Genomic DNA, 288,358 nt, shown 5'->3' with positions numbered 1-288,358 from the left:
TTCTTCTTTATCATTATCTCTTCTCCCAGTCATTCTCCTGTTTCTTTATCTCACCACTTTCTCCCCATCTTTTATCTTCTTCCCTTTCCTTTTTCCTTCTTCAATCCTTTAGAGCACAATATTTGTTTCTTCAAACCTCTGCATCAGTGCTCTCTTGTGGGCAGCGAGGCTTCAAGGCTGAGGGCCAGGATATGACACATCCTGGAGCTTGGCATCAAGTGCCAGCACACAGTGTTAGTGAGTGCTAAAGCAGAGGTCTGAAAGAATAGATCTTAGGGGGGGGATAAAGAGAAAGGGGGAGGTCGAAAGGGAAAAGGGAGATATAGGGAGAAAATGGAGAGATAAAGAAGAAAAGGTGATAAAATAAACAGAAAAAAAGAGATGAGAAAAAAATGAGAAAAATGTGAGAGATAATGAGAAAGGGGAGGACCAAAGAGAAGGGGGAAGACAAAGGGGAATGGGGGAGTTAAAGGGGTAATGAGAAAGGGGAGAGATGGGTATTAAGAAAGAGATCATGAGGAAAAATTCCACATTTGAAAACTTGAATGCATATGCTCCAGCTTTGGAGTTTGAGCTCCCCAAAACATGCCTGAACAATGCATGTGAAGCACCGCTGTACTTGGGGGATGTTAGTGACAACAATTCGGTGTCTTTTTGACAGTTGCACATATGCTGTGAAAGAAATTTAGAATTAAATACCTAGTTTGGACCCCATAGCTTCCCCAAAACATGCCCGAACTATGCATGTGAGTCATTGCTGTACTCAGGGGATGTTAGAACAGGATTTGGTGTTTTAAAAAATATAAAGTATAAAATACGATATGAAATTTAAAGCAATTTTGTAATATATGCAAAACAATAAAAAAAAATGAAAATACAACAAACGGCAGCAATTGGTGATGAAATGCCTGCCTAAAGAGTGTCTACTTGTGGGATGTCTACTTTTTAGCAACATATGGTTTATGTGCTGGTCTTGATATCTGTAACAACTATTGCAGTTATTGGCCACCATTCTAAATTTGAAAAAAATGTGATGTGCACCTTGCAATATTTTCCTTATAATAGCCAAAATAGATGAGAAATCTGGGCATACAGGGCAGTTTCCAAATCAGGACAAGTTAATGAATATACAGTATTTGGGTTATTTTTTTTCCGTGGGTTCTAGGTGTGTACAATTTCTAAACATACAAAAAGGTTAAAAAAAATAGTTTTTTACATTTCTTTCCAATTTTTTTAAATTATATATATATATATATATATATATTATAAACAACGTATTACACACCAAAATATAGTTTTAAATTAAAGTCCTACTTGTGCTGAAAAATATAAATGATTTATGTGTGTGCACTTTGGGAAAGAGAGAAATTCCGAACACGAAAACTGCTCTGGTCCTTTAGTGCAAAAATGGTAAAAAAAGGGGTTCTGACGGGATTAAGTACTCTCCCACATTACATATGTATTGTACATTGTCAACTCAACTGAGTTTATCTTGGATAATGTGTAGTTATGTTGGGGAGGGAAATGTTCAACTCTGTACTGTTGCTTGAAACCGATAATGCTAAACAAATGCCAGTCACACATTTCTAACCATTGTTATATTGTTTACAATTTGAATTGAAGCCATATGCTTTAACATGAAGTGGCACACCATAATGGCCTTAAATTGTTTGTGCCTGCTCTTGAGTCGGGAAAGAAAGCTTGAAGTTAGCTTCAAAGATATTTGGTTAGCACCATGATGTCCCACCAGCACATATACTGTATGTCTCATAATAAACAAGCAGTAGATTGCAGCTTTTGTGAGTCTTCAATCCTGTGCCAAAAGAGCATTATGGTGCCTTAGGACATCAAAAACAACAAATATGAAAGTCTGGAATGTTAAATATTACTAAAGTTACTTGTCTGATATCTTCCCTCCAGTCGGGGTATCATATATTATATAAATAATCGCGGTATATGATGCAACATCACTGGTAGCATTCATTGCTTGATTTTCTAGGGTTTTATTTGAATGTGTGTATTCACTAATCTGTTTGCTAGAGTTTGAACATTTCCAGTTGTGAAGTGCACTTAAATATAACCACAATAGCATGACTTAACCATTTTGAGCTACTATCTGAAGCCTTGCAGAGTATCTTCTAGCAGCTATACATATAGCCACCTAGATGTTTAGAGGAGGACATTTAATGGCATCTCCATGGCTTTTGGATTTGGGTTATCTATTTACATTTACATATGCATTTCTGTACATTCTCTTTCTGTAAATGTTTTTTAGACAGAACTGGATGGTGCACATGGAACATGTTATATTGTGCTCATTTAGTACAGGGCTGGATTGGACTTCTTTGGACTTGTCCCATGGGCTAAATGTTGCCATGTGTATGTATGTAAGTGTATGTACACTCCTAGGTGTCCAAGAGTGTCTTAATCCGGTAGTGGATATTATCATGAAAGTAATAACTATTTTTAATTTCTTACTCGCTTAATCTTGCTCTATTCTTCAGCCTAGATTTCTGATGACTTTACTGTGTTTTAGAATCATTTTCCATAAATGTCCCCCAACTTCACTTAAACCTTTCTGATTTCTCTATGCCAGATGTCTCATGGCAGCTTGTATTCTCAACAGAATAGACCTTTACTTTGCAACCAACATCATAATTGCCTGGCAACCATACCTGGGACATATCCCAGGATTGCAAGTAATGAAGAAAAAATAGGAAATAAGCTGTTCAAACAGAAAGGATGATTAAGGACAATAAAATTGTTTTTAAACAGTACAGTGTTATTAAGTTAATGATATTTAATAAAAACAACAATTGTGTTTTCAGATCATTTATCTTTCGCTCAAGAAGAGTTCTTTTTCTAAATCAGCCATTGCGATGAGAACTTTCATACACAGTGAGGATGAAAAAAACAACCAACCATTGTTATGTTATTACACAATATCCCTTCTTAATATTCTGGGATGTGTTGCCACATGAATTTAACATTGGCTGTTATTAGTGTTGCCACGGTAACTCTTATATCTGTTTGTTCATCTGTGTATTTATGTAATATATAAAGATCTCATAACTTTTACTATTGCCAACAAGCAAAACATTAACTTTTACCTGCAATTAGTTCATTTTGCCAAAATTTAAAATGGATTTTTTTTTATCTCGTCTTTTATTGGGTCCATTGTCATTCTTGTACTGAAAACTACATATTTGAATGTACTGAAAAGTACTCATTTGTATGTATACATACTGAATCAGTTACCAGTTTAAACAAATATCTATACCCAAAGTAAAATTAAATCACACACCTTCCCCAAATAACCCTAGGAGTATAATGTGGGCCCTGAGGGCTAAACGTTATTGTTCTCCTAATCAATGAAATCCATGAATGAGCAGGTATACAGATGGAGATTGTTCTTTTGTAACTGAGCAAAACACGCAAACCTCCCAACAAAGACAAGCGGCAGGCTATTAAGTGTGGTGTCAGATTTTATATATATATATATATATTAGACTTGGGCACCAGGGGGCTCTTCGTGTTCGTCTTCGTGCTCGTCTTCGGGGGGAAAAAATTCTTCGTATTCCGCGAATATTCGCCCGTTCTCGTCTTCTCTTCGGGCGAATATTCGTGGACATTCTTCGTGTTCGGTTTTTCTTCGTTTCCCCGGTTAAGGGGTTAATACAGTGTTAACGCAGCTCTGGCGCCAGGAGTTTAAATGTACGTATGAGCAACTCTATTGGTCGTCAGCAGGGGGCTCGTCTGCCATCAACCAATGGCAGATGAGCCCCCTGCTGGCGACCAACAGAGTCGCTCGTGCAGACTTTTAAAACCCCAATGCTGCAACTTACCCGGCATATCCCACTGGTCTTCCTCCCTGTTCAATTAGTTAAATGTCCGTACGAGCGACCAATAAAGTCGCTCGTACGGACATTTAACTAATTGAACAGAGAGGGAGACCAGTGGCATCTGCAGGGTAAATTGCAGCATTGAGGTTTTAAAACCCCAATGCTGCAACTTACCCGGCACATCCCACTGGTCTCCCTCCCTGTTCAACAATTAGTTAGATGTCTGTACGAGCGACTTTATTGGTCGCTCGTACGGACATTTAACCCGGCACAGACTAACTAATTGAACAGGGAGGGAGACCAGTGGGATGTGCCGGGTAAGTTGCAGCATTGAGGTTTTAAAACCCCAATGCTGCAACTTACCCTGCAGATGCCACTGGTCTCCCTCCCTGTTCAATTAGTTAAAGACCAGTGGCATCTGCAGGGTAAGTTGCAGCATTGGGGTTTTAAAACCCCAATGCTGCAACTTACCCGGCACATCCCACTGGTCTCCCTCCCTGTTCAATTAGTTAAATGTCCGTACGAGCGACCAATAAAGTCGCTCGTACGGACATTTAACTAATTGAACAGGGAGGGAGACCAGTGGGATGAGCCTATTGGTCACCTGCAGGGTCTTCCTCTGGCATCAACCAATTGGTTGATGCCAGAGGAGGTCCCTGTAGGCGACCAATAGGCTCATTCGCACTGCCCTATAACCCGTGACGGCGAACCTGCGGATTTCCACTTCCGGGAACTGCCGCGATGCCGCGAAGACAAGGTAAGTTAGAGGGGGGGGGAATGGTAGACGAAGACGATCACGAAGATCTTCGTTGTGTGTGTCTTCGTCTTCGCCTACGTTTTACCGCCGCTGTCTTCTCTTCGGCGTGTCTTCGGAACGAACACGAAAACTCACTCTTCGTGTTCGTTTTCATGTTCGCCCGAAGACGAATGCACAAGTCTAATATATATATATTTATACTTGTGTACAGGAAGTAAAATTGACTGGGATGAAATTTTCATTTTGTTTTTGCTCGCACTTGTTTTCGGGTAACACATTTTCAAAGGTCTTTTTTAAATGTTATGGAAATTAAGAAAAGATTCCCCCAGAATAATGATGGTGAAAGAGGTGCAGCAGCAGTAGTAGAGGGCAGACAATGGCAGATGTCTAGCTACACATTATAGTGTTAGATTACAGATAAGTATGAATCTGGCTTGTGATCTGTCAATAAAATGATGTGAATGTGTTTTATAATTTGATTATAAAACGCATATAACGGCAGACTATGTGAGAATTTGGTATTTTAGCTTGTTCTTTTTTATTGCTTACAATGTATCGGACCTTCTATTTACCTCCCACTCGTCATCTGCTGTCTGTTCTTCCCCCTCCTTTCTCACATTAGAATCTCTGTTCCCCTGGGCTTGTCGGTTCAGAATAAGCCACTGTATAAACTTCCAAGGTCATCCTAATTTGCTATGTGTGGCTGCATTTCTTTCCGTGTAGTTACACTTCTAAACACTTAAGAGAATAACTGCTTCATTGTATTGAAGTCTTAACCATTTGGGACAGGAAAATAGCAGAAACCATACTTAGCCACCCACATCAATAAAATAATATAAACCACGGTAGCAAAAGTCATGGATATGTGTTGCAAGAGTTGCAGCATTTGTTAGAAATCCAACTATTTTTTGTTAGCCTTCTCCATAGTCTTTCCATCCAAACTTCCAAACTTAGTATGAAGGAATGGGTAAACTTGTTTTCCAGATCCTGATAAAGGATTTACTATTGAGATTAATAATTCCATATATCTTATTAAGTCTATACCACTGATGCTAGGGGGGGCTACAAGCAAGTTTTCAGGCCATCAAAACTCATCTATCTGCTCCAATGATATAGACATAAGATGGGTTTCTAATACATATATGTTACTCAGACCTCATTCAATCGGTTAACCTAAGTAAGAAATTGTAACCTGTAAAATTTGCAAAAGGAACAGAATAATTTTCATCAAATAAAAAGAATGGCAGTAATAATCTTCTTGTATACCTAGGAACAATAAGAGTTTTGTGTTTAACCTTTACCAGGTGGACAATCTAATATTACCTTCCTTGTGCCCTTAAAGGGACACTCCATAATGACATTAAATTTACGTTGTGCCCCGTGGTGCCTTGCAAACACATGGGGGGGGGGGATTTTGCACCATTGTGCCTTTCCCCACACCTAGCTATTTCTCAGCTAAGCAGCTAAGCTTATCTCCCACCAAGTGTTATGCTAACTACCAGTCAGCTGCAGTACTGGCTCGGCAAATATTGCTTGTAAAATGATTATAATATCCATGATATATAAATATCAAGGTTTGGAGGACTGAGGAGTCAGTCAATAAAATGGAGTTGTACCTGCGTTGTTCTCTATATAATGTGTATGAATAGCAGCAATATAGATCATTACATGATGTCAGAAGCAGTGTTCCTTCTAAGCTGTGCGCTTGTGCGCGCACACATAACTTTTAGAAGGAGCGCACACGTCCCAAAATTGTGCGCACAGTACCTAACGGGGAGCTGGGGGGGGCGGGCAGTCCATCCAGGGTGCCGCTCATCAGGGGGGGTGCCACCACGCTGGCACTCCTCCAGAGACGGACAGTCAGGGCCGGCCCGACAATGGAGCCAAGTGGGGCAACCGCTCCAGGCAGCCCTTTTTTTTTTTACAAAGCGAAAGAGAGAAAGGGGCGCCGAGTGGTTTTCGCTTACCAAGCTGTCAGTACCCGCTCGGCGCCCCTCTCTCTCTCCTCTGCGGCGAGTCTCCCTGTTCGGTCTCGGTGCCGGCTTGTAATGCTGAGTGCCGGAAGATTTCCGGCGCTCAGCATTACAAGCCGGCACCGAGACCGAACAGGGAGACTCGCCGCAGGACTGCTGAAAGGTAAGTACGAGGGGGGGGGGAGAGGAAGGGTAGATAATGGGGGGGCGGCAGGGGGAAGGAAGGGTAGATAATGGGGGGGCGGCAGGGACGGAGGGAGAGGAAGGGTAGATAAGGGGGGGCGGCAGGGACGGAGGGAGAGGAAGGGTAGATAAGGGGGCGGGGGCGGCATTTTAAAATTCGCCCCAGGCGGCATTTTGCCTTGGGCCAGCCCTGCGGATGAGCAAGCTCGGTTGGGGAGATCAAGGATGTCATGATTAACTCATATAATGTAGTGGATGCATGGAAGGGTAACCCAGCAGAGGTGGTTAGTTTCTTTGTTTAAGCATTCAATGAGTTAATCTGAGGTTGATTTAATGTGTTTCTTTGTGCATGCCCTCTGTATCTGTTCTGGCTAGAGGTGTCATCTTCCCAAAGGACCCCTGTGGTGATTAATGGCCTAACAGATAAGGATCCTTAGTTATAGGAATTCCATTCCTATCTTAAGTGGAGGGGTTTCCATCACCTTTACCCCACCATAACTTATTGGCACATCAAAGATGGGAACCAATTCTTTGAAAAGGTGTCATATAATTGGACATGTGGTCAGAGGGGTGTTTTCTTGAAACAGAATCTGATTTAGGGGCAATGTAACGACCTCAAAGCAGAACTCCATGATATACTCTGATCGGAACAACATCATAAGAAACCATCTGGACTTAAGGAGTTCCCACAGGCCTACTTATTGGAGAAACTCGTGAGTGAGGGTCCTGTGTTTAAGTCCCATTGTTTTTAAGAACTGTTTGCAGTTTTACTTTTATTTTGTATGTCTTGTTTTTGTAATTCTGGCACTGTGTAATCTTTGTCTTTTTGTTATTAAAATATTCATAATCCAAGTCTGTTTTTGGGCTCTAGTATTGATATCCACAAACCCTAAGAGAGGATAACACGTTACCATATTGTTATTAAGTTCTACAGGATATATATACATATGTTGTTTGCCCAGGGTGGGTTGATATATATATATATATATATAGATAAATGTTCTAATTCGGATTTCTCACAAATCCGGTATCAAAATCGTGAGTGGTGGCAGACTACCTGGGGGGATACAGGCAGGATTTGGGGGTTAATTTGGTGTAACTTATGCCTTGTTAAGGGGTGAAGTTAGTAAATCCAGAGGCCTGGTGCTATTAACCCCTTCATGCCCACGCCCTCCACACAGTCACGGCTTGGCAAGTAGTCCTGACCGTGACAAAGGATTTCCCTCCAACCGGCTTAAAATCAATCAAGGGTGCGGGAGGTCTGTTAATGCAGACCTCCGATCCTTCTCCCTTGCAATGCGCGCGGCAGCTGATGCTGTGTGTCGGAATTTGATGTCAGATCCCGGCGCACAGCACTGAAGCCACGCCCACCGCCTTCACTGCCCCGGAAGGACAGGACACAGAAGGAGAAGAAGAGTCAAGAGGAAGAACGAAAAGGAGGAGGAAAAGCAACTAACAGAGGAAAGGTAGGAAAACATTAAGTGAGAGTGGATTAGTAAGTGTGTGAGAGTGAAGGGTGTTATGCTGTAGTTTATGCTAAATGTTTGTGAATGAGTGTGTGAGTGTGTGTGTGATAGCATGGATGTGTAAGTGGGGGGGGATTGCATGGCATAGGGAGGCTGTAATCACATTCATATGATGCCCAGGTTCCAGCATATACTGGCTGCCTTGACATGATAGGAGTGTGATTGCTGTTAGCAATCATATATATATATAAATATATATATAATATTGTTGTTGTTTTTTGTCCAATTTTTGTGTGTTATTTTTAATAAAGTGTTTTTTTAGTCATTTTCAGTTTCGGTCAAGTGAATGCTGAATTTTTGGTTTCGGATCAGAATTTTCATTTTGGCGCATCCTTATATACTAAGCCAGACACTGAAGCGGTAGGCCTACACCACATCAATGTTTGGGTTATGCTACATTCAGGGGCGTAACTAGACGCCTCAGGGCCCGGGTGCGAGAATCTGTTAAGGGCCCCCCCACCCCCTCACCCCCCCCAAAAAAACATGATTTTTACCCAACAATTTTTTTTCAACTAATTCAACAAATTCAATTTACATATTGAATCATAATCAAAGAAAAAGGGGCGCATGTACAAAGGGCATAATCCAGGGGTGTCCAAGTTTTTTCTGCAGTGGGCCACTTCATCAGAATTGTATACGTGCGCGGGCCGCACTCATTTTTCACTGTGACAAAAAATATGGCCTTTAATAAAATATGCAGATTAAAATAAAGTAAAATGACACAAAACCTTTACTTTTCCTCTCACTGATTTCTGGGCCTTGAAAGTTTTGCGACTACAAATTCAGGATTCCCTAGATTTATTCTAGGGATGAACTAAAATGAAAATTCTGGACCAAAACATTCAGGGTTCACTTAACCAAAACCGAAAATGACCCCCACCTTTAAAAATAATAATAAAAACTCACATGTTTAATAAAAGTAGGTAACACACAATTGGACAAAATTAGCAATATGACTTGGCATGATAGGAGTGTGATTGCTAACAGCAATCACACTCCTATCATACCCAGGCAACCAGTAAATGCTGGTACCTAGGCATGATGGGACTGTGCTCGCTGTGATTGCTGTTAGCAATCACACTCCTATCATGCCAAGTCAGCCAGTACATGCTGGTACAGGGTGGCTGTAAGTGATGTGCAGACCCCATACTGCTGGCAGCATCACTACACAAGGGGGGCAGCTAGCTAGGTTTCAGCATGTACTGGCTGACTTGGCATGATAGGAGTGTGATTGCTAACAGTAGTCACAGTCCCATCATGCCTAGGTTCCAGCACTTACACATCCATCCAGTAAATGCTGGAACCTAGACATTATGGGACTGTGATTGCTGTTAGCAATCACACTCCTATCATGCCAAGTCAGCCAGTACATGCTGGTACAGGGTGGCTGTAAGTGCAGACCCCATACTGCTGGCATTATCACTACACAAGGGGGGCAGCTGGCCAGGTTTCAGCATGTACTGGCTGACTTGGCATGATAGGAGTGTGATTGCTAACAGCAATCACAGTCCCATCATGCCTAGGTTCCAGCACTTACACATCCATGCTATCACACACACACACACACACACACACACATTTATTCATATAATCATTAATTCACAGATTCATTCCCTCAATCACACACACTCATTCAAACACCCTCCCCACCCCCTTACCTGTACTGCAGCTCCTCGATGCCGCTCACAGACTTCAGCAGGGGGCGCGGCCTCCCTCTGCCTTCTCTGCTAAAGCACAGAGGAAGTAGGAAGTCACGTGAACTCCGCTTCCTCTGTGCTGTCCAGAAGACCCTCCCACAAGTAAGTAGCAGGGCTTGAGGTGCGGCTCGTGTAAGATCGGTTGCCCTGGCTGCCGATCTTACGCGGGCCGCACCTCGAGGTCTCGCGTGCCGCATTTGGCCCGCGGGCCACATGTTGGACGCCCCTGCCTTATTTTAAAAAAAAAAAACGTAAAAAAGATTTCGGGCGGCCCCTTGGCTTGGGCCCCCCTGCCGCCGGGGCCCGGTCGCAGTCGCGACCCCTGCGACCCCGGTAGATCCGCCACTGGCTACATTATTGGCAATGTCTGGCTCAATGTATAGTGACAGGTGTTGTGCTGTGCCTCAGTATATAGTGATAGGTGTTATGCTGTACCCCTGTCAATGGTTGCCTAACGACAGAAGCCATGCAGTTTTTCCCAATAATAAAAAAAATAATTATATATATATATATATATATATATATATATATATATATATTGATCCTTTATGCAGCCCGGAGCCCCCCGCTCGTGATTCGCTCATAATTACTACTTTTGCAGTGAGAGCTATAGCGCCTCCTTAAGGCATGTACTTCTATTGTTTTAACCTTTTCAAAGAAACTGAATGAAAGTACTCATAAAGTACTTATAATATGTGTTCTTCTTTGGCAATCCTATATGGGCCATTAAACTGACCCATTAAAGCTGATTTGGTTTGTTTTATTGTGAGCTCAACGTTTTATCCTTGGCTTTACTACTGCTTTACATTGCTACTTGTTTGATACCTGTGCACTGGTGCTGGTCCTAATGTATGGTCTTGGCTCTCTGCTGCCCTTAGTGGTTGCGCCCTACTTTTCCTTATATTATCATACTGGGTTCCATCCTTTATAGATCTTGTCTATTATGTTTTAAGAATGATATGTATGCACAGAATGTCATTTTTGTACCCACATTATGAATTTCTTTTTATTTAAATCACAGATGCTACAATAGTTACTTTCCTCAACACAATTTAGCAATTAGGATTTCTGTCTGTATGTGATTCAGGAAATCATGGTTCTATTACCAATACAATTGCCATTAAATACTTAAAAAAAGGCTAAACACTAGTTAAACAGAAGGATTAATCATATAATTATACCATCTGCGTTTTATATTTGCTTCTAAATGCAAAAATGATTTACATTATTATTTCCCTCAGTGTCTAAGTTTCTCCTTAAGGGTGTATAATTATATACTGTATTTTAACTAGGTTTTCACACTGTCAGATTACCCATTCAATTTATTTGGTTGGGAACACAGTGTGACAATCATGAGAAGGATCTAATGTTGGTGGCTAAAAAAAACAGTACTTTAAGATGTATAGCTTGGTAGAGATTGTGAAAGGGTACTTTTGCTCCATAAAACATAGAAAGAGTAAAAGGAGAAGAATTTAAAACTAAACTCTGAGCAGAAAACACCCTATTTAGTATATCAGGTATTGGTAAATACAATTACAATTGTGTACAAATTACTCAGCAAATGGATGTTAATTTCATTGAAATATAAATCAAATAGATAATGGCATAAATATGTTAAACCTAGCAATATTGTCGAAGGTCAAAAATATATTTAGGGCAGTAAAAAAGCAACAAAACAGTCCTATCTTTAAGCCTACACTGTGTCCAAGACAAAATTTCAGGAAAGTCAGGGAGCTACAATAAGTACAATAACTCACGACCATCATAGTATTGCAAAATCCACGTACGTAAATTCACTATTCCACTTCTCAAAGCGGGATAGAAATATTGCAGGCGGGTCAAGTTCAAAGGTCAAGTAAAATTGTAGCATCAATTTTACAGATCCCTGAAATCGCTGCCAGATGGGCAACTGTATACTGCCTCCCCAAGCAGTGTCAGGACCATAATTGCTTGTACCACAGTGTCCACCATGGTTGCAGACATCCACTGTTTATATATAAAGGGTTATCCTGCAGTATGCTGCATATTCCAATTGATGCATCAGAGCGGAGGACTTCCCATGTTTGAAATGTAGTCGTTCAACAGGAACTTCAGAACCGCACACAGCAGTCCCCAATGAAGAGCAGTCACACATAACAAGCAAATGATGTTACTGAAACAAAGTATCCAAATCCTCAGACACTTGTTACGATGTGTCTCCAACTTCCAAGGCTACAAAGATTTGTATCAAGGGTAATTTCTCAATGTACCATAAATATAAGTCCTTTTAACAATAACAGAATGCAAAAAAAACAGAATGTTGCAGAATCTTGTAATACCTTTTTTATTGGACTAACAGTATTTAAAATAATAGACGAGCTTTCGGGAGTCCTCCCTTTATCAAGTCAAACTACAACAATAACAGAAGAATGCTCATGTTAAAATGATTGATGCTCGTTTTGCCCTTAGCAGGCCTCCAGAGAATTTCTTTATTTTATTTCATCAATCTCAAAGAACATCAGATATACTCAAGCACCCAGATGCCCTTCACTCTTTGTAGTCCTGGATCCATGCTGCCCAACATTACAGGAGTTCAAATGATGGACAACTTAATTTGAGGTGTGATTAGAGATGGGGTGGGGTTGAAGTCAGGGGTTGCCCTTTGGCCACCTAGCCACTCTTTTAATGTTCTGCAAGGCAGCCACGTGGGAGCTATGGTTAAGCTCTGTGCTGGAAAATCTACCCTAAAACAAAAGAAGTCATATGATATTTTTCTAAACCGTATCACAGATACTCTTTAAAGAATACCATCTACCAGTGAACTACACAATATCATAGCAGAGACCAAATGGACAATCATGCATTTGACCCTTGTTCAGCAAGCTTCCTCAAACACTGTGTCCCAGTAATCACTGCAGCGCTCCATAGTAAAAAGTTCCACACATAACTTTTGATTAAATTAGTTTTTGTATTTTTAAATGCAAACTGGGCAGTTAAGCATATGTGGCCTACAACTCTCATTTCCTCAGCCAGAATATTGAGGGTAATGTCACAATGATTTGTAAAGTCTAAAAAGTGGTCTTATCACCATAGCAATCAATAAAATGTTTTAGCATACTTACACTCTGCCACTCACACATACACAGATTTTTTAAAGTAAAGGATGTGCAAGAGTGGGTGTCATAAATTTTTTTTAAGGACATATAGGGCTTTCTTTTAAGACATTTTTTATACACGTAACCCTTTGATTACTGTTTAACATGCAACAAAGTGGAAACAATGGTTTTACTGCTTTTATTACTTTATTTTCCATTTTGCTATTTTTTCAGTATCTCTTTCTATTCTCATTCTGACACATGATCACAGAACACCAAATTGTCATTTATGATCACTAGACTTGTGCATTCAGATTCAAATTGGAGGAAATGGTGTGTGCAGAGTCTGCCTTTTTGTGGAAGTACGTGGATGATGGAGCTGATACTTGGGAGAAGTGGATGAAGAAGAACAAGAGTAGCTGTAGAAAAAGAGACAGGGACACAGAAGCGGTCAATGGGAAAGGTACAGAGACATTGAGAGAAAGAGAGTAAAGGAGAGTGTGAGAGAACATGAGAGAGTTACTATGTGAGAGGGTCATGACCATTTTTCTTTGTAATTTGTCAAGCGAGGGTGTTTTGGAAATATTTAGTTCATAAGATCAGTGGCAGTTTGTGGCAATGTCTGCAATTTTCTGTCCTGGCATTTTCTTCCTTCTCTACTCTAGCTTACAAGTAGGAGAGAGAGAGAACATGATGGGGAGAGAAAATTACTTTAAGATACCTTGGTAATATATTCATATAAGGTGGGGTTGTTATATGTTTATATTGCTCATTAATAAACACAATTAAATAGGTTTATTTTGTGTATTGAACTCTAACATGTAGAATTTGGGAAAAAAAGTGCACAATGCTAAAACATACAGATTTCATCATTGATTTCAGCATGTGTAAGACTCAACAGTAGACAATCAAACCACTCCAGAGGGAACATCTTCAGAACACTGTTGTTTTAATAGTACAAGGTCATCTTTAGTTTGTAATAACATTGACTGTAATTGCAGGGACCTTTAACATACATAAAAAAGCTTCTGAATTTAAGATATGCAAACACTTTAAAGTTCATATTAGACACATTTTGCATAAGAAAGTAATTCATAACTAAAATACAAATGAATGATAATACATGTTTTACATGATTTTGTTTGTAATAAACAAATATTCCAAGTTTCTTGATTCTCAGAAATGTAATTTAATCATTGTGCAAAATTGCAGCTTCTGTAATGGCAACAAACAGCTTAGCTGTCAATTAAGAAATAACAAATAATATATCTAATCAACAATACATTTTAAAACCCCAAGAATGGAATACAATATCTAGAAAAAACAAAAAATCTTGCAGCAGGAGTTAAGTGCAAAAGGAGATACCAACAGGGCATACAATGCAATTTATTACAATGCACAACTATACATCAATGCATAGAATTCTGGTGCTGAATATCACTACTAACAAAAAAAACTTTTAGAAACTCTAGCAAAACAACTGCATCAAAGGAAGCTGTTATAGGAAATGTCTACATTTTTAAGTTTATTTAAAATCTAATTTTTAATATCAAATACAATTCCAGTTTTCTTGTGTGCATTAGTCCCAAAACCTTAATTTAAAAAAAAATGTGCAGTGGCATTGTATAAATATAAAAACAAAATATATGTTATTGTTGAGAATTTGGATTAACCAAATCTGCACAGGTAAAGAGAATATTACACTTTTACGACAAACAACGTGGTTCACAGTAATTCACGTAGTACAGCATATACACAAATATTATAGGAGAGAGTGAAATGAAAGTCAAACATTTTGCTGTCATATGTAAGGACAACCCGGGTCTTGTGTGTTCTCTTGACATGTATTGGTTGAAAGCTTTCCAGTTTAAAGTCATTACAAAGTGACAAGACTGTCACCGGTATCAGCATCAGTCTTATGTTATCAGTATAATGGTTAAAACATGAAGAGGGGGTCCGCAGCTGTGTAATACAATATGACAGCATGTAAGAGTTGATAAAGCTGTTTTTATATAAAATCATTCAGGATAGCAGATGGTATTATTCTGCTCCATGACTTACCATGGTTTTCTTTTGGAGGTACAGGGAAAGGTAAAGGGCTTTAATGCAGCTACTTTCCCAGTGGTGACCTGGAGTCAAAGGTGGGCCAAAGACTCTATATGGCACACAGATTGGTGCTTTTAGATATACATGAAGAGGAAGAAGACAGTTTTTTTCTAAAATAATATAAAATTAAATGTTTTACTTAATTTAAACTATAAGAGTCCTGCTTGAATCTCTTTTAGAGTCCTACTACTATAATAATCCATGTAAAATTACTGTGTTCTGTACGCCACTAGAATTCCACATACATATCTGAAATTGACATTGTTTTATTATGCGGGACACACAGCAATCTGGATTAATAACACAGCATTCCACATGAGCTGGGTTGAAATGTAATTCCTACAGAGCTACTGTAAAACCAGATCAGAGCATAAGAACTGGAGATTATGAAAATAAAGAAAATTTGCAGACTTTTTAATCATATACACATTTCTAAAACAAGGACATATTAATGTTTGATTATTAATACATTTGATATATGGTTTATATGATTTCCTTTAATTGCATTATCGGAGCAAGGCTGGATATTCCAGCGCTTACTCTGGGTAAAATACTTTATATACTTCTTATATGTGTCAATATTAATTGAAGCCTCATTTTCTTGTCGAGAACCCAATGATTAAATTATGGCAGTGTCTTCATGGAAAAGTGCTATCCAAATACTCTGTAGTCCATAGCACACTGATTTAATTTATTCTGTACATTCGATCGCCCCGGCAATGGAAAAAAAAATAAAAAGAGTGTCTTTTTCATTCTGTGTGTGCAGCTCAATGCTGAGTATTATTATAAACTGGAATAAACTGGATACTATTCTGAATTAGTTACAGATGATTGTCAAACAAAATACTTTATGGCATTACTGCAGTCCATTGCAGTCAATACCTAAATCTGATGAGTTAACTGCTTAGATTTATTGATAATCTGTATCCTGTCTAAAAATACAGTCATCCAAAGCTTTACCCAACAAGACTAGAGTTTGTATTCTAGCATTAACGCTTTACCACTTTGACGCTAAGTTTTAACATTTAAAGAAAAATTTAACTTTTTTTTTTATTATTTTGGTAAAAAAGAAAATTCATTTTAATCTTTCCAGGGTCGGACTTGGAAAGAAAAGCAGCCCTGGCATTTTAAGACCAGAAGCTGCATGTGCACAGCAACATGCTAGGCTTTTATATTCTCACAGAATGTGGCTATGTGTGTCCAGCCAGGTTCTGTGCACCAAGGAACCGGATCTGATGATAAAGCAGCAATAAAGATAAACTGTTCCACTATACCTGCTACACTTTGCCTTTGGGAAGTTAGCAAGATGTGTAGTTTTTACTCTGTAACAGGGTACATGATAACCAGGCACCACCAGATGGCAGCAAGGCCAGTCTCACACTATATAGGTAGCCCAGGAAATCTACTAGGGCCAAGCTGCAATGGGGTCCAGCAGCTGGGTCACTGAAATCTAGGCACTCACCAATAGTAAACAGTATAGACGAGAGCTGCTATAGAGTTTTGAGTCGCTGGAGGCGCACACATTCTACCTTATACTTATCAATTATAAGCTGGTGAGAGGGATCTGACTTTATGAACTTATGTCTGTGTATGATTTCTACATTCTACTTGCTGGAACTTCTCAAAGACTGGCCTCCCGCATGCAGAATTCACAAGTGTCCATCTTTAAATGGCCAATCTGATACATCTAATGGAGCTAATTTACAAATCATTTGCTTTAGTGTGGCTAAAACCAAGGGAAGCCTGCAGGAACCCCAAATGGAGACTTGAGAGCTGGCCTGATACTACTGTAAAGAGCAGAAATGAGTGAGTAAACCAATTTTAAACTTGTCCATAAATGTGTCCAAACAAGGCTTTACACAAGTGGTCCACATGTATAGTCCAAGCTGTATTGGTGCAAAGTAATTGCATGTTTTGTCTGACCAGTGAACAAGTCTACATAGCTTTTATGTATTATATTGGAATATGGATTGAAAAAGTACCTGTACTTATTAAAAAATACCGCCTGGATCAACGGAAGTGCACCAGAAAACAGAAAAATGTGTGCTGAGATCATTATTAAAATATAAGCACAATAGATTTATGTCTTTCCCAAACAAATTCTTACACACAGAAAATGCAGAATTTCTTATATTAAACATGTGTACACTTAAGCAATACAGCTGAGATTGAACTCCATTGTTGTTCAACCATGCAAATGTGTGGTGACTATTAGATAGCAGCTAATCATGCTAATCTAATATTCCATCTGAACACACCTAGCAAAGCCTGACGGGATCAAACTGTACTTTACACTCTGATTGACTCTGATTACTTTTTAATAGTATCCCAGAAAACTGCGGTTCACATAGTAGTTGATTAACTTAAGCTTTACTTTTAAATATTTACAAACATTGTAAGCTGCAGGTGAACCACCTTAGTGTATTGAATAGCAACGGGTTATACTTAAAAATGACAATAGGTAAAGCATAATGTCATGCTGGTTTTGAATGTTCACATCCAATGATTAGCAGCATTTTCTCATCAATAAAAAGAGCATCATGGTACTAGTTTCCACTTGATACTAAAGAGTTTGACTCCAACAGTATGGATGCTTTTAAAACATGTAACATCATGCATGGATTGTAAAAAGCTTTATGTAAATACCAACACGGATCTGTGCGCTGGGATTTGTTGACAATAAAATCACCCTAAATTCCCCAGAATGTATGGGGACTAAGAAAGAAATACATATTCATGCTCAGCAAAGTGAGGGACATGCATGTATTAGATACTGTGTTTATTTGGAAGCTGAATGGAGCACCCAAAATATAACTAGGGATATTAAAATATCTCAATGCTGTATGCTTGGAAAGCATTGATGATACAGATGTGAACTTTTTTTAATGGACTTGTTTGCTTTCAGGCAAAGTGAGCATAAATGGCAAGAGGACTCCTTTACTTTCTTCTGGTGAAGGGAAGTGCTCAGGCTCACAGATTTCCATCTCCCCTCCAGTTCCCTCAGGGGGCAGTGGTATCCGTAATGTGCCAGCACGGTTTACACAGTAGATGTCGCTTCCCATCACAGCACAGCGGAAGGGTAGGCTTGGTGATGGTGATCCTGGTCCAGGGCGTAGCAGACTAATACCTTCACTCCAGTGTCTGGCCATGGAATTGTAGGTAAACACACTAAGCCCATGTTCTCGGCTAACATCGAACCGGTAGATGCAACTTCGGTGGGATACCATGCCAGCAGAGCGTCTGCGACTGTTATTGTAAGGACACTCCTGCCATTCATCTCTCTTTGGATCATATTTGAGTAGCCGATAGAAGAGTGTTCCCCCAGATACATAGATCTCTCCATTACAGGTGGTGGCTTCATGCGCTACTGCAAATGCACCCTTTGGTAATGGAGCCACTGGACTCCAGCGGTCCATACGGGGATCATACTTTTCCACTGTAAAAAGGCACTCTCCTCCAATAGCATACAAGTACCCATCAAGGGCCAAAAGCTTGAGTTGGGAACGAGGTTGTGACAAAGGTCGAACTTTGTCCCAAGAGTCAGTTAAAGGGTTGTAGCAGAAGACTTGGTCAGACAACTTGGCTTTATCACCGTGACCTTTAATACCACCAGCAATAAATAAGTAATTATAGAGCACACATGCCCCACACCCCTTAGTGTTCGCTTCCTCTGGCAGTCTGGTGAGGGATCTCCAACACTTGTTCGATTCACTGTAACAGTGTACCTGATAACTTGATCCATCCTCCTCCAAGGAAACCATTGAAGAAGGGCTCTGTGGTCTGCTACTTTCCCTGCTTTGGGGTCTACTACTACTGCTCAGGCGCTCAAAAGCATCATTTATTTCTGCCACCACCAAGTATTGTTTTCCTTCCATCCTCCTCTGCAAAATGAGATCCCTTTCTGCTCCTGTAAGCTTCCCATAGACTGCTGGGTCCTTCAGGACCAAGAGGAAGTGGTCACTCATAAACTTGTATGCTGCCTCCTTAAGCTCATTCAGCCTCTGTTTCTTAGCAATAGAAAGAACCTGATAGCAGTTTTTCTGTGATATCTGTGACCGCATGCTATCCATAGCACATTGCACAGCACAGGGTATTTGTAGGAACTTTGCACCACTAATTACTTCCACCACATTATCCAGCTTTACTACAAGCTGAGAACTATAAATGTAGTCGACCAACAGTCGCAGAGTCTGGTAGCTAACACCCTTTATTTTTAGGATGTCTCTGGATGATCGTGCCCTGAAGTAGTCACTTTTTTCAGCTAAAACTGCCTTATGAGCTTTAATCCTCTGTCCACCAGCCACTTCAATCACTAGGTCAGGTTCTGCCTGGGGTACAGGGGTGGCTAAATGGACATTCATGGCCTCTTGCTGAGCACTGCCATCTACTTCCCTTTTTCCATATAACAATCTCTCAGACTGCTGATTAAAAAACTTATGAGTCTCAGATATGCTACTTGCCTCCCCATCCTCTTCTGATTCAGAGGTAGCATTGCTCATGTCCCACCGATTCTGCACCATGCCACTCTCACTAAATGGTTCAGAGAAGGACCTGTCATCTACATCACTGATGAATCCCTTCGAAGAGGTCTTCTCATCTCCTGGGGATTGCAGAGGGTCACATTTGTCATCTTGTATACTGTAGCCTCCATTGGCCTCAGTGTGGCGTTTGATATCCATTGTGCTGGTCTGAACTGAATTAAAGCTGCCAATTCCCTCCACGCAATCTCCGGTGGGGTCCTCTATCTCACAAGTCTTTTGTGTAAAAGTTTCAGATCTGCCTTCATTTGTATGCAAACCACTTGAATAACATGCAAAGGACACTGAGTTTTCCATGTCAATGTTGCTTCTCCAGGCAAAAAATCACATAACTTTCTTATATTACTTTCTTTTCTTGCCTTACTCCAATTTCTTTGGCATTTCACCAATTAGGGTTTGTTTCAACACTGAGCCTTTTACCGACTGCTGATCTTCTGCTTCAGGGCTAAGGGGTGTGTCAGGTTTGCAGCAGTTACATATTAAGACTGAACTGTTGAACTTTGAAATATTTCCATCCCTTTAATATTTGCTTAGTAATGATTGTTTTATTATCAGTACCAAAGACGTACAATTGTCGATATTAAGTCACTTTGGCCTTAACATTTATATCAGTGTTATTTCAAAACACAAAATGTAAGGGAAGCTGTCCAGTTCACGTTAGAACATGTTCTGATTAATAACGGTAATGAGTCACTTTTGATCCACTTTTGTATCTGCACTTACATAAAAACATGCCTTTAGATTTTTTTTAGCAACTTTGTTCCTCTGTTCAGCGGCAGTGAAACTGAGTGGCACTCGATTATCTCAAAGGTGACACTATCTGGGCAGTTATAATTCTCTTCAGAAGTTAAGCAGCTTTTATTTATATAAATATGTGTTCTACTTCTGACTGCAAACTCTCAGCAGTGTAAAATTATGCCTCGTCTTTTTACATTTAGTTGAAAGGTTTTAGCAAATTTTTCTGGGCATTAATTCGTGTGTTGATTCTCTATTAGCCTGGAAATATTCACCAGATTCTGAAAAATAGAAAAAAAACAAGCTGAGTATTATTATCATGCATTTTTTCAAGACAACATTTTATACATTGACTTATGTATAAGTATAGGTGACAGAAGCAGTTAGAAAACAGCTGATTGATACATTAACTTTACTAATACACTTATTTAAGCATTATATTACTGGAAATTGATTTGGGAAGCAAAACTGCCAATTGCTCATTATCTTAAAGATTAGTCAGAAAAGCAAAGCAGTTCTGCATCAGGGGAAAAAACGTAAAGGTAATCTAACCTGCCCCACCTTAAAAGAAGAGAGATTTTCCAGTCACCCCTTTGCAGAAAGACTGGGGCTGTGAAGCAAAAATTATTTGTTATATTATTCCTGGAAGTGAAAGAAAAAATAATAATATAGCTTCATGGGCCCATTATTCTCTTATAATGGGGCTCAGCATTCACAGACAGCAATGGCCAAACCAGGGTTGACTGGGCAGCCCTTACACGTTAAGGTCGGTGACCACTGGTTAGCATACCTGGGAGCTCTCTGGGTTTGACTCAAATCCTCGGGGTCGCAGGAGCGGGGTCTTGACATGCCCCGCCCCCACCCATTTCCTCTTGAAATGGAGGTGTTTCCCACCGATGTCAGCGGGACCGCCCCCAACATCAGCAGGAACGTCCCACTGATGGCAGCGGGACCTCCCACCGACAGGGGGGGGCCGACAGGGGGGGGCCGCGTCCCGCAAGGGAAGGCTCCGGGTAACCGGAGCCCAGAAGCTCTCAGATATGCTGGTTAGATTCATGCAGTCTCACCTTACTCATACACCGTGCAGCTGTACAATGCAGTAGCCAATCTGCTGCTGGAGCGGCAGTGTCTTTAAATCTTTTGCCCATTTGCCTAGTGGCCAGACTGCAGACTGGGACTGCAGACAGCTCAAAGAAACACTGTGATAGAGGCCTCTACTCATACATAACCCTCAAAGAGGCCTTTGTCCACACAGACCTCAATACACGCTGAGTAGCAGGATATCATGGCATATGTCTGTGCTTAGCATGAGTAAGTAGTACAAGGAAGCAATGACATGGACATCTTATTATATGATATCTTCAATCGAAACAGATAAGGCGTGTCTGGTATAACACAGGGCAGAATAAAAACATTCTCCCTTGAGACACGTAGAGATCTAATTAATTAGAACAAAAGTAAACAGTGCCAATAGAAAATCCCTAAAGAACTCCTTCAGAATTAGAGTAATATTATGATCCTGGCAGTTTCACTGAATATTGCTAAACTGCCATTTTGAAATTAATTTTATTCAACCTCTTAGGTACACAAGCTGCAAAAACTTTGCCCCTCCTTATAATAATTTGAAAAAGTTGACTCTCAATGTGTCAAAGAATAGCTTTGTTGTATGACTCCTGCTTAAAAAAAAGCTTTGAACTGTATTTCATTAAACCAAACTGCCCCCCCCCTTCTTCAGCCATAGGATATTAGTCACTAGCGCAGCTAGCTCTATTACCCACTCTTTACTGCTACGTCCAATTTTATTAAACTGGGTGATTTTCCTCAATAGTTGTTTTACTTTTTTTTTTTAAACTGCATATTATACAAATTGCACCACAAAATTATTTGTCATGGCAACAGCTTCTAATGGTTACTTTCCTTTACTTTAGCTAATGTCACTATAGCATTCCTGGCACTAACTTCATCTATATACTGAGTGCTTCCAGCCTTCAAACACATCTATAAAGTTACTGGGCAGGATTCATTAAGTGCTATTTTAAGACAAAACCCCACACCGAATCGCTGTATATATTGATTTAAATCATTTTTATCTACCAGTAGGGTTTTCTGACTAAACATTAATCTTGGCAATTACACTTCACCCACTTACTCAAGGTCACCTGTAATGAATATTATTAAATATACTGCTCCTCATATAATGCCAGGAATATACAAATAACACAGAATAATCTCACTCTCCTTTTATTCAGATGAAAACGACATAACAAAAACTAGGTTTCAATTAGTTATTCAATATGCTATATGTCAGGCCCGGCCGGGAGCACCTACCTCGCTGCGGGGGCCGCCGCCTCGGAGCGCGATCCCCACCGGCAGTCCTCCTCGCGACGTGGCCACGCAGAGTATCGGGTCCGGCGTCGCGGGAGACGTCGGGCAGGAGGTCTAATCCTGCCCGCGGACCTCCCGATCACGGCGCGGCACGGCCTCGTGGCAGGCCGCGCTCCCGGACTCCCGGTCTGCGGGCACGAGGTGCCGAGCACGAGCCGCGCACCCGGAGAGGAGGGGGGCGGGGCTTAACCCCGTTTATGCAACCTCCCTCTCCCACAGCCACCAGAGGGAGGGGGAGGAGATAGACCCAGCTCTGTCTCCCTACACTCAGGTGTAGCAAGGGGGAGGGAGACAGGCACTTTGAGAGGTAGGAGTACAGGTGATAGGGGTGGGAGCCTAATTACCTGCCCCTATATAAACTCCCCAAACCTCTACACCAGTGCTTCTTTGTTAAGCTTCAAGTACTTGCTTATCCCAACCTCTAGTACTCGTGTCCTTGGTATCCCGACCTTTTTGGCTTTCGTCTTCCGTTTATGCTGTCTGCTGGCTGCCTTGACCCTTGGACCGTGACCTCGACTATTCTCCTGGATTTGCCCCTCTTTGTGCTACGCTCCTGGACTCTGTATAGTGGTGCCTGCGCCACGCTCCGCACCCCTCACCTGACAAAACAAAGAAGCCAATATGGAGCCTGCAGGCGCTGCTGATGCGCTCCACACCCTGACCCAGCAGATTGCGGCTATGGCCCAAAACATGATGGACCTACAGGAGAATCAACTCCTGCTCCGCCAACAGTTCCAAGTCGTCCAAGGGGCCATACCCCAACCACCTCCAGTAGGTGTTCTTCCCGTACCCATTGGGGAACCAGTGGCGGAAGGGGCTGGGGCCCACCCTGAACCCCCTGTTCGTTTGCCTCCTGTCTTTGACGGAGACCGCACCAAGTACCAGGCGTTCGTGACCTCGTGTGAACTGTTGTTTGCGTTAAAGCCCCGCACGTACGCTACGGACTTTGTCAAGGTGCGTTCGGCGATCTCCCTCCTGTCCAATGGACCCATGATCTGGGCCCATCACCTGTTGCTCACGCAACACCCAGCCTTAGAGACTTGGGGACTGTTCCGCCAGGCCATGGACGGCTTATATGCGGACCCCCACAGAAGGGGGACTGCTGAGAACCTCCTCCATAACCTCAGGCAAGGACGCAAGCCGGTGGAGGACTACATTTCCGAGTTCCGGAGTCTGGCCACAGAGACACAGTGGAATGAACCCGCACTGCTTCATCAGTTCCGGCTCGGGTTGGCGGAGTCCCTCAAGGACGAATTAGCCCGGGTAGACCCCCCGGCCACTCTGGAGGCCCTGATTCACGCAGTCACCCTATTGGACCGCCGTCTCCGGGAACGTCGCATAGAGCGGGGTCCTCCTCCTCTCTCTCGTCCAGGCTTCCCCAACCGTCCTCCAACTGCGACTCCGAGTCCTTCCTCCAATGATGCTGTGGAACCCATGCAAATCGGGGTGGCAAGAGGACCCCTGTCGACAGCCGAAAGAACCAAACGGAGGAACGAGAACCTCTGCATGTATTGCGGGAAGCCGGGGCACTTGGTTCGTGTATGCCCCCTAGCACTGCCTCGAGGTAAGGCCACGTCTTTACGTACCTCTTTATGTCTCAACGGGGCTGCCTCTCACCTCTCCGTTCCTGTGTTATTGCAGTGGGGCGATAAGTCCGTACCCCTACGCGCCATCCTGGATTCCGGGGCCAGCGAAAGCTTTCTGGACACTGACCTAGCCCATCGCCTTCACACCCCCACACGTCTCAGGGACCCACCTCTCGAAGTCCGGCTGGTGGACGGGAGACCGATATCATCAGGGCCGGTGACCTCCGAGACTATCCCTCTCCGCCTTACCGTCGGAACGTCACATCACGAGACGGTGGTCCTCAACCTTGTCCACACTCCCATGTACCCCCTCATCCTGGGTCTTCCCTGGCTCTGTAAACACAATCCAGCAATAAAGTGGTCGTCAGGAAAAGTCACGTTTTGTTCGACCTTTTGTGTGCACCATTGTATCGCGAGGGCTGCGCTCTCCCTTATCGAGCCTTCGTCGACTCCTTCAGCTGGGGCTTCTATGCTACCCGCCCCATACCGTGGTTTTGCCTCCGTTTTTGACCCTAAGGAAGCTGAACGTCTTCCTCCACACAGACCGTACGACTGTCCTATCGATCTCCTCCCGGGGGCTCCCATACCGTTCGGTCGTATCTTTCCCCTCTCGGAACCCGAACTCAAGATCCTCAAGGAGTACATCGAGGACAACCTGAGGAGAGGCTTCATCCGACCTTCCACTTCCCCGGCCGGTGCCGGGATCTTCTTCATAGGAAAAAAAGATGGAGGACTCCGACCTTGTGTCGATTACAGGGAATTGAACCACATCACCATCAAAAACAAGTATCCCCTGCCTCTGATTCCCGAGCTCATGGACCGCCTACGGGAGGCGCAAGTGTACTCCAAGCTTGATCTACTGGGCGCCTATAACCTGGTTCGCATCCGGAAGGGGGACGAATGGAAGACAGCTTTTAGTACCAGATACGGACATTACGAGTACCGGGTCATGCCGTTTGGTCTCTGTAATTCACCAGCCACCTTTCAGCGGTTCCTCAACGACTTGTTCAGGGACGTGCTGGACTCATGTGTTGTGGTCTATTTGGACGACATCCTCGTCTACTCATCCTCACTCGCAGAACACCGAAAGCACATGGCACTGGTGCTGACTCGGCTCCACCAGAACCACCTCTATGCCAAGCTCTCCAAGTGCACCTTCGAAACCACCAGGGTGGAGTTCCTGGGGTTCATAATCACCCCGGGGAAGATAGAGATGGACCCCAGAAAGGTGATGGCGAAAGATTCATCGGTTTCGCCAACTTCTACAGGCGGTTTATCAAGGGGTTCTCTCGCCTGGTCCTCCCCATCACCAGTCTCACCAAGAAACATACCAAGTTTCGGTGGACACTACCCGCGCAAAAGGCGTTTGACATGCTGAAACAGCAGTTCACCACAGCCCCCATCCTCGTGCTCCCAAATCCTCTGAAGGCCTACTGGTTGGAAGTGGATGCCTCGGAGTCCGCTGTGGGGGCCGTTCTCTCACAGCGCCACGGAGCCCAAGATCTTCTCCATCCGGTCTCATATTTCTCCAAACGACTCTCCCCGGCTGAGAGCAACTACAACGTGGGGGACCGGGAACTCCTCGCCATCAAGATGGCCTTGGAGGAGTGGCGGCACCTGTTGGAGGGAGCACAATACCCCATCACCGTGTTCACCGACCATCGCAACTTGGAATATCTTCGTACAGCCAAGAGACTCTGCCCTCGGCAAGCCCGATGGGCGCTGTTTTTCACTCGCTTTCAACTCCATATCACCTACAGACCCGGGACAAAGAACACCAAGGCCGACGCCCTATCCAGACTGTACGACCCGGTGGAGGAACCAGTCTCGTCACAAGACGGGATCCTACAGTCAGCCCACTTCTTGGGCATACAGACGTCCCTCATGGACGACCTCCGTCGACACAGCCGAACCCTCCACTCCGAACCAGAGACGGTGTCTTGCAAGGCCTCTCAGGGCCTGTTCCTGAAAGACGGGTTGGTGTATGTACCCCTCCTCGCCAGACACGCAGTTCTCCGCGCAGTCCATGACCTTCCCTCCTCCGGTCATGGAGGACACCGTCAGTCCCGAGACCTCGCCCGACGATACTTTTGGTGGCCGACTATGTCAAAAGACATCGAGCAGTACGTCCACTCATGTTCAGTGTGCGCCCGATCCAAGAAACCCACCACCAAAACAGCAGGCCTCCTGCAACCCCTCACCATCCCCGAGCGACCATGGACAGACATCACCGTGGATTTCATCGTGGACCTACCACCCTCACAAGGCCACAACACAGTCATGGTGGTGGTCGATCGTCTCACAAAGATGGCACATTTCGTCCCCACCACTGCATTACCCACGGCGGCCAAGACGGCCGACCTGTTTTTGCAGGCCATATACAGACTACATGGGACTCCCCACACAGTATTGTCAGACCGGGGGACCCAGTTCACGTCCCGATTCTGGAAAGCGTTCTGTAAGGGTTTGGGAGTCCATCGCTATTTGTCCTCCGCATATCACCCCCGTACCAATGGCCAAACGGAACGGGTGAACCAAATACTGGAACAATACTTGCGCTGCTACGTCTCGCACCTTCAAGACGATTGGCTCGCCTTGCTACCATTGGCGGAGTTCTCATACAACAACCACCTACAACGGTCTATAGGGATGTCTCCCTTTCAAGCGGTTTACGGGTACAACCCGTCCTTCCTCTTCGACCTTCCATCCACCGAGGGGGTCCCTCCGGCCCGGGACCGTATCCAGCTACTACAACAAACCGTCCCAGTCCTCAGAGCTGCACTGCAGAAAGCCCAAGAACACCACAAGAAACAATTCGACAAACACCATCGGCCGCATGCCCCTCTTCAAGTGGGCGACAAGGTGTGGCTCTCCTCCAAATACATACCCACTCGGACACCCTCCAAGAAGTTGGGTCCCACCTATCTAGGACCCTTTCTCATCACCGATTTGATCGGTCCGGCTGCCGTCAAGCTCAAGCTCCCTGACTCCTGGGGTATTCACCCAACGTTCCACGTCTCCTTGGTGAAGAGATGGGTCCCTCCTCTGGATGCTGGGGGAAGCAGCATTCCTCCTCCTCCGGTTCTGGTGGACGACGACCAAGAATACGAGGTGGAGAGCATCCTTGACTCCCGCATCCGCAGGGGTCGTTTTGAGTACCTGGTTCTGTGGAAGGGATACGGCCCGGAGGAACGGTCATGGGAACCCCTGGCCAACGTTCATGCCCCTGCTAAGATCCGATCCTTCCATCGCTCCCATCCTGGTCGTCCTGTTCCCTGTCGCGCCCGGGGGTCGCGTGTACGAGGGGGGGTATGTCAGGCCCGGCCAGGAGCACCTACCTCGCTGCGGGGGCCGCCGCCTCGGAGCGCGATCCCCACCGGCAGTCCTCCTCGCGACGTGGCCGCACGGTCCCCGGACCGTGCGCCACGCAGAGTATCGGGTCCGGCGTCGCGGGAGACGTCGGGCAGGAGGTCTAATCCTGCCCGCGGACCTCCCGATCACGGCGCGGCACGGCCTCGTGGCAGGCCGCGCTCCCGGACTCCCGGTCTGCGGGCACGAAGTGCCGAGCACGAGCCGCGCACCCGGAGAGGAGGGGGGCGGGGCTTAACCCCGTTTATGCAACCTCCCTCTCCCACAGCCACCAGAGGGAGGGGGAGGAGATAGACCCAGCTCTGTCTCCCTACACTCAGGTGTAGCAAGGGGGAGGGAGACAGGCACTTTGAGAGGTAGGAGTACAGGTGATAGGGGGTGGGAGCCTAATTACCTGCCCCTATATAAACTCCCCAAACCTCTACACCAGTGCTTCTTTGTTAAGCTTCAAGTACTTGCTTATCCCAACCTCTAGTACTCGTGTCCTTGGTATCCTGACCTTTTTGGCTTTCGTCTTCCGTTTATGCTGTCTGCTGGCTGCCTTGACCCTTGGACCGTGACCTCGACTATTCTCCTGGATTTGCCCCTCTTTGTGCTACGCTCCTGGACTCTGTATAGTGGTGCCTGCGCCACGCTCCGCACCCCTCACCTGACACTATATCCTGCCAAAACTCACAGTAATACCAGACCTGGCAATATTCAGCCAGGATAGCAAGTTATTCATCAATAATTTCAAATTGCATTCAAGCCCAGTACAAAAAAAAAATGGTTTTATGTGGAATTTTACAAAATTCATTCATGAAAAAAAGATTATGATAGTGGCCAAAAATCTTTTGACCAGAATAGCTCAGGGGATTTTCCCCAATGTCTTCTTGTCAGCCCTCCCCTGAGTAATACATTATATACCTCATGATACACTTTTTGTTCACTATGTCTAGTTTAAGTTGGTGCGCTTGCTTATCAGCTATGGTAACCATTGGAATGTCAGTAGAATGGAGTATTACATAGCAATCATTCAATGAATGCATTTTGCGCCTCTTGGTCAACTGTTTCTTGGGACTGGGGTTCTACAAATATCATATGACAATTGCTTTTTGGGGGGAACAAAAACCAACAGGACACTTAAAAAGTAAACCCAAATCAGCATTCCGCTTACCGACTTCATGGAAATATTTAAACCGTATCTGGTACAGTTGAAGGTGGAGGATCATGAATGATGGGACACCAATAAAACATACCTATATTTGTGATTAATGTTTAATGAATAAATCCATGCCCTTGTACCATACATTATATCAGAATCACCTTGACAATATTTTTACTAGTACAAAAAGGGAAGCACATTCTAAAAAGCATTTAACAATCAAATTTGGAGTCCTGCTAAAATGACCGACATGTACATACAACAAAACAAGGAATCGGTACTGAAAAACAAATTCTATTTTAGAGCCTGATTTTTAAGCACTTGTCTTTTTCAGGGCAGTTTGCCCTATTAGGTGATTATGTTTTCTCATGGGCTGCAACCCAATGATCTCCTTTGTAACTGACCCATTAACACATTGTAGGACTGTGATTCTCTGCCATTTGCTACAGAACCTTCTATGGTGCTTTGCAGAAAGAAGATGAGCAGTGAAAGCAAAAGATCCCCGAGGAGCCCTCCCCTCTACACCAAAGGTTCAGGAGGGGCTTGAGGAGTTGCACCCCTCATACATACATCACTAGAAAAATGAGCTATGAATGCCTGAAGAAGGATAAACCTATATGCACAACACACACTCATAATATTTAGCAGGCTGTTTGTGATCTATCACTCAGCATGCATACACAGCACGTAACCAGCCCTGTTTACTAAATCAGCAAATCCACCCATATGTGTTAATGTTCTCACCATGCCCTAGCAGATGAAAACCCACATTTTTGTCTTGCATAATCATTTTTCAATGACCTGAAGACATGATTGGTAGTGGAGATCCCAAGCCTCTGAATCTGTTCCAGGCTGTCTGCCTTGATGATGTAATCTATTACAGCTTCTTTCTTGTTATGAAGGGGCTACTTAATATTGTAAGTTTACCAAAGTAACTATTGAGAACCTAATGCCTTTTCTATGATTACTATAACTAAAGAAACCTCAATAACAATGTAAGCCATGGCTCAACTTACATCTCATGATGTAAGAGCATGTCTTATAATGTAAAACTAAAAACTAATTGGCAATAGAAATAGTTTTCCAAAGATAATAGTGCTTCCATATAGAGATAGCTACCAGAAATTTAAAAGGGAACCTCCCACCAAACTTTTTAGTAGTTTTAGATTTATAAATGTTGTACCTTTTTGTGTTGAAATGGTTCTAGATTTTAGTTAATTCATTTTTTTTGCAGGCAGCTATTTATTTGTCATGTGTATGTGTTCTAGCTATGTTATCATCCAGTCTACTAGGAAAACACCCAGACTCCTTATCACACTTAAGTGTTTCTAATGTGAAGTGGAAATGTCTACAAGCCATGTCCAAGTTGCAAGCCACAGAGCAGGAGCTGAAGCACCTAGAAAGTAATTCAGCTGCCTCTGGAATTAACTTCAACACAAGCACTATTCATTTGGTACTTTATGAAATAGGTTTGCTTGGTCATGGAAGCCAGCATAATACAAGGATCCAGTGGTGCAAAGCTTGCCACCAAAATACTTTGGAAAAGAAAAAATGTCGGTGCGCTAAGCTAGTCTCAGGCTCAAATAATACAAATGTATAATATAAGGCCTACCAAACAGTGTGAGCATGCTGCAAATACAGTGTGTTGGCTGTACAATGTATACAAAAAGTATTTTGTTTTTTGTATACACCAAAATACTTTGGAATGGTCATGGGCCACCCAACACACTTAATTGAGTTTAGTGGATGCCAGGAGAATACTACCCGCCTGAATGCATAGTGCCAATTGTGAATTATGGTGAAAGAGAAACAAATATCTGGAACTGTTTTTCATGGTTTGGGCTAGGCCACTTAGTTCTATTAATGGAAACTCTACAGCGCATAGTTACATCTAGACAACTTCGTACTTCCACCTTTGTGGTGACAGTTCAGAAGAGGTCCTTCCTGTTCATAAGGCCCCCATGCACAAATCAAGGTACATACAGAAATAATTTGTAGAGACTGTGAAAGAAAAAGTGTGAAAGAATTTGACAGCCTGAATAAAGCTCTGAGCTGAACTCCATGGAACACCTTTAGGATGAACTAGAACGTTGACTGCAAGCCCATCCAAACCAGGCATCACCAGTGCAAGTCCCCACTAAAACCTTTGAGTGCTAAACTGAACAAAATCATGAGGAAAATGTTGCACCATCTAGCGAAAAGCCTCTCTGGTTGAGTAAGGGTTGATAAGCGATGCAACAAAGTGTAAGGTGTGGTTCTTAATGGGATTTATTTAGAAACCAAGATGTTGTGGTTATAGCCTGCATAGCCAGAAAACACAGCCCCAGGGAGAGCTTGGTGCAGCTGTAAATTCAATAATTAAGTTGGGCCCATGGGGTGGACAGAGTAAGTGAAGAGCCTGGATTGCTTATTTTGTTTCTTTGTTGTTCCTGCTACTATAAGATTACAATAAACAGGCCCAAGCCTTTTAACTAAAGAATGTGGGTATTTCCCACATTCAGTAGAAGCAAGAAGGTTAGCAAGCAAGCAGTTAAAGCAAGAATGTAAGACATTTCTGTTTTAGAGGGTATGGTTCAATGTAGCATTCGGATTCATACACATTTGGATTTAAGTGAATTTTGTGTAATTTGCGTATTCTGATGAGTGTCTGAAATAGCTGAAGTATAGGGAAGGTCAGTGGTTTGTCCCATGTATGTTTGTGTGTTATTTATGTAGTGCATTTGTTATTCGGTAGTTGTGTGCCATTGGACCGATATGATTAGTTGGTGAGTTGATGTGGATGCTTCACCCTGTCCCAGGTGTTGTTGTGGTGGTATGGGAGCCGACATGTTTAGTAGTAGATGCGGGATGAAGAAGTTGCTGTATGAGTGTTTGAAAACGTGTGTCGGTGGAGAGTAGTTAGCAGAGATGGCAGTATGTGTTGGGGAATCCGGAGAGGATTGTGATGCAGTGGGAGTTGCATTGTGATTGTAGAAAGGGAAGAGAGTGTGAGAGAGATACTCTGCAATGGATTTCATTTTCTTATAAAAACATTCTGAATTCCATCTGAACTGAAAAAGGTCAGGAAACAAAATTAATTGTCCCAAAAACGAATGAACCATAAACAAAATGGAAAACTTGTCCGCATCATTTCGGATCTTCGTGCACGTGTCTAGTTAGATGCATGTATAAGGCAAGGCTGTAGCACCACTTTTTATGCGACTTCATGGCCCATTGATTTATTCATGTGAGACATTTTGAAGAATAATGCATTCAGTCTACAGAGTTCAATTTAAGTCTTGCTATTTGTATGCATTACAAAGACATAGAAGGATTTTTTTAAAAAATCTTTAAGTAACATTAGATACCAAACACTGTACCTTGCAAAATATTTCTCACCCTCTGGTCCTCGAAATGTAAAAGGTCATCTCGTGGTGCACAGATTTTTGTTGTTTAAGGTAAAAGGTTTACTTGGGTGCACATCTATTCTCATTATAGTTAAATTGTAACGATTTTATATGTGACTACAGTCAATGCCTATGCAGCTATAAAGATATGCTATTTCTAAGTAACAAATCTGCGTCACGCATTGCAACTGGAATGGATGGTAACACTGTATTTCCCAAGCCTAACAGCTAATGTTGGTTGCTATGGCAACTCAAATGAATCACTTTTGCCTTGTCATTCAAAACCAAAAGTGTAACATTCCCACCTTGGCAGGAAGAACTGCATAATCTGTTTAGAAATAGAAAACAACTTCCATATCTGCAACTTCCCTGGCAACAAAATATTTACTTTATTGGGCAAGAAGTTTTATGGATTCAGAACTAAAAGTTTCTGCCAACAAGAAGAAATGATCCCATGTCAATGTCTGTGCACCAAATTTGCAACACCTTTTATAACATAGTGTTATATTTTAATTATAAATCACTAGCATATATCACATCTCTGTTCCAAGAAGGGCAAACCACAACATTAACAACTGGTACAGAAACTGAATAGGAACAAAACTGTATTTTTTGTTATTTAGAACGAAGATACTATTACAAAAACTTGGCTATAAGCACAAACTAAAAGACAATCAATGCTTAATTATCAAAAGGAGCTGGTGCTATAAATACGAGTGAATAAATAAATAAATAATAAATAGGTTGATTTTAAAAACTTGGTTGTATATATGTATGTTAATGGAATAGTCTTTGTCAGTGTAATGACAATGTAACAATCTACAGTATTCTATGAATATAAAATGTATTAAACGTATAAAACAATTAAAATAATAAAGCTCTCCTTTGTGCTTTATATCTCAATTCAATTTTTGATGGGTAGATATTTAATATTTTAAAAAAGCCAATGGCTTCTGTAAATCTAATATTGCAGTCTTTCTTTATTTGCAACATACGTTTCATTTAAATTGCTACTGTATGCTGGCAAAATGCTTTTTTTTTTTTTAAGTCAGGGAAAGAAGTGCTAAGTATCCCCAAGCATTTCAGTGTTTGATGAGCCATTTGCTTTAAGGGTGCATGGTTGTAATATGGGCCTTTGCACCCCTTTTTGTTTGAGGGGGGCTCATGTTCTAGGGACCAATCAAAGGTTTTTGATGCACAAGCAGATGTTTTGGTTTCGACATCTGCTGCTAATAAACTTTGCAATTATTAATTACTAGACATGGCATGATGTCAGGCCCAGACTGGCCATCTAGCATCCAGGGCAAATGCCCTATGGACCAATAGCCGATAGAGCCAACTACTTTCCAATACTGCTCCTCTAGGAGAAGTTTGGTGGTTGGGGTGTGTTTAAAAGCATAACGTGCCGCCATGTGTATCCAGCTGGCAGCTACCCAGACATAATTTCTATAGGTTTCTATAATTACTGTTGTGACTTTTAGGACTATAGGACACTTTTATACGTTTATACCTACCAAAAACTGTGAGATTTTAAAAGGTGGGATGCTTGTGAAGTATAATTTTGAAACAGTTTTGGAACTATGCCCTTGAGATTCCCTAGCTCAAGCAATTTTGTTCTCCTGAACAACAGTTATAATTCAGAGAGCAAGTAGCTCCTGGCATGTTTAGTTTTATTTTACAAGCCAGATAGATGCGAGTAACTGTGCATACATTATTGTAAACCATGCTGCTAGTGCGCGCAAAATGTTATAATTTTGGAACTATGAACTCCAGGCTCAATACAATGCTTGCTTAATTTCTTCAATTGTGTGAATGTTTTCATGTGTAATAAGTGATCCAGTCTTTAGATGAAGTTCATGCATTTTATTGGGCCATCAGAAAGAAGAGGTCTCTTCTTAAAATGTGATACCCTCAGAGGTTCTGAAAGCTTGTGTAGCTTTACATCTTTTTCTATGTCAGCACTATTACAGGTATCAAGTTCATAATAATTCCTTGGAAAGTGGAATACAGACACAAATCATCTACCATTTGCTGGACAAGCCAGAGCCAAAGTCACAGGTACAATTGGGTGTTTAGGGATATTTGCTTAAACTTTGACCAAGAAGCAGTGGGATTAATGGAATGTCCAGTAAAATGCCCACATATCTACTCCTGTATCCTAAACGCTTATCCCTTTCTCATCAAATTCGCCAATACTGATCCCTTTAAAACTAAGGTGAGAACTTATAGGTTGTAGATTGTAAGTTTGTTTGAGCAGAGCCCTCCTCACGTGTTGTTTTTGTCAAATTAATGTTATGTTATATCTACTTATGTCCTGTTTACCCATTGTACAGGGCTGTGGAATATGATGGTTCTATATAAAGCAATAAATAATAACTACTGATTTTGATGCCAGGTAGTATTACCAGCCTGCCAATGTCTCATACCTATTACAAATTTTACTAGTTTGATTTTTAAGATGGTTTTACTTAAAACCAAAAGATTTCAGAATTCTTTTATTTTTTGGGGCTAAATGTAAACCACGGGAAGGTATCTATTATCCAATCTTTAAAGTAATGCTTTTTTATATTACCTATCAGTTTTTCACCCATCAACTTGAATTCATTTTCTTTTGTACTACAATGCCTATTTTATTAGGATGTTCACCCTCTTGAACTTTAATCCCTTAATATATTTAAAGGCGATTTTCCGTATGTGTCACCTTTCTCGTCCAGTAATACAAATCCCGTTATGAGTATTTAAGTTGACTGATCTGACTGACGTACAGATGAGATGGATATGAAACGTATAAATAATGTTTCTTTAATCTGTACTAAAATAAGTGTTGGGAGCTGTAAAGTGTGGTCTTTTGAAAAGGGTAAACTTCAAACAATACAATATGGTTTATCGTCAACCACATTTCTAATCAAAAGGAGAGAGTAGGTACAGATCCTAAAAACAAATGTCGCAAACCACAGGAATTTGTCGATGGTCTTGTTTATTCCACAGAACAAAAACCATTATTCTTTCATCCCAGCAGTAACCAAAATAACTGGCATACTTTTTCCCCTTATTTCCACAAGGCAGCGTGTCTAATACTTCAGTACATTTATATGAGAAGGTGTTCCTGCAGTTTTTGATCTGGGATTAAATATTAAAATTATGTAGTGTTTGTGTTTGCCATAAATCACCGTTTTTTTACATTGCAGGATCCCCATGAGGAGAGTGTACGGATCATATTACACATTTGTGAAGAATACATTATATGCGAGAGGTTTGCCATACTGTGCACCAGAAATTGTGGCTCAACTATGAAGTGCTCCAGCAGAGAAAACATAAGGGATACAGTTATCGTTATTAGTCATAAGCTGTCATTTCCAATATAAGCACTATGCTTACAGCATTTTCTCAGCTCTCTTGTTGCAGGAAATATCATAATGTCTGTCATTCAGAAAAGTAAAACACTTGCACACATTGTAATTAAGTTGCCTTTTTTTATTTTTACTGTTTTACTATGTAGAATGGGCTAACTGAAAATCCAAATCCAGGTCGTTTCTATTTTCACCCTCTCTGAGCCACAGGATAAAACTGTTAAAATTTGCACACCAAAAAAAATCCTTCCATCGAAATTACATTTTGATTTCATTTCTGCCAATTTTAAAGCTCCTGACCCGCTTGTTTTTTAGACTATGACATTTTCGTCTTCCTTTACAATATATTTCCCTCCTGTTCTATCTTTAATCCCTTCATGTTTCTAAATCAGGTGTTGGGTTAGGAACCTGGTCTTTTGAATAGCTTTGCTTGGAAAGAGATGCAACTAAATTAACCAATGTGGTTCAAACTGGTTTTGGTTTTAACACTCGTGCATATGCCTGCACAGAATCCACTAATCATTTGAGCAAACGTTAAGATATTTCAGGAAGTCTTTGTATTGGTAGTCCAATAGTCTACAACTCAGACCTGATTTAGTCATTAAAGCAAGAATTCAGTGCATGCCCAGTGAAAAACACCAATCTAAGGCATAAACATTGGGAATTCTATCACACTATATGGTCATATATTGCTTCGCCCGTCACTATGTCAAAGTAGCCCAAGTTTGGCGAGTCCTATCTAATTTTTCATGACTATATTGCTTACCAAGTAGCTGAATCAGTGGGACTGCACTGTATTTGATCCCAAATGAGACTCTCAAGCAATTTCAAGTCTTTTCTGGACACCGTTAATGAGGTGTCTGTGCAGCAGGGGGGCTGCTCAACCCTTGGTGGGCTAAGCAATATATGGCCATATAGTATGATGGAATCCACAATATGTATGCCTTATAGGCGTTTTTTGAATGGAATTCACTGGGTATACACTGAATTTTTGCTTTGTTTTATGTACTTATTGGTCATTATTATTCTAGCAGTAACCCAGCAATTGGAATTTGTAGGCCTTTTATACCTTTTAGGCTGATTTAGTCATTGTTTCAAACTATCCCTCCCCACGAATGAGTGACCCATGATGGAACATACTGTGTGCTTTGGTATGCAGTATTTTTTCTTGAAGCCACAAGTGACGAATGCAACACTAAGTATTTGGGGCATTACATTTTAATCAATTAATAAAAGTCCACGCCAAGACAGGAAACATTACTTCTTAAATACACAGAAGTAAGGTTTACCCTGTTTATGCACTGTATAAGCTCATAGATACATCGATCATGTGATGTTTGTCTTTATTTTTAGCCCAGGGCCCTGCTTCAAGAAAGAGGCAAGTATCAGTGATTTGGTGTGTAAATAAAAGAAAACTATACATTTTTCAATTTATATTTAGACTGTGTCTCATTTAAGCCTTCTGTTCATTCAGTAATATTTTAATATACTTCATAAGTAGAGACTTAAAATGCACTTTACTCCATATTAAGGGTATTCTCCTATTAAAAATAAATTAATAAATGCCATGCCTCTTATAAAATCAGATCTATACACAATGTACATCTGATATTGCCATCTATACTCTGCACAAAGATCTATAGCTTCCCCAATACATTTTGCTGTTCAAGAAAAAAATATGTCAAGATAGATAGAGATTAGGAGCAAGCTTTAAGAGAAGCTATCTTTATTTCCTGTTGATGGGATTAACTATAATTACTCCCCTGTCATTAAAGGGACACTCCTGTATCCAAGGTAGCCTCCTGAAAAAATAATAAATTATCCCACTAAAATCAATGGGAGTGTAAAGGTGGACATGTTAGACTCCCACCCCTGGAACACTCACCAAGCCAGAGTTGGAGCGGACTGATGGTAAGTATATCATGCCAGGAGATGTACTTGGCCAAACCAATCTCCAACAAGGGAGAAGACAGGGGTAAATCCATATGGGAGAGTCTTCAGAATCCCCTAGCATTTGCAAGGTGGGAGCACAAATAAATTGTGGAGAAGTCCTTGGGGAAGATACCCTAAGATATTAGAGAATAATCTTCTGATTAACTGTTCATTGACACTTTTTGTAAATTCCAGAAAGAAATAAAAAGCGTTCTGTAGGAAGATTGTTATAATGCTATTTCTAATGTTTATATAATAATGTAATGATATAACCATGAAGGTAATTGAATTTAAGTTGTCTAGGCTGGTGTGTAATTAGATTGACAGATGCATGATTTGGTGTATTAAATTATGAGTCATGAAAAATCATAGAGACCAAAATAAAAATAAAAATGTTTAGCATTTAAGAATAAGTTCTGTGAGTGTTTTCAGGTAAGATGACACTAAAAGGTTAATAGTGGCAAATGTCTTTAAAAAAAACTATTTTGAGCAAATGTATATTTAAAATAATAAAGCATTGTAGATTGGTGTGTTCTATATTTCCCTGCGCACTTGTAAAGATTCTTCAGCTTCAATTGATGACTTCAAGAATCTCTGGTTTCCATAGTAATCCACCCCCAGTTTAGTGGCATGACAGCTACTGGGACAAAAGCCTGTGTCACTTTTGTAAGGAAACATCACAATACTATGAAATTTATTACCTCTAGATAATAAGGAGCAGTCCCCTATTAACTGTTCAACTAAGCTGTAAAATTCCACCAACTATAAATTATGTGCAAGTTTGAATACCTACCTAACATGTCAAGAGTGGTGTGACAGAACTACAAAAGGACAATGATCAACAAAAGGTTATGTTCTGAAGCCAAATGTGTAAAAACATAGGGATCACTATAGTGGAAGAGATTTATGGAATAGCCTTCCAGCAGAGGTAATAGAGGTTAACCAAAAATTCATGGATGCCAAGTATCTAAAACTAATGAAACTGGGGGTTAGATCGTATCTTAAAAAGCAAATCGGTCTGAATTGTTTCTGCCATTAAGTCTATATTTCTATTAACACTGATGAGTTATGAACATCTCAAAGAATTATTAAGTCTAATTATTCACTTTAGACTGCCTTTCTAAATATAGACTTTTTTATTAATGTTCTGCATTGACATAAGAGATGTTAGAGCCCCAAAAAACAATTTAATCCATCTATTTTTCAGCTTTACAACGAAATAAGAAACAAATGTGTTTGTTTTAATCACAATCAATATCTATCTAGTTCTAACCTGAAATCACAATAACTCTTTTATAATGATTCTTCCACACAGTGGTGATCAAACAAGTGTCTCAGAGTCTGACAATGTTTCACAATGTATCAAAAAGTATACAAGTGCCATCTAATATCATTTATGGGATCTTTAAACTGCTACTTATTATAAAAATATATTTTATATACAGACATAAATTATTTACTATATGTCTATGCCGATACATTCAGCAGATGGGTAGGTGAGACAACACACTGCAACCTTTCTTCTGCATTGACAGGTAACCCCCAGGGACAGGGACAATGGACCTTCTCTGTAGCCCAGCCAGAGAGAACTGCCAGTGGTTGTCTATCCCTGTCCTGGGAGGTTCTGGATTGCATTACATTATGTGTACATGGCCTGTCAGGCATAGCATAAGCTTCTTTGTGTTGAACCAGCAGAATGAATACGTGTTATGTGTTAAAAAACACAACCTAGTCTGCATGGGGTTTATATACCAGGCTCTGGATGACTGCAACATGTATTAAAAATAACAGTGATGCAAGAAGACATAAAAGGGGAGGAATCATGCTGAAAGAAAGATTGATTGGTTCCTCATTAACCCTCTGAACGCCACAGACCTCCACCTGAATAATATGACAGTTTTGGATAGAGGAAAATAAGGAGCGAAGTTATGCAACACATAAAGTCATATAGATTCATTAAGGAAACAGTTCTGCTCAGGCATGATACATATCAAAAAGACATACTATTGCACGCATGATCGATGGTTCTAAAAACACACTGTCCATTACATGCAGAGGGTAATAATCTGATGGGTGCAGAACATCTGTGCTAATCATGTTCAGCTATAATAGCGTTTAATGTTATAAGTGACGCTGAGCGGAGAAGAGCCTTCTGAAAGGTCCATTACCTGTCATTGCTGGGGCTCAGTGATCAGCAGTGGTCATGGAGGGTGCAGGGCAGCAGATCCCAGTCCAGAACATCTTCCTTCTGGCTTTAGCTCACAGATAGATCTCCTCGGTTCTACAACAAGGGGCTCCCACTCCAGCAAACAAATGTGATGCGATGGCAGCAGTATGGAGAGGATCCACACCCCTCCGCTCTCCCTGGGCTTCTAGCAATTGCCAACGTGCTCCTAATGACAGCCCCGTGAAATTGCCACCTAGTCTTTGTCTTCTGGCTCCGAAGAACAATGCTGAGTGCATCGGTGCAGCAGATCCCAAACAAGAGGATTAGAGAGCAGCAGTTTGTGCGGTCAGGGAAGGATCATGGGGGCTGGATCATGCATGATGGCATGTGCATGCTCTGACCCCTACAGCTGCATCACCATACTGTATGCGATCCGAGTGGAAATCAGGATGTGTTGCTACAATGTGTGTAGTAAATGATTGGGCAGGTGGGGTAAGGGAGTGCTGGATGCGCATATGCAGGTGCCTGGGCCCCCCTTCTCAGCCCATACAGCTCTGCCAACTCTCCTTACCCCCTCCCCTTCCCCTTTTTTTTACCCCCTTCTCACAGGAGCTGCTGGGTGAGCTGATGAGGTCATAGAAGGAGGAGGAGATAAAAGAATGGCTTGCTTGTTTAAAAGCAGCCTGTTAGAGTACAGATAAAAATTATTCTCTAGGAGACTGGATGTATCTTTAGGTTGGCTGGGGCTTGTAGGAGTTGTGGCCCCCAAAAAGCTGAGTTGTATTTCTAGTGCTTGTCTGTCCCTGGGCATGAAGGCATATACACAATATACTGTATATGAGGAAATCAATGGTGTCAATTCATATTGGAGAATTGGAGTTTGTGACTATGGTTCTTTGCTATTGAGGGTCCAGGATAAAATCCCTCTAGATTGTAAACTTGTATGAGCAGGGCCCTCCTCACCTGTCAATTTGTTATGTTACATACCACTTGTTATGTCCTGTCTACCCATTGTACAGCGCTACGGAATTTGATGGCGCTATATAAAACAATAAAGAATAATAAATAATAATAATGGAGGATTGTAGGTTGACCACATCAGCCCTTTAGGTTTTGGCAAGACACATATAAAATTCCTATGTTTCTGATCAGCAAGTTGCTTCCCTGCAATATATGTAACTGATTAATAATGAAGGGTAACACTTTACATGTTCTGGTCAGCAACATATAAAAAGCTTATGCTTTAACTGGTGAATTTGGTTTTGTGGTCATCCTACTGGTGAGTGACCACAAAGCAGTCACATTTCCAGTAGAAAATGTCACTGACCCTTAGGCACAGGGCTAGTCTTACCATATGAGTACATTGGTGGGCCCATCACTATGTTCTCTGCTACCTGTTTTTCAGGAAAATACGTTTTTGGGAAAAGTGATGGCAGCTGTTGAGAGGTGGTTGAAAATTTAAAAAAAAAACAGATGGCCTGGTGGCAAACCTAGAAATCCAGGAAAAAAAGCAAACCAAAAACACAACTGACTCTAAATGAATCCAATTTAATGTAGCAAAATAAAAATATCCAGACTGAAGAACAGGATTTACAGTTACTCAATGTACTTGCTATACAAGCCTCCATGTCAGTTTGGATTATTTTAAAATGAAATGTTCATAAAAATCTAGGTTGCAGAAATAAGGTTGTTGTCTCCTGAAATTATTTCCCTTTTGCTAGATCTGATGAATGAGATTAAACAGGAATATGCACTTTTGAAGACAAGTTGATGCCTTCTAGGATGCTGTGGTTAGCTAAACTGTTATAGGTATAGTCATGAGCTTTAAAATATTATATTTTGTTTTTGTGACTTAAAAGTACTTTTCTTGGGTCCACAATCAATGCACGTCTGAAGCAATACTAAGGCTTAATGAGATAGATAGTAGGGAACAAGATAATAAAACATCTTAAAACCCCTTATCTTGCTTTTAAAGAGTTAAATGTAATGCATAAACCTCCTGCAGTAACTTAATCACAGGTTCTTATTTAAGTATCTTATTATTAATCCCTGCAGCAATTGGCAGAGCTAATTTATTCTTTATTTAGATTTAATATTGATTTTTCTAAGGACTTTCATCTTAAGGCATTTCAGCAAGAGGGCACATTTTAAAAGAGCATCTAAATTTGTACTGTACAAATAACACTTGATTTGATGTTTATTTTATGAATGTTTTAATCTATAGGTGTTCAGTGACCACACATTTCAGATTGTTTTGGGAATGATTTCAAATATTTGACAATCCCCCCCCCCCAGGATAAATATTTATTTACATGTGCACAGTTATAGAATCTATGGCGTTTATAATGAATCCCTTGCGCACTAAACCCTTGCACTCTGCCCTACCAACCCTATGATATTTAAAAGGTCATGGCGATAAATGGCAAGGAACGACACAAAGATTCACACTTAGTAAGCAAAGTTCAAGACCGACAAGGGCCATGGTGTATATATAGTGCATGGAGATAACATAGGTAGTATAATAAGAGAATAGTTAGGCTCATGACAGCTCAAAATATATGTCGCTAAACAGGTATAAATACGATATTCTATGATAACTATAGGAAGTTTATATTCTAGTACAAAATGATGTTCATCCATATGCTTACTTACTAAAGAAGCTATTATGTAACAATTCCTAAATTGAAGCAGGAGGTGTGCCATTCAGGGCTGGAAATACATCTCCATTACCCATGTGAACAACAAGTATAACCTCTAGTGCTCTCAATGATGGATACATACATATATACAGGGGCGTACCTAGAGTATTTGGCACCTGGGGCTGATACTGTATGTGGCACCCCCACACACACAGACACTTTAAAACTGCATAACTTCTACCGTTATATACCGACGCAGACACTGAAGGTGGTACAGCATAACACTTACTGTTATCATTATATACTGAGGCAGACATTGACGGTGGTACACCATAACACTTATCACTATATACTGAGGCAGAAATTGACGGTGGTACAGCATAACACCTATCACTATATACTGAGGCAGACATTGACGGTTGTACAGCATAACACCTATCACTATATACTGAGGCAGACAATGACGGTGGTACAACATAACACCTATTACTATATACTGAGGCACACATTGACGGTGGTACAGCGTAATCCCTATCACTATACATTGAGCCAGACATTGACAAGAGTGCAGCATAACTCCTATCACTATATACTAAGCCAAACATTGATGTGGTGTAGGCCTACCACTTCATTAGTAGTAGGGATGCACCGAAACGAATTCTGGACTGAAACCGAAAATGCAGCATTTACCTGGCCGAAACCGAATATGACCCCCCCACACCATAAAAAAAAATCTAACACTTTTATTTAAAGTAAGTAACCCACCAAAATAGGACAAAACAATTAAATAACAATATTAATATATATATATATATATATATATATATGATTGTTAACAGCAATCACATTTCTATCATGCCCAGGCATACCCAGATTCCAGGATGTACTCGCAGACTTGGCATGATAGGAGTATGATTGCCCTATCTACCCCTTCTCACTCCCTTTTGTCCTACCTACCCCTTCTCACTCCCTTCTCCCTATCTACCCCCTCCTAACTATCTACCCTCTCCCCCTTTGAAGTTCACTTACCTTTCAGGAGTCCTGCGGTGGGGGTGCAAGGCCTCTGTCTCCCAGCTCTGCCACTGTATGGAACAGTATAGAGTGATGGGAGTTATGATGTACTAGAGCATAATTATATAATGAAAAATACATTGGAAATGGTACAGCATAACACCCATTACTCTCATTTACCAATCCGCACATATACCAATCCACACACACACCAATCCACACACACACCAATCCAGACATACACCAATACACACATACCAATCCACACATATACCAATCCACACATATACCAATCCACACATATACCAATCCAAATATATACCAATCCACACATACTAATCCACACATACTAATCCACACATACTAATCCACACACATACCAATCCACACATATACAATCCACACACATACCAATCCACACACATACCAATCCACACACATACCAATCCACACACATACCAATCCACACATACACCAATCCAGACATACACCAATCCAGACATATACCAATCCAGACATATACCAATCCACACATACCAATCCACACATACCAATCCACACACATACCAATCCACACACATACCAATCCACACATACACCAATCCAGACATACACCAATCCAGACATATACCAATCCAGACATATACCAATCCAGACATACCAATCCACACATACCAATCCACACATACACCAATCCACACATATACCAATCCATACACATACCAATCCACACACATGCCAATCCACACACATACCAATCCACACATACACCAATCCAGACATACACCAATCCAGACATATACCAATCCAGACATATACCAATCCAGACATACCAATCCACACATACCAATCCACACATATACCAATCCACACATATACCAATCCACACATAAACCAATCCACATATATACCAATCCACACATACTAATCCACACATACTAATCCACACACATACCAATCCACACACATACCAATCCACACACACACCAATCCAGACATACACCAATCCAGACATATACCAATCCAGACCTATACCAATCCAGACATACCAATCCACACATACCAATCCACACATACCAATCCACACATATACTAATCCACACATACCAATCCACACATACCAATCCACACATACACCAATCCACACATACACCAATCCACACATATACCAATCCACACATACCAATCCACACATATACCAATCCACGCATACCAATCCACACATACCAATCCACACATATACTAATCCACACATACCAATCCACACATACTAATCCACACATACCAATCCACACATATTCCAATCCACTCTCACTCACTGAATGCTTTCCTACCTTTCCTCTTTTCTCCTTACAGATTCTTTTCCTCCTCTTCGCTCCTCTTCTTCAGTTCTTCTGTCTTCTTCCAGTTCTGTGGGCACGGCTTCAGTGTTGTGCGCCGGGATTTGTTGTCAGCAGCTGTTGCCACGCGTTAAAGACCTCCAATACCGCTCCCTTCCGAGCCTGCTCCTCCAGCGGCGGACATTACTCTCCGTCTCTGGAGGGGTGCCGGCAAGTTGGCACCCCCCTGATGAGCGGCACCCGGTGCGGACCGCCCCCCCCGCCCCCCGCTAGGTACGCTACTGCATATATATACATGCATACATACATACTTAACTAAATAAATGCTAAAGGCTATATAGGCATAGCATAAGCAGTAAAGGAGCACAGCATATAATAATGTTATATATACGTTAATATATACAATAATATTTAAAAATTAAATGTATATATATATATATATATGTATACTTTATATGTATATATGGAATCAGCCATGTTAAATTAATATTCTTAGAATTTATGTCCTTATTCTGAGTTGTTTTGTTTCTCTATCTTAGGTTACTGACTGATGCTTTTCATAGCATGCAATTTTTAGTTATTGGATTAGAAAATTAGACTTCTGTCTCAAAACGGACTCCATTTTGCATTTAACACGCAAATAGGGCTGGAATGTTCCTTTAACTGAAACATCTTGAAAACAATTATACTAAAAAAGTAACGTTATAACCTGTGCATGGTTTCTTTTACAACTGAAGTTAGGTGCTAAAACTTGTAAAAGCAACCTTGTATCAATAGGAAAACACTATAGGCAAATAAACTCGTTTAGTCTGCTTTTAGAGGAATGGAGTCTTTTAAGTCAAAGGCTTTAAATGGACCACTGGTTGACAGTGCCACTCACCTGATCTGTGGTTACAGCAGCAGATCAGGTGCTGCAGTGTGTGGCAACCAGCTGGATAAGGCCAACCACACGCTACCTGATCTTATCCAGCCGCCTGCCGTACTTACTTGGCCTTAAAGTGCCAGGGCTGCCTTGTAAGGCCAACAGACTATGACTCCAAGCTATGCCCTTAGGGGTATCATGCTGGCAATTTAAGCCAATTAAATAATAAAAAACAATGTCTAGAGGATGCCCCTTGAAGGTTAAATATGAAGAAGTCTGTTTTACAAAATCCAACAAGATATATTATTGTATTTACAACATAGAACATTTTAGAATGCTCTTAGTTCATAAGATAAGGATGATGATGATTTTATTGTTTTAACTATAATTTATACAGAGACAAAAAGAAAAGAATTTGGCTTAGGCCGTAGTGGACGTCCACAATTAAAATGATGAACAATTTGGACAAATTGAATGTCATTATAATGGTTTTACCCTTTGCCCATTTTCTCATTTCACTTGTCTTTGGATAGCAGCCTCATTGGTGCGGATAGGATTCATCCAGGCTTGAATGCTTATGTACTACACTGTTTACATTTCACTATTTTTAAGCATTTGGAATTTATTAAAGCAATGAAAACTGAGGAAAATGAATTACATTAGTACAATTCATTTATACAGCATATTGCCTTATTTAATAAATGCAATTACCAATAGGCAAAGGAAATGTCTTAGACAGTGATTTTCATAAACTTATTAAACACTCATTTTTCAATGGTTTTCTTTTTTATTTTAGTATGTTTTTAAGGTGGTAGAAAAAGAATTAAGTTCTTCAGCTCCAGTGGCAGATCCAGCACGGCTTAAAGAAACAGAGCTCCAACATATGTCTTTATATCCCAGCACGGCATATCTTAAACACTTGCAGTACCTTTAGCAAAGTACATGGAGGCTGTGCCGGGTCAGTGTAAACAGGTAGGTTGGGGAGATCAAAGATCTCCATTGTAATTGTCCCTTTGTTTTTTTCGGGTGCCTGGGCCTAGTCATCCTAGTCCAGGATACATCATTGCTGGGGATAAGATGGTGCAATATTAATCAATAATAATAATGTAGTATTTTCAAAGCTTGGCATCAATATAGAAGCGATCAGGCTTATAAGAGGGAAATTCTATGGGGACACCAGGGCCGGCCCAAGGCAAAATGCCGCCTGGGGTGAATTTTAAAATGCCGCCCCCCCCTTATCTACCCTTCCTCTCCCTCCGTCCCTGCCGCCCCCCCCCATTATCTACCCTTCTCCCCCCCCTTGTACTTACTTTTCAGCAGTCCTGCGGCGAGTCTCCCTGTTCGGTCTCGGTGCCGGCTTGTAATGCTGAGCGCCGGAAATCTTCTGGCACTCAGCATTACAAGCCGGCACCGAGACCGAACAGGGAGACTCGCCGCAGAGGAGAGAGAGAGAGGCGCCGAGCGGGTACTGACAGCTTGGTAAGCGAAAACCACTCGGCGCCCCTCTCTTTCGCTTTTTAAAAAAAAAAAAAAGGGCTTGGGGCGGCAAAGTGCCGCCCCTTCAAAAGTGCCGCCTGGAGCGGTTGCCCCACTCGGCTCCATTGTCGGGCCGGCCCTGGGGGACACACTCAGGCACATCTAGCTAACAAGCAAATAACCAGCTATAATATAAATAAAGTCTCTTTTAATAATATTCTACTACCATAAAACACTTAAATGCACCAGTAAAACATTTTTTTTTTCATGTCATTATTCCTTCATGTTAATAAAATAAAAATGGAAAGATGATGTAATTACGGACAGCACTCTAGCCGGTTTAAAATGTGGCTTATGTGTGTTAATGCTAAAGTCACCATACATGAAGGTAAAATGAGTGTTCTGTATTATAGCTAAGTAACAACAGATGTATATGCTATATTGCAACTGAAACTGAACTATGCAATATATATGGAAGGCTTAGCCTTTTCCAGGATGACCACTCATAATACAACATGAAGACAGTAATGTGACCTCATAATTCTCCTGCAGGTGGATTTATCTGGGTAATATGTAGTCTTCTACCAGTAGGCACTCAATTTATAATTCCAATAAGACATTGAATAAAGAAAGTCAAATGCACATCCATGCAGGTAGCTTTACTTGCATTAACGAGACAATTTTCATTTTGATAATTAATGCAAATCTGCTTACATCAACAGTGCCAAAGCAAGCTGAACGCTACTAAATGGGAAATTCTGCCAACTACACTACAGTTACATCCAAAAAAAAGTATTTGATTGACTTGCCAGCACCAATATACATGTGATTAAAAATTACACACTTTTATTTCATCTCAACATTTATTAATGTAAACCAATTTGTTTTACTTCATATTTTGTAGATTTTAAAAAAAACAACCACTGATTACTGATCATCAAAATTTTTATTGTCATGACGTGCAGCCTTAACATGTAATCAATCACATTGTAGTCTATACTTTACACATTATACTGCTTCTGCTTTATTTCTCTGTGTGTATATATATATATATATATATATATATATATATATATATATATATATATATATATATATATATATATGTAATTATTTAACAAAGTTGCTAGGTCAAAGGATTATGGAAAATACTGGTAATCACTATCTTTTGGAGTAAAATAATGGATGTTTCTGTAAACATGATTTAAAGCCACCAGATAAAAGAGTTCAAACTAATGTTTAATTTTGACCAGGTATTTAGTTTAGTACCATGTAATAGATCTAAAGGATGCCTTTGGCTATGGTGACGTGCTGTTAAAGCATATTATGGTTAGAACATCACTGGCCATTTATGTTTCTAACCTTTTGCTAGGAAGTTCAAGTCATATTATTGTTCTTCTGTGGAAAACATGTGATGTGTTAAGATAACATTGAGTAACGTGTGTACATACAAAGGTACATGGGAAGAGTGGATTAGTGTAGATATGCTTTGTATTTCATTTTTGTTTTCATGAATTACAAGATGTCATAAATCTGGAAAAAAATGATTCATCATATCCAAAACAGATATGGGAAAATATTTATACAAAATAAGTTTCTGGCATTTAATGCATCTGAAGCCCTGGAATCCCTACCAATCTGTATTACGGCTAAGCATTTTAATCAAACATTGGTTACCTTAATGTGTAGTTTTGGAGTCAGCCCAAACGTTTTTGGATTTTTAATTACATTTGACATGAGCTTGGTTTTGTTGTCATCTGCTTGGTGCTTTGGGCCTAAGGAAGTGTCCTCTAAAGATTTTATATTTTATAAATTATTTTGCTTCCTAGACATGGAGCACTCAATGTCGGGTACTTAACATAAAGTAACTAACTTGAAGCTCTCCGTAAGAATAGCAGATGATTGTATGACGTGCTTTCTGGTACCATCATTGGTTTTAGCATTATTTTATATCATTGACATTTTGTATGCTTGGAAAAGCAATGAATTGAATTAAATTAAACATGTGCTATTAACTTAAGTATCATTAATTATTTAGGCATGTGCCGAGCTGTCTTAAAAAAAACAGCGGGTGACGCAAATATGTAAATCAAAAATAGGACAATGACGTGTTGGGGAAGTGAATGAACTTGTAGTACATCAATCTTAATTTTGGCACAGGACATAAATATAGGATTAATTTTATTTCTTTGCATTACAGTTTGTAATTAAACTGTAATCGTTTGTCTGAGTGATCCTCAACGTCGAGCAGAAGTATGTGATTATCTGAGATGTTTCATACACAGAAAGTGTGCCTTTTTTAATATTAAGTCTTAGTTATGTAAAATGTATGTTTATTAATGTTATATTTTAAGGTAACCACAATTTAAAGAATGATTAATGATATACTTATATATATATTCAGGTTTAGTAGAAAGCTTTGTTGGGAATTAATCTTTATGATTAAAGTAAGTGTTTGATGGATCATCTTTTTGGTGATGATAGTATACCTGTATGATGCAGTAGATGACCTATAAAGATGCTGCTTCACCTACCCTGATAAATGGGAACTTTTTCAACAAAAATTCAGCATTGGGGGGGGGGAGTGCCACTGCTGAATGCCCAAACCCTTCTCATTATCATGTAACATGTTGTCTCATTCATAGCTTTTGTCATGGGAAACAGAAAAAGCCTCTTAAAGTTGAAAGAATAAAATGACAGATCTACTGGGGGTCATTTGCTTAATATAGTAGAGAGTCAAAATAATGTTTTGTCCAAGTGAAACAGCGCCTTCAAAAATGAATAGTTCCCCATTCCAGCAGTGCCTCCCCTTGCCAATGCTTTGTTTCAAATTGACTATTTCCTATTTTAGGAAAGCAGTACGACTTACAATTATGTTATGTAACAATTTGGTTTTAAACCTAATTTTGGCCAATTATTTTTGTCACACTGTTTTACCTTTAAACTAATTTAAAGATGTTGAACCTTCACTATCTTCACCACTGCGGTAATGTGCCTGTGCAAGGCCACAAAGGAACATTGGGTGCCCAGTCTTCTTCTTGGGCCACGCTCCCTTCCTTCCCTCCCTGGTAAAGCCAATGGAAAGCCAGATCCTTCTTGGTGCCTCTCCAAACCACTGATGTCTTCAATGGAATGTGGAAGCCAAATTTACCCGTCAACTAATATTTCGATATTTCTTATGGTTATACAATTTCCTTTAAAATGACTTTTTCGTGTCCTCTTTACTCCCATCATAGAAGAATGCATATCAAAGTACACTGTAGCAATTTAGCAAATGTTAAATATTTAAATTAGTGGCAAGCAAAGGCTTTTATGATAAAATAATCAAGAGCAGTGGACTATGCTGCGCTTTATATGGTACAGATGTCCTCAATCCTTATGTTGCATTTACTAAAGCAGTGGTTTACAAAATTGAAAGATAAAGTAAACTGGTCATAACTAATTCTGTTTACTTTACCCTCACATTTTTATATTATCATTATATACAAATGTCATGGAAGCAAAAGCATTCTTGAATGACGCTTCGAACGTGGCAGCATAACAACTCAAACCAACAGGTCTACGAACAGATTTTGAGATATGTGGACCTTGTCTTGAAATTTCAAACACAAAATCAAATTCACATGCCATTTTTATGTGGTCTGTGGATTGAAGTAAACAAATCTGATTGAGAAGTAGAGTTCTACACATTTAAGTGAAGCAGAGGTCTATGGAAATAAGCAATGCTGAGGATGTGGTCAGGGTTACATAAATATAGAAAAAAGCTCACTCATTCATTGTCAGTTTCATGCACTTCGAGAGCTAGTGGTTTGTGAGGTAAGAAGCTTTTCAAAGACTATAAATTAACATAAAAACAAACATTGACATTTTGGTGATAACATATTTTAGCTCAAGAGCAATAGTATAGGTCACAATAGCTCTGCCATGAACAAATTAAGCAAATTCATATAAAAATGTTAAGGTTATTGCTTAAAATGTGTAATGCATTTGAACACACAGCAATGTCTGAAATCTACATAAACCTTATGCCATAATCATTTTTAAAGTACCCATATTTGCATTCTGGATTTTCTTCTATAATGTTGAAGTGGAAAACAAGTTATTTTTAAGTTATACGCTTCTCTTGAATGTAAAAACCACTTTAAACAGACTAAACAAGAACTATCCATGCAAAATAGAGCTTCTGTTAAGTAGAGCAAGTTCAAGTTGGACATTGCAAGTCTCCCATTTAGTTAAACGGGGTGCTTGAGTTAACTTGTCAGTTATGAGCTTGAGTTTGACCAGTGACATATCCTGGTCCAAGCAATCAAAGCAAACACACTATAGCAGGGGTGTCCACATTTTTTTTGCAGTGGTCCACTACTTCAAAAATGTATGTGTACATGGGCCACACTCATTTTTCATTGAAAGAAAATATGGCCTTTTATCTGTGTACTGCATGCTAAAATAAGGCTCATTTGGCAAAAATGGAAAAGCAGTCCACAAACACACATGCACACAGACACTCAGCAATAACAGACACCTGGATACTCACACCAATTAGACACTCAAATTTACACACACACACACACACACACACACACACCCACATAAACATACCCAGATACTCCAACTAACACAACCAGGCACACACTAACCCAAAGATACATGTTTACACACTAGCATACCCAGACACACACGTACTAACATACCCAAATAAAACCGCTAACATGCAAAAAGACATGTTCATACATAAAAATACCCACACACACTTACAAACATACCCAGACACACACTTTCTCTAACATACCCAAACACTTGTACCAAGATACCCAGACACACAGTCTGTATGTTGGGACTTACCTCTTTATTCATACGCATTTAGTTTGGAGGGGGCAGCTCCACTTAGTACAGCATTGGTTGGAGGTGCAGTTACCGCTACAGATATAATGTGAGCCATACCTCAATGACCAGAGGGCCTCATTTGGCCCGCAGGCCACATGTTGGATGCCCCTGTGCTATAGGATGTGGTGGGGTCTAGTGCACATACAGCTCTGCCTTCCTGATCATTGTATGTAATGAGAGGCCAAGATACCAGCAAACACTTGTAGCAAGCACGGTTATATTAAAACATAGCTTTTCAATGCTGGCTCATGTTATCACAGGGGAGTTTACTACATTACACTACTCATGGATGCCAGCTGCAATTATTAACCCAGGACATGCCAGAAAGGTAATCTTTACTCAGGGATGGAAATCTTAAGTTTTTGCTTAAACATATCAGTCTTAAATGTAAATCAGACAATGGAAGATTAGCATTCTTTATTTGAGAAAAAGAAAAATCAAGTTAATGGCTTTTTAAAAAAGAAATGTACACTCTATAGCCATTTTCATTGCATATTACCACTAAGAGGCTACAAATTTAACCCCTTAAGGACCGGGCTAATTTTTCGTTTTGTACCCTGTGGGACCGAGGCTGTTTTGACACTTTTGTGGTGCTTGTGTTCAGCTGTAATTTTCTCCTCACCCATTTAGTGTACCCACATAAGTTATATATTGTTTTTTTCAGGACAAGATGGGCTTTCTTCAGATACCATTATTTTGATCGTATCATCTTATTTACTATAAAAAAAATTAAAAAAACATGGTGAAAAATTGAAAAAAAAAACACATTTTATGACTTTTATTTGAAAAATCTTTTACTCACCTAAAAAAGCAAGTAAAAAAACTAGCTAAATAGATTCTACTACTTGTCCTGAGTTTAGAAATACCCAATGTTTTTATGTTTTTTTGCTGTTTTTTGTAAGTTATAGGGCAATAAGTACAAGCAGCGTTTTATGATTTCCAAATCTTTTTTAACAAATCTGGTCAGTCTGCCTCCATCTCCTCTTTGGAACATCTTTGAAGCCGGTTAACTCAATTTAACCCATTCAAACCATATATTTTTGAAAACTAGACACCCCAGGGTATTCCAAATGCTGTTATTTTAACCCTTTCCATGCACCAATTATACAACTACACTTTGTCAAACTTTGTAATAGTAATTTTTTTTATTTTTTTTCCCACACAAATTGTACTTTGGTTATAGATATACAGGTGCTGGTATATGTCACTGTCAAACAACACCCCAATATGTGTTCAGCAACATCTCCTGAGTACAGCGATACCCCACATGCATGGGTTTGTCAGATTGTTTGGCTGGTAAAAGGCTACTTTTGGGGCATGCGTAATTCAGGTGGTCATTTGGTCATTGTGCCTCCCTCTCCTCTTTGGAATATCTTTGAAGCCGGTTAACTCAATTTAACCCATTCAAACCATATATTTTTGAAAACTAGACACCCCAGGGTATTCCAAATGCTGTTATTTTAACCCTTTCCATGCACCAATTATAGAACTACACTTTGTCAAACTTTGTAATAGTAATTTTTTTTATTTTTTTTTCACACAAATTGTACTTTAGTTATAGATATACAGGTTCTGGTATATGCCACTGTCAAACAACACGCCAATGTGTGTTCAGGAACATCTCCTGAGTGCAGTGATACCCAACATGCATGGGTTTGTCGGGTTGTTTCAGATTTAAAATGCCACATTTGGGAAGTGCGCTTTTTTTCTCCATTTTGGTCAGTCTGTACCTATGCCCTATCTTTGAGCTAGGCCACTCCAATTTATCCCATCAGCCATTTTTTTTATATATTAGACACCCCTTGGGTATTTGAAGTGCTTTTATTTTAACTCTTTGTTGAGATTTTTGAGAAATTTTAGCACTTGCTCAAAATAATAAACTTTATTTTTTAATTTTATTTTTTTAATACTTTTTTTATATTTTTTTTTTACACATTTTGCTGGTACTGGATGGTTCATCTAGTGACATCACTGCATAATTATTTTTAAATGTTAGCACATTTTTTTTTTAATTTTTTTTCCCATTTTTTATTTATTTTTATTTTTTTTGAATATTTTACTAATCACATAGTGATTAGAAAGCTGGGCTCCATTGACTTGCATGGTTGAATGCAGTACCTGTATTCAACCAGCAAGTGGAGCCAGTTCTCTAGAGGGTCTGGAGACCCTCTAGCGAACTTTTTCGTCTTTATTGTTTTATTTCCCGGGCCGCCGCCATCTTGCTTGATGGCGAAGATCACCGGCAGCAGCGGCTGTGACCGCTCTCCGGAGCGGTCACAGCCCACCCAGAGGTAAGTGTTTGGTGTCGCTGGATGCCTCCTGAGCGAGGCATTCCAGCGACACCATTTAAGTTTAGGAGGCGATCGTTGATCGCCTCCTAAACGCTTTTAAAACGGGCGTCCGCCGCCATACAATGTATGGCGGCTGTTGACGCCCCGGGGAGGGGCCAGACATGGCCCCCGATGCCGATCTCGGCCTTACTGAATGCCTCGACATCGAGGCATTGCAGCAAGGCCGTTTAAGCGAAGAAAGTGATCCTTGATCACTTTCTAAGCTTATTGAATTTTTTGACGGTTCAGGACAGTCAAAGGTCATTTAGTGACCTTCTTGTTATGACGGTCCTGAACCGGCAAAGGTCGCGAAGGGGTTAAGAAATTATGCAAATTATTGAATATTTTAAGTGCAAGGTGCTGCATTACAACAATTATGCAATCAATAAACAGCTCAGTTGTCAAAAAATGTAAAACAGCACACATCTCTTTTTTTTAATTATGCTTTTTTAATAGTGTCATATAACATTTTCTGATTTGGTGGTATTTATTTGGGACCATCAAACCACGCTTATTGTGTACATAAGACTCAACATCATGTTAAATTAATATATTATTACAAGCCTTAGTGTAAAGATAATAAATCAAAGAAAACAAGGGAATGGATATCGGTGGATGAAATTCAACGTCTTTGTGGTGATGGTAAATGTCTGGAATTAATAGTAATCTCTACACGTGAGTGAATCACTGAATCTTAACTTGAATCATGTCCTGTGGTTATATAGCATTATGATACACATGGCTTCTCATATTCCCAAAGGTTTCTCAAATTAGTTTACAGATAAATTCACACTGTCAGGTGCAAGCAGATCAGACAGTACAAGAGCATATTGCAGCATTCAGAGTAATAAAAACACCAAGTTAGTGTTAGATATTACATTGGCAGACCCTCTTGACAAGAAATATACTTGATGCCAACATTTCATTTAAAAAAAAACTGTGATTGGGGGACTTTACACATTTGCAATGGACAGATTAAAAAAATAAGTTTAAGATGTTCATATAAGGATCCATATATTTGCAGATTAGATTAGATTTATTATCTTGTATATTTACATGAAAAATGTTTTTTGGTGATATTGAAAAGCTTCAATAACCAACAATCTGAAATGATGCTTTATCCACTTTAAATGTGCAACAATGGTATCTGCCAAACCATAGCAGAAGAGACCAGCTCTTCCTGCCTCTGAGGCTTAAGCTTCTTGTTTATTCTCCTGTGGCCCTGTCCTCCTGATATCACCAAGACAGAGTCTGCTTTTATCTTCCTGCTTTTTTGTCTTGTATTGTTTTGAGCTGGAAGACTTGGGTCATCCAAAAGATCATACAAAGTGCAATCCTCTTTTCCAGTTTCGAATGAATTTGATCCATGGGATAAGGTTAGAGAACCAGAAGAAGAAGACAAGTCACTTTTTTGTGCAACTGACATCAAAGATCCTCCAAGCCAAACGGCACTGTCATGATTTCCTGTAGGAGATGTAGACCCTTCATCATTTTGCTGAACACAGGCGTTACGTAAACCTTCATTTTTGAGTTCCTGGTTTGAAATTTGACTACATCTGCTTGGCGTCCTCTTGTGCTTTTTGTGTACAGCAGTAGCCATGACAAGGAATTTGACAGCGCCATGGTGCGCGTGATATGATACCATTCCCCTTCCTGTAAACAGAAAAGAAGTAATACACTTGTTAATATTACCTTAGGCTGGTGCTAGTATCAAACTATCAAAACTAGTATATGCAGCAGATCATACTGAATTTCAGTATGTGTGAGGTGTGGATAAGCATAGATTCATAGAACTTCTCCAAATACTGTCATATGGGCAAAAAAAAGAATCCTACACTAGACAGTTTTTCTTTGTTCATGTTTTAACTGATTTTTCTGGGGGTGATCACATTATTCTATATTGCACTATTAAAACTATCATGGGGATAGAGCTCTAGCCTTTAGCTAAAAGATTATTTTGTCTTACAAGCTACCTTGTCACAGCTCATAAGTGTTGCCAGTCATACATGTTTTGCTTTGCCTTTCTGCCAAGTAAGCAACGTTTCCAGAGACCATAGAATCACTACAGTGTCCATGTCGACGGGGGGTTTTGTCGAAAGTTTTCCAGCACACCAGAGATTAGTATTGTTCACAGTGTTCCCTGATCTAAACTATGATGATAGATGGATCCTACGTAAGAATTTCCTTGCTAATCGGTCTACTTTTTTCTATCCAATGAAAACAAAGCTTCTTTGAGTTTCAATGTGCTTCCTATGAATGCTCCAATAACAAATTAACACAATGTTTGTTTTGCTAAATATTTTTTGTATACTTAAGGATATGAGTCATTGATTTAAACACGTCATGTTACTCCTGTATTGTCACTAAGGTTAACCATAAACCTGTTTTCAAATGTTATATAATTTGTTTTTAACAGAATTTTAAAAATGTTTTCTTTTCTGCTAATCTATTAGTATGGATAATAATGGAGAATCCTGGCCATTCACACACGTGTTATCTTATTACATACAATGAGTGAAGTATGTTAGGGAAATAGACGGTAGGCATGCCACTAGAACCTTATTAACGTCTTGCAGGCTGTTGATAGGCTAATTTAAATCTAAAGCCAAATTACATTTATATATACACTTGGACACATATCAATATAGAATCTGACAGTAGATGAGAAACATTTGGCCCATCTACTCTACAAATTGTTCCTGATGTAAAGTCTCAAACTCTAATCAGTCCCTGGTCTTGTCTTAGACTCAGAATTGCCATATGCCTGTATGGTCACTTTAAGCTTTTCTGTTGTCTATTTTGCAGAATCCTCCAAATTAGATTGACCCTCTCTTCATCCCCCAGCAAAATGTCATGCAAGAGATGTGTTTGGAGGAAAAATATATGACGTTTTACTAGTCTGCATCCATATACCAGTGCCATGAACCCTAAAATCATTACGTCTAATGCAAGAGATACAACATTTTACTAGACTGCATCCATATCCTAGTGCCATCTAGCCATATGTGGCCATATATCCACTAGGCTAGGTATAGCCAGGTGATGGCAATGGTTAGAACTAAATCTCCCATAATTCTCAGATATACTTTTTCCCAGGATGCTAGATGGTCATTTAGAACTCGACATACTACGCTAGTCAATTGCACAATAACCTTGCTTTCAGCTTAAGAATTTGACATCAATTTATGTTGGTGGATATAAAAACTTTATCTTGGCCTCTGAGAAAGTAAAATGATGCGATCACTTGCAGAGTTTCTTGAAAATTAAAGAGTGAATTTGTCAAGAAAATAAAAGCAGCTTGAAGGAGCAGAGAAAACATGGCAAAACAAAACAATGACATAACCATTAAACAAGCAAGATCACCGGGTGTTCTATGCTCTAAGTTACAAGACAAATAAAGATTAGACATTCCATTAGGCTAGCGACTTTGTAGTCTCATTTTCTAAAAAATAAACATGAAATCTCCACTTTGCTGGGTGAAGAACTGCCCATCATGCAGAGTAGCAGATTTGCAAAATAACCCATTTATACAAACAACACTGTCCAAGATCATAATAAATTTAAAAAAACTAATACATGTGTACAGTGTGTGAAATTGGACATTTGGAGGAGATGAGCCTCTAAGTCTAATGAATATTCATCCCATCGCAGTATGTCCCATTTAAAAGTAAACCCCAATGTCCACTCTTGATGTTTGAACAGACAGTGATTTCTACATATATTGACAGTTCCACCTATATTACATTTCATATAACAATTCAGCATTTCATCTCTTTAAGGTCAAATGTCAGATAATGTAAAATGTCCATTTGGATTGTTATTATCATGAGAATGTCTTCCCTATTTGAATTCTCAAGAAAAACAAACGCACATCCATAATTCAGTTTAAACACTCATTCCTGTGATATCCTTGATCCAGTTGAAAGAATTTAGTTTAATGTGTATTGGTTTACATTAAACTAGACAAATACATTGCAGATTAGAATGGTCACCTATCACAACATACAATTGTAGGGGAGTAATACTCCAAAAACTGTCTTTAGACACACTTTTAAGAGCACCTTTTTGAGATGATGTTTTTGCAACTTCTGTTGTGTAGACAAACTGTACCCAAATTAGATATGTCCACCTTTAACACAAACATGTATATGGCCATAATGGTCCCAATAACAATATTTTTAAAAAGCTTGTGATATTCTTAGTTTCTTGCTAATCACTACATTTATTTCCTCTGACACTTTAGCTGATCAATTTCCCCTGCCCCATTAGCCACAATGTATGTACTCGTCTATGTGAACTCCTCCCTGAGAGCCCCATCAATGCAATCTATAACATCACTGCCTTATGACAATAAAGTAATATTAGCGCTGTGTATATTTGTACACCACTTACCAGTTACTTTTGGAATCCCTTGTAGGCGAGGCACAGGAAAGGCTACAATAACACCAAGATTTGTGCCGACCATTAGTAAACCATGACAAACCAGCAAACTAGTCACTGATACACGCTGTTGCCCTTTATAAACAAAGAATAAAAGTTAAAGTTAATAAAACTAAGAATAAAATGTTATTAGTGTCCATACAGAGTCAGAACTATAGGCATACATTAAAAACGGAAAACAAACAGGACCAAAATGTTAATCCAGATTGCGAATTTACAAGTCACTGTCAATCCTGCTTCAAAATCACTCTGCTGTGTTATTTGATAACAAATATACATTCTGCCAGCCAAACACTAAGCAAATGCATACATTCATTTTTAATTTGCATATATTCAAATGTGTTGGACACATCTCTGAGACATGACATCATTATACAACCTTCAACCCATCTAGTCTGCCCATTTTTCCTTCTGTACCCTGAAATCTTATTTGATCCTCATTATTTTCTTTCTTTTTTTTTTTTTTATAACACCCTTACCCCTATCACATAAATTTGTTTAAAACCTCTCAATGTTTTAACCTTTACCGCTTTAGCTAAAAGGCTGTTCCACCTATCTAGCACCCTCAGTGATTAAGAAACATCCCTAACATTACATCTAGACCTCCGATCCTCTACTTTTAGACTATGACCTCTTCTCCTTTAAATTTTCATTTACGTATTTACCTCAGAAATGTCTAAAGTCAGCAGGACCAAGTTGTAGAAGTAAGTACTTTCTACATTCCTTACATTTAGCATTTGGTCAGAGAAAAGATTTCAAAACACTCGATTATTGCATAATTCAAGATGTGTTTTGGATCATTACATTATAAATATGAACCTGCATTTAGTCACAGTAGAGAGCGACTGCTACTATAACCCTTTAGTTGATTGTTCGTTGAATCAACGGAAAACCAGAAAGCAGCCTCGGGATTCAGAAGGCTAGCCTGACATACACTGGTGTTTTATAGCTCAGAGTGCAGTTAGCTTCACAATGCGCCATTGTCAGCAACAGAAAGGCTGAATGAGAGGATGTTAATGAGGCAACCGCCTACACGAACATTTTATTCAACTGCATCCATGGGATTTTGTTCATGATTAGATCATCCAGAATAAGTATTTTTACTATAAACATTTGGCAAACACGATTCTGTCAAGTGTGTTTCCACGTAAGTAAGTGCCATGTGCAATATGGGTTGCTTATTAGTACATGTAGGATTTACAGAGACATTCTTTAACCCCTTAATGACAAAGCCCATACATGTACGGGCTCAAAATGCATTGTTTTTCATGGGTTTAGGGGCCGTCCATTGTTCTTAAGGGGTTAAAGCTCATCTGTCACTACCATGGAAATACATGTTAACCCCTTAAGGACCAGGCTGTGTTTTACCTTTTGTACCATTGGGACCGAGGCTGTTTTAATACTTTTGCGGTGTTCGTGTTTAGATGTAATTTTCTCTTCATTTAGTGAACCCACACAAATTATATGTTGTTTTTTTCAGGACAAGAAGGGCTTTCTTCAGATACCATTGTTTTAATCATATTATCTAATTTCCCATAAAAAAAATAATAAAATATGATGAAAAATGTAAAAAAAAAACAAATTTTCTGACTTTTACCCCAAAAATCTTTTACTCATCCAAAAAAGCTAATGAAAAAACCTACTAAATATATTCTACTATTTGTCCTGAGTTTAGAAATACCCAATGTTTTTATGTTTTTTTGCTTTTTTCTGCACGTTATGGAGCATTAAGTACAGGTAGCGTTTTGCTATTTCAAAACCATTTTTTCCAAATCTGGTAATTCTTCCCCCCATGTGCCATTTCGGGTATCTTTGAAGCCGGCCAATGCAATTTACCCCATCAAATCATATATTTTTGAAAACTAGACACCCCAAGGTATTTCAAATGCTAGTATTTTAACCCTTTCTATGCATGAGATTCTACCACCAGCCTTTGCCACACTTTGTGTTAGTATTTTTTTGGTATTTTTTTTTACACAAATTGTACTTTGGGTATACATTTATAGCTCCAGGTATACGTCACTATCAAACAACACCCTAATATGTGTTCAACAACATCTCTCGAGTACAGTGATACCACCCATGCATGGGTTTGACTGCTGTTTGGGGTTAAAAGGCCACATTTGGGAAGTGCGCTTTTTTTCCCCTATTTTGGTCAGTCTGTGCCTATGCCCTATCTTTGAGCCTGGCCACTACAATTTACCTCATAAAACCATATATTTTTGAAAACTAGACACCCCAAGGTACTTAAAATGGTAGTATTTAACCCTTTCCATGCATCAGATTCTACCACCAGCCTTTGCCACACTTTGTGGTAGTATTTTTTATTTTATTTTTTTTCACACAAATTGTACTTTGGGTATAAATTTATAGCTCCAGGTATACGTCACTATCAAACAACACCCTAATATGTGTTCAGGAACATCTCCCGAGTTCAGTCATACCCCACATGTATGGGTTTGTCTGGTGTTTGAGGTTAAAATGCCACATTTTGGAAGTGCGCTTTTTTTTTCCCCATTTCGGTCAGTCTGTGCCTATGCCCTATCTTTGAGCCTGGCCACTCCAATTTACCCCATCAAACCATTCATTTTTTTAAATTAGACACCCCTTGGGTATTTGAAATGCTTTTATTTAAATTTTTCCACGTCAGGATTTTTGGGAAGATACAGCGCTAATTTTAGCATTTGCTCATAATAATAAACTTTATTTTTTTTATTTTATTTATTTTACTCTTTTTGGACTTTTTTTTTACATTTTGCTGGAACTGGATAGTTCCTCTAAAGCATAATAATTTTTAAATGTTACCATGTTTTTTTTAAGCTTTTTCTTTTTTAATTTTTTTTATTTTTTTTTTAAATATTTTACTAATCACATAGTGATTAGAAAGCTGGCCTCCATTGACTTGTATGGTTGAATGCAGTACCTGTATTCAACCAGCAAGTGGAGCCAGAGTTCTCTAGAAGGTCAGGAGACCGTCTAGCGAACTTTTTCAACTTTATTATTTTTTTTCCCGGGCCGCCGCCATCTTGCGGATGGTGAAGACTGCGTGCAGCTGCGGCTGTGACCGCTCTCCGGAGCGGTCACAGTCCATCAAGAGGTAAGTGTTTGGTGTCGCTGGATGCCTCCTGATCGAGGCATTCCAGCGACACCATTGAAGTTTAGGAGGTGATCGTTGATCGCCTCCTAAACGCTTTTAAAACGGGCGTCCGCCGCCATACAATGTATGGCGGCTGTTGACGCCCCGGGGAGGGGCCAGACATGGCCCATCATGCCGATCTCGGTGTTGCTGAATGCCTTCGACATCGAGGCATTACAGCAACACCGTTTAAGCTTAGAAAGTGATCATTGATCACTTTCTAAGCTTGTTTAAGTCTGATGACGTGTCAGGCACGTCATAGGTCGTTAAGTGACCGTTTTGCATGACGTGCCTGACCCGGCAATGGACGTTAAGGGGTTAAACAGATTATTTTGAGAAAGATAGGCCTTGGTTCCAATATACACACACACACAGGTATAATAAACACTACCGTTCAAAGGTGTGGGGTCTCTTAGATGTTTTCATGGCTAAACAAGGAAATTTATAGCTGTGCTAACATAGCGAAAGGGTTTTTAAACAATCAATTATCCTTTTAAACGTAAACTTGGATTAGTGAACACAATGTGCCATTGGAACACAGGAGCGATGGTTGCTGATAAAGGGCCTCTGTATGCTTATGAAATTGTTCCATTAAAAGTCAGCCGTTTCCAGCTACAATAGTCATTTACAACATTAATAACATATAGACTGTATTTCTGATGTTATCTTAATGGACAAAATTGGCTGTTCTTTCAAAAACAAGGAAACGTCTAAGTGACCCCAAACTTTTGTATATCTGTGTGTGTGTATATATATTGGAACCGAGGCCTATCTTTTTCAAAATAATCGGTTTAACATGTATTTCCAAAATCACTTGGTAAAGGTTCAAGCATTGTTCCAACACAAAACACACCTGTGAACAAAAATCAAAGATCTAACAATTAACCTTAGACCTTAGTTGTAATGGCACATATGGCACAAGGCGTTCCTTTGAAATTCTGACATAATACTCTCAACAGGAAGCATCTGTGTTAATACAACTGACAATTATAGCTATAAATAAGTCTGCTGTTGTAACAATAAGTGTTGCATACTTAGCTTAAAGAGATATATTATTAAAAAAATAAGCAGTGTAACTTTAAGAACAGTGTAAAATAGATTTTACATGTTATATGTGTTAAAAAAAAACAAACACCAAAAAACACTGATTCAGTGTTTTCTTCATAAATGTCGTCATTAATTTGTTTTGCCTAATATCTCATCTGACTACATTTCTGAAGAGGATATAACATTTGGGCCAAATCAGAAAGGCATCTGCAGGGCTACAAACATTTTGAAACCAGGACATCTTTGGTGGAGGTGGGTCTGGTATTACAAAGGATGCCACCCAAGAAGGAGCTATTTATGATGTGTCTTTTTATTAAATTAACCACTAGACTGAAAATACTTTAACAAAAGCAGGCAGAAGGGTTGCAGAGGGTTGTAAGATGATATAACTACCATCAGTCGTGAATTACTTATGGCAGTGGCAATATTTACTGTCCAGAGGCCAATGAATTAAGGTACTGAGTGAATATACCATCTTCTCATGCTCAGCCATTTGCGGTCATAAGACAAAACGTAGGCATAATGACAATAAAGCTCATAACTACAGCTGAGAACTGTTGCCCCCAATTCAGGACCACCATGAACATCCTTGGGGAAACATTGCTTTCCAATGTCTACTTCAGCAAGTATATATTTTACTGGTAGTTAGGTTATGACACATTAGTTTACAAACCTGGGTGGCTGTAGGTTTATCCATACAACCCCCAGAAAACAAAACGTGACTTAAAAACATCATCAGAAAATAGTGGGTTTTCTTACTGTATGCTTGTTTAACCATTTCACATCCATCACATATATGTTTGCACCCATCCCCACCCTGCAACTTAATATAGTATAAACAGATTATGCAGCTGCTTGGGGCCCCAATTGATCCGAGGAGCCCGTGTGGCAGTGATGTGGCACAGATTCCTCTTAAAATTATATCACTATAATACATTTTTGTTCATTAACACATTTGTGATCATAACTATTATATTCCCTTATTCATGTATAATTTTATCAATGTGAACTCCATACAAAATCTACAATCCTTTAAATGTTTCTGGAAAGTTATTCTGTAATAAGAAGTGAAGCGTGACCTCACAACTAATGGTATTCGGGTCAATGCAGGGCATTATCAGAAAATAATGATTGCAATTTGCTGTTTTCTGTCACCATTTTCAATGTACAAGTGGCATTACTATCTTTGTTTTGTTAGATGACAAAATGACAGAGCAGGGGCAATACATTATCTTTCTAAGCACCCTGAGATGTTTACATAGTAGTGGCACATCGTAGACCACCACTTAGCAGCTGAAGGCCAGGAAAATATAGCTAGAATGAACTCTGTTTATGCTGTCAGATGTGCCCGTTTCCATTGTGGAGAGAAAATGTTGTGTGTATGTATTTTGACAGTCCATCCACTACACGACTGCGGTGGGGCACATTCATTGGCATTTCATCACAGCGGGGCAGATAAGTGTAGGAAGTTACAGTAAAGCAGACATAGAGATAGCTTGCTTTATGCTTGGCCTTACAACAAAAAGCATTGCTCAACTAATAGTTTTTCAACATCTTAATTTTGGATGCATGTGAAATATTATCTCTATCAGATTATATCTCTTGTTTCCTTCTTCTGTTTTCCGACTCAGAACCACTTTACTATTATTTATTTCATTTTCTATTTTGTATACGGTATACCGGTTTTGTTTGAAGAAGAAAAGCATCCATTTTGAAAGATTCACAAGGTAATCTTTTGAAGAAACAACACAAATACACTATTAAGTATACATTAAATGTGTTCTCTGGATGTTGTTAAATTGGCGCTCCAAGTTTGGAGCAGCTGGGTTTTTTTGCACCTTTTTCTTGGTCTAAAATCATCTATTTCTGGTTTAGCAGTACACTAAATTACCTGGTAGCATGTTGTGTATTGGAGTTGCTATGTTAATATCTTGCAGGTGCTCAAATGTCTCTGTGTGAAACAACCTTAGTGTGGATCCCGTGGTGAAAGCAATCCAGATTCCAACTCCTGCCACAGCCATGTGAGAGACCACCATGCCTTCCTCCTGGTGAGCATCGAACTGGTGCTAGACAAGATAAGAATAAAAGTAATTATACAGTATATACATATACACACAAACACACACAGTATATAACTTCTAAAGATTTAACACGGTCTATAGGTAATAGAATTATTAGTACTTATGAGTTATAGTAACTAACTCAAACTGCACTATAATTTCATTGACAGACACCTTTATGATCATAATTTGCTTGTTTGTTTTATTCCTGCTCCTACGTGTATGTATAGATAATCATTGTGATTTCACTGGTCTTGTGTAATACATGTGCTGCATACCTTTAACTAAAACACTTAATATCACTGCAGGGTCTAATATTACATGTTGGAGGGTGTAGCTCAGCTGTGATTAATGATCAAAGATCTCACACATGCTCTTACTTGCAGATTAAAAGAATTTTATAGCAAATGAAAGACATTTCAGGATGGATTTCCCTGAAAACACCTACACATATTTGCAGTAATCGGATCCGAACATTTCACGTTCCAACCTATCTTTGTATGACACCTATACATACTAATCACAGCAATGTAAAGGGTAGGTACTAAGAAAACAGCGTTGGAGGCATGACTGTCCACATAGGCAGAGTCGAGTTGTAAGTAAGCCATTTATTTTCGGTTAGAACATGTTTATGGTTACTAATTGTAAAAAAATAACCCCACCAATATTTGAGCCTGTACAATCTTTATTTACTAATGTGATCAAAACTAATAACCTAGATCTGCTGGTTGTAATGTTCCTCTCAGATCTATCACTGGAACTCTCAAAATTGCAGATCGCTATAATGGACCTAATGACCTGTGCCAAATCTCTGAAAGCACGCACAACCTTCAAATGCTTCTCCCAATAATTAAACTTAATGAGTAGTGAAGTGGCAACCCCTCACCAGTAACATTAAAGTTAATTAATGATTACTAAGTACAATGCATAGGCACAGTCTGTAGCCCTGTACTTTTTTTTTAAAGTGGTCTTATCATGATGACAAACTAATGGAATATTGAGTAATGAGGAATTTTGTTGGTTGCTATGGAAAAATACAACTCTTTCCAACCTTCGCACCAGAAGGTCACAAAGCCACAGTAGGCCATTGTTAATGGAAAAGTGAAGCAGGTCAGGTTTTGTTTCACATTCATAAATGTACAGTTTCTACTGCAGTCTCCTGCACTGACACCCATCTATAGAGTGAATGGATAACCACAAGTCATTCAGGAAAGTGTTCTCATCGTTTTTTTTCTTAAAGGGATGGTTCAGTTGTCATTAAATATTATAATGGTGGAATTAGGGTGGCCCAAAACATTGTGCTGCCCGGGGTCCAAGGATGAAATTCTGCCTTCCCAAAAGCTCGTCCTCTAATGTAATTCAGTTAGATAATAAAGCTCACACTCTAATGTAATTCAGTTTACCAATAAAGTTCACACTCTAATGTAATTCAGTTTACCAATAAAGCTCACACTCTAATTTAATTCAGTTAGGTAATAAAGCTTGTATTCTAATGTAATTCTATATAATCTTTGATTCCTTATCACATGAGGTTAGTTAGAGACCACAGATAAATTATCATTACTGTTGTAGTCAAATATCTTCTGTTTGCAGGAGGTAGGGAAGGTTAAAATTCATTTTGTTATAAGAGTAAACTAATCTATTGGTTACAAATATGAAGACAGCCATAACAACATTATTAATCTATATTCTTTTATGGGATTAATTACCTCTACAGCCTGTGTTTCTGTATTGATAACAAATATTTGTCCACCAGAAGCAGCCCAAATCGTTCCTTCCATCACCAAGAGACTCCGGACTGGTAATACTCCTAATTTTATCAACTTTGGAGTGTCAACATTCCAGGATCCATCTAAAAAAAAAAAAAAAAAGGAAGTAGCATATCAAGAAACTCTTAATAAAGCCGTACACTTTAAATTACTGTCATCCACTAAAGTGTATGCTATTTCCTAGCAATCTGCTTTCCTTGCCTTGTAGAAAGAATATCTCATCACAGGAAAATAGGTCAATATTAACAGAGACACAAGAAAAAAAGAAACCCTCACATTAAGACTGACCATATACTTATGACATATACTGTATATACAAGTGCCTGAATTACAACTGTAGCAGAGGGCACATGCTAATAGTGTAAATCATTAAAGCATTAAAGAAGAGGATACTTTAAGGGGAAACAAGCTATCAGATGCACTTTAATGGCTATGATAGATATTTGGTCCCTTTTGTTCAGGATTACCATAAATAGGCTTCCACTAACTTGCTAATAATGCTTTCGCATGCTATCTGTGAAAGCTTTTTATCATAATAAACATCCTTTCTCCTGAACTCTCTACATGCATTTTTCCAGTGTTTTTTCCACTGATAAAATCCTACAGTGCAAAAAGGTCAATGACATTGCCTTGTGTCAATAATTTTACAATCTAATACAAATATCAAATGGAAATTAACTCACATGATTAAAGTAAGCACTTAAGAGCATTTGCAAGAAAATAATGTATACTCTTTAAAGCTGCTGCTTTAATAAAACAATGTAAAAAAATTCAAGTAAAATAAAAAAAATAAAAAACATATATATATATATATATATATGAACCGTGAACATAGAATGAAAAATTGTGCATTTTGTTTCTATTGTATTACAAAAGTTATTGAATCACTTTTTTACAGTTCCAATTAAACTCATATCAGAATTGCACATAAAGAACACAATATATAATTATAAAACTCCACCGTGGCCTGCTGTATGCCAGATTATAATCAAAATTGTTCCATCATTCCATTAACTGCAGTGTCCATTAACTGTTCTTTTATTTAAAATGTATTAAAAACTTAAAGAAATAGTATACCATGAGCTACATATGACAGCACCATGTAGGTCAAGGTATACTCTTTCTTTTGATCGCAATTTTTTTGAGAATCTTGTCTTTTTAATGGACATTTCACTTAGTGTTTCTTTTTTATGGTGAAGTCCAACATTTCTTCTCTCTCTCTCTGACCTGGCTGCCAGGAAGTGGTTAGTTTTACTATATTATTACACAAAAAAAGAAAGAAGGTGGTGCATGGTCTGTGTGTATAAGTAATACAGAATTTATGAAGCTATAGATTCAAGGTTGATGGTTCACTTTTTTTGCAAAACTAAATGAAGCCATGGGTCTATATGACATTCAATCAATCCTGCAACTTAACATTTAAACACTTCTTACAATATAAACTTATTTTAATTACCTTCTGCCTTTGAGTAGATTGCAAGATTTCCATTCACAAGGCCAGCATACAGACATCGGTAGGAACATGCAAGACTCATGATAGTTGATTTGTCAGGTGTGAAAAAGTGTTGCAGCCGAACCTTCTTAAAGCCTTGACTACTTTTATATACACATATGCTAAAGAAAGAGAAAAGAAAAAAAGGACATTTTAATTGACCGAGGTAGTATGTTTGTCAGCAGTCTGTTTCAATAAGTTTCTTTTGAGCTTTATGTCGCAATGCAGAACTAATGTAAGAGATTAAATCCCTAAAGAGTAACAAAATCCACGTCCATTTATTTGTTTGTATCTTCTCAAGCAAGTGCCCAGTTTAGCGTTTGGTCAGGGTAGGAACATAGTAAAGGACATTCCTTCACAAATTTTTACAGATGGAAACACAAGGTGGTTTTAGTAGTTCTATAAAGAAAGAGGTATCTGAGAATTGCTAGGTATGAGATTCAGAAGTTACATTTTTAGACCGTTTCGTGGTTTAGTGGGTGGCAGTAAAATTGGTTATGTTTACATTGTATTAGCACAGAGAAGATGATCTGATAAACAGTTATGTTTAACCCCTTCGTGACAAAGGCTGATTTTACTTTTTGTACCCTTCGTGACAATGGCTGTTTTATCGTTTCTGCGGTGTTTGTGTTTAGCTGTAATTTTCTCTTAACCCATTTACTAAACCCACACAAGTTATATATTGTTTTTTTCAGGACAAGAAGGGCTTTCTTCAGACACCAACCAAAAAACATTTTTTTCATATGATGTAATTTCCTATAATAAAAATAATAAAATATGACGAAAAATTGAAAAAAAAACACATTTTCTCACTTTTATTTGAAAAATCTTTTATTCATCATAAAAAACTACTGAAAAAACCTGCTAAATAGATTCTACTATTTGTCCCGAGTTTAGAAATACCCAATGTTTTTATGTTTTTTTGCTTTCTTCTACACGTTATGGGGCAATAAGTACAAGTAGCGTTTTGCTAATTCAAAACCATTTTTCTCTGAATCTGGTAATTCTGTCTCTATGTGGTATTTGGGGCATCTTTGAAGCCAGCAAATTAAATTTACCCCACCAAACCATATATTTTTGAAAACTAGACACCCCAGGGTATTTTAGATGCTGATAGTTTAACCCTTTCCATGCACTAATCCTACCACCAACCCTTGTCAAAGTTTGGGATAGTAATTGTTTTTGGTGTTTTTTTCACATACTTTGTACTTCAGGTGTGAAATTACAGCTCCTGGTATATGTTGCTGTCACACAACACCCAGATATGTGTCCAGCAACATCTCCTGAGTACATTGATACCCCACATGCATGGGTTTGTCAGATTGTTTGGGGGCAAAAGGGCCACATTTGGAACATGAGCAATTCAAATTCAGTAGGAATTTTACATCTGGGTAAAGAAAAATGCTTGTACCCAACTATCAGTAGGGACAGGTTACAAGAAAGCCTGGCCTATCTCCAAGAAGGGATTTGATCTAGCACCTTAAGTGGTCCCTCATGCCACGGAATGGACACAGGGTTCACTTGACAGTGCAAATAAAAACGCTTAAAAATGGTGGAGCAAATAAAAGCTAAAAAACAGTAAATGTAACAAAAAATTAAAAACAAATACAAAAATGGAGCAGGAACAAAAAAAAATAAAAAATGGGAAACTGTGTGATACTGCTTGAAGCAGTCACCGACACAGAGTGCAGGTTTTCCAGGGCAATCTGGACAGTAAAATGTGGTGTCCTTTCTTTGCCCCCTGCTGTAGCATACCCTGCATCTCTTTTGGGGATTCTGCTTCTTTGCTGTAGGGGGGATTTTAAAAATAAAATGGGTAGCCCCAATTCTGTTGGTTCCCATCACTACTTGGGGACCAGGTGCATCACGGTACAAGATACCTGAAATTACTTCGAGCTGAAACTGCAAAAAAGACAGCTTCAGCCCAGTGTCTGCTTTTTTGTGCAGCAAAAAAGCGTTATAGGTTGCAATTTGCATTAGATAAATTGCAACCTTCTTGTACCAGGCCTTTGTCTTCCTCATAATGAGGTAGGGCTGTAGGAGTTGATCTGACAGATCAACTCCACCCATGTGCTTGTTATAGGCCCTGATGCACACTGGCTTTGTAGTGACCCCAGCTCTGCCACGGACAGAAACCTCCACGGTTCTCTCATCGTGGATGGTGCTCAGCATGCACACCTCTTTTCTGTCCCTGAACTTCAATGCCAAAAGCTCCTCTTGGCGTAGAGCTGAGGTCTCCCCCTTTCCTAGCCGGGTTCGTACCAGGCGTTGTGGGAAACCCAAGCGGTTCTTTTTTATAGAACCGCAAGCTACCGTATCGAAACAATACAGCAGCTTGAACAAAGGGACGCTTGTATAGAAGTTATCTACATACAAGTGGTAGCCTTTGTTCATAAGGGGGAATATTAGGTCCCAAACAATCTTGGCACTGGTGCCCAGATGATCTGGGCAACCTGGAGGGTCAAGGTAGCTATCCTTACCCTCGTATACCCGGAAGGCATGAGTATATCCTGTCTCGCTCTCGCAGAGCTTATACACCTTCACTCCATACCTGGAGCGCTTGGAAGGAATATACTGCTTGAATCCCAACCTTCCTTTATATTTCATTAGGGATTCATCCACGCAGATATTCTTTCCAGGTGTATAAACCTCTGGAAACCTGGCAGCGAGATGGGTAATCAGGGGGCGGATTTTGTACAGCCTATCAAACTGGGGGTCCTCCTTAGGGGGGCACAGGCTGTTGTCGCTAAAATGCATGAAACGAAGAATCATTTCATACCTTTGCCTAGTTATAGTTTGGGCAAAAATGGGGGTACTAAAGATGGGGCTGGTGCTCCAGTAGGAGTGGATGGAGGGCTTTTTTATAATGCCCATTAACATTGTGAGTGCCCAGAATTTAAGAAATTCTGGCACGTCAATGGGAGTCCATGGCTGTTTTGCCCAAAAAGAATTAGGGCTAGCAGCACGGTGCTGCTGGGCATAAATGTTTGTTTGTGTGACAATGTCTCCCAAGACATCGTCTCCCAAAAAAACCTGCACAAATTGCAGTGGAGTGAATCCTGTAACATCAATATTGATGCCAGGAATTCCAGAAAAAGGAGGGATAGCTGGCTTGTACCTATTAGGCGCTACCCATGCCTCTGGTGCACTGCCACGACTACGTGTGGTAGGCGTCCTAACAGCCACAGATACATCACTAGATGTATCTGTGAACTGACCAACGTCAAAATCTGACGCTGTATCAGTGGCCTCAGAATCTGTGGCCAAAAAGGCATACGCCTCCTCAGCCGTATACCGCTGCATGGTAAGAATTGCAGCAAAAATAGTGGGAAAGGAAAGGGTTAATGGCTATAATAAAAAATAAAAATAAAAAAAAGTAAAAAAAAGTAAAAAAACATGTAAAAAAAAACAAACCCCAAAAACAATTGCCACTATGCAAGATCACTGTTTATGCAGTGATCAATGGCAATGAAGGGGTTAATATTATATGGGTGGCTCTTATAAGAGCCTTTGGATCAATATATATATATTTTTATTAGGGAATACCTGAAATACCAGAACACACCGATCTGTCTCTCTCCCTCACTAGAAGCAAGTGAAGGAGGGGGGCAGATCCAATACTGATCAAAGGCAATGTTTAGAAAACATTGCCTTTGATTTATCAAATCATGATCACTCTTATGAGTGATCTGACCACTAGGGGTGTTATTCACTGGATGTCCATGACATCCAGCAACACCTCCCCGATGATGTCAGCAGGCTCCGCCCCCCGGCTTGTTGGCGCCGCCATCTTGAAACACCGCGTGTGTTTCGAAGACTCCGGCACCGGGAAGGTAAGTTGAGCATTTAGGAAGCGATCGCGAGTCGCTTCCTTTGCTAAACAGGTGTTGCAAAGATGCCTCGATACTGAGGCATCTTAGCAACACCAGCTAAGCAAAGGAAGCGACTCGCGATCGCTTCCTAAACCCGTTTTTCGGCGGCGGGCGCCACCATGTTTGAAAGACGTGCAGTCTTTCAAACATGTTTTTTTTTTGCTCCTAGGAGCGATCGGGGGGGGGTGGGAATGTTTTTTTTTGGTGTTGCTCAATGCCTCGATGTCGAGGCATTAGAGCAACACCGTTTGAGTGAAAAAATCGATCACGGATCGATTTTTTCACCCGTTTAAAGACGTGCCGGTCCTGGCACGTCAATTGTCATAATCGTCACGATTTTCAGTGACGTGCCCGGACCGGCAATTGTCACGAAGGGGTTAAATAATTAGTTTGTCTGGATCAAAGCTGTGAGTTAAGAAGCAGTAATGTGATTTATGTCAAGAGATGTGTATGTGTAATTTATAATATATATATATATATATATATATATATATACATACATATATATATACATACATATATACATACACACACACACCGTATAGCACGCAGGTACGATTGCAGCCCCGAAGTTTTGGGAAATAAGTGCTTGTTATACGCCGATAAATACGGTATATATATATATATATATATATATATATATATATATATATATATATACACATACATAAAAATCCCTTCTTACCCCTATGGGTGGTATGTGTCTTCCTCAACCTTGGGTCCTCTACCAGAGGCCTGGGAGTTTGAGGGTTCTGCATAGTATCTTAGCTGTTCCTAGCACTGCACTCTTCTGGACAGAGTGTTCTGATAGCTTGTGGCTATGATGGTTCCTGTTCTTGCAAATTGCTGTGGTCTGCTCTCAGGTCCTGTAGCCGGTGTTATGTGTTTTTTCTTTCTCCCATATGTCTATCCAGTACCGTTCAGCTTCTGCTGCTGGTGGTTCTGGTGTTACTATGTTGTTGCCCTGAAATTGAAAGTACACCTTGGAAGGTTCTTAGAACAGAGCATTTATATTTCTTGGCAGGGAAAATATAATATTTCTTGCCCCCCAGGCCGCCCGAAATCTAATCTAAACGGCCGCTGGGTGCTGATGCCGCCGGCCGGCGCTACTTTAATACTTTTTTTTTAAAATTTAATATGGCAAGCCGGATCGGCTATTAAATGAAAAAAAAAAATAGTATTAAAGCAGCGCCGGCCGGCGGCATCAGCACCCAGCGGCCGTATGCGATGGCCGCCAAGTGATGGGAGCTGCGTGAGGGGTGAAAGCTCCACCCCCTCGCACTTACCTTTCACCCCTCACGCTGCTCCCATCACCATGCGGCCATCAGATTGTTGGAAATCGAATCTAAACGGCCGCTGGGTGCTGATGCTGCCGGCCGGAGCTACTTTAATACTTTATTTATTTTTAATATGGCAAGCCGATCCGGCATATTAAATACATTTTAAAAAAAAGGATTAAAGTAGCTCCGGCCGGTGGCATCAGCACCCAGCGGCCATTTAGATTCGATTTCCAGCAGTCTGATGGCCGCATGGTGATGGGAGCAGAGTGAGGGGTGAAAGGTGAGTGCTAGGGGGCGGAGCCACTTCACTTGACTTGCCCCCAGGCCTTAGGCTGCCAGCCCTCCCCTGTTTGTTGGCCTCTGCTTTTCTAGTGTATTTCCTTAGTCTAGTAGGCAGTTCTGTAAGCCTTTGTTTAGCAGTCTCTAAGGCTTCAGATGGCGTTAGGCCTTTGTATTTTTCCAGTAGGAGAGTATTGTTCTTAATCTTCACACCCTTCTGTAATTCTACAGCCTCCTTGATCATGGCTTCCAATCTCATCTTCCATGAAGGGTATGTTCTCTTGGGATTCCTGCGTGTGTAGCCAAGCCTTTCCAGGATTACAGCAGCTATAGCATATATCAGTTATGGTGGTAGTAGGGATGGTTGGGAGGTGTATATTAGGTGTAGCTAGTTTATCTATGATCTTATGTCTCACCTCAACTGCTGTGCTATGTAATGGCAGAGGTGGTAGTGAAGTTCTGGCTACACAGTGTGTTGTTCTTCTGGGTCTTACTGCATCTGTTTGGGTCTCCTCGCATCTGGGCTGTACTGTGCAGTTGGTTGATCTCAAGTTGTGAAATCCATGTTAAAACATTGTAACTAGCTGTTTCTCCCTTGGTGTGGATGTAGGTCTTCAATCCATTCACAGTTCTCTCATACACTTCATATATGCCCTCTAATTAGGTAGTAGCAATCTATCAGTTCCAGAATCTTGTCCATGCATGGTTTTGGCCAGTAGCCCACTTGTGGTTCCTCAACATGCGGATCTGGTTAATACTGGAGACACCCGAACTAGCATGACTCTTTAATTTCTTGCCCAAGGATCCCTATTAAGGTAAGGCAAGGCAGGCTCCAGCTGGGATTTGAACCCGTCTCCCACAATGCTCTATCCGTATATATAAATATGTATTCCATTCAACATTACCATATATTATGTAGCATTATATAACAATTTCTAAAGCTGACATACCCAATGCCAGCAATAAATGCATGAGTAACCAGGCAACTGAAAAGAGCCATCAGTATATTTATACCCTGCCTAATTTAGAAAAACATATGTATTGCTACAAAGGAGTTGTTAGAGTGTTTCTTAATCTTCATATGTGATATTGAAAGAAAGAAAATACCCTAGTAGAAAAAACAGTTTTAAGGAGAAATAGTGTTTAGGCTTATCAGTTGTCCACCATCCTTGAAGTGAATTCCAAATAGAGAGGATGCATCACAATTAATAATATTTACCTTCCCTCTTCCATCCCCAGGCAAATTGTAGGCACATCTGGTGCTCGCGAAGACCCATTTTCTGTATCTGGGACACCATTTAATTGTTTTTGTTTATCTTCCCCGGGGATATAGACCATGCAAAGTATGCGTGATTCAACATTGAAACATTCTAACACCTTTGGGCTACAGTTGTGAAGTGACACAACAGCGATCTGACCCATCTGATTAGTGCAGCTGCCAATCTAGGGTTAAGAGAAGACAAAGAAGACCAATAAATGTGTTGTTGGTTGTAGCTACTACCAAGGAGATTGCAAATACAAAATAATTACATTTTTCAGTTATATCACTGTAGTCAACACTCGCTGGAAGGAGGAGGAGAGGAACATTAAAGCTACTTATAGCACATACACAGCTTCTCTGGATGTTTAAGCTTTTAATAGGTATATTACCTAGCCCTGACTTTATTACATCAAAAGCATTTTATGTTAAATGTGCAGAGCAGAATGAATCTCTTTTAGGAACCAGACCTAAAGTTTGTGGAACCAACTTGAAGTTTTTAAAAGAGCCAAGAAGAAATGGAACACTAAGAAAACATTAAAAGATAAGATGACATTAGTAGAATTTTAGAAGCCATGGCTCCTGTGATATTGTACTGTTTAGATACTATGCCATTCGTTTTCCTTAGACATGACTTTTTAAAGCAATGACTACATGGCTGTATTATGCTATATCTTATGTAAATCAGAAAATTTACACGGTGTTCTAGGGAAACTAAATGATTAAAGTATTTAACTTACCCACAGAAAACCATGATGCATAGAAAGTGTATCTGGATCATTTTCACTGCAGAGGTAAGGTTCAGGATTATAGATGGCACATTCAATCTGAAAATAAATCAGAGAAATGCTAAGTGGGTCACACATTTATTCAGGGGCTATAAATACACATAACAATATCAGTATTATTAACCTGCAAAGCCACTGATGATTAGTAACACCGACTCCATTTCATATACCCCATAACAAGGAACAACATCCTGCACTACCTTAAGAGAAGTAGGGCTGAAACAACTAATCGATAAAATCGATAATAATCGATAATTAAAATCGTTGTCCATGATTTTCATTATCGATTAATCGAATCGATTTTTATCGATTATAAAAAGAGGTTTTTTTCAGAGCTCTGAAAAACTCCTCTCCTTATATAATCCGACCTCAAACAGAGATCGGATTATAACACTATAATTCAGATCCCCCGCAACGCTGCAGGGGACCTGGATTCCCCTCACTGTCTGCCGGTCTCTCACTTCCGTCTCTCTCCCCCCTCCCATACATCCCTCTGACTCCTCCCCCCTCCCATACATCACTCTGCCTCTCTCCCGACTCTGTTACTGACAGGCACTTTCACTGCAGCTCCATAGAAGCCCCAGCGTAAGTGAAGGGCAGTAACGGAGGCTGTCTGTGCGCATCGTGCAGACCCCCACCGGCTGACAGAGAATCATCCTCTCTGTCAGCCGGTGAGGGTCTGCATCGCACAGACAGCCTCCGTTACTGCCCTTCACTTACGCTGAGGCTTCTATGAAGCTGCAGTAAAAGTGCCTGTCAGTAACGGAGCCGGGTAGAGAGGCAGAGCGGTGTATGGGAGGGGGAGGAGTCAGAGGGGTGTATGGGAGCCACCCTCCCATACACCACTCTGGCTCCTCCCCCTCCCATACGCCACTCTGCCTCTCTACCCGGCTCCCTGGTGTCTTGTGAACCTCCGTTGCTGACAGGAAGCAGAGTGGAGTATGGGAGGGGGGAGGAGGCAGAGTGGAGTATGGGAGGGGGAGGAGGCAAAGTGATGTATGGGAGGGGGAGGAGCCAAAGTGGTGTATGGGAGGGGGGAGGAGGCGGCAGAGTGGAGTATGGGAGGGGGGGATGAGGCAGAGTGGAGTATGGGAGGGGGAGGAGGCAGAGTGGAGTATGGGAGGGGGAGGAGCCAAAGTGATGTATGGGAGGGGGAGGAGCCAAAGTGGTGTATGGGAGGGGAGGAGGCAGAGTGGTGTATGGGTGAGTTATAGTGGTGTATGGGGGGTATTATGAATTTCTGGGCATATAGGGGGTATAAGGCATATCGATATTAGGCATATCAGGGGGCATAAAACATATCTGGGGGTAAAAGGTATATCAGGGGGCTCAGTGGCAGATAGGGGGTATAAGGCATATCGATATTAGGCATATCAGGGGGGCATAAAACATATCGGGGGGGTAAAAGGTATATCAGGGGGCTCAGTTGCCTATCACTGGCATATAAGGAGTATAAGGCACATCAGGCTCACAGTGGCACAGTGGAATCTGGCATATAGGAGGTATAAGGCATATATGGGGGCAGAGTGGCAAGCTGGGGGTCAGATGTGCATAACCGGGGGCAGTTTGGTAAATAAAAAAAATTTAAACAAGGCTTTTTTCTCATAGTTTTTATTAAATATGAAAAATAGTTAACATATGCATTAATATTTACTAATAGCTTTGTATTAAAACCTAGTTTGAGAAAAACTGTGTTTGGGTTCTTGTAGCTTTTATTATTATGTCAGTAAAATAAGAAGGTGAATAGAGAGAGGCCATTGCAATAAAGAGATGAAAGTGTAAATTGTACGTTTTTTATTACATTATTTTAAATTGAAAAAAAATTGCATTTTTTTATCCGATTAATCGAAAAAATAATCGGCCAACTAATCGATTATTAAAATAATCGTTAGTTGCAGCCCTAAAGAGAAGTATTCTAGAGGGATAGGGATTTGTTATTAGCGATGTAGTCATATATGTGTGGAACTGAGCACCTTCATTGCCAAGACAGAACATGGGGCAAAGGGGGAAAATGAAGTCTTACTAATCCAATAAACCAAGAGTGTGAATAGTTGCTACATTTCAATGCATAGTTCAGGTGGTTAGTTGAAATGTTTCAATTCACTACAACCAATCTTTAAACTCATAGCATAGTGAATAAAACCCAATGTATTAGCAAATTGCCTATGATAAACACCAGTGTACATGATAACATTTATAGGATGCTTGTGTCCACCACAAAGCCTGCTCTTGGTTATTCCCATATGCAGTGATTGCGAGACAAATTATGGTGTTAAAAGGGTGAAAGGAGTGGCAGTAAATGACAAACTATACCTTAAACTCTTGTTGTTTTGACATTATCACTGGAAGATATTTAACAAGCAAGGGGTGCTTCTCTTTTTTGATATGGTTTCCCTCATCTTCTAGACAGAACCAACCCAGCTGGTTCTCTTCTCCTATGCGAGAAAAACAGTGGAGTGAAATAAACAAAATCAGAACTTACCTGGATTTCTTTATTTAAATTATTTTTTATTACAATGGGATATAGTTTCTAAATCATAAATTTGCAGTGATTTAATTTTAAAATGTAAAATAAAACAGAGCCAACCTAGCTCTTCTCACAACAAAGCTGGCCCTTAAATTTCAAATGGTGAGACAAATACTCTTCTGGCCTTCAGACGGTTAAGTAAAGTAACCTCAGGAGCTGAACACCAGCAGACCAGAGAAATAGTTATGCAAATAATCACGTCAACTGCATTAACAAAAAGCATGATTAACTTTATATACACATACATAGATAAATAACTACTATACTCATTGCATTTCACATTTATTGTAATGCAAACAGTGTATCACTGTAAATACAATATACACTGGGATCAATGGGTTAACAGAGATTGTTATAGCTAGAATCAGACTGCCACTACACATAGTTGCTTGCTGTCGCACAGAATAATTTTGCGACGTCACTAGAAGACTAGTGTTTCTGTAATGGGTTATCATGCCTTCTGATCCTGCGTATGGAGGCGACAGTGTTCATAATTTAAGCCATGTTTTAAGGGAATATCAATCTCTCCAAATAGCATGCAAAGTCTTTCAGATATCTCTCTCTGTGAGATTACTGGATATTTTAGAGACTCGCTTTTTAACTATAAATGTGATGAGCTAGGTAGAAACAGCATGTTGTGTGGCTCCATGCGTCAAGCTTGAGACAATAAACAGCTTAACTCTTTTAACAGCACAGAACATAGAAAATATACCTGGCATTAAGTGGTAAATATCCCTGATTAACCAGCAGCACACATCGGGGTGTTCTCAGACCCCACTCCCTATCTGTTATGAACTGCACATAAGTACAGAAGTATGAGGGTATCCATTAGAGCCAAGCAGAATCCTAAATATAATAAAGTAAGAGGCGTTTTGTGCTTCTCGTATGCAGCGCTATGATTCTTACCAAGGGCAAGCTTTGCCATCTGTAGGTTATTGATCCATGACTGCTTCGCAGCAGGAGTAAATGTATTAAAAACAGCAGTGAAGAAAGTGGGACGGCCTGTCCTGAAACATATTCAGAAGCAAAGATTTTTAAAAAATGAAACAAAAAGTTGAGTGATACCGATCATTGCTTTAAAATGTTGTGCTACAATTTAGGGAGTCTGAATGCAAGAAAAATGCCACTAACTTGTCCTGCTTGCCAGGCAGTTGGAGTTGGATTCTGCAGCGATCTGCAGCTCGGATTTCATTTTCTTTCTTCAAGATTAGCTTTTGTAAACCTGAAGACCAGTCCTGTGCAACTGCAAGGTTCAAATTCTACAGAAGAAACAAAGACAAACATTGCATTTTTCAAATAAAATCACTCGTTATTTTGTATTAAACATGATTTTGCCTTTACTTTGGCCGATCTCATGTAGATATTGAATTAAGGTATAGCTGCGTTAGCTTTATACTCTCTGATAAATAAAATACATACAAACACAAATCACGGACATAGAGATAGACACAAACTCACACTCCTCCCCCAGCTATTTTTGACTGTAAATTCCACAACACTCAGCCAGCATGTCCTAAGCAACGACAATGTAGACTGCTCAGGCTGTTACTCATAATGTAGGCTGTCTCTTTGTGCTGGAGACAAAGAGGGACTTTTATGGACTATATATTGAAGCAGTTCAAAAGCATTAGTATAGAGCTTTAAAAGCTTATGGTTAAAAGAAAGAAAACAAAAAACAAAGGCATTCTTAATTATGTATAAATAAAAAAAAAAAATGACAGAGCCATATTACACCAAGAGAAAGAACTTGATAAAGACCTGTTGAGTCGAAACATTAGGGATCTCTCTTACAGTCTCTGCTTTCCTATCACTTTCCTGTTTGCCTATATATCCATGTAGGTGCTTTATACGCTTTACTTACTTTTGGTAATAGAAATTAAGTTTTTTACTATTTAACGATTGTGTTATGCATTTTGTTTGAGTGCATCTCCCTTCCATTAGATTTTCATTAAATGATACAATGTCCATTTAATGAGGTAATGTAATTAATTTGTATGTATTATCTTTTGTACGTAATCAGGAATGTATAATTTTATAGGCGTGACAGCATTCGCACACAAATATACAAGCAATGACAATGCTTGCACAGAATGATTATTCTCCACATAATACATTTTTACCTTGCTGTTGATTATATAATGGGCAGAAGGCAATTCTTGTTTATTTCAACATTAAGTGTAGTATTATTATACCTTTCTTTCTAAAACCTTCATTTTCTCTACTTCACTATTTCTAACTATACATTCCATTATATTTTATGACATGAACCAAGGTGATTTCTTACTACCCCCATATTCAAAGGAGATAGGGACTCATTAAAGTAGTAATCTATTTTATTTTCCCTTCAGAATAGATTTTGCCATTCACTCTTTTGAAGGGCTGAGGCCCGAGCACTGGGTTGTCATGGCAACTGATGACTACCCAGTACTAAAGTTTCAGATGCGTAGGTCCCTTGACAGTATTTCTCTCTCTCTGTGTATCAGTAGGAATACATTAGTGTTCGGTAGACTTACATAATATTTAGCCTTAGTTCTGTAATCCAGCAAGAGGGCTAAACAAACAGGGCAGGACTGCACGACTCCAGTCCTAGAGGGCCAGAAGCAGGTTACAATTCTTGGACGACAGGCATCTAAACAAATACACCAAACTCTTTGTCTTTGGGTGGGATACAGGGATTTACTGGTTTGTTTTTGGCTCTCAAGGACTGGAGTCGTGAAGCCCCTTTTTAGGGATGAATATCTGAACATTAGATATGCTCAATAGTGCTCAATAGTATAGTAGGTTGAAAAAAAAGACTTCAGTCCATCAAGTTCAACCTGTCACACATACCTAGTTCCAAAGTTGATCCAAAAGAAGGCAAAAAAAACCCCTACTTGGGGCAATTACCAATTATGCCACAACAGGGGAAAAATTCCTTCTTGCTTCCATAGCGACAATCAGATTGCTCCCTGGATCAACTTTCTAGATGTGTGACTGCTTTTAATATGAATACCATTAGTAAAGTAGATTCATATTTCCTGTCATTGACTAACAATTTCTGGTATACCCCATCGGAGTCAGAAAGGGTTAAATGACTTAAGGGCATGTAAACCAAAAAGAAAAAGAAAAATGCTCAAAGTTGGTGTTGCTGGCAATAACAAACGGTACAAAACTGTTACCTGATAGTTTCCTTTCAGCTGCGAAACTAGTTGAGAAATTTGGCTAACCACATCCAAATCATGCAGCAGATTCTGTAAGTCCTGATACAACTGTCCAGGCCCCATATATAATTTATCTGAGGATATAACAAAAAATAATGTTCCGTTAATAAGATTAGAACCGTCTGCAGACACAGAAGAGTTCTTTTCATCACATCCAGTAAAGAAACACATCCCTCTAGATATTGAGATTCTTCGATGTAACTGGAAACAGTGGTAATCATCAATCTTAGGGGTTTATACAGTAAAATCATGAGAAAGGAGTTGATCTGACCCTGTATAATGCATGATTAATGTGAGGGGAGTCCAAACATCTCACTAATTTAACTATGCATTGTGTAGGGCCAGCTCACCTCTTCTTGCAGAAGCAGCTTTGCAGGAGCTGGCTGTCTCCACGAGACGCAACATTCAACTCTTCTGCAAACTCCTGGTGATCAAAACCAGCGATATTTTAAAGAAAACCAAAAAAATGAAAGTTAACCGCGAGTTTAAAGGTCTGAAGACGTAGGGCATAAACCTGATGAAGTGCACAAGTACAGGAAATAAAACTACAACAAGTAATGAGAGCAAATTCACATAAAGCACAATGGACCTAGACTTCCCACTGACTGCGTAGAATACATTATCACAGAGCTGGGGAAACGGCAGCTTCCAGTAATTGCTGGAATAAAACTCATTTTCCTCATTCGGTTACAGCTGGAGATTATGGTGTCACGTGTAAACTATAACATCTCTGACATGCGTTACGTCACATATAGACAAGTTGTAGACTTGCATCATCCGGCCGAAAATTTGCATGGATTAACTTCCAAGCAGAAGTGGTTAAAGGTTCATTTATTAAGAAGAACTGAAGAAATCCTATTGTTTTGAACGGGAATTGAAAATGAAGAATGAAATTTTGTGCTTTGTGGCAGTGTTAAATGGACCAGATCTGTAGATGTTAATAAAAGAGAGGACACAGATTATAAAGTGTATCAGTGTTCTCACAATTCACAGTGTTAAAATAATTTGATACCTTTTCTGCAAACAGAATGTATTTTGTGTCCTCTCTTATCTTCCTGAGCAAATACTCTAGGGACCAATTGCTACAATTCACACAGGGGCATGAAACGCAAACCTGCACACATTGTAACACCGTTGTTTCGCTCTAAACCATGTGAAATGCCCTCTTGGAACATAGCGTACTACTTTGTAAGCAAGGCCATTGCATCTGTGTCGGATGCTGCCAACATCTACATTAGCTGAAGAGGGCCGAAGACAATGGGGTTACTCTGAGCACTTTTCACATGAAGTCACCTACTTCTTAATTCTGTTTTTGGACAAGCATGTGCACAAACAAAACATGCCACAAAAAAGCGGAAATGCTGGCAAAATGCAAGGAATGGGAACAGCTAATTGGTATTCAAAGTCTCTGGCCCGTTACTACCAATTAGCAGAAATACTGTTATTGAAGGGGCAATGATTTATTCTAATATAAGAGGCGTCCAGGCGTGTTTTTTGCACAACATTTACATAATTATCGATCGTTCATTTTGTGCTAAATTGTCTCTATGACCAGGAATAAAATCTAGCATCTCTCCAAATATACACTCATAGAGGATCAATGGGTAAGTGAGTGCCAGATAAAAATAAACAAAAGAAAAGCATATAAGGATACAAAATTAAAATGTCAAGTTTTCCCATCGCTCTCCATCTGTGATTTGGGGATCTTATTGTGGGTCACAACGTTGGACTATTGGTTAAGCCTGGACGTTGATCCCACCAAGAATGCCTCTTAGTGGCAATGTTTTAGATGTTTTTTGTATGATGATGTTTGCGGACTATCATAATAGCGATTGTTACTCAAAAGAATACTGATGATGTCTGTATTGCACCTCAGGTAAAATAAAATAGAACCTATAAAAACTGAAATTATATTATAATAGCAGCAAAACATAAGCATAAAGAAAGCCAACTTTTCTCACGGTTGCGTACATCGTGCTTCTCAGATACAGGGCCGGCCCGACAATGGAGCCGAGTGGGGCAACCGCTCCAGGCGGCACTTTTGAAGGGGCGGCACTATGCCGCCCCAAGACCTTTTTTATTTTTTTTTATTTTTTTTTTAAGCCGAGAGGAGAGAGAGAGAGAGAGAGAGAGAGAGAGAGAGAGAGAGGGCGCCGAGTGGTTTTATCTTACCAAGTTGTCAGTACCCGCTCGGCGCTCCTCTCTCTCTCCTCTGCGAGCCCTCTAGCTTGATCTCGGTGCCGGCTTGTAATGTTGAGCGCCGGAAGATGACGTCATTTCCGGCGCTCAGCATTACAAGCCGGCACCGAGACCAAGCAGGGAGACTCACCGCAGGACTGCTGAAAGGTAAGTACGGGGGGGGGGGGGAGGGTAGATAATGGAGAGGGCGGCAGGGAGAGGAAGGGTAGATAATGGGGGGGGGCAGCATTTTAAACTTCGCCCCAGGCATTTTGTCTTGGGCCGGCCCTGCTCAGATATCACTATTTTAGTATAGGTTTTTACCCAGCAAACAAGTTGTTAATTAAAAACAGTGATTTACAAAAACATCCTAATGTTTAACACATGGGCTCCCACAGGTCGCAGATATTCTTCCTAGTAACGCCACTGTAGTTTATTATTTTAATTATGTGGATATAAAGGAGCTACGATGGAAACCTACGATTTTCCACTGCCCCTTTAGGGGTGTTATGTTCTTCTGAGAGGCCAACAGCACCAATTAGAAGAAGCAGAAAAACACAATTTTATCAACAGCATATGAAGGTGGTCGTACCAGACCTTTGTCTGCGTTTAAAAATAAAAATAAAACCGTGAATGTTTACAAGCACTTACTTGGTTTGGCACAAGCGACTTTCTCAGCAGAATGCAAAGACGTAAACCGTGATTGCCCCCCTTGGTCCTCACCATCGCCGTACTCAATGACTTGTACATGGCCCAAAGGCACACTCCATTTCAGAAGATATTTTTGGCCTGTAGTAAGCATACTGCTACCTTCGTTAGAAGACCTAAACAGATGAAAATGAACAAATCAATTACTGTACCAACAGCATGACACGTATAGGAAATCATTAAGCAGCTGATATGGCAATAACCAACAGGGATATGCGATCGTACATGGAAAGGCCTCCTGTGCTCCCGCTAGGTGCTTCCTCTCAGTAACCCCACACCAATACTGGTTCCTGAATTGCTATTATTCCTATTATATGGTGCCAGAATTTGTGGAGAGTCCTAGTCGTTAGGTCTTAGACCATTCTAAAGGAATTCCTACCACACACAAACACATGCCCTTTAAATTAAAAGTTATATTGTAATTCACTTTAACACACTTTATTCTATTTGAGACACTTGTATTTTCTCCTAAGGTTATAATGAACTGTAAGTATTTCCTTTACAGGAGGTCTTGTTTCAAGGCGAAGCAAATTATAGATATTATACATAGATTGGAAAAATCTTGTATTAAATCTCCTGCCACTAAACATGACCTTGTTGCCAGCTGCTACTGATTGCGTTCTATGTATAAGAGTTTAGTGTTTAAGGGAGCCGTGCTGGCAAGTAGGTATTTAAATCCAGGTGTGGGAGAGGAATACTGCATTACTTGTAATTTACACATGACAAGTACAATATAAAGCACAGTAACACTTCCAGATAATGATTAAGTAACTTATCATGAATAACATTTTTGTTATTACACTGCAAAAAAAAATCCTCAGGTCTGCCACCTGCTGGTTCCTTCCAGGAATAGCAGAAATGTATACTAAATGCCAAAAGATGTGATCAGAAATCAGAAAAAGAAAAAAGCACATATATACCTGGCATTTGCTGTGGCACACATCAGCACGTCATTCAACATAAAGAGACGTCGTTGCTTGGTTTTCACAATCTCTCCCTTCTCATTGTAAACCGTTTCTACCATGTCATCTGAGCGAATTAGGTATCTGCTTCCACTGCTGAGAAGCTACAAAATAAAAAATATGTATAATAGTTTTATTCTATATTCCTAAAGTTTAATTGTGTTTATTAAAACTATGACATGCTATTCAATACTTTTTAAAATTTATATAGAACAATTATTATTTATTGAACTATATAACCCCATAATATTCCAAAGCACTGCGGAATAGGTAAACAGGTCATGATGTATAACATAACAAAATTGACTTACAGGAACAAAAGGAAGGCCCTGAACAAATAAGCATAAAATCTTGCACCCTTAACAGTTTTAACAGCAGTCGTATCACCACAGCAACCAATGGAACATGCCAACTTAGACAAAACCATTGTTACGATGGTGATTAAAACATATTTAAACCTTTAAAATTTTTATATTATGATTTTAAATTAAATATTATCATTATTTTATTATTTAAAATTACTTTTTATAAATAACCTTCGATATGTATTATGCCACTGCCATCCCTCTATCCTATTTTTAAGTGTGATACTTGTCTCTTCTTATTACAAAGCTGTGTGTCACTAATATAATATATTTTAAACAGGGAGTAACGGCTGCTTTTTCTCCATTCATTTCTAAAGTGCCAGCAGAGTTCACTGAACTAGGGAAGAGTGAAAGTCAACATTAACATCAAAGATGAGAACACGCAATTTGGTAAGAACATTAACAAAGGCTATCCTGCGCTTGTGGGCTTACAATCTATTAGCAAATAATATTAAATAACAGTAGTGTGGATGAGGTAGCCCGAAGAAGAGGGAGTGGACGGCACAAAAGGTAGGGAAACATTTACAGAATTAGAGAGAGAGAGTAAATGAGTGAAAGCGTGAGTGAATGAGGGCACCAGGCAAAAAATGTAGTTCCCAAATTTAAAAAGCCCCAAATTTTCAGCCGAACCAAATTTGCAGGGAACTAAAAATTGGTCTGAATAATTTTTGGTTCATTTGCACGTCTAATAATATAGTGAGCGGTATGCTGCTCATGAAAGAGTGACTGCAATACATCTATATATGCTTATTCCTGATACAGACGATACTGCACTAACCACGTTAATCCATTTTCCCCTCCTTGTAAGGTTCTGATTCTTTATGAAGGAGAACTGATACTGCTACACACGCTGAAATAGGTTTGGGATGTCTACTTTATATCTTTGATAACTTTTTAGCTCACATCTTTACTATTTTTGCTATTTTGTATACTTTTCCTCTACTTGTGAGGCACTAGGGAAGTTTGTGCTTCTCATATACACAGGCGCAGTGTGTACACCTTTGTTTTACTGCATATTTACTAAGTGACTATTCCTGCATCTCAACAGAAGCAACCTCCCCATTTATTCAGTAAAATGAATACACTAACCTTATGCTTATATTTTAAATCACACAATCATATTGTGACAACAATAAAAAAAAAAAAGATTTGTTAAAAAAAGAAAATACATGTAAACAATAAAAAACATGCTAAACATTTGGAATTTCAGTGCCCATTAGGTGTTGGAATGTATTGTTATGGTCATCAAGACAATAATTCCTTAGACTGACCTTATTCAGATATCTTTCATTCATCGCCTTTGCTATTTGCTTAATTTCACAGCGTTGATCGGCATCACGTTTTCTCTCATTGAGTTTGTCTGCCAAGGTTTCCAGCTCAGTAAGGGCCATCTGAAGAGGAAGCCGGTCTGGGTGGCCTTTACAAGTATTTTTTAACATATCCTTCAAAGTAAAAGCAAAACCTCATGATGTGTGACCAAAGTCTTTTGTTAATACTAAAACAAAATAATACTGTTACTTTACTAGTAAAAATAAATTGCATCTTCTAGATGTCATTTTAGACCATGTTATAAAAAACAGGAGCTGTATTATGAGTTGGCTCAGTTAATCATGGAAATACTCCCAGTAACATCACATCAGCATTTTGAGAAAATAAAGGACACAGACCAAATAATCTTAATTAAAGTAACTAACCTGAAGCAGGAGAATAAACTGTGGAAAGCGTTGGATGGGCTTCATCATTAGACCATATAATGTAATTCGGTCTGGGCTGGATTCCTGACAATGCTGTATAGAAAAATTGGAATATAATCAACAAAAGAAAACTGGAATGTGTTTCTAAAAGATCAAGATACTGGGGTCCATTGGGCTACCAAATGAAGAAAAAAAAATAAAAAAAAATGTATAGCTTAAAACCAAAATATCTGGTGGGAATAAATAAGGGGGTCCTTGCTTCCCCCTGAACTGTAAATACATTTGTGATAGGTGCTTACTTAGATAACGTGTATTTGTGATACTACTCTGTATTTATAATCCTGAGACAGTCATTCACATTCCTTATCTCGGTGCTTAATACTTTTAAATTGATTGTTGACCTGTATTAGAAACCACATACATGCAAAAAACATACAAACAATTTCCTATATTTAGTAAATATAACCATGTACAACAAAATGCAATTAATCGTCCAATACAGTTACAAAAGATTATACCATTTAGCCAAAGTCAGCACAGCAGGATCTGAACGCAGTTTTTAGTCTGAATCAAAAATCACACACTTAAAACATGCAAAATACACACTGGGAATCACCACATGGCTCACCTATGGCAATTACACAGATTTGTTTTATGCTGTGCTCATCTCATGGTCTACTGTGCAAAGTTGAAATACAAAAAAAATATATTTTATATGCATAAATGGTAATTAACATTTATTATTATTATTAATATCTTTGCCGTGTTTGATGAACCAGCCCAAATTTGACATTGTGTTTTTGAGGGCATGTAGGGTACTCTTTTAAAACTTTAGAAGCACAAAATGTGTAAAAATTATTAGCGCTAGTATGTAAAAAACCTACACAAAAGCAAAGACCAACATATTTTTTTGCTGTTTTTTTTTATTGATTCTAGAAGGCCAAATCCATCCCTTGCATTGTATAGCCACATTTTAATTTTAGGGGCAAAGGATATTGCAGCATATTTTATGGGGTTTGTTGTTACATTTTTGAGAAGAGAAAGAAACCCCACACACACATACACGCTCCCAGTGAAATATGGATAGACATCACTCGTCTACTTATAACCTTTTTTCACATTTTTATTGCTTCCTTTTGTGTTCTATTTTTTTGGATGAGGGAGAAATGTTGAATCATGAGGGATGTTGGCAAGATATAGACAGAAGCTGTTGGGTCAGTCATTCTTCTGGTCAGTCAAAATCCACATATCCAATTGCATGATCATGCCTTCTAATAATAAGGGTATACCAGTGGTTGTGCCATTATACCTAATTTGTCAGAAGAAAGCATGATCTCCCTGCTGTTACAAAAAAGTTTGGACATATTGATACGTCCTAAGGGTCATCTATATCTTATTTTTGTGGACATATTAGTACATCCATAAGGGCGTTATGGGGTTATCCAAAGACAACCTATAACTGTAGCACCAGCAAATATAAGATATTTGTTATATAGGGGTGGCTTTGACATAAGGAAGATATAGAAGGTGGATAAACATTCAAGCTGTTGCTGCTTACTTACTTTTAAAAATTCCAGAAAAGCTGGTTTTGTGGCACATGTTTTCCGGAGAACACCAACTGCTGTGCTGAAATTGTTGACATATTCACTATATGCGTCGAGTACCATGGATTTTGAAAACTATATAAAAAGAAAAGAAATTAAGAATATAGTTTCCTACAATTGAATAAGATTGCTGGTTCAATGGCATACACATGGGGTTGGTTTTAAATAAATAAATAGCGTATTTGCTCGATTATAAGACGAGGTTTTTTTCAGAGCATTTGCTCGTCTTATAATCGGGGTCGTCTTATAATCAGACCTCAAATAGGTCCGACTATGAGACGACTAAGATCCAGATCCCCCGCAGCTGCAGGGGACCTGGATCCTCCTGCCCCCCTTTCCCCCCCCGCCGCCCCACTTACCGGTGCTTCTGAGTCCCCGGTGCGTAGCTGGGGCAGCGTGTAGATGTCTACGCGATTCGCGTAGACAACTTCCGCTGCAGCAGGAAGGAGGTGTGGCTAGCAGCGGGGGTTGTCTGCGTCCATCGCGCAGACCTTCCCCGGCTGTCAGAGATCGGAGTTCCCCGCATTCCGCTTATGAATTCTACCTCTATTTTATATTCCGTTGATACCCCTATTCCCTAACTTTCTGCACTAGTATTTGATGAGCAAACTCAAATTGACAATCTAGAACCCAACTCTGGTGCACTACTCCTTAATCACCTCAGAGCAATTATTTATTTCATTTACTCCAATCAATGACTCCTGTCTGAAATCTATTTGCAAAACCCCAACTTTCTCTGTTTTTGGTTTAGTCAGTTGTATCTTGGTCGCTTATTATTTTAAACTTCGTCCTTAATTTTATATCACCCATCATTGACTTTATCAAAAAAAAAGAGCTCACTGTGGTCATCATCCTTACAGTGATTGCTCTTTAGAGACAAAAAATATAAATCATTATATCCGAGCTGTGTCCAAATAGTATTGGAAAGCAGTCAAAGAAAAATAGTTGAGCACCGTATGAGCATGCATATGTAGGCGTTCAAATCATTTCAGAACTGGCAGCCATCTAAAGGTGACCTGTCAATGACAAAGGCTTCAATACTACAAGCATATAATAGAACATAAGAGATCACATTAAAAGCAGCCTTAAGTGGCTTAACTAGAGAATATTTTCCATAGCATAGTAATGTTATTAGATATAATTAGGATTTGAAGAAAACACACTATTTTTATCTTGAGGAAATCAGAGCAATGGATGTAAAAATATTCCAAAACCAAGACGACCATGTGTTTATGTGCTGCATTTTTGGACAGACTCTACTTTATACATATAACCTGGGGGAAAGCATATGGTGCGTTATGAAAGATGTTATACAAGAGTATCTAGACTGCATGGATTTTTAATATCTTTTTATCTCTATTTAAAATTTGAAAGTGGTGATTAATTTTGCTAACAGCACTTACAATTGTATTTAGCAAAATGATCTGTAAAATAAATAACATCCTGAAAACCACTACCTAATTAGGACATTTAAGGACCTACATTGCCAATTGTCTAAAAAAAGTGGCAGTTTTTTTCTCTTTTTCTTTTAGAATAACTAATTTCTGATTTATTATTTTTGGCCTAGGTACAATAATGTTTGTTTTAATCAGACATTTAAATCTATACAAAAAACATTTTTCTCTGCATTAAAATACAGAGAAAAGCATCTAAAACAAAAAATACCATCTATATTGTAATGAGGTTATATATGCAAAAATATGTATAAAATGTATGTACATGTATAATATTTAACAAGCCTTCTAAATTAACTAACGGCACAGCTAAGAAGATTTTGATCAATATGCAATGAACTATTTAATATTACATTTAAAAAAAAAAAACCACATAACTACTACTACTAAAATTATACACAGTAGTAGGAAGGCAACAGCCCCTTATTACATCTAAATAATACAGGGAAGTGTTCTTTCACTTACTGAGGCTACAAATACATCTCCAATCATTTCAACAGAGTCCCATTCTGACACACGGCTCGCTAGAGCTATCTGGAACAAGGAGTGACACTGGAGAATTTCTTTGATCCGATAAAAGACGACTTTTAGTTTCCTTTCACTCAGGAGCCTTGGTTCCATCTCACACAATGCTTTCTCATATTGCTGTGTGAACAGAAACAAGATAAAAACATACAAAATCACTTTACTTCCGAACTGCAACTATTTCCATCAAAGCACAATGCATTTTATTTCTGAAAAGATGATGCTGTTCCGTTAATCTTTACTGTGATAAAGAGTATGACACATTGCTAACAAGTGAATTAAATAAAAAAGGGACTGAAAACTAAAAAAAAAAAATAAAATATTACATTAGAGGAGAGTTTCACATATTATGTGATTACACATTATCACATTGTGGCATCACATATTGCGTATCAATTAAGGTATGTATTCTTAAAAAGCTTTTCATCAAATCACTACCTCAAGAATTCTTTTCAAGGACTCCACGTAATTCTTCTCACTGTCCACGACTGAGCCAAGGATATATCTTCTCACCACCTATCAAAATCATATTTCATTTTTTAAGATAATTGCTCTACAATTAACTCTATATTTAATCATGTGATCATGTATCATACACAACATTTGATTTAGTGTACAGAATAAAATTGGTCGAAAATCTATGATTCTTTAGCTCATGTGATTTAGTAATCAAGATGTAAACTATGTAGAATGATACACACTTTCAATAGCGACTTGCGTGCTGTATCATATATATTAGATCAAGGCTGGACAAAATGCGTTTATACGTTAGGAGTCAGCTTGATATATAGCCAGCTTGGATATTTGGAATCTAAGACCAGACCAGAAGTTGCCTGCCCCCTTTTTAATCTTATTTAGAATAAAAGTCTTACTTTAACTTTGTCCTCAAAACACAATATATGTATGTTAGATGGGATTCTTGGTGAACGGGTTTTCTTGTTCAATAGACATTTACTAGCTATGTTTAGCCTTTTTATTTTAACCTTGTATTGAAAAGTATCCATTTGAACAAACGTAATAGCAGTTCCAATGGTCAGACTTTGCACAGGCACAAGCAAATATGCCAAGTCACACCGAGCCGGATATATCATAAACCTGCAGTGTGATTGTGACGGATTATAATGAAAGAATGCTCTGTTTCATATACTTTACTGCACCAGAATGCCATAAACAACATTGTTGTATAAAGAAAGTGGCATTTTGAGTTTTGTGGGACCTTGGCGACAAATGGACCTATAGTGAACACTGTACGTTTAGTATTTATTTAAAAAAAAACAAAACAAAACAAACAAAACAAGTTATTCCCTCAAGATTGTAAGCTTGCGAGCAGGGCTCTCTCCAATTCTTGTCTTGTCATACCCCTTGAATATATGTGTTGTATTAAGCGCTACGTAAACTGTTGGCGCTATATAAATAAAAGATAATAAAGTTAGGGCAAGTGCTAAATGTTGAGCAATCACCAGGGAATTAATGGGATGCGCCAATGACTTTATATACCAGAATCATTCTTTATCAATACAGCTCAAAATCATCTGTTGACGTTTGAAACTGGTGCAAAACAATTGTAAGTTTAAGTGAGTAGTATTTGGTGACCTTAAGCTGACTGCTGGTGTCATGTCCCTTAACAATCAGTAAAAAAAAAACATGCAAACATGTACAGGGTGGATTGATAGCATCTCTATGTTAAGGGCAAGAGCAAATATGAGAGCAGAGAAATGTGTTCACTCTAAGGAACAAAACCACTGGACAAGATGGAGAAGTTGGTCTGCTTTCACAATCATATTGGTCTTGCTCAGTGGGGGAGAGGAAATAGGATGTTAAGAAGTGATGAAAGAAAACAGCCGGACATTTTTTCTTACTCTCTACAATTAAAACGTTTATCCCTTTCACATGCTTAAGAAACCTGTGTCCATGTATCACTTGTCAGTTTCTGCAGTTAAAGGGAATCGTTTTATCACTCAATAATTCTGTTCCATGCAGGCATAATACCCACAAATAGATAGATGCTTGGGGGTTTTATTATGGAAAAAGCAATAGCTTATACAGAAGCCTGGTATTTTTACATTTTGAATTTTCAGTCTCTTAGACATTTTACTAAATTCAGTGGTGATCTAACAGACCATGGTACAAAGATTAAAAATATATATAGAAAAAAATATATCAAATATATATCAAAATGCGGTTTGGATGTGAACCAGTTAAATGAACACATATATCCTTGCTACTAGATCTATTTCAGCAGCAGCAAGATAAAGGATAATATAACCCATACCCCTCCAGTTTAACACCATGTATTGCTTGGGTGATGTGTACATTAAATCATGCATGCATACATGCATGCATACATACATAAAGTCTGTGATATTACCTAGTCTTTCCATAGAAATGCTAATGGTTCTGAATTTAGGGCCATTAGTTTGACTGTCATTTAAATTATCATATAAAAAGCTGTAACATGCACGTGTATAAAAAAATATTATCTCGATAGCATATTCTACGTCTGCGGGTCAATAGAATGTACACAGCAACTACTGGGCAGTGAATGTAAGATATCGGATGAAGCTATTCTGAATTTAAGATACGTTCAAGCACCAAATAAGATATAAATGTATTCCCTGAGAAAGAATAAGTGGTTTAATAAACAGAGTTATACAGGGCCGACCCAAGGCAAAATGCTGCCTGGGGCGAATTTTAAAATGCCGCCCCCCCCCCCATTATCTACCCTTCCCCCCCCCCCTTGTACTTACCTTTCAGCAGTCCTGCGGCGAGTCTCCCTGTTCGGTCTCGGTGCCGGCTTGTAATGCTCAGCATTACAAGCCGGCACCGAGACCGAACAGGGACACTCGCCGCAGAGGAGAGAGAGAGGGGCGCCGAGCGGGTACTGACAGCTTGGTAACCGAAAACCACTTGGCGCCCCTTTCTCTCTCTTTCACTTAAAAAAAAAAAAAAAAAGGGGCTTGGGGCGGCGAAGTGCGGCCCCTTCAAAAGTGCCGCCTGGAGCAGTTGCCCCACTCGGCTCCATTGTCGGGCCGGCCCTGTAGTTATATATTTCAGAAGGCAGCCACGTGTATATGTCGCAAGTGTCCAGATTCCCTTGGACAGTCTTAATGTTGGTGATTTGACCCTCGAAGAAGTGATCCAATATCGTAAAGTGGAGATCGGGCCCGCAATGCATTGGGTGTTTCTTCACCACGTTCTTACTTTTTACATGTACTGTCACCAAAAATTGATGTCGCTACAGACACACAGTATAAAGAGAGACCTGGAGGGATCCACCAAACGTGCCTAGCACGTAGGGAATGACGAAGGGGTAGTGTTGCCCTCCTCACCTGTTGTTTCTGTAAGTCACATTGTTGTTATGTTACATACTACTTGTTATGTCCTGTCTACCCACTGTATAGTGCTACAGAATATGATGGCGCTATATAAAACAAAAATCAACAATAATAATAATCATAACGTAGTAGATTGAGGAGCTAGTGCAGAGCGAGTATGCCCGCAATTTGGAGGGGGTCCTAATTTTTCCAGAATGGAATGTAAAGAGGTGCAAAACATGGCCTTTTATAAGTTTATAACATAAAGTTCCAAACCCTAACAAAGGATTAGAAATATTTCCATCAAACAAAAAGGTCAGGAATTTTCTTTCATATCGCCTTCGCAAAGTGTAATAGGTGTAACTTTTTCAGGTTAGGTTCATGCATTGATAAAGCACATATTAACTATTTAAATCCTACTTTAGTTGTAACAAATACATCTTAAAAGGTGAAACAAAGACTGAAATATTTGAATTTTCAGCGATCATCTTCAAGGACAATTTAAAGAATGAGATGAGTCAAGCATGATATTGATAATGGTTTTCTAAATAACAGCCATAGAGGAGTTAGTCTGAATTGCAGATTTTTTTGCTAGAATGAAATGAACCATATCCTCGTCAATTCCCAACCAGCATTTTAATCAACGTAATCATAGTGAGTGCGGGACACGTTGACAAAATACTGCAAAGCTTTATGTTACAGACTCAGCAGAGCAGATCAGAGCAAGACAGAGTTTGGGAATTAGGGAGACAAAACAAAAAACTCTGACATTCAACACCATGGTCAGAGTATAATAATCAGACAAAGGCTTAGCAAGGTATGTAGTTAAAATGAAAGGCAAACCTATGTTAGATAATCATTAAGGTGAAAATTAGGGAGGCTAAATGATGACACAATTCATAACGTGATCAAAAAGCTGGGGGAAAATAATAACAACTGGCCAAGTCATTCACATAAAAGGGCTTTTATTAGAGCCCAGAGGGTATTTATTATTGGGTGAACTACCATTAAATAATAGGCTTCGAAAAAGTGATTTAAAAAGAGTAAAAAGTAAAGTTCCACTAGAGGGCATCATCATCATGGAAAATCTTTAAGGAGAATGCGAAAACTTTTGTTGCCAGTTTTCATAAGCTCACATCTGCTACAAGGGTGATAACAATAAAAAAGTTTGCACAAACATTGCAAGGGAAGCTGAAGACAGTTACTATAACCCGCTAACAAGAGTGCCCATGAAGCTATTTTTTTTACTTAATCAGCAGCTCTTGATAAATGATCCAAGTCATACTGTAATCACTATAAAATATTTGCTGAGAGGATGACGTGCTGGCATACGTGTGCCTTTCTTGGTTTTTTTTTTGGAGAATAACCTCTGCGATAAAAAATATACTAGCAATATGTCTGGAATACAAATTCCAATTAAAATAATTATATGTCAAGAAAGAAAAATAAGTTATCAATAAGTTAAAATGTGAAAATAAATACCTGCTGTTGTGTTAATCCTTCTGGCATTGGCGTCATAATCGCCTCTGTGTGCAAACAGTCTACATCGATAAATAAATTCAGTTCTTCATCCTCCAGACAAATTGACTTCCGATCTAAACAGGCAGTTAAAAGTGTTACATCATAAAAGACCACAAGTGTACCCATAAACTATTATGGAAACATAAGGATAATTTGTATAATCTAAACTACTTCATACTCCAAAAAGTAGCTTTCTTAATACCTCAACAACAGAAAAATATAATACATGACAAAATGATATCAACACACAAAGGGGCCATCCATCCCAAAACGATATTGCTGATGGCAATTACTAATCTTTCTCAGAATTAGAAATGTATTTTTTGCCTTAGAAAATCAAGTGTAAAATAATCACCACTATTTTTATTTTTAAATAATGAAATTGTAGAAATATCAAATCAAAATATTGAGAGTATTTGTTAATGTGCAGTCATTTAGTACCGAACAGATCCGACCAAACATAACCCTATGCAATATTCATCAACTATTTCATAAACTTTTCTGATTAATTTATATTATAACCAAAATAACTGAAAATCAAAATCAAACTGAAACAGCATAAATCTTTTCAGAAGAGCGTATTTAGTATAGAAAATCAAAGTAATTGTATAATGTAAGTGACAAAAATAACGCCAGGTAAAGCACGCTAGGGAAGCGTTTAAAAAAACATCCAAGATCATACTGCTCTACAATATGACATCTTGTTATGGTGGGGGAAGCCTTTATGTACTCAACATACAGAGGGATATTCACTTAACCCCTTCAATCCCAGGGGTTTTTGGTACCTCAAAGCCCAGAGCAATTTTGCAATTTTTGGGGTATGTCGGTTTAGTGATGATTCTCCTTTCCTGTGAATAGTGTACCCATATAAACTATATATTGTTTTTTCAAGGAGATAGAGCTTTCGTTTGATACCATAGTTGGATGATTAGATGAAAATTTAGAATGAGAAATTTAGTAAAAACTAGCGAAGATTAGAAAAATAAACTAATTTTTTTTTACATTTTCCCTCTGAATCCTCACAAAATTTGGTAAAGTGATGGAAAATCCCCTCCAAGTTTATCAATTCAGGTGTCCTGATTTCAGAAATACCTAATTTATATAGATTTTCCAGACTTTCCCAGCACCAGGGAGCATACTATAAGGTGTACAATTTTGTATAATTTTTATGCCTATGGCTTAACGGGTTTGGGGGTCGTGAACGGGGGCAGAAGGGTTATACTGGCTAGATGTTATGCTAGGGCAATGGGAAGTAAGGTTTTTTAATAATTTTTTTTATTATCTTTTTTTATATATATTTTTTTACATTTTTTTTTTCTTTTGTATATATTATTTTTACACAGAAATGGTTAGAGGTCCTCCTAGGGACCTCCTGAACATGCCAGTGATGTCACAATGACATCACAGCTCACATTATAAAAAAAAAATTGTATTATATATATTATTATTTTAATGATTTATTTAATATTATTTTTTAAATGAATTAACTTCATTAACTGAATTAACTGCATAGAGATCGCAGCGTCTCTGTGCCTCATCGGAGGGCAGGATATCCCCGCAGGGGATATCCTGTCCTCAGATCAGGGCCGGCCCAAGGCAAAATGCCGCCTGGGGCGAATTTTAAAATGCCGCCCCCCCCTTATCTACCCTTCCTCTCCCTCCGTCCCTGCCGCCCCCCCCTTGTACTTACCTTTCAGCAGTCCTGCGGCGAGTCTCCCTGTTCGGTCTCGGTGCCGGCTTGTAATGCTGAGTGCCGGAAATGAGGTAATCTTCCGGCACTCAGCATTACAAGCCGGCACCGAGACCGAACAGGGAGACTCGCCGCAGAGGAGAGAGAGAGGGGCGCCGAGCGGGTACTGACAGCTTGGTAAGCGAAAACCACTCGGCGCCCCTTTCTCTCTCTTTCGCCACTCGGCTCCATTGTCGGGCCGGCCCTGCCTCCGATGACCTTCCGGGTTACGTCACTGCTCGCGCGATCGGGCACTTTCAACTGTAACAGCTTACCGGCTTTCATGCCGGAAGCTGTTACGGGAGATCGGGCAGCAGAAAGCCGGCGATCCCAGGGGGGAGTCCAGGCTGTCAAACGACAGCCTGGTCTCCCGTTCAGCGGCAGGGATGTGTCCCTGACGCTGCACGAAGGGCTGGACGTACCGGGACGTCCATAGGGGTTTCTTTGTGGGCGTTTTTTGGACGTCCCGGTACGTCTATAGGGGAATGAAGGGGTTAAAGGAGAATTAACAAGAAGGTTAGCAGGAGAGTTTTGTTACAACTGTTTCGCTTCATTATACATTACAAAAGGTCCAACCCAAGCGAGCGTATACTTCAGGAAGATATAGAAAAGGAATAAATAGCAGAACAGCACTCCAATATTTCTGGTGCTTGAACTGGGCTCCGCCAGCACCCTAAAATATCCCAAATAAAGTTGCTCAGCACTCCAGTAGTTCAGTGAGGTATATTTAATTCAGCAACACGGCCAACGTTTCGACCTTACGGCCTGTATCGATAAAGACCGTAAGGTCGAAACGTTGCCTGTGTTGCTGAATAAAATATACCTCACTGAACTACTGGAATGCTGAGCGACTTTATTTGTTATACTTCGGGAAGAATTCGGCTGACTGCGTATAATGTATAGTCAACTGAATTATGCAGCGTAAGCTCTGTCCATTTGCAAGAGGAACCGGTCACGGCTGCCCTTCATAATGAATAGTGAAGTGACAGAGATTTAATCATAACTTTTCTGCAAACTCCTGATTAAATGAATAAACCCTAGATTATAATATACAAACATGTTGAATGTTTTTTCAAATGATTGTTTGCCCTCAGTAACGATACCTCACATCTTTACTGTAAAAGGCTGTAAACATGTTTTTCAGAGGCGTGGGTTAAGTGCGTTTAAGATTTTGTTTTAATGAGAATTTAGACCGAATACATCAGATAAACATACCTTGCAAAATAAAGGATTTGGTTCTTATGTAGGAGCGGCCTTTCCTCACAGCAGCTTTTGTTTTCTCCAGTCCATCTTTAGTTCCCTCTTTTGCAGCTTTCATAAGCCTTTGCATCTAAAAACAAGTCAACGTAAAACGTCATCTCATATACAAAGGTTAAAAAAAAAAAGGAAATTAATTTTCTGGGCCGTTGAACCATGCGCTTAAAAAGCCACCAAATGGAAGCTACATCACCTTGAGTTCATGTTTTTGTTTTAAATGTTGGATCTCTACTCCTCCCACTTTGTTTGTCACCAAATCTTTCATTTTTCTCTCGTAGTGTTGCTTTAAACGTGCTAGGTCCTGAGAAAGTTATATGAAAAAATATGGTACAGACTTCATAAGAAATATGCAACATTTAAAAAAACAAACAAAAAGAAACTTTGCTTTCAGGTGTTTGTGAGAAGAAACTTCCAGGGATTTTTTAGACGTAGTTCTAGTTAACACTGGAAAAGAGTAAAAAGAAGTGCATACGAAGAAGTAGAAAAAAAGATAGCTCTCAGGATGGCAAGTACGGTACTACAGAAAATGTAATACATAAAGCAACCACTAGAGGGCACAAAAAATCCTCACCGAGGCAAAATTGTAACTGATTGGTCTTCCAAAATAAACTGAAATTGCTTATGTTTTGTGATAAGAAAAGGAATAGCTGTAAGTTGATCATGGACGTTGACATCTTAATAAACCATTCACTAATGAAATAATAATTAAAAGAAACACTGATCGCATGTCCTTATTTTTGTTATTTTTTCTAGATCGTTTGTAAAACTACTAATGTTACTGAAAACTATATCAAATATAACATTTAACATTAAATCAACCTAAACATTGGTATATCAATGCAGCCTTAAATGACTCTAGCCATATCAAAGTCCAACCCTCAAACTGGGGCAAGGACAAAGGTTGTGGAGGAAAGCAAGCAAATTGCCCCCAGACACCACTCACATTGCAGCACATTTTAGTCCCTGGGGCTGCTACAGTGGAGGTTAAGACACAGGTTAAAAACACAGGCCTCGTCCCCACCTTTACACTAGTCAACATACTTTTAGTTTATGATCCAAAATAAATTATTTGAGATTACGCTAATGTAATCCTCCCTGGCTGAAAACGTTGATAAATAATGTCTCATAAATATTGTCAGAGGGACAGTTTAATGCTCCTGACTATAGAAGAATGCATACTAAACACGTACTTTAATATGCATTCTTCTACTCATCAGACACAGAAGCACTCCTCCATGGTTTGGCTATTCTTGCTGTTGACTGACTGCTTGAAAATTCTCCCATCTCTTCCGAAATGTAAAAAAATGCACATATAAATGACCAATGATAAAAATTCAGATAGAAGACAAGTCTCTCTGCTCTACAATAAGGCTCTTTATTTGAAACACTGCTCTATGTCTTGTACCAATACATTTGTTCTAGTATGACTGGTCAAATAAGAAAGCAATAGAATTATTTCAGAATGCATTGGCTTATGTGTCATTAACTGAGTTAGCCTCTCATCCTCATCATCAAAGAACGGAAAATAAGTCAGGGGTCACACTCTAACTATTTGGAAGCTCAAGTGTTTCTTTAGAAAAAATTACAGGAGTGTAAGGAGAATAACTATAGGTTTGTGTGTGTGTGTGTTAAAGAATGGGGAGGCATGTGCAATTTATTTTCTCTTGAGGGGTGTAGGGGTAAGTCATAGGCTTTCTCATAGGGGTTCTGCACACATATAATATATCTGATTATCACGCTGTGACCACGTGCATCATTCTCAGAGTTACATCCTGCAGTTCCAAAATCACTACACAGCAAACAGCAAAATATTCAAGTTTACTCTGTTACTTGAATGAGAGGGAGAGGACATTCCATATTTTGTAATGCCTCCAACAGCAAGGTGTATGTCCGACATTTGTCTGGGTTTTTTTTGCATATAGTGCCTACAGTGTGAATACAAACAGCTGAATACCCAATGATATCACACAGCCTCCTTAGATGGTGGAGCGCTATGTTACGTCAAACGCATTCTAGAATCCCAGTGTGGGACACAGAAAAGGTTGTAAATATATCTTGTTAAAAAAAAAATAATAATGATATTGGTCTGTTATCTTCAAAATCATGTATAAAAAGTGAATTTGTCAAAAGTGCTAAAAGTTAACAGTCGCAATGACTGGTGCACACAGAAAACATTTCATAATAAATAAATATGTTTAACAAACAAATGAGAGAAACTTTAGTAAGATGTTGTTATTCTAAAAGCAGGTATAGCGAAGAAAGCTCTCACACATTATTCCATTATCAAACACAAGCAACTAGCAGGAGGCATATAAATGAGCCATTACATTGATGAGTTAATTTACCTACCAATAATCTAAGGTCTGAAACTGAATAATGTCTGAGCATAACCTACATTCAGAAAGCGTGCAGTGGTATCATATGGGTGACAAGCTCAATTATTCCGACTCATTTCCCCAAAATACAGGGAATGATTTAACAACTGAAGTTAAAACAGCTTGGGCTTTGAATAAATTACACAGCTACGTTAAAGAGAAACAAATAGGGCATGTTTGACTTGCAGGGAGTGCAAATAAATAATTTCATATAATATGTGCTCAACGACACTACTTGTGAGCTGTGGTCACCGATAAACTTAAGCAAAACAACTAAAATAAAGTATAAGTTCTTTTTTGTTTTCTTAACCAAAATCATCTTCTTGAACTTTTATAACCTTAGGCCTTAATACTGCAGAGCATTCATCTCTATATGACTAGCAGAGGTAAGGTGGAAGCTGGTTTATAATTCAATATAAAGCTGATGTAGACTTCCCACTGACTAGTAATGACTAGGAATAATAGAAGCTGATAAATGCAGCCACTGAGTTGGCCTCTACATGTTTACATGTAAATTACTTAGCAATTCCAAAACCAACAAAACAACATTGAAGTTAGGGAAGGTTCTGTAGACACAGCAATTGGGTCTGGATTAGGAACATTTTGTCAAGCACACAGATAGCTGCAAGATGGAAGAAATAATGTGAAGAAAGGTGAAAAGAAAAACTAATTGACAGATGTATTCCGTATCTGCATTGAGGATGGTAAACAAAAGAAGAACACATTCCGGATCCAACTCTTAATATTACATTTAGATTGTTTCCTAATATCCTCTACTATTCTACATATTGGAGTATGCAGTGCTCTCCACTGTCAGATAGCTATCTCTTCTCACACTTCCTCTACCGATGATTGCATCTGTACTCTATACCACTGCTAAGGGCCCTTCTACCCCAATGTATTCAGATCAAAATTTAGATTACAGTTCTCACATGACTGTTCTTATTGTAACTCCCCTTTTAATTATACTGTAAATTATAAAGCACTAATAAGATCTGTTAGCACTAAATAAAAATGTATAAAAATATGAATATGATTGTGGTGATGGTATTGAACAAACCCAGGTCAGTTAAATAGAAGCCAATCTGTTCCCTCCAACTAAACCACCATGGATTTGCCATTTGTGGCACATGTAGAAAATAGAGGTAAATGAAAGAGTAGCAAAGAAGTAGCAGGGGCCCAGAAAATACTCATAAAGGTGGCCTCCCTGAGATGTATCAGCTGATTTTAGTGACATAGTTGAGATACTTACGTGTTTTGTATTCCCCCCTCGGAGGAAAGAGTTAGGGACTCCATGTTTCGTTTCAGGATCACTCTGTTCTTCATAGCTTTCAAACTCGCTAGAACTCCAACCATAATCCAAGGAACTGTTGCCACCATCTTCTCCATTTTCCACATCATCATATATCATCTCCTCTGGATCTTTGATGGGAAAAAGTGAAATAAGACAAAAAATGTGTTAAAAAACAAAAACTGTTCACTTAAGGATCCTGCTCTATCTGCAAAACCAGGGATTGCTAACTTTTTGTTCTTAAAGGCAAAAATTTTGCATCACTATGCCATTAGCAGGTAAAGATCATCAGTCATAAAATGGCACATATTGTTTCTAACTAGAATGAATGAAAGATAAATGTCACACTATTTTAATGTCGTTATGTATACTGTATATACTATGTATAGACAGTAAAAAAAAAAAAAAAAGAAATTTTACATGTTAGGTTAAAAAAAAATCTGATATAGCATTACTAGCCAATACCAAACAACAAAAGAACATTTCGGTTTGAAATGACTCTTAATGTTGTTTTAACATATACTTTAGCAATACAGTTGGCATATAAAGGGTTGCTGACAGAAGCTGTACACTAATCATTTTTTTAATCTAAACATCCAGTGCATACGTGCATGGTTTGTAGCAATGCATTTTACATATGCCAAGCTGCTGTATATCAAACCACATTATTCACTGCAACTGCGATGTAAAGGGAAAAAAAAAACACTAGTAAAATCCACACAAATTAATGTGTGGATTAACAAATGAACATCACACAATTACCGTTACAGGACAATACCTTACCTGTGGCAGAATCAGAATTTTCCCTTGGAACATCATCATAGATAACTTCATCAGGATCTGGAAGACAGACACCAGCTTAAAAAATGTATAATAATCTTTCCAACCACAATCAATATTTTCGAACAAAGCCAAAAAGCATTCATTCTTTGTTTAAAAAGGGCTTCAACACACAAGCTTCATTTACTTTTTTCCAATGGAAAAAGTTGGTGAGATGATCTATGCAAATAACAGAATAAAACAGTGATTGCTCCACACACAGAAGTTTTCCCTAGAATTATGTGTGTATATGCCTATATGTATGTACAGTCATGTGAAAAAGAAAGTACACCCTCTTGGAATTCTATGGTTTTACATATCAGGGCATAATAATAATCATCAACTGTTCCTAGTTCCTTACCTCAGATGAACAACAACATGTGACATATTACACAGTCTCATGGTTTATTCAACAAAAATAAAGCCAAAAGGGAGAAGCCATGTGTAAAAAAACTAATTACACCTTATGATTCAATAACTTGTAGAACCACATTTAGCAGCATTAACTTGAAGTTATAATTTTCTGTATGAATTTTATCAGAAAAAGCTTTCCTAGACTAGAACCAATATGAAAGCAAAGATTGTGTTTAAAACTACACATCACTCTGATAACAATAAGCATGTAAAGGGGCAGAATACCTACTTTCCATCCACTCTGTATTAGCAGGATCTGCAACCCACTTGGCCAACACATCATCTTCTTTGGATGAATGGAAATCTTCGCTTTAAAAAAATAAAAAATTTTAAGCCAGTCAGTCATGTGAAATTAACTGCATACTGCTTTTCAGAATGACGACTATAAAAGGTGGAGGTGAAAAGGTAATGGTGAGTATATTAGTTTCAGCCCAGTAGGGGAGTTCGCTAGGACTCAAATATTATATTATGGACCTTTAATAACCTAGTTCATAGCTAACTACCTAAAAACTGCAGCTATTTCCAGATAGCACTCAAATGCCCCTGCATGATCCCACTAAGAGCTTTCAGGTACTCAACCGGCTTGACCTGTCTGATATATATATATATATATATATATATATATATATATATATATATATATATATATACACACATATATATATATATGTGTGTGTATATTATCAATCAGGGTTCACTGCAAAATAATGTAGTGTATTAGCATTAAAAGTAACAATGACTCTACAGCAATTTACAGGCTACACTATTTATTTAAGAACAGACAATTGTCATATAAAAGCTAATACACAGCTAACTTTTCTATGTGAATGGAAAACAATGATTCAAATTATGGCATGACCTCTTAAGCACATTTTTTTTGTTTCTTATTGGAACAAAAGAAAAACAACATGAAAATATTAAATCAGGTTTCTTTACAGGATTAAATTGTTTGCGTGAAGGGGGGCATTGTAATAGTTCAATAGATGTGGCATTATTAGAAATTGTAAATCTAAAATAAGTTCACATATAATACAAGTATTTTCTCTAGGGTTCCTAGCTTTTATTAGTACCCTAGAAAAGCTATGATTCCATTGTCACCTTCTATACTTTATGTGAACTTGCTAGCACATGAATGACCCTAATTGTAGTTTACCTACCAGCTCACCACACTAGGTAGCCACCTGGTTTGTGTATATGGCAAGTCGAGCCCTGTAGCTCATTCTTCCTTGCAGCTGAAACTTAGGATTCTCATTGTATTTAACTACAGTATAAGTGTAATTATTCAACAAAAATAATCAGTTTGTATGATAAATTGGCAAGCCATCAATAACAATTTAAAGACCATTCTGATAATAGTGGAGCAAAAACCTGTAAATCATTATGCATACATGAGAATACCAAAAGGTAAAGTATAATCCTAATTAAAAGTACAGACCTAGAATGGGGATCATCCAAGTTGATTAGATGACACTGAGGATTTGCTACAACTCCTTGAACACCTGCGGAGGACAAAATAATCATTATTATTATATTATATATATATACAGGGCCGGCCCGACAATGGAGCCGAGTGGGGCAACCGCTCCAGGCGGCACTTTTGAAGGGGCGGCACTTTGCCGCCCCAAGCCCTTTTTTTTTTAAAGGCGAAAGAGAGAGAAAGGGGCGCCGAGTGGTTTTCGCTTACCAAGCTGTCAGTACCCGCTCGGCACCCCTCTCTCTCTCCTCTGCGGCGAGTCTCCCTGTTCGGTCTCGGTGCCGGCTTGTAATGCTGAGTGCCGGAAGATTACCTCATTTCCGGCACTCAGCATTACGAGTCGGCACCGAGACCGAACAGGGAGACTCGCCGCAGGACTGCTGAAAGGTAAGTACAAGGGGGGGGGGGGGCGGCAGGGACGGAGGGAGAGGAAGGGTAGATAAGAGGGGGGCGGCATTTTAAAATTCGTCCCTGGCGGCATTTTGCCTTGGGCCGGCCCTGTATATATATATATATATATATATATATATATATATATATATATATATATATATATATATATATATATATATATATATATATATATATATACACACACATACATACATACATACATACATACATAAACTCTCACTATTATTATTCACATTTTACATTAAGTGAACATATTTAAAACATACGCATACAGAAGAAGTGGCCCCTGCTCTTGCAAACTTACAGTCTATTACAGTGCAAAAGTAAAGGTATACAGAGTTCCTGGCCTGTCTGCGGCCCTCAAGGACCTGAGCTGTGCAGCCCTGGTCTACTAAGTTGAACAAAAGTACATCACATAACCGTATTTCACTTTGTTACACATCATTTTCGAATTTATTTAGGTCAGATCTCTCGCTGAGAAACCAAAAAAAATATACATATATATGCAACATCAAAATATGTTTTGGGCCAAATTATGGCCTAAAAGTGACAGAAATTTGATTTGGCTTAGTTAGGAAGTCTAAATAAGTGTCATAAAACGTCATTGTTTTTGATGCAAAAACAGAGCAGATGCCTGGCGGTTGCGTCGGTGAGCAGCATCATGGGTATTGTGACTTGCTCTTGTTTGACACATGCCCTACACTTAAGCCAGTTACCATGGTAAAAAATGCAATATGGCCTACTATAAACCCTTAATTGTACTAAAACCCCTAGTCTGTAATCCTCTATAGAAGAAGTCAGCAACCAATCTACATTAGAGACTGTTAGGGATATTAATGAGACAAAATAGGCAAAACCAATATTTTATCACATACGCAAAATAACGACGCTACCAAATATTGTAGTACCACATCCACAATATTAATTTAAGGAGATACCCTATATTTTATCTCCGATCCTAAATTCTTTCAGATCGCCGAAAATTATAATTCAAATTAGATAGATATCACGAAGATAATCAATCAAAAATATTATTTATTGTGAATACAATTTATCAAATCTATATATGGGTCACACAGTGCATGATATAAAACACAAAATTCTTAAAACATGTCAAAATGAATCAATTCAAATACAGTATATTATCGATAGTTATCAATATAAGTTACTACTTTATAAGTAACACACAATTAATTTCCATCCCACTCAGCAACCAAAAATTGATAATAATCAGGGCAGTAATAAAGATATCACTATCTCTCTAATATTAGTTCAACTAATATAACAAATTAAAAATAATATAATTTTGTCTAAGAGTATTAGTGAAGTTCCTAATAGATGCAAATAATGTCAAACTTCATCTATAGGTAAAAATACCTTTTCATTATTGTTATTATCACGGGTTATAAGCTGCAGTCTCACAAGCCGTCATATACAATAATGCAATATAGTACTTCCCAGAAACAGGGAATTCTATACGAAGAAGACAAAATTCATCTCTATTCAGAATAATAAAACAATTATAATTACCACCACTTGTTGCTGTTATCCCACCGGTCCTTGTAGAAATTAATCCAGGTTCAGTGGCAAGAAATTAAGTGGAAAAAATATAACTGTCTACCAGTTATATAGGTTATAACTCAAGATAACTCCAAGAGTGAAATATGGTGCCAGAATCTTAAGATTCCAATTCTCTGGGGTAAATTTGGTGAATAAGTCCGTCCGGGTCTGTCTGTTTCAGGGTGCCATCTTTTTAAGGTCCCCCCCTTTCTTTTAAAGACATAAGCTTTTAAAGACAGGGCTTATTATCATAGCCTCCACCTTTTGATTGGAATTCTCCAATCATAACGGTGGGTTTTACCCATTATAATTAGAATTTCTACTCATATTTACACCGTTGTAATTTCTTACTTTACCTGTGAGAGACGCTCTGGTCTAAGAATTAACTTAAAACCATTACATATATGTTTGGAATTTATCCTTGGTCACCCTTATCGCTAGGTGTTACCTCCTAGATAGTAACTCAGGACTTGGTAGACTTACCATGTATCCCCCATACGAATTTACGTTCCCAAGGATATGCAGCGTCTACTCCTTAACTTTCTCATGGAAGATAACATTAATTGTATCATACTTACTGAAACATCTATATACATGAATACTTCTTTGTTCTCAATTATAGAGAGAACAAGGACAAAAAGAAATAATCACTATATGATTAAGTAAAACAAAATGGCTCTGACTCCATTTTGTTTTCATGTAAAATACAGAATATGTGGAATACATGTTTTCTATCATAAAATATCTGACAAGACTATTAAGTCATTTACCGTACCTTGTTCATCAACAGATATATTCCGAATTATAACTGGAGTAGAGTACGCTGGCACTAACAATGGTAAGTTTGAGGGAACTGCATAGCCGCACGGGACAGGAACAGAGTAGCCACTGGGCACACGAGGGCTAGTGCTTTCTTCAGTGGAAGGAGGTTCTAGAGATATGGCTGAATCCCCTTCTTGGATAGGTGCTATGTCAATTACAGAATACGGGTTCACTTTCTTTGGTGTAGAGCCTGTGTCAGGCTCTGCTGGTAACTCCTTTTGAAATGAAGCTTCTTCATTGCCTTCAGTGGGATGGGCTAGTTCTTGGACCGCAAAAGAAAAATACATCATAAAGTGTACATTTAAAAATAATTATTTGAATGAATTAATGTTGTTTTATCATTTTTATTTCTAAAAGAAGAGAAATGTACATTAAGAACACACACACAAATACAAGCTGCACATTTTGCATGGATGATGTTATACGCAACACACTAACTAACTAATGTTCACCAAATGAATATGATAAACTTTAGTTATTATTGCCTTTTTCATTGTATCACTCTATCATAAAGATTTATAAATCAACAAAAAATACTTATAAAAACAAGCATTTTATTGAAAGCTATTAGGCACTCAAGTGCTAGCCTAGTTCAATTTACTAAAATTAAATAAAAAAAAAATAGAGCTTGAGGGTTCCCTCTATCTTCCCCAGCCACCAGCTGGTTTCCAGAGAAGCATCAGCATTTTTGTATTACAATTAGCGTTGACACTTTTGTATAATACTGTTTCACCACTCCATTGTAAAGATATTCTAAACAGCAAAGTAGCATTTTAGTAAAATTAACAAATCTGCTGCTTCTCTAATCTGAAATAGTAAGCCTATTATAGAGAAAAGGAATTATAGCATTAACAATGATCTGCAAATAATCTACAGGTCGGCTGTGAATTTCACAAACATTTATTTTTTTGGTCATTATATAATGAATTTTATTATAAGAATCACCTGCGGAGCATGGTGATTTTGATACTACGTCATTGAGCTCATTCCCACCCGTTGGCAGGAGTTGTCTGTCAGCTTCCGGGGCCTCGTCACCACTGTCAAAGTCGAATTTCTCCCCTTCTTCGTCTTCATCGTCGGCATCAGCACTGAACAGGAATTGATTCTCAAATACTAGTGATTTAAAAAGGTACAATCACATTGTAACACGTGAACTACATAGAATTCCATTGCAGAACAAGTGACAGTATAAGGTCTTACAGATCCATAGATGTGGTCTACAAGGAGTATTTTACTTTCTGACATCTACTACAATTATATCTTTTTGCAACCCTGATTATGTTTCCCTAATATACAATTATTTTACTAATAGTACAATCATGTTTTAAAATATGATGTAAACAATCAGTTATTGCTTACTTTTATCCTGCATTTACAATAACATGGATTTTTATTTTTTTTAATTGTAAGGCTAATTTAAAAAAGAATAGAGCATAGTTGACCTTTTTGCCATATAGGTAAGCAACAAACCCTACGCCTCTGCGACCCAAGGTTACACATCGTGTCTTGCACACAGATCGAGCACGAGGCCCTCAGGGGCCAGAGGACTGCCATGGCCAAGTGCACTGAAACCTCAGCAAGCATCCTTAATTGGCCCTGACAGATTCAATGTAAAAACTATAAATCAAATGTAAAATCATGGCAATGCTTTAGAGCCTTATTCGAAGTACATAGTATTAATGATTATAAAAAGGTTATAAAGAGGACAAAGTCAAAATATCATGCTTAAAGGACTCTGAAAAAAATCATGTCAGAATGTTTAATCTAAAGGCCATTGTAGGAAACAAACAACCTGTATTTGTCTATAATGAGTTCGGTTTGCTGCAATCTTAAATAGTCTTGTCTTTCCGTCAAGGCCCCAGAATGTGTCAAGCACGGCTGACAAGGGACCTTTGATAAAAACAATCCGTTTACTGTCCGCAGCCCTTTCCAGCTTGCAGCCCCCTCAGGTCACCCTGCCCCAGCTATTTCCTTTGTGTTACAGTAAAACACATCATTTCTAAACAACGCAGCTGTAGCTAAGGGTCCGTCTAACGCCCGTCATCATAAAGAGATCTCCATATGCGCTCCGAAAAGATTGTGTAGGTAGATGTATATAATCTTCTATGTCTTACATGCGGGCTTATAATGAATACAAATAATAATCAGCTCAAAAGAGACATTCATTCCTCTATAATATGTTTTTTTTTTCTCCAATATGTAGAACTTTAAAAAAAAAAAAAAAACATTTCGCAATATGTACAGTTACAATCAAAATGTATCAATCTTCAATCCAAATCAGGTTTATTCAACATTTACAGACGTTACGCTGTTTGCAATGAACAACTCAAACAAAAGACATTGAAATAGCTCAACACAACACATGCTTCAAGTGGTTTCCCCAAATTCAGCTGAAGAAGTCATTATAAGTTGCATTTTCAGTTGAATTTGGGGAAACCACTTGAAGCATTCATTGTGTTGAGCTTTTTCAATTGCTTTTCATTGATTTGTTCATTGAGTTGTCACATTTGACAATAAACCTGATTTGCAACAGGGATTGAATAATTTTGATTGCAGCTGTGTATTTTTATGCATTTACTGCTAACAAGTATGCTTTACAATTCATAGTATAATAATGGTGGAGTAGAATAAATACAGTTTTTTAATAAGTGCAGGAGTCATACACACTTTATGATTATGGATAAGATAAGATAAGAGGTCCTTGCCAAGAAGTGCCAACAGCCTGTTGTAGCAAGGAGAGAGGAGACATACAGGTAAAAGGGGGGAGAAGGGCAATTTATGAGAGATCTGATTGAGCATATTAAAGTAAGTACTCATTGTAGTGCTGCAGTAAAAATGTGTTCTTTAGTTTGCTTTTGAAGCTCTGGGGAGATGAAGCTTAGTGAATGTTTGGTGGTAGGGAGCTCCAGAGATATGGAATGAAAGGAGAAAAGGCTTTTGGCCAAAAGGGAGCATTAGCCGTTATAGGAGGAGACTCAGAGGGTGTGCTGGTATATCATAAGTGAGAAATAGGATCAGGATGATCCTTGGAGGCAAGGAGAATTTTTTTCTTCATATAAGGCCAGGGAATTGGATTTGGTGTAAAGTTAGGGTTACTAGAGGAAAGGGAGAGTCTTCAGGAGCTGAGAACTGATCATGCAGGGATAGGGAGAGATATGTAAAGTGTGAAGACAGCTATAAACAGTTATATTGATTAAAATATGCATCCAAAGTATCATGTAACTAATAATTCACCATGATTACCCTTTAGGATGTTATAGTCTTTCAAATCATTAATCTGAAGTTTGAAAAAAACTATTTATAGAAATTGGAAAAAAAAAAAAATAAATGAACCAAACGTAGAAAAAAATAGACCTGCATGTTAAGTAAAACCTATGTTCCAACTGCATTATTTTTACAGGTTTACATGTTTTTTTTCAACTCATCATCTATCTTACCGTCCCGGATTCACCAAAAACAGGGAAATGAAAAATACACGCATGGAATCAGATTTGTCAGATCTTTGTTTTACCTTCAGGAGGTGGAGGGGGAGGGAAATCATCTGTATCTAAATTCTCTGAATTCTCCATCCTTGTCTGTCTGTTATTCAAAACATATCAGTTCACAAATCCTAGGATGAAAAAAAAAAATTAGAGAACATCATTTTGTATTATTTTCCAGATGAGCCACAGAGGACTTGAAAAATGTTCTAGAGAGCTATCAACAAATGATCTTACCTCTACTCACAGGGCACACTTGTAAAAGAAGTTTGTCTGTCCGAGAAGGAAATATTAACACACTTTCCAGACTTTCTATAGATTTCTTACCATTGTGCTGTTTCTCTGTAAGGCCGAGGCAGCAATTTATAAAAAATGTGATGGGACAGCAAGATGGGAATCTCCCACACACATACACAGCGGAATAAAATGTTATTTTAATCCTTAAAAGAAAGTCCCAGGGGAAAAAAAAGTAGTAAAGTACTGAACAGAGTATTGTAGCATAGAGCTGAAGAAAAGGGGGTCCAATAAACCTCTTTACAAACAGATCAATAGAGAGCCATAGGATCATGTGATATTTTTCTGACATTCTCCACATTTTTCCAATTATTTTCCTCCTAGACTTGTGTTAGTTTAGAGACTCCCGCTATGTTATTAAGGCTCAGGCTTTAAAAAGTATACAAAAGGGACCTAGTATATTTGCATTTAAGACTGGGATATGACACAGAATAGGCTTTAAATTGCTTGAGAGTCCATTTCGGGTTTAAATGCAAAGCAGTCCCGCTAATCTGCTTGGTAACCAATACAGCCATCAAAAGGACTCGCCAAATGTGCGGCACTTTCACGTAGTGGGGGCTGAGCAATATATGGCCATATAGTGCGAAGGAATGCCCAATATTTATGCCTTAGTAAGGTGTTTGTTTTTTTTAAATAGTATTCACTGGGTATGCACTGAATTCTCCCTTTGTTTTGTGTACTTATCGGACATTATTATTATTCTAGCAACAACCTGCGAATCTGAATTTGTATGCTTTTTAGGTTGCGCGCCCCTCTATTTTTGTATATTTTTATTGTTAACAGAGACAAATCAGAAAAATATGCCAAATAGCTGCGGTCAAAAACATTGTTTCTATTTATAAGAACCATGATTGTTTTGAAACAGAACATAACACGCTTTAAAAGTAACAGCTAGAAAAACTAAAGTTGCCCTTTAAGAATCGCAAACAAAGAACTGGAAATAATGTGGATTCCCGTGGATCAAGGAATATGCCTAACTGTGGATAATCTGTGCCTGTAATTCACTGTGCTAAATCTGGAAAACTAAGATTGCAACATCACAACAGGGGGCAAGAAGTTGAACTTCTGAAGCTGGAATTGAGATCTGTACATACAGTTTCTTTTTCTAGGTTGTAAAAGCATGGATGCAGACACTGACTCTCTATCGGAGAAAAGTCACTTCTAAGGAATAGCCCAATTGTATTATTAGTTTATGAGGCCCCGAAAGATCACCATCTTCACTTGGACCAGGAATCCTTTATCTGTCTTCCTTGTTATTACAATGAAGCGTAATATGTCACCGGTAAAGCATCCTTTCAAGGCCAGAATGAAAGAATTGTATATGAATGAACAGCATTCATAAGTAGGTGCTTGTATTTGATACACACGTAAATACATACATTTCTGTACTTTGCACAAGTAAAAACATGTTGTCCGAACATTCGTTATTTTAAGACCACTGTCTGGTTTTGTGGTGCTTTTTTGCATCCAACAATTAACTAAGTCAGCAAAAAAGAACTGAGGAAACAGATGGCTAAAATTACACCTGGCAGAGGATGAATGTTGCAAACAGCTGGTGGAAGGACGCGAAAGTACACTGGATTTGACACATAGGACGTTACTGTAAAGTACTGTTGCCTTTACGTACTAAGAATACTGCGCTACAGCCACAGCCAGCTACATACTCACAATAATCATACCTTAAAAGGTGTTAATTCTCAAACACAGTTTGCTAAGAAAAAAAAAAGATATCCAATTACAATCATTCCCTGACACTATTACAAAAAGTTTAATTTTCCCCCTTAATGGAAAAGTTATGTAGTTTATTGTTACATAAAAGAGTGTTATGTGTTTCATTTGTATTCTGTTTATCTTTTGTACTAACCATGAGTCCTGTGTCTGCTTGTCCAGCTAAATCTCAATTTATGACTGTGACACTTCAGATGTTAATTACAATAAAAAATGGCTCACAAGAAAGTAAGTGTTCCTGGTGAGAATATGAATTACACAACTAAAGAATCTCTAGGAACAGTGCTATGGAGCTAATGCTGCATTTAGGGAAAGCATCGTAGATGAAACAGCATCTTTAATAGAATAACAGACATGACACACTAACGTACCACGTTGCTCATCGAATAATTTACCAAACTGGCAAAACTGCATTATTAGCCACTGTGATAGGACTGATAAAAGTATGAAAAGAAATCTATTGGTGAATAACTAAATAAACCATTGGCATGGATTGCTATGGAAAGGTTTATAGAGTGGTTACAGTTAGGCTATCACACTTAATTTTATTATACTAATGATCAATGTGTAGGTTGGAACGCAATTATTAACTGAAACAGAAACAGCTGCATAGGAGGAATAAAACTGGATGAGGAACAGCCACCAACTCATTAACAACGTGAGGTTGCTTTAAATAGTTTAATGTCAAAAATATACAAAGTCAAGACTGGACACAGCAACATGACAAAAGAAAGTTATAGTGTATCATCAAGGTCTCTCTCAGATGTAAATGTTAAGGCAGACAGATGTTTCCAGATGTTTTGTCCATGTTCTTTTGAAGAAGCACAAAGAAATGGCAATGTTCAGGTCAGGGGTCAGTCAAGGAAACAGATGAAAGACACAGTGCGATCAGCTCAGCATTGGCAGAAAAAAAGCGGGACCCTGGTGCACCCATCTACCTACCGGAGAAACTTAGTCAGAAGTGGTCTTCATGGAAGACTTGCAGCCAAAAAGCCATACCCCCGATGAGGAAACAAGGCCAAGCAACGTAACTATTGCCAAAAACCTGAGAAATACAGGCAGATATTTATCCATGGAAAAGAAAAATGACAGTGCGCTAAACTAGTCCCAGGTACAAATAATCCAAATGTGTAAAATGAGGCCTACCAAGCGGGTGTGAGCATGCTGCAAATATTTATCCATCATGCAATATCATCAAGGAGGAATCGGATTGTTCCCAAGTTTATTCTGCAGCATGACAAAAACTCAAAACATACAGCCAAAGTCATTAAGAACTATCTTCAGTGTAAAAAAGAACAAGGAGTCCTGGAAGTAATGATATGACTCCCACAAAGCCCTCATCTCAACAATACAGAGTCTGTCTGGGATTACATGAAGAGAGAGAGGCAACTAAGCCTGCTAGATCCACAGAAGAACTGAGGTTAGTTCTCCAAGTTCCTACTAAACTTCATACCAAACTACCTGCTAAGTTCCTTAAAAAAAAAAGTTTACCTAGAAGAATTGATGCGGTTTTAAAGGTGATCACACCAAATATTGATTTGATTTAGACTTTTCTTCTGTTCACTCATTTTGCATTTAGTAAAGCGAGGAAAACCTTACTTTACAGCGTTTTCACAACTGTATAAAGCTGGGACACTATAGAAATGATTTATGACTTTTAGTAATTTCCAGCAACTGAATGCTTTGCCTGATATTCCGCTACAAGGATATAGTATCCATAACACAAACATAAGTAATGTTTGCTCACCATAACCAACATTGTTTGCCTATTATCAATGTTTGGTGATCACAATCTTTGGGAGAAGGAATGTAAGTACCAAGATTAGACACAAAATTCATTTTAAAGTATAAATACAAAAATTGTGATCATGGCCAACCTCAGGACATCAGGTGTCCTGTGCAAAGCGGTATGCTTCGGATCATGAGCCATTCCAAGCTTCTCCATATTTATGTAATATATATCATTATGGTACAGATTGATTTTGGTTTCATCTATCCAAAGAATGCTGTTCCAGAACTGGGCTGACATTTTTAGATGTTTTTTTTGGCAAAATCCAATCTGGCCTTTCTATTCTTGAGGCTTATGAATGGTTTGAACTTTGTGGGAAACCCTCTGTATTACCACTTGTGAAGTCTCTTCTCTGTATGGTAAAAGGCATGCAGCGCGCACAAAGTGCAGACAGCTCTCCACAAGTTAAGAGGGAAAGGGTGAGGGTAGCAGTGTATGTGCGTATGCATAGTGTCTAAGTCACGGTGTGCATGTGTGTGTTTGAGTGTGTACTGTAGTGTTAGTCAGCGTGAGTATGTATAGTGTCAGAGCCACTGTGTGTGTGTATGTATAGTGTCAAAGTCAGTGTGTGCACTGTAGTGATGTTATCAATGTGTGTGTGTACAGTGCCAGAGTCAGTGTATGTTGTTGGATAGTCTGTGCATTTGTATAAGAGTGTGGTGTTAGCATGTGGTGTTTTTTGTGTGTTATTGTACGGCAGTGTTAGTGTAAGTCAGCATATAGTGCTTGTGTTTTAGTGTATGGTGTTAGCATGTGTGACTGAAGTGTGTGTGTGTTTGTGAGCATATGATTTTAGCATAGTCTGTAGTGGGTAAGTCTATGTTAGTTACAATTTATTTAGCAATTTCATTTTTATGAATTATTAATTTGATTTGCCAATATAATGTATTGTATGTTTTCACAAATGTATCAATTCTTTATTAAATTATTATTAGCATATATTTTCCAATTATTTTACGTTTTGATCAATACTTCTATTAGTTATTGCATACAGTATATTTTGTGTGATATCTTTATTGTCTTTAGAATGGGACATATTTCTAAACTAACATCCATATAATAGTTTAAATATTACGCGGACCTAAGATGGTGGAGAATCACCTTAGAAGGGAGGTATGAATAAATGTTAAATATACGAAAATAAACATGATTAGGAAAAAAAACAAAAAACTGTCTGTTACGTGTTTTTGGCTGGCTCTTAGATCCAGACCAAATTTGTCAACCCCTGAGTTATACAAAATCTTAAAGGGGTTAACTAAGCCCTGGGATGTATTTGTTAGTTTCTGTTTGATTAAGTTTATGTCACTTTATATAATTATTTTAAATCAATAGATATATTTGGTTCACATCATTTATTAGCAACATATTCCTGTATCTAGCATTTACGGTAATCCTCCATACACTTTTATTTCTGTTTTCGTTTTTGTGTGCTGTGCCTTTAAAGATCTTGGAGCTTAGCACCCCAGTCTGAACAAGCAAATCTGTAACAATGACTTTACCTACTTCAGGGCAGATGTTTCACACCCTTCTATAAAGGACTCCACCCTGACCGACAAATACAGAGTTGAAAAATCATGAATCATTTAAATTTTCACGTTCATATAAATCAACTGATCTTGCAAGATCAACTATATTTCATTAAATAAAGCAGACAATATAAAAATAATTTTTTTGAATACTGCATTTGTTGAAACAAATCATACAGCACACTATTAAGGACATACATTTTAAATGTATTAAAATGGATTATTTAGTCAAAGCCGATACATTTATTGGGTCAACATAGGAAAAGATATAAAGTAGAAGATCAAAGTTTTTTGGTTTTTTTTACAAAAAACGCACAACAGGTATCATATATTTTATTGCGGCAAACTAAGGTTTCCCCCCCCCCCCATTATGTTTCAGTTAGTTGGCCATATGATAAGAGGGCCCTTCCTGTAAAATTGCTCCAGGGCCCATGGCTCCTAAATCAGCCGTTGCCTTTAAGTTGTTTCAAATGAGTGAATATTAGTTCCTTGCTTTTTCACAGACCAGTCTATTTGAGATACATGATTATACTTTCCCCCCAGATAAAAAAAAAAAGGTGCCATGGATGCACATAGTGCTGTAGTGGTTTCTAGATAGAAGGGAGGAGAAGGCTAAGCATCTCCCTACACACAGACAATGCGATATAAATACCTCTGTGGATATAAATACCTCTGTGCTCCGTTCTCTTAGCAACAGGAAAAAGAACACTAAAGTCCTGACATCCCACACTTGCATCTCGACATTTGCAATAAGCAATTATATTTCTAATTTCATTGTGCAGCACTACAGACTATAATGGTGCTATATCTATCAATAAATACTAATAACCACGGCGAGAACAAGAAGTTGTAGCAACATCCCATCATGTATTTATCACATCATATTTTTAGTAATCTCATTATTTCCCCATATCTCACATTTTACAGTTCAGTCCATTGAACAAACCAACATGATGTTGTTTACCGATTAAAATAATGCATATTAAAAGCCGACCTAATGTTTACAACGGGAAAAAGATATCAACAGTGGAATATCTTGGTTTTATGCTGCCCTAAACCTGACTAAACTCATGTGCCCCCTAACCTTAATCTACCCCATCCTTTTCTGCCCAGGCCACACCTCTTCTGCTGTAAACTTCACCCCTTCCTCTTTTGATCTCAGCCCTCCTCCTTAGGCTCCATTTTTGCTTTTTCTCTTTGAGCTCTACCTCTTCCTCTTTGTATATTCAGCATGGTTACAGAGTACCTTCTTTGTTGTTTTGTGCACCATTTCAAATGTTTATTATTTTAAGAGATAATAACCTTTAATTTAAAAAATGACTAGTGTAAATTCAACCATTTTTACCAAGGTCAGTCATCCATACTATAAAGATCACAGATGCTCAGACTGGTTGAATTAGGATGTGGTCAGTCCATGATGTGAGCAGTAACACCACACCAAGGCTTCAACCGATGTTACTGTACATTCAGACACTGACGTGGACTGACCCTGAGACAACCTGCTCCTGTGTCCCATGTGGCACCTCCTGATGAGAGGCACTTAGGGAAGACCGCCCCCCCCCCTCAGGTACGTCAATGCTTCCAGTGTACTTCCCCATGGCTCCACCTTTTTCTGAAGTGCACCCAGTGGCCAGTAATACAGATCTGTGGAGAAAGAAAGGTTCTTCTTTTTTTCCATGAATCTATCCAGAAGGAACCCATGGGGCCGATGAGAAGACCAGTTCTGGGTAGAGGTGGCTTTTTATGCTGCCCACTGTGAAGTATCAACTGCCTTTTCTCAGGGTTTACCAAGAGGGTGGTAAATAAGTAAAAACGTCTTCCAGTCGAAATTGTAAAGGCTAATACAATGAGGAAATGTAAACATATGTGGGGTAGGCATAAAGCTTTTCTACATCAATGAAGAGAACAAGGGCTGAAGGATTGAGTCTCCACATCAGGAAAAATCATTAGACTAGATGGGCCAAATGGTCCGTATCTGCCATCAAATTCTATGTTTCTATGCATTATTTAAACGTCCCATTAAGTTCTCTCTCCCCTACTGTTATGTAACTGTAGACAAAACATAGATAGGGCAAAACAGAACTGTCGCCCTGGTCTCATGCTCTCACGTGTCCTGCATACATAAATGCCGTGTTGCTGTAAATTAGCTTAACTTGCAGTTACTATTAATGATTCTCTCGAAGTGGTTATGAGACATTGGCACCTTGCAAAAGTCAAGATGCCCTGGGCTCCTGGGTCCACCAGGGATGTAGAGTATTCCTCAGTATGAGAACAATGAGGAGTATAAAACTCAAAACTTCAGAGAAAAGAATAAGATGAAAGAATGTCAAATCTGCACAAATTATGTTTTGTTTAGTAGACTAACACCTTTAATTCTTATTCTTAAGGACTAAACAGCTATAAGGTCAATGTAGAACACAAAGAGAGAGAGAGAGGTAAAAGGAGGAGTAAGAATATTTCCTGAGGGCTGATTAAATATAAAATAACCATCGATGATGGATGAAGACAAATTATCAGCAATATACAAAATGTCATAATATCCTATAGGGTAGAATGTGACAAGTTTAAGAAGAAATAACTAAAATAACTACAGAAAGACAGATGTTTTTAAAGGTCCTTAGGTTTTTAGAGCAACGGAGCTCCATTTACATTTAGAAACAAGGTTTGACGGTTGATAAGAACAATTCAGTCCTTCTAGTTGATCCATTTTTAAAATACCATAAAAAGGATAATTAGCACAGCTTTCCACCTATGCCACACATATTTATATTCCCTCAGCATATTAGCATCTATCACTTTTGCTGGGAGGCTCCTTATTGATCTACTACCTTTTCAATAAAGAAAATCTTTCTTACATTATATCCAAACATCTGACCCTCAAGTCCTGTAGTATCATCATGATGTAACTGGTGCAGTGAGTAGATCCAGGCAAAGATAATGCACACCTTAATGGGTTTTCTTGTTTTCCTGACGAGTTCAGGAATTTTATTTGTAGGCTTTAGACATTGTTTTGGATCAAACCTGTAACAACATATATTTTTCCATATCCATGCCGTATCAGCTGCATTGCTTTAAAGAATATTACTAATGTTTAGCTGTATTCTAGAATATAAAACTGTTCTCCGTTCAAATAAATAAAACACTTTCATTATGTGTCTCACCCTCTTGAGATCAAGGACTTCATTCGTTATCATTACAACCTTGCAATAAATAATCATTGTTGGACCACAAGGAGGAGGGCAGCAGCTAAGTGGCAGCTTCTACCTCAGCTAAGGCCTTTTATATCATTTTTAAGAATGTGTATTCTCACAAAGTACTTTAGTATGTTTTCTTCTCTAGTAGAGCGTCAGTTACAGGAGAGTTAGGAAGTCTCCCCTGAACTTCTTAACAGAGGAAGACGTGGAGCCCTCCCGGGAGAGCCGTGCCACATACAACCGTAATGTTTGTACACCCATGATGGCGGCCTTTACAGTTCTTGCAAAATTACAGCTATTGGTCTGTGAGCTGTCTGTAGTGCATTGTTGGTCACACACAGGAACCCACTGAAAGCATCTCAGTTCTGGCTTGTACTTCTCCTCCAAGTTTTTTAAATCTTATTTGTTGTTATTAAGGAGCAGGGTTGGGTTGTTCATCCTAAATGGTTATGTATAATTGCAATTATTGTTTAGATCCTTGTTTAATTACAATTATATCACATCATTTGAACCAAGAGGTTTGTATAACAATTTATTCTTGTGCAAGGTTTGAAAAGTGGTCCTATGACCCTATTTGGTTGATGTAGCTGTAGGACCACTTTTCAAACTTTGTATCAAAATCTAATTTTATACAAAATACTCCATGGCTCCTAAAATGCTCAGCTAGCATCCTTCAAGAAAAATGCCACGTCTATTGATGGATAAGCACATTGGGAGTTGCAGTTTCATATCAGTGTATCATAACTACATTTACCAATTTACACTACCCATAGCTTGTAGGGTTTGCAGCAGTCAATATAATGGTTTGGGAGATATTTAAGTAATCTGTGCACTTTATGGAGTTTGAAATGTGTCTCACGGTGGTGGAATCAGTGGAATCTAATCCCTCCTTAGAACACCCTTACAAACGCTGCCTGAACCAATTGGCGATTTAACAATCAGGCAGATATCAGATAACAGATAATTGTGCAAAACTTGTGAAAAGGAAGCTACAATGTATTTTCTCATGGTTACACGTAAGGTAAGGTTTTGTTATGTAACTGAGATGTGGTAGATTAGTGGAACAGCCTCCTAGCAGAAGTGGTAGAGGCTGATTTGTTCTTATGTGCTGTCAAATTCTACTTTGCTTATTTAAATCTGTAAACATAGATAGTTAGTCCATAGAACTGTAAAAATCTAGGATTTGGGAAGAGATCTGCTTCAAGCATTTTCACAATAGGCACAAGATAGTTGATCTATGCACCGGGAGAAGTCCTCTATTATGCAAAGGGTTAATGTTAAGATGGCGAAAGATGCTCTGGTGCATTTTATGTATTCAAAGGCATCTTGGCTCAATATTTGAAGAAAGCGACAGATGCAGGAGTTTGTGGCAGGGTTCCTGCCGGGCTGCAGCAGGTGTCCAAACAAGAGGCTTGTGAGACATTTAGGATGCACATGTTTAGAACAACAATCCTCACGGCAAACAGAAAAGAAACTAAAAACATACGGCTTTAGGACAAAGATATAAACGATCATACAAAGTAACGTACCGATTACACTTCATACTTTCGACTCATGTTATGTTTTTTTAAAATGTATTCATTTGCAAGGCGATGAAAACAACAGTTTGGTAATGTACAGAATAAATATAAACAGACAGGTAAAGAAAAATAAAGATGTTGAATGGGTTAATAGAACAGGTATGCAATGTATGGCAGATAAAAGTATGCAGCTCATTCTGAAATGGGGTCAGAAAAGGGTCAAGTAGCAGATCCAAGAGTCTTGGCTAAAACTATTCTATTGTGTATTGTAAGGAATGAAATATGGACTACTCACTGCCACATCATACCATAAAAAAAGATACTGTTCCATAGAATCCAACATTTACTAGCAATTCAAAACACAGCCCAGCACTCTGCTTGATTCAAATATAACGAGCAGCCTGAAAGTGGGATGCGTGTAGATTTAACCCTTAAAAGCCAGAGAATCCTGACTCCAACCCCATAGAAGAACTGGTGGGAATGATTTATAAATGGTTAAATTAAAGAGCATTATGCACCAGAGATGAGTAAATTCAGCAATTGTTACAATGTGATTCCCTGTGATCTTCAGGCAAACACCTCACGTAACTCCTTTATTACAACCTAAAAAACTCCTTTCCCATTCACCCGGCTAATTGGAATGAGACACAAACACTCACCATATCCAGTAGAATGGCATGCAATAGTTTGCAGAGGTGGCCCCTGACTCCCTGTTAGTAGCCTATATAGTGCTTGTTCTGCAGCCTTGCCCGCTAGCAAAAATTGTGCAAGCCCTCTTTTACTTCATTTCTTCTCCAATCTTTTTTTTTTTTTTTCAAACTGAAGTGAACACGGGCTGCTGGAGCTGAGAGGAGTCGCTGATTGGTCGGTGGGCTGCAGGCTTCCTCCTCTATTGGTGGAGGCTGCTGTCAGTCAAAGATTGCTCCCAAACGTCAGTGGGATTTGCTGCAACAAAGCTGAAGGTTTGGAAACTGTGCCTCTCGCTGTCGCCCCCCCCTCTACATACTTGTAATGCTCATCGACTGCATTCCTCTGGGGTCACCTGACCAGCCCAATGGCTTACCCTCCAACAGCTGTGCAAGGAGGGAAAAAGACTGTCACTAGCGATGAATACTATTGGGATATATAAAATAATGGGATCATTTAATGTACTTCTTTTGGCCAAGTAGCTCCTTCTCTCCATTTGCTCCTGGACCATGTTTTCATAGACCCAGTGCAAGAAAATGACAAGATTGTTTCCTTAAAGGGACATTCCAGCCATCATATGTACCATAATTCATATTATAGCTTTATAGTCCCTATAAATTATTTTGGCCAGCCCTACCATTTATGTTTCATGGGTCATTCGTGTTTAGCTAAACACATTTCCCAGCAGGTGATATACTTGCCACCAGTCATCTCCAGCGCTGGCTAGGCAACCGATAAGGGTGGGGGTCTGTGCGCTATATATATATATATATATATATATATATATATATATATATATATATATAATGAAAACATATTAAAATACCCGCATTCTTCTTTGGTGTGATTGTCATTTTACAATTTTGATGTAATGTTGCATGTATTTAAAACATCTGCCCTGGGTTAAAACTAAGAGGTATAGTATAGGATGGAATTGCTGCTGGGAAAAGTTTAGATTGGAGGAGATGTTCAACTAGGAATAGAAGGAGAGATTTCAAACTTGGCTTGAAGTGGAAGTGGAACGGGGGCCGAATGAGATTTGGGGGATAAAATTAGCAGAGCAGCTTAAAAAAGGCCATCGGCGAACCGGGCCAATGAACAAGATGAATGGGAAAAAGTAAATGAAACTATATAATGTAATACTTCAGCGTTATATGTGTACACAACATTGTCTCTTGAATCAGATTTAGAAATCTAGCATCTGCTCCAGGCACTTCCAGATATGCTCTTGTGCGAACATGTTCTGTACAGTAAAAGAATGAAAAGATGAAAACCGCATAAGATATTTCAGCGTGTTCAATGTTGAAACTTCTTTCGCATTTTTTTACTACTCCGGATAAGTGTTTTTAAAATTATTTTTTTTACTTATACCAACCGATTAGAAAATAGAATACAAACAATTCTGTAGTACATCACAAACCATGTTACAAAGAGATGTCTAAAGCAAGCAATCTGATGCGACTTTTTATTACAGAACTCGTTTGCAGATGTATACTTTCCTTTTCCAAGGGGTTAAACCAGACAAGCCTTTAGGATCATATATGTGAGTAAGCAAGTATAATCCCCCCATAACTCCCAGACTTTGCGAGTTTATTCGCAAGGATTATATTAAGTTAATGGAAAATATATACTGTCTGTTTATGTTAGGAGCAGTGATATGCAACCTAAGCAATATATGGCCATATGGAATCTCCAATATTCATGCCTTAGGTGTGTTTGTAACTATTCACTGGGCACGAGTCAAATTTGTTTGTTTTATGGTACAAAAGGTGTCTAGGAATCAATGTGGAATGAAGAAATGTCACCTTTCTATGGGCAAAATATATCTTTAATCTATCCTTTCCTTGCCCCACTCTTCTTGGCAGAATTGTTTTAATTCAGCCACATTGGAGTTTTAGTAAGGTCTTGCCACAGCATCGTAATTGGATTCAAGACAGGACTTTGACTAGGTCACTCCAAAACCTTAATTTTGTTTCTTCTAATGGACTTGCTTGTATGCTTCAGGTCATTGTCCTGCTGCATAACCCAGCTGTGCTTGAGCTTTAGGTCACAAACTGATGGCTGGACATTCTTCTTCAGGATTTTCTGGGAGAGAGCAGAATTCATGGTTCCTTCAATTATGGCAACTAACCCAGGTCCTGAAACAGCAAAGTAGCCCCAGACCATCACACTGCAATGTTTGACTGTTAATATGATGTTCTTATTGTGGAATGCTATGTTAGCTTTACATAGCTGGGTGTGTTTAGTGAAATCGAACCTAATTATCCATTACATTTTGTTAATTGGTTGATTTAGTAATGAAGGGGCAATTACACCGGAAGGGTTGGGTGGCTATTTTCTTTCTATATATAAATATTTAAATGTTACAAATATGCAAAAAAAGAAGAAATGGAGGAGACAAATATTTAAGTATGTCATGTAGGTAGTTTTCTGGCTTATTGCATTTTTCCGAGACGGGGGACACACATTTCAAAAAAAGTTCCTAAATACAAAATAGGAATCTCAAAACTATACATAGATTCAACAGCTCTTTTTAAAATCTCCCTGCCCTTCCTTCCTCCCATATTTTTTGCAGTTCCGTCAAAAAGGAAAATATGTAGATTGTTGTGTAGGCAATGGTATGGAGTGAAAGGCCAGACTCTGCTGGAAAATTAGATCTCACAGCTAGAAAATATATTAAATAACGAAACTTTTCCATTTGGCATTCATAGTTTACAATGCTGCCATCTTGTGGCAAATACAGGATGCAAACCATAAGAATTGTACATGTTTTCACCTTTTATGGCCAAGTTTACAATTTTACTAACATGGAAATAATTGTCAGAATTATAACATTGTTTTGAAACATCTGATCCCTTTCATAACCACTGCGGTGTCTGATAAACTCTGCAGAGCCACTCGGCTACTCGGCATTCTGGCTGATGTCTTGTTTACCTGTCTGGCTAGCTTTGCTGTTAACCCCTTAAGGACAATGTACATGATTATTTGGGGTTAAATAATATAAATTGATATTGTTATTGTATTTTTTTCCAATTTTGGTGTGTTACTTTTAATAAAATTGGACAATGAAATATAATAACAATATTAATATACATATAATTGCTAACAGCAATCACACTCCTATCATGCCAAGGCAACCAGTAAATGCTGGAACCTGGGCACGATAGGAGTGTGATTGTTCCCCTTGCATCACCCTTGCTTCTGCCTTTGAAAGTGAACCTCCACCCTATTCTTCAAATCCTTAAAAATCTTTGTCTCTGTGACACCATTCCTTTTCGGTTGCACACTGTATTGTCTCCACTCTCTCCAGTAACTCCTGTTTCCTCTCTCAGTTGGTATATTTCAAGGCTCTGTTCTACAACCCTCATCTGTCATTACATTGTAATCATATTTTAACCATATGATTTAATTTCTGAACATCAGAGCGTTGTATAATTAATTTCACTATGTAAAGTGTAAAAAAAATGGTTATTTTGTGTCCATCTGATTGTAAGCAGATCAGTTCTGAAATATTTCCTTCAGTTTAGTCATGGCCATTTAAGTAGATTAAGAGAAGGCTGCAGCTGCAGTATCAGTTTGACCTTGCATGCTGTGAAACTTAGGAATCATAATGTCCTTCGGAATCAGGAATGATGCGCAGACAAAATTACTTACTTTTCCACATAAGAGAGTAGAGCTGCTCTGATATTAGTGAACCACAACTACCAGCTTCATTTCTGACAAGTGCCAATCTGTTACTAAGAAAATGCCCTGGTTGTCACAATCACTTCTTCACTGTTTAATTATCCACTAGCTTTCAGAGCACCCATTGAACATCTTTGGGATGAATTGAAACACTGATTATGAGCCACACTTTCTTATCCAACATCAGTGTCTGACGTCACAAATGCTCTTTTGGCTGAACAGGCACAAACTCCCACAGACACACTCCAAAATCTTGTGGAGAGCCTTCCTAGAAGAGTGGAGGCTGTTATAGCTGCAAAGGGGGGGGGACAACATCTCCAAACCACTGCCCATGGGATTGGAATGGGATGTCCAACAAGCTCAAAAAGAAAGTAATGGTAAAAAGGGTTCACATACATCAGTGTATGTACACACAAATAAAAAAATGCATTCCATTAGTTTTATATATGCTAAGGTATTGTACTGTGAAAAAGTATTTGCCCCCTGACATATCTGCTAGACTTAAATGTTTCAGATCAAACTAATTTCAACATTAGACAAAGGTAACGTGAGTAAACAGTACCCAACATAACAGTTGGGTTATGAAGCAGGAGAATGATCTGAAGCACAAATTAAGGGGAAATTAATCAATTTTGCCAAGACCTTCCTTGCAAAGTAAAAGACTCATTGCCCGTTATCGCAAATGTTTCATTGTGGTTGTTGCCGCAAAGGGTGGCACAGCAAGTTATTAGGTTTAGGGGTTTGTTTTTTTATATGGGTGATATACAAGGTTTCAATTTACTGTTTTTCTGCAATAAACAAAATGATAATCTAAATACTAAATATAAATGACATGGACTTTTGATTTAACAATCATATGGTCAAAATGTCAAAAAGGCTTGATTGATTGATACTTTGATTGTCTTTCTTCTTTACACAAATACAGCACTAACTACTGATTTTTGTGCTTAGTGAACCGTGATCATTTGTTTTTAGAACTGCCTTTGCAAATGTTATTCTGATTCTGTTAACCGGGGGCCATGTATGCCCCCGATTGCACTCAAGAGTCAAGAAATCTCATTGTATTAGATAGAACCAGTGTTGTGTATCTCTAATGAAGGTATATGTGAGAGTATGTATGGAAGTATGCATGTATTATGCATGCGGGTATGGGCAATTGTGATTTAACTCACTTGGGTATACCAACAATCTATCCATAGGCCGCTAAACACCAAGGAAAAGACCTCCTCATATAAACTGTGCAGCAGCTACAAAAGACACGAACAATAAAAGGTGTAGGAAAACAATATTTTAACATACAGTATGTAAACAAGAGGGTTTAACGAATCACTCAGAGGACAAAAACTAACTTTTTCTGAAAGCGAATGTTACAGATAACACTGTCACGCTACAGCTTGTAGCAATGGTTCAAGTTAAGTCACACTTAAAGATGCATTTTCTTAAAGTAGACATGACGTTAATGAGAGTGCTGCTTACAAAGACTGTAGGAGTAATTAACTTCAACATTTATGTTGGCCTTTTGCATTTTATTTTGTTGCATCAAAAAAATTGTATTGGGAGAAATCAGCTCCAATCAAAGGGGTGGTACAATCATCCAAGTCCCGAGGACAGGAGGTTAATATGAAGGTTTCCATTGTAGCCACATAAGGAGGCCTTCATCACTTTTGACTTATCAATTTCACAAATTATGCATACCAAACTCAAGGCATAAAGTACTTTGTTGTGAAATATAATTTTTAAATTATATACTGAAAAATGACATGGACTTTTGATTTTCCCACACATCCAATATCATAAGAGAACCGATACTTATCTAGAGATTATATCATAGTCCCATGACATACTGTTTATCAACCTAAATTTTTTGGTTCACTGTTCAACTTTCCAAGATTTGCAAGAGAACGGCTTGGCAATAAACCAGATAAATCTTTATAGAATAACTCCTGCATGTACTTCAATATGGATTTTCTAATATGAGCCTCAATCACCTCCAAACCAGCATTTTGAGCCAACCATTATCATTTATGATTGCGCAGTCTTTTTAAATGAACATTTTTTGTAATGCATGTCGAAGTCCATTTTGCATGGACTCCAATGGATTTTACCCCATGCGTTCTACTATCTTCCTCCCTTGCCTGCCTCAAATGTACATGTATGCAAACTTTCTGAACATACTCAATACTATTCCCACTGACATCACTAAAGCAGCAGCCAAGTGCACTTATCCTATTATAACATCAGTGCTCTCATAGCATAATTGCGGATGACTGCTGTTAGAAAGGGAGTTCTACCGAGCATGTGTAAGAAGTGTATTGTGGTACGCACCCTGCTTTCAGTTGTGGTAGCTAGGGAGGAGTTGAATGATTCAAACAAACTCTAATAACTAAAGAATGCCATGAAGAACTGACTCCAATAAGCATTTAATATGAAAAGAGGACTACATTACTCCTTTATCCCCTCAATGACAATTGCCGGTTCATGCACTAACACTAACTAGCGACAATTGACGCGCCAGGACCGTCATGGCTTAAAAACGGGTGCAGAAAGCGGGGTTGCTGTAATGCCTCAATGTCGGCACCAAGATCGGCATCAGGGGCCATGTCTGGCCCTTCCCCGGGGCATCAACACTGTCTCCAGACCCTCCTGAGGATCTGGCTCCACTTGCAGGTTGAATGCAGGTACTGCACTCAATCATGCAAGTCAATGGAGCCCAGCTTTCTAATCACTATGTGATTAGTAAAATAAATATAAATATATAAAAATGGTTACATGTAAAAATAATTTTCTACTTATGTCACCATCAGGGGAACCTTCCAGTCCAAAGAAGTATAAAAATATTTTTTCATATTTTTTTTTTTTTTTACAAGTCCTAAAATTAGCACTTTATCTTAAAACAATTCTCACATGTTAAATGCCCATGGGGTGTCTACTTAAAAAAAATAAATGATTTTATGGGGTAAATTGAATTGGCCAGGTTCAACAATGTCCCAATTAACACGGGGGGGGGGGGTGACCATATGTGTAATTTCCAAATTGAAAAATGCACACGTCCCCAAACAACCAGACAAACCAATGCAAGGGAGGTATCAATGTACTCAAGAGATGTTGCTGAACACATATTGGGGTGTTGTGCAACAGTGACGTATACCAAGAGCTGCAAATTCATACCTAAAGTACAATGTGTGTGGGAAAAATACACACAAAAAATACTGCTAACTTTAACAAAGGCTTGTGGTAGAATAAGTGCATGGAAAGAGCTAAAATATCAGCATTACCCTGGGGTCTCTTGTTTTCAAAAATATATGGTTTTATTGGGTACATTGAATTGGCCAGACTCAAAGATGTAGCAAATAGGGCATGGACACACCAAATAAAGTTCAACATTGAAAAATGTGCATGCCTCAAATGCGGCCCTTTTGCCCCAAAACAGCCAGGCAAACCCATTCATGGGTCTTCCAAAATATATGGTTTGATGGGGTATATTGTATTGGCCGGCTCCAAAGAAATAGCACCCGGGGGGAAGAATTACCAGATTTGGAAAAAATGGTTTTGAAATAGCAAAAAAAACAAAGCAAAAAAAACCCCCAAAAATACATTGGGTATTTCTAAACTCACAAATAGTAGAATCTATTTAGCAGGTTTTCTCATTAGCTTTTAAAGGTGAGCAAAATATTTTTCAAGTAAAAGTCAGAAAAGGTCATTTTTTCTCTACATTTTTCACCATATTTTATACATTTTTAATGGTAAATGATATGATACAATCAAAACAATGACATCTAAAGAAAAAACCCCAATATATAACTTGTGTGGGTTCAGTGAACAAGAAAGAAGAAAATTACAGCTAAACACGAGCACCGCAGAAATGTTAAAACAGCCTTTGTCACAAAGTGGTTAATATAGTTGGTAATACACCACTTATCTGAGATTGATAGTGATTAATACTGTAGGATATATACATAGAAGAGAGACTATGTGCATCTCTCTTCTGCCATCATTACCTCTTTCTTCTCCCACATTCAGGATTTCACCTGTGCTGTCTCTTCCTCGTTCTACCAGACTTTCTCTCTTGTACACCTCTTTCAAAAGCTCTCTTAAAAAAACAAACACTTTTTTTTATTTTATTTTTTTAGATCCATACAACCTTTCTTCTTACCATTCTCAGCCAACATCCTAATCAAGCCATCTGAACGACCAACAAGCTCTTCAGATCATCTGACTCGACCAACTCTTCACCATCCAAGCAGTCCTTTCCTACGGTTTCACCTCCACTCAACCACACACTAGATTGTAAGCTCACAAGAGCACAGCCCTCTTCCCCTTTTGTACCAGTTTGTTATTGTTTGTGATTTTAAAATATTTCACTTACTTTGTTGTAACAGCGCTATGGAAGCTGCTGGTGCTTTATAAATGAATGTAATGTAACATATGGAACACCGTTCCAGACAAAGTATCTAGAAAGAACAAAAGTGGTAAAAATCTAATAGATGTCCAGGAGTAAATTAAATTGCAGTAACGTGGTCTTGTGGTCAACATAACCTAAAAGAATTGCACAGTAAAACAGAGCTTTAAGAAAAGAGGGTTTTTTTTAAGAGGCGTTACTGAACTTTGATGAAAAAAGCTAAAAACTGGTTGGTAGATTTAAGAGTCATCTGGTTGCTATTGCACGTCGACACCGAACATAAAACCAAATGTCACACAATGAAATACTTATGAAATATCTCCAAGAAAAACATAACACTTATAAGTAGAAATGCACAGACAGATGAATCCATCTATGAACAGTACCTGTACATGTACACATATTCACCTTAACTCAATTATTCATTAATTGAGCACTCCAGGACTGATACTTAAACGGTTATTAAAATGCTACCCATAAATAAACCCTGTAGGAACAAGACGTGCTCATTATATTGACAAGGAGTCCACTATTAAGTGCTCCTATACATTACAGAGTACATCAGTTACACCTCTGTACTAAAATTAACAATTGCATGCGTACGTTAGCACATTTGCATTAATACAACTAACAGGAAGTATAAAGAATTATACAAAAAACGTTTGGGAATGGGAAAAGATACACAGACCACACAAATTTAAACACAGAGGTTTTCAAAGACAATACTTTACGTTTTAGTCTATAAGAGACAGAATTACTTGGTTCGTAGAACAATTCCTTGACAGTATAAATGACTTGACTTGCAGACCCGAAGATTATTTTGTTTTTTTACAGCCGCCATTTTTCTTGCATAATACAGAGGACTTTCTGGATGCTTCAAAATTCCAGTCAACAGGATTCAGAAGTTGATGCGTCTTCTTGTATGTCCAATATGGGTTCATTACAAACGTAACCAATGTCAGCCCAATCATAAAAAATGCCAAATATAATGAGGGCGTTATCCTTACTAAACGATCCCAATTACAAAAACATACCCACCATATGTGGTAGGTAAGGATGATACGACAATGAAACATGTGAATCATTAGCCACTGATTTGCCTTCCAAAATAAGGTATCTGACCAGCCAGCCTGAAAGAAAAAAAAATGATAGAGAGAATTGATTACATGGAAAGTGAATACTTAAACTAAAGCAAGGTCTCACGAATGGTCAAGTTCCCACACCCCAATGAGGAGATGGCCAGGTACATGGGCAGGATTGCTCTTAAAAGTTTAAATTGTGATCACAGGCATGATTCACCATCATAGTGTGGTTAAACCGAGTGCCAGAGGGCCTAGGTGCCAATGTCAGAAGGAAGCCTTCTATATCTGAGGAAAAAAAATGCCTGCTATTGTACGTTTAAAGGCTGGTTGCGCCTCCACTTTGTATGAATTTTGCAGCCTGATAAGCAAATTGTTTTTTTTTTCTTTTCTACAATGTGGTACTTGCGGCGCACAGAGGCTACTCTGTAGTAATTTAATTAAAATGTAATAGCACTCACTTAACGTTTTGTCTGTGTGGAACTGAAACTCTCCCTGCTCTGTGTGTAAACACTAAAAAACATCTCCTCTGCCGACAACGAAACCTTGGCCTATTTATGGTATCCATTAAATACATTATGCATGCAGCCAATAGGTGACTAGTCCTTAACACCTACTCAAAGCAGTCATATTTTCCTGGATCAGCCATTCATTGAGGATATTATGTCTAGGGCATCTAGCAGGATAATATTTTATATGATGCGTAGGAAATAATTAAGCAAAGCCCATAAAGATAACAAGCTAGAACTTAAGCTGCATTTGTGTTTTCAGATTTCCAGACAACGTTGCAACCTTGACTGACCCATCATAGGTAAAAGCACTCGTTAAATGGCTTATCATTGTAGAAAAAGTATGACTGCTGCGGCTGAAAAACAACTCCTGTGTCACAAATTGTCAAGGACAGTTTTCCGCAGTAGCCAAAGAACTAATAAAACAGCTAAAAATGCCGTTCTCAAGAGATACCATTGAACAAAAGTTACCTTTAGCAGCATCCAGGATATACAGGTAAAAGGTGTACTCATCTCAAGTAACAAAACGACCATGGCCAAATAGTGTCCTGCCGTGCTATATAATACGCATCCAAAATAACCCATAAAAGCAAAAAAATGGTGAACAGCAAGGAAAATGTCACATGTCCAAAACAGGATATTGAATGCGTGAAGGGCTAGGTTTTCAAACAGAAAAAAGCCTGTTGCGATGAGGATAATAAACCAAGACCAGTTCTGCTGCGCCCCAATCTTGTCACCACTAAGTACCGGATCTATCAGCAAGGCTGTCAACCCAGCAAACGTGCACTGAATTCCAAAAACTGCCCGCGTGGCTGCGAGATCCCAAAACACCTTCTCCTTGGCAGACAGGGAGCAGTAAGTATCACACAGGATAACGGACACGACATGGCATATTAAAAAGATTCCCAGGTAAACCAGGAAACCACACGTCATCACAAGCAAGCAGGAGTTCCATGTAGAATAATCCAAAGTGGCCAGTGCACCTGCAATGCTATTATACGATAACATTTTTTGGCAGCTGTGGCTGAAGATCTGCTGTATCTCCTGTTCAGGCTCATTAACAAGCTATGGGTCCTGTAATATGGAAACCATAACCGACATGTAATCTGAAATATACAAAAGAGGAAACGAGATGTTATTGAAAAGGATTTTTTTTATACATTCCAATCGTGCTACTTTAGCATCTAATCTGCGACACGACTGAATATTAAGGTAGTTCCTGATTGAGGCACATCTCTAAAGACAGAGATTTCTTTTTTTAGCGACTTCAGAATGCAGTTTGACACACCTAGTAGTAGGCACAACATCACAATATACAAACAAGGTGTTGGCCCTCATTTAACTTATGCAGATGACAGTGTCAGAACAATGATGTAAAGCAAAACTCATTTAGGACATTTTTAAAAATGAAAGAATCGGAGGATAGGGTCCATTTGCTATAAGAAGAAGATAACATTAATAGTCAACATGATGCAATTTTTGATCAGTTCTTTTGTTAGACTATATACATTACTTTGTATCACTTTATTTAGCCAAAGTTTTCTTGTTTGGAAAATGACCAGGCTTCCTTAAATTTAAAACTTATGTCACACAATATTACAACACTTAAGTGCAGTATTCATGTTTTGTTTATGACACCAAGCAGTAAGTATAGTAAAGCATCAAAAGTCACACTATGGGAAGTCAATACATCATAAAACATGGATTGAATTACCAGCCAGAAGCACTATACGCGATCCGGTTAAAACACTAAGGTTTTACGAGGGCAGTTAAAGTAAATGACTGTCCCTGTTCGAAAGAGTTAACATAGAAGTACTGTAGCCGGGCTTCTGTTTTGTAACACAATGGCTGAAAATACCATCATCAATGCAACGAAAGCAGCTCACTAGGCAACGTTAACTACACAATGAAATAAAAGCATGCAAATGAATCAACCAGCAACATTAGGTTTTTAAATACCGCATTAGAACGCTGGTGATAAGCACTTCATACAGAATCCCAGCATCACACAGCGATCATTGCATTCTGAAGCGCTCTACAGTAAACACGTGATCACCACACGCTCCTTCACACACTTCCTGCTTTCACGGAACGCTCCATTTGGTCGTCATGTAACAGGGGAGGGGGGTTAGGAGGATCGTACCATTCTGCAACCGTGGATGGAGTAAGAGTTTATCGATGCGCCTCAGGCATGCAGCCGTGGGATAGATGCACAGGGATTTGCAGTTCTCAGTGCATTTTTTTTAATCAAGTTTCTGGCCGGAATTTGGGGTAGTTTCCCACATAAGTGTTAGAGAAGGTTTTAGAGATTGCCTCAGGAGCAAGCAGGAAAATAGTTCCACAGACTAAAAAATGAAAGGCTCCCTCGATGTCTTCTGGCTTGCCTTATGCCTTTTCTATTACTGGTATTAAACAGCATTAAAATGGGATCTCCCAGCAGTAGGTCACATGGGGATTACATATAAAGGGCAATTTCAATGCAACACTTGAAAACAGCCATTATTAGCATGTTAGGATTAGGAATCAATTGAGCAGGAATATTGAGTTGGTTTCTATGGTTACAATATACCTCCCAACATTCCCTCTTCTGGCATCAAGTACCCCCAATCTATCTTTCCTCTCGCAACCTCCCTCTTTTCTATTATATCAGAATGTTTAGTGGGTATGATGAGTGTATCACAATGTTCTATGGCCCTAAAAGTTACAATAACACACAAACAACAGGGAGAACAGTTTCCCTTGGAGGATAATTCTTGCATGCTATACATACCCAAGGTCAGATTACAGTCCTCATGAGTCCAACTATTTTTCACACTTTGATGCATATGATAGCTAAATTGTCTCTTGACATTTTAATGGTGTCAAATGTATGGGGGGATTCAGGAGAACCCCCGCATATGCATTTGCCCCTTTGCAAACCCTGCTTTGCAGGAGAAGCTTTCCGCAGCTGCTGCACCTAAATGCTTTATTTTATTTTTATTTTGGAAGAGTGAAGCATAAAGTGAAGCACTCACATATTACCATACTTTAATATGCACTCTTCTATAGTGGGAGTGTCAGGGACACTTAACTGTTCCTTTAACCCCTTCAATCCCAGGGGTTTTTGGTACCTCAAAGCCCAGAGCAATTTTGCCATTTTTGGGGTATGTCGGTTTAGCGATGATTCTCTTTTCCTGTGAATAGTGTACCCATGTAAACTATATATTGTTTTTTCAAGGAGAGATAGAGCTTTCGTTTGATACCATAGTTGGATGATTAGCTGAAAATTTAGAATGAGAAATTTAGTAAAAACTAGCGAAGATTAGAAAAATAAACTAATTTTTTTTTACATTTTCCCTCTGAATCCTCACAAAATTAGGTAAAGTGATGGAAAATCCCCTCCAAGTTTATCAATTCTGGTGTCCTGATTTCAGAAATACCTAATTTATATAGATTTTCCAGACTTTCCCAGCACCAGGGAGCATACTATTAGGTGTACAATTTTGTATAATTTTTATGCCTATGGCTTAACGGGTTTGGGGGTTGTGAACGCGGGCAGGAGGGTTATACTGGCTAGATGTTATGCTAGGGCAATGGGAAGTAAGGTTTTTTTAAGAATTTTTTTTATTATCTTTTTTTATATATATTTTTTAAAAAAATTTTAATTTTAAATTTTTTTTATTTTTTATATTTATTTTTTTACACAGTAATGGTTAGAGGTCCTCCTAGGGACCTCCTGAACATGCCAGTGATGTCACAGTGACATCACAGCTCACATTATAATTTTTTTTAGTATTATTTATACTATTTTTTTAATGATTTATTTAATATTATTTTTAAATGCCTAACGGTTTTTTTTTTCAGCTTTTCTGTTACAGGACGGGAGGGGGAGTGAGAGAGATGGTTTCTCACTCCCCTCCCCGCGATCCCCTTGCACCGATCACACTGTGATCTCTATGCAGGTCCTCACAGACCTGCATAGAGATCGCAGCGTCTCTGTGCCTCATCGGAGACCCTCCGATGACCTTCCGGGTTACGTCAGCAGTGATGCAACCCGGAAGGGAATGCCCGATCGCGCGTTTGAAACTGCGCGATTGGGCAGTTTACCGGTAACAGCTTACCGGCTTTCATGCCGGAAGCTGTTACAGGCGATCGGACAGCAGAAAGCCGGCAAAGCCGGCTTCTGCTGTCAGTGGGGAGTCCAGGCTGTCAAACGACAGCCTGTTCTCCCGTGCAGCGGCAGGGATGTGTCCCTGACGCTGCACGAAGGGCTGGACGTACCGGGACGTCCATAGGGGTTTCTTTGTGGGCGTTTTTTGGACGTCCCGGTACGTCTATAGGGGATTGAAGGGGTTAAATGTGGCATCACATTATACCCCAGCTTATCTAAGGCCCGGCTACTGCACATGTGGAAACCATGGAAACAGACACTGTGCCAATGAAGTGCCAAGTTGTCGTGACATTGGACTGCTGGCAAGTGGCATGTAGTTCCTGTTCAAGACTCTGCCATTTATATGAGGGCAATTGGCAAAAATATAATGAGGGGCACAACACAATATTACCTAGGTACTTAATCCCCTCTAAGATGACCTAAATTGCTACTAGACATTGCACTTTAAGAAATTTTCTTGTTGTGTGGAGTTGCAGTCCTCTCACTAACTGGTACAAGCTGACTGACTGGCCACATAATACAGAAGGAAAAGAAAAGGAGGCCTGTGAACTAAGAGAAGAAAGCAACTGAACAGCCAATCAGAACGCATCCTACGCCTGTAAGCCCTCTCACTCTTCCTGCCTGGGTACAGATGGAGACTGGGAGAGAGGAGCCAGCACTGTATTACTGACATAATAACCATACCTGCTATAGAGCTGGATCCGCTCTGCTAGCCTCTGACAGTCCCCAACATTAATCCAGAACTCAAATGCAGCACAGCCTACTATAGGATAGAAAGCCCAGGGTATTAGGACAGATTGACATTATGAAATACAAAAACCGCATGTATTTGCCTGTAAATTTTTATACAAATACAAAGCGTTCTTGCAAACATTAGTGTATGTTGAAACCGCACCTTTTAATTATAAAAAAGCACCATAACCGGTTTCTTGTGACATTGTTAGCAACATTAAATTAATAGAGTTTCCGAAATTACATGGTGAAAAGTTTGACATAAGCGGATAATTAATTCTGGTTAGAGAGTGAATTAAAAGTAGGATATAGGGAAGAAGAAGTGGAAAGATTGGGATATGATTTGGAAGAATTCATAGGAACAACATTGTCCATCCTGACAGCCCCAATGAAAATATCTGGGAGGGTGTGGGAAGGGGCAAATGTATATTAGTGTCACGTTCTGCCCAGGCTGCGGAGCTACATATCTGTCTTGCTTTCAGTAGGGCTTAGCGTTAGGACCCACCGTCATTGGAGTACTTTGGCGTAGTGGTGGGCTAAGCATACTATGGCCATAAGATGTGACGGAATCTCCAGTTGTTATCATATAGTTCTAGGCTTGTTCCTGTATTCATGTTTGTTTGTCTCTTATGTACCTTTGCCCTTCTTCCTTGTATCATCTGAGGATTCTGGTTCCTCTCTCCTCTCCCTTTGTCCTAGTCAATATGGCCTATCCTTGCTTAAAGGAGAAGCGTCCGAGGATTCCGGCTCCTCACTCCTTCCCCTGTGTTCCTTGCCTTGTTCCCTGTCCTTTGTTGTGCCCTGCATCATGTATATCTTGTCTAGTAATGTTTATTCCTTGTCTGGTTCACTGTAGTGCCCTGTAACATGTATATCTTGGCTGGTTATGTTTTGTGCCTGGTCTCCCTGTCCCTTGCTTGTTATGTTTCTGCTCTATCCTTTGCTTAGCTTCCATACTCCCAGGCTGCAGCATCCGGCACGTGATTCCAGTGATATGTTTCATGCCTGCTCCAGGGTGCCTGCAGGATATCACTTTGTTTAATTCTGGACTTCATCCGCTGCTATATGGGCGCTGGTGTTTGGCTGCACAACCCTAGGTGCTCAACACCTGGGTGAGTATGGTCACCCTGCAACCAGGCCCTGTCTAACTCCACTACTGCACTGTGACTCCTGCACACAATCTTTGGGCGCGCTGGGTCCTTTCAGTCACCTGTTTGGACCCAGTCCGTAGACAATTAGGGGATTCTACTGAAAGGGAGACACTATGAAAATAAAAGTGCATATTTAAGCATTTTGATTATTTTAAGCCGTATGATATGAGTACCATTAAGACTACTGATTTGTATAATGTGGTATGGAACCCCTTACCACTTCACCCTTAGAACAATGCTGAGACCCAGATGGTATTATTTCATAGCGGTATTGAACAAAGACCTCTTTGGTGAAACACTGCAATCAAAAGGGCAATTCTGAAATTAGATGTGTACATCCCAGTAACATAGTAACATAGTTCATAAGGTTGAAAAAAGACCAAAGTCCATCAAGTTCAACCTATATACATATTGTGTCCCTACTGTGTTGATCCAGAGGAAGGCAAAAAAACCCTTATGAAGCAGATGCCAATTGCCCCATACCAGGGGAAAAATTCCTTCCCGACTCCAAATATGGCAATCAGAATAAATCCCTGGATCAACGTTCTGTCCCTATTAATCTAATATCCATAACTTGTAATATTATTGCTTTCAAGAAACACGTCCAGGCTCCTTTTGAACTCTTTTATTGAGTTTACCATTACCACTTCCTCTGGCAGAGAGTTCCATAATCTCACCGCTCTTACTGTAAAGAACCCCCGTCTGTGCTGGTGTAGAAACCTTCTTTCCTCCAACCGTAGAGGATGTCCCCTTGTTATAGATACAGTCCTGGGTATAAATAGGTCCTGGGAGTGATCTCTGTACTGTCCCCTTATATATTTATACATAGTTATTAAATCCCCCCTAAACCGTCTTTTTTCCAAACTAAATAACCCTAATTCTGATAATCTTTCTGGGTACTGTAGTCCTCCCATTCCCCTTATTACTCTGGTTGCCCGTCTTTGAACCCTCTCCAGCTCCACTATATCTTTCTTGTACACTGGTGCCCAGTACTGTACACAGTATTCCATGTGTGGTCTGACTAGTGACTTGTACAGTGGTAGAATTATTTCCTTGTCGTGGGCATCTATGCCCCTTTTGATGCACCCCATGATTTTATTTGCCTTAGCAGCAGCTGCCTGACACTGGTCGCTACAGGTAAATTTACTGTTAAGTAAAAACTCAAAAAATCAAACCCAATACAAAAAAGTTCAGAAAAGTCATTTCTACTGATAGGAAGGGTAGATACAGTAATATCCATGACAATCAAAGATATTTTCTTAGGAGATGTAAGTTAAACAAATGATGTGTATTTATATCACTTGCCGACTGCATTTATGTCTAGGGCCACCATCTATTCTATTGCGTGCAGGAACAACATAACCTGGAATGCCCTTTAGAAGAATGTCCAGCGGCCCCACAGTCCTACATAGTGTACATAGGCTAGCTGGAAAGATCAGATCTGCCCCCAGTTTTGTAGCAGAGAGGTTGCAGCCCAATACTTGGCCTAGGCCAGAATAGGATAATCCACTGGTAGCATATACACCATTGGCTGTGGGATCATCAGCTAGATCAGCGAGAATGGAGTTTCTACTATGAAGTGCAAGAAGCATATTGAGAAATGCTTTCTGGCTTCAGTTGCAGTATCTGGAGGTGAAGTTAAATAAGACTCTAACTCCAATAACTAAAGATTTGTAAGAAATTTTGACCCTCTTACAGGGTTATTCTTTTAGGGAATGTGTGACGAATAAAGCACAAATACAAGCGTATAGAAAAATGTATATTGATATTGAACTAGGCCACTGTTACAGGTTATAAAACATATAACATACAGAAAACATTTGATAATAATACAAAACAAAAGGGATACTTAAGCACATTCTTGGGAAACCTCTCTCAGCTCACAGGCTTCTCCCGAACGCCATCTTGCGCAGCTTCGTTCTGAGTCTCCTGATCCAGGACACTTCTGTTTGCTGCGCTCTCCTTTCTCAGACTCTCTTTTCTCCCTCTTCTTTCTCTCTTACTCTTCTTTCTCCGACTCTTCTTTCTCCGACTCTTCTTTCTCCGACTCTTCTTTCTCTCAGACTCTCCTTTTCTCAGACTGCTCTTTCTCCTGCAGCCCCTAACTAGTCATCCCAGAATTCCTTGTACCTCCCAGAAAGTGGTTCACCCAACCCCTCTTTTCAGACATTTCCTGTATGACCCAATTATGGAGGAGACAGGTAGTCTATGCAAACATGCACACAGTTATGTTAATATACATCGGCTTCAGTTGTCTGACCCCCTGTGGGGTATCCCACCTCTGTTGGAGCCTTTGTTCCAAACCCTTTGTAATGCATTACTATGCAAATTACCTTACATTGTAAAACCAGATATCTCACCTTATAGAAACCCAAATCGTCCCCAAAACATTATGCAATAAATGTAATGTCCCATTTTAAAGGCACCCTTAATTTCTTACAGATTGATATAAAATGCAAAATGAATGCCAATATGCACATAACACAAAGGCAGTACTAAAGTGCTTCTTTATAATCTCTATGCAGCTGAAAAATGTTACAATAACACTATTATTAAATCTAAATAGAAACACAGGGTTCCTATAGAAAATACAGGACAGGAAATGTGGGGAAAAATTATATAAAAGAATCACATATTTGTAGGCTGGATTTTGATTATAAATAATAATAAATATCATGTGGGACGAAGCCCTCTCATATGTAGTATATCACAGCAGTCTGACCACCAGCAACCAGACCTATCTGCCATTGCAGGTGAAACAGCAAAGCCTTAAAGATCTACATCTACATCTACACAGTAATGACCATACCATTAGTGATGTCCGTATCATGAACGAATCGTTCATTTGATCCGGTTCTTTTTAGTGATCCGGATGAATCGGTTCACTAGACTGAACGATTCATTTGTAGCGGTTCAGTCTGTGAATCATGCAGCTGTAACCTGATCCTAGAGCTGCGAGTCATCTGCAGAGCACTCAGACACAGACTCTGGGGTCAGGTTACAGCTCATTAATTCAGAGGAACGATGACTCAGAGAGTCGTCCGAAGAGTCGAATGATCCGAAGATTCAAATGATTCAAATGATTCGAATCTTACAGGGATCCGGATCTTACAAGGATCCGAATCTTACAGGGATCCGGATCTTACAAGGATCCGAATCTTACAGAGATTCGAATCATTCAGTGAATATTACTGATACCATACTTTTATAAATAAATACATTAATAATGTTCACACTGCCCCCAGGATTTAGATTCCCCTGAGTTTGCCCCCCTTTACCTATAACTGCACCTACAGTTAACTTTATTAAATTAATTAAATTAACCCTCAGTCATCAGCATAAAATTAACCCTTATACCCCATCAACCATAACTGCCCCTGAAATTAACCGTAAAGATCCCATTAACCATAACGGCCCCTGAAATTAACCCTAAAGACCCCATTAACCATAACGGTCCCTGAAATTAACCCTAAATACTCCATTAACCATAACTGCCCCTAAATTAATTGCATGTACTCCAGATAAATTACCTAATAAATTGGTATGGTTGATGGGGTCTTTAGTGTTAATTTAGGGGCAGTTATGCTTAATGGGGTGTTTAGGGATAATTTAGGGGCAGTTATGCTTAATGGGGTGTTTAGGGTTAATTTAGGGGCAGTTATGCTTAATGGGGTCTTTAGTGTTAATTTGGGGGCAGTTATGCTTAATGGGGTGTTAAGGGTTAATTTTAGGGGCAGTCATGGTTGATGGGGTGTTAAGGGTTAATTTTAGGGGCAGACACGGTTGATGGGGTGTTTAGGGTTAATTTAATGGTGAGGGTTAATTTAATTAATTTAATAAAGTTAGCTTAAGGTGCAGTTGCAGGTAAAGGGGAATGTAAATCCTGGGGGCAGTGATTATTAATGTATTATTTATAACAGTATGGTGATATTCTCTGAATGATTAGAATCCCAATGAAGGCAGAGAGTCTTCACTGGATCACTGTAAGATTCGGATCCCTGTAAGATCCGAATCTTTGAACGACTCTCTTCCTTCATTGACATCACTGGAGGCAGGGGGGAGGATTCATAATGAAAGGGGCGGGGCCAATCGTTAGTGTGCCTGCACGGAGTTACTGGAAAACAGTAACTCCTGTGAGTCACACTGAGTGATCCGAAGATTCGGATCATGAATCGGATTATTTCAGTGAACGAATCGAAATGATCCGATTCACTTTAATGATCCGAACTTCCCATCACTACATACCATACCACAGTTTCTTCGAGGCACTAGAGTAAACCACTCCTTGCTTGCTTCCCCTTCAACAAGTGCATGTCCTGCAATATCAGCAGGACTGCCCATTGACATCAGTGAGAGCACCTCACAGCTACACCCAGAGCTATATTTTTACTGACTTTTCTTGAAGTTGGGTTGACAAGACCAGTCTTTCACAATAACAGCTTGTTATATTTTGATTCAAGATTTATTCTTGTATGAAATTTAGTATAAAATCTAATTTTACTCATCAATGCTAATGTTTGGTGGCTTGTAGCATACACCTACAAGTAATCTGAGACCATTTTAATGTCTATGCTGGTCTCCATCCATAGTATCTCCACATTAGTACCAGTGTCATACACATCTTCTTTACTAGGCTTTGATTTAGGGTTCATGTATATACAAATCCCTCCCATTTTCTGTTTACTGTGTCCCTTCAAAAAAGTGAGAAACCTTGTAAGTTCATCAGTTTAACAAAGACTTCATGGCCCTGGTACAGTGGAAGCATCTAGGCGTCACAACAGGTCAGTCACAAAGTGGTAGACCGCACAACGCTCACACAGCAGGACTGCCAAGTGTGTTGGAAGCTTTGTGAAATGGGTTTTCAAGGCTGAGCAGCTGCACAGAAACCAAAAATAACTATGCACACAGCCAGGAGTGGGCTGGAGCAGTGGAAACATGTTCTCTGGAGTATCATGCTTAACTAGAATTCTGAAGGATGGATGTTGGTTTGGCAGAGAATGCCAAACCAATGCCTGAATGCTAAGTGCCAGTAAATGGTATCATTTTAACTATACTTTTCTCCTAGTGCCTATTGTAAAGATTGGTGGATGAGGGATAATGATCTTGGGCTGTATTTCAGTATTTGGGCTAGGCCCCCTTGTTCCAGTGGAGGGTAATGTTAATGCTTCCACGCATACAAATACATTTTAGACAATTGCATGCTTTTTAACTTGTGTCACCAGTTTAGGGAAGGCCCTTTTCTGTTCCAGCATGACTGTGCCCCTGTGCACAAAGACATGGTTTGACAAGTTGGCTGTGGAGGCACTTAGGCGGACTGCAAAGAGCCCTGACCATAACCCCATTGAACACCTTGGTCATATGGTGTATCTAATAAGCCTAAGTCAACCCCCCATACCTGCTTGCAAGGCAGAGGTTTGTACAGCTACCGGCACAGACCTCTTCACAATGCTTCCTTGCTTGTGGCCTGGGTGCCTCCTGCTGTTGGATTTTGGGATATATAGTCCTATCCCTGTGCCCCACACCAGCTACTGATGCAGCCACAAGGAAGGACTTTTTTGTGAGTTCTGCCAAACCTTCAGGTAATGGTTGCTCTTAAGGACTACAAGCAACAGCATGCAATCTTTTATCATCATACATTTAAAATACCACATCAAACATCAGGATAGAGTGTGTGCAAAGTGGAATATACTGTACTTAAATAACCTGGCTCAAGAATCCTTAATTATAACACCTGGGTGGTGTTTTTAAACACAGATTTACTATGGTCGTTAAGATATTGTTAAGAAATATTCTTGAGTGTTTGGCTAAGCTTTATATTAAAGTGATCAATAGCAAAATGGGGTGCACAAAAAATACAAGTCTTATAAACATAATTTTATTGTTTTTCGCTATTAATATATACAATACATTGATAAACATGGCTTTTTTTCTGCCTTTATTGATAGAATGTTACCGGTGTAAAAAGATGTATATATTGCACTTAAAAATGTATTCCTGTACCGAAAACATTTTACCACTGGCAGTAGACATCTGTATACATTATATATATATATATATATATATATATATATATATACATACTCTTCTATTGGATCAAAGGAGAAACAAACAGTGAATTATACATGTCATACTATAGTACATATTATATTGTGGATTCAATGTGTTTTTTGTTATAGGCCCTGTTTCAAATAGTAGCGGCTGGTTTATTCATAATACTGTAAAAACAGATAATACCAAAACTGTATTAACATGATGTCAAATTAACATCTGTAAGCTATAAACACTGTGGCGTTTCTCCTAAACCAGTTGAGAGAGGTGAGCAAAACATTACAAAATAATGACTGCTACACAACTCGTTTCAACATTAGTACGACAAGCTATATGTGTTTAACATACAGTTTAATGTATGTCTTTCATTTGCGGAAGTGAAAAGATTTTACTGTTCATCATAGAACCCTTGGTCTACTGTACATCCTGGCCATCTATGTGTTGTATTTCAAAATATGGGTTTATCCAACATCTTATCATTCATGCAGCCCACAATTTGGGCTTAAAATAAGCAGCAAGTGATAAATACAAATAATCCATTTCTAAACAAAAGCTATAAAAATGTGAATAGCGGGATTGAATAAACTGACATCTTCACCGCCATAGGAAAGTCTGTTAAAAGCATTCAATGGACAAATATACAAATCCTTTTGATAATATACACACATGTGCAAGTGATACAGGTTTTGGCACAATCTTATGGGTTTTATAATGAAAAGGATACTCAAAGAATCCCTTCCCCTTACTAATTTTGAGATGGACCTTGTCTGCAAAATAAGGCATACATCCCCTAATAAAAGTCAGTACCACAGCGGTGAAAATGACAATTGCATTATGGTTCATAAACATTTAATTAGAGCAACTTCTCTCTTTAAATGTGTATAATATAATATGGTTATACATATATATATGTGTGTGTGTATATATATATATATATATATATATATATGTATGTTTTATTTAATACCTATACATTCATTCTTTTACAATGTTTTGACTCTTATTATATTTTTAAGGCGGTTTGGTAATACATCCTTTCAGATATGAATCTCAATTTGTATTTTTAAATCTATACAGATAAAGTATTTATCTGATACCTACTCTGCTTCCAATAAATATTTTTTGAAGTTAAACATGCTTGTTATTGGTTACCCCATACAAAATCCATGCTTATTTGTACATCTGCTTTCCAGGAATTTATTAGAATTAAAACAAAAAAGAAAGTTAAGAAGGCTGATCTGTAGTAAACGATATGTGCGAACATATATGTTAAATGCTAGAAATATTTTCAAGTTGGTCACCAAAGATCTTTTTTAGTTTCTAAAAATGTGTAAGACAGAGTTTTAATCAGTGATAAATCTCTTTTCATGACAATTTATTGCAAAATGCTATGTTATCTTCAGACTAACATGTGCTCAAGGTATCTTAAACTGCATTGACATGAACTCCAAATGGAAAAAAGGAAATGGAGAACTTGGGGTGCATTATTTTTTAATACATATTTTGTGTCGTCGGAGTTGTTATTGAAAGTGTATTTTTTTTTACTTTAAAGGGAATTTTGCATTCTACAATTTCCGGAAAAAAACTTCTAACCAAACTATGATGCAACACTTTTGGCTGCTTGAAGCAGTATTTCCCTTGAAATGAATAGTGCATGTGTGCGGGGGGGTCCTCATTAGACCCTATCACACGCCAGCACTGTTGTGTGTGTACAGTGCCGAGAAATAAGATTCAAGACAAACACAGTTTCCACAGCGCATTGACTCACTTAATAGTTGTTTTCTATTGATTTGAATAAGAATTGAATCCCCACCATTAACACCAATTAAGGTTTAGATGGGTCAGATAAGACAGAGGATGTAACAAACTATGAAAAGGAGTAATAGAGGTTGTGAAATCTGATAGATAGTTTAGCAGCACCCTATACAATAATAATAAAAAAAGATTAATATAATTTGCATTCACTGACAGGGCTCCTAGAGAATAAATGACTGTCCAATTTTCATGTTAAATGCATCATGCGTCTAGTGCATTTGACTACATGCACATCGGTGCAGGCATTTATCAGAAAAATTTGATTTGTCTCATTTAACGCCCCCAAACTGCCTATATACTGAAAGCATGGGACAAGCCTCAATATGCAGTAGAACTCAAATTCCATCTGCCCACATAGTTTGCTGGAGCAGCGGCATGGAGGGTTTGTGGAGTCCTTGTGAAGGGACAAGTAGGGTCCCACTTTCCTTCATGCTCATGATCTCTGCATCACTGAGGGATGTGATGTCATATCATAGTCATACAGTATATTAGGGTCGCATTACACTCAGAGATGCCGAGACTGTGAGAGTGAAAGTAGTAGACATCAGCACTTTTGAGTTCCTTGTATGGTAGGCCTGCTTGCCAATGCTGTAAGGAGGAAGTACATTGTAGTCAATGGGAGCCAATTTTGTAACTCCAATAACTATACAATGCATGCAGGGCTGGTGCAAGGATTTTTGCCACCCCCACAAGCCCCTCCCCTTTTGCCACTTACTGAATGACAGCGGTCGGCGGCTTGCGGCTGCAGCCTGCACTGCCTGGGCGCCTACTTTGCCTATAGGTGGCGCCGGCCCTGAATGCATGCTACAGTTTGCAAACGCCATTAAAAATAGACCCGAACGTGCCTTAAAGGAACACTGCAGGCATCATATGTACTTTCGTGCATGTGATAGCTTAGTTGCCACTTTAAAATTCTGAGGTGTTCCCATTACAAACGCATAGGAAGATTCTGCAGAATCCCCCACCTCCCAGCTATTTGCATTGGAGATTTGTTCTGCCATTGCATGTGATCTAAGGAGAGATGGGTGGGATATGCTCCTATTGATTTCAATGAAAGCCCTTACCTGCTACTAACTGGCTGCTTCAAGTAGCTAATTATTGGTGGGAAACCTTATACCATGAAGGCAGCGGGGGGGGGGGGGCGCTACTACCTAAGATAAGTATTATTCTGCATCATTTTTAAATTGTGATATTATCTTGAACACATGTTGATTAGAATTGTCTGCTAATTGCAACTAGTTGTTCATGGCACTTTGCAATCACCATGCATGTTTCAAATGCAATATAATGGAAGTACTTGGTCATATAACAATATTTTCTTTAATTACATATATTTACAGAACTATAGGCGGAACAATAAACTTATAATAAAAGATTCCAATATGTTTTTCTAGAAATGTATATTTTAATTTACAAACCATTGAATTCCACCAGCCATGTTTCTTGTGCAATGAAGATAATAGTGGTTTGATGAATGTTCATCCTGGTGCTACTAACAGCATAGCTGAAAAAATCCCCTTTAGCAGCATTATGGTTATACAGTGACATTAAATATTTATATTTATATATATATATATATATATATATAATTGGTGTCATATCTATGTAATATTGAACAGTTATATGTATTTATGCCTCTTAAGTAAATCCTTATAGTTCGGCAAAACAAGCAGAGTAACTGCCCCAAGCTTACCATCCAGCTGAGATGTGATCACAACCAGAAAGCAGAACCAGGTAACTGTATGCATGAATATACATGCGTAGCCACTACCTTTTCATTTATCTTTGCATCTAGATTAAGATAGAACCAAATGATAGTGTGACCACCTTGGCCATATTTTCCAGTTTACACAGGTATATATATCATGTTGTTGATGAGCAGATGGAAAGTGCTGCCCTATAGTGTGTGAGATGTATAGTTGAATAACTAATTTCCCTCCATGAGTTTATCCCACACCGCACGGCAGTACTTTACCTTTTCTGGTCAGTAATATGTAAAAGAATAAGTGCCCTGGAAAAAATGGCAGATGCAGTCGCCCTTACCTAGTGTACCCAGTCAAGTGCCTTCACTGTACAGACCCACATGTCTACCAGCTTACTAATCAATGGGTTTTCCAACAAGATATTATCAGAATTTAAGAGGTCTGAGGTCCAAAAAAGGTAAGTGGATCAAAGCATTCAATTTCCCTGATGTTTAACCAGGGTATAATTTGATATTTGTCAGCCCTTTTCTATTAACTAGTTAAGCAAATGTAGTATGAAAATGAAAGAATGTAAAATGCAGATATTAACTCTGAGGTTACATGGTTCCTCTTCATCTTTTGCATACTAGTAGTTGGAGAGTTATTAATAATATACTATTTATACATTTAACTAGTGCATGTGTTGTCTTCAGCTTGCTTTCCTTTTTTGTAACAATAGTAAGTTCATACTATCTGAACCTTAACAAAAATACTGTTTTGTTGTTTTTTTTACAAAAAAATACAAAAATAAATACAGATGGAAACCACATTTCACCATTAATATACTTAAAAAAACATTAAAACTAAGATATATTTACCACTTATATTCATGATTTTTTTTTTAATGATTACCACATCACAACTGAAATTTAAAACAGCAAACATTCATTTTTTTCACTTTTGAAGGATGCCCTGTCAACATTATAGCTATCATTTTTGTATTTGTAAATAGCAAACATCAAAACTCAATCCATTTCTTATAAAATAAATAATGAGAAAAAAATGTAAACATAAATTAATGGTCCATGGAAGTATGATTAAATATTCAGTCCACATATCTGGAAACAAAAGGATTCCATTTTTAAGGCATTCATGTTGTCTTCACCAATCTCCTCTTCAAGTTGTCTCACACTGGAATCAAGCAGCTAGGGTCAAGACTTGGGGGGGGGGGGCAAGCAGGCTATTGTAGAAGACGCCACTGGCTGAACAATATGTCAGTTTCGTTTTGGAGAAACCGTATACTTTGGGCATTAATGATTGAAGAATTAGGTCCAGAGAGCTGAAGTTACCTACTACAAGCCAGCACTAAACTAAAGAACATGGAAGTCATGGAACAACACATCCTTCCATTCCTGTACTTTAAATTTGTAGCACCTTCTACTTGGAATATCTAATGCCTCTAATGAGCGATGAGATGTACCCAACATTTTTTATTTGATTCTTCATCCTAATTATCACATTATTTATAAAAATAGAAATAATCAAGAATTTATGTTGGGTTCATCTTGAGAGGTTTTTCATGTTGTCCTCTGAGAACATGTTGAAGAAGTCAGGTCTCAACAAGCCCTATGGATGTAACTTAAGTCAAATATGAATTACAAAATTATTATTTTTTGCAATGTGTTTAGCAAACTCTTGAGGAAATCAAAACGCATTCCATGGTGTTTATGGCACAAAGAGCACTATAATGAGGAAGGTCCAGTATAGAGGTTAAGATTAAAATGACCAGCTGTGCTACGAACTGTACAAGCATGTTGTGTATGCAGTACTCTGAATTCAGAGCCTGGTTTGGGCTTCAGGTATATAAATTTCAATGCTGTCTGCGCGCTCACTAGCTGAATTCTGCCGGAACGACGCTGCCCTCTTTGCAGCCATTAGTCTTCTCCTTGCTTCCTGTCTCTGTCGGTCAGGCAGGTCAAGCGATTTCTCTCGAGTGATAGGGAATTTTCCCCTAGTAAGTTTCTTTGGTATTGGGGGTGGGGGTTTCTTGTCATCCTGAAAGAATTAAATAAAATAATGAAGCATACATTCACTGAGTAACAAAATATATCTATCCTAATCAACATTGAATAGAAAACTAGCTGTATTTTTGTTATTGAACAAATCTCTGCGAACTCTAGATCCTGTAGGGCTTGAAAGTCCCAGGGAATCAAGTGTATCTGAGATGCCGGAACCACTACATTTGGTACCAACATAACGTCACTTAGATCACATTACATTGTAATGTTTGATCGAACAACAACAACTAAACTTTTTGCTATGTCAGCATACTTTATATATTGGGTTGCAGCCAGATAATTCACTGAATATTTGTGTTATTCAGTAATTGTACCTAATACATTGGCCACGAAGTACATATTACCAGTTATGAATAACGGTGTATACTGATATCACATTCATACACGCAGTATTCATACACATGGCAAGCAACATATAAGAAAAAAAAAAAAAAGCTTTTCATTAGAAGGCATGCAAAAATATTTTGGGCATGAGGCTACAGTTCCATTGTATAGAATGCATTCTTTTGTACATGGGTTGTAATAACTCATGGCTCTATGTGTCTTGAGAACAAACAATAACAGGTAAGTATGCCCCTTCCAAAAAAAATTATTTTACAATATAACATTTATCTTCGCGTCATTATTATTATCAAATTAAATATATTTGAGGCATTTAAAAATAAGTTTTAAAGTGAGATACTTATGATATCACATTGCACACAATATGCACATTATGTATTTCACATAATATGCAACATTACTTGATTACACACATCTATAAGCACTGCAAATGTATATTAATGTATAACTTAATTAAAAGTGAATGACTAGTTACCTCTGAGCAATATGCTGCATAATTAACACACTGCAAAATTACACATGTTGACAACATGTCTTTGTCAGAAAATAATACTCACTTTCTTTTCTGGTGAATCAATTGTTTTCCATTCATTCATTTTCAACTGCTGGAGCTTTTCAAACTTCATGCTGACATCTTCTATAGACAACTGCAAAAGGTCCCAAAATCCTGCCAGGTCTTGCGATGTTGGCCTGGGCATGGCACTCGGATCCTAATATATGGACAAAACAAATATATTTGTACATATTCCTAATACGTGCAATGTGTAGATTGCATATCTGATTTCTTAAGAATAATTTTATATTATAAAATTCACACAACGTTGATGTTGTCAATTATTGACCTATCCATCCCTTATATACAATCCAGATATGTTGATGGAGATTTTTCCTCTGTAATGGCTCAAGAAAGCCAAAACTTGAGATGCTCCCAAGCAGGGACCAGGGCGCCACCTATAGGCAAAGTAGTCGGGGGTGTCGGCAGCCGCACAGCCTGCAGCCAGGGCCGGATTGGCCCACCGGGATACCGAGATACCAGACCAACATTCAAAACAGCCGCTGAGCGGCTGTGAGCAGGATTGAAAGCGGCACTCGAAAGCGGCTCCTCCCGCAGCCGGCGCCTAACGAAGTTAAAGGGGCCGGCGTGCACACAACGCGCCACCCAATGGCCGTGCCTCAGCACTGCATCCCACGTCTTAAAAGGGGTGGGACGAAGAGCTGAGGCGCAGCCATTGTTTTGTTTGAACCTTTATTGAGATTGACTTGTTCCCAGATGCCTATGGATCCAAGTTCAATCACTTGTTTGTGTTGACTTACTTTAGTGAAGATGATGATTTTATTCCACATTTTTTCTGATTACACTGGCAGAGGCTTACAGGGATTTTCCGAAAAACTACAATGGATTAAGCATGGGGGCTAGACTTCACATAGCTATACATTAAAAGACTGATGTGAAGCCCATAATGGACCTGTTTCAATTTAGGCTGATTGACACATTGCATTGCTGATTTATGTGTCATCCTACCAGATTATAGGTTAATCATGCCTATCCCAGCATTCAGATCCTTTCATACTCTTGCTAAGTGATATTGTAGTCTTGCTCCTGGCTAACTCGTCTTTGAAGCAAAGCTTAGTTACTGTGGAACCAATCTGTACCAAAATATGCTATAGGTAACATTGTTTTAGCTTGCACATCTTATTTTTCAATGAAGCTACTGTAAAATGGCAATATAATCCACTAGATGGCAGTGTTTCCATATGCTGTCACACATACACCTATATCAGGGGTGTCCAAGTTTTTTCTGCAGTGGTCCACTTCATCAGAAATGTACGTGTGCGTGGGCCACACTCATTTTTCATTGAGAGAAAATATTGCATTTTAGCTTTATAATGCATATTAATACAAAAGCAGTGGACAGTTTTTGATCAACTTTTATATGTCATTCTATCAATACTAATTTACTTAAACAGTAAAACAAAGTCAGTCCACAAACCATTTAAAACAAGTTTAGCCAAATAAAACTGCACAAGGCACACTGTGGGTACAAGCTGGATTTAAGATGGCTGATGCACACTGAAGGCAGGGCAGGATTAAGAGCATCACAGACGTGGTTCTGTGGATTTTGGTGGCCAGGAAACAGATGACCAAATACACACCAGGACAGGCTCTGCCACACCAACACCCAAACACACACACCAGGACAGGCTCTGCCACACTGAAACCCAAAACACACACACCAGGACAGGCTCTGCCACACTGAAGCATACAAAATTTATTTTCTACACTGCTTTTGTCCCTTTTAACTGCCCCTTTTGTATTTTTGCCCCCTCGTGTACTGATGCCCCAGCCAGGACCCCTTTACTATTGATTAATATGCCCCCCCTTGTGCATTAATGCCCCCACACCTTATATATGGATGCCCCCACCCCTTTTGTATTGGTTAATGTGATGCCCAACCACCCTCTTGTCTATTGATGCCCCCACTACCATGTGTATTACCCCCCCCAGCCACACACACCCCTGTTCATATTTATTTTGTAATGCCATAATCCAGCCCCTCTTGAATACCTAACAATTTTTGGGTAGTACTTACATTTTAGTTTTTTTTTCTTGTTTCCTGCTCTCCTCCCATGTGATGACCCTCTCCTTGCCACAAGGAACACCTTCCGTGAGCCCGCCCCTCTAACTTCATGTGTTCAAAGCGGCCGCCCGGCCATGAAGTTCAAAGCAGCAGTAGTGCGGCTGTAAGACCGCCTCCGCCGGCTGCTTAATGAAGTTAAAGCGATCGGCGGAGACGGTCTTATAGCCGCACGCTGGCTGTAACGCGGCCGCTTTGAACGCACGCGGCCGCTTTGAATGTGGTCTGCCGGCCCACGGTCCAGCCGGCCCACCAGGAAATTTTCTGGCGGGCCAGTCCGGCCCTGCTCATGCACGTTGGACACTTGACATTTTCAAGATTACACAAAGAGCACAGTTTTTCCAATCTGCTCATGTCACATATAGTTGCTATAATGAATATTCTATGCACAGTAATTTCCATGACCACTATTTTTCCTCTACAATTTTCCTTTTAATGTAAAAAAATATTAATGCATTATCTTGGATACATTTTTCAAATTCTTGGAATCTGCAGAAAGCAATGCAGAGTGATCCAGACTAAATTATTAATCTGATTCTTTCTAGGCATGTCAAAGCAATTGTACGCATTGCACAACTCTTGGGCTCAAGTGCAGAACATGGGCCAGGAATTCTTTATATCCATGTTTTAAAACAAGTAGATTTAACTATAGATGCCTATGCTCAAGCTTGGATTTTCAAAACTGTGGATTTCTGAGGACATGCACCACTACATTAAAGTGTTTTGGAGCAGTATTCCCATTGGAGCAATGGAGATTTGTCCTTCATAAAAGAAGGAATATATCTATTCGTCCTTTATCCCGCCACTCTCTATTAACTACTACTGTTCATGACCATGCTCAGTGAAAAAGGATTCTTAATATTGTAAGCGGAACAAAATGCATATTAAATAAACCAACTCTGTCCCCTTGACCCCATCAAAGTCTCTATGTCAGTCCCTTGGTCCATCACTTACCCACCTATTTAATCTTTCTTTATCATCTGGACCTGTACCATCAGCCTTCAAGCAAGAGCTAATCACACCCATTCTAAAAATTCCTTGCTCAGATTCTATCTGTCTGACTAACTACCGCCATATCTCTTGCTTCCTTTTACCTCTAAGTTGCTTGAATGTATTGTGTACAATCGCCTTACTAACTTCCTCTCCTCTAATTCCCTCTTTGACCCTCTACAGTCTGGTTTCAAACTCCTTCACTCTACTGAAACAGCTCTAACAAATGTCTCCAGTCCTTGGCCCTCTACTGTTCTCTCTTTATACATCTCTTGGCAAACTAATCAACTAATTTGGCCTCCAGTATCATCTTTATGCAGATGATGCCCAAATCTACCTGTCTTCTGATCTCTCTCCATCTCTCATCTCTCTCGTATTACAAATTGCTTGTCTGCTATTTCTTCATGGATGTCTGAAAGCTACCTGAAACTTAATCTTTCTAAAAGTGAACTCATTATCTTCCCTCTTTCCATCTCCACTCCACTTCCTGAATTCTCTATCACATTAACAACATGACTATCTCTCCTACTAAACAGGCCTGATGACTTGGGGTCATCCTTGACTCTAGCCTCTCCTTCATTCCTCACATTCAGCCCTTTGCCAGATCCTGCCCCTTGCACCTAAAAAACATCTCTCGCATCCATCCATTCCTCATCCAAGAATCCACAAAAACTCTGGTTCATTCACTTATTTCCCATCTTGATTACACTCTTCTGGTTGGCATTCGACTCTCTCCTCTACAATCTGTCCTAAATGCTGCTGCTAGGCTTGCACGCTGCTCCTCTTCTGCTTCCCCACTCTGTGAAACCCTCTACTTGCTCCCTATTACCTTTAGAATTCAATTTAAAATCCTGGTACTAACATATAAGGCCCTCCATAACACTGCTCCCCCATAAATTTTTTGCCCTCATAAATAAATACTCTCCTGCTCGATCCTTACATTCTTCCCATGGGCTAAGGCTCTCCTAACTTATCACCTCTTCCCTTTCCCATCTACAAGATTTCACTTGGGCTTCCCCATATCTCTGGAATCTACTTCCACTGAACCTTCAGCATTCACCCTCCCTCCCAACATTCAAGAAACATCTCAAAACTCAGTTCTTCAGAGAAGCATACCATCTTAGCTGCTAGAACTTCCTTGTCATTGATACAACCACCACACTACCTCTCACCCTTTCTCTGTGCCTTATGTTTGTCACCCCATTCCCTCAAGATTGTAAGCTTGCAAGCAGGGCTCTCTCCACCTAATGTATCGGTTTGTCTTAGTCTGTCAATGATCGTCTTGTCATAGCCCTTGAATATATATATTGTATCAAGCACTGTGTAAATTGTTGGCGCTATCTAAATAAGAGCTAATGAATAAATAAATAACTCACTATGATTTATTATATTACGTAGCTATAGATATTCTAGTATGATAATACTCTGTGGCTCTACAGTCAATTTCTGAACATCCTCTCTTAATAGCTACTCAAAGGAAGGATTGAAATAGGGGGCTAAAACTCAATAATAAAATAATTAATTAAACAATTATGTCTCCACAGACTACCTGAACAGTAAACAAAGTAGGGCCAGTTAATGACAAGTAAAGTAATTAACTACAAGGTAATAAAATAACAATGTGTGGTTATCCTTCAGTGTAAAACTGTATTCTATCAACCTACAAGGTCTATGAAACATCTCCTGGGATTATAAAATAGTAAACTGTCACTCGTTGCCTTAAGAAACCCCATCTCTCAAGAGGTTATGATATAACAAGTGTAATGATAGGATGTTGACATGTTCACACTCACACCACGTGCCTTGTCGCATCTATAATCTATGTATAATGCATAGGTATCCATCTTGAAAAGGCTGATATGCCTGGTTAGTGGGAAGAAAGATCAGTGCCTCGTTGCTTAATACCACTTAGATCACCCTTGATGAAGTCCTCTGTGTAGAAAAGTTGGGCATCTTTTTTCCGCATTTTCCGCTCTTCTGCCATGTATGTATGGGTTGTTCTATAATACTACTACTAAAACTTTTCTTGATTATTTAATTTGAGTGCACCTCTATATTTATATATTTTATTGATCTATACCTGGTGGGCACAGGTTGGTGTGTCGCACCATATACCTATATATATTTACTTGTTTGGTTGTTTATTGCTAGTTGGTGTGCCTTTTTCTGTATATGTTTAAGAAAGATCAGAGCTCCTTTTCAGATACATTGTTATTTAGATATAAATAAGCAACAGGTAGGCATTAGTGTCAATCTTCAGTTTAAAAAAAATATCGACACAGATTGACACAATAACACGTTTTGCTAAATTTGTCCAAGCAACTCAATTTCCTGATTCCCATTCACGTTCAACTAAAATAGAGACTTCGGCATTGAAATAAACAGTAAAAGGAAGATACTATTTGTGTTACTCCCCTGCAGCTGCATGTACCCTCCTAGAAAGGGTGTTTTAGTTGCTAAGTAACAAGATGTACCTTTTATATCTCAATGTTAAGCAATGGGGGTGATGCAGAAAAATAATGTTCTGTATCTGAAGCGGTGTGGCTCATGGACATGTGCTATTATCTAGCGTAGTTGTTACCAGGAAACACTGAAATGTTAATTTAACTTTGAATTTATTTTAGTAACCTACATCAGCAGAGCAGCTCTTAAAGATTGCTTGCGTATCTGCTAGTAACAACATGTTTAGGGGCCCTTGAATGGTTTAAAATTATTATAACCACTTATAGATATCTTGGTTTAATTAGCATTACTTATTACTGTATTTAATATATCACCCCATCTTCGGTAAATTAATAAATATCAAGTGAATGACAAAGACAAGTGATGAGAAGTCAAAATCTTCAGTTTATGCATCCCAAAGGAACTGGTCAGACCATTAAATTCATCAATATGTGCAAACAGGGGAGATCTAGTTAAAACTGGCAAAAATGTAATTGACTAGGACATTTAAAACATACTAGTCCATGGATATATCCTGCTCATTGACTGTATAAAGGAAAAAATAGGTGCCATACATATCCAACACACAGTATATCAAGTTCATTCAGGGAGCTATTTAGTTTACATAGCGCCATCATATTCTGCAGCATTGTACAATGCCATCTGTACAGCTTGTTGATTTTGTTATCTTTTTTTTTTTTATGCACAACATAAATGTACATTTTAGATCATATATGCAATTGCCACCTGCAACCCCAATTGCTTTAAAAAAGAGAGCTAGAGAGCATTTGCAGGAAGTATACTTAAATATGCTTCTGTCTTTAAGTGCAGGCAAGAAGAGGAAGAAAATGGAATCCAATATTAATTAAATAACTTTTTAATAAAAGATAAATAGCAATAAACATCTTTTTATAATTGGCAACCCATTTTAAGCATTATTTGAATTGAATATGTTGCCTAGGTTATTGTGTGATAAGAGGTTAGAACAGTCCTTGAAGAGAGATTTAAATAGAACTGTTTTTGCTTCTTAACTGCCATGTTAGCAGGATCTGGGATTAGCAGAGGGAAGAAGTCAAATCTGCTTTTACTCATACAGAGAAAGGCACTTTATCTCCCTGTGGATTAAATTAACATCTGTCTGCTCTGATGTTTCCTGGAAGAGAGACATCTCATTCATTAATTTTCTTTCACTGACCAGATTTCAATAACACAAGCAATCTTTTTTTCTCCCCTGATCTTATATACATACATTTATACTTTATATTTAGTTACAATGCACCAGTGAATTCAATTTAAAGACATTGGTATTATCCATGATTATACAGCTAATAATAAATATGAATATACCCGTATTAATCCAAGAGAAGATGCAGTCATTAGTCAAAGTTATACTTTTTATTGGGTCAGTGTAGAAAACAATATTAGGTCATTTTTCAGTATCTCGGAGATTTCTTCCTTACATGAAAAAAGAGACCTCTGAAGTTCAAAAAGCTTGTTTGAAATTACATCTTTTTGTATGCTGTTAACAACTTTGACCAAAGACTCCATCTTCCTCTTGGGCTTTCAAGAGATAACAGGGCAAGTGTAATTTTGATGGTAACCTGATATCTAGATGCTCACATGCACCATGTATAAAGATGTACAATTTATTGGTATCCACTATGAAATGGCTGGATTGTGGAATTAAGGCAGAGCCACTTTATATTGTGGTATGGCTGGATTCCGGAATAAATGAACAGGGGCAAATCTGAGGCACAAAACAAAGAGAAAGAAGGGGAATTTTTATTTTAGATATTAGTGATATGCTCAGAAGAAACTCTCTCATTTAGAGTGTCAATCAGACAAACAGGATTCCAAAGTAGGGTGAGGGGATGTCTTATATTAGCCATGATATAGCGAAATGTGTTTGTCATACACTTGCAACCAAAGCAAAATACTTAGGTCTATATTCGTGAATACATGTGAATTTTCATTACAGTATTTACATTATTAAATCAGATATTTTTCTGTTAATAGCCCCTTAAATTAAGTTGGTTTTGATGTAAAGTGAAAATAGCAATGTAACAATACACAGGGACATTATAGAGGTCAATTATATGTAACGGATGAGTTTACTATCTTAAATTATAATGTTGGTGAGTCATTTCAGTGAACTGTGCATGAGATAAGTGGGACTGACTCACAACAGATTGCTGATTTAGAGGATAACTTTGAGCCTCTTCACAAGCAAGGGATGAGCCAGATGGTAGGCTCTAGCCAGGCTCCAGTGGTTCATCCAGACATAGCTTATGAACACACATATTCAGTGAGTCAAAAAACTTTGGATAATTTGCCCTGCAGCTCTGCATGCAATTTCTAGTTAGGAATATAAGGAATAAACCACCCACAGAAAATCAATACTGTAGGAATAAAGGACTTGAGCTTATTGCGTACTTTACAAAGCCAGTAGAGGGGTAGCAAAAAGTACAAAGTGTTTGTTTAAAGAGTAAAGGGGCCACTAGTAACTGTAAGTCAATAAAACATATATGATAATCTCACAATTTTATATAATTTATTACAGAAAATAAATTGATTGGATATTGTGCTGCAATGGCTCAGCCTGATTATTAATACCAAAACGTCTTCAACATAACATTTTTTATTTTATCGTACAAATGAGTAATAATAGAAACTTGGCATGAAGAACAGAGGTCCCAACAATGCAGTAAACGTAATAAAATAAGTCTTATACCAAGTTTAGGAAGTGATTGACATGCACAAGGTAATCTTTCAGATTCAGTTCTTATGATGTAACTTACCAGGTTCTGCTGACAGAGCCAGTAAAACTGCTGGAACTTCTGAGACATGAGAAGCTGAGCACTGCCGACAGCACTCCTGATCTTTCCTAGATCTGAACATAAGAATTGCACTTTAATAGAGAACACTGGAACAAGGCAACACCACCAGTAACAGGAACTCATGGCGCGTCACTGGACCAAGTGACATACTTGGATTGGCACAATGTACATTTGGATTTTCACAATGTTTTTTTACTCCTTAAGAGTCAAAATGAGCATTAGAAATATCATTGAACCAATTGTACATGGTGAGAGTTCCCCTTTAAACCAAAAATGTTGAAAGCGAAAAACAATTTGGGAAAATTGTGTGTGGTTTGTAGGAAATGTTGAAATTGAGTTTGAGTATTGTTCAAGGCAATGATTTCTGTCTGTACATTATCTTTTTTATCTCTGCAGTACAACGTGAGTATTGATTTGTCCTCTGGTTCTTGGTGTTCTTAACATCACATTAGAATGAAAACTATTTTGGACTAGATTGAAGGGTTTTTCAAAACAATGCTGAACTGGTTTAGGATCCTCATTATCATTGACCATAATCATCTGGCGCTGAAAAGGTTAATAATGTTTTCAGCAGTGGTTTATTTATGGGGCTCACTGCCCTAAGCCTAACAAAGCAGCTCCTACAGCCACACGTAGGATGTAGCATAAGGAAGCTCTCTTCCTAGCTCAAGGCATCTAGGGCCAATCGCTACCCTGACAGGAGCTTAGCGGGGTCACATACCCCAATGCTATGGTAGTCGAGGGGAAAACTCATGCTGTGTGTGAGCAACTCTGAAAAAACGGTAAATGTGTGTGTTAGAGTGTATATATTATAAAAAGGGAGGGTGCATGATGGCGCTTGGCTTTACTTGTCCCCAGTGCCAGAAGGATTTAGTCCTCTCCTGTGTGCATTCTCTGTGCTAAGCTCCATGACATGATGTCATAACCAAGTTCTCTGGCAGTGTACTGGAGATGAAATACTACAGAGGCTGTGCTGACTAGACACAGATCTCTGTAGTATAAATGGACCGGTTATAAAGCAGATCTCTAATTTTCTCCACTGGTGGCACACTGGAAAGCTCATAGCCCAGTTAATGCAGAACAATGGCTGTATAGTCGGTTAGCTTCTACCCTGGAGAATAAAAGCTAGAGAAACATGCAATATGTTGAGCTATTAATCAGGAGTATTTGACACATAGAGTAGTCTCAGAAACATGACCTACTATTACCTTTAGATACATAAAACTAGACCAAATTTAAACAATAGAAAAACTCTAACAGTAAGATAGCCATACTTACTTTCTTCTGAAAGGTCATTTTCCTCAGCTTCCCTTTCCATATCCTTGCACCATTCCTCTATTCTTTTAGTTTCTGCATGAAGCAACTTCATAAACCATGTGCCGTCTTGTCGACTGGGTGATATTCTACCAGAATCCACTGCTTCAAGGGCAGGTTCTAGCCAGGGATCCGGTGGTGGCAGATTTGATGTGTCAACTGGTGTCCGATAATCTTCTCTGTAACTAAACAAACCCTGAGTTCGTACTGTTCTTACTGCACCATACTGAGTTGGAGTGCTAGGCTCCGAATGTCTCTGAAAAGAGGATCCAAACTGTAGGCCTTTGTCCTCCATTGTGATGTGTCCTGGGAATCCCTCTAACTCAAGGTCAGCCTGTACAGCTGCAGTCACACTGTTTGAACGCTTGAAACGTCCTTGTCTAAGCATAACAAAGCAAAAACATGGAAAAAATACAGTTATTCATCTCTCAGGGGCAGATATAAGTAATGTTTAATGTTCATACAGTTTAAGATTAACCATTAATAACAATAACAACAAAAAAAAGTGTTTCATTCAATCGTTGTTACTAGTAAACATCATTTTGAGATGACATTGGTGCTGTGATCTACCATTTTGTAAGTGGTACTCTCTTGCTGGGAAACTTTTACTCATAACAGGTGTCCAAATAACACCATATGTGTATTTTTCTTAGCATTCGATAAAGCATAATGCATCTTTTAATTACAGTTAAACCTCTCATACATGGCAGTTATGTGGGAATTACTATTTATACTTTCTTTGGCAATGCTGCTAGTGGAAGCTACAATTCCCATCACACTTACTCTGTCCTTCTCTTATTTAGGAATATGCATAGGTCACAACAGTTTGAAAGCTAAGTGTCATGATTTGGGGTACATTTCCGAAATCTTGATAATTATTTTGAAATGATTTCAAGTATCTCAGATAATTATTAGCTTGTTTATTATGCATTGGAGTAACAAATTACCGTTTTTCATCTTCCACCTGAATACCCACAGAGTGGTATTCTCTAAGTCCTTTACTCTCAGAGTCTGAATCAGCTGCTTCTACCTAAAAAGGAGAAAACAAATGCATCACTAAATAACCAAGTAGTTTTTAGATTAAGAGTAAACCAATGCACAAGATCCTGGGAATCCCCACTGACTACAAATATATAAATAGTTACTTCTTAAAGTCACTAATACAGACCTCTCGACATCTGAAACAGCCAAAAAATCAGCCCAGCCTGAGCCACCTTTGTCCCCAAACAGTCCAAAATGAGCCATTCTTGTCCCCAAACAACCCACTGTGAGCCATTCTTGTCCCCAAACAGCCCAGTGTAAGACATATGCGTCCTCAAACAGCCCACCCTGTGCCATCTTTGTCCCATAAATTCCCTGCCTGTGCCATCTTTGCCTTTCCCCAAATCACTTATACATCTATGAAGGATATGGTTAGACAATGGTGTAACACATAATTCTGAGGACCCCTGCAAGCTATATTGGGGGGCCTTTCCACATGTATGTATCATGTTTTAGATCTTAATGAACGAATAGCATTTTTGCTCAAAATATAAGGCAGGGGCATGTTAATACATACCTTGAACTCATATTAAGTAGCTCTAAGACCTCCCACCCCATGTACCACAGGTGTTGTAGGGGTATGTGCTGCACCCATTGTTTATAAGCATAACTAGAGGCTTTGCCAAAATGTTTTTAAATAACTGTATCCTGATGATAGCTATTGATGTATTTTTGTATATTGAAACATTCAGAAGAAAAAAAATTGTATTCAATCTCTAAGAGATACAAGAAGAATAGAGCCTCCTAAATGGGGACTATCTGAAGGGCTAACCTGTTGGGAACATCGCCATCGATTGCCTTCTAATTCAATGTCTAAAAAAAAACCATTTTCAGTTGTTTCTACACATTTTATTTTGACTATGATGCCTGTACGACATTGTAACTAATGACATGACACACTATTAGTGCAACAAATTGAGTGCTATTAAATTAAATTAGATCAATACCATTAGACTGAGTAACCAATCCCAAGGATGCTACTTCTATCAGAATTTATGGTTGTCCCTGTGAAATCCATCTGCCCTGTTGTCTGTTTGGTTCTTCAGGATAACTGAAGATAGGAGGTCTTCTGTATGACCTGTTTTGTAAAGTTAGTGGTTGTCCATTTGGGCAAATTATAGGACCTGATTCTATTCATTCTAGTATTTTATGACAAAATTAATTCTACACTGGGTATAATTCCTTCCTTGAAATTAAAATAAATAGTTTTCCTTTTATAACATGCTCATACATAAACCTGTTTCAGGTGTAATCATTTTATTTTGTAGTTGGCACTTTGGTAATCTTATAGATGGTATTAAACAATACGCAACAATGCTATCATCACTATTCACCTCTGTGTACCCCAAGTAGTTAGTAAACGATTATGTGACCAAAGATGTTTCTGTTCGATTAAAAATGGAGGAATGACTATGAAGGAGAGCTATACTGACCAAAAAGATACCAATGGGCGTGGGACCACTATATGAATTCATATGACTATAAATTGGTGAGTAAGCACTTTTGCACTCACACTGTTGCCTTCATATATTTATCAACACTAAAGTATGCATGTTTGCTCATTTAATAGTATAACATTTCTTATTGTATAGAAATTGTAATATCATGGTACATGAAAGGGAGACACGCACTTCACATGGAAAAAAACCACAGTGGGAGCATGAGTTCCATTAACTTGAGGCACATGTTCAGAACAGAATGCTTCAATGAGAAAATTATTAGTGAATGGTTCACAGACCTGCAGTAATTCAGTGCAGTAAAATTTGTCTTATCTTTGTAAGAGATTGAAAGCATGCCAAACACAAGGCTATAAAACCAGTTAGATTTAGCCCGTCCATATATAAAAATGACATGTGCATAATAGTCAGGCTTGAAGGAATTTGTATGCCAAACACCATTTTTAGATATTAGAGTAATGCAATGCATATATTATAATATTTTACTACAATGTTGATCAGTCTTGCCACAAGAATACGCTGACTTCAGATGAGTGAATTAATATGAAAAAATAACTCTGATCTTGTTTCAGCATATGTCAAGCAAATGGTTATTAATGAAGTGTATAAATGATAAATTTGCTTTTTTAGAAGGCGCTTGACCCAGTGAAATCATTACGGATGTCGCACTGACTTAGCACACTTAACCTCAAGGAATTTAATTATTAAGATTAATTACATGTGGTTTAGCTTTTTAATAAAGCTACAAATTGCTATCTTCTTAAACAATGTTACATTTTAAATTGCAATCAGCTGAGTAATTGAAATGATTAAAACTACCGTGTTTAAATATTGGCAATTTTCATTAAATATTAATATAATAGTAATAGAATATATTCATTAAATATTTTGCAGCAATGTCAAATTCTTATAAGAAATACACACATATAAATTTGAATGCCCTTATTTGCATGATTCTAAAAATGCTTTGGAAAATGTTTGCACGCAATTTATTTTATGAAAACACATTATGCTTATATATTAAGCAATATACTTTTCTGGTGGTAGGATAGTGCGATACACAAATACAGAGCAATTATACAGTATTCATCTGCTGTGCTTACATCATCGCTGGACTATCTAATTGGAGGTATGCTAGTATGTACTACAAAAATATATTACTAAGCATCTATTACAACATAAGTACAATCACTGAATCATGTACTGTATATATGTTATCTATAGTCCATTGTGGAAAAAAACACCCATGTTCAAAATTCTATACAGTTATACAATTGTCCAGACTGTTACAGTGGTGGTTTAAGGTTATTTATAACTGTGTCATATAGATTAGCTTTTAGCACAAATACCACTATTTAACAAGGTCAACTGCAGATAAGACAGCTAAAGTTACAGACAGAAAAAAAAAATAGAAAAATATGACTAGGAATAAAAAAGCAAAATAAACACTGGGACATATAAGAGCAATACTATGAAAATAAATGTAGGGAACAGTCATCATTGAGACGGATCTATGGAATTTTCCTACTAATTATTCCATTTAGCACTTTGTCTAAAACTGCTCCTTATAAATAAGGTCATTTTATGGTTCCCTTTTTTATGAATGAGAAAAAAACAAGGGAATATAAATGAGAATGATTTCACCAAACCACATAATTACCTAATCTCCATAATAAATGCACACACTGTACACCACACAGTTTATCACAATTACATATTTTGAATGAGCAATTATATAACATATACATGCATTACATCATTAAATATGTCACATGTAGTCATTTCTCCATATATCAAAATAATATATCTAAATAATGTAGTATATTACAAGAACATATAGGAAGACACATGATTTTAGTCTCTGTGAATGACCCATTAAGTCATATGTACAGTAAATTATTCAGTACACATATACAGTAAAACATACATTCAAAAAAATCATAGTATATCACATGCACACCTAAGATAATGTTCAATATATCACATGCACATATAGTACATCAGTGTTGCTACATATACTATAAGTACAGCTATATCATATGTTATTCATAGGAGCAGTAAATCTGAAGATAGTAACATAACGTGCAAAACTAATGAATTAACATGCATATGTATTAGACTTGTACATTCGGATTCGTATGAATTTGGGAATTTAACCAAACGAGGCCAGACCCCCCAACGAAACAGACAAAAACAAAGTAAAAAGCTAATGAATTTTCATCCGAAGTCCCTGGGCTTTTTCACTCCCACCCTCATTCTCTGAATGTATCCCTACCTTCCCATCCGACCACTTTTGCTTCTGTGTCTCACAGCTCTGCTTACGTGTCTTGAAGTTCCGCTTCCATGTTTTGCACCTCCGATTCCGATCTTCTTATTCTTTATCTTCTTATAGTACTGTTTTCTTTATTCTCTCTCTTTTTTCTCAGTCCTCATCTCGAGGATGTCAACAGAACCTCCACCATTTTGCGCTACGATAAATGTGTGTGAACTTCCGCCAAAATGGCAGAGCTTTTGGTGACGTCCTCTCCCAGATGTGCCTGGCATGTCAATTGTTGTCAATGAGTTAAGTATGCAATTAACCCCTTCAGTCGTCTATGGACGTACCAGTACGTCAAACGTATCCCAAGAATCCCCCATGGACGTACCGGTATGTCCATGGGGAATTCTTGGGATGCATTTTTTGGACGTACTGGTACGTCCATAGACGACTGAAGGGGTTAATTGCAGCAGGGACACATCCCTGCTGCTGCATGGGAGATCAGGCTGTCGTTTGAAAGCCTGGACTCCCCCCTGATAGCAGAAGCCAGCATCACCGGCTTTCTGCTACCCGATCTGATGTAACAGCTTCCGGCACGAAAGCTGGAAAACTGTTATGTTTTTTATCACTAAAATTGCACTTCAGGTATGGATTTACAGCTCCTGGTATACGTCACTTTCAAACAAGACCCCAATATGTGTTTAACATCTCCCCAGTATAGTGATACCCCCCATGCATGGATTTGTCTGGTTGTTTGGGAGGTTAAACGCCACATTTAGGAAGTGCACATTTTTTTACACAAATTGCTCAGTAATGTGTAGCTTGTTTGCGTTTAACACTTTGCGCGCCATCATTCATCTGTTCCTGCAGCAAGTGTTACTCAATCTCCCGGCGTCTGCAGACTATTGTAACGTATGGCAGAAGTTTGTACGCCATATTGTTTCACTTTCTCTCTTTACGCAGATCCCATTTCTCGCGCATGAACATTAGCAAGTGTCCGTTTTCCTCACAGCAGCTGTTCTGTGACTATGAGCTTGGCTTTGACAGTCTGTCAGTGCGATTCTCGGTTCAGCAGCAGCTGTTTGTAAGCGTTCCTGACAGGAATGTTTGATCTTTTCCGTTTTATCCCCTGAGCTTCTTCAGTATTTAATAAATTACTAGTTTATTTAATCCACATAGTTTTTTTTCTCCTATATTAAAAATTTTTACAATCATTTTTTAAAACTTTATCGGATCAATTCAGATCTTTTTAGTAACTATTAAAGTTCGCTATCATTCCATTAATTAATATTTATTAATATTTACATGTATTAATATTTATTCATATTGGCTATAATCACCTCAGTAGATTATGGGGTCATCTCCCAGATCTACTTGATAGAAATTAGGATGCTTTTTGCCTTGATCCCCAGTTAAATATTTTATGGAGGACAAACACTGTATCAAAATCTTTACAGTGCCCATGGTTCCCTAGGCTTCGAACTGTGTGTGGCGTTTCCCGACACATACCTTTCTTCCCGGATATTCTAATGAACCCTTTGGGAGAAAAAATCTAATTCTGATAGATTTGTTAATCTGAGAGTTCCTTCTCTTACACTGAACTTTAATAAAATGTCCACAGCCGATTGTGAGACATCAAAGCACTGGGTACCAAGGCTTTTTACGGAACAGACTGGAGATTATGGACTGGTTGGTGCTTGGAACAGGATCTGGAAGTGGTGAATTTCCTAGCCTATATGCGGTAATTATAAATCTTTATCGTTCTGCTATATATGCAAATCATGTTTATGTAAGGTAGTTTCAATTGGTAAAAAGCCTTTATTGGGCAAGTTATGAAAGGAATAAGAAATCCTCCCAAATCGAGATATTTCTATACTTGGGATCTGACCAAATTCATCAATTTTCTTTCAGATTGGCCATGTGACGATTACTTGTCTCTTAAATAGTTGTCAGCAAAACTCAGTATGTTGTTGTGTCAAATCTCATATAAATGGATGTCAAATGTCAGAGCCATTGATTGTAATAATATATAATAAAGCTTAGAGTGGTATGATTTTTGCAATCAGTGGATGTAGATGGGTGATGAGTTTAATGAGATTGAAGAGCTCCAATAACTCAGGAATGTCAAGTTAAATGCACCGGAGTCTAGTGATGTCCGGATCATGAACGAATCGTTCATTTGATCCGAATCTTTTTAGTGATCCGGATGAATCGGTTCAGTTGACTGAACGATTCATTTGTAGCAGTTCAGTCTGTGAATCATGCAGTTGTAACCTGATCCTAGAGTGAGTCATCTACAGAGCACTCAGACACAGACTCTGGGATCAGGTTACAGCTCATTAATTCACAGAGTTATTACCATAACACCCCATCAACCATGACTGCCCCTAAAATTAACCCTAAACACCCCATTAAGCATAACTGCCCCTAAATTAACCCTTTACACCCCATTAACCATACCTGCCCCTAAATTAACCCTAAACGCCCCATTAACCAAAGCTGCCCCCAAATTAACCCGAAACACCCCATTAACCATAACTGCCCCTAAATTAACACTAAAGACCCCATCAACCATACCAATTTATTAGGTAATTTATCTGGAGTACATGCAATTAATTTAGGGGCAGTTATGGTTGATGGGGTGTTTAGGGTTAATTTAGGGGCAGTTATACTTAATGGGGTGTTAAGGGTTATTTTAATGCTGAGGGTTAATTTAATTAATTTAATAAAGTTAACTTAAGGTGCAGTTGGAGGTAAAGGGGAATGTAAGTCCTGGGGGCAGTGATTATTAATGTATTTATTTATAAAAGTATGGTGATATTCTCTGAATGATTCGAATCCCAATGAAGGCAGAGAGTTGTTCAAAGATTCGGATCTTACAGGGATCCAAATCTTACAGTGATCCGGATCACTGTAAGATCCGAATCTTTGAACGACTCTCTGCCTTCATTGGGATTTGAATCATTCAGAGAATATCACCATACTTTTATAAATAAATACATTTGAACAACTCTCTGCCTTCATTGACATCACTCGAGTAGGCAGGCAGGAGGGTTCATTGACTAATGATAGGGGCCGGGCCAATCGTTAGTGTGCCTGCACGGAGGGACTGGGAAACAGTAACTCCTGTGAGTCACACTGAGTGATCCGAAGATTCAGATCATGAATCGGATCATTTTAGTGAATGAGTCGAAATGATCTGATTCACTTTAATGATCCGAACTTCCCATTACTACCGGAGTCCATACAAAATGAGCTCCAATAAGCAATTAACATGGAAATAGGATTGGGGTCCTCCTGTAAAACCTTGCCCCCAATTGGGGAGACAATGCCATTGGCCATGTTACAATTTCTGTTGGGACCACAAGTGGAAATAAGGTGCTGATAAACAGTAGCTCCATTTTTTAGGTACTGTATTTTCTTCCAATTAACAATCTGTATTTATGTATATATGGCCTGTGGACTTGCTAGTGCTCTTGTGCCTAGGACTACTGTGGATATAAATCCATCCTTACCTTACTATATGCTAAGTGTACCATACCCAACCTTATAAAACACAAGGCTGTTTGGAATATAAGGTGTAGAATCAGACCTAGATGCAGATTGTGATCATACTACAACAGTGTAAAGCTCATAACTTCAAAGGAGCAGGTGGGATATTGATACACAAGATTGGTGATCTCTGTGTGCACAAGTTACCAAGATCATGCTTCTTCAACATTTCTCCACATCAACTAGGCATTATAACAAGACTAACCAATCTATTCCATTATAAGAAGTGAAGTTGATGACAAAGCCCCATAGAAGACAGTGATCACATGTTCAGAGATGGTGACTCTGAGCTACAGAGTAAACATTAAACATCTAAACCCTGTACAGGTATAGATATTAGTTTCTTCTCTCTAGAACATACTGTATGATCATTGTATGTAGAAAATCAAGAGGAAAACATGTAAATGCAAAAATAGAGGTTTTTAAAGTTACACCAACAAATGATAAAGCAGATCAGAATTGTTGTACACAGAAACAATTTTAAATATATTAAATTTGACTGTTTAAATTTATTCATCTAATAGATTGATAGTTGGTTGTGAAGTAGGGAGACTGATATTAAGAAACTATGTCCAGTACAGTGCTTCATATAACTCCAAGTGTTTGAAATAATAAATGTTCAGTATTTTAATCAAAGCCATCTGTCAACTATTTTAGTCAAAGCCATCTGTTCATAAAGTATCACCAGGTAGCCTTTTTGACTAATCAGTGATCTGATTTCAGGTTACATTGCATGTTTATCCATTGTGCACAGTTGAAGCCTGGAACTTTTATTGTTATACATCAAATGCTTTTGTATTTATTGGGTAATTTATCTCTTTTATGTATATTTATTAAATCTGGCAGGAAAGTTTGTGGAAGAGTTGTGGTTTCAACTCTGTTTTAATTCACCAAGCATTATAATGTGTCTCAACTGTCTCATTCTCGGTTCTGGTTATTCAGTGGCTCTTTTTTTGTAGAGTGGAGTCAGTGAGATGAAACTGCAACTCTCCTGCCAACTACCACTTTAGTGAATAAGCTTTGTGAGGTACCCCTTTCAGAATTTTTACATTTAATGCCCTATTTCTTTCATATACAATACCGCTGTAAAGCATTCATTACCTGCTTATATAGGATATCCATGTGTAATGACTTTTGATCCATCTTATTATGGTGCTGTGATACTTAAACCAAATGCATACTGTATCATTTCATGAAGCTCGCATTGATACCACACATGGTTTTGAGGGAGGTATTTTCACAGCAGGAACTTGAGTGTCAGTGTTACTATGGAAAGTGTAAGTACATTCTTTATATAAAGTGGTTAGATGTGTGGACTTTAGAGTATGTGAAAGCATATTATATGCGGTTTTTGTATGGTAAAGTAGTTATTTATTATGAAAAGAAATGGGGATTATAAGAATGGAAAGAGAATTTAATTTTTAGCTTGTGGTAAAATAATGACCATATTTAGGAGAACACTTGGACTGATCAGCTTGAGCAGCGTTTTATATAGTGATTGCTCCAAATATAACACTTGGATCCAGTTTTCCAGGCATGCTTTGACCAGAGGCCAGTTTGTATTGTCTGTTAAAAATACATATACTCTTATAATTGAATCCAAAACAGAGCTAAATAGTCAGACAGATAACTTTTGGAAAACTATTAAAAAAAAACATATGACCATAATTTCGGAAAATACAAGAAAACGAAAAATGCTACAGATCTACATTTCAGACTAGTATGACGGTACAATGGCAGGGAAACACTCTGTAAAACAGAAAAAAGGAATATATGCCAACCTCGAGTTTGATCCTGCATTTGTAGGTGAAGGAGTCTGTTTCTTCATTCCTTGGTCAGGGGAGTGACATGTGGCCTCCCCCACTACCTCCCTACTCACTTTCCTCTGCCAATTACCATAGTCCCCACCAACTAAAGGCTTTGTGCAGCTAGCCCTAGCCCTATACAAATCCACTCCCCTAGAATAGGGAGGGTTTTACATAGCATACCCTGGGAAGTTCTCAAGTGTCACAACTGAGTGAACTGGGTTGGGCTGGAGTCTCTGTGCAGGGACAGGTTAAGGCTTAGAACTAGGCATGGGGCATACAGTTGTTGTTAATGTGCCTGGTTGTCAGACTGTCTACTGCATTTTTAGGTTTCTTCTTAGGTGCCATCTACAGGAACATGAGTGGCAGCAGGCTTGGGAATGAGCAGACAGGAGCAGATGGACTTGGGAAAGGGCAGATGACAACGGATGCAGATGAGATCGTAGTCAGATTGGAGAAGATCATACATAGAGAGGAACAAGTACAAGGTGCCAAGAACAAGAACAATCCAAAAGAATAATCAAAGTCCAAGCCAAAGGTCAAAATCCAGATAAACTAAATCAGACGAGGTACAATGGGCAAAATAGTAAGTAGTAATAGTAGTAAGAGTCCAAGTCCAGGGGACAAAATCAGCAAATACACAGTGCAAACAAGCAGGATTACAATAATACACAGCCAGGAAGTACAATGCTGCAGTAAGGGAGCCTGGGAGCGCCACTGGTTATAAAGGCCCTTAATTACCTGAATTAGGTGTGACAGGAACAGGTGACAAAATAGAGTGGGACATTGAGGAGACAGGAATCCTCGTGACCACAGATCATCCTGGTGGTGACACCTGTAAGTGAACAGTCAGTAATGTTCGGGGTCTCTGGTTCCCAAAGTTCCTGACAGTACCCTCTACCCAAAAAGACAGTCTCTGGACATCCTACCAGGATCAGAATTTTCTCTTTTTTGCAGCCTTGCATACGGGCACAGAGGGCCTTCTCCAAAAAAAAAAAATGTTCCCCCATTAGAGGCAACAATGAGGTGTGGAGATAAACAAGGGGCTGAACTAGGGACAAAGTCATGGAAAATGGTGCTATGTCACAGGTAGCAGTAGAAGAGAGAGACTTGGCCAGGGTACATGAGTAACTGCCTTTCTTGGGAGGCTGGCCAGAAGGGCCCTTGGGTTGTCTAGCTGTCTTTGGATCGCAATAATCATCTTTAAGATCTTCTTCAGGATAAGTCTCCCCAGGAGTCTTCACCTTTATTCACATTCACATTTTCCTTACAGGTCATAATGGCACATGACAGGCAGATATTAAAATACCTGGTTTCGACCACGTACTGAATGTAAGAACTTGTTGCTTAGATTTGTCATAGCCTAGATTATATTTTTCATATAGTCTGCTGTAAACTGGGTGATCTTGCCTGTCTTGGAGTATGTGTGTCATTAGCTGTGGTGCATGACATTGCCACGATGTCCAGACGCTCTTTCTTGAGTGAACCCCTTTAGATCTGATGGTGTGGAAACTGATGTAATGATCATGCTACCCACAATAAATGCAGAGATTCTGGTTCCTCCATATGCTGCATTCCTCAGCAGAGAGACTGCCTTTGACCGACTAATGTATGGGTGTACAACACAAAGGATTGGCAACACACACAGCGGAAGTAAATGTAGGCCTGAGTTCTTGACAAACCTGACAGTGGGTTTCATGGCTACTGGAATTTCATGGCATAGGTCAGGGCAGAAGCAACCCTGTTTATAATATCCGGAGAGGTTCTTTGATCTTAGATGCTTCACTTACCAGTAAAATTAAATTCCCCTTTTGCTCCTGAATATAGTTAGTGAGCAGAACAACTTTTTGCAAAAGCAGGGATAGAACCGAGTTTGTCCATGCCATGACAGCGAGTACTAGGAACTCGGCATGGGACATGCATGTATAGATGCGGTTGTCTGCTGCAACTTTAGGCTTCTTCTTAGGCGCCATCTACAGGAACAGGACTGTCAGCAAACCTGGGAACTGACAGACGGCTGCAAGAAGACTGGGAAAACAACGGAGTCAGATGAAATCAGAAACAGACTGGCCAAGGTCATGCACAGAGTACACAAGTACACAGTGCCAAAGGATCAAGGGAATAACTAAAACCGACCCAAAAGTTCCAAATGCGAATAATCTGTAGACAAAGTCCAAGATCAGTTTTTAAAACCAGCAAATACACAGTGCAAACAAGCAGGATCACAAAAATGCAGGGCCAGGGAGTACAATGTTCCTGCAAGGGAGCCTGGGAGCACCTTTGTGGTGAAACGTGTAGGTGAATAGTCAGCCATGCTCAGGATCGCTGGTTCAAGTCCTGTGGTTCATGGCAATATTTTGTACACTATATGGTCAGACGTACTGGGACACCTGACCATTACTCCAAAAGGGACTTTTATGACATTGCATTCTAGAACAGTGAGGCGTGAGGTTAGCCACTTATGTTTGACGGGAAGTTGGGGCTCACAATCCAAGTTCCAGTTCATCCCAAAGGTGTTAGATGGGGCTAAGTTCATGGCTCTGTGCGTGCTTGTCACCAAGCTCATCCAAACATGTCTTTATGGATCTTGCTTTGTGTATGGATCTTGAATCATGCTGGAATGGAAAAGGGTTTTCCCCAGACTGTTGCCACAAAGTTGGAAGCATAGTATTGTCCAAAATGTCTTGGACATTCCTTCCCCCTTTGGCGAATTCAGCAATTTGTACGAAGCCATGAAGAGAAGATAAATAATAAAAGAGAGAAGATATAAGAGAGAAGTGGAGGGCAGAGAGAGCACAAATGAACTAAAATGAGAGTGTGAGAGTGCAAGAGAATGAGTAAGAGTGAATGTGGGCAGGGCCGGCCTTTGGGGTGTGCGACCTGTGCGACCGCACAGGGCGCGGCCGCCACACTCCAGGGGGCGCCGCCGCCACCGTAGCGTACAGCTGCCGTCAGCAGCGTACCTAGCGGGGGGGCGAGCGGCACCCGGTACCGCTCATCAGGGGGGCACCCGGCACCCCTCCAGAGACGGACAGTAATGTCCGCCGCTGGAGGAGCAGGCTCGCAAGGGAGCGGTATCGGAGGTCTTTAACAGACCTCCGGCTCCCTTGAGTGATTTTAAGCCGGTTCAAGGATCTCCCTTGAACCCGGCTTAACATCACTCAAGGGAGCCGGAGGTCTGTTAAAGACCTCCGATACCGCTCCCTTGTGATCCGCGCGGCAACAGCTGCTGTGCGCCGGGGTTTGTTGTCAGATCCCGGCGCACAACACTGAAGCCGCGCCCACCGCTGTCCGTGCCCTCTGACCCGGAAGAAGAACTGAAGAAGAAGAAGAACGAAGAGGAGGAAAAGGAGCTGTAAGGAGAAAAGAGGAAAGGTAGGAAAGCATTCAGTGAGAGTGGATTGGTATGTGTGTGGATTGGTATATGTGTGTGGATTGGTATATGTGTGTGGATTGGTATACGTGTGGATTGGTATACGTGTGGATTGGTATACGTGTGGATTGGTATACGTGTGGATTGGTATACGTGTGGATTGGTATACGTGTGGATTGGTATACGTCTAGATTGGTATATATGTGTGGATTGGTAAGTGTGGATTAGTGTATACGTGTGGATTAGTGTATACGTGTGGATTGGTATACGTGTGGATTGGTATGCGTGTGGATTAGTATGTGTGTGGATTGGTAAATGTGAGAGTGATGGGTGTTATGCTGTACCATTTCCAATGTCTTTTTCATGATCTAATTATGCTCTAAAAGTACATCATAACTCCCATCATTCTATACTGTTCCATACAGTGGCAGAGCTGGGAGGCAGAGGCCTTGCACCCCCACCGCAGGACTCCTGAAAGGTAAGTGAACTTCAAAGAGGGAAAGGGTAGATAGTTAGGAGGGCGTATATAGGGAGAAGGGAGTGAGACAGGGGAAAGGGGGTAGATAGGGAGAAGGGAGTGAGAAGGGGTAGATACGGCAGGAGAGAGTGAGAAGGGGTAGATAGGGCAATCATACTCCTATCATGCCAAGTCTGCGAGTAAATCCTGGAATCTGGGTATGCCTGGGCATGATAGGAACGTGATTGCTGTTAATCATATATATATATGATATATATAGACTTGAAAACCGAAGTTGTTTGTGTGGTTATTTGGAAAGTCCCTGGAGTGCCGGTAACTATTTTTGGACTATATATATAATATTATTTAATTGTTTTCTCCTATTTTGGTGTGTTACTTACTTTAAATAAAAGTGTTAGATTTTTCATGTTGTTGGGGGGGTCATATTCGGTTTTGGCCAGGTAAATGCTGCACTTTCGGTTTCAGTCCAGAATTTCGGTGCATCCCTACTACTAAGCCAGACAATTAAGTGGTAGGCCTAGACCACATCAATGTTTGGCGTAGTATATAGTGATTGGGGTTTTGTTACAAGTTTTTATTCCTTTCTTTTTTTGGGATGGGGGGGCGCCAGAGGAGTAGTCCGCACAGGGCGCCAGAACACCTAAGGCCGGCTCTGAATGTGGGCACAGAGCAACATTTATCAAAAACGCCCCCCCCCCCCCCGATTTTCATCCAAACTGAATGGGCAGGGAACATAATTAATTGCCCGAAAATGAATGAGAGAAAAACACACCGAAAAATGTGTCCAAATCGTTTCTGCCCCATTTGCACATTTCTAACAAATATGCATAATTAATTTTACTGTTACGGCACACTGCAATATGCTCACAAACAGCAGCAATTCTGAGCACCTACATCAAGGTATAAAAGGAAGACATAAGGATTTGACTTCTAATATGTGCCCTCATTTCAGGATTTGCATGTGTTTCCTCTGATTATTGACTATAATATATATAATATAAGTTCTTTCCTGTACCTTTATCATTTGTTAAGCCCTGTTCATACAATGCAACATCTGAATCCAGCCTACATTCTCTTAAATTTACATTACAGGGTGCATGCTAGTAACAAACATAGATAATACAAGGTTTTGATGACATTGAATGCATATTTCACAACATGCCATTTCTGCTCCAGATGTTGAACTTCAAAATTAAAGGTATAAGAAAGGAGTAGATGACTGATAATGAAACCATCCAAGCACATCCATTACACCATACATTACTGAAACAATATTTTTTACATTTAGATACAAAGATATAATCTGCCATCACAGAAGTCTAATATAAACACTGACATTAACCATACAAGCACAGCAGAAAGATCTCTTCATTTTCATGTGCCATGCATAGAAAACAATGGTGAAAGCAACAGACTCCTCTGGAATTCTATCAACTTGAATGCTAATATGCAATATACTCCTTTGAGTACAATCTACAGGCCAGGATATTAACATACCAACAATTTAAATGACTTAAAAGGGAGCGTTTTGTTTTATGGGGTGCTGTTATAAGTAGAGGGCAGGGTTTTATTGAGACTGTTTTATGTAACTTTGTGACCTAATTAGTGACAGCATAGATTCTAAACACATTTTCTGCCGCTTACATTATTGTGGCCCATACATTCTGTAATACAACTATGAAAAACAAAGCAAAAGGTATAGATCATTTTAATAAATTAATTTGATTATGCTAAAAGCTGTGAACGGGACAGTTCCTCTTTAAATATGCATAATTTATCCTGTATGTTTTTACTCCTCCTCTAATATCTGAATCAACTTTCCTTTCATTAGTCTTTTTTTTTTGGAGCTTTGTATCTTTTACACTATGCATATAAAAGTAACACATTTTCTGTTTTTGAAAGATGGCACATAGCAGATATCATCTTATTAAATAGTGCTGATAATTTGAGCATTCCAAAAAAAGCCTTAATTTGTTAATTTGTCTGACCAATGCAGTCTTATAATAAAAATCAGTGAATTAAATTGTCAATTATAAGGAGAGGAGGTGTTTTTTAGCTGAGTGGTTTATGCACTGCCCAGCAGATGGCGGAGTTGCGTAACTGTAAAAAAACCAAACCATGAAGTTTAAAAAAATATACTGGCATTTACCTTGTTCACCTTTGCTAACAATACAATTGAGGATTAACTACTATGCAATGAATCAAAGCAATTACATTTTAATTGCCACATAAACAGTGACAAAAAGTGAAGGTTAGCCAACTATAAAAGAATAATTATGTAATATTTACAAATAAAGGGACAACATGGTATGCCCATAGTTAACAGCACAATTTGCAGAGCATTTACATTTTTGTCACTGCAATGCAATAATTCTCAATAGAAATACACATACAAACAATATATAAGACAAATACACTGCTTACCTGGCTCTCTGGGTGAATTGATACATTCTATGGACATGTTTGCGGTGTCAGGCTACACTCCACACAAACTGCGTATGGTGTTAATGTGAGTATGTGTGTTAGTAGTTCATGTCAGCATGTATGCGACTGTTAGTTTATGGTATTAGCATCAGTGGGTATGTCAGTGTATAGTGTTAGCGACAGCGTGTATCTCTGTGTGGTGGTAGAATGTGTATGAGTATGGTGTTTGAGTGCGTGTGTCAGTATGTTAGTGTATGGTTTTAGAATGAGTATGTCCTAGTAACTGTATTAGTGCATGGTGTTCCCGTGAGTGTGTGTTACTGTGTTGTAGAATGTGTATTTGTTAGCATGTGTGTATGATACAGTATGGTGTTAGCATGAGTGTGTGCCAACCTATGCCGTTGGAGTGTATATGTATTATCTCAGTGTATGGTGTTAGAAAAAGTGTGTTAGTATGTGGCATTAGCTTGCGTGTGTTGAGTGGCTGTATGCCAGCATATGGGGTTAGAGTGTATGTGTGCTGTTAGCATAAGTTTGTGTGTTTGTATTAGTGTGAGCATGTGTGTATGTCAGTGTATGTTGGTGCTAGATCATCAGGGGTGAGACTAGGGTTAGTGGCGCAAGGGACAGAATGAAGATACGGTAGTATATGTAATGGCTGTAGCAATTACATCAGTGTAACCTGCTTTATAAAACTTATTGGTGTCTTTTCTAGACAAAGCAAACATTTTTTAATGTTTAGTTGGACTTTAGATGCAAACATAGCCCTCACTTCATTTAAATTAAATAGAATATTTTTCTTTATCTGCAAGATCATTTTAAATAATAAATGCCGCTGATTTGACATGGAATATTTACTTTATTTTGAACAAGTATTTTGTTCTGCATAGAAAAATGGAACACAGTTGTACTAAAAATGTCTTCCCCAAGGGGCAGAGTCATATTTAATAAAGGGGAGAATGCCTGAAATCTAATTTTGGAAGTCGTTTGCCTTTTTGTCACACACATGATGTATAACTTACACTATGGTTTTTGGCAAAGAGGGTTTGGCAAGGTTTGTACAATCCTTTGCCAAACCTTTGATCTCACACAATAATGATTTGATTTAGTTTTGGGAGAATAATAACTCATTTTGAGAGGTACTCTTCAAAAGTCTGCATAACTGTGTCTGTGTAACTCGCTATAAAAAACCTTTTCTTTGGGTTAAGAAAAAGCAAATAGGATGATAACTTATTTTGGCTCCTTTAAATGATCCAGTTTAATGTGTTACTGGTAATTACTCCAACATCCTTCATAGTATGTACTAAACCACACTACTTGCCTAGTTGCCTTTACATATTGTTGTTTTCAACAGCATTTGTGCCACTATCCAATAGTTCTTCATGTAATTGCTGCTGACTTTTGTAAAAAGTAAAATATAATGACAAACCTTATTCCAATAATTTGTCAATGACGTCTTTATGAATTTCATGGGTTCAGGCAGCTACTTAAGTGACCAACACTTATTATCAGAGTAAGGAAGAGTTAGCTATTAAACTATTTTAGTAAGCTCAGTTGCTTTAAATATAATGTTAAACAAGATATAACAATCAGTTCATAAATGGATAGCTATTAATTCTGACAACTTTTACTGCAGACACAACTTTAACAAACTGGCTCAGCACGTTATCAGGCACCATCCTTTCCTCTTCAACACATATGCCTCAAATAGGACTGCTTAGAAAGATGCAAAGCATAGCAAAGCATCCAGTAGTTGCATACATGTTGCTTAAAATGCATGTTACAGCAGGGGTTCTCAAACTGCGGCCCTCCAGCTGCTGCAGGACTACATCTCCCATAATGCTCCTACAGCTAAGGGGCTGGCTGAGGAGTATGGGAGATGTAGTCCTGCAGCAGCTGGAGGGCCGCAGTTTGAGAACCCGTGTTACAGCATGTTGTTAAGACTGTAATACCCTGATCTGGGTCCCTTAAATTCCTAGGCTTTGCTTGGAACAGCAAACATCCTATTCTGCCTGTCTATATACCACTTACTAACCTACAACCTTAACATATCACCCACTCTACTCTACCTAAAAAGTCTTGGCAAACCTACTGACACCTCTGTGACCTTAGCGATACATTTTAACCTCTCCTTTACACTCTCATGTTGCCATTGCACAGCCCACTAGCCTCAGTCATAGATGAGGTGCCTCCCGCTGTTGTGCACCATCCATTATTTTGCCTCTGCTATTGCACTCAACACATACCAGACACCTCTAAATGTGCTCTGGTACCAATGAGCAACTATGGAGGAATTTATGCTTATATATACCACTGCTCTCCACCTCACTAAATATACTTAGTTTTAATAATCTTTTCCTCTCTCTCACTAACCCTGTTTCCCACTTTTACCACCCTCCTCTATTACTTAGAGCCTCCTTTATTTCCCACTTTTTTGGCCAAGACCTTGCTAGACATTATCTAATTATTAATTTCTACAAGCACGTCCCTACCCCACTAAAACAAGCTCTTATCTTTCCAATTTGAAAGTAACTTTACCTAGATCCCATATCCCCATCTAACTACCATTCTGTTTCTTTTATCCCCCTGACTTCCAAACTTCTGGAGCAATTAATCTACAATTATGTAACACATTTTCTTTCCTCTCACTGCTCAACCATTTTCAACACTGAGAGATCTCACCATTAAAACAAAAGTTATTTGCTTATCCTCTTGGACTTGCCACCTTTGACACTGTTGGCCTACCCTTTGTCTTGCAAACCCTTTATTTTCATGGCATCTGCAACATGCCTTTCTATTGTTGAAATTCCACATCTCTCACTGTACCTTTAACATCTCCATCTCTAGCACTATTTCTTCTCTCATAAAGCTCTCTACTCTTCTCTATCTATTTCCTCCCTTGCACAACTAATATCTTTTGGACTCCAGTACCACCTCTATGCTGAATACAATCTCACTAATTTATTACATTCTAGATGAAATTCAACTATTTGAAGGTCAATTCCTCTAATACCAAGGTTCTGGCTATGTCCCAAAATATCTATTGGAATTGGTCCTTTTCTCAAAAAACTATCCAAAAATACTAATACATTCCCTTGTGATATCCTGTCTGGATTATTCCAATTTACTGGCCTCCAATCTTTATACTTAGCTATCCTAACATCTCTGTAAAGAGCGCTAGTTATTTTGTACATATGAAACGTATCTGATAGGTTAATAGTGAGGTTAAGATTCTATTTGGATGATCAGACTTTGGTTTACAAAACAGATAACTGTCCCATATTTAACTAGTTACATTTTACATTAGTATTTTAGCATTTTTTTTAGCATTTTACGTGATCAGAATAATTCCAGTTTATCAAAGGATTTAAATTCAGTAAGAATTATACATGAACGTATGACTCTCATGCTGTTCTGATTTTCCATTTTCATTTAACGTAGAAATGACAGGTAATGTCCCAAATTATTTATTCATTCTTTGTAATGAAAGGCAAAGCACATTTGCTGAAGTCTGTTCTCAACAGTTATAGTGCAATTAGCAATTAACATACCCCTTTTTCAACAATATATGAAGTATGAAACTAAAGTACGAAACTGAATTACTCACTAACATCATCTTAAACTCAATAGCCAAATTATAAATAGTTATATCCATTTGTATGGATGGCAGCCTATCACCAATTATACTTTTAGCAATGAAGTTGATGGGCATCAAAGACAATTATAATTTGCACCAAGACAAGCATTTCACAATATATCATATTTAAATAGAATTCTACCTGAATCCCAATAGAGGAGCGTCGTTTCTTGAGAAATTCATCTGCTTTTGTTACTAGAACAGCCTTGTCGCTAGTGCTTCTGACGGAGCTACTCTTCCTTTCAGAACCATGGCGCTGTGCTGCAGCAGATTCCAGGGCAAGATTCATGGCCTTGTTACTGTCTAGACTGTCAGTGGAGTTGTAGAGGCCTCGGCCATCATGAGGCCATGGTGATATCCTTTGAGTCCGGCTGTCATGGTAGGCATCCTGTGTAGATTCTGTGCTGCTTTGTGCTGTCACTGAGATTAGTGGCTTGGAGGTGGTGCGCGGGGGAACCGGTGGTGGAGTTTTTTTGTAATTTGTATATGAAACAGCTATATAAGTTTAAAAAAAACCAGAAAGACAGTGTTATATAATGACATTCAATTGATTACAGACTAAATCTATGACTTGCTAAGCTTTTCTAATATACATATAGGTATAGTCTAAAAAGTTTTAGCCTGAGGTACATTGTAGCAATAGAAATTATGTTATGTTATGAAGAGGAGGTGGGAGAGAGATGGTGACCAGGCAAAATTAGTAGAGAGACAGAAAAAGGAGGGATAGAGAGAAAAAAAGAGGAGATGAGTGGCAAGAGGGAGAAGAGAGAGACAAGGAGAGAGATAAAAAATAGAAGGAGGGATTGGAGAGAGTTAAGCGAAGGAGAGAGGAATAAAATAGGGAGAGAGAAGAAGGGAAATGGGAAGGAGGGGAAATAGGGGAAGTAGAAGTGGTGAGAGAAATAGGAGAGGAAGACTGAAAGAAGCAGGGGAGGAAGGGAGACGGAAAGAGAAGTGAAAGCGAGAAAGGGAAGAGAGAAGAGGAAGAGAAGTGATAGACAGAGAAAAGTGTGAATATTATTGAAACTTACAGAAGTCTCTCTCTCTCTCCACCTCTCTCTCCACCTCTCTCTCTCCACCTCTCTCCACACACACACACACACACACACAAAGGTATTGGGACACCTGACCATTACACCAACAGGGACTCTTATGACATTGCATTCTAAATACATAGACATTAATATGTAGTCGGTCCCCCTTTGCAGCTATAACAGCTTCCACTCTTCTGGGAAGACTTTCCACTTATGTTGGGACGAGAAGACGTGGCTCGCAATCTCCATTCCAGTTCATCTGGAAAGTGTTCCATGGAGTTGAAGTCAGGGCTCTGTGTGGGCCTGTCAAGTTCTAACACACAAAACTCATTCAACCATGTCTTTATGTGCTTGCTTTGTGCACTGGGGTACAGTCATGCTGGAATAGAAAAGAAGCTTCCCAAACTGTCACCTTCAGCATCCCAAGACATTTTGGACAATGTTATGCTTACAGCTTTTTTAGGGGAAAGTTTAGGGAAGGCCCTTTTCTATTCCAGCATGATGGTGCCCTAGTGCACAAAGCAGAGTCCATAAAGACATGGTTGGATGAGTTTCGTGTGGAAGAACTTGACTGCCCGCACAAAGCCCTGACCATAAACCCCATCAAACACTTTTGGGATGGACTGTAATGGACATAGTGAGCCAAGCTTCTTGTCCAACATCAGTGCCTGACCTCACCAATTAGTTATTGTTGCAAAGGGGGGCCAACTACATCTTAATGGCTATGTTTTTAGAATGCAATATAAAAGTCCCCATTGGTGTAATGGTCATGTGTCCCAATTTTTGATACTTAATTTTATGCTCCCTGTCTGTGCTTTCTACTAGGCCCCCTTTAGAGGAGTATTTGTAAGACAGGTCCTAGATAATGCCTGCTGACCATATTGGCTTCTAAATGTTCCACTTTGTGGACTTGACCACCAGTCTGAATAGTAACAGCCCTTCCCTGGTCCATCACCAGACTCAATAATAACGGGAAAAGCTCAAAGAATATATGACATTATATTCCAAGTTAAGTTATGCTTCATGTTTTACTATATAGAATTCTAATAAAATAGAATATGCTTACAATTTCCTATTTTAGATTAAAATAATTTGATATGTAATGATGCTAATACAAATGAAATAGAAGATCCATAATCTATGAATACAAAACCTCCTTAAATGTAATTAATGAACATGCACATCTTTTTTTTGTTGTACAGATTAATTAGTTTAATGCGTATGATTCGTATTTGTGATTAATCATTTAGAAATTTGCAATTCATTAGGGACCTTGACATAAAAATGACAGTTGTGTAATTAGACGGAATGTCAATGTTAAATGAAGGCAAACAGTGTAGTTCAGTTTCTAAGCAAATTAACACAAAAGTATAAGAAAGTATAGTATGCTAAGATTTCATTTCAGGGAGCTATACATATATTTAAAAATTACTTTCTTTCAACAAACCCAATATTAGGAAGGTTATAGGTTTGTGTTATAGCACTACTTCAACATGATACATAAATCCCTTTAAGCCTTACACAAATTCAAAGTTTGTTACAGAGTAAATATTCTACAGGAATTCCATTAGGAAAGGAAGGAGTTCTTAATGTTAGTGAGTTTATGAAACAAACTCAAGGCAATTATAAGTGGCGCTTTCTACAGCAGAGTTTTCTTTTTTTTTACTTTTGGTGCTAAATCTGAGAATAATAATATATAATGTCTGCAATATTTTTTTTTTGGCAAAATATACATTGAAAATATACTCTTGCCTTTGTGTACCTGAACAATAATTTAGACAACTAAGTTAAGATTAAAAATGGCAGAATATGGATTGGCATTAAGATCAAATACTAGACAAAAAGAGCAAGGGTGATTCAGAATCAGCATTTTGAAAGTACTGAAAGGAACAACATCATGAATTGATTTAGTCAGATAACCCATTGTTGTGGTAATTAATCTGTGGTATATTCATTAGTTTTCTGTATTTTTATTTGTCAGCCAGGACTCTGTATTTATTTTCTTAGTGTCATATCTGTGGCAGCCCCTAGTCTTGTTTCCTGGACTGAGCCTGCCTATTTTATCCTGCTCTGCCCTTCAGTCAGGGCCTTTGCATTGAAGTTATAGGACCGTTTTGCTCTGGCTCTGTACCTGATCCTGACTTGTTCCTGGCTTCCTGTGTACCTGATCGTGTATTGTTCCTGCCTTCAGCCCTGCCAGTGGGCTTCCTACCGTGTGTCCTTCCAAGTGGGCTTCCTACCTTGTGCCCTTCAAAGTGGGCTTCCTGCCTTCAGCCTTGTCCAGTTGGCTTCCTGCCTTCAGCCCTGTCCAGTGGGCTTCCTGCCTTCAGCCCTGTCCAGTGGGCTTCCTGCCTTCAGCCCTGTCCAGTGGGCTTCCTGCCTTCAGCCCTGTCCAGTGGGCTTCCTGCCTTCAGCCCTGTCCAGTGGGCTTCCTGCCTTCAGCCCAGTCCAGTGGGCTTCCTGCTTTGTGCCCTTCAAAGTGGGCTTCCTGCCTTCAGCCTTGTCCAGTTGGCTTCCTGCCTTCAGCCCTGTCCAGTGGGCTTCCTGCCTTCAGCCCTGTCCAGTGGGCTTCCTGCCTTCAGCCCTGTCCAGTGGGCTTCCTGCCTTCAGCCCTGTCCAGTGGGCTTCCTGCCTTCAGCCCTGTCCAGTGGGCTTCCTGCCTTCAGCCCAGTCCAGTGGGCTTCCTACCTTGTGCCCTTCAAAGTGGGCTTCCTGCCTTCAGCCCTGTCCAGTGGGCTTCCTGCCTTCAGCCCTGTCCAGTGGGCTTCCTGCCTTCAGCCCTGTCCAGTGGGCTTCCTGCCTTCAGCCCTGTCCAGTGGGCTTCCTGCCTTCAGCCCTGTCCAGTGGGCTTCCTGCCTTCAGCCCAGTCCAGTGGGCTTCCTGCTTTGTGCCCTTCAAAGTGGGCTTCCTGCCTTCAGCCCTGTCCAGTGGGCTTCCTGCCTTCAGCCCTGTCCAGTGGGCTTCCTGCCTTCAGCCCTGTCCAGTGGGCTTCCTGCCTTCAGCCCTGTCCAGTGGGCTTCCTGCCTTCAGCCCTGTCCAGTGGGCTTCCTGCCTTCAGCCCAGTCCAGTGGGCTTCCTGCTTTGTGCCCTTCAAAGTGGGCTTCCTGCCTTCAGCCCTGTCCAGTGGGCTTCCTGCCTTCAGCCCTGTCCAGTGGGCTTCCTGCCTTCAGCCCAGTCCAGTGGGCTTCCTGCCTTGTGCCCTGTCAAGTGAGCTCCCTGCCAAGTAGGATTCCTGCCGTGCGCCCCTTCAGAGGGATTCCTGCCATACTGTAACTGCGGGGTACTTACCTTCTGCCTGTCCCAACCACCGTTCTTCTGAAACCCCTCGACGCCTGTAGCCACTGGCAGGTTTCCTGACCACAGACTGCTTGGACTCTGGTTCTGTGTACACGCGCGCCACCGTGCGGCCTCTTATAGGAACTACCATTGTGCGTTCCAAGCCTCCGTTTCATGCTGGGCGGGAAATGCAATTAGTATGTCTATTTAAACCTGGCTGTTGCATTAGCTCATTACCTGTGATAGTGCCTTGTGCGTGTTGGCTGTGCTTATTAAATACCTTGTGATTTTGGCTTCTGACCTTGGCTTGTTTTTGACGTTCCTGTCTATCTCCTGTGTTTGACCCGGCTTGTTTTTGATTATCCTGTCCTCGCCTTCTCCTGACTTCGGCTCCGTGTAACGACTACTCTTTTGCCTGCTGCTACCAGTATACTGCTCTGCTCCTGTACCGGTGGATGATACCAAGTTCCTGCACTGCTGGTCCTCTAGCCGTGACACATACGTACGTTTTCTTGCTAAGAGACTGTTTAACCTGTATTTACTTGTCCTGCCATAATATACAATACATAGCATTGCCATCGCCGTGTGTTGACAGAACCCCAGGTATCCCCTGCAATGAGGCTCCTACCCAACCTGAGTAATATTGCCACATTTATTACATTCAATCTGTTACTAATTTATTAAATGGTTCTATACACACAGTCATTTTTTGCTAAATGTCTGATCAGTTCTTAAACAAAGATGGCTTTTTCTAAAGATTAATTAGCCAACTGTAGAATTACTAGAAAGCCTGCACAAATCGATTTTAAACTACATCCATTGATTATGTTTGAGTGTTTTAGGTTTAATCACTAGTGTACTCTTTGCAGCAAAACTATTCTGATACACTTAGAAGTCATCTTTAAAATGAAAAGATAGACAGGCTTTTACCTGGCTTACAATGGAAGTACCCTGATTCAACCAAAATTAATCAATTTATTTAATTAAATTACAATTCAACTCCTATGGTCTACAAGATCATGAAATCTGCAGAATGCTTTTTAAAGCTGCAATGTTGGCCCAATATTGACATTATTCTACAACAAAGTCCATTAGACATGGTTAGTTGTTGCTTTTGGTATGGCTTTAAAAAATGTTCTCCTTTTTTTTATTTGTTATATTTTATTATTGAACCATTTTTATAAGGTTTATATACTGATATTCCATTAAAAATATAACACAAAGCATTTAGTTAACAGTGACCTAATACATTGTTTTACCTGTTGACCGTGTACTTGAGGTGACATTGGAAGATGTAATAGTTGGAACACAATCATCATCCTGGGAATAACCAGCTTGTATAGCTCTCAAGTAACTGTGGCTCCTTGTGCGAAAGCATCCCTGGAGGTCTAAAGCATCCATGGCATGGGAATCAACTTCGCTAAACACTGACTCACACACTGATTCATACTGCCCATTTACTTCTGTTTCGTTCATCTGAAGAAAAAAAATTGCATTGGAACAGCATCTTTAAACATAGTTTAAAAAAGCTATTTTAAAACTTAAAAATTATGGTATAATGTGGTGATACAATACAGTAATATGAAGAACTGCTTTTGTCTACAAATGTAATATCAATGACTGTTGATAAAGGTGGTGGTATATATTAGTTAATGAAGTGTCCATGATTCAGGAGCCATGAATACAATCATATCCAATTATAATGCAACATGATATTGTTTGTTATGTAGTGAAAATACTAATTTATTTTTTTCCATGCAAGATGCAGTCAGCTGTAGAAAAGGTCTAGAAAACAGGGATGTGTGAGCTAGTACCTGTAGAGTATAGTATGCACGTTATTTTCTATTTTTAATTTGCATGTAAAATAAAAAGGTCAGAAACAGCTATTTCTTCTATTCAGAGTAATAAACATCTTTCAACATTGAGATTTAGTTTTTTATTTTTGCAATGTTGTTTAAGTTTTATAAAAGGGTTTGGTGATATAAGAACCATTGGCTAGCTATGTATTTACCTAAAGAGAGTTCCAGTTTGTTTCTTACTGCATAATCCCTTGCCTGGCCTTTTGTTACCACATTCCTTTTACCGCTTCTCTTGAAGCTACCAGAACAAATCAGCTTCCATAAAAAATAACTAACAAATCAATAGAAGTAAAATAATAAACTGATTGGTCACAATTGACACAACTATTATTAGTTATTATTATTATACCGACAGATAACAGATAACAACAGGTACAATACGGCAATTGACATACAGATACAAGGGGAATGAAGGGCCCTGTTCCCGCAGGAACTTACAATCTAGGTGGATAAGGGGTGAGAAACAGGAGGTGAGGACTGCGTGGTAGTGAATGATGTTAATTTAGGTCGAGATAAGGGTTGATGTTTATGTCAGTGGTAGGCTTCCCTGAAGAGAAAAGTTTTTAGGGAGCATTTGAAGGAGGATAGAGTTGGTGAGAGTCGGACAGCATGGGGAAGTGAGTTCCAGAGGGTTGATACTGCGCGAGAGAAGTCTTGTAGGCGGGCGTAGGAGGAGGTGATAAGTGAAGATGCAAGGAGCAGGTCACTGTTGGATTTTAGAGGGTGGCTTGAGTATATTTGCTGATGAGGGAGGATAGGTAGAGGGGACTAGCGTTAGTGACAGCTTTGTAGGATAGAGTAAGTATTTTGAATTTAATTCTGCTATGGATGGGAAGCCACTGGAGGGACTCGCAGAGAGTTGCGGCAGATGCGGAGTGTCGGGTGAGATAGATTAGTCTGGCAGAGGCATTGAGGACAGACTGGAGGGGGGATAGCCGGGAGAGAGGGAGGCCGGTAAGTAGATTGCTGCAGTAGTCTAGACAGGAGATTACGAGGGAATGGATTAGTTGTTTTGCAGTGCAGGCAGTCAGGAATGGACGAATTTTGGAAATGTTGCATAGTTGGTTTTGGCAGGATTTAGAGAGTGATTTGACGTGAGTGATAAAAGATAGGTTTGAGTCTAGGGTCACTCCGAGGCAGCGGACTTATGGTGAAGGAGAGATAGTGGTACCGTCGACAGTGATAGAAAGGTCAGAAAGGGGACTAGAGTTAGAGGGAGGGATAAGAAGGAGCTAAGTCTTAGACATATTTATCTTGAGGTGGTGAGAGGTCATCCAGGAAGAGATGCCATATAGGCAGCTGCTGATCTGAGAGAGGACAGATGCAATGAGATTGGGGGTGGAGAGATTGATTTGTGTGTCGTCTGTATTCAGGTGGTATTTGAAGCCAAAGCTGTCGATAAGTTTTCCAAGTGAGGAAGTATAGATGGAGAATAGTAGAGGACCCAGGACAGAACCCTGAGATACTCCAACAGACAGAGGCATCCAAAAGGAGGAGTCGCCAGCAAAAGACGCAGCGAAGGATCCGTTGGAAAGATACAAGTTAATCCAGGAGAGAGCAGTTTTACGGAGACCAAAAGAGCTGAGAGTCTGTAGGAGGAGGGGTTGGTCGACTGTGTCGAAAGCAGCAGGGAGGTCAAGTAAGATTAGGATAGAGTAGTGGTCATTGTTTCTAGCAGAAGTTCATTTGTGACCTTGGTGAGAGCAGTTTCAGTCGAGTGCTGTGGGCAGAAACCAGATTGCAGGGGGTCGAGCAGGGAGTTTCAAGGCGGGGTTTCTTGAGCATGGGAATGACCTGTGCATGTTTGAATGGGGATGGGAACATGCCAGTAGAGAGTGAGGAGTTGAAAATGTAAGTGAGGGCAAGAGTAAGGCTAGAGGAGAGTGATGGAATTAGGTAGGGGATGGGGTCGAGAGGGCATGTAGTGAGGTGTGAGGAAGACAGTAGAGCGTGAACTTCGTTCACTGTGGTAATTAAGGAAATTGAAAAGTTGATAGCTTCTATGTAAATCATCACAACTTTTAACATCAGTTTCTTGAAGTTAAAATCAACAATGATCACGTTTTGCAGAGGCCTACCCAGAATCCCTTGTGGTTGTGGCAGCACCATGAGAGTTCTAAGGAAAAAACCAGCCTTCTGGCTTGTCTGGTGTCTGTAGATGAGTATTTAATTTTAATTTCATTTAATTTTATCTTCCTTCCTTTCAGCTTGTAACTTTCAATCAAATTATTTTTCTCCAATTAAACTACAGTTTTATAAATGCAGCAGACACAATCAAGTCAGTCTCTATCATGCCTTACAGTACACCATTTACTTCACAAATGCCCCTCCCTCCCAATAGCCAACACAATTATAGAAATTACCTTGACCTTCAGTTCTTTCTTTCCCAGTACTTTACAAGCCCTATACTAATTCTCAATATCCAGGTATTTGGCTATGTCACTCTTCTATGCTGGCTGTGAAACTGCATTTAAGTGAGGGTTATAGTCCAAAGTTCAAATCTCATTTAAAATAGAGGACTTGCTCAAGCCCCTCCGTGACAAGGGTGAGTTTAGCTCAGGTCTTTCCATGCGTATATAACCATGCTTAAGGTCTGGCTCAGGCTAGCTTTATGCACCACTGGCCAGCTCATCCACATCTAGTATCCCTAAACAAAAATAATTTAAAAACGGAAACACATGGAATGTATGTAGTGCTTCTTGGTTTAGCTACAATCAGTCCAGTATAGACTTAATTGAGATAAGTCTAATTTGCTAACTACAATAACTAAGAATGCATGCTAGAATTCACATAGTAAAATGTAAAATGCACTCCAATATAAGGTGGCCAGATTTGTAAAATGAAAGTTAATGAAAATTGGCAAAGGGTAAAACTATTTTATAAAAATCTTTTCTTCAAACTATATATGCAGTGTATTTGATATGTGTTTATGAAGTGATTGTATGAATATTCTTAGAAACGTTTGGGCGGATTGAGAGTATCATGGACACGGTGCTGAGGATTAAAATAGACAGAATCTAAACTCCTCGGCATCTAAGTGTACTGGATAAAGATGACATCAGTGCTCAGCAGATAATATAGGATAGAATCTTATGTGAAGGGATTGGGAGTACATCAATACACTTAAAAAAGTCATCATACATGGGAAGCCTGAAGCCACAATTTAGTGCCACTAATCCTTTTCAATAAAATATGCAGATTGAAATAGAGTAAAACACAAAACCTTTACTTTTCCTCTCACTGATTTCTGGGCCTAAAAAGTTTTGTCCTCTGAGGCGATTACAAATCTCTCGATAAGTAAAAATTAAATAGTTTAATTTATTCCTACTTTAAGCAAAGTGCCAGGAAACAGATGACCAAATACACACACCAGGACGGGCTCTGCCACACCGACACCCAAACACACACACACACACACCAGGACAGGCTCTGCCACCCCGACACCCAGACACACACCAGGATAGGCTCTGCCACACCGACACCCAAACACACATACACCGGGACAGACTCTGCCACACCAACGCCCACACCAGGACATGCTCTGCCGACACACAGACATACACACCAGGACAGGCTCTGCCACACCGACACCCAGACACACAAACCAGGCACTATGTGTATTTATGCCCCCAGTCTGCCCTCTCTTTAGTATTGATTTATGCAATGGCCCCAGCTGCACCCCCTGTGTATTGATGCCCCTGGCCCAGATAAAATACTGCCCTGCAGTATGGGGATGTATATCTGACTAGTTGATTCCCTTCCATGGGTCTATATATCCCCCATACTGCAGGGCAGCATTTTATCTGGGCTTGTCAGCAATATGTAAAAGTTATGTGTAACAAGTTCATTGTAATAAGTGGCAATGACTACTTTTCTGCAGTAAAATCTATATCTGTCAGGGCACTCGGTGCCGGATCAGGTAGGAGTCTCAATGCAGGGGCAGGTTCAGAACATGGATGTAGGCCGGCTGATGTGTCCAGTTCAGGGCTGTGCGCTACTTTAGCTTTAGATTTTCTATTAGGCGCCATCTTTAGGTGTTCAGAGAGAGCAGGAGAAAAACAGGCAGGAAACTGGAAGCCCACGGGCAGGGCAGACGGCTAGGAAGCCCAATGGCAGGGCAGACGGCTAGGAAGCCCACTGGCAGGGCAGACGGCTAGGAAGCCCACTGGCAGGGCAGACGGCTAGGAAGCCCACTGGCAGGGCAGACGGCTAGGAAGCCCACTGGCAGGGCAGACGGCTAGGAAGCCCACTGGCAGGGCAGACGGCTAGGAAGCCCACTGGCAGGGCAGATGGCTAGGAAGCCCTCAGGCAGGACACAAGGCTTGGAAGCAGCTGGACAGGTAGGTACGTCTGGAACACGCCGGGGTCTGGTACACAAAACTGGATCGTTGACGTAGCCAAGAGTCATACACAGGAGACAGATCAAATGCAGCAAAGCAGTAGCTCAGTATACAGGGCCAGGAACACAATGCTCTAGCAATGAGGCTAAGCTGATGCCTGGTTTATATTAAGCCTTAATTGACCAAACGAGGGGCAGGTGTTTCAAGAGCATTAGGGAACAGCATGGTCCAAGGAGAGGTAGAAGGACACTGCAGTCCAAGATTCACCTGGTGGAGTAGTGGATAGGTGATAAACCCAGAATCCACAGGGTTGCAGGTTTGAATCCTGGTGGTGCCTGACATAACCCCTCCCTTAAAGGCTGGCCTCTGGACAGCCTCTTGTTTCAGAGTGGTTTCTTTTTGTGGCCTTGTGTCTGGGCACAAAGGGCCTGCTCAAAAATAGCCTGGTCTTTCCTCCGTATGATGGTCCCATTGGAGGCCACCATGAGATCAGGTGATAATTGAAGAGGTTCTGCGTAAGCTGAGGTCACAGGAGTGGATGGATTTTGCTGTATAGCTGTGCTGGGTTTACTGTGGGTTGCAGTGAGGACACCATGTTGTAGAGGCGAAGTCAGAACGGTACCAGTTAGTAGACCATGCTTGACACAGGGTGCATCCTCTACTGGGGATGTATAGGACCCAAGGTCCTGATGAACAGAGGATGAATGGACACAGTCCATACTTGAAGGCAGCTTGGTAATGCAGGTACCTGAGGAGTCCTTCTGGTTGGGGACTAAGAGTGTTCTCCGTGGATCCGATTCCTGTGGAGATGTATTCCTCCATTCAGGGTTAGGCTGAGCTCTTGGGGGCCGAATAGGACAAAAGCTAATATAATGATTCTGCTCCCCACAACAGAAACAAAGGTTTTGCTCCCGTCTTCGGGTCCACTCGTCAACAGACAGGGGTGCTCTGGGCCAGGAAATACGGGTCCTTGTAGAGACGGATGCCAAAGCGGGCACGGGACAAACTTGTAGCTTAGAGTTCATGGTTGCCACCACAGAGGGCTTAGTGGCCTTAATAGTGGTACAACCCTCTGGAGCTGAGGCCACCCTGTGTGTAGGCTGCTGTGTGGGACACAAAACAGGCAATAACATAGTCTTCAACGTTTTTAACTCATTTAGGAGTAATTTAAAGTTCTTTTGCTGGGCTAGCATTTGTTCAGTGAATAGTCCAGGGCCGTGGGTGGTTTTTTCAAAAGCAGGTGCAGAAGGTTGTGCCACGTACCTCAATTCAGGGGTGGAAGCAGATCTAGGAAGCTTGTCTTGGCTAGGTTTTACTGTGGACGTAATCATGGATTTTAGGAGTTGGAAGTCCTTGAAAATCAATACAAAAAAATTGTGTTGCTCCTTTATGCAGTTTGCCATTAGCATGATCTGTTCGGTTAACTGGGTTAAAGCTGATAGCACCCCTGCGGACTCCATAGTATGGCTAGAGCATTCTGTCAGGGCACTCGGTGCCGGATCAGGTAGGAGTCTCAATGCAGGGGCAGGTTCAGAACATGGATGTAGGCCGGCTGATGTGTCCAGTTCAGGGCTGTGCGCTACTTTAGCTTTAGATTTTCTATTAGGCGCCATCTTTAGGTGTTCAGAGAGAGCAGGAGAAAAACAGGCAGGAAACTGGAAGCCCACGGGCAGGGCAGACGGCTAGGAAGCCCACTGGCAGGGCAGACGGCTAGGAAGCCCACTGGCAGGGCAGACGGCTAGGAAGCCCACTGGCAGGGCAGACGGCTAGGAAGCCCACTGGCAGGGCAGACGGCTAGGAAGCCCACTGGCAGGGCAGATGGCTAGGAAGCCCTCAGGCAGGACACAAGGCTTGGAAGCAGCTGGACAGGTAGGTACGTCTGGAACACGCCGGGGTCTGGTACACAAAACTGGATCGTTGACGTAGCCAAGAGTCATACACAGGAGACAGATCAAATGCAGCAAAGCAGTAGCTCAGTATACAGGGCCAGGAACACAATGCTCTAGCAATGAGGCTAAGCTGATGCCTGGTTTATATTAAGCCTTAATTGACCAAACGAGGGGCAGGTGTTTCAAGAGCATTAGGGAACAGCATGGTCCAAGGAGAGGTAGAAGGACACTGCAGTCCAAGATTCACCTGGTGGAGTAGTGGATAGGTGATAAACCCAGAATCCACAGGGTTGCAGGTTTGAATCCTGGTGGTGCCTGACAATATCATAAAATTATATGCTACATAAAATTATTAAATTAAAACCAGTATTCTGTGGCAACTGGACTCTATTTTACTCAGCCTGCATTGTCATATCTTAAAAAATGTACTTTAAATATCATATGTAATTTAGGTGGTGATATTACTGTGCCATTTTATTTGGCTTGCACCCAGGCCTAAAGATAACTATAACTTTACATTCAGCATATGCATGGCGATGAAAATAAATCAGGAATGTCAAACAGAACTATTGTTTAACAGTTGATGTTGCCAAATTCATAGGTGGAATTCAGCAAATACAAATAACTGGCCCTACCAAATATATGTCAGTGCTATATTTAAGCAATAAAAGGCTTACACAAACCCTTTAAATGCCAGAGGGTTTTTAAACACATTGTCATGTGGTGGTAGGCAACCCTGGCATTTAAATTATTAATGGTTATACGTACATTAACACTCAGAAATTCAGAACTAAGAGATTTTATTTGCACCAGTGGAAGATTTCTGAAATTTCAGTATGCTTTTGAATGGTTTTACGTAGTTATTGCTGTGGGGAGGATGCAATGAACTACACATGTTTTGGGCAGCTGTGATGTAAGTCAATCTCAGCTGTGAATCATGAATAGGGATGATGCTATGTGTATATATATTTTTTATGACAGTTTAGTAAAGACTTCTCCTAGCATGGGAATATACAGGGTACTGCCACCTTGATCTCAGGATAATCCTTTGAGGTAAAGCATTCTTGCAGACTTTCAATGAGGAAATCCTGCAAAAAAGAAAAAAGAAGAAAAAACATTCTTTTGTTAGATTTCTCTGAGATCTCAATGGAATTACCAAATACAATCCCATTATGGAATTTCCAGGTGCCCTGCAGATTCCTTTCAGTAGCTCCATCCAGCAACGTTAAAACAAAAAAAAAATTGTAAAAAAAAAAAAAGAATGTTATGTAAAACTGAAGAAAATAGCAGATCGGTGGTTTACATTTTTTTATTTGGTATATGGTCAAATTTTCTACATGAATGCAGATGACTAAAACCGCAAATATATCAGATATCCTGGTAAACAGAAAGTCATGTTTCCAGTTAGGCATTTCAAGTAGAGCTCCTGCAAGTGGCTGGTTCTGAATTTACTATTTATGCTGCTATTGGCTAGGTTCCAAAGTATTTGGATGCCTTCATCCTAACTCATATATATATATATATATATATATATATATATATATATATATATATATTTTTTTTTTTAAATGTATTGTTATTTTTTTTACGTGTTTTTCTTGGAACCGTCTTTTCAACGTATGGAGATTCATCGGGTTAGTATATGATTTTTTTCACAGGAAAAAACATACATAAATCCACAGGAAATGACTGACAGTTCTTAACAATCTTAACAATATGTACAACTCAATTAATATTGGCTAATATACATACCCAAAAGACATGCAGTAACCATTGAAAGAATAAATGTATTGAGAGGTCAAGAACATCCTATTCAAAATGACCAGTTAGAGGAGCTTTACTTAAGTTAAAACAAAGTAGCTTTTGCAAAGGTTAAGCAAGTGTTTTTTCATGCCAATAATATTACTTTTAAAGGAAGGAAAATTTTGGGAAAGTGTTATAGGCAAAAATCAAACATACATCGATTACTGATTATATACATTTTTTTTTAGAAAAAAAAAGTTTGTAATAAATGAAACCTACTGTCAATATTTTCTATATAAATTATCCTAATCACGCCAAAAAAAAAGGAATAATATGGAAACAATATATTAAACAACAAATGTGTAGATAGCATATGTCTTGTAAATACATATCCTATGTAATTATAATATAGTATGTATAATGATGAGAGAGAATAACAGCTGTAGAAGTCAGCAAAAATAATTAATATTGGAAAATCACAGATATTCCACTATATTGGCAGTTAAATTACTCATGGTGTTTTTATATGGAATTGTTAATAAAAATGAAAAATAAAGAAACATATTATGGGGTATTTTTTACAGTGCCACAAATTTGCAGAAGTTTATAATTCTCCGATGTATGTGTGTATATATATCAAATGCATTGATTAATTTTTTTTGTTTGTTTCATATCAAACATGGTGTATGCATTATGCAATTAAAAGGGTATCTTAACTTAACAAAAGCAGGATATCAGTCTGTGGATTTTTTTTGGAGCTTTATATCAAAACATATAGTACTGTACAGATGATACACATACATAGATGTAATTAATGAAATGTCTTCTAAAAATGTTTTGGTACGGATTTATTTATCCCAAATAAATAAAAAAATGTTTAGTAAGAGTCCCTTTAAACGTTAAGTCTTAGCTTTCATTGGCTTTGCTGTATAATCACCACACACTATAAAAAAGCAGAGTGAGTAGTTTCTGTATTGGTTTCTATAGATATAAAGTTGTTTGTAATACCCTTTAGTGCACCATCGTCCATAGAGTATGATGCCTAATTTATAATCTGTGCATAATTATATAAACTTTCAAGACCACAGAGGTCATATCTCCTACATCTTATTCTATTAATATTAGTCCAGTAACAGGTATCACAATCTATTTTTTTGTAGTACACCAATATCCATTTTGGTATTATGGCATGAAGTTTCCCCCAAAAAGGCCTGAAGACTTTCAGAACTGTTCTAGAACGTGGGAAGTGTTTTGGTTCTATTTCATTGTGCTCATTCATCAAGTGTTCTTTGTTCTAACCTGACTGACGCAGCTGGCTTGGCTCAATGTGCTGACTGCTCTCATGTAGCTCTGATTACGAGAGCGGAACTTTGGAGAATTGTATTTCCCTGATGGGTCCAAGATGTGTCCAGCAGCCATTTCACTAGCAGCTTGTAGGTAGCTCTGGCTACAAAAAAGGAGAGAAGACAAATTCTACTTGAGATTTTTAGTAGTGTTTCTGGGATTTTTTGCCATTAATTGTTAATAAGAATGAAAATTCCATGTGTGTACTAAGTTCTCATAATAGTTACATGAGCAGTTTTCTGTTTAAGAAAGCAAACAATGGGAATACAAATTTTTAAACCATATATACAGTATTTTACAAAGCTATTGTGATTACAGAGGTACATGAGTTGTAGGTACTTAATAATACTGTCAATAGACAACATCTATATTTCAAAGGCAAATATTTAATTTCAGTAGAAATAAATTATATTTTAATGTGGATCATTGTCATTCATGTCCCATGACAAAAAACATGGCCAAATAACAGCATTCAGAGATCTTCTTTTTTGCATTTAATAGTAACATATACAGTAGTATACATAACATTCCACTTAGAACCACAGACCAAATGTTTATAATATCAAATACATAAAGAGAAAGTGTTGCCTAAACTATATTTGTAACTGGTACAAAAAAATATTCACACAGTTAAATGATGAATAGAAAAGAGTTGAAAACAATAGTTATAAAGAAATGTTTTCATTTATTTTATTCAAAAGAAAACACACTAATCTTATTAATTTATAGTAAATAGGTGTGTACAAGACAATTTGCTTTTACACTGTATTGCATACTGCTCTGGCACTTGAGCTACATTTTCAATATTGGTACTCAGTCTTACCTTGATGCTTTATGCATAAAAAAACACTATTCACTTTGGCATAAAACTAATGTGTTAGTTTATGAAATATATATATATATATATATATATATATATATATATATATATATATATATATATATATATATATGTGTGTGTGTGTGTGTGTTTGTGTTTTTATACTTTTTGTCCAACGGTAAAATGTCCCATGCTCATAACCATTTTAAATGAAAATATGGATATGCAAACCAAAATAATGTTCATTTCTATCCAATGCTTCCTGGAAAGTACATTTACCCTCAGTTCACACATAAGAGTTGGATGAGACAGCTTTGATGTACTGACTCCAAATGATGGAATGATACATGTCAATGCAAATGAGCATGCAGAGTAATGACACATGATTTGTAATTTTAGCAGATCTAGGCATTGACACCAAACAGCTTGGTAACCAAATTGTTTTGGCATTGAAAAAAGTAAAATAAGGCCATAGTGGTTTGGAAGGTTATTAGCTTTCAGAAACTTAACTGCGATGGAATACGAAAGGCATGGGTTTAATTTGATGCTTGTGTTATTATGTAAGAAACGCAGAATTCACGGAAAGGTTTAGACTAATCATTAGACTTGGGCACCAGGGGGCTCTTCGTGTTCGTCTTCGTGCTCGTCTTCGGGGAAAAAAAAATCTTCGTATTCCGCGAATATTCGCCCGTTCCTGTCTTCTCTTCGGGCGAATATTCGCGGACATTCTTCGTGCTCGTTTAATCTTCGTTTTCCTCCTGGTTGCCTAGCAGGGGTTAATACGGGGTTAATAACACATCACAGCAGCAGCAGCTGCCGTGAAGGTACGTGTGTGCAGCTCTATTGGTCGTTTCGGCAGGGGGCTGGTCTGGCATCAACGAGTGAATTGCAGAACTGCAGAATGCACTTCATTCGTTGATGGCAGGCGAGCCCCCTGCCGAAACGACCAATAGAGTTGCACACACATACCGAGGTGTACTGTCCATAGATGTTTAATAAAAGAATAGGGAATATTTTACATTTTTAAATTGATTTTGGACCACTTTACATGCCTAACATTTGCTACCTATTTACAATGGCATACTTTGCAACAACCCAACTTACTTATTGGACAGGACTGGAAAATAGCAGGACTGTCCACCAAAATCTTGGGTGTGTTGGCAGGTATGCTGATGGAAAAATGTTGGACAAGAACTAAAAAATAGCTTAGGGTTAATGTACGGTTATGTTTAAGATTAGTAGCAGTGCACTGGTTTGGTTAAAGATGGATTATGTCTAAATAATAATAATTTAATTTTAATGTTTTTAAAAAAAAAAAAAATAGGGGTTTATTTAAATGTATTTTAAAGTTAGATTTATTATTTAGTACTTGATTATATTTATTAAATGTTTATAGTAGCGTTACCTACCGAGCTATAACTACCTATGTGTATTTGCATTTTGCATACCTAGTTTAGCTAAATTAGATGGGACAGGACTGGAAAAAAGCAGGACTGTCCCTGAAAAAGTTGGGTCTGTTGGCAGGTATGTGGATGGAAAAATGTTATAGGGTGAAGTGTGAGTTATAGTGTTAATGTAATGCTATTAGTGAGTGAAGGCCAGGGCAAATAACAAGGAAAAGGTCCTTGTGTTTTGTGCATTGTAAGTGTGTGTGTATGTGTGTTATGTGTGATGTCACTGTGTGTTATATGTGTTATATGTGTTATTGTGTGTGTTATGTTTGGTTGGTTGTGTATCAGAAGGAAAATAATGAAATGGAAAAGGAAATGGGAAAGGCAAATGAGTGGGCAATTGGCGACCCACTCACCTGTTTCACCCCAGGGCAAAGCACCCAAACACTGTCAGTCTTAGACGTTTGGCAGCAGACTTCCAGAGCTCAGACACAAGGCCCTAGCGTAAGCTGGCCACTCCGGCGGAGGTAGCAGGCGTTGCCACACCGCAAACAGAGGCAGCCAGGGGGGAGAAACTGCCCTTACCATTAGGGACATTTTGGGCATGACTCTAGCCAGGAAGCGAACTGGCAGAGAAGAGATGCTGGCACCACCACCAGCAGCAGCATTGAAAAGGCGAATGAGTGGGCAATTGGCGACCCACTCGCCTGTTTCACCCCAGGGCAAAGCACCCAAACACTGTCAGTCTTAGACGTTTGGCAGCAGACTTCCAGAGCTCAGACACAAGGCCCTAGCGTAAGCTGGCCACTCCGGCGGAGGTAGCAGGCGTTGCCACACCGCAGACAGAGGCAGCCAGGGGGGAGAAACTGCCCTTACAATTAGGGACATTTTGGGCATGACTCTAGCCAGGAAGCGAACTGGCAGAGAAGAGATGCTGGCACCACCACCACCACCACCACCAGCAGCATTGAAAAATTGGAAAGGCGAATGAGAGGGCAATTGGCGACCCGCTCACCTGTTTCACCCCAGTGCAAAGCACCCAAACACTGTCAGTCTTAGACGTTTGGCAGCAGACTTCCAGAGCTCAGACACAAGGCCCTAGCGTAAGCTGGCCACTCCGGCGGAGGTAGCAGGCGTTGCCACACCGCAGACAGAGGCAGCCAGGGGGGAGAAACTGCCCTTACAATTAGGGACATTTGAGGCATGACACTAGCCAGGAAGCGAACTGGCAGAGAAGAGATGCTGGCACCACCACCAGCAGCAGCATTGAAAAGGCGAATGAGTGGGCAATTGGCGACCCACTCACCTGTTTCACCCCAGGGCAAAGCACCCAAACACTGTCAGTCTTAGACGTTTGGCAGCAGACTTCCAGAGCTCAGACACAAGGCCCTAGCGTAAGCTGGCCACTCCGGCGGAGGTAGCAGGCGTTGCCACACCGCAAACAGAGGCAGCCAGGGGGGAGAAACTGCCCTTACCATTAGGGACATTTTGGGCATGACTCTAGCCAGGAAGCGAACTGGCAGAGAAGAGATGCTGGCACCACCACCAGCAGCAGCATTGAAAAGGCGAATGAGTGGGCAATTGGCGACCCACTCACCTGTTTCACCCCAGGGCAAAGCACCCAAACACTGTCAGTCTTAGACGTTTGGCAGCAGACTTCCAGAGCTCAGACACAAGGCCCTAGCGTAAGCTGGCCACTCCGGCGGAGGTAGCAGGCGTTGCCACACCGCAAACAGACGCAGCCAGAGGGGAGAAACTGCCCTTACCACTAGGGACATTTTGGGCATGACTCTAGCCAGGAAGCGAACTGGCAGAGAAGAGATGCTGGCACCACCACCACCACCAGCAGCAGCATTGAAAAATGGGAAAGGCGAATGAGTGGGCAATTGGCGACCCACTCACCTGTTTCACCCCAGGGCAAAGCACCCAAACACTGTCAGTCTTAAACGTTTGGCAGCAGACTTCCAGAGCTCAGACACAAGGCCCTAGCGTAAGCTGGCCACTCCGGCGGAGGTAGCAGGCGTTGCCACACCGCAGACAGAGGCAGCCAGGGGGGAGAAACTGCCCTTACCATTAGGGACATTTGATTCATGACACTAGCCAGGAAGCGAACTGGCATCGAAGAGACACTGGCACCACCACCAGCAGCAGCAGCAGCAGAATTGGGAAAGGCGAATGAGTGGGCAATTGGCGACCCACTCACCTGTTTCACCCCAGAGCAAAGCATCCAAACACTGTCAGTCCTTGGCGTTTGGGAGCGGACTTCCAGAGCTCAGACACAAGGCCCTAGCGTAAGCTGGTTACATTGGCGGAGGTAGCAGGCGTTGCCACACTGCAGCAAGTGCAACCAGGGGGGAGAAACTGCCCTTACCATAAGGGACATTTGAGGCATGACACTAGCCAGGAAGCGAACTGGCAGAGAAGAGACACTGGCACCACCACCAGCAGCAGCAGCAGCAGCATTGGAAAAGGCGAATGAGTGGGCAATTGACGACCCGCTCACCTGTTTCACCCCAGGGCAAAGCATCCAAAAACTGTCAGTCCTTGGCGTTTGGGAGCGGACTTCCAGAACTCAGACACAAGGCCCTAGCGTAAGCTGGCTACACCGGCGGAGGTAGCAGGCGTTGCCACACCGCAACAAGTGCAACCAGGGGGGAGAAACTACCCTTACCATCAGGGACATTCGAGGCATGACACTAGCCAGGAAGCGAACTGGCATTGAAGAGAGACACTGGCACCACCACCAGCAGCAGCAGAATTGGGAAAGGCGAATGAGTGGGCAATTGACGACCCGCTCACCTGTTTCACCCCAGGGCAAAGCATCCAAGCACTGTCAGTCCTTGGCGTTTGGGAGCAGACCTACAGAACTCAGACACAAGGCCCTAGCATAAGCTAGCTACACCGGCGGAGGTAGCAGGCGTTGCCACACCGCAGCAAGTGCAACCAGGGGGGAGAAACTACCCTTTCCATTAGGGACATCTGAGGCATGATTTCAGCCAGGAAGCGAACTGGCAAAAGATACTGGCACCACCACCAGCAGCAGCGTTGGAAACGGAAAAAGGTGAATGAGTGGGCAATTGACGACCCACTCACCTGTTTCACCCCAGGGCAAAGCATCCAAAGACTGTCAGTCCTAGGCGTTTGGGAGCGGACTTACAGAGCTCAGACACTAGGCCCTAGCGTAAATTGGCTACACCAGCGGAGGTAGCAGGCATTGCCACACCGCAGCAAGTGCAACCAGGGGGAGAAACTACCTTAAACATTAGAGAGAAAAAATTTAACTTTCCAAGCTAAGAGCTGGGTAACCCAATTTGGGCAGATTGAATTTAAGAAAGGCAATCTGCTCCATCAGATGAGGTGCCATGCGTGAGCGCTGTGGACTCAGTATGTTTCCAGTCATAGAAAACACGCGCTCACTTTGAACAGTGGTTGGCGGACATGATAGAAGCTGCTGCGCAACCCATGAGAGTGCAGGCCACACACTCTTCTTTTCATCCCAGTAGCTAAGAGGATCAACATTAGGAGCAGAAGGAACTTCACAGAGGTAAAGTTTGACCATTTCAGCAGCACTACTCTCCTTTCTGCTGCTAGCTCTGTCAGATGGTCCAACTATACTGCCAAGTGCCTCTTCCCAAAACGCAGCTGCTCCACTCAGCTGTGTTGTGCTGCTTGTGGCACTGCTGCTGATGCTGCTGCTAGGGGTAGCAGACCACATCATCTCTTCCTCCTCCTGCACCTCACCCTCCTCGGACAGCATTCCCATTTTACGCTGCCAGTCACGCACCTTGTTGACCAATTGCTCCCGGTAGCTACTGAGAACATTGAATTTCAAAGCTAGCTTTCCCTTAATTCTTGGATCACAAAGGCACGCTAGCATCATTTCGGGACTCTCTTCCATTCGCTTGCGAAGGTGTACTTTTAGCAGATCCTTCAGCTTCCTGACTATGGCTGCTACGTCAGGATGTAGAGTGCCACCTTGAACAGCCTCACGGTTTCCAAGGAACACATCCATCTTGCTGCCTAGATGGGAGAACACTGGGATTACCTGGGCCAGACTGGCAGTGTTTGAGCTTAAATTTTCTGTGGCATCCCTGAATGGTTTAAGGACTGCCACTAGCTGGGCGATCACTGTCCAATCCTCCCTATTCAATGGAGAGGTAATCCCAATATTGTGCTCTGAGGCAAGATTATGGATTGCCCTCTGCTGCTCCAAAATCCTCTCTAGCATGTCTAACGTGGAGTTCCACCGTGTACTGACATCCTGACGTAGGCAGTGTACGGGAAGACCTGACCTCTCTTGCTCTTCCCTCAAAAGTTGGCTAGCCTTAACACTATGGTGAAAGTGCCCAGCGATCTTTCTGCAGCGGGACAGAACTACTGCTGCCACATTAGTTCCTTCTGACATTGCTGCCTTCACTACAAGATGGATGATGTGGGCTGCACAGCGCACACCAACAATATGACCATCTCGCAGCGCTTTCACCATATTGGCACCTCCGTCAGTTACCACAAAACCAACTTCAACATTGGTGCCCGCCTCTGCTCCCACCCAAAGGCTAAACATTTTCCTAATCGCATGCAGAATATTTTGGGAAGTGTGCTTTTCATCCATCACTTCTGCATGGAGAAGGAATGATCGGTAGCCTGCTGCAGCAACTTCCTTAGACACACCGGGCTGCCACCAGTGTGCTGTCAAAGAAAGAAAGGCATGCTGGGCGCTAGGTGCACTCCACAAATCTGTAGTGAAATGAACACACTGACCAGCAGCCTTGGAAAGCTCCTCTTTCACTGCTGCAACACAGGACCGATACAGCGAGGGGACAATGTTCCTGCTGAAAGTGGAACGTGACGGAACTGTGTATTGTGGAGCCACAGCCGCCATCAATTGTTTGAAAGGCTCCCCTTCAATCATGGAGAAGGATGCCCCTCCAACAGCAATGAACTGACCAATAAGTCGCGTTACTTTATTGGCCTGCTGTTTGGGCATCGTTCTCTTGGAGTGGAATGCCCCAAATTCTTCCAGGGTGGGCTGGGCATGCAGTGCTCCAACCTGCCTTGGTCTCTGGCTGCCAGCACTAGTTGCTGCTGCTGCTGCTGCTATTGGCTCAGAAGAAGAAGCTGTTGGGGTTTTTCCACGGCCACCAGCTATGCTGCCTGCACTAAGTTTTACCTCTGCATCTTTCCCCAATAGCACAGCGTTGTGTTGAGTGCTGAGGTGATGCTTCATGCTAGCACTGGTAAAATGGCCAGACACTTTCCCTCTGCTTATTAGCTTCCCACAATGTTTGCACTTTCCATAGCGCCCTTCTTCAACATTTTCAAAGTGCTCCCAAATTGGGGCGCGCATAGCCTTGGAGTGTGCCTTGGGTGCTGCTCTTACTGCTCGGGGTGGATGAACAGAGGCAGAACTAGTGGTGGTGGGACTGGTGGTAACAGTACTGGCCATAGTGGGACTGCTAATTGCTTTAGATTTGCTAGGTTTTGCTGCTGCTGCTGGTGGTGGTGATGGTGATGATCGTAGCGGAGAAGGTGGAGGCTCAGGGGAAAATTGTGCACTAGTCATTTGGACACTGCTCCCTGAGGAATCTGATTCCTGACCACTCATCTCCTCTACTTCCTCTGGCTCATAGTCTAGCTCTTCATTAGCCAGATCGAATGGAATTCCTGCTAGGCTGGAGCTAAGACTGATATCGTCGTGAGACTCGTGACTAGTAGTAGTGCGAGCAGGAAGAATAGACTCTGCACTTGGCCTCTCAGTCTCAGGCTCCTCTGCTACCTCGCTAGGTGGAGTTCCACTATGTGTAGCCCTCTCTCTAACTGTCTTTACAAAAATTTTGTAAGGACTTGGTGGCTTGCTAGAGGTACTAGGAGGACATGGCGTGGCGGTACCAGTGGGAACAGTAGGCGCAGCACTAGTGGTGGTAGAGGCGGGGGTGGTGGTGGTGGTGGTTTTCCCTACAAAGGAATGAGATCGCTTTGGTTTGGGACCCCTCTGAGTCTTGCTGCTAATTTGGCTCTGCTTGGTACCTTGCATGCTGCTGGTGGATGGGGAAGATGCTGCTTGGGGCAAAAGGCACTTCTTTTTAGTCACTGGGCTGGTACTACTTGTGCTACCCTTTAACTTTGAACGTGCTTATGGTGCTTTAGGCTTTCCGTAAAAAACCATAGAGCTTGTGGGCCTAGCCGCACTACTACTGCCTGCTTTTGGTGCCTTTCCTTTACTTGATGATCCTTCAAGCAATGCTTCCCCAAATGATAAGCGAGAGCTTGGCCTACTTGGCCGACTAGACTGACGCAAAGGCTGCATCTTAGAGCTGGTGGTGGTGCTGGTGGTGGTGCTGGTGGTGGTGGTGGTGGTGGTAGATGGAGCTTGTCCCTCCTTAGTCCCAAAAGGAGGATCCATTTCAAATTTTGTGTTGTGTGTGTAGTGTAGTGTAGTGTAGTGTAGTGTAGTGTTTAAAAAACTATAAAAAAAAAAATAAAAAAATAAAAATAAAAAAAAGGAAAAACGAATTAAAGACAAAAAAATTAGAGGAAGTTCTCTTCAGTGCTACTGCTTAAAAAGTAAAACTATGCACTACTGCACTGTGCTGTGTGCAATCTGCCAAAATCCTAAAGTTATTGAAATTATTAACTCAAGATTAACTATTTAATAACTAGCAGTATTTTATTTTTAATTTGAATTTACACGGGCCTAAGAGCTTAGCCTACCACTATGCTAGCCTAAAGCTATATTTCCTTACTATAAGTCTACCTCTAGGCAGACGCTCTCAAACCCACTAAGCTAAAGTGAGGTTAAATCAGATTCAGTATATGATTTATTAATTAATATTAAGTTATATAATATTAATAGATTAGAACTAATTTACTTATATATTATGTATTATAGATAGAAGAATATAGATTATGAATTAGAATTTAGAATTAGAATTACTTATATTATAGATTATGAATTAGAATATTATTATTTATAATATATTATAGATTAAGATTAAAGAAGATTAGAATTATTTTAGTACTACAGCTAGTAGCTTGAAGCTTTGCTTAGTACAGCTCGTCACAGTCAATTTTTCTTGAAAAGAATTAGAAATAAAATAAAATGTCACAGCAAAACAGTTATCTTCACTGCTTGCTGCACTCACTAGCCCAACAAGTTCACTTCACTGATGGACTGAGGTGAGCAAAACACTAAGGGTACTTTTAATAAAATTGAAATAAAATGTAAAATAAATGAGAAAATCTTTGCAAAACAGTTAACGTCACTGCTTGCTGATCAAAAAAAAACACAGCACTTATGCGGCTGCACTCACTAGCCCAACAAGTTCACTTCACTGATGGACTGAGGTGAGCAAAACAAATGAAATAAAATGAAAGATTAATTAAGAAAAATTGACTTGGTCTCTTACTGTTGCTAAAACAAAGCACAAACTATAGAGCTGCAGCACCAGTACTAATAAGATTAGCTGAACTATACGCTAGTAGTAATTAATTAATATTATTACTTTTATTTATAGCTAATTTAATTAACTATTAAGATAAGAAAGAATTAGAGAATTATTGATATTACTGATTTTAGATTAGACACTAGTAGATGTTCTGAATGTCTACAGTACACTCTACACTAGTATACTATTACTAACTATAACTGACAAATATATATATAATTTTATAATGAATTCAATTATTAATTATATTAATTAATATTACTGATTTTAAATTAGACACTAGTAGATGAATGTCTACAGTACACTCTACACTAGTATACTATAGTATATATATATATATATGACTGACAAATATATATATATATATATAATATTATAATGAACTATTAAATTATAGATTCTATTAAATTGTAATTTATAAATTCTATTTAATTTATTTAAGCAGGACAGGCAATAGGCACTAGTGCCAGCCCAGGGCAAGGGCACCCCAGTGCCACTGAGGCACTGGGTGCACTGTCAACTCAACAGCACTTACACTAAAGTTGATGACAAATTAATTTTAAAAAAATTAAATTAATCAAATTATTATTATTAAATATATTAATTAAGTAGCACTGAAGTGAGGATGAAGTACACAGTGAGAAATGGCAGGCTAAGGCTTACCAGTCTCACACAGAACAGAACAATCTCTCTCTGTAACGCTCGGATGCAGCACAGCAGTGTTGCCAAAGCAGTCACAGCGAAAAATGAATGGATCTCTCAGGCAAGCTCTGGTCTTATAAAGGCGCCTTCAGAATTAAAAAAACAGCAGCACAGGCATTGGACGAGACCCTTAGCGTTACGTCACAAGAGTGAGCTGATTGGACAGACGAGGATCAGCTCACTCCTGTTTGAAATTTTGGCGGTTGCGCGGCAAAAACGAAGACGATCACGAAGAATCTTCGAATCTTCGTGATTGTGAGTCTTCGTCTTCGCCTACGGTTTGCCGGCACTGTATTCTGTTCTACGTTCCTTCGGAACGAACAAAAAAACGGCCTCTTCGTGCTCGTTTTCATGTTCGCCCGAAGACGAATGCACAAGTCTACTAATCATGCAAATATATAAAACTAAATGAAACACTCACAACACAATATATGTGTGTTGTAATATTTAAAAAAGAACAATTTTGTAGCACAAAAAAAACCGGAAAAGAATCCATAGCTATAGACATTAAAGGGGTTCATAATACCCCAAGGTTGTTTTTCCCCAGACAATGTAAGATCACCAAAGGTTACATTTGACATATGTTTTCATCAATAGTAGAAGTTATGAGAGGCAAAGTCAGAAGGTATAGGGAAAAGGAGGATGGGGCTTGCCTGCAGCATAATAGAAAATCCATCAGCTGTGTTTCCAAATTAAATTTATATATTTTAATCACAATTTCATAGCTGCAGGCCTAAATATATTGTAGTTTTGTATTTGGATGTATGACATGTTATACAATAGTTAAAAACTCAGCATTCTATTCATGGGTAATATTTACTCAAGAAAAGACAATGTTTTTTCTTTGTACGAGTCCATATGGTTTATGCAGGCTATGAAGAGAACCATCCATAAAGATGCATGTTAATATAGATACCCTACCATATGACTTGACCACTTGACTCCTGGGCTTTGTTGTCCACTTTGACAATCTATTTACACCTAGTCCAGTACAAATAAACACTTTGTGTAATCAGTGCTACACAATCAGCCACAAGCTATCCATCGGTCTGGCAGCACTTGAGTTAACAGAAGTCTTGCAGTTGACAGATTGTTGAGTTGATCAATGCAGTTGTAAATCGTTAAACTACTTGTCATTGATACTAAATATAAATAAGCAAGGAACTAATAGGGAAGTCTTAGACAAAGTAATTATTTATATAAATGCATGCTTTACCCATGACTACACTGATAATGAATCATAATCAGATCCTTATTCAGTAATAATTGATTGAGGAAGAGGAAATGGGAGAGCCAGGCAGCTGCAAGATAAAGGATGAGAAATTGGTCTCTTCATAGTAGTTAAAAAACAAATTTTCATCAAATTCTAGAGTACAACAGAGGGCCTGTCAGAAGTGCAAATGCAGAAGTACTATTAACGTCATTCCACAGGCCTTTAACAACGCACATTTTAACATTTGTATTTAAGCTAGATTCAATAGTACATTTTAGGTAATGAACATGTTTTCCTAGCCAGGTTACCAAAACCCTTGTTAAGATGGCAGAGACTTACTTCTAAAAGAAAAATGTCAAGGTAAATATGAAAAAATTGATGAAAATTGTATCATTTTCATCTCATGACAATGTGTGAAATTGGTGCTGCAAGTTGGAGTACGAAGTCAGATCCATATATTTTAATAAAATGGATTATATACAGTGTGCCACTGTCATTTTTTATTGCCCGCTTGTGTCAAAAAAAAGGAGATTAATCTTTCAGGTTGTCATTAAAAGGTGTCGGAGTATGTAGTCTAATCTAGTGGACTGCTGGTATTACTTGTACTACATAAACGGAAGAAATTAAGATTATCAGATTCATTTTACTACTTGTTTATATTAACAATCGATAGTTAAAACAAAGTGAATATTAATTGGAGTACATAACGCTGTGCCTTGGAAAATAGTGACTGGACTTTTGACCCTGATGTAAACTCAGCTCTGCAGGGACGTAAGTGGTGGATCATACCACATTGAACCACAACAATGTAACTCATCCTTCTGGAATTCAATCAGTTAAGTCACAAAGTAGTCAATATACAGGGAGTAGATATGAGTGAAAGGAAGTGGAAAGCCTATGATTGCAATGCTGTCATTAACCAAAAAAGCCTATTAGTTAAACACCTGCATTTATTACTGTTAGATGCTCCAATCTTTGGGTAGCTCAGTCACATCTGGGTGCAACGCAGTGGCGTAACTACAGGGGCCCTGTGAGCATGGATGTCTGTGTAAGTGTGTGAGCGTGGATGTGTAAATGTGTGTTTGTGTGTGTGTAAGCATGGATGTGTAATTGTGTTGAGTATGAGTGTGTCTTATTTGTGTAAGTGTGTTTATACTGTATGAGTCTATATTGGAAGAGGGGTTCAAAGAAGTCACATACAAGTTGCGTGGGGCAATTATGGTACATACAAGCTGTTTGGAGGTAATAATGACAAATAACAGCTGTTTGAGGCAAAGATGGCTCTGATAAGCTGCTTGGGGGCAAAAGCACTCCAGCTGTTTGGGGGCAAGGTTGGCGGTCATAAGCTGTTTGGGGCAAAGGTGGCACATGTTGCTTGGTGAAGTAGGGGGGCCCCTGGTGCAGCGTGCCTGTGTAAATTCATTAAGTGGCACTATGACCTCTCCCAACATGTATGGAGTTTTTAAGAGTTAGTGAGAAGTTTCTGTCAACTCCATAGAAGATTTAAATGAAAAACAAGTAGCCTTAATATATAGAATGTCAATGTTAGACTAGAGAGAACAACCATGTTCCAGCAAGCTGCCCCAGGGTGATAAAACAAGTAAAATAGTTTGCAGAGACATCCCCATCATAGTGATATTTTAATAGTTTTACTTGTCGCTCTAGCATTCATTAAATCACAAAGTAGTTAATGTACAAAAGTGAAAGTGGAAAGCCTATGCTTGCGCTGCTGTTATTAACCAAATAAGAATAGGTTAAACACTGGTTAATTGTTTGTTAGTAGGAAATTGCTGCCAAATCGGTAGAAGACTTAGATGGAAACCAAGTAGCCTTTATATATACCGTGTCAATGTTAGACCAGAGGGATTACATGGAGCGTGCCAAAATTGGGGTACTTTGACGTAATGACAGGCTATGCAGTATATGACCATATAGTATGATATAATCACCAATAAGTATGTCTCAGATAAGTGCTTTTATATATAGTATTTAGTGGGTGTGCGTTTATTCATTGTTTTGTTTAGCAGCACCTCAAAATCTGAATGTATATGCATTTCAGAGTATGCTTCCCTTATTAATTTTTTTGTGAATATTCCGATCTGATGTTGTCATTAGTGGTGTTAAGAAAGGGCTTTAATTGGAAGGAGAGTCTCAATTGGTTAAAAAACAGTGCAGTCCCACAGATTCAGCTCAGATAAGATTCAGATGAAATAGGTAAAAAGGCTTGCAGAGACACCCCCATCATCGTGATATGTGAGGGGTTAAATATAAATAGTGATTCTGGCACAAAGTTTAAAACATGGTCTCATACCATAGCAACCCATTGAATCACCATGAGAACTATTCCATTGTTTGCTATAGTGGTAAGACCACTTATAAAACTCTAAATAAGTTGTAAACTACAATTTTTTCACAACATACAATAACTTAGTTTTCGACTATAAGCCTTGAAGAAGTTTAAATACTTGAATGATATTTGGTTGTATTGCACATAAAACTCACACCACAGCCCCCAAACACCTCATATTTCAAAAGTACAGCAATAGCTGACAGTAGACAAAGGTTATTTCAAGGACTATACAGTCAGAATGGAATTCCTCAGATATAACTTATTTAAAATTGAATTGAATTGTACTAAAATGGGATGTACCCTAGATATTTAAGGTATGTAGAAGGCCACAAGCGTGTTTCTTTTTCATGAATTGTTATCTCATTAAAGGATAGTTAGAAGACAACTTTTGCAATGCAATAACTATTTAACTACCGTACTTTAAAGCAGCCCAGTCTCTCTATAATCAAGGTTTAATCCACATGGAGTTTTTTCAAGATGCTAAAAAGTCACTAATTGTAGAATTTAGAGGACTTACATAGAGTAATACAGTATATTAGAGCACTAGTGTCCATCTTTCCAGTATATTTTGTTCATATCCACCAATTGTGGAAAAATGTCTGACATCCACTAAAAGGTTATGGCATATTCATGGTGATAATTAAAATGACATTTTTCACTAATCAGACATATTCCTCATTGTCTCATAGTTTTTTTATATACCAACATACCATAACAGGAAAGTAAGCAGACACCGGATGACTACAAAACCAGACTTCTAGGTTTAATAGGGTACAGAAAGCATAAAACTGTAGTACCGTTTTTTTTTAGAGGCTGAAGTGTTTAAAATAACTAATAAATCAGAGATAGGTTCCTTCTTTCATATAAAACTGTACTGCTTGTTAAATTCCTAAGTAGCATAAGCACAGTTTAACCTCTAACAATAAAATAGGAACACAAATACTAAAATAATGGCCTTCTCTTGAGCATGTTGTGAGTTGCAGGTGAGAGCATGCCTGTTAAATAACAATATGCATGGCTGTGCACAATTTAATCTTAAATGAGTAGGATAAAAACTGGACCCCCCTAACCCCATGCCAAGAAGGAAGATTGTTATTCCTTTACTAAATCTAAGTGACCCCAAACTTTTGAATAGTGTGTATATATATATACCGTTTTGGCCCGAATATAGGCCACACTTTTTCCCCTCACTTTAGGTCTTTAAAGTGGAGGTGCGGCCTATATTCGGGGTTAAGCACAGGGATGCGCAGTTCGTGTCCCCGACGCCCGGGCCATGTAGTTCCGGGCGGGTGTTTTTTTTCTGGAGGGGGAGTGGCACTTCTAGGAAGCAGAGTGGCATATCAGGGGGGGGCAGAGTGGCACTTCTAGGGGGCATAAAGCATATCTGGGGGGCAGGTGGGCATTTCTAGGGGGCATATCTGGGGGGGTCAGAGTGGCATATCTGGGAGGCATAAAGCATATCAGGGGTTATAGAGCATATTAGGGGCAGAGTGGCATATCTGGGGACAGAGTGGCATATCAGGGGTTATACATCATATCTGGGACACAAATTGGCATATCAGGGGTTATAAATCATATCAGGGGAGCGGAGTGGCATATCAGGGGGCAGAGTGGCATACCTATAAGTAAAGTGCATTATGAATTAAGAGGGGGACTTTAAAATTGCTATTGGTTTTCTATTTGTATATAACATATGCTGACAAACTGTATAATAGATACCAAAAATGTTAAAATGTATGCTTGTTCATTAGATAAAATACTGTTTTACCATTCCACTTGTGTATATTTTTCTTTAAAAATACTTTTTTCTTTAAAATAGCACCAAACTTTAATGGTGCGGCCTGTATTCGGGTACGGCCTATATTCGAGCCAATACGGTATAGATATATATATACATATATATATATATATATATATATCTATACCGTATTGGCTCGAATATAGGCCGCACTTTTTCCCCACACTTTAAGTCTTTAAACTGGGGGTGCGGCCTATATTCGGGGTCTAGCGCCCGACGCCCGGGACATGCAGCAGGGTTAGGATACAGATCCCCCGCAGCGGTGCAGGGTACCCGTATCCTACTCTCTGATACGCTCAGACAGCCTCCCCTGCCAGCACTTCCCACGGGGGGAGTGCTGGCACAGGAGATTGTCTAAGCGCATCGTGCAGACGTTCACCGACAGCGGTGAACGTCCGCACGATGCGTTTTACCTCTGCCCCCAAGACTTACCAGAGCAGACTCCCGGGTGTCTTGAGGGGCCGGCGGGGGACACCTACGCAATACACGTATACACCTTCCGGTGCCGGCACATACGCTGAGTATGCTCTGGTAAGTCGGGGGGGGGGGCAGAGTGGCAGCATATCTCGGGGGGGAGGAGGAGGAGGATAGTGGCAGCATATCTCGGGGGGAGGAGGAGGAGGACAGTGGCAGAATATCTCGGGGGAGGAGGACAGTGGCAGCATATCTCGGGGGGAGGAGGACAGTGGCAGCATATCTCGGGGGCAGGAGGACAGTGGCAGCATATCTCGGGGGGGAGGACAGTGGCAGCATATCTCGGGGGGGGACAGTGGCAGCATATCTTGGGTGGGGGAGAGTGGCAGCATGTCTATTAAAAAAAAATTTTCTTTAAAAAAGCACCAAACTTTTAGGGTGCGGCCTATACACGGGGGCGGCCTATATCCGAGCCAATACGGTATATTGTGACAGGGTGAAAGATGGCTTCTATGTAAGCAGGAGATTGGAAAGAGCAGTTTATCCCAGTGACTAATGGGTTAACTGCTGGTCCTATTAACACAGGTGCCCCAGGTTTAACTCTGCACTGTGAGATAAATGCAGGGTAGAGGAAACAGTTCCTCTCTCTGACTGAGAACAGCCCACTGAAATTTGTCTACATCTTGGAAGGAACAGGAGGTGTACCTGAGTTCCAGTATGCTACAAGTTGGGCTGGTAGCAGAGACAACTTTTGGGAATCCGTTAGAAGTATATTCTGTTTTATTTTATACTGGAAACCAGCTTAGCTGGCCAGTTCTTTGTTAGTCAGGGAAGACTGATTGATTTGGTGCAATAAAAGCCTGGAAACATATTGGGTCTCCTACTGTCCCCGCTGCTTTAGAAGTGTCCTAAGAGGTACCTTACTACAATATATACACACACACATATTTATATATATATATATATATACAGTAACATAACATACACCCTAACAATCACATACACATTCGCAAATATATACTCGTGCTAACACGCACATACACACTCACACTAACATACACTCTAACACAGACATACACACTTGCACATACATACTCGTGTTGACACACACATAGACACTCACTCTAACTCAGATATATACAAACATACTCCTTCACTGACCCCCTGTCAGGGTCTATGTACCCCCACGCAGCGAATCACCTGAATATCCGCTTGCGGGTACCAGGTCCAGCATCGCGTCTCCAGCCTTCTCCCCCTCGGCATCCCATGTGGCTGCTTCTGGGGGGGCGCACCCTCACACAACTGTGAGCGGCGAGTTTAAAACCGAGCACTGAGCCTTTGCTTATGACCTGACTTCGCCTTTGGATTATCGTTTTTGTACTTCACACAGTTTTCTGTGTGTGTTTGTCTCCTGCAAATAGGAACCAACCGGCTCAATGCCAGCCATGACACTCAGTGCTCAGTTATTGTGCCTCCCTACTGTTCCTATCGTGAAGTTGCTACCTTTATATCTTGATTCCTGTGTACCGAACCTGGCTATTCCTTGGACCTTGCTGACCTCCTGTGCCCCTGACCTTGGAGACTAAACGGCTCTCTTGATTCCTGTGTACCGACCCCGGCTATTGTCTCTGGACTCTGCTACCTCCTTGAACCTGAGCCCGGCTGCCAAGCAGCTCCTTCTCTCTACCTATCGTGTACCGACTTTACCTAGTGACCCGACTCTGCTTCTGGACCTTGCCCTCTAAGTGCCTTGTGCTGGTTCCTGTGTCCTGCATTCTGGACTCCGCTATACCTCTCCACCTGCACCTGACACTCCCTTACCTTGTTCAGAGCCTTTTTTAATAGCTGCTTGCACACTGTGCCATGCTTTGTTTGAAGAATGTTGGTCTGGCCTGGTATGCAACTGCCCCATAACACAGAACTGGTTGAACCAAAACAGGTAAATCCATTTAAATCACAAATAACTCAAAATTAGTTTCATTAAAAAAAATCAATGATTATCTGTAACACCAAAAATGTTATTTACATATTAAGTTGCAGTATGTTGGTCAAACAAAACTACGGAGTCCCAAAGGTCAATCCAATGTTTGTAAGCATTTTAATAGTGTTCACATTGGACAAACCCACACAAAAAAAAAAAACACAGCTTGACCCATTTCACACTTACTTTTATGTAAATAAAACTTGTTATATGTTAATGGTTTCTTCGGTCAGATTCTAATCATGAACCATAGAATTGTTTGAGATTCTGGCCCCTTGTGGGGTCTCTCCATGCCTGGGATGGTGAGCAGCTAGTCAGCTCCCCTACAGGTGAGTGCTATACTAGCAGGACCGACCCAAGGCATAATGCCGCCTGGGGCGAAGTTTAAAATGCCGCCCCCCCTGCCGACGCCAGGGGTCATTATCTACCCTTCCTCATTCTCCCTCCCTCCTTCCCTCCCTGCCTATTATCTACCCTTCCTCTCCCCCTCCCTATTATCTACCCTATCCCCCCCTCCCTATTATCTACCCTATCCCCCCCTCCCTATTATCTACCCTATCCCCCCCTTTGCACTTACCTTTTAGCAGTCCTGCGTCGAGTCTCCCTGCTCTGCTTATTAAAAAATAAAATAAAAAATAATAATAAAAAAAGGCGCTTGGGGCGGCAAAGTGCTGCCTCTTCAAAAGTGCCGCCTGGGGCAATTGCCCCACTCTGCTCCATGGTAGGGCTGTCCCTGTATACCAGGGAGTGGGCACTTTTACCTCATTATTAAACAGTGTTACACCATATGTATTTTTACATCATCATGTACCACCAGATACAAGTGTAGGTATTTGTATGTTTGTAAGCTGGTGTGTGTATATGTGTGTGGAAAGGTAGGGTTGTGTAAGGGCAGTGTATGTGTATATGCATGTTAATGGGGATGTGTGTGTAAGGGCAGTTGTGTGTAAGGGCAGTGTATGCGTATATGCGTGTTAATGGGCAGGTGTGTGTAAAGGCAGTGTAAATAAAATAACCAATGTAAAAAAAAAAGGCTGGGGGGCACTATTTTCCCTTCTTTCCTCGGGCGCAAAAGGAACTAGCAATGGCTCTACAAGGCACACTTACATAAATGACTGTTCTGTGTAATAAGGGACATCTCTACATTACAATCAAAAGGATCAGTGCTATGAGATGTATTTCTAGCCACATAAAGCCCATTTGAATCCAGACAGCAGCTGCCAGCTGGACCTATTAATTCCTTCTGTCACTTGGGTAGCACTTGTACAAAGCTGATTTTTGTATTTCCTACTTTTATTTCGTGTGTGATGAGAAACATTATTCTTAGATTTTGATATTGCCTCTCTTGAGGCATGCTGCAGAGGCAGCCTGTGGCAAAGAGCACCCCCCATGTTTTATATTGCTACTTCTGGTTTGCTAAGTTACCTATGAAAAATGCAGGAAAAATTGGCAAGTGTAAGCATCTGAGACACTTTGACAAGGGCCAAAGTGTGCATACAGGGTGCCCATGCTGACCCTTATCCACTGCCGAAAGTGCCTACAATGGGCACATAAGCATAACTGGACCACAAAGCAAAGGAAGAAGGTGGCCTGATCTGATAATTCGCATTTTGCCGGCAAAAGGGGGAACTAAACAATATTAGGCAAGTGGTCATAATGTTATGTATACTTCAAATATTAGACTTTTACTGGCTTCAAAAAGAAAAAAGCTCAGCCACTTCATGGTATGAATCACCTGTTTCAACACAAATATATAATCGAAGGCCTAGGCTGGTAATGTCACACCAAATAACTGTTAAAGGTTGATGTGCGTTCAGTTCTGAGCCGCTGGCACAGCAGGTCAAAACTTGCACTTAACAAAAATGGCACTATTCAAAACAAATTCATTTGCATCGGCCGAAGTGTGAAGTATATACTTTATATTCACTTGAATACATTTTTGTAGTGAATATTGATGAGCTGCTCAGAGATTACCTCAGGCTGATTTACTAGAGTTTTCTGAATTAGTAATCAAACTTTGTGTTTTCCACTGTCTGTGTCTCACACAAATAAAAATATGAACATACTACAAAAACAAAACTACTGAAAACCATATAACTATTACTGCTAGTTTGCTAATTAATTTAACTTAAAATTTCACAATGATCAGTTTTAATTAGAAAATAAAACTAATAACATTGCATTAAACGTCTAAGGAGGCAACATTCATTATTATTAACATCATAAAACAATTTTCAACCTGGGCTTTTTTGACATTTTCTGTGGTGTTTGTGTTTAGCTATAATTGTCTTCTTTCTCATTCAGTGTTACCCACACAAATTATATATTCTTTTTTCAGGACAAGAATGGGTTTTCTTTAGATATTATTATTATTATTATTATTATTATTATTTAGCATTAAAAATTATGATGAAAAAAAAGAAAAAACATGCAAGTAGCCATAAATACAATTAGCATATTACAATTTCAAAATAGAATTCTTTCTTTTTCCCTGAAATTAGAAATTGTGTGTTAAAGGGTGAAATGGGCTTCTACCATCTCCAAGATTTAGCCAAGGGGTGTCAAGCTTTAAGCCTGGGGGGACAGAACATTTTGGATGTTTCAGGTATATCTTGATTTTCCCAAAGCATTTGATACGGTGCCACATAAAAGGCTGGTACATAAAATGAGAATGCTTGGGCTGGGGGAGAATGTGTGTATGTGGGTAAGTAACTGGCTCAGTGATAGGAAACAGAGGGTGGTTATTAATGGTACATACTCTGAGTGGGTGACTGTTGCTAGTGGGGTACCACATGGGTCAGTTTTGGGTCCTATTCTTTTTAATATATTTATTAATGACCTTGTAGAGGGATTGTATAGTAAAGTATCAATCTTTGCAGACGATACTAAGCTCTGTAACGTGGTTAACACAATAGAGGACAGTGCACGATTACAAATGGATCTGCATAGGTTGGAGGCTTGGGCTGGGATGTGGCAGATGAGGTTCATTACAGATAAATGTAAGGTTATGCACATGGGGAAGAAAAATCCAGGCTGGGAATATGTATTAAATGGGAAAACACTGGGGACGACTGATATGGAAAAGGATTTAGGAGTTTTAGAATTAGGGTTATTTAGTTTGGAAAAAAGACGGCTTAGGGGGGACTTAATAACTATGTATAAATATATAAGGGGGCAGTACAGAGATCACTCCTGGAGGAAAGAAGGTTTCTACACCAGCACAGACGGGGGTTCTTTACAGTAAGAGCGGTGAGATTATGGAACTCTCTGCCAGAGGAAGTGGTAATGGTAAACTCAATAAAGAGTTCAAAAGGAGCCTGGACGTGTTTCTTGAAAGCAATAATATTACAAGTTATGGATATTAGATTAATAGGGACAGAACGTTGATCCAGGGATTTATTCTGATTGCCATATTTGGAGTCGGGAAGGAATTTTCCCCCTGGTATGGGGCAATTGGCATCTGCTTCATAAGGGTTTTTGGCCTTCCTCTGGATCAACACAGTAGGGACACAATATGTATGTAGGTTGAACTTGATGGACTTTGGTCTTTTTTCAACCTTATGAACTATGTTACTATGTTACAGGTGAAGCACATGGAGCCAGGGCCGGCCCGACAATGGAGCCGAGTGGGGCAACCGCTCCAGGCGGCACTTTGCCGCCCCAAGCCCTTTTTTTTTTTTTTTTTTTTTTTTTTTTTTTTTTTTAAAGCCGAGAAGAGAGAGAGAGTGGTTTTATCTTAACAAGTTGTTGGTACCCACTCGGCGCCCCTCACTCTCTCCTCTGCGAGCCCTCTAGCTCGGTCTCGCTGCCGGCTTGTAATGTTGAGCGCCGGAAAATGACGTCATTTCCGGCGCTCAGTATTACAAGCCGGCAGGGAGACTCACCGCAGGACAGCTGAAAGGTAAGTACGGGGGGGGAGGAAGGGTAGATAATGGGGGGGCGGCAGGGAGAGAAAGGGTAGATAATGGGGGGGCAGCAGGGAGAGGAAGGGTAGATAATGGGGGGGCGGCACTTTAAACTTCGCTCCAGGCGGCATTTTGTCTTGGGCCGGCCCTGCATGTAGCTTAATGACCATATGTGAAATTGCTTACATCACTTAAGCTTAATCAAGAATATACAGAATTCCTTCAACTCAGCAATTTAGAGTATTGGAGATTTCCCACTCTGAAAAATCAGAATCGCTTCATTCTCCATCTGATAAGCACACTCTCTACACATGACTATGTGAAGCTGATTTCACACTCCATATCCACAGGCACACAGTGGCCAGATTCAGAAATTAGATCAGCATGGGGGTGCAATGCAAGAATATATGAACCTCATAGGCATTTCAAAATGTTCCCAATTCACTCTTTCTGTGTTTCAAATGTATTCTAGTCCAATCCTATATGCTATCATATATATTCTTCTATTATTATTGTGACAGAATGACCTGTCATACAAGGCCCCAAGGTAGTCAGAGATGGCTCCAGCCTGGCTGCCAAACAGGCAGGAACTCCATTGTGTAAACTAATCCCATTAACAGGATGGCTGCCAGGGGGATATTCAGTAGCTAAAGGGGATTAAAGGTTGTGGATTTATGTTAATGAAGTTCTGTGGCTATATGAGTCTATGTTTTACAACAATAAACTGTTCATTCCTGCTGTACTCAGTTCAAGGTAGTTGTGTCTACTTATTGGGTACACATAGCAGGGTTCCAAGGTGTGCATGCTGGCTGGTGCTGGAAGTGATTCCAGGGACAACAGGAGGATACATGTGGGTGATCTCTGGGAGTTACTACAGTTCTCTTGGTGAACCCGTTACAATTATTATCTTTCATTTATATAGTGCCAACAATTCACACATTACTGATTATAACATGCCCCCCAACTGTCCCGATTTAGATGGGACAGTCCCGATTTTGGGTCTCTGTCCCGCCGTCCCGTCTATCTCTTCCTCTGTCCCGCTTTGCCCACTGGGATTCCTGGAAGTTTCCCGGTGGGCCGGCCGGTCCAACATTCAGCTGCTTGTCCCACCCCTTTTAAGAAGTGGGACGAAGTGCTGAGGCACGGCCATTGGGCGGCGCGGTGCGTGCACGGCAGCCACTTTAATTTCATGAACGCCGGCTTCCACCCGCTGCCCCCACCAGACACCAGGGAGTCAAAAGCAGTGGTAAGTCCAGGGGGGAGTGTGATATGGGGGGCATAAGGCTTTTCTGGAGGCAGAGTGCCCCATGATATGCCTTTCAACCCCCTATATGCCACTCTGCCTCTAAAAATGCCTCTTAACCCCCTATATGCCACTCTGCCTCCAGAAATGTCTTACACCCCTATACGCCACTCCGTCCCATGATATGGCATTTCTGGAGGCAGAGTGGCATATAGGGGGGGGCCGGTTGGCAAATAAAAGGAAATAAAAACAAAAAACAAACATTTCTCAATCATAGCTTTTATTAAATATGAAAAAATAGTTTACATGAATTAATAAAGAAATAAAAGTTCCTTACAAGAATATCGTGAAGAATAATGTGATCACTGTTTTGTTCCACTGAATAAAATGGAACACAGGGCAGTGTACATGTATATGTGTGTGTGGAAGGGCAGTGTACGTGTATATGTGTGTGTAAGGACAGTGTACATATATATGTGTGTGTGTAAGGGCAGTGTATGTGTATATGTGTGTGTGTAAGGGCAGTGTACGTGCATATGTGTGCGTGTAAGGGCAGTGTACGTGTATATGTGTGTGTGTAAGGGCAGTGTACGTGTATGTGGGCAGGTGTGTGTGTAAGGGCAGTATATGTGTATATGTGTGTTTATGGGCAGGTGTGTGTGTAAAGGCAGTGTGTAGGCATCCTAGGAGGGAGCCTTTTTTAATTAAAAAAGCAATCTCTGCTGCTGTGGACTACCCTTCCAATGATGCTCAGCCAGCATTATAGTGGACACCTGGCTGGCTGAGAATCATAGGAATTTTAGTTCACAGCTAGCATTTGCAGCTTTACTGTTGCTGCACTTCCCAGCCAGCATCATGGAAGTAGTATGTCTGGCTGAGCCTTATGGGAAATTAATTTAATATGTTGGTTATTTTTAATATGCATGACTGTGCTGACCCAAACGAAGCATTTTTTAAGTGGTGATGCAAGTGCGACATTTTAAAGTGCAATCCTTGTATTGGTGAGTTCCTCTTTCAGATTTTGAAATGTTGGGAGGTATGTTATAATACATATATTCAAGGGGTACGACAAAACTCAAAAATGATAGACTAAGAAAAAGAGATACATTAGTTAAGAGGGCACTGCTCGTGCACTTACAATCTAGGTTGGCTAAGTGTTATCACACCCATGAAAGTGAATTTAACATAACACACACACAGGGCTGCAATTCACAGCAACATCATTTTTTCTATCAGTTTTGTAAAACCTTCAGAGAAATAGTTTTTTCTTCCTCCAAAACAGATACTAGCAGCCTGCACATCGCCATTAGATATGCAATTAAATTACATGTATTTCTGGCCTTGTGCATCAACCTGAATTCGGTTACCAAGTTAATTAATTTAATGCATTGTAAGTTGATGTACTTACTGATGATAAACAGCATTTGGATCCACTTAGGTTCCAGTCACATGCCCTTTAAAGCTTTTCATTCTCTTTTCCAATTTAATAAAAAGCTATTTTGTACACATTAACCAACCTATATACTGCAGAATCCTGGTTACTGTTGGTCTTTGTTTCCTTAATTTACCTGATTAGAGGCCGATTTACTATTTCTTTAAATAAAATTGGACCTCAATCCAAAGCATAAGAAGCAGACATGTGATAAATGGAAAGGACATCTAAGTGCAGAGTACTGATATCATCAAACCGAGAAAGTCTGCCAAAATATCTTATTTTAAGGTGTAATCTAATAAAGTTGGCTAACCACACTCTTAAATTGTATTAAAATATATGTAATGATTAAGTAGACCTATCACAAATTATAAACAAGTAAATATATATTTATTAAAGATCTCAACTTCCTTTTCTATTACGTGAACAAATGGGTCTGAAAAATGTTCTGTTCACCGCTAGATCCCTCTTTGTTTTCCTTGACTTGGGTGATGTCACTGCAGGGCTGCTCTCAGGGAAGCACTGGCATTGGCAGGGGCCCCCCCCAACTGAAATGCCGTCTTTTTTTTGTGTGTGTGCAGCCATGATTGACGGAGAGGAGAGAGAGGGGCGTCAATTGGTCGCTCAGGAATAAGTTTTTAGCAATCGCTCGGCACCCCTCACTCTTCTCCATGAGACCTCTGTCTTGGCCGTGGTGCCGGCATTTCATGCTGACGTCATATCCCGGCGCTCAGCAGTGATGCAGCACATGCTCCCGCCGCAGGACTTCTACAAGGTAAGTGAACTACAAAGGGGAGAGGGGGTAGATAGTGAGAAGGGGGAGATGGGGGTAGATAGTGAGAAGGGGGAGAAAAGAGGGTAGTAAGAATACTGAAATAAAGAGTCAGAGAATAAATTAATGTGTGAATGAGTGAGAGGATGAAGGAACTGATGTGTGCATGAATTGTGTGAATGAGTGAGAGCATGAATTAATCAGTTAATGAATTTGTGAGAATGCATTAATGAATATGTGTAAATAATTTGTGTGAAAGAGTTAGAGAATAAATGATTGTGTGAATGAATTGTGTGAAATAGAGAGTCACTGTAAAGTGTTTGTGTGTATCATAGGTGTATAATTGATTTGTGGAAAGGCAAAGATGGCACAAGCCGGGTGTTTAAGCCTTGGGGACCAAGATGGCACAGGCAGGGTGTTTAGGGGACAAAGATGGTACAGGTATCATGTTTAAGGAACAAAGATGGCACAGGGTGGGCTGTTTGGGGACAAAGATGTGTCTAATTTGGGTGCTGGTCAGGTTCTATGTGGGCACTGGGATAGCCCACCCACTGCTAGGATAGCCCGCCCACTGCCGGGGAAGCAGAACCCGTTGTGACAGTCCCCCTACATGCCACTCATCATGTCCCATGATATGCCTTTTAACCCCCTATATACCAGAGTAGCATATAGAGGTATAAGGCATTTCTGGAGGCAGAGTGGCATATAGGGGGTTAAAAGGCATATCATGGGACAGAGTGGAATATAGGAGGGTAAAAGGCATATCAGGGAGGCAGAGTGCCTTATAGGGGGTATATGGTATTTTTGGGGGCAGAGTGTCAAGCCTGGGGCAGATGTGCATAACTGGGGGGGCAGGTTGGCAAATAAAAGGAAATAAAAACCAAAAAATATTTTTCTCAATCATAGCTTTTATTAAATATGAAAAAAAATAGTTTGCATGAATTAATATTTACTAGTAAAACTTTTAATCAGGCTTTTTCTTTTTTCCTAAATTAATATTCCGTTTTTTGGGGGTCATCTTATAATCAGGGTCGTCTTATATCTGCACAGTGCAAAATCATATAAGATATAATTTTTGTTTCCTTTTTGCTGTGTTCTTTTTTGAGCAATGTCTCTTGTTTACAGCCGTTTGGCTCACCTTTCATTATAGATTTTTTTTTAAATTCCCCCAGAGTTACAACGTTCAAAGAGGTGCAGCTGCATCAGTAGTAGGACACTGGGCAGACAGTGGCATATGATTCCCCAATATGATATATTATACATATTCTATTGTCAACAATATTTATTGTCACCAATATTTAAAAAATAATAGGTAATATGATCATGCAGTCCCTTCCAATTTAACTTATCAAAAGTGCCAATTTTTGCAGTTTGTTTGTAAAAATGCACAAAACAGGCAACATATATATATATATATATATATATATATATATATATATATATATATATATATATAGCGACACACTGTACAGCCACAGATTTGTGCAATTCTATGTACCGATGATATGTAAAAAGGCTTTAACTCCAGTAAGTCTCCAGTCTAAGCCTCCTGGCTCAGCCACTTTCAATGTACCAGGGCACTCTACATCCCCACCTAAGTGGGTCTTCTTGGTCGGGTTACCAAAGTCTCTCAGAGAAAGAGAAAGTAGAAACTGAAAAGAAGCAGATCTTTTGAAGACTGTCATGGTGAAGCAATACTTCTTTCAGGTACAATTATTCACATGGAAGGAAAGGTAAATGAAATCTTTAATACATATCTTTATTTGTAATTAGTAGTAATAATAATAATAATAATAATAATCATATCATTGTTGTCCTACTAAAATGTAATATAAACCAGTCTGGATTCTACTACTCTATTATCTTATATTCATTAAAGAAAACAGTGTTTGTCCTCCACCAAGAAGCAAAAATGTTATTATTTGATCATCAATTTTGTTAGATTATACTTATTCCCATCATGCTGTAGCTTTTTTATTGTGATACAGTTAACAATCATTACTGTTGGATTTGTTCTGATTTGGCAAAATGCCCTGTTTTTTTTTAAAGATGAGATCATTGTATTTAGAATGGCATAATTCCTAATAATCTGTCTGCAATCTGTGACTGCTGGTGATAATTAGGTGATTTAAATCATTTTAAAACACAAATTTTCTTCTGTCAATCTTTTTATAATCTAAGGAGTCGCAGTCTTAGTTGACACTTAAATAAGTCATATGAATTACATTTTTTATTGTTTGTTTTACATTTAAGATGACCACTGTGTATTTAACAAAATAAATTTTAACAGTTCTCAGGAACCATGCAGATACTAGAAAGATGAACTAGTTTATCAACTTGCAGAAAATATATTGTTTGTGACAAAGCACCACTGAAAGGTATGTAAATAAATGGGTAGGGACTCACCACAAATGGAGCTGAGTTTACCTGGCCACTAACACTACAACTTTAGAATCTATATCAATCCTCACAGTAATTTCAAAGTATTATACCTGCTTTTTTTTTTTTACATGAATGGCCGTAGGAACCGGAGAGGGTCCCCTCAGTAAATCATGCGGGGGACCCGATAATTAAAAAATCCCTCCCAGGGCCATAGGAATCCCCCCCAATCTAAATGCTGTACGTCACCCAGGCAGAGGAGAGAGAGGGAAGCCAAGCAGTCTCTCATGAAAGAGTCTTCAGCAACCTGACTGCAGTGGTGGGAGTGCGAGGCCTCTGCCCTGGTGCCGGCGCTTCACGCTGAGCGCCGGAATATGACATCATACAGTATCTCACAAAAGTGAGTACACCCCTCACACACTCGGCTACATTGTAAAGAGTGTGCAGCCGGTATAACGGTCTAAATTTTCTGTTCCCTTAAAAATAGCTCAACACACAGCTATTACGGTCTAAACCTTGGCAACAAAAGTGAGTACACCCCTAAGTGGAAATGTCCAAATTGGGCCCAAAGTGTCAATATTTTGTGTGACCACCATTATTTTCCAGCACTGCCTTAACCCTCTTGGGCATGGAGTTGCCACTGGAGTCCTTTTCCACTCCTCCATGACGACATCACATGGATGTGATTTAGGGAAAGACAAATATTGCTCAAGCAGGGTATTTGAGCCTTGGGGACCAAGACTGCACAGACAGGGTGTTTATGGGACAAAGATGGCACATGGCTGTTTAGGGATAAAAATGGCTCACGTTGGGCTGTTTGGGGACAAAGTTGGCTCACGTGGAGCGGGGCCCAAGGAAATGCTTGCCTAGGGTCCAATTTTTCAATATTTAAAAAAATGTTTTTGTTACAAAGATTAGCTGTTTTTTTCTATATTTAATGTATTAAACGTACATTATTTTTACCAGTGTTTCAAGTTATATATTATTGTACATGTTTGCAAAAAAGAGATGGGGAGAAAGTGGGATAGTGAGGAAAGAGGTATCTGAAAAATGTTATCCCCCCAGATTTTTAGGGGTTCCTACGCCCATGCTTACATGTATCCTGAAATGGGTGTAACATTATTCCCTCCATCCTATTAATTACTTCCACCATATTTTCTCTCATGATCTCCTATCAAGAGAAAGGAGAAGAGGGAAAGAGAGTAGAGACTATACAAAATGGAGAGTGATTAGAAAGAAGAAAAAAAGATGAGAGGAAGGAAAGGAGGAGAAAGGGGAGAAAAGAAAAAGGAGAAAAAAAGGGAGAAAAAGATAATCAATTGAGAGAGTGAGAGGAGAAAAATATAGGTTAGAAAAAGAAGCAGAAAGGAGAGGAAATGAATGATACTGAAAAGGAGAGAGAGAGAGAAAGGAACGACAAGAAAAAGGACAATAAAGGTTATCAGAGGGTTATCTCCAAAGTACATAAATCTCCTGCACATGCACACTTAACCAGAGGCGTATCTACTGAAAATAGCGCCTATGGCAAGCACTGAAATTGCGCCCCTGTCCAGATATCTAAAACCCATTTATTAGCCCCTGCTGCCCATATATATATATATATATATATATATATATATATATATAAAAATATTAGTCCCTGCTGCCGATATATATATATTATACATATAAATATTAGACCCAGCTGCCGATAGCAGGTATAGATCAACACACAAACCCAGATCAATTGAAATTCACTTGTGATCTCACCGAAGGTATATATCAAATAAACAGAATCAGACATACAAATCCTGTATTTGCAGGTATACAATAATAATATACGAAACGTAGCATCGCAGGTATAGATCAAATAAATACATGGAAACAGCATTGCAGGTATTAATCAACTGAATAAGACATATTATCAACCCTGTATTTGCAGGTATACATAAATAATGTATGGAAACATAGCATAGAAGATATGGATCTACAGAATAACACAAAAACCCAGCTTTGCAGGTATAGATCAGTTGGAATTCACATAAAAGCACGGCATTAAAAAGGTATTTAAAACCCCCTAAATTACAGGCATAGATCACAGATTGCACACCCCAAAGTCAGCCCTGGTGTCCACACTGCCCACATAGAACCTGACCAGCACCCAGATAACACACATAAGATTTGCCATCTTTGTCCCCAAATAGCCCAGCACAAGTCAACTTTGTCCCCAAACAGTCCGGCCTGTGCCATCTTTGTCCCATATACACCCTGTCTGTGCCATCTTGGTCCCCAAGGCTCAAACCTCCTGCTAGTGCCATCTTTGCCTTTCCACAATTATACATCTATGATACACACAAACACTTTTACAGTCACTCACTAATTCACACTTTAATTCAGATAACTCATCCACACATTAACTCATGCTCTCTCTCATTCAGACAACTCATCCACACATTAACTCATGCTCTCCCTCATACAGACAACTCATCCACATATTAACTCATGCTCTCCCTCATACAGACAACTCATCCACATATTAACTCATGCTCTCCCTCATACAGACAACTCATCCACATATTAACTCATGCTCTCCCTCATTCAGACAAATCATGCTCTCCCTCATTCAGACAATACATTCACATATTAACTCATGCTCTCCCTCATTCACTCAATGCATCCACACATTAATTCACATTCTTTACTTATATCTACCCCCTCTCCTTCCCTTATCACTTTCTAACCCCCCTCCTTCCCTTATCACTTTCTAACCCCTCTCCTTCCCTTATCACTTTCTAACCCCTTTCCCCCTTTGTAATTCTCTCACCTTGAGGTCCAGCGACGGTTGCTAGACGCACCTCTCCTCCGCATCAAAAAAAAAAAAAGACAGCGTTTAAAAGCCGCTCGCTGGTGCCCCCCTTTCAAATGGCGCTTATGGCATGAGCCATAGGTGCCATACCCTAGATACGCCACTGCACTTAAATACTGTACCATTGCACATAAAACATGTACTGGTGGTATAGCAGATTCCAACTGCTAGGTTGGTTTGCCTCTGAGTTAAACTCTGGAGATTCAAAACCTTTATATACCAAAACCTTTGGTGACATAAATCTCTGTTTTAAAATAATACTGTTACATTTTAACTCAAAAATGTTTTTATTTATTCAGTCAGTAAGATGAAAAGAACTGCATAGAGTTGGAAGGTCCCAACATGTTACTTTGGCATTTATATTGAATCTTATCTGTCACTGAGATCATAGGATACCATTTTACAAAACATACCTCTAAAACTATGATCTATGGGTATCCTTTCAGTTGCATTATGTGCTGTCATATGTTTGAGCAATACTTGTAGCTAAGTATATTTTTCCTTTTTCTTCATGTGGCATGTAGTTCAATCCAAAAAGCCCCATGGACATACATGTATTAATCAACCCACTCAAGCCTTGGTAAACACATTTTTAAACTGTATTGCATTTTCCATTGTTGCCAATTAATTTTGAAACTACACAAAATGCTTTTGTTACAAGTAAATTATTATTATTAATATGTTATGCTTATTTTTAGCTACAGGCTGTAAATGTTCATGTTAGGTTCTAATTTGGCAGCACTGGAAGTATTCTATATAAAGGCTATTTTTAAGAAATATTGTACTTGCATTTGAAAACTTGAACAGAAGAGGCATATTAGGGCTGTAGCCCCTCTGCCACAAAACAAGTGGCAGATGGCCCTATGAGGCAATCAGATACACTACTTCTCAACGGGTCAGTTACAAGGGAGGTCTCTAATCTCCAGCCCATTTACACTATGGAGGATTGTGTTGGTCAAGTTACTAGCGCTACACCCAGGCACTACACATTCTTAATAGGCGGAGCACTGGGAATATGACATCATATCCCAGCACTCAGGAATAAGGATGGTTACAGAGTGGGCAGCTAGAGTCAGACTTTTCATAAAGTGACACAAAGTAATCTGTCATTCACAAAGTCACATAAAGACTTTGGTAAAGCTCTTCCTTTAACTACCACCTAAAAATGTGTACTTCTTTGGCTGTTTGAATTGTTGGGTTATACAGTAAAAGGGATGTTAACATAAAAGTAAGCAATGTTATTTGATATGGCCACGGGTTCAAAAAACACACAATTTACAACTAAACGAAAAAGGCAAATTATTTTTTTTGGGACAAGATAGGCTATCCATTATTTATATGTTGGGCATGTGTCAAATCTAATAATCTACCAAGTAAACTAGTATGTAAATTACTTTTTGAATTGTCATTCAATGTAGGTTTGGCACAATAATTTAATTTATTTATTAGGACGGTATAAAAATTAACACAATCTGCTTTATAGAGGCTAGAGAAATTGAGAATCTATACATAAGAAGGTATGCAAAGAAAAATATGCAAATAAAATAACAATAATAATAACAAAGTTAAATGAACTAACTTTAATATGCACTAAAAAGGAAACCAGTGAGAAAAAAATAACTTACTTTTGTCCCTCTCCATGAGATCTCTGTACTATTGATTTTAACAAAGGTTCTGGCCGTTTAGGAGATGTTTTAGGGCTTGTGTCAGAGTCTCCACTGTCTTCCTCCATGGCTTTTATATAACTTCCACTCCTCATTCTCCGGCATGGAATCTCCTCATCTTTATTGCCCGAAGGATACCCTCCCCATTCATCCTGAGGCACCTGGTTTAATGCCACACACATGCATATTAAAATTATGTAACCATTGGAAACATTATAGCATCAGCTTTTACAAAACACCACACAATACTAAGTTCAATGCCAATGGCCTTTCATACATAATAATTGTGTAGCTTGCACAAAAAAACATTACTAACTGCAAAAGTGGTTATTTTAATAATACAGATATTATAAGTCTACATGTTAGGACCCATCAGAAATGTTGGTTCATACTACTTGATATATCCAAGCTATAACAAGTTATTTCATACAGTTGTGCATATTTGCAATGGTCAGTATACCCTCTATAGCCATGCTATGATGCCAACAGTAGATTTTGGATAACTAAACACCTTCATATGATATATATATATATATATATATATATTACCCATTTACAACTTAGACACAACATCATTTTAGTTATTTAAACTTCAAGTGAGATAGGCAACATTGACAAACCTTAATTGTTTTTTAACAGGGGTGAAAAATGCATGCTTTGCAATTTAATTACCTGTCAAGTGAAATTCTCAGGGTAGAATCTAGACATTGACCACTGAGAAAAATGTTAAATTTAAAAGTAAAGGAAACAACTTCATTTATGATTAGTTTGTGTTAGATTGATACATTTTAAGATTTTAAATGAAAGTACTGTTAAAAGGTAAAACTAATACTCACACAATACTGAGAGGAGTCTAAATACTCTAAACTATGCATGCAAATTGATTACCAGATGAAATTCAACATGGATTTGTGTCATTTATGGAGTGCATATGTATATAATTAATTTTAATAAATATTAATAAAAATAATTATAATAATAATAATAATGTCAATAACCTCATTAAGAAACAAAAAGAAGAATATTAAAGCAAAACAAATTACTTTGATTAATTAAATAATATAATCCACAGTTTAGAAAGGTTCAAGCATTGCAAGGGTTATGTTTAAAACATTCTTTTAAACTTTCTACCTTCCTAATATTTTCTCTTTTGCGAAATGTGCCAGCAATCATACAAACATGTCCTTCGCAATAACCAGATCTGAAATGTATTCAGACATGCTTTATGGCAGTTATTAATTTAACAATTATCATTATTATTATAGAGAGAGGGCATTACAAATACATGCACGCAGAATGAAAGTCTTTAAATATATCCCATAGGCTAGGTTTCCACTTGGGTTTTTCTCCTGCGTTATTTTCTTGACGAAAAACACCAGGAAAAACGCCAAAAAAACTGCCACTGCATTTACCTGCGTTTTGGCGTTTTTTCTGGAGTTTTTTCTGGCGTTTTAGCCTTCCTGTGGAAATTGCTTTTTCTGCAGTTTTTCCAGCCTTTACAAGTTAGAAGTTTCACCCAGCTAAAAGGGATTAGGATAAATGGCAAGTATCTGCCCCCTCCTGATGTCATTTCCTTGGTAGAGTTCTACTTAAACACGCCCCGGCGGACCCTTTTGTCTCTTCTGTGGTTTGTAAGGCATGCTTTATTCCGAATGTCTGCACCTCTAGAAAGATTGGCCCCAAATGATGGTGCAAATTGTTTGCTGTTGCTTTTGGCACGCAGGATCCAGTTGGGTATGTTTGTTTGTAATGGCATGTTTGTTCCAAATGGTGTAAAATTCAATATGAACTTTGTTTTGTCTGAAACTGTTTGTTTCCAGCCTATTTCTCGTAGGACACACAGATACTGGGTCCATCCTCTGCATTGTAACTGTGGGAAAAAACGCCATAAAAAACGCCAAGGCAAAAAACCCACATGGCTTTTTCATGGCGTTTTTTTCTCTCCCATAGACTTCTATTGGAGAAAAACGCCAAGATTTCCTTGCAAAAAACGCCAGAGTGTCAACATGCTGCGATTTTGAAAAACTGCCACAGAGCCCAAAAAAGCAGAAAAACTCCAAAGAGGACTGAAAAAACACCGAAGAGAAAAATGCCAAGTGGATATGGCATTGTGCGATTTCCTATTGAAGAACAGCTAACATCTGGCTGCAGCGTTTTTTCACTAAAAAAACGCTGTGTGGCTGAATTGGCGTTATTATGGGCGTTTTTAGCAAAAAAAAAACCAAGTGGAAACCTAGCCTAAAGGTTGTTCATCTTCTATGAGTTGCGAAGAGAATAACAAATTTACACATGCTAAAAATTATGTGGTTGAACAATTAGTAATTATGTCAGTTACTGACTACTTCGTAATGACTTAGCCTATGTCCTTTTTTACTGCAATAGTTTAGAAACTAGACAGGTTGTGCATTGGGCTCAATTTGTGGCATACTATTCTTTTACTATGCTGTGTTTTCATGTGTGAATTATTGTTTAAATATTATTATGTAAAATAAAGCAAGTAGTAACCTCTGATACTGAAGACAAATGAGTTTTGTTCTCTGTGTTGTCTTTGAATTAGCCATTCAGCTAATTGGCTCCCTTTAGATGTGCTTGTATGTAGGAAACACTTTTTTCACTTTCCCAGGCTAAATGCAGGGTGGCAGGGTGTATGTTCTTATTCCAACTTAAAATATCTTCTGTTGCTATCCATAAAAATAAATGGTGAGAATAAGGATAACACTTGTTTAGCTTAAAAGGAAACTCCCACCATTGGCTTATTAATAGTATATATGGGTTTGCAGATAAAGGGTGTTTATTAGAACAGAATGAGATAAAAACCTGTATTTTACATGCAAGAAGTATTTTTTCCATGGACCTTCCCCTTTCATCTAAGTTAGGGTATTGGCTAGTTAATATCAATGGTGTGATAGGTATGTTCTGTAGACGGATCAGCTCATTACAGTGTTCCTATTGGTATGCAGTATTTACTATGCATTAAATTCAAGCTGGTTAGGTACATTTCAGCTTTAATATCATATTATTTAGGAATAAATATATGTTTACTATTGCAACAATTTGAAATATTATAGTAATTAAATTGTAATTGTTTTTATAGTAAACAAAGAAACATGTATTTTATGATTTGCTAGAAGCATTGGTTTGAAATATTTTAAAGAAACTACTGTTTTTAATTTATTTCCATGTTTATAAATATGTTATTAGTAATTTATAGCTTTCAAATATACTATAGTGGCTGATCTTTATCAAGTTCCTTTATATTTCTCTAATATTCCTGGAAAAAATGGGTCTATGTGGCTCTACTACCTGACTTTCAGAATACAGTTCCACTTAGGATCCTATTAGCACCCTAGGAGAACTATGTCTCTGACAGCCCCTTCCTAGACAAGAACGTCATGATGGGAGCTTCTACCAGCACATCGCCCCAAAACTGTAAACATATTGTAACCTTTCAACAATGTAAACATTATTTTGTTAAATTCGAAATCATTTTTCAATAGTGCTTTACTTACTGGAGATTTCATTAGGTTTCCTTTGGAAGGGTATTTGCTAAAAATGTTACATAGTAGCTGACATATATTTATGATTTTGTACAGGGGAGACTGACACCAATGCAATTAGGTATTAAGATTGAGCCACCACTATATCTAAAGTTAAAATGGTAGTCTACAAATACTTACATTGGTGTTCATCTCAGAAGCAACATGATAGCAAATATGTAGTTTGTTTCTTTTGCTAAGAAAGTATAATTTTTTTTTGGACAGCTATGAAGCAAGACATCAACATATTGTTCCACAGTAGGCATAGCAATCATTCCTTACTCAATTACACAGCTAGTTAAAAACTATACTTATGCTGCAATACATTAATTTACATTTTTTCTAAGGTACACAGTGCAAAATTGTGTCAGTTTTAGTTTGTCACTGCTGTTCTTATTTCTCATTGACTCATCTCAAGTTAGTTTATTTGGCTTGCTGTCAGCATATATACATGCTGTCGGCATATATACAAAAAAATCTCAGGATGGCTTACTTTTGCTATTGTTAAAAATAGTTCAATTACTATAACTAAATCAAGTATGTGTTGGAATAAACTATAATCTACGAACAGCTAGCGTGAAAAAGGTGTAAGAAATTTTCTAAGTAAAATAATGGATTTTTATCACAAAGGCCCGATATCAGTTATGACATTGCTGCAAATGGAAAGACAAATACATCTGTTTATTGCCAATTTGTAACTGCTAATCTGCAGTGTGACGGACTCGTCCCTTCAGGCACACCACTGTGGATATTATACCGCCCAACCACCCGTTCCCCTGGAACCCAGTTTCTATGTTATACCCCTTTTTCCTAATGCCCAGAAGCTGCCCTCTGCCGCCCACACCGCCAGGCCCAGTACCAGGACATACAGGTTTTACTTTTGGAACTGTTCGGTGGCTAGAATAGCCTCCTGCCCCACTATGTGTACCAGACAGGATTATCTCCACAGGGTGCCCAGCCAGGGCTCCAGCCTGACTATTGGTGGAAGATATCAGAGGCTAATCCCGTTATCTCCCCTATTGTTCCTGGGAGACCTGAATCCCCCAGCTAAAGGGGGCGGTGACGTTACTCAGACGTCTCATTCTGTGTGTTGATTATATGGATATATATACCTGTGTGTGTACAACAGGCCCGGACTGGGACAAAAAATAGGCCCGGGCATTTAAGCCTGAGCAGCCCATATTTATTTATTTATTTATTGTTAAAGCCCACCCTTCATGTACCATCTTTGCATTTAATCATTCACACAAATCATTAACACATTCATTAATGCAGTCTCACAAATCATTCAAGCAATTCATCCACACATGAATTCATTAATTGTCATACGCATTCACACAATTCATCCACACATTTATTCATTCATTCTCATACGCATTCACACTACCCCCTCTCATCATCTTATCTGCCCCTTCTCACTATGTTCCCCCTTTTCACTATGTAACCCCCTTCCCCACTTCTCAATATGTACCGCCTCTATCTATCCCCTCTCCCCCTTTCTCACTACCTAACCCCCCTCTGCCCCTTCTCACTGCAGCCCCTTCCCTCACCCTATTTACCTTGTTGCCAGAGCAAGCAGCAACTGCGACCGCGCCTGTGGCAGGGCAGGATTGACTTAGGGGCTGATGGAGCTGCAGCTCCAGGCTCCTACCTTAAAATAGGCCCAGTCAGGACCGGACTGACTGGGCCTATATGGCCGCATTAAGGCAGAGCCCCTTAAGCCCGCCGCAACTGCAACCGGGTCCGCCACTCTAAGGCAGAGCCGGCCTTAGGTGTTCTGGCGCCCTGTGCGGACTACTCCTCTGGTGCCCCCCCATCCCAAAAAAAGAAAGGAATAAAAACTTGTAACAAAACTCCCCTTTCTCACTATCTATCCCCCTGTATCACTATCTACCACCTCTGACTCTTCTCACTGTTATCACTATATACTGAGGCAGAAATTGACGGTGGTACAGCATAACACCTACCACTATATACTGAGGCAGACAATGACGGTGGTACAGCATAACACCTATCACTATATACTGAGGCACACATTGACAGTGGTACAGCGTAATCCCTATCACTATACATTGAGCCAGACATTGACAATAGTGCAGCATAACCCCAATCACTATATACTACGCCAAACATTGTTGTGGTGTAGGCCTACCACTTCATTGTCTGGCTTAGTAGTAGGGATGCACCGAAACGAATTCTGGACTGAAACCGAAAATGCAGCATTTACCTGTCCGAAACCGAATATGACCTCCCCACACCATAAAAAAACCCCTTTTATTTAAAGTAAGTAACACACCAAAATAGGACAAAACAATTAAAAAACAATATTATATGTATATATATATATGATTGTTAACAGCAATCACATTCCTATCATGCCCAGGCATACCCAGATTCCAGGATGTACTCGCAGACTTGGCATGATAGGAGTATGATTGCCCTATCTACCCCTTCTCACTCCCTTCTGCCCCATCTACCCCTTCTCACTCCCTTCTCCCCTATCTACCCCCTTTCCCCCGTCTCACGCCCTTCTCCCTATCTACACCCTCCTAACTATCTACCCTCTCCCTCTTTGAAGTTCACTTACCTTTCAGGAGTCCTGCGGTGAGGGTGCAAGGCCTCTGCCTCCCAGCTCTGCCACTGTATGGAACAGTATAGAGTGATGGGAGTTATGATGTACTTTTAGAGCATAATTAGATCATGAAAAAGACATTGGAAATGGTACAGCATAACACCCATCACTCTCACACACTTACCAATCCACACATCTATACCAATCCACACATCTATACCAATCCACACCTATATACCAATCCACACCTATATACCAATCCACACGTATATACCAATCCACACGTATATACCAATCCACACGTATACACCAATCCACACGTATACACCAATCCACACGTATACACCAATCCACACATACACCAATCCACACATATATACCAATCCACACATATATACCAATCCACACGTATATACCAATCCACACGTATATACCAATCCACACATATATACCAATCCACACATATATACCAATCCACACATACACCAATCCACACACATATATACCAATCCACACATACACCAATCCACACATATATACAAATCCACACATACACCAATCCACACATATATACCAATCCACACATATATACCAATCCACACATATATACTAATCCACTCTCACTGAATATTTTCCTACCTTTCCTCTTTTCTCCTTACAGCTCCTTTTCCTCCTCTTCGCTCCTCTTCTTCAGTTCTTCTGTCTTCTCTGTCTTCTTCCGGTTCAGAGGGCACGGACAGCGGTGGGCGCGGCTTCAGTGTTGTGCGCCGGGATCTAACAACAAACCCCGGCGCACAGCAGCTGTTGCCGCGCGGATCACAAGGGAGCGGTATCGGAGGTCTTTAGCAGACCTCCGGCTCCCTTGAGTGATTTTAAGCCGGCTTGAACCCGGCTTAAAATCACTCAAGGGAACCGGAGGTCTGTTAAAGACCTCCGATACCGCTCCCTTGCGAGCCTGCTCCTCCAGCGGCGGACATTACTGTCCGTCTCTGGAGGGGTGCCGGGTGCCGCAAGTTGGCACCCCCTGATGAGCGGCACCCGGTGCGGACCGCCCCCTAGAGTGTGACGCCCTGTGCGGTCGCACACCCCAAAGGCCGGTCCTGCTCTAAGGGTCCGGGAAGCCCCCACCAGGGCCGGCCTTAGGGGTTTGCGGCCGCACAGGGTTTAAATTAAAACATCAGGGGGTTTTTTCAACTTTATTTAACATCCTCCATGTTAAATAAAGTTAAAAAAACTTTATTTAACATGGAGGATGTTATATAAAGTTAAAAAACCCCCGATGTTTTAATTTAAACCCTGTGCGGCCGCAGACCCGTAAGGCCGGCCTTGGTGGGGACTTCCCGGCCCCTTAGAGTGGCGGACCCGGTCGCAGTTGCGGCGGGCTTAAGGGGCAGGTGCCCCTTATGCCCTGCGTTAATGCGGCCATAGGTAGGGTAGGGGCCTGGAGCTGCAGCTCCATCAGCCCCTAAGTCAATGCGGCCCTGCCGTGGCCCGGCCCACCGGTGTGCCCGATGGCCAGTCCGGGCCTGGTGTACAATAAAGCGTTCTTAATGTTATACCCTACACTGAGTCTCGGCTAGTGACTGGGAAACCGGGGAAAGTGTGTTGTCCCAGGCTAAGAGAGCATAAGATAGCGGAGGTAGTCGGTCGGACTAGCCAGCTCCGTGACATGCAGTGTAATAATTACATTATTATAAATGATATTAATTAAATGAAACATGGTAAGAAAGGTACATATTGATCGATATGGATCACACTACTCGTGCACAGAACACAGTGGTAAACCACAAGCCACCTGCCATGAATAATGGTTGGAAAGAAAAGATCTGCAGTTGAAAGTCATATGAATGCTGATCAAGAATATAACTTTACAACAATAATGTAAACATCGGTAGTGTATTACAGTTTTAGTAAACAATTAAAAAAATATTGCACCAATGTAGTTAACGACAACCTGCAAGGTTGGCCTAGAGGTATCAACTGCCACCCCTCATACTAAGAGAACTGAGGCCTGGAGCACTGGAGCAGCTTGCCTGCATGAAGGACTAAATAAAATAAGAACACTACTGTCCCTGAACAGATCCAAAGTGTGTGTGATATTTTTTCTTTATGGAATACACCTTGGATTCAGGTGTATCTTCCATATTACATAATGGAACCTGTCTATATATATATTTTAAATTAAATATTTGGTGATTGGACAAAAGAGAGGACATTTTATAAACTTTTTTGGTGATAGTGGAGGTTTAAGGAAAAAATTTAAAACATAAACAGAGGTGGGAACCTAGAAATACATTTTTATAGACATTTGAGGTTTATGGTCCTTATACAATCAAAAGTACCTCACAGAACCATTTATTCTACAGTGTTATGACGCATGTTAGTAAAATCAGAGAAGAGGACAAGAAGCTTTCAGATGCATCAAAAGTTAAGCATGGTTAAGGGTGAAAATGAATGGTACATGCAAAATCATGCTGTTTAATTCTGGCATCTATACTACATAGAAGAAGTACATATGAGGAACTCTATCTTTTGTATAATCTAAGTTTAAAGCATGAACTAGATCAGTGAAATTTGCAGTTATTATATTATGCCACACAACAAAATAAAACCAAACTTGACCTCAAGACGGTCAGCTGAATAAACCAGTGCCTTCTGTCAAGTTCTATTGTCCTAAATACAAAAGCTGCAAAAATCATGTACAGTCAAAATGTCACGTACTTTCCTATCCGTTGTTCATTTATTTTATAATATAATTTATACAGTTACCTGAAGGTAATGGCATGGTCTCAAAGACGATTTGATTTCCTGATGGACTAGAGGTTTATCCAGATTAAGTGATGATTTGCGATAGGCTTCTTTAGCTTGGCTTACAGTAAGTGTAGACCATGAACTCCTCTTCATGTATTTACCTTCAGGTGTCATTGATAAACCTTCACATGCAGAACATTTCATATCATTGTTACTTTTAGAAGTCTTTAAGGAAAGGTCTCCAAAATGCCCCTGAAGAGTTTCTGGATAGCAATGTGATATGTGATCAGTATGATGTCTATTCATAACACTAGCTGTTCGATAAGTGCTATCACTGTCCAAATTATCATCAGAACTCCACCAACCTGTCATTCCTGATTTATGCTTGGTATCAGGTTTACGGTCTTTACTTTTACTTCTTTTGCTATGTTTAGAATAATGACCATGATGGTGATCATCACCTCTACTGTCTCCCTTGGTACCATTTACATTGCCTTTTGATGAGCCTTCCAAAGAGTGAGACTTGGTAAAAAGTTTTTGAACAGAGTGAACAAGATGGCGTATTCTACCTGGACTTTCAGTTCGCTGTTCAGTTGTCGTGGATGTCTTCTGATACTGTAAAGTATGAAATCCATCCCTGTGCAGCGGCAACTGCTTCTCAAACTGATCCAACAGGTTTGCTGGTATTCTATTAATTTTACTACTACTAGTGTGTGAAGTGGCAGAGTCATCTCGTGTGGTATCATAATGTGTACTATAGTGCATTCTGGGAAAGGTGCTACTTGACAAATGATCACTCATCATCACAGGCATCATCATGCATTCTGAATGAATGGAACTCCTTGGTGAACAGCGGTGGTGATCCATAGGACAACTTTCGGTTGGGCTAAGAAGATATGATGGCCTAGGTTCCTGCCCATGATGTACATGGTCATGAACATGCTCACAATCCTCTGGGGATCCTAAGCCACACGTATGACTAGAGCACAACTGAGATTGATTCCGACTGCCAGATAATCCTTTCATGCTCCTAAGGGCAGGAGAGTATTTTTCTTCATTGAAATGCTGGGAAGGTGACCATGAGTATTGCTGTTGATCTGAAATTCAAAAAAAAGAACATTTGAAAACATGTATATGTTAACTACATCATTCCTGCTGAGGGAGAGTATATTATTACAGTATTAATTATGCATTACTATGATTACAACTAACATAAAGCAGCTGTTCTTCTGAGTTCGCTGAGGGCTTGGCAAGCTAATTATCTTGCATGCTCTTCTCATGCAGCATGTTCATTTCAAATATGTTTAGTGAGCGACTCAAGTTATTTTAATTGGAAATTAGCACACAAATATTTAATAACATTATACACACAATATATATTCATATAAATCGGCATGGGATAAATGAGAGATATCACAATGTTCTCTATGTTTATTTTTAAATAAATTACTCCTAATAACCATTATAACAACCCATTTTTCAAAAAGAATAATTTACCTGATAACCAAGGTGGCTGGGTGAACTGGTTATAACATCTAAAAGGGTAAGTCATTGGGTTGTGAGTCTGATGTTGGTCAATGAAAGGTAGAAAAAAGCATTGAGTTGAACACAGGGGGGAAGACCTGAACAAGTTTGAGATGACTTTAAAAATCAGGAGTTGACATAACAGGAGGGGTGTAGGTGTGGCTGCCCTCAGTTCAAGCAATGCTACTTTGGAAAACAGAATGATTATTTAATTTACAGAATATACTAGACAGCACAGAAATTATGCTAAGAGTCAGAATTTCAGCATTTTGTGCAGTGTGACCAAAGAGCATTTAAGCGTCTTCCCACATTTACCTAGTGGGTGCTTCCTGATTACTTAGGTTTAGTGTACCCATATTAAACAATTAAACAACCAGTCCGTGCCCTGCCCATGGTATTGGTTGGTATACCATTCACACAGTCTAGGGCTCTGATGTCAGGACAGGCATAGTCATTGAAACAGGGTACATGAAAATTGGGAAGGACTGATCCACTTCAATAGATTACCATCATTGTAACTCAAAGTATCTTGCAAGTGGCTAAACAGACAACAGAGTCTAGAAATATTGTTTTGTTTGTCTCATCTAATAGGATTGAGCCCAATGAATGAAAGAGCAGATTGGTTATTATGGGCACTTAGCATTCAAACTGCAACCAGTGTTGTATAACCTTCAAAATAAATGTTAACATTTACGACTGTATCATGATGGAGCTATTGCTGGGAAGTTGTATATTTTAACCTTTTCAATATGTTTCTCGGCTATAAACCAGTAAACGATCTGTTATTTTAAAAATAATTCTCAAGGCAAAGAAAATCACATCTGACAAGAAAATAATATGCTTTCAACTACTTATTAATTTTCCTGGAACCACAGGATACAGCAAAAATTTGCTATACTCTCACTTCAAAGAGTTCAAGTCCAACATTGATATGTGCAGTGGCCCCTGCTATGCCTTTATCACATAAGTGTGCTATAAACAGCACTGCACAACTATCATTAATAGCGCATTAGCACATCTGGCATGTTTTTTTCATCTTATAGGCACATGGCGTACTTGCATCTAATGAATGTGGGCTTTTAACTGATAACATCAATAGCAAGATCATTGTTATGCAATATTATTTGCTGGGGTATGTTCAATTTTTATTACTACCTATTGCAATGATCATTGTATTTTAAAAATAAATATCAGATTTCAAATAACCCAAGCCAATTAATAGTAAAGTAGAGGAGGTAAAAAATGACATTGCAAATGTCATGTTTACGATTGCTACACTTTCCATGATAGCATGGATAGAATTAATTGACAGTGATATTAACTGAATCATGCAAGATCCAAGATTTAGAGAGTGATGACTTTGATGAGGTTCATGCCAAGTTATCTATCCGGCTCCTTTTAAGAATGATCCGGCAGCAGTTGGTGGTCATCACTCTGCAACCCATCTTGAGGTTTGCATGTGCTTATCAGCAAATGTCAAACCTTAATGAGCATGTGATATTGGTGTGGAACAAAATAAATCTTATGGATTCCCGCTCCCGTTAATCCCTGTGATGCTGCGTAGACAAGGTAGGCTAGAGGTGGAAGGGACCAGGGAGATTAGTTAGGAGATATTAACAAAGACGAACATGAAGATTCTTCGTGTTGTGTGTTTTCATCTTTGTATACGTTTTGCATCCATAACATGTTTGTATTCGGGCTGAACAACGAAAACCCACTCTTCGTGTTCATTTTCATGTTCGCCCAATAGAGTCGCTTGCACTGACCTTTAACTCCTGATGCCGAAACTTGGCCTGGGGAGGGAACAGGAGTTAAAGGTCCATAGGAGTGACTCCATTGGTTGATGCTAGAGGAGCCCCCTGCCAGCAACCAATAGAGTTGCTCATATGGACCTTTAACTCCTGTGGCCTCCTCGGGCCAAGTTTCGGCATTAGGAGTTGAAGGTCTGCACGAGTGACTCTATTGGACACTTGTACGAACCTTTAACTACTGGAACCTCCCCAGGCCAAGTTTCTTATTTTCTTTTTTCCATATTGATACCATTCTACCTTAAACTACAGTCACACCACAGCTCGAAAGAGGGTTTATTATATTTATAGTGCTATCACAGGTTAGAGATCTCATAAAGATTGAAAACGGCTCTATGATTGTTCATTTACTGGAAATCTATTAATGTGTTTTTCTTCTTGCTCATAAAGAGCAAAAGCTGTCAAAACTGCAAACTAGTATACTGTAATAAACACAAAATACATATGGGAAATACATTAGGTGTTCTGGGACAGAAATCTCCAATACTAAGAAAAAATATTACAACAAAACAGTGCACTGGGGAAATATGGAACTTTATTTAAGAGTTTACTGGTTTGCAGTTTAATCAATCATTCAATTGGCTTCATTATACTTTATGCGCTGGTTATTATTTTTACACATTTTCCATATTTACAGCTCTCTAGAACATGGTGAAACTGGTTGCCACTCCAGATGATGATGAGAGACCAGAAATCAAATCTTTTTTATTGAACTATCCAAAGAGAGCTAGAGAATAAGTATACCTGTGCAGGCTACCTGAAGCTCTCCCCTTCCTGGGACAATGGCTCTACAAAGAGGGAAGGTTACCCAGACATAGGTATGTAACTAGCCATGTGTATAGGTTATATGCTCTTATAGACTTTAGTGGGTGGGGAGTAGGCATTGCCAAATGTTTCCCTGCCTGGGTAAAACCTCAAGAGTTTCCAGGCATGGGAATAGGATACAGCCAAGTCCTTTGCATGATACTTCTTGCTTGGCTGAACCCTATATGTTCCATATAGGGTTCAGCCAAATAATATTGTTGTGAAAAAATACACACACATATACTATATTGATCATACCTTTGGTAGAAATCAATATCGTACATAAAATTATACAATTTGCACAAAAAGCTCAAGAGTTATTCTACAGTCCTGTGGCCCTGGAGTGCAAAAGCTACCGCTAGCATTTGGGGGAAAAAAACATAAGAAGAGTTTAATGGCAAAGTATAGTTAGAAAACTATAGAACATTATTTTTTACATAAAAATGGCAAAAACATACTTTGAAATGGTAAGGACCTAAGTAAAATTGGGTGTTGCTGACAATACGGCCATTCCTTTTCGCGTTCTGTGGCACTGTAGACCCCTGTCTAATATGCCCTATTAAATCTCCCACGTTCTGTATATTAATGTAATGAAATTGAGGAAAAAAGATTTTATATGTTTGTCTTATAATGCTGATGTATGTTCTACAAAAGCACAATAGCACTTTGGTCTCTCATATTATTTCAGCATCGTTTCATAGTCATTCTCTATGGGTTATGGAAAAGAGCAGGAATACGCACAACAGGATATGTTCCAAATTTCCCATCTGCTAATGTTTTGCATGCTTGCTGACTGAATAAATCAACGCTTTTTATGTAATTTAGTGAAGATTTTATGCCTTTCACACTCACAGGTTCAGCAAGTTGATATGTAGCTTTCTGGATTTTTTTTTAATAAAAAGAGGTTTTTTCCAGGCCCATTTATCTAACTTGGCGAATAGCATTTAGTTACTAAGCAGTGCCTGTAACAAACAACAGGAGATAAATAATCAGCCAATGCTACTGTTGCAATTTCTCACCAGGTTATCAAATCCTAAACCCTGTTAAGGCTGATGCCATAAACTTCTAACCAATATAAAACAGCGCAATCTACTAAAGCATAATCTTACCTTTAAAATCCCTGTTCTGATTGCTAATGATGGGTTAATTTCTGCAAGACAATGGGTCTATTTACTAGAGTTGTGGTTTTTACATTTTTGGCTTCACTACATTATAAAGATCCAACCCTATAAAGCCTTTGCTGAAGGAAGATCGTGTCTGGCCGTGTATAATGTTTAGTTAAATCAGTGAAATTTTCTTTTTTTTCCTTACCCATTAAATTATAGAGGGCCAGCTCAACTTTTCTTGCTGGATGACCTGAGGGAGTTAAATAGTGAAGTAAGGAAGAAACCACAACTCTCCTGCAAACTCCCCTTTCAAATGGACTAGAGAGAAGAAAGACAGTGACAGAGAAGAAAGAGATACAGTAGAGAGAGTAGATAGATAGGGAATAAAGAGGATAAAAAGAAAGGAAGATAAACAAATATAATGGCAGAGAAAGAGAGATGAGAAAAAAGAAAAGGAAGGTCAGAGAGACAGAAAAGGAAGAGAGGGAGACAGGAAACAAAGTGAGGGAGAGAAGAAGTTGAGGAAAAGATCAGAAAGAGAGTGAGAGATTAAGGCTAGGTTTCCACTTGGGTTTTTGTCCTGCGTTTTTTTTCTTGATGAAAAACGCCAAGAAAACTGCCACTGCATTTTCCTGCGTTTTGGCGTTTTTTTCTGGAGTTTTTTCTGGCGTTTTAGCCTTTCTGTGGAAATTGCTTTTTTTGACCTTAGGCAGTTTTTCCAGCCTTTACAAGTTAGCAGTTTCACCCAGCTAAAAGGGATTAGGATAAATGGCAAGTATCTGCCCCCGATGTCATTTACTTGGTAGACCCCTTTGTCTCTTTTCTGTGGTTTGTAAGGCATGCTTTATTCCGAATGTCTGCTCCTCTAGGAAGATTGGCCCCAAATGATGGTGCAAATTGTTTGCTGTTGCTTTTGGCAGGCAGGATCCCGTTGGTTTGTTTGTAATGGCATGTTTGTTCCAAATGGTGTAAAATTCAATATGAACCAGTCCAGGACTTTGTTTTGTGTGAAACTGTTTGTTTTCAGCCTATTTCTCGTAGGACACACAGATACTGGGTCCATCCTCTGCATTGTAACTGTGGAAAAAATGCCATAAAAAACGCCAAGGCAATAAACCCACATGGCTTTTTCATGGCGTTTTTTCTCTCCCATAGACTTCTATTGGAGAAAAACGCCAAGATTTCCTTGAAAAAACGCCAGAGTGTCAACATGCTGCGATTTTGAAAAACTGCCACAGAGCCCAAAAAAGCAGAAAAACGCCAAAGAGGACTGAAAAAACGCCAGACAGAAAAACGCCAAGTGGAAATGGCATTTTGCGATTTCCTATTGAAAAACAGCTAACATCTGGCTGCTGCGTTTTTCCACTAAGGCTAGGTTTCCACTTGGTTTTTTTATGCTAAAAACGCCCATAAAAACGCCAATAGCGCCACCTGGCGTTTTTCTGTCTGGTGTTTTTTCAGTCCTCTTTGGCGTTTTTCTGCTTTTTTGGGCTCTGTGGCAGTTTTTCAAAATCGCAGCATGTTCACACTCTGGAGTTTTTTCAAGGAAATCTTGGCGTTTTTCTCCAATAGAAGTCTATGGGAGAGAAAAAACGCCATGAAAAAGCCATGTGGGTTTATTGCCTTGGCGTTTTTTATGGCGTTTTTTTCCACAGTTACAATGCAGAGGATGGACCCAGTATCTGTGTGTCCTACGAGAAATAGGCTGAAAACAAACAGTTTCACACAAAACAAAGTCCTGGACTGGTTCATATTGAATTTTACACCATTTGGAACAAACATGCCATTACAAACAAACATACCCGATGCATCAACTGGATCCTGCCTGCCAAAAGCAACAGCAAACAATTTGCACCATCATTTGCGGCCAATCTTCCTAGAGGAGCAGACATTCGGAATAAAGCATGCCTTACAAACCACAGAAAAGAGACAAAGGGGTCTACCAAGTAAATGACATCGGGGGCAGATACTTGCCATTTATCCTAATCCCTTTTAGCTGGGTGAAACTGCTAACTTGTAAAGGCTGGAAAAACTGCCTAAGGTCAAAAAAAGCAATTTCCACAGAAAGGCTAAAACGCCAGAAAAAACTCCAGAAAAAAACGCCAAAACGCAGGAAAATGCAGTGGCAGTTTTCTTGGCGTTTTTCATCAAGAAAAAAAACGCAGGACAAAAACCCAAGTGGAAACCTAGCCTAAGAGAGATGGGAAGAAGATGGGCGGGGACTAGAGAGAAAAGAGGGAGAGAAAAGGAAGATGGGAAAAGAAAAAGAGGGGAAAAAAGAGGTGATGGAGAGGAAAGAAACCAAGAGACAGAAAGAAGAAAGAGAGAGAGAGAAGAAAGTAAGAGAGCAGAGAAGAATAAAATGTGTATTACGTAATTTAGCTTTTTTTTTTGTTTCATTTTGAGCATATGTATGGCAAATAAGACTTTGATTATCTCAGATGGCTTCCTATTAAATTACATTGTTTTAATATGTTCATGTATTACCAATGTTTATGAACGCTGTGTTGTAACTATTACCTCCTCCATTTGCCATAAAATGTTTTAATGTCAAGTCAGTTTAAAACTGTGCAGGAACTGCCATGTGACTTTAGTATACTGACTTAATATTCACTTATTCTGCTTAGCTACGTAAGTTGTACCATCAAACATTTTATGAGCTGATCTCAGTAGTACATCAATTCCCTGTTGTTTTATATAAAACAAAATGATCAATTGCAGAGGTTTAGTTTATATGTAAACAATCCCTGTTCAATAATTCTGACAAATATGGTTTAAGATTGATTGCTTATTAATCTAACCTCTGAGTTTGAAACCTCTATTCAAACCATCTGCTCTTTTGTGTTTTTCATTTGTCAATCCAAAAATTAATAAACAGGTTTTGATATAATGTCTTCTACTTGTTCATTTGACATTGCCTATGATAATGTGATATGTATATGAGTGTAAGTTTAAGTCCTATTTTATTGTTTTCAAATGATTCAGAGTTGTCAATGTATCTAACACAGATGTCAAGATATATATTGACATCTGGATTCATCCCACCATCCCAGAATACATCCTTACTACATTCTTCATAAATGATATACCACCAGCATGAGTGTAAGTGATGAAAAGGTAACTAAGTACATCATTTTATGATGCAATGTTAAACCTTCTTACTCCCCATTGGTTCCTTTGTTATTAGGCATAAAGTAGGGGTTTGAGTAAATTTAAGGCATCATTTGTAAGGCTAATTTGTATGATATATATAATCTTAACCCTTGATGTCAGACTACTGCATGCCATAGTAGTGTTCAGGAGTCAATGAGGGGTCGTTCTGGATATCATTCCAAAATAATGCCCCAGCGAGGACAAGGGTTACAAGTTACAACTAAAACCAACCAATCCCGTTCCTGGGATCAAAAATACCCTTATTATACCTTGTTATACCTTTTAACAAACACGTTAATAAAAGTGATGTTTTAGGGTGGGGTAAGAATAAGGGTATTTTTTATTTTGGTTATACCTTTTAACAAACACGTTAATAAAAGTGATGTTTTAGGGTGGGGTAATAATAAGGGTATTTTTGATCCCGGGAACGGGATTGCTTGGTTTTAGTTCTGGATATCAGTAGTGATTGATTAGACTTTACGGGGACAATACACTATACTGCAGATTTAAAATGTGTTAAATACACTCATATTGCCATTAACAATTTAGGAACCCCTAGAACTCAACATAATTTAGGTATAGGTATATACAATAAAGCCTCACTTCATTTATTAAAACGTAATGTATTATTCATCTCACATCATCTTCTGAAGCCTTTAAAAGTGTGGTATCAGCTAAGCCACAGTTTCCCCTTGACAAAATGCCTATTTGGAGCTCCTCCTTTTGCCCTCCACCAATTTTGCCCCCCCCCCAGCTGCAGGACCAGCTGTCACAGCGCCATCTAAAACAGTGCCAGCAGTGCCAGCAATGTGATTCACCATGAACAACCACCACACTACCTCTCACCCTTTCTCTGTGCCTTATGTTTGTCACCCCATTGCCTCAAGATTGTAAGCTTGCAAGCAGGCCTCTCTCCACCTAATGTGTCAGTTTGTCGGTTTGCCCTTGAATATATGTATTGTATTAAGCGCTACGTAAATTGTTGGCGCTATATAAATAAAAGATAATAATAATTTGGTCATGCCTCCATTTACTGTATATATTTTTAATTAAATAACTTAACTACATAGATCTTGAACAATTAATACATTTTTATTTCTGAAAACATAATTCTGTGTAATACAAATTATTTTATTAAAATACACTTTCACTTGGATACCAACCCAGTTTTTAATAAATCAAGGGGAAAAGTCAAAGACTTATGTGATAAAAATGTAAACCTACAAAGTATACATTTCAGCCAAGGTAAGTACAAGAATTTTATTGTCTGCACCTGTAAAAAAATATTTGATAAATGGAAATCAGCGCTGACCTTGGTAAACACAGGTCTTGTCAAATTTAATTACATTTTACTTTAGGCTGCACTTGATATGAGAAACCCATTTGGCTTCAAGAACATTTTATCTGGTATGAATTTCCAACCATAAGTAAAACAAAAAGCCAACCATGCATTAAGTAGGACCATAATGTGCTTCACCGCTTTAATGTGGTGATATATCTTTTTATAATAACCTGCTGATGCGGAAAAAAAAAGGCAGAGCTAATGACCACTTGGCTTTTTCACAGTGAACACAATTTAAAGTTGGCACATGCGGTTTTAATATAAGAGATACTGTAAAAGTTTCTTTATATGTAATATAAAATAGGAATTTGAAAAATGGTGGTAACATTACACACAAAGTTTTGGAATTATATGACTTTAGTTATGAAAACAAAAAGTATATTGTTATAATGGATGGAAGGTAACAGCTTACTTGTACAATAGATTACCACATAATGCATTGGACCCAATCCCAAAACAGAACAGCCATAGAAAATGACGCCATAACCTATAACCAGATAATTAATCCGATGCCATGAAGAGCATTAATGAAACAATCTGTAATAGTATATTAAAAGTACATAAAGGGTAAAGTACAGGGGGGGAAATATATTGCAACTTCTAGGACAAGAGGCAATGTTTTAAAATTCGAGTTTAGAAGTAATTTTAAGAAGAAGGTACCAGAAAATGCGATAGATACATTGGATTGTGCTAGAGGTTGATACAATGTGAGAAAATACATACATAGTACAGGCATAAGGCTAGTCTGAACCTACGACAAGGGTTTAAAGATTTATGACACTGACAGATTTTCCCGTCACACATGGAGAAGATTAAAAAAAAACATATAGATATGCATGAAATAATTGTGAATAAGTTGCTATAGTTTTGATGCTGCAACTTTAAATAAAATAGAAAAGTGTTAATTTGTTTATTTACTGCTAAATATATTAATCAATCTGCCACTAAAATAATTGTATTACATATCCATGATTCACACGCATCCTTTGCATATTAGATACCAGGTAGATGCTAAGGCATTTTATGCATTAGTAACCTTAAAAGTACAGAAGTCTTGCAGTTTTCTAATGTAAAATTGTGAAAATTGCTATTTCTCTGAAAAGACACTGTAATTCCTATTATTTGTATCTCTATGAAGACCTAGCACAAAATATTTTTCCAACTCTCCTAGATATGAATATACAGTATCCGTTCTTATAAGACACTGTAAAGCATTTAATGTTTGTGCAGCAATCATATGCAGACATAATTCATAAATAGCTCTACACAGTTCCCTAAATAGACTGAAGAATCAAGTCAGCAAACTGCACAGATCGACAGCTGTTCAGGTACCATCCATCTGGGAGCAAAGTAATCTTTAATATTATTTATCAACCTCACCGCACAAAGACCCCTAACTAGTATATTGAATTCTAAATACCAACATGTATGAGCTTACGTGTCATAAAAATCAGTCCGGTTTGTTAAATTAAGAGTACAAAGCAGACCCAATGTGATAATCCTGAATGCTGTCCCACGATCGGAATACAGCAAAAGAAACATTTTATTTTAGGTAATCTAACTGATAATTTGGAGCGCAAAGCAAGAGACTGTATTTATGAGAAAAATACTGCATTATATTTGATTTGGTAAATATGCTAGTGCTGGTTTATTTACATTCTAAAGATTTGCTATTATAACAACTCGTTTTATACAAAAACATTGTTTCATATGCTATACTAAATAGCCATTCACTTTCTTTATAATTAATTCCACAACTGGACAGCTGCTGTTTCATTTAGTCATCAAGTGAAGGTCACAACCAATGATGGTCATCAAATTCAGTCAGGCTTGATGTATTTGAGTAAAAAAGCATAATTACCGCACAGAATAAAACTTAGTAGCTTTTCTATCCTGTAACATGACATGAATTACTTAGTAAATATTGTTTATGATCAGCATAAGTGCATTTACTGAAAAAAATAAACTATGCTCCATGCAATGACGTTTTTTTTTTAACACAAGGTTACACAAATTATGTCTTACTATGATGTTTAGCTGTGTAGGCTCTACTCGCGAGAGCATGAAAAATCCAAAGCAGATAACCCGAGAGTCACAACCAGAGCGGAGAGTCAGACAGGCCAAAGGTCATACAATGGACGGGTAGTCAGACGAAAATGGGTCAAATTCCGGAGCCTGTAGTCACAACATCCGGTCATACACAGGATGAACCAAACAAAGCCAAATCGCATAACAAAGGAAGGTCAGGAACATCAAAGGTCAGATGCACGCTGAACGACAGCAAACAACTAGGTAACAAACCAAAGAACACACCAGGTTACCAAAACGGAAACTTCTGGAATGTCCCAAAATGTGTCTGACACATGGTGGGCCACATGGAAAAGTAAGTGGGATGTCTTTGAAATCCATAGCTGATTTGTTTTTAGGAAATATTGATATTAGGGTTATTTTGATGTTTGGTCGAAGTTTTACCCCTAAAATCATAAGGTAAAAAAGTTTCGGGGTCTCTTGTGACCGTGTAATATGGACATACCACAGATACTGTATGTGGTATGTACATGCTCAGGAGAACTGTTAAATGTTTTTTTGTGTTTTTTCTTTTTCGTTACAGGTAGCAATTATCTCAAAATGTTCACTTTAGATTTTATGTTTGCAGTGGGCTACCTGAAAATTAAAATCTTTCAAATATTTAAGGGGTGCACTTTTGGGGAGTATATAGTTTTATGGGGTTCAATGAAAATCAATGAAATACAATACATGACTTTGTTATAAAAGCAAAAACTTTTTAACACTTTAAGGAGAAAGGGTATCCCAATCGGTGGCTGAAGCCTACCAAAGACCCTTTCAACAGAAAGAACTCTATTGGCTCAATCTACCACACTTAAACAGGATAATAGTATTTGTTGTATATGAATGTATAATAATAATGCATGACCCATCGCACAACAAATATTCAACAAACACTGGGGCATTTTGAGATCAGATACATCATTGCAAAAAGTACCACTAAATAACCCCAGATCACCATGAGAATGGCTAAAAATGTTGGGAGATATACTTGTTCACTCGCGTCTGACTCCAACAAAAAAACTACACTGCTATCACCCCTTACTAAAGGCTGCTTTCAATGCTCCTATTTTATCGCTTGTAAACATACACAATTGCAAAAGATGTTTAAGAGTAATATTACTAACAAGGAATATCCAATTAGAACTTTTATTAACTTGGTAAATCTTGTCAATGCTTAAAACATTACTTAATACAATAAGATCTCTATGTAGGATAGACCAATGGCAAGACATGTAAGATTATTTCATACCAACAACCAAGAATGCCTGAAATTTCTGGGAATTGAGACCATAATTAGAAAATCATGAGGGGAAAACTGGCACAATTACCTTGTACAACGAGAATCATTTGGATCTTCCCCTTGAAAACATTGTCCCCAAATGGATTGAATTTTGATTTCTATTATTCTGCATTTTTTTGAACTTATATTATTGACATGCTGTTATTTCGGCAGATTATTCTTTGAATATTGGTTACACAGAACCATGATTACCTATATATACATTTATATACTAATTACAATATTTTTAAATACATATTTGATATTAATGATATTTGATATTAATGTGGTATTACTAATTATCTGAATTAAATTAAACTAAAGTTAATGATGTTCTAATTTTGTAAATCAAATAAGTACTAATGAATGCATTTCATCATATATTTATTTATTTTATTAATACAGTGTACATAAAAAAACCTGATTTAATTAAAATTGCATAATTTCCAAAAGAATTTTTACAAAAAATAATAAAACAAATTCATGATATATGGGTCCCTGATTATTAGTAATATCATATATCAATATCATACATCAAAATGAAGATTAATTTAGCTCCTAATGTATACATACATGTTTAGTAGAAACAGCAGTTTATATTAGACTTGGGCACCAGGGGGCTCTTCGTGTTCGTCTTCGTGCTCGTCTTCAGAGAAGACGTTCCTGTCTTCTTTTCGGGCAAATATTCGTTGACATTCTTGGTGCTCATTTCATCTTCGTTTTCTCCCGGCTGCATAGCAGGGGTTAATACGGGGTTAAGAACACATCGGAGCAGCAGCAGCAGCAGCAGCAGATGCGTTCGTGCCGTGAAGGTATGTGTGTGCGACTCTATTGGTCGCCGGAAGGGGGCTGGTCTGGCATCAACAAATGAATTGCAGAACTGCAGAATGCACCTCATTCGTTGATGGCAGGCGAGCCCCCTGCCGAAACGACCAATAGAGTTGCACACACGTACCGAGGTGTACTGTACACAATACACATTGCCCGAAACTGAGGGCCAAGTTCCTCCGAGCAGTTGTCTTGTCTGAGACCTAGACAAATGCTCCAAGGAACTTGGCCTCCTTTTTATCATACACAGTCACACATCCATAGATGTTTAATAAAAGAATAGGGATTATTTTACATTTTTAAATTGATTTTGGACCACTTGTAATACATGCCTAACATTTGCTACCTATTTATAATGGCATACTTTGCAACAACCCAACTTTTACTGGACAGGACTGGAAAAAAGCAGGACTGTCCACGAAAATGTTGGGTGTGTTGGCAGGTATGCGAATGGAAAAATGTTGGACAAGAACTAAAAAATAGCTTAGGGTTAATGTACGGTTATTTTTAAGATTATTAGCAGTGCACTGTTTTGGTTAAAGATGTATTATTATTATGTCTAAATAATTTAATTTTAATGGGTTTATTTAAGTTATATTTATTATTATTTACTTTATTATATTTATTTAATGTTGTAGTGCTACCCTACCCAGCTATACCTATGTGCACTAGCATACCTAGTTTAGCTAAATTTGATGGGACAGGAAAAAAGCAGGACTGTCCCTGAAAAAATTGGGTCTGTTGGCAGGTATGTGGATGGAAAAATGTTATAGGGTGAAGTGTGAGTTATAGCGTTAATGCTAGTGAGTGTAGAAGTGAAGGCCAGGACAAATAACAGGAGGAAAGGTCCTTGTGATTTGTGAATTGTACATGTGTGTGTTATGTGTTATGTCACTGTGTTATATGTGTTATGTGTTATGTCATTGTGTTATATGTGTTATTGTGTGTGTTATGTTTGGTAGGTTGTGTATCAGACGGAAAAAAATGAAATGGAAATGGAAAAGGAAATGGAAAAGGCGAATGAGTGGGCAATTGGTGACCCACTCACCTGTTTCACCCCAGGGCAAAGCATCCAAACAACTGTCAGTCTTAGACGTTTGGCAGCAGACTTCCAGTGCTCAGACACAAGGCCCTAGCGTAAGCTGGCTACACCGGCGGAGGTAGCAAGCGTTGCCACACCGCAAACAGACGCAGCCAGGGGGGAGAAACTGCCCTTACCGTTAGGGACATTTTGGGCATGACTCTAGCCAGGAAGCGAACTGGCAGAAAAGAGACGCTGGCACCACCACCAGCAGCAGCAGCATTGGGAAAGGCGAATGAGTGGGCAATTGACGACCCGCTCACCTGTTTCACCCGAGGGCAAAGCATGAAAGTCTGTCAGTCCATGGCATTTGGGAGCGGACTTCCAGAACTCAGACACTAGGCCCTAGCGTAAATTGGCTACACCGGCGGAGGTAGCAGACGTTGCCACACCACAAACACGTGCAAACCGGGGGAGAAACTACCTTAAACATTTTGGACATTTGAGGCATGACACTAGCCAGGAAGCGAACTGGCATTAAAGAGACGCTGGCACCACCACCAGCAGCAGCATTGGGAAAGGCGAATGAGTGGGCAATTGACGACCCGCTCACCTGTTTCACCCCAGGGCAAAGCATGAAAGTCTGTCAGTCCATGGCGTTTGGGAGCGTACTTCCAGAACTCAGACACTAGGCCCTAGCGTAAATTGGCTACACCGGCGGAGGTAGCAGACGTTGCCACACCACAAACACGTGCAACCAGGGGGAGAAACTACCTTAAACATTTTGGACATTTGAGGCATGACACTAGCCAGGAATCGAACTGGCATTAAAAAGAGAGGCTGGCACCACCACCAGCAGCGGCAGCAGCAGCATTGGGAAAGGCGAATGAGTGGGCAATCGGCGACCCGCTCACCTGTTTCACCCCAGGGCAAAGCATGAAAGTCTGTCAGTCCATGGCATTTGGGAGCGGACTTCCAGAACTCAGACACTAGGCCCTAGCGTAAATTGGCTACACCGGCGGAGGTAGCAGACGTTGCCACACCACAAACACGTGCAACCAGGAGGAGAAACTACCTTGAACATTAGAGAAAGAAACTTAACTTTCCAAGCTAACAGCTGGGTAACCCAACTTGGGCAGATTGAATTTAAGAAAGGCAATCTGCTCCATCAGATGAGGTGCCATGCGTGAGCGCTGTGGACTCAGTATGTTTCCAGTCATAGAAAACACGCGCTCACTTTGAACAGTGGTTGGCGGACATGATAGAAGCTGCTGCGCAACCCATGAGAGTGCAGGCCACACACTCTTCTTTTCATCCCAGTAGCTAAGAGGATCAACATTAGACGCAGAAGGAACTTCACAGAGGTAAAGTTTGACCATTTCAGCAGCACTACTCTCCTTTCTGCTGCTAGCTCTGTCAGATGGTCCAACTATACTCCCAAGTGCCTCTTCCCAAAATGCAGCTGCTCCACTCAGCTGTGTTGTGATGCTTGTGATGCTGATGCTGCTGCTAGGAGTAGCAGACCACATCATCTCTTCCTCCTCCTGCACCTCTCCCTCCTTGGACAGCATTCCCATTTTACGTTGACAGTCACGCACCTTGTTGACCAATTGCTCCCGGTAGCTACTGAGAACATTGAATTTCAAAGCTAGCTTTCCCTTAATTCTTGGATCGCAAAGGCACGCTAGCATCATTTCGGGACTCTCTTCCATGCGTTTGCGAAGGTGTACTTTTAGCAGATCCTTCAGCTTCCTGACTATGGCTGCTACGTCAGGATGTAGAGTGCCACCTTGAACAGCCTCACGGTTTTCAAGGAACACATCCATCTTGCTGCCTAGATGGGAGAACACTGGGATTACCTGGGCCAGACTGGCAGTGTTTGAGCTTAAATTTTCAGTGGCATCCCTGAATGGTTTTAGGACTGCCACTAGCTGGGCGATCACTGTCCAATCCTCCCTATTCAGTGGAGATGTAATCCCAATATTATGCTCTGAGGCAAGATTTTGGATTGACCTCTGCTGCTCCAAAATCCTCTCCAGCATGTCCACCGTGTACTGACATCCTGACGTAGGCAGTGTACGGGAAGACCTGACTTCTCTTGCTCTTCCCTCAAAAGTTGGCTAGCCTTAACACTATGATGAAAGTGCCCAGCGATCTTTCTGCAGCGGGACAGAACTACTGCTGCCACATTAGTTCCTTCTGACATTGCTGCCTTCACTACAAGATGGATGATGTGGGCTGCACAGCGCACACCAACAATATGACCATCTCGCAGCGCTTTCACCATATTGGCACCTCCGTCAGTTACCACAAAACCAACTTCAACATTGGTGCCTGCCTCTGCACCCACCCAAAGGCTAAACATTTTCCTCATCGCATGCAGAATATTTTGGGAAGTGTGCTTTTCATTCATCACTTCTGCATGGAGAAGGAATGATCGGTAGCCTGCTGCAGCAGCTTCCTTGGGCACACCGGGCTGCCACCAGTGTGCTGTCAAAGAAAGAAAGGCATGCTGCCCACTAGATGCACTCCACAAATCTGTTGTGAAATGAACAGACTGACCAGCAGCCTTGGAAAGCTCCTCTTTCACTGCTGAAACACAGCACACATTGTGCCGATACAATGAGGGGACAATGTTCCTGCTGAAAGTGGAACGTGACGGAACTGTATATTGTGGAGCCACAGCCGCCATCAATTGTTTGAAAGGCTCCCCTTCAATCATAGAGAAGGATGCCCCTCCAACAGCAATGAACTGACCAATAAGTTACTTTATTGGCCTGTTGTTTGGGCATTGTTCTCTTGGAGTGGAATGCCACAAATTGTTCCAGGGTGGCCTGGACATGCAGTGCTCCAACCTGCCTTGGTCTCTGGCTGCCAGCACTAGCTGCTGCTGCTGCTGCTGCTGCTGCTATTGGCTCAGAAGCAGCTGTTGGGGGTTTTCCACGGCCACCAGCTATGCTGCCTGCACTAAGTTTTACTTCTGCATCTTTCCAGAATAGCACAGCGTTGTGTTGAGTGCTGAGGTGATGCTTCATGCTAGCACTGGTAAAATGGCCAGACACTTTCCCTCTGCAGATTAGCTTCCCACAATGTTTGCACTTTCCATAGCACCCTTCTTCAACATTTTCAAAGTGCTCCCAAATTGGGGCGCGCATAGCCTTGGAGTGTGCCTTGGGTGCTGCTCCTACTGCTCGGGGTGGATGCACAGAGGCAGAACTAGTGGTGGTGGGACTGGTGGTAACAGTACTGGCCATAGTGGGACTGCTAATTGCTTTAACTCTAGATTTGGTAGGTTTTGCTGCTGCTGGTGGTGGTGATGATCGTAGCGGAGAAGACGGAGGCTCAGGGGAAAATTGTGCACTAGTCATTTGGACACTGCTCCCTGAGGAATCTGATTCCTGACCACTCATCTCCTCTACTTCCTCTGGCTCATAGTCTAGTTCTTCATTAGCCAGATTGAATGGAATTCCTGCTAGGCTGGAGCTAAGACTGATATCGTCGTGAGACTCGTGACTAGTAGTAGTGCGAGCAGGAAGAACAGACTCTGCACTTGGCCTCTCAGTCTCAGGCTCCTCTGCTACCTCGCTAGGGGGAGTTCCACTATGTGTAGCCCTCTCTCTAAGTGTCTTTACAAAAATATTGTAAGGATTTGGTGGCTTGCTAGAGGTACTAGGAGGACATGGCGTGGCGGTACCGGTGGGAACAGTAGGCACAGCACTAGTGGTGGTAGAGGCGGTAGAGGTGGGGGTGGTCGTGGTTTTCCCTACGAAGGAATGAGATCGCTTTGGTTTGGGAAAACCCCTCTGAGTCTTGCTGCTAATTTGGCTCTGCTTGGTACCTTGCATGCTGCTTGTGGATGGGGAAGATGCTGCTTGGGGCAAAAGGCACTTCTTTTTACTCACTGGGCTAGTAGAAGTACTAGTTGTGCTACCCTTTAACTTTGAACGTGCTTCTGGTGCTTTAGGCTTTCTGTAAAAAACCATAGAGCTTGTGGGCCTAGCAGCACTACTACTGCCTGCTTTTGGTGCCTTTCCTTTACTTGATGATCCTTCAAGCAATGCTTCCCCAAATGATAAGCGAGAGCTTGGCCTACTTGGCCGACTAGACTGACGCAAAGGCTGCATCTTAGAACTGGTGGTGGTGCTGGTGGTGGTGGTAGATGGAGCTTGTCCCTCCTTAGTCCCAAAAGGAGGATCCATTTCAAATTTTGTGTTGTGTGTGTAGTGTAGTGTTTAAAAAAACTTTAAAAAAAAAAAAAAGGGGGATAAAAAAATTAAAGACTTTGAATTTACACGGGCCTAAGAGCCTATCCTACTACTATGCTAAACCTAAAGCTATATTTCTTAGTATTCTAGTCTAACTCTAGGCAGATGCTCTCAAGCCTACTAAGCTAAAGTGAGGTTAAGTTATATATAATATATTATTAATAGATTAGAATTACTTATATTATGGATTATAGATAGAATATAGATTATGAATTAGAAATAATTACTTATATATATTATAGATTATGAATTACAATGTATTATATTATGTTATAATAATTAATATTAGAAGAATTACTTATATTATGGATTATCGATAGAAGAATATAGATTATGAATTAGAATTTAGAATTACTTATATTATAGATTATGAATTAGAATTTATATTATATTATGTTATATAATATATTATAGATTAAGATTAAAGATTAGAATTATTTTAGTACTACAGCTAGTAGTTTGAAGCTTTGCTTAGTACAGTTGTTGTCGTCACACAGTCAATCTTTCTTGAAAAGAAATTAGAAATAAAATAAAATGTCACAGCAAAACAGTTAGCTTCACTGCTTGCTGAAACACACAGCACTTATGCGGCTGCACTCACTAGCCCAACAAGTTCACTTCACTGATGGACTGAGGTGAGCAAAACACTAAGGGTACTTTTAATAAAATTAAAATAAAATGTAAAATAAATGAGAAAATCTTTGAAAAAACAGTTAACGTCACTGCTTGCTGATCAAAAAAGAACACAGCACTTATGCGACTGCACTCACTAGCCCAACAAGTTCACTTCATTGATGGACTGAGGTGAGCAAAACAAATGAAATAAAATGAAATATTATTAATTAAGAAAAATTGATTTGGTCTCTTGCTGTTGCTAAAACAAAGCACAAACTAAAGAGCTGCAGCACCAGTACTAATAAGATTAGCTGAACTATAAGCTATTAGTAATTAATTATTAATTTTATTTATAGCTACTTAACTATTAAGCTAGCTAAAATGAATTATAGAATTATTGATATTACTGAATGATTTTAGATTAGACACTAGTAGATGTCTTGAATGTCTACAGTACACTCTACACTAGTATACTATTACTAATTACTATACTAACTATAGTATATATAACTGACAAATATATATATATAATTTTATATGTATTCAATTATTAATAATATATTCTATTAAATTATTTATAAATTCTATTATTTAATTTATTTAAGCAGGACAGGCAGTAGACACTAGTGCCAGCCCAGGGAAAGGGCACCCCAGTGCCAGTGAGGCACTGAGTGCACTGTCAACAGCACTACACAGTTGATGACAGACAAATTAAATAAAAAAATGATTAAATTAATAAAATTATTAATTCAGTAGAACTGAACACAGTACACTGTGAGAAATGACAGGCTGAGGCTTACCAGTCTCACACAGAACAGAACAATCTCTCTCTGTAACGCTCGGATGCAGCACAGCAGTGTTGCCAAAGCAGTCACAGCGAAAAATGAATGGATCTCTCAGGCAAGCTCTGGTCTTATAAAGGCGCCTTCAGAATTCAAAAAACAGCAGCACAGGCATTGGACGAGACCCTTAGCGTGACATCACAAGAGTGAGCTGATTGGACAGACGAGGATCAGCTCACTCCTGTTTGAAATTTTGGCGGTTTCTTGTGTATAGTTCCCCTGACAAAGCAAAAAACACATCAGGAATTTTCCTTATTTTGGAGTTTAACGGGAGAGCACAATCTACTTTTTTAGCTCCCCCACATACTCCCTTGATACCTACGTATGTGGTCCCATATTTTTAGCTCAGATCTTTACATTTACAACTTCAGTGCTGCTGCTCCCTAGAATCACTCAGTGCTACTTTGTTGGAGAGAGCAGCAGCTGCTAATAGGGGAAGCGTTCTATCGAAGTTATGTGTATCCGTGTTTTTTTTAAAAACACTTCTTGTTACTGTGACTCTACCAGCACTGTTCACGAAAAACATGGTGCAGCTCCAAAGTGGATGTAAGAAGTGTTTTTTTTGTTACACCAAATTTAAAAGCACTAGTGTGGAATCATCTACATGGGACATGCCAATATGGACCTAATCAGACTCCCTGTGCTGGCTAGTTCTTGAAAATATATGGGTAAAATAGGACACATGGGACCTCTACTTTGCCTCTACTGAGAGATGGGCCTAGCAAACTGTAATGCATGTTCCAATTTTGAACCTGAAATGTTATGAAAACGTGCCCTACCTGTACTCGGGAGTGTTTCTGAATGCAAGTTCCAGTAATTTCACATATCTGTCACGCACAGCGTAGGAGGAGACACTGGTATCAAACAGAACACGTACTGAGGTATTGGCACTATAGGACACAGGCACGTTTGGGCCACATTGTCACTAAAATGGTTCAATATAAAGTGAAAAATGCCCCTAGTAAAATACTTTGGGATCTCAACTTTCAAAAAATATATACTTTTGTTCAGCAGTTTTGCATTTTCTGGCTGTTATTGGGGCCCAACTACCAGTATATCAAATTATAAACAACCTTGTTTTGAAACTGAAATGTGTGTCATTCATATTTAACACTGTAACTACCAAAATAAATTGAAATGTCAGGCATATGATCAGGACAAATACCTGAATACATTTTGGAAGTGTGTTTGCATACTAAATGATGTATAAAATATATATACAAATAGCTAATCAGCCAATCACATGTAGGCATGTAGACGTGGTCAGGAATTTCAAACCGAGCATCAGAATGGGGAAGAATGGGGATTTAAGTAACTTTGCACTAAATCTAAATGAGTTAGTGGGCAATCACAGTTAAATAAAGACATAGCAAGACACAAAAACTGCTTTAGTCTTGTATCAGGTTCTGAAAGGGGTTAAACAATATAAGCTGATTATGTTAGAATTTTTAACCTGGGTTGCTAATTCTAATTTAAAAAAAATGTGTATGAATGTAAGTAGCAAGAACATGCGATAAATGTTTATGAAATAAACGTATATCATATCAAAGTTTCCCCATATGTTGCAGTACATAACCAGGTCTACTTTTTTAGAGCTTCAATAATAGAGCTTCAATATAATGATATATATTTTTACTCTTCTTAAATGACTATTGGTTTATGGAGCTGATATGGCTAATGATAAAATCTGTGGGTCAAAAAAAAATGAATAAAGCACATGGTCAGCATTTAATGAGGTAGACACCTTCTATGATCTTTCAATATTGCCTAACAATAATGTTATCCAAGTAAAGCTCAGGATGCTTAGCTTGTGCCTTCTAATATTAGAGTTATGAGCATCTAGATCTTGAGATTTACAGCTTCGTATATATATTTTGTGTGACTATATCGTTTTATTTTCTGCTTATTGGGATATCGCTTCTGACTGCATTCTGTATAAAAAAATTCAAAGCCACATACAATATGTATATAAATTCATAGACCATTAGGCAATACAGTTTGTGATTTATTTAATAAAAATACCTAATACCAATATTGTTGTGTCATGAAAAAATGACCCCAGGTACAATAAAAATAAGTATCTTATTTAAGTCACCATATTTAAATAAAAAGTCTCAGTATTTCTTATAGGAGAGATTAACTAGGACAGGCTGTTTAGAATGTATAGACAGGAAAACTAAGGAACAAAGCTCTAAATATGCATTTTCTTTTCATTTACTTCCATTTTGGAACCATTATAACCCATTTTGGCATTCTTTCAGCAGGGACATTGGGAAGGTGCTGTGTGTAGGAGGGCAAAGAATAAGTGACTTATAGAGCAACCAATACAATCCTGACCTAAATAACAAGGGTCAGTGTTATTGGTTATGGCTGTGATTGGGCATTATTGGTTATGGATTACTATTAACTAGTGAATGTACTCATCATTGAAATGATATAGCCAAACATTTTGCTCTTTCACCCTTTGTCTCTCCTCCTTTTTCTTTCTCTCCATTTTCTTCATTTTCTTTCCTCAGACCAGTGGCGTCTCCAGGTTTCATATTTAGGGGGGGCACATGGGGGGCCAGGGACCAAAGTAGGGGGGCCAATTATAAAACGGTACATATACACTATATATATATATATATATATATATATATATACACACACACACACACGTTAGACGTGCATTTTTAACTACATAATATGCACTTATCTCTTTGAAGTAAAGACTGTGATTAAAATATGATTTCAAAATAACAGCTAAAGTGACAGTTATTTTTCATTCTTTAATATTAGCCCCTGCTGACAATATATATAAATATTAGACCCTGCTGCAGATATATAGAAATATTACACCCTGCTTCCGATATATATTAATATTAACCCCTGCTGCGGATATATTAATATTAGCCCCTGCTGCGGATACATACTTATATTATACCCTGCTGCCGATATACATAGAAATTATACCCTGCTGCCAACATATATTAATATTAGCCCCTACTGCCGATATATAGTATTAGTCCCTGCAGCCAATATATATAAATATTAGCCCCTGCAGCCAATATTTATTGATAATAGGCCCTGCAGCCAATATATATTAATATTAGCCCCTGCTGCCGATATATATAAACATTAGTCCCAGCTTCCGATATATATTAATATTAGCCCCTGCAGCCAATATATATTAATATTAGACCCTGCTGCCAATATATTTGCCACACTGACTGCAGATCAGGGGAAGACAGTGAGAGTCAGTGCAGTGTTCCCTCCTTCTGACTGCACCGTTACATTGAGAGGTCCTCTCCCCTGTAATCATCCCCAGAGTCCCTTTGTCCCCTCATTCACTAAACCATAGCGCTCTTTTACTTACACCCTGTAGTTCAGGTATAGATCAAATAAACAACACATGGAAACAGCACATGCAACTGAATAAGACAAAAAAAAACTTGTATTTGCAGGTATACATAAATAATGTATGGAAACATAGCATTGCAGGTATAAACCAACAGAACACACAAACCCAGCATTGCAGGTATATATCAACTGGAAATCACATGTACACTCAGCACTGAAGGTTTAGATCAAATAATCAACACATGGAAACAGCACTCCAGGTATTGATCAACTGAATAAGACATGCAAATCCTATATTTCCATAAACATTAATAATGTATGGAAATATAGCCGATACAGATGAACAGAATGACACAAAACCCAGCTTTGCAGATATAAATCAATTGGAAATTACATATAAACTCTGCATTAAAGGTATAGATAAAACCCCCTAAATTACAGGCATAGATCACTGGTCACACACCCCAAAGCCAACCCTGGTGTCCACACTGCCCACATAGAACCTGACCAGCACCTAAGTTACACATTATGTCAACTTTGTCCCAAAACAGCTGAACGTACGCCGTTTTTGTCCCATAAAGACCTCTCCCTCCCAATCTATCCTATCTACCCCCTCTCCCTCCCAATCTATCCTATCTACCCCCTCTCCCTCCCTATCTACCACATCTGCCTCTCTATCTACCACATCTGCCTCCCAACCTATCCTATGTACCCCCCTCTCCCTCCCAATCTATCCTATCTACCCCCTCTCCCTCCCAATCAATCCTAACTATCCCCTCTCCCTCCCAATGTATCCCATCCACCCCCATCTCCCTCCCAATCTATCCCATCTACCCCCCTCTCCCTCCCAATCTATCCCATCTACCCCCCTCTCCCTCCCAATCTATCCTTATCTATCCTTATCTACCCCCTCTCCCTCCCAATCTATCCTTATCTACCCCTTCTCACTTCCTATCTACCTCTTCTGACTCTCTAACCCCCTCCTAACTTTCTAACCCCCCCTTTGAAGTTCACTTACCTTGGGCTTGTCCAGCGGTGAGATCGCGAGGTCTCTGTATCCCTGGTTCTGCCGGCTTCACTGCTGGGCGCCGGATATGACGACATATACCGGCGCTCGGCTTGAAATGCCGGCACTGCGAACCAGGAAGAGGCCTCTCGGTCGCGGAGAAGAGTGAGAGGCGCCGAACGGTTGCTGAGAACTTATTCCTCAGCAACCGCTCGGCGCCTCTCACTCTCTCCTCCGGGTCTATTAAAAAAAAAAAAAAAAGACGGCGTTTCGATTGGGGGGGCACACCGGGGGGCACAGCATGATGTAGGGGGGGCCATGGCCCCCTCTGGCCCCCCCCTGCCGACGCCACTGCCCCTTCTCACTTCCTATCTACCTCTTCTGACTCTCTAACCCCCTCCTAACTTTCTAACCCCCCCTTTGAAGTTTACTTACCTTGGGCTTGTCCAGCGGTGAGATCGCGAGGTCTCTGTATCCCTGGTTCTGCCGACTTCACTGCTGGGCGCCGGATATGACGACATATACCGGCGCTCGGCTTGAAATGCCGGCACTGCGAACCAGGAAGAGGCCTCGCGGTCGCGGAGAAGAGTGAGAGGCGCCGAACGGTTGCTGAGAACTTATTCCTCAGCAACCGCTCGGCGCCTCTCACTCTCTCCTCCGGGTCTATTAAAAAAAAAAAAAAAAAAAAAAGACGGCGTTTCAATTGGGGGGGCACACCGGGGGGCACAGCATGATGTAGGGGGGGCCATGGCCCCCTCCTGCCGACGCCACTGCCTCAGACCTCTCTCTCACATATTTTCTTTCTTTCCCTTTTCTCTCTCCTTTCTCTCTTCTCATTCCTTTTTTCTATTTGCTCTTTCTCCCTCACCTCATTTTATAATTACTGTATTTGCTCGATTATAAGATGACCCCCAAAAATCTGAATATTAATTTAGGAAAAAAAGAAAAAGCATGATTATAAGACGACCCTATAGGAAACACGTTTTACCAGTAAATGTTAATTCATGTAAACTATTTTTTTAATAAAAGCTATGATTGAGAAAAATATTTTGTTTTTAATTCCTTTTATTTTCCAACCTGCTCGCTCAGTTATGCACATCTGCCCCCAGGCTTGTCACTCTGCCCCATAAATGCCTTAAACCCCCTTTATGCCACTGTGCCCCATGATGTGCCTTTAGACCCCCTATGTGCCACTCTGCCTCCAGCATTTGCTCTGGAAAAAACCTCGTCTTATAATCGAGCAAATACGGTATTTATACACCTGACACACATTTAATATTCAGGTTTATTTAATTTAAAAAATATTAAAACTACTGAACATTTCAATCATCTTGAAAGATAAGCGATGGATGGCAGCATTGTGTGCTATATGGGCCAAATGACTCTGCTGTACAGTTTTTCGCATAAAAACAATAACATATTTGAATAGATAACATATGATAGTATTTCAACCCGGTATGCTTTTTCATAGGTATCTATATTAAACCTATGAGAGTCAGGTGTTGACACACATTAGTACCAGTTAATGGTTCGCAAGAAGGTCTGGCCAAATTCATACATGAAATATTGAACTTTAATATTGAATATTAAACAGACAATTAAATAAAAAAACATTCTAATATAATTCACTTTAATTCATATAAATTAAATATACATCTTTCCCATATTTGTCATAAGAATGTGACTGTGACAAGCTGAAGATACCAAATATGATTGTTCTTGTTGCAGTGGAATAAAGACTTTGAAGGTCAAAAGAACTAAAGCACAAACTGCTGTTAGAAATGCCTGTTAGAGACAGAAATGAGGGCATCATTTCCAAGCAGATGCTGATTTCACAGTCAGCAACTCTGTATACAGAATAGAAATGATCCCTGCTCACAAACCATGTATGTATTCTTCAGACTAAAGGTGCTGCTGTGGCAATTTCTGCACGCACTCTAGTCATGTAATATCAGATTTTACATTTAGCAGTGAAAAAAATGCCTGTATTTATTTCAATGTTCCCTAAAACCTGGAGGTTTATTCATGTTTTCACCATATGCTTATTCAACCACAGTCCACTTTTATAGTGTATATTATAATGGTTTCCCCCCAGTGCATATAGGGCTTCTTTTTATATGCATAATGCAAAAAACTGTGTATCACGTCATAAAATGTTAGAAGTGTGAAAAACAAGCCCCCACTATGTTCTCATATATGCCAAACTAAATAATAAAGCCATAATAAATGATTTAAATGTTTTTAAGAAAAGCCAGTCCTGCTTATTAAATGTATCATATGTGTGCATGTGTAATGCCCATGTAGGTGACAGAATACAATATATGGCAGGGTAGGCACAAATAAGATATACCATGGAAACAGGAGGTAGGAAAAAATACACCTACTTTGTGGACTATAACTCCTATCACATCAATTAGGCTGCAGATGATGGGAGTTGTAATCCACAACAGCTCATCTATTCATTGTTTCTACTTAAAGTTAGATAAACATATTTTTAGAAATAAATGTGTTTGTGTTTTTATTATTTTTATATTTATGGGAAGGGGGGTGAGGAGCGTGTTACCACACAACGTCTAAGGCTCGCCTAACTTTTCACCTTTTCCCATCTACAAGATTTCACTCGGGCTGCCCCATATCTCTGGAATCTACTTCCAACGAACCTTCAGCATTCACCCTCCCTCCCGACATTCAAGAAACATCTCAAAACCCACTTCTTCAGAGAAGCCGAACCATCTTAGCTGCTAGAACTTCCCTGTCATTGATACAACCACCAGACTACCTCTCACCTTTTCTCTGTGCCTTATATTTGTCACCCCATTCCCTCAAGACTGTAAGCTTGCGAGCAGGGCTCTCTCCACCTAAGGTATCAGTTTGTCTTAGTCTGTCAATTCTCATCTTGTCATACCCTTTTAATATATGTATTGTATTAAGCACTGGGTAAATTGCTGGCGCTATATTAATAAAAGATAATAATAATAACGTCTATCCCTTGCATGATAGTGGAGGATTTTAACTCCATGCCTGCCAGCTAATTTAAATTTAGGTTGTTTGTTACTGACCAATCTGCAGCATTCTCTGACCCGCGACCACAGCCTCATATTCCAGTTATTGTTGCATAAGAAACAGCTTATTATTTAGATAATATTTTCTGCTCTTGTTGTCATTTTTACACTATGCAAAGCCTAAAACAAAACTGTCAAGTATGACAGTTTACTGCTAAAAATGTTATGAGTGCTATGTGTGCCAGTTCATTAGCATTGCTATTGCTTTGTCCTTGTTAAAAAAAATTGTCAAGTACGTGTATACCTAAATAAGTATTTATTTCAAAGTAAAATCACTTGGGTCTTTTCACCAAGAAGTGGTCAGTCAGGTTAAGCGTTAACTCCAGTAACCAGACTCATCTCATCCAAAGAATTGTAATTGTCCTAAGCTAGATCTGCATTACAAAATCAACATGAACATTAGGGATAGACTGAGATCATCCAGGGCCAGAGCAAAAAAAAAGTCACCCCTCTCCCCATGGCAATGCCCCTCCCTTAGCCAAGCCTACCGTTTTTCAATATTTTTAGTAATAAACAGTGTAAAAAAATAATTTGTGGTTTTCACACACCATCACAAAAATATAGTTTGTATTAAATATATATATATTAAATAATAACAAATAATATGGGACAGAAACTCAATTTGAAAAATCTAAAAGCAAATATATTTACTACCACTGTAAAAAAATAACTAAAAGTTGGTAGTGCAAAGGCTCATCGAAAACATATTAAGATTTCGATTCAAAATAGGTCTTTTACCAAACGTGAATTCACCAACTATTTCTCTAACTAAACATGGATGTTTACCCTAAAACTTACAGGAGAAGAACAGTAGCTGATGTTTTAATTGTGCACACTGCATAAGAATGTGCACACATGCAACTGGATGTTTCAACTTCCCTAAGCAATGAGGACTCAAAGAATCTAGTTTAATCAGCTACAGCAGGGCCATTTAATGAAAGTGAGCTGCTGGAGCAGATTAATACTGTTTGGACCAGGGGAAGGGGATCACAGTTAAAAGAAAATCAGCCGCACACAGGGGAGGAGGACAGGGTACATTCATGTTCACTATATACTGAGCCAGACATTGACAGCAAAACAGCATAACTTCCATCGCTATATACTGAGCCATACATTGACAGGGGCATAGCATAACTCCTATTACTTTATACTGTTTCTGACATTGAAAGTGGTACAGCATAAATCCCAACATTATATACTAAGCAAGACATTGACAGTGTTATGGCATAACTCCCTTAACTATATTTTTAGCCGGATATTGACATTGGTAAAGCATAGCTCCTATTACTATATACTGAGCCAGACAGTGGTGAAGCACAATCCCCATCACTATACATTGAGTCATACATTGACAGTGCTACAGCATAACTCTCATTACTAATGTATATACTGGGCCAGGTACTGATGGTGGTACGCTTTAACTACCATCACACTCTCGCTCACATATTTACTCATGTTTTCTCACACTCTACCTTTCCTGTATGTCTGTCTCTTTTCTTCTTCCTCCTCCTTCTCTCTACCACTTTTTTGTCATGCCTTTTGGTGGTTGTACATGGCTTCAGTGTTGAGCGGCAGCATATGATATAATATTTGGACACTCAGGGTCAGCAGCCAGCACCCATCGCAAGGGAGCAAGATATTGATGTCTGTATGAACAGACTTCCTTCTCCCTTGATTTTGGGCCGTTTAAAGGGAGATTCATGATCTCCCCAAGCGGCTCTGCTCCTCCAGAGGTGGGCATTATAGTCCTCTGGGGTATGGGCCTCACAGGCCTTAAGTCAGTGCCCAATGGGTCAGTCCCCCCTTCGGAACATCAATTAGAACTCTATCTTGTCATATAGAAAACACAGAATTTGGTGGCAGATAAGAACTGATACAATACATTGTTCCTGATGTAAAGACATTGATCAAATCTTGGTCTCATTTCAGCTTCAGGATAGCTTCATGCCTATACAATGCATTACTCACTGTTGGTATGGAACCAAAAAAAAATTTTGATGCAAGCAAACCTAGCTAAAACGATTTAGGAATTTTAGGAATGAGCTTTTTGAAGAAGATTTAATGTACATATAATCTGTTATAGTATTGATACAGATCTAGAAAGGATTAGATGTAAGCTTATTTCCTCTTAAATATATGAGCAAACCAATATACTTACTCAAAACACAGGAGGTCAACCCAAACACAATATAAAAGAAACAAAAATCAGAAAATCTTTAGCAAAAGTTATATTACTGACACAAACACTTTTTCAGACTTTTTTTTGCATTCCTTAAAACACTTTATCTTCATTCTAATAACTAGTACACCTTAATAATAAAACATCATTATGTATAATTTATATTTACTCATTGGTATAATAATGGTAACGTATGGTAGTATTACTAAACACAATAGAAATTGCTTACAAAAATAATAAAATTAACTTGAATAAACATGCACTTGATATTAACTATTAATCAAGAGCTTGTATAAAAATCCAGTATTTGGGGACAAGAAACCTGGAGGCACAATAGAGACATTGAAACATTGCTCATTATTAACACTGGAAAAAATATGCCATAACGTTAGTTTAATAGCAACAGTGCACTATTTTATAGAAGCTTTCATTGTAGAATCTGAAGTAAAACCTCTAACAAAATAAAATCACCTTTTATAATACCATTAAGAAAACAAATTGAATTATGTTATGTTATATATGGGGCTCTGAGTATACATACATTTTATTTTTTAAGAGAGACAGTATATGTGACATGGTAGATATGTGTTTTATTTCTCAATTTAAGGCAAAATCGTTGACCTGATTTATAAGTGACTGGAGGAAATATTGTTATGTTAACTAAGGTGTCCTATAATTCATTCAAGGCATCCAGTATTACTTATTGATTACTGGTACTACATTTAATTACAGTAAACATGAATGTTGCATCCTAATGCATGATTTAGTAATAACAATATTGTACAGTGAGAAAGGGAGTGCAGGTAACTAAGAGCTATTTTTTAATATGATGCAAACATCATAAACATCATGCAATTAATCAGCAGAATTTTAATCACAGAAATTAATTGCACTGTTCATAGGTTATTGCTCTTCAATGGCTAACCAAGATGATTAAATGTAGTTAAACCTCTCTCCCTAGAACACTTTAAGTACAAAATAACCATAGAAGGATAAGATCTTGAATCCTGAATGGAATCCATCAGATGAGATACAGGGCTGCCATCAGTGGGGTACAACCAGTAGCGTACTTAAAGGTGGGCGGGGGCGGACCGCCCCAGGTGCCACTCATCATGACGGGTGGCCCAATGGCCGCCTAACGCAGGCCCGCATCTAACCGCTGGGGAGCACACACACTGTGCGAGGAAGCTCTACTCCTGCCCAGATTTCTGCTTCACCTGCGCGGGAAAAAAGGTTTTTTTGCACAGTGCGCAGGCGCCACAGCGGTAAACATAGGAGTGCAGGCTGTTTAGAGGGGAAGAAGTGGCACAGACAGCCTGCTAAAGGGGCAGAGTTGGCACAAGCAGGCTGCTAAAGGGGCAGAGTTGGCACAGGCAGGCTGTTTTAGGGGCAGAGGTGGAAAAGGTAGGCTGTTTCAGATTTCTAGGTTTTTCCAGTTGACATACAGTTTACACATTTTTTAAATTAATATTCTTGCCAACATTCATTTTTATGGGTTTGCCACATACAGGATCTGCCCCTGGTACCAAATATTCTAGGTACACCCTGGGTACAACCATTACGGGGCCTCCCTCCGGGTAAAAAAAAAAAAAAGCTCTGCACTGGACCATTAATTAGAGGGGCTGGAAATAGGAGCCCACACTAGGGTGAAGGAGGTCTAAGTTGTAGAAGCGACTCTCACGATGCCACAATGATGTTCCTTGTCCCCAAACGGCTTGTCTGCTTCATCTTTGTGCCCAAACGGTTTGTCTGCACTATCTTTGTGCCCAAATGCCATGTCACTTCCACCAAGTGCCATCTCTGTGCCATCATTGTGCCCAAATGGCTTGTCTGCGCCATTTTCACACTCAAATTCCTTGTCTACGCCCCCTAATGACTTGTCTGCACCATCTTTGCAACTGAAAAACACGAGTAGAAGAGAAAATCTGTGGCGTGTGGAATCTGCAGTGTGGAGAGGGGTTATCTGGAGAGGGGGTCTTCTGGGGAGGGGAGGACCAGACAAATTTTCTGTAAGTTGTCTCAAAACGTCTGATGAAGGCCCATAATCACTATTATCACAAATCCTTTTGATGGATGATATCATAAAATTCTAGAGGTTTCCAGCAAGCTTTGTTGAGGACTCCCAGTGTTTATGTGTGAGGCTGGAACAACGGTGGAGTCCGATATGCAGGGACGTAAACCCAGTAGGCAATAGACAGTTAAATGCAGCTTAATATATGGTGGAAACAAGTAGCGGTAGTCAGGAACGTAGCCGTGGTCCGGGTAATAGAGAGCAGCAAGGTCAAAATCGGAAGCCAGAGTCAGGAAACCAGGAATATCAGGAACGCCGTTTAGTAGCCAAGGGTCGGGTAACGGAGGGCAGCAGAGTCAAGGAAAAGCCAGGTTCGGTACACAAAAATCACTAGGAGGTTGAATAAACGCACAGGAAGCTCAATAGGAAAACAATCACTGAGCTCAGTGCTGGATTTTCAACTTGCCGCCTGGGGGAAGCCTTGCCCCCAACCGTGACGTCATCTGTGCACGTACCCCGGTGTCTCCATTCGGGGACGCATAAAGTTTGTTGAGGGCGCGTGAAAGCCCCTAGTGGCAGGCATGCTGGCAGAGGAGGAAGAGGCTGTAGACGGCATCACGGGATTCAGTACCCGCGGACATCGGGTACTCGGGTGAGTAGCTTCGTTGGGTCCGGAGTTGCAGACCCTGACATTATGTGTGTACCCTGTTTTGGATTTAAGTTATTGTGCTCATAAACGCACACTCACAAACGGGAATGCACGTGCAGTTAAATTATCAAAACTCGAGATGCCAATATTGCATAAAACTATTCAGATGACATGGTACAAGGGGGGTGGAGATGGGGGAGGGGCAAGATCAGAATAGAGGAGGTATGTATTAATAAAAATTCTCATAACATTCAAGAGACTCAGGGTAATATTAAATGTATGATTGCTAATGCAAGGAGCCTAAATAACAAAATGGGAGAACTAGAGGCAATAGCATACACTAAGCAATATGATATAATAGGCATAACAGAAACATGGTGGGATGAGACCCATGACTGGGCAGTTAACTTAAAAGGTTATATGTTATATAGGAGGGATAGAAAAAGCAGGAAGGGAGGAGGAGTATGCTTGTAACAACGAGCTAAAGTCAAATATTAAGCATCTTGAATGTGACAAGGGAAATGTGGAAGCTTTATGGGTATGGATATCAACTTGGGGCAAAAAAAAGGAAATTAACTACTGGTTGGGATATGTTACAAACCACCTAATGTTAATAATGATGAGGAAGAGCAGCTGTTAGAGCAAATTGAGAAAGCTGCACATCTGGGTAACACGTTAATTATTGGAGATTTTAATTACCCGGACGTAAATTGGTATAGAGGGACTAGTAGTTCTGCAAGGGGATTGAGGTTTTTGAACCTGTTAAATGACACATTCATGTCACAACTGGTACAAGCACCAACTAGAAAGGATACTTGTCTGGATCTGGTGATAACAAACAATGTTGATCTTGTGTCTAACATTCAAGTGGGGGAGCACTTGGGTAATAGTGATCACAATATGGTCTCTTTTGAAATAAACTCAAAAAAGAAATTGCCCATGGGGAATACTAAAACATATACTTTTAAGAAGGCCAAATTCAATAAGATAAGGGCAGCTTTACAACTAATTGACTGGCATAAACTCTTCAGGGATAAAAACACTGAGGAAAAATTGAGTATTTTCAAACAAATATTAGCAAGGTACACTTCTCAGTATGTACCACTAGAAAACAAATATAAAAGAAACAAATTGAAACTGGTGTGGCTTAGTGGGGACGTTAAGCAGAAAATTTAAAATAAGAAAATGGCTTTTACAGCATTTAAATCAGATGAATCAGAGGCATCCTATGTAAGATATAAGGAAGCCAATAAAGCATACAAAAAGGTGATTAGATGGGCTAAACTAGAAAATGAGAGAGTGATAGCCAAAGAGAGCAAAACTAACCCCAAAAATTCTTTAAGTACATAAATTCTAAAAAAAACTAAAAATGAAAATGTAGGTTCATTAAAGTGGGGAGTGCTGGTTAAGGAGGACCAGGAAAAAGCAGAAACTTTAAATGACTATTTTTCCTCAGTATATATTGAGGAACCTATGGCAATGGATATACATTGACCACTGAGAAACATTTTCAGTCAAACTGTGATTGGATGACTCAGGACAAGGTGCTGCAGCAACTAAAGAAAGTTAATGTTAACAAAGCTCCAGGGCCTGACAGTATTCATCCAAGAGTACTTAAGGAGCTGAGTCAGGAAATAAGTGAACCTCTGTTTCTAATCTTTTGGTATTCTTTTCTTTCAGGAATTGTACCAGAGGATTGGAGGAAGGCAGATGTGGTACCTATATTCAAAAAGGGTTCAAACTCTGTGCCTGGAAATTATAGACCTGTGAGCTTAACTTCTGTGGTTGGGAAAGTATTTGAAGGGCTGTTTAGGGATAATATTCAAGAATTCATTGGGAAGAACAGTATTATTAGCAAAAATCAGCATGGTTTTATGAAACATAGGTCCTGTCAAACTAATTTAATTGCATTCTATGAAGAAGTAAGTAGAAGTGTTGCAGTTGGATTTTGCCAAGGCGTTTGACACGTTTCCACACAATAGGTTAGTATTCAAACTGAAGGAAATAGGTCTAGATGCAAATTCTTGTTCTTGGGTAAAACATTGGCTTAGAGATAGAGAACAGAGAGTTGTTATAAATGGTAAGTTTTCAAGCTGGTCAAAAGTGGTAAGTGGTGTCCCTCAGGGTTCTGTTCTGGGACCAATTTTATTCAACATATTTATAAATGACCTGGCAGTAGGCGTTGAAAGTTATGTTTCTGTGTTTGCAGATGACACTAAACTAGGTAAAGCAATACAGTGTGAGCAGGATATTACAGTGCTTCAGAGTGATCTAGATAGACTGGGGGACTCGGCACACAAATGGCAGATGAAGTTCAATGTAGATAAATGTAAAGTTATGAACTTCGGGGTACGGAACGCACAAGCAACCTACACCCTAAACGGTACTGAATTAAGGGTAACGACAAATGAGAAGGATTTGGGAATTGTTATAGACAACAAACTAGGCAACAATCTGCAATGTGAGTCAGCAGTGGCTAAGGCCAGTAAGGTATTGTCGTGTATAAAAAGGGGCATCAAGTCGCAGGATAAAGATATAATTTTGCCTCTGTATAAATCAATGATAAGGCCGCACACCTTGAATATGCTGTGCAATTTTGGGCACCTATTCAAAAGAAGGATATCACTATAGTTATGAAGAAAGGTTTATTTTAGTTTAGAAAAACGGCACCTCAGAGGGGATATGAAAACATTATATAAATATATTCGTGGAATATGTGTGGAAATCTGTTCATTCTACCAAATTGAATGTTTCTTTCCTCATTTTAATACTTCATACATAATCTCTTACATGTTATCTCTTTGATGATCCATTTCCAAGTTGTATGTCTCTGTTCAATTTCTAATCGCATGCCTCCATTCTCCTGACCAAAGTCATGTTTTTCTCCTACTTCCCAGTGTATGGATCTTTTTAAATGTTATTCTCTCTGTCCATTATTGAGGGGATAGGGAGATTATCATCTTCCTTTATTGTTACAAGGTGGAGATGATAGACATGTAAGAGAGACACAGAAAGTCTTCATCAGAATAGATCCATTATCAGTATAGTCTGTTTTAACTTATGTACAGCCAGAAAGGAAAAATAACAAAACAAACCGCACTGTTTAATGGAATAAATAAATAATTGCCATTTTTTTTAAAGAAAAATAGTTTTCACCAATAAACCATATCAACTATATTAGCTTGTCCATTAAACATTTCAAGAACTTCAAGATTTCCTAACATAATATTGCCCACATATCTAAAAAAGACTGAATAAAACTATGCATTTTCCACACTAATCACAACAGATTTAGTGTGAATTCATAGAAGTAAAAAAATGGGAAAAAAAACAACAATTTTCAGTGCTCAACATGATATCACGTATTGAGAGGCTTGTGTGTGGGATTCTGACTGGGGATATATTTAGGTGTAGGAGAAGGTGATGTGGTCCTTGTTTGGAATATCGAGGTTGACAGACACACTGAGGGTTGTTTATATTTAGAAGGTTTCAAGTATAAGATAGCACACGTATTATTGAGCATGAGCAAGAGGATTGTATGATAGAGAAGAAATAAGGTAACTATGGGATTGGGTTTACCATTTTTTTCAACTTTGCCCTTATTTCTACTATCCTAGAATATCCATTTTCAAATGTCATTTTTCTTTATAAATTAGCTTATAAACATGTACAATTAAGAACCCTATGTATTAGGATATGTAATAATATACATTTCAATACTCTTGTTTCTCACTGAATTAATGTGATGGTAACATAGGCCAAGTAAATTTTAAAGCAAGAAGGTTTCTGCACACACTTACATGTGTGCAATATGGGTTTAATTATAGTATTAAAGTTAAGCATCCATGGTAACTTAATACGTGTGGGTGATAACCCTGACTAGGATTTAACTCCTATTTTACTTTGTGAGATTCTTTATATTTTAGATTATAAAGGTCAGTTATCAAAATTTAGTTACAATGTAGCAAGCTCTTGAAATGCTATTTAATTGTGCCCCAGGGAGTAAGACATTTTAAATGATAGCTAATTAAACACTTATTAAAAAATAACTTTAAAGGGACAATTTATCAGTTGTAACCATTTGAACTACTACCTAACATGGGTAACACTTTATACTTTATTGAACAAGTCATTTCCATTTTGAAAATGAAGTCAAATATAACAAAAATATATATAAATACATTTTTCATTATAAAACAGTATGTTTTTATTCCATCTACTCAGAAGGCATCCAACATTTTTATTTGTTTATTTATTTGACATATTTAGTTTATGTTACGATCATTTTATTGGTATACTGTAATTTATTGGATTTCAGTACTGATAGTATCAAATCTGGAAAATAAAATCATAAATCTAAAGCTTTATTTAAAAATATGCAGTATATCTAATCTAGTGAAATCTGAAGGGTTTTGTGGCTTTTCGTTCTGCCACAAGGCAACATTTTGGAAAACTATGCTTATTAACTATTAGCTTGGACTAATAAAAGTAAAAAAAACATATGTTAGACATGTATAGGTTTTCATAATGAAGAGATTCAGCATAATTTCCTGTTTTTGTACTCTCAAAGTAGGCAATCACAAATGTGTGAAGATGTTTATGTCATGTTAATAATTATGTGTGCGTAGAATAATTCAGAAATATTCTAGAGAATTTACACTGGGTGATCAGTAGGTTTAAAACTTTAGCTTCTTGAAAATTATCATAATAAAGTAGGAATATAAAAAATATGGCAGGATCAGTTTTCACACAGTGAATCAGTTGTGTGCTGTATCCCTTTTAGGTGAAGACCTACTTTAGGGACGATAATGATGGTATCTAACACTTTTTCATGTTGAAGTTGTCATTAATGGATGTGTGCACATGGACTAAAATGATTCCATTTTTTTTTCCGTTGTCCGCCTCTTTATACTGGCCTCCCCGAGTGCTTCCGCCTCTGCATAGACACTCTCCCTCTGCCCTTTCCATTTACCAGTTACTCAGGAGATGTCAACTGTATAATATGTATAACATATTAAGTCTTTCCTAAAATAATTGCTGATGTCTTTCCTCCTTGGCATTATGTTAACTCACACCTGAATGCTCCAGACTAGCAAACTGCTAAAACTTCAGATTTTTATAGAGGTGGTCACACTTGCTGATGATCAATTAACCAAGGGCATTTGATTAGCAGCACCTGTCTGCTACTTTGCATCTTAATTCCAATGGAAGCAGTAAGAGTGTAATTCATTTTGCACACATGGCGTCTCCATTTTGTCTTTATTTTTGTTGAATAAATCATGACAATGTGTAATATGTCTTGTGTTGTACCTAATTTGTAGACCTGCTAAGGAATAGATGATTGTTAGTATGTCCTGATATATATAACCATAGAATTCAAAGAGGGTATACTATCATTTTCACATATATATATTGTGGTATTGAACTTGATAGTATACCTCTAGGGTGGTAATTTGGTGAGGAGTCCAGAGAGTCAGCAAGCTTTAACATTTTTATTTCAACAATTGTATTTCTGGCCTTTTCGAATACTTCCACAAAAAGTAGAGCCAAGGCACGCATCACGGGGACAGTCCCTCCCTTTTTCCTCCAATCACAGCAAAGGCTCTGCCCTTTTGTAGAAGTACGTTTATAACAGAGCTGATACTCAGAAACTGTTCCATCCCTTTTCACCCAGGATAATGGTTGCTCAATAATCGAGAGAGTCTGTTTTCTTCCTCCCTGTATATAACACCCTGGAATTAATTAAACCCTGGGCAGCTGTTTTAATTGGACATTTAGTTAACCCATTACTCACAGGGAAATACTGCACTTTCCAATTTTCTACTAATGTAAAAGCCCTCTTTACCCTGACTCAATCGTAAAAAAAAAAGAGTAAAAAATATATTATAAATCTGGTCCTGTAAGTGACAGAACTGAATGCTGTAGCAAAATTCATAGCAGAACTGATAGCTTTGTACTATACTTGCTTAAAAAATATAGGTTTATTGGTTTCTGAACAGAAAATATTTTGGTTTTGTGGATATTGGTCACTTGACATCACATTTTGCTCATTTTTTCACAGGTAAAAGCCACATTTAAAAAACCGAAGGGATGTTATTTAAGTGTTCAAAACATAACATTTTTAAAAGGCGTTTGTACAAGAAGTACTGCTTGAAAGTGTCTTGTCCATTGCCATTTATCATGTCATTTTTAAAGAATTTTTTCTCTGACATTTATGCTTCTGATTCTTGGGAATTATTCAGACCTGCCATATCCTGAGGGATTGCTGCACCTAAGCTTTTGAAATCATTTAATTAATTTATCTATTTTAAAGGACTATTAAAATGCTTTTATTTACAGATACCTTTAACAATGTTTTGACTTTACATCATCGGTGACATCATCACATGGAAAAATAAAAGAGCAGTGAGGCAAACATAGTTTACTGCTGTTGCTTATTAGTACTTTTAATAGAAATTTTTAATAGCAGCTCAACATTAAGAATGTATAACATTGCCTGCAAAATCTTTTCTTGTGTGTGCACTGGAGCTTTTGGCACCTGCTACAAAAGGAGACATGATGAAGCTGTAAAAATAAGTGGCTTGAAATATGTGTTTGTAAAGAGAACTTTCAAAGCATGCCTCTCTATTTTCTGACGTGGAAAAATGTTTACCAAGATATGATACTTGCGGCTTATTACAATTATAATTAAATACCTCTAGTCTTCTTTTTTTTAAACATTTATCTCTGACCGGCCTAATGTCCCTTGATGGTGATCAGAGTCTGTACAGGCATTTAAACAACAATTGGATGAATACTTGCAAAAACATAATATTCAGGGATATCATTTTTAAATTATGGGGAAACAGCTTCTTGATCCACAACTGGGGGTTTTTGCCTTCTTTTGGATCAACAGCAAGAAATAAACAGATATGGGAAAGGCCGAACTTGATGGACGCATGTCTTTTTTCAGCCTATCTAACTATGTAACTATGATACACTTCCCTAAACACTTGCCTAAATTTGCATATATAAATATACATCTATCTTGTGAGACATGGTTACTTGCCCCTGCGGTACTATGCATGGGTAACACTGGAATAGCTGTCGCCTGCTACAGATCTATAAACATTAGTATTCATGAGAATATAATCACAACACATGTAGACAGTCTTGGGAATTTTGGCAAATTGGAAATTTCCTTCTGCCATCACCAAGATATATCATGCCACAAATTTGTGTTAGCATGCATTTTGTTCCAGAAAACAAAATCCGTACTCAGCAAAAAAAAAATGAAGAGCATGTTTTTGTGGATGTAAGTGGAAAGTGGTGCTGTGTTTCTGCTAAGTCATTGAAATTCATGGGCTAAAATATGATCGCTTTTCTGTGGTAAGATTAATGCTATCTTGCCATTCTTTATTTTTTTTATGTCCTACCACATTAGCTGTTATATTTGAAATGTGTTCTTTCTCTTTGTCAATCTGCCTTTGGTCATTAATTTCCCATCCCTATATTGTAATGCATTAGATCCATCACAATACAAAATGTAATACCCTTTAAATCTAGCTTTACATTCCCATTTATTCAGATTCTCAACATTGTCTAATGCAATGGATTACAGCATAGAGGTATTGGATAATTACATAATCAGGGTGATATAGGTGTCCTAGGTAGCTATGGTGCTAAGATGGGTGGCGGGGCATTGCCATAAGGCAAGAGCATGCCAGATTTGGTGTCAAAAACATGAACTTATATATCTTAATATCTTATGATCTTAATATTGTGTAAATGGAGGATGCACTTACTAGAAGAACTGGTCTTTAAGGCATGCAAAGTAGTACTGTTTCATTGAGGGTTTTAAAATTGTTTAAGCTTTTTAAATGGATTCACAAGACTGGAGCTACCTTTTAGCACATCCTTTACATACCTTATTACTTTGTGGTGTTAAGTATGCAGACTGTTTCATCCAGACACCCACTCATAAACACAGCCTGCATGAGAATCATTTTCTGCAGCAGAATTTGCCCTCCAAACACAAGGTGGGTCACACAGATATAAATGTGAACCTAAATTAAACAATGTTCTGACAATTTCATATTTTGCTTGGCTTAGATACTGTCAAAGGCATAGATATCCACGGAAGATCAGTACACAGATTAATAACAATATAAGATGCATGTAAAGTCCACAATAAAAAGCATTCAACCTAAATTAAATCCTAAATTAGGTTTTTAGCATTCTGATTTTACAAAAAAAAGCCAAAAACATAAAATAATAATGTTATTTATTTTACTGATATCTATATAATATGTAAAACTAAAACAATAACAATGAGGTGCTATTATCATTTACTAGGGAGGTTAAAATGTATCTGCTTTAGTTCTCCATGTTTTTAAATATTTGGAGCTTTTGTATGTACCTAATATGATCTGTTCAAGGTTGGGAATTTGGGAATAACCAGTTAATACTGGAATGTGTTAGAATGTTTTAAAGATGGCATCCTACTGATTTACTCAGGAGATGTTAACTGTGTAACATTTTATGAAAACTATATCAATTTTAATATTCAATTCTACAAGATTACCCTTTTCTTGAAATGAAAGAAAGTATTGAGAGAAATAAACCTTTCATATTCCAACACTGAGCTAATCTTATAAAGTAGTCTTAGATTTATTTTTTGAATTCATGAGAGATGTGCAGTTCAAATGAGTAACTGAAATACTAATTCCTAGAAGTATGTTTCTATGTTTTTTGGATTGGAAAGTGGTAAAGGACTGGATCATATTACTTCCACAATACACATATATTGTTCAATATTGTTCAATATACACGGTTTTAGAATGATTTATGTTTCTTCAGTTCTGGGAAAGTTGGTGTCATGTCTAGGGAAAAAATCCTTGTCCCACTATTATATATATAATAGTGGGACAAGGAGAAATACCCACCACACACTATGTTCCAACATGTACAGATAACTGCCAGTTCAGAGTGTTACTGCTAGAGAATATTCCAGGAGCTAGAGATGGAAATAACACAGGGACACTTATTGATCCACTAGCATTCATGTGAAGAGTTATTGAAATTAAGCATTATCCATTCAATATTAATGTTCTATACAAGTACACAGTAAAACAAACCTATTCTATACACAAATGGTGATCCTTCCCTGCATAGACCATTGGGCACAAAAGCAGTTGTCTGGTTTGTCAATATATATCATCTAAACATCTTCATTATGGGAGAGTTTATAGTCCCAGTTCAGCCAGACTCCTGTCATCAGGAACAAGTTAAATTACAACAATAATCTAATTCTTATGGTAGGAAAGCAGTTGCATCTTGTCCATGTCATATGCCTCTTTTCCCCAAAAATTGCCAACCCTGATTGATGGGCCTTAATTAATTATTCATCATTACTGTTTAATGGTGATGTTCTAATCTAACCGTTCAAAGTCTTTAGTAATGTTGTTTAATAAAGTCTTCGGTTTTGTATTGTTGTGTTATTCCACTGCTATATATAGAAAAAAATAGTATTGTAGTATGAGGTACAGTAGGTTTTTCATGATGTTTCATAATTGAGTCTAGTCTTTATGTTCAGTTTTTTCTGGCTTTGCAACAACCTGTTTCATACCTGATGCTTAGCGTCATAAACACAACATTTGCAAGCGTGCATGAGTTTGACTCTTGGTTCTATGTCTTGCTTTTTCTGAAGGCTATAAATTGTGCAGATGTGTTTGTACAGCTTACATTGCAGTATGTTACATGGTTTGGTTTCATTTCTCAAACTGGCCTATTCAGTGATCAATTTTCTGTTGACAAACATTTGATGCTTGATGGCTGTATTAATGCTAAGATTGGTGGTTCAGGCAGTATAGCTTTTAAAAAAGGATACTTGTTAGAAATGACTTTCAGTCCTCTATAACTTTGCATATTACCTCAACTGTGAAGTTTGATGTATCCACTAGAAAAATGCGTGGAATGGCTTCCTTTACCAGCATCAATGCCAGGGCTAAATTTGGGGTATTCTCTGTGCGGATGTCACTTGTTTGCGCAATCTTGTTTTCACAGCCTTTTTTGTTTAAATGGTATTTAAAATGTTTTCGGATGCATATTGTAGTCCTTGGTATCTGACCATATCCTGCGGCACATGATAATCTGGCAGTATATAATGCCTTGTTAAGTGTGGGCTGTAAACAACTAATGACAGGCTTTTAATCACTTGTCTGTGACACTTTGTAGTCAAATCACCAGCCAATATTGCACAAACTGAATATTTAGAGAGATCAAGGACGTTTGAACAAATACACACGGTTGAAGAATTTCCTTGATTAAACTACTATCAATATTGACATTAATCGTGATTCATTTATCTTAACCATTACTGAATAATACCTTATCCATTGAAAAACGTAAGCTAAGTTAGAGGTTATCACTAACACATCCAGAATAAGATCAATACATACTTTTACTTGGTCCTCGGAATCTGTGGTGCGTATCATAGTTATGTCAGTATAGAATAGCAATATACATTTGAAAATATAGAGAAAATTGAAGATTAAAGCAACCATGAAAATGTGATATGGTATGTGTCATTGGAAAGATTTAAGTAGGGTGTGTCTTATTTAAAATATCTTCATAAAGCACCAGAGCCTGCATAATAATGAGATTTTACTGGATTGTTTTTGTAACTTGCAAAAACAATATTGAAGTGAGAGTTTGGTACAAAATGAAGTATATTTTAACTTGATGAAACTCTGAATCATCAATCTTTTGGCTGGGGCATCAATACACAAGGGGGCAAACACACAAACAACAAAGCAGTGTGGAAAGTTTTTTTTACTTTGTGTAGCTTAACCCATCCTGATGCGGGTGTCAGTGTGGCAGAGCCTGTCCTGGTGAGTGGGTGTTGGTGTGGAAGAGCCTGTCCTAGTGCGTGCGTTTGGGTGTCGGTGTGGCAGAGCCTGTCCAGGTATGTGTGGGTGTTGATGTGGCAGAGCCTGTCCTGATGTGTGTGTTTTGGTGTCAATATGGCAAAGCCTGTCCTGGTGTGTGTGTCTGGATGTTAGTGTGGCAGAGCCTGTCCTGGTTTGTGTTTGGGTGTTGGTGTGGCAGAGCCTGTCCTGGTGTGTGTTTGGGTGTCAGTGTGGCAGAGACTGTCCTGGCGTGTGTGTTTGGGTGTCAGTGTGGCAGAGACTGTCCTGGCGTGTGTGTTTGGGTGTTAGTGTGGCAGAGTCTATCCTGATGTGTAATAACCTGGGAAGGTAACAGGAGTAGGAACCAGGAGAGAGCTTGGAGGCAATGAAGGAGGCCCCACAATGTGGTGAAACTGAGAACAGGAACCAGTTCAAATGGTAATGGGTTAAACAACAAATATAACTAATCCAGGTCACAGTCCAGGGTTAAAGGGTAGGCAGCAGATAAGAGCAATCTGGGTCACGGTCCAAGGGTCAGAGGCAGGCGGCAGGCAAGAAGTAATCCAGGTCACGGTCCAAGGGTCAGAGGCAGACGGCAGACAAAAGGTAGAAGACGGGGCACAAACCAGGACAAGAAGCAGGGTTCACAAGGACAGGACAACAGCAGCAAGAAGACACAGAATGCAACTAAGCAGCTCTGAATACCTGAGCACCGCCATCATGGTTACAGGGGCTTTTATAGGACTAGCAGGCACCTCCCCCATAGCTCCACCCCGGGCTTCTTTTAGCAACAGAGGGGTTAATGGAGAAACACTGCCCCTGCCTGGTCTGGCAATGAAGGGGTTAAGGGAGGCGGATTCTTTAAGGCACACGAAGCACCGCCTCCTCTGTTAACAGCTGCGCCTCCTCATCACCGTGGTCTCCAGCTCCCTGCAAGGGAGCAGGGAGTGAAGAACTGGAGGTGGAGGAAGACCACCGCCGCCACGAGGAGGACCAGCACCCTGTGACATGACCATGACCCCTCCTAGTGCGTGCTATGGAGGTGCGGTGGCAACGAGAGGTAGGTACATGACATGGTGTGTGTGCGTGTCTAGGTGTCGGTGTGGCAGAGCCTGTCCTAGTGTGTGTGTGTTTGGGTGTTGGTGTGGCAGAGCCTGTCCTGGTGTGTTTGGGTGTCGGTGTGGCAGAGCCTGTCCTAGTGTGTGTGTGTGTGTGTTTGGGTGTTGGTGTGGCAGAGCCTGTCCTGGTGTGTTTGGGTATCAGTGTGGCAGAGCCAGTCCTGGTGTGCTTGCGGGTGTCGGTGTGGCAGAGCCTGTCTGGTGTGTGTGTGTCTGGGTGTCGGTATTGATTCCTGGCACTTTACTTACTGGAGGGATACATTGAACTATTTAATTTTTACTTATATAGAGATAAAACGCCCTCCTGAATTTATAGTCACTTCAGAGGACAAAACTTCCTAGTCCCAGAAATCAGTGAGAGGAAAAGTAAATGTTTTGTGTTATTTACTCTATTTTAATCTGCATATTTTATTAAAAAGGATCAGTTACTAAATTGTGACTTCAGACGTTCCGTGTATGATGACTTTTTTTTAGTATACTGATGTACTCCCATAAGCAGTGTATAAATGGATAAGGTTAAGGCTGTAACAAAACTATTTATTATACTGTGCTTTTGGATTTAGACGAAGTTGGTTTTTAAAAAAGAATATTGCCTGTTTTGTGCATTCGTATAAATCTCAAATAATGAGGGACGACCCCTGACAAAATAGTGCAAAAGTGCCAGAATTTTAGTAGGATGCGTAATTTGTTGCCATGAGTATCCACCACCTTTACATGCCATTTTGGCACCATTACAACCCATTGTGGCGCCCTTTGATGAGGTAAAGTGGGACTTCTGTGTCATTCTTAAATGACGAGCTGTTGAAGGCAGCTGGATAAACCATCCACTTCACCTCCGACATATGGAGAGCCACTAGTGCACAACATACCTTTCTTTTACTGACAGCACACTAGTGGCTTCCCAAATATTTGGAGGACAGTACCACTGTAGCTGGTGTTGGAGGGGCAGAACTGGGGCAGAAGAGCAGAAGGGCTATAGATCCCAACTAATCAATGCTGAGGTTATGGTAGATGTTGGTGCAGTGGGTTGGACCACAGACAGACACAGCAGTAGAATTGGGAATGGCGGTGACTGACGGAACAGCAAACATGGTGAAAGCGGTTAGAGATGGGGACTCTGCACGACACCCATACTACACTGGTAGTAAGGACAGTGTAGGGTGTGGAAAATGATTGAGAAATGCCTTAAAATTATCATGCACTTTCACTGCAGCATAAATGCAAGCCATCAGCTGAGCAAGGAGCAGAGGATGGCAGTTCTACCCCACCACCGTCTACGTAAGGACGTAGTCACCTGATGGAACTAAACCCTACACATGATGGAGCAAATCCTAGAGCAGCAGCTGACTCTTCACTGCATGTCCTCCAAGCAAAACATTGGGGGTTTCCAGCCCAGAGAGGAATGGAAATTAACGGGCAGGGGGTGGCAGTACTGAAAACATTTAGGAATGTGACAAAGGACTTAAGCCGGGGACTGCCACTTTGGGCCAGGTCATCCCCTTTGTTACCTACCTTAAAGAACACATGAATAAATGTGTGGAACAAAATGAAACCAGGCACCCTGCTGCTGCTCCTCTCTCACCATCCTTACTCTGAGGGATCATTTTTTCTTGTACTTTATATAATATTGGGGGCACCAAGGGGCTGCATGCACATATTATGTGCCAGTGCCAACCTGCCCAGGCCCAGTGGCATACTACTGCTGTTGCTACAGAGCCTTCATGGCAGTTCTGTAGCATTTTTCAAATATAAGGGAATTCAATCCTGTACCAAATGGCTGGATTTGTCTGTCTGTCAGTACCTGCCCAGGTCAAGTGCTCTACTGCTGCTCCTCTCTCACCTTCCTTATTTGGGGGATCAATTATTGTTCTTTTTTTATAGACAGGGATTCAGTCTGTCTGCCAGTGCCTTCCCTGTGCCGTACCCTGCCTCAACCTGCTTCGTTGATGGATCATTCATTCTTTAAATATTAATGTTCACAATTTTGACGGAAATTAATTCTTCTGTAACATGGATGTCTGGATGTCTGTTCATGCCTTTGTCTACCCAGTGCCTTACTACTACTGCCGCCACAAAACCTGTGCATCCCTGTAGTATGTACATCAATCGTATGTAGCAAAAATCACAATTTAAGGGTTGAAATGAGAAAGTTGGGGGAAAAAACAGATGAGATGTGAGGGGAGGGGAGACAGAGATGTAGGAGGTAAAAAGTGAGTGTGTGTTGCCATGAATATATTTAAATATAGATTTCTCTCCCATATATATATATATATATATATATATATATATATATATATATATATATATATATATATAGTAAACATCTATATACAAAATATCATACATACAGTATATTCATATGCTCTCTACTGCAATTTTAGGATATTTTCAAAAACAAAGAAATGTTCTCACTTTGGGATTAATATAGGTATTAATAGCTGTTGTCTATGAAATGATAATTCAAGTTAGAGTAGTGCTTTTTGTTCCCAAGTGATATGCTTTCCTTTTGACCTTGAGTCTGAATAGTGTAGTGGAACTCATCACCAAAGTAACAGGGTTATTACCGTTATTCAAGCAACAAATAGTATATAATGGCAGTAGTGCAAGTTGATTTTAATTGTACTGTGTCAATTGATGGGTCTGCTATATAGGAAGTATATGAAAAGAGGAGTGGTAAACATGAATGTACAGCAGTTTGTTTTTCAGATCCAGACAAGTCTGCTCCAAGATACCAGACCTGACTTATTGCTGTTAACTCCTTTTCAGCCATTCCTGGTGCTGATCACAGCTGTTACCATCTTATCACTGCATCTGGGTGTCAGGGAACCAAGAAAACCAGATGCTGGTGAAAAACATATTTTATTTAATAATAGAAAAAAAGCAAAAATAAATGTAAAGCACGATCCAGAATAGTGGTCAAAAATACAAGCCAGGAGTCAAAGCCAAAATAGGCAGTCAGATGAGTCAGGTCAGGAACACAGAAGGAAGCGGAGTCAGGAACAGAAGCCGGGATTAGGAACCAGGAGAATCAGAAAGCCTGGCCAGTGTCATACACAGAATCAATAGCAGCAACAGCAGGAATATACAAGAAGGTCTGAAACCACGCAAGGGCAATGAGGTTCTCAACCTAGCAGATTAAATAGCCAGAGCACGGCAAAAGGGGCTGGCTAATTAACAAGTTATCAGGTAGAGGTGTGTACCTGTTTACTGAGTAGAAAGCAAGTAGGAGCTGGGGAAGGGTGAGAACCCTGCCACTGAGTTCCAATTATTATGCTGGACAATTTTTCCTTGATGTCAGCACCTGTTGAATTCAGCTTTTCCACATTGGCCTGTTTATCTCTACTTAGTTTCATAGTCTCATGGATGCAATTGGATTGACATCTGGCAAAAAGCCAGGTCACAGGTCACAGGTGAAAAATACTAGCCATAACATGAGTGAAGGGAGGAACCCAGGGTGATATGTTGCTGAACACATATTTCTATCTGAAAACAGATTTATGCAGTGGGAGATGATGGGATTCACCTGATTGTCAATGATTATAAGGCTGTGTGGTACTCCAGCACTGTCCACCTTTATGATGTGTGCCACATTACCAGCACGCGGCCACATAGCATGATGGACACATTGTGATCTCATACGAAGAATAGCCTGGGTAATGTAAAATACAGAGGGGAGGGTTTTTTTTAAAGGACAAGGTTGTAACCCTGCTTTCCATAGTCATTATTAACCTCCGTTCTGGTTGTAGTTAATGATTGCAGATTGTGTTCACAGCATATTAAACACATCTCCAGTGCCAGCGTAAAATTCTATTAATCACTAAAATCACATTTAATCTCTGCTAAATAATCTAGTGTTTAATAAAGAATGTTACTTCTGACCACGATACATAACAAAACTGCTTAGTTACATAATATCAATTATCTATGATAATATTATTTTACAATTATGTTCACATGCATTCATCTCATGTAAATTTCCTTTGCAAATACCAAATTAGTACCGCTATGATGTTACTATCATGTAAAGCATGATAAAGCAGGATAAAGAAGCTTAGTGACTCTGGATCACACTGACACCTCATAGATGAGAAAAGTTAAATGATGTAAATTAGTGTCACAGAGATACACAATGATCAAGAAATATCAACACATGCGAAAATACCTGCCTTCAGACAAAAATCGAGAAGCTACACCTCATATAGTAAACAGGCTTTAGAAATGATAGCATTATTAAAAACAAACAGATTAATAACTTATTTGTAGGTACCATGTTCTGTTGTGTACATGGCAAAAATATTGTTGTAGGATAAAACCTACAACAATCAACTGATAAGATGTTGGCTAAAATAATAAACCTTAATTGTTTGTATTTTAAATGAGAGCCTTATTTGCACCCAAGGGTTTCTGGAAACTGTGTATCATTTGTACATATCTGCATAATATGATGGCACTATATCATTCAACAAATAATAATGTTCAGATAACAGTAAGTTATTGGCAGTTCCCAGTGTACAAACTAATGTGACAGAATTAAAGAGATAACTCTCTAAATGTCCTATTGCGTTATCTAAATCCATGGTGAAGAATTCTAGCCTCTTTGATGTTAACTATAATTTCCAAGGATGTTTAATGTAAGTTTGCTGTGGACTAATTTTAAAACAAAAATGTATTGCACAGTTTAAACTTACAGTAAATCTAGGCACAAAATCACATTTAAAAAATATTATATACAGTGCTGTGAAAAAGTATTGTCCCCTTCTCGAGTAAGACAAAAACGACAAAATTCAGCTTTTAAATAATCATTTAATTTATTGAATGTCAAGATCTAATCAAAACCTATATCACCCACGTGGAAAAGTAATTGTTCCCTAAACTAATAACTGGTTGTACTACCCTTGGCAGCAACAACTGCACTAAAACATTTGCAATAACTGGCAATAAGTCTTTCACCTCACTGTGGAGGAATTTTCACGCATTCTTCTTGTCAGAATTGTTCTAATTCAGCCACATTGGAGGGTTTTCAAGCATGAACTGCCTTTTTAATATCTCAATCGAAAGTCAGGACTTTGACTTGGACACTCCAGAATCTTCATTTTGTTTCTTTTGATTCATTCAGAGATGGACTTGCTTCTGTGCTTTGGATAATTGTCCTGCTGCATAACCCAACTGTGATTAAGCTTTAGGTCAGAACTGATGACCGGACATTCTCCTTTAGGATTTTTTGATAGACAGCAGCATTCATGGTTCCCTCAATTATGGCAAGTCGTCTAGGTCATGAAGCAGAAAAGCATCCCCAGGCCATTACCACCGTGTTGGTATGATTTTCTTATTGTGGAATGCTGTGTTAGCTTTATGCCAGATGTTACAGGATCCATGTCTTCCACTTTTGACTCATAAGTGTTATTCCAAAAGTCTCGGGAGTTATCAAGATTTTTATGGCGGCAAATATGAGATAAGCCTTTATGTTCTTTTTGGTCAGCAGTAGTTTTTGCTTTGGAGCTCTCCTATGAATGCCATTTTTTTATTTTTATTATTGTGGAATCATGAACACTGGCCTTAACTAAGGGATTCTTTCATGACCAAAAGCATGAGTTGTCAATGCACTATTGGAGTAAATCGGTGGTCCGGCCACCCCTGGGGAAATTCATCACTGTTCCAAGTTTCCTTTGTTGGTAGATAATAGCTCTCACAGTGATTCACTTGAGTCCAAGCCTTAGAAATGGCTTTGTAACCCTTTCCAGACAGATAGATGTCCATTACTTTCTTATCTGTTCTTGAATTTCTTTACATCCTTACATTGTGTGCTACTTTTTGAAACCTTTTAGCTTACTTAGTTTGCAAGACAGGTTCTAGTTAGATGATGATTAAATTCAAAGGGGCTAGCAGTAATCATGCCTGGATGTGCCTAGTGAAATCTAACCTAATTATGAATTCAATTTGGTTAGTTGGTTGATTTAGTAACTAAGGGGCAATTACTTTTTTCATGGGCCAGGGAGGGTTGGATAGCTTTTTTCTACTATACATGAAATTTCATTTCAAAATTGTGTTTCCTCTGATTACATCTGTCTAATGTTAAAATTAGTTTGGGGGTCTGGCATATATGCAAAAAGAAGAAATCTTGAAGGGTCAAATACCTTTCACAGCACTATATATATAGTAAACATAAAATAATCCATATTGCTTTTAAAATGAAAGCATTTGAACCAAATAAATTAACGTACAACATATTTTCCATATAGCTACTTTTATCAAAAATCTGAGCATAAATACTTTGTGCAGATATAAAACATAAGGAAGTTAAAATGTGATTGGCTGTTCCAGTTGTCTAAGCATACCAGTTTATTGGAGGAAATATTTTTAATAATATCACTTTTAATTGGATGACAAGTATTTTAAAGATACACATGCACATTGTATCTCACTTTTACTATGACTTAAATAGGCACATGGCACAAGGCAAGCTGTTTGTCATTATATAAAGAGAACCAAGTAATCCTATTTAATATTTTCTGATACTTGCTTATTTACAGATTCCAAATGCAATCTATTCTACCTAAAGGAACTTTCATATGTAATCAATGCTGCCATCAGAGATCTTGAGGCCCTGTACATTCTTATTGCCTGGGCTCCTATGTCCCTGTCATCATCCCCCTCACATCCAACCCTCCTTCCCACCCATTGCTCCACCTATCACTCTGCCT

At 39.3% G+C, this 288,358-nt stretch overlaps 4 protein-coding genes and 1 non-coding gene across 5 annotated transcripts; all 5 read right to left on the bottom strand.

The window, feature by feature from the left end:
* Positions 1-18,040: 18,040 nt before the first annotated feature.
* LOC149302322 (kelch repeat and BTB domain-containing protein 11-like) lies at positions 18,041-19,993 on the bottom strand. Its single transcript, XM_089482421.1, has one exon. It carries the CDS (start codon positions 19,991-19,993, stop codon positions 18,041-18,043), a length of 1,953 nt encoding a protein of 650 aa, XP_089338547.1.
* A 35,425-nt stretch (positions 19,994-55,418) lies between these two features.
* LOC149302320 (rho guanine nucleotide exchange factor 10-like) lies at positions 55,419-111,489 on the bottom strand. The gene is made up of 28 exons (XM_089482420.1): positions 111,432-111,489; positions 108,877-109,033; positions 107,874-108,166; positions 105,086-105,149; positions 103,880-103,959; positions 103,201-103,257; positions 102,379-102,542; positions 98,945-99,052; positions 98,710-98,824; positions 95,727-95,839; positions 91,369-91,446; positions 90,871-91,050; positions 88,910-89,026; positions 87,348-87,440; positions 86,925-87,095; positions 85,247-85,392; positions 84,270-84,442; positions 81,399-81,514; positions 79,372-79,499; positions 79,147-79,247; positions 78,027-78,148; positions 75,666-75,752; positions 74,887-75,110; positions 68,201-68,358; positions 66,685-66,827; positions 64,807-64,981; positions 58,685-58,807; positions 55,419-55,945 (listed from the first exon to the last, which is right to left on the bottom strand). The coding sequence occupies exons 1-28, from the start codon at positions 111,487-111,489 to the stop codon at positions 55,419-55,421; spliced, it is 4,071 nt and encodes a 1,356-aa protein (XP_089338546.1).
* Positions 69,640-69,769, bottom strand: LOC149302321 (small nucleolar RNA SNORA35). Its single transcript, XR_016272091.1, has one exon. It is a non-coding gene; the product is annotated as a small nucleolar RNA SNORA35 (small nucleolar RNA).
* An 18,809-nt stretch (positions 111,490-130,298) lies between the features above and the next one.
* LOC149302319 (protein CLN8-like) lies at positions 130,299-132,816 on the bottom strand. Its single transcript, XM_089482419.1, has 3 exons — positions 132,280-132,816; positions 131,053-131,350; positions 130,299-130,357 (listed from the first exon to the last, which is right to left on the bottom strand). Exons 1-3 carry the CDS (start codon positions 132,814-132,816, stop codon positions 130,299-130,301), a joined length of 894 nt encoding a protein of 297 aa, XP_089338545.1.
* A 16,406-nt stretch (positions 132,817-149,222) lies between these two features.
* LOC149302318 (disks large-associated protein 2-like) lies at positions 149,223-287,032 on the bottom strand. The gene is made up of 11 exons (XM_089482462.1): positions 287,024-287,032; positions 236,766-237,836; positions 227,850-228,049; positions 195,490-195,637; positions 185,619-185,835; positions 180,192-180,544; positions 160,973-161,055; positions 159,990-160,405; positions 158,673-158,764; positions 150,364-150,516; positions 149,223-149,441 (listed from the first exon to the last, which is right to left on the bottom strand). Exons 1-11 carry the CDS (start codon positions 287,030-287,032, stop codon positions 149,223-149,225), a joined length of 2,961 nt encoding a protein of 986 aa, XP_089338588.1.
* Between the last annotated feature and the right edge of the window lie 1,326 nt (positions 287,033-288,358).

The sequence above is a fragment of the Sceloporus occidentalis genome, unplaced genomic scaffold, assembly GCF_023333645.1.
Source record: "Sceloporus occidentalis isolate IW3139 unplaced genomic scaffold, rSceOcc1.0.p SCAF_19, whole genome shotgun sequence".
NCBI lineage: Eukaryota > Metazoa > Chordata > Lepidosauria > Squamata > Phrynosomatidae > Sceloporus > Sceloporus occidentalis.
This window is presented reverse-complemented; position numbering and strand designations above follow the sequence as displayed.

Excerpts from the sequence above, each read along its gene's own strand:
- LOC149302322 (XM_089482421.1), bottom strand. The coding sequence starts at position 19,993 with ATGGAAAACTCAGTGTCCTTTGCATGTTATTCAAGTGGTTTGCATACA.
- LOC149302320 (XM_089482420.1), bottom strand. The coding sequence starts at position 111,489 with ATGGAGAATTCAGAGAATTTAGATACAGATGATTTCCCTCCCCCTCCA. Across the intron at positions 85,393-86,924 it reads ATGAAAGATATCTGAATAAG|CTTCTCAGCAGTGGAAGCAG; the intron begins GTCAGTCTAAGG and ends TTTATTTTGTAG. Across the intron at positions 58,808-64,806 it reads AATACACAACATGCTACCAG|GGCAACAGCGTGTATCAGTG; the intron begins GTAATTTAGTGT and ends TTGTTTATAAAG.
- LOC149302319 (XM_089482419.1), bottom strand. The coding sequence starts at position 132,816 with ATGTTATCGTATAATAGCATTGCAGGTGCACTGGCCACTTTGGATTAT. Across the intron at positions 131,351-132,279 it reads TATCCTGGATGCTGCTAAAG|GCTGGCTGGTCAGATACCTT; the intron begins GTAACTTTTGTT and ends TTTTTCTTTCAG. Across the intron at positions 130,358-131,052 it reads ATGCAAGAAAAATGGCGGCT|GTTATGTTGACCACAAGACC; the intron begins GTAAAAAAACAA and ends CAATTCTTTTAG.
- LOC149302318 (XM_089482462.1), bottom strand. Across the intron at positions 228,050-236,765 it reads GACCATGCCATTACCTTCAG|GTGCCTCAGGATGAATGGGG; the intron begins GTAACTGTATAA and ends GCATTAAACCAG. Across the intron at positions 149,442-150,363 it reads TTGATTCACCAGAAAAGAAA|GATGACAAGAAACCCCCACC; the intron begins GTGAGTATTATT and ends TAATTCTTTCAG.